This window comes from Erpetoichthys calabaricus, chromosome 13, assembly GCF_900747795.2.
Source record: "Erpetoichthys calabaricus chromosome 13, fErpCal1.3, whole genome shotgun sequence".
NCBI lineage: Eukaryota > Metazoa > Chordata > Cladistia > Polypteriformes > Polypteridae > Erpetoichthys > Erpetoichthys calabaricus.
In genome coordinates this window covers 101935769-102224126 of record NC_041406.2, presented here as the reverse complement: position 1 = coordinate 102224126, position 288358 = coordinate 101935769, and the positions used below count along the sequence as shown (strand labels likewise).

The 288358-nt window shown below is 39.5% G+C and overlaps 3 protein-coding genes across 5 annotated transcripts in view; 2 read left to right on the top strand and 1 right to left on the bottom strand.

Annotated features, from left to right (window-relative positions):
* The window catches only part of LOC114642219 (uncharacterized), a 66504-nt gene extending 28479 nt beyond the window's left edge, over positions 1 to 38025 (top strand). The window contains exons 1-11 of one of the 3 annotated variants that reach the window (XM_028791197.2): positions 1476 to 1629; positions 6661 to 6764; positions 9293 to 9388; positions 13710 to 13771; positions 20509 to 20646; positions 23099 to 23240; positions 28472 to 28657; positions 30215 to 30310; positions 30483 to 30558; positions 30742 to 30883; positions 37344 to 38025. In XM_028791197.2, coding sequence (XP_028647030.1) covers positions 6661 to 6764; positions 9293 to 9388; positions 13710 to 13771; positions 20509 to 20646; positions 23099 to 23240; positions 28472 to 28657; positions 30215 to 30310; positions 30483 to 30558; positions 30742 to 30883; positions 37344 to 37573 — 1272 coding nt within the window. In that variant the 5' untranslated portion in view covers positions 1476 to 1629 and the 3' untranslated portion in view covers positions 37574 to 38025. Of the gene's footprint in view, positions 1 to 1475; positions 1630 to 6660; positions 6765 to 9292; positions 9389 to 13709; positions 13772 to 20508; positions 20647 to 23098; positions 23241 to 28471; positions 28658 to 30214; positions 30311 to 30482; positions 30559 to 30741; positions 30884 to 37343 lie in introns of those variants that run through there. The other 2 variants (XM_028791198.2, XM_051935952.1) reach the window with 2 other exon arrangements.
* Positions 38026 to 38932: 907 nt separating this feature from the next.
* Positions 38933 to 113621, bottom strand: LOC114642217 (IQ motif and ankyrin repeat domain-containing protein 1). The gene is made up of 15 exons (XM_051935951.1): positions 113612 to 113621; positions 110007 to 110091; positions 106703 to 106792; positions 85859 to 85992; positions 78091 to 78255; positions 71684 to 71875; positions 68519 to 68644; positions 64147 to 64286; positions 57170 to 57224; positions 53819 to 53911; positions 49311 to 49413; positions 47634 to 47730; positions 47388 to 47522; positions 43618 to 43746; positions 38933 to 39101 (listed from the first exon to the last, which is right to left on the bottom strand). The coding sequence occupies exons 2-15, from the start codon at positions 110086 to 110088 to the stop codon at positions 38933 to 38935; spliced, it is 1710 nt and encodes a 569-aa protein (XP_051791911.1). The 5' UTR covers positions 110089 to 110091; positions 113612 to 113621.
* Positions 113622 to 162878: 49257 nt separating this feature from the next.
* Positions 162879 to 280648, top strand: fam83hb (family with sequence similarity 83 member Hb). The gene is made up of 5 exons (XM_051935940.1): positions 162879 to 163163; positions 234532 to 235028; positions 258305 to 258469; positions 264824 to 264948; positions 271276 to 280648. Exons 2-5 carry the CDS (start codon positions 234576 to 234578, stop codon positions 274502 to 274504), a joined length of 3972 nt encoding a protein of 1323 aa, XP_051791900.1. The 5' UTR covers positions 162879 to 163163; positions 234532 to 234575; the 3' UTR covers positions 274505 to 280648.
* Positions 280649 to 288358: the final 7710 nt, after the last annotated feature.

The following is a 288358-nucleotide window of genomic DNA, read 5'->3' as shown; positions in this document are numbered from 1 at the left end:
AACCCGCTGAATCCGAACACAGGGTCACGGGGGTCTGCTGGAGCCAATCCCAGCCAACACAGGGCACAAGGCAGGAAACAATCCTGGGCAGGGTGCCAACCCACCGCAGCTGTTAGTGTATCTTTGATCAATCAGTTTGTTCGGGCTGAGATTGGTTCAGATGATATGTTTTTTCTCAAGGAGCACATTGAGGAAACACACTTTGAAATTGACAACCATCATTTTATGCTCATGTCTTTAGTTGTGTCTGTCTTCCACAAACTAAGGCTGCACCATATTGCCAGACTGAATACTCTCAAATTAGAGTGGCAACACACGGAAAAAGCTATGTAAGACAGTTCTGTTTCATGGATTTTAGATCCTATCCTGTATATATTTAAGTAACCACATTGTGTGTGTGTGTGTGTGTGAGAGAGAGATTGAGAGAGGAATGAGTGAAATGTTTTCAGAAATTATTAAGCCAATTTGTATACAATAAAATTGTTTATTTTTGTCATTGAGTGTATCATTTCACTGCTAAAAGAAAGACAAACAAAGATAACTGGCAGTAACAGTACAAAATTCACAATTGGTATGCCAGTTTGAAAAGATACGTTTTGAGGGTAGTTTTAAAATGTGTTATTGAATCGAGCTGACGTATATCAGAGGGAAGAGAATTCCAGAGTTGAGGAGCACTATGAGAGACGTTCGAGCTCCCATAGAACAGAGTTTGATGTGCGGTACAGAAAGTCGAGCTGCAGATGAGGATCTGAGTGAGCGAGAGGAGTGTAAGTCTGTTGGAGATCAGTGAGGTTGTGGAGAGCTTTAAATGTTAACAGCGGTATTTTGTATTGTATTCTGTAGTTAACAGGGAGCAAGTGAAATTGAGAGAGAATAGGTGTAATATGTTCAGTGGATTTAGAACAGCAGGTTATTATCCTGGCAGCAGAATTTTGAAGAAGTTGTAAGCGATGGATAAGTTTTTGTGGGATGCCAGATAGAATAGCATTACAGTAATCTATACGTGAGGTGACTAGGGCATTAACCAATACTTCAGTACTGTATTGCATAAGAACAAGACAAAGTCTAGAAATGTTTCGGAGATTGAAGAAAGCAGTCCGCGAAATGTTACTTATATGGGAGGAATTATTTAATAATAATTATGATTATTATTATTTAATAATTGTCATTATTAGTGTATAAATGGATATAAATAATTGCATTTAAACGATTCGCCAAAATCTGTTGTACGTAAACGATACTGTTTTAAACGTTATTGTTTTTTCATCAGAAAACCCGGTTTCCACGTTTACCTGTATTAGTTTAAATGGCACTTTTGCCACTCGCAATATGGCGAACGCGCTGACGTATCGTGTCGACTGGGCAACACTGTGAATGCGGCGTCTACCTATATATGTCTATGCAAGAAACGACAGGTCATGCCAATTCAGTTTTTTCGTTTTGTACCACGTGCTATTTCGTTTTTCTAGTCGCTGAGTAGTGACGTCTTCGCTCTGATGGGGCGGATGAGTTGTCATAGATACGGAACGGCGCCTGCATTTCAAACTGCCTTTACAAAAAGAGAAGTTTAGGAAAATGGCAGATACACGTTTGTAGAAAACCTGATTGTTTGGAAAGTGTCTGACTAAGGTACAGAGGCGTATATTTTGTTTCTCATGATTATTTAAAATATTTATAGTTTTTATGTACATTCGAGGCAGACGCCTTGATATCGTGTTAAATTCAGTAGTACTTCCTAGTGTGCAGTATTGTTGGTGTCGTAGACAACGTAACACTAAAGTTTAAGAATTAATAAAAATGCAAAAGAGAAAATTAAGTTTAGTTGCTTATACTGTACATATGTTTAATATGACAGTTTGTTTATTGTTTTTAATTGAAGTGATCGGTGTGTGTTAAAGTGAAATCATAAGACTGGTATTTCACGACTGCGGTGGGCTGGCGCCCTGCCCGGGGTTTGTTTCCTTTCTTGCGCCCTGTGTTGGCTGGGATTGGCTCCAGCAGACCCCCGTGACCCTGTAGTTAGGATAGAGAGGGTTGGATAATGGATGGATGGTATTTCACGAGCTCGTTCTTTTAAAAATTGGAGTGTTCAATGTCAGTCTTCGGCTTTTGCAGTCCTGTGAAAATTTGCCCTCGTTAGTCGCCTTTAGCCCTGCTCCTTGTTTTGAAAGCGCGAGAATCCCATGGTTCCATCAGTAGTATGTGGTGAGTTGCGAGGCGCTGTAAGTGCAAACCTGAACTCAACCACAGACTAATCCGATGCGGTGTATCCAAGGCAGTTATTCTTGTCTATAGTTTTAAAATGCTATTCTAATGCAGCAGTAATAAGGTTCAGTGCACATGAAACTGTATATTGTGTGAGTCGTCGTAATGGGTTGTAGACGTCGAATGCGAATTGTGCTTATCTTGTGCGTCGGACAAGTGACAGGTAAGTGCGGGTTTAATGTAAATGTTGACAATTGATTTGGAATGATCTTCTATTTGGATGACCTGTAGAATGCAGTTGGATGTGGAGACTCCACAGTGGTAGCGAGTGTCAGATATCCATGAATAATACACCTTTAGGTCGGATTAGTGCATAAAACGAAATTGGAAAGAGCCGATAACCAAGTGGATATGCTAAGTTTTACCAAAAGTAGTACATGAGCCCAGACATAAGAAACAGGATTGTCTAGGTATGGAGAATCTGGAAGGATCTTTTTTGCCCTTTGGAAAAAAAGGAGAATGACAGAGAGATGAGGTGAATTGTGGTGGAAGTTGAAAGGATGAAGACAAGAGAGAGACTGAATAAGTTGTGAATGGGGTTGGCAGCATTTGGCATGAGAAGAATGGGTAAAAATCCTAAGAAAATCACAGGATTCCTAAAATGGAAAGGGGAGAGTTTGATGGGCAACCGGGCATTGTTGGTAAACCCAGCTAACAGTTTTAAACGTGGCACTTGTAGTGTCAAAAGATATAGATATTAACTAAAAACGTAACGCAGTCAAAAGAGACACAGTAAAGATATCTAAAAGATAAAGGTTTGAGATGTTTGATTCTAAGGAACACTAGCCTCATACAGTACACATAAAAATAAATAATGCCAAGGTGACTTTTTTTATTGATACGTTTGGGTGATGACATTACAGCCAAGTTATCCATATAGTAAATGAATTCCTTTGCAATTTTGAAATTGTGCAGATTATATTGATGTCGTTATTCATACTGTATTATCTGCAGTGTCCGTGCTCCTGCCTTATAGAACCATTGTCCTGGATTTGAATCCTACAGCCAGTTATAGTTTGTGTCAAGTTTGCATGTTCTCTGTCCGAATATACCAGGTTTCTTCCCATACCCTAAAGTTATGTTGTTAAGTTAGTTGGTGATTCTAAATTGGGCACAGGAGGTGTGTACACGAGTGGGCGCCTCATCCAGGACTGGGTTTCAACCTTGTGCCTGATGACATGAGCTCAGCATAGGCTCAGGAACCCCATGATGCAGAAGTTAATTAAGCAACTGTTAGAATGTTATGTGTTACACCACCATGTTTTCATGATAAAATAGATAGTTTTTGTCCTGGAGTGCTGCCATGTCAATAACATTTTGTAATTTCATAATTTTCTACCAATATATGTTTTTACTTTCCTGAAAAATCAATGTGTTTTGTGGAGCGTAACAGATTAGTCAATGGGAATAAACTGACTCCTATGAACTCAAAGTTGTGATTGTAATACCAACTGTGAGATATGGCTGGCCATTCATTCCAGCCAGCACCCCCAGGCTGCCAGATGGAGCCCTCCTTGCAGCATGGAGATGCCCCGAATGCCAGCAGGGAATTATGGACAGTGGACTTTTAATGTACAGCCCTGCTGGATACCATGGCAGCTGCCAAGAGTCGCTGCAGGGAGGCCCAGGGACTATTTTCATTACACCCCGGAAGTATGTCCCAGTCACATGGACAGAAGAAATGACGTGCTTCCGGGATGAAGAAAAGGAGAAGTTTTACCTGACCCGGAAGTGATAGAAAGTCACATGGACTGAGGGACAAACACTTCCAGGTCAAGGACTATAAAGGACTCTGGGAAATCTCAGACGGATAAGCTGAGCTGGGTGGAAAGGTGGCAACGTGTCTGGGAGAGTGGAGGATTGATTGATTTATTGGTTATTGATTGTTATTGTAAGAGTATTGTGGAGAGGAGGGCACATTTATTATTATAATAAATAACATTTTGGACTTTTATCTGGTGTCTGACGTATTGTCCGAGGGTTCAAGGGAGCGAGAGTGCCCTTATCTGTCACACAACATTTCAGAGGAGTAAAACCTGCCCTACTCTGATTTTCTCAATGCAGACAAAAACATGAGGTAAGCAATCTCCCTGAATGAGATGTTGAGATAACAGTAGGGATTAACCTCGGATTCATTGGAATTTAACACATATTCTAGAGAGCAGGTCACAAGGAAAATAAAAAATTGTAATGTACAAAGTTAAACAAATCCAAAGGATTTCCACTAAATTTTGAATGAAGGATAATAATAATGGTAGGAAGATGCAAAAACTGTAGGAGGATACTAAAAATTGGATTGTTAATAACAATAGCAGGATCATGCAAACATGACCAACAAGTAAAATCTTATATAAAAAACACATAAAAACACTTTTACAGTGATTGATAATGTGGATAGCAACAAATGAACCTGAACAGTATAGGCTTACTGTACCAAAGGGAGGTGCAGTCAAGTTAACACCTCAGGAGACAAACACTTGACAAATGCAGCTAAACTTGCAGCTTTCCAGGGATATGGTTGCTCATTTTTGTTTTAACATATTTAACATTATACAATCATTTCCAAACCATTACATAGTAAGCAAATAGTAAATACTGATTCACTTAAATTAAACATTTCAAATATTAGTATTTGATTAGCCAGATTTTCTGAACAAATAATGCAGTATTGAGTTTACTAAATATCATGCACTTACTGTATTTAGCTTATTTGTTTAACAAAGGTTCCCAGCCACAGTGGCTTCACATTTCACTATAGCTGTTTTTTTTTTTTTTAATCTGAAGCATATCTTTACTGTTAAAGTTTAGATAGAACTTTATTTATCCCCAGGGGGAAATTTGGCATTTTGCAGAAGCTCTTTAAATAAATAAATAGATGGGTAGGTAAATAAATATATATACGTACACACTTTGTTCTGAACAGACACCAGAATGACTATTAAGCAAGAAAATTAAAAAGAAAGTTCTGACTTGGCTATCACAGTCACCATGTGGCATTATACAGACATATTGCTGTTGGTATAAAGAATCCTCTGTAGTATTTCTTGGCACACTTCTGCTAAATAATTTGTTAGGTGAAAGTCCTCAGAGTTATTGTGTCAGAGAGAGGATGTGCAACATTGTTCATAATAGCACTCAGTTTTGTTTTAATTCTCCTCTTTGCTACTACCTCCAGGGGATCCAGAGGGCATCCATTATCTGGGGGCCTCTCTAGAAGTGATGTTATCAGCCAAGCACACCACAGCATAGAATATTGCACTGGCCATCACAGAGTTATGGGAGATGTGAAGTATATCAATTCCTACATTAAATAAATGCAGTCTTCTAAGGAAAAATAGCCTGCTCTACCCTTTCTTCTATATATTTCTTCGTATAATTTTGAGTTAAAGAATTTGAGGATGATTTTTTAATTTTAATAAGTGAATAAACTAAAATTAAGACATGAATATATTCTGTTAGCAGCAGTAATTGTATTCTAATTAAGACACTGCTTGAAATGTAAACCTTCAGTCAATGTGGCCATCCAATAACAGGCAAGACACGGGTCCAGAAAATTACATGCTTGGTGGATCATTTTATGGTTCCCTCATTATCTTCGGCTTGTAAGGACCAAAGTGCTGGCACGTTTTTAAAATCACAAAATGTATTATATACATTAAATTAGCCATTATTTAGGTGATTCTGAACTTGAGGTAATAGCTAATGTTGGTGCTACTTACATTATCACTTTAAATATTAATTTGCAGAAATTATTCACAATATTAGTCAAAGTATGAATTTGTCAAAAGCAAAAACCTCATTAACAGCTCCTGCTGATTTACAGTTGACAGGGAATTAAGAAGTGTTAGCAAACCCATGTTTAATAGCAGGCCTTGTGTGACAAAAACATTTATTGCTAAACAAAGTTAATAAGCGGAGATTAACAGACCCCAGTTTAAATGAACAGTGCCATGGAATTAAGGTGACACATTGAGCAGTCAAGCAAAATGACATAATTACAAGCAAGTTTACAACCTGCCTGAAGAAGGGGCCTGAGTTGCCTGGAAAGCTTGCATATTGTAATCTTTTTAGTGTGCCAATAGAACGTGTCATTTTACTTGACATCTCATTGCATCCCTAATGGCTAACACGGTACCACACCCTGCTACTAAGTGAGACATTAAAATACAGGTAAAACACAGACGTGCAAAACAAAGTCTGTTATCATTAGTGTCCATGTTTGTTGAATAAAGCCTATAAATTGCCACTTTTGAGATTTAAAATATAAAAATAGCAACATTAACATGACAGCAACGTTTTAATAGCATGCAACTGAAAAGAGTCACAGTAATGGATACTAAGTCGTGTGTTGAGATAATCAAACTTTTTTTTTTTTTTTTTGGGCAAATTGTGCAGATGTCTGCAGTTTGGCTGCATGTCGGTCAGTGTGGAAATCAAATAGGACAAGAATGGTGGAGCTTCATTGCAGATAGGGCTGGACCAAACTGCCCAAGTGACAGGTAAAGATTCTCTTTTTTTATGTTATATGTCCTATATAAATATAAAAAAAAAAAAACTAAATAGTGAAGCTGTTTTTTGAAGATTTTTTTTTTTTATTCTTGTTTCCATTGATCCACCAATGCACACACATACGAAAGATTTAAACAAATGTATTATTAATCCTTTTTTATATCAAATTTTTAACAGTTAATGACATCTCAAAGTAAATTAAAAGCACAACTGTATTTTCATATTTGTGCCGGCAGGTACATTTTCCTGAGTGAAAATTAAAATGCATGAAAATAAGAATCTTAATTCCTGAATTAGGGTAAAAGTGATAGTCTATTGCATCCACATAATCGGAATTATCCCATAATAGCCAAAATGATGATGATGATAATAATAAATTATTATTATTAAGTGTACAAGATGCACCTCCAGTAAACCATTTTCTTTACTGCCCTCTAGACTCATTAGGTAGGTCTGTAGTAGAGAGCAGCCTTTAAAGCCAACATAAAGGGCTACTTTCAGGGCAATACCAAGAAACATTTTGAGGTTGGGAAGGCCTTGTTTTTTTTTCCCCCAGAGCTCCTTCTAGTGGCCAAAGATATTTCTGCATCCCAGAGCTCCAGTAAGAGGTCAGACATTCCTGGTAGGTCTTAGGTGGCTTATCCTCCAAAATATGTAAAAGTGTTCAACATATACTTTTATAGTAGATATTTGCTGCCATCTGTAACCCTGGGGTGCTGCTTTAATCTGTGGTAGTGTACTTCTTTCTGCATTGGCATGAAGTACCTCGTCTCTGCCTAAGCAAGTTTCCTTCTGTTTCCTAGGGCTTTGCCTAGCTCTGTATATTGCCATTCTGTATGTACTTATGGACCCTTATGTCAACTGGACATCATACACAGTTGTTTATCTTCTGGCCATTCCCTAAAAGCCCTCTTTTATGTTACAGTTTTAATGACCAATTAATCCAGTGGTTGTGACTGATTGTGTATAATATATATGAGTCCTATAGCACCTCTGTTATGCAAAGAGTTCAACAGAATGCTTTCATCTAATATGGTTCTACTCTAAGCTCTTAATCCTTGTTTACCCTTGTTCTGTCACTTTTGTCTCCACTGAATGTCTCCTTATTTGTTTAGGCATCCCCACTTTTCTTTTTCCATGAGGGTTTCATTCTAATGCTTTTTGTGAAATGTTGTTAAGTTCATGTTTGAGGATATGTTCAATCAGCCTCCATCTGTGCATCTTCATTACCATTCTTATGTCTCTTGTTTTGTTAGTTGTCATAGATCTCTGTTTGATATAATGGCCAGCTGCCAATGGATTCCAAATATTCATCATAAACCTTTGTTAACAAATGTTTGGACCTTTATAGCTAAATTGTCTATGACTCGCAAAGTCCCACAAGTATTTAAAGGAATTGATTTATCAGTGGCTTTAAGTATCCACAGCTTAGTAGATCTAGATGTAATTGCCAAGCGCCACGATTTTCAGGGAGATAAAGACTTCAAGTCTTATGTATTCTTATATTATTGTTTAAGTTGTTGTCCCCATTCTCTGTAATTAAACTGCCTAGCTAGCAAATTAATTTTTTCTGTTTCTGAATTTAGAAGAAGGGGTTGTTCATATTCCCTTGGTATTGCTGGTGCTGATATCCAGTCTGGCATATTTAACATGTGCAAATAATATATTCAGATGTGACTGAGTGTCCTTAAAATACTGTAAGAGAAGGAAGACGTCATTAGCATTATTTAGATGTTCCTTTGGATAAATAAGTCCCTACAGGAGTCCAAGTGTCTTGCTGTGTACAACATGCATTACAGCATCTAAGTTGATCAAGAACAAAGGTGGTGGAAATACAAACCTTGTTTAGTTCAACTGTTTACTAAGACAAAATCACTGATGTATGACTTTTTAGATAACTGAGAAAACAGTTACTGTACCTGAAAACAAATCAAGCGAGAGCTGTGTAATATACTGGTGAAGCAGTTGGGATCTTCTAACATTGTATCTTAAAAAATAGTTACTTTATTGAATGGGTAATAGATTTTTGCCATAATGGAGAAGACATCTATTTGTGACAAATTAGGCAAACAATGTGCATTTTGTAAACATCTCAAAAACTCGCATATTATTTTAGTAAGCTGTATTTGTATATTATGGCTGAGTGTTCAAACCAACAACTTAGTTATTTCATAAGCATCTTTCTGCAGTTGACTGCATTTTGTGGTGCTTTACTTGGACAGTTTAGATTAATTATTTTCATATCTCTAGAGTATGGTATTGGCAGGTAAATGTATTTACTCAGGCGTGCACCTGTTTAGTTAAGATTGGTGTTGAATCAATAGCCTACTAGTTGGCTGATAAAACTGATTGCTTAAGCCATTGCAAGAATTATTTTTATTGTTGAACTATGCTTCTTTACAAGAAGATATGTAAATATATATATTTGCAGCGTCTTGCCAGAAAGTCTGCCTAGCTCAGTAGATTTAATAGTCTGAATGAAATCTTTCAGCACCTTTTATTGTTTTTGTCCCTTCAGGTATCCATTTGTCAGCAGTGATGGAAAACTGGCTGCAATTTGTGTAGACAGTGAGCCCAAAGTTGTGAGAAAAGGACAAACGCAAGTAAAGAACGGGTTTGTATGCCTTCAGCTGACACCTGCTGTGTTGATAGAGATGATGAAATAAACACTAATCTGAAGAGTATGTATACAGAAACATTAAGCTAGAAATATTTGAGCAAAGGTTTGAGATGGTTATTTTTATAAGTGTGCCAGCATGTAATAATATCGTTTTTGTCATTGAAAGTTGTTTGCATTTGACTTCCACATTTAGTATTATTACATTTAAAGTAAATGCAATGCAGTTTAGCTTACCGTCCAGACTGACAGGACATTTTTGTTACAAGACTGAGAGGCATGCTTACCAGTAAACACACATTTACCTTATGGTATTTTGAAGATCAACTCATAATGCGTTGTACATAATGCAACACTGGTTTATTTTCGAATGAAGGGGGTTGGACTAACAATTAATGGTTCATGTACCACCAACAGTGCTTTAGTTATTTTATCAATATGACAGTGTACCTGGTGCTATCATATTGAAGGAAGTTACAGTTATGTGAAAATACAAGTACACCCACTAATCACTCCTATTGTATTACATATAAGAGCATAACTAACAATCGTCTAACCATCATTAAACTTAAGTAAATCTAAACTGAAGTGACAAACAACACATAACAGGTTTTACATGGACGTTATTTGTTAAACTAAAATAAACTACCAAGAGCCCTTTGGAAATTCTAAAGGAATTAGTCTTGTATGGCAGACATGGAAGAATCCATACATATCACATTAACTGATTGGTTGATTTACAAATATGAAATTTACAAAAGAGTGTTGAAACAGTTTCACGTCTGATCTTAATTTGACCTTGTCAGAAGGCATGTGAAAGTCACTGAGGACAATTGCAAGAATAATGAATGGTCTGACGTGACCAAAATTTGTCTTTGTTGTGTAGCGCATACAATATTCTGTAAATCCTTCTGGAAGCAGAAATTCTGGACTTGGTAGCATGACACTATAGTGTCAATTAACCAGTCATGCCATGGGAGGATGGGCTGTAATAAAATAATTGATGTTGAAAAATACAGAAAAACTTCAAGCAGTCTTCAAGATACTAGAGAAATGAGAGAGAATTAATCTTAAAGGAGAGCAGTGACAAAGAACACAAAGTATAGTCACACTGGCTTAAGCAAAATGGTCAGTGCTTTGCAAAGCCCATGCCTCATTCTAATCAAAAGTATGTGCCAGAGAGAATTAAAACTGCTGCAGTTCATCGACACTTAACATTCAACTAATGGGAGTGAAAACAATTTTTCTAAGAAAAATTGGCTAAAAAATATAGTACTCTTTTGTGTTTAACTGGTAGAATCGTATCTTAAAAGATGCAGTGCTGGATTTTCTGTAAACATGCCTTTGCAAAATATTGACTCAAGGGAGTGAATATTTATGAAATCAGTATTGTTTTCATTTATAGTCAGTTTACAATTATAGAGATTTTGTTCAATAGCAAAACTATCTGTATTAAATGCTTTAATATTCTCTATTAACAGTGAAATGTGAAAAGTCACAGTGATTGAATGCTGTCATGATAATTCTCCACCCTCTTCATGATAGCCACACTACAGTCTAATGTACATATGTTTATTACTTGTGTTACTACATCTAGTACTCACACTTGAGCATAATCTGCAGAAATTGCATCATCAATTTATTTGAGAAAAAACAGACTTAAGTCATCTTGATTGCAGAAGGTTTTTTATGAGTGGAAAGTGTTTGGATGGGGATGAAAAATAACTTTTTTTGAAAAAGTAGTCTGTCTGGTTGTCTTAATTAAAAATGTATATTATTGCTGAACTTTTCATATTAAAGCAGAACCACTAACCACACTGTTGTTGCTATGCTTGGGATTTAGGTTTGAGTCCAGACAAAAATGTTTCCAGGTGTTTGACATATCTGTCTGGATTTGTTTCCTCTGATGTCCTTCCACAATTCAGACACTTAGACGTTGCATCTTTAAATTGCATCAGTGTGAATGTTGGTCTTCCTCTGTTTGTATGTGTTCTGCATTCTCCAATGAAACAGTATTTCATTTATGGTGATTTCCTGCATTCTCCTCTTTGTGCATAGGTAGGATATGTCACCCTCGTATTCTGTGTTGGATAATACCGTACAAGGAAAACAATTATGAATTGGGCAAAGGTAGCCTGGCTCGAGCAGGAACATGTAACATCATTTAACTGCTGCAAACAGACAACCAATGCTGAAAAGCATCCCTATACTCAATCTATTTTCATTCTTTATTTTCTATTGCTTGAATAGTTACTATATTTGCTGGTAAATTCTAAATTTAAACAGTGATTATTTTTTCATTTTTATGTAGAGATATACAGTGCATCCGGAAAGTATTCACAGCGCATCACTTTTTCCACATTTTGTTACGTTACAGCCTTATTCCAAAATGGATTAAATTCATTTTTTTCCTCAGAATTCTACACACAACACCCCATAATGACAACGTGAAAAAAGTTTGAGATTTTTGCAAATTTATTAAAAATAAAAAAATTGAGAAAGCACATGTACATAAGTATTCACAGCCTTTGCCATGAAGCTCGAAATTGAGCTCAGGTGCATCCTGTTTCCCCTGATCATCCTTGAGATGTTTCTGCAGCTTAATTGGAGTCCACCTGTGGTAAATTCAGTTGGTTGGACATGATTTGGAAAGTTGACAGTTCATGTCAGAGCACAAACCAAGCATGAAGTCAAAGGAATTGTCTGTAGACCTCTGAGACAGGATTGTTTCAAGGCACAAATCTGGGGAAGGTTACAGAAAAAGTTCTGCTGCTTTGAAGGTCCCAATGAGCACAGTGGCCTCCATCATCCGTAAGTGCAGCAATCCACCAATCAGGCCTGTATGGTAGAGTGGCCAGACGGAAGCCACTCCTTAGTAAAAGGCACATGGCAGCCCGCCTGGAGTTTGCCAAAAGGCACCTGAAGGACTCTCAGACCATGAGAAAGAAAATTCTCTGGTCTGATGAGACAAAGATTGAACTCTTTGGTGTGAATGCCAGGCGTCACATTTGGGGGAAACCTGGCACCATCCCTACAGTGAAGCATGGTGGTTGCAGCATCATGCTGTGGGGATGTTTTTCAGTGGCAGGGACTGGGAGACTAGTCAGGATAAAGGGAAAGATGACTGCAGTAATGTACAGAGACAGAGCGCTCTTGACCTCAGACTGGGGCGACGGTTCATCTTTCAGCAGGACAACGACCCTAAGCACACAGCCAAGATATCAAAGGAGTGGCTTCAGGACAACTCTGTGAATGTCCTTGAGTGGCCCAGCCAGAGCCCAGACTTGAATCCGATTGAACATCTCTGGAGAGATCTTAAAATGGCTGTGCACCGACGCTTCCCATCCAACCTGATGGAGCTTGAGAGGTGCTGCAAAGAGGAACTGGCAAAACTGGCCAAGGATTTGTGTGCCAAGCTTGTGGCATCATATTCAAAAAGACTTGAGGCTGTAATTGCTGCCAAAGGTGCATCGACAAAGTATTGAGCAAAGGCTGTGAATACTTATGTACATGTGATTTCTCAGTTTTTTTATTTTTAATAAATTTTCAAAACCTCACGTAAACTTTTTTCATGTTGTCATTATGGGGTGTTGTGTGCAGACTTCTGAGGGAAAAAATGAATTTAATCCATTTTGGAATAAGGCTGTAACATAACAAAATGTAGAAAAAGTGATGCGTTGTGAATACTTTCCGGATGCACTGTAATTAAAAAATTAAATAAAAAACAGGAGCATAGTGATGGATAAGGTTACTGGTGTAGTCTGGTGCAAGGCCATTTAAAGCTTTGTAGTTTATTAATAGAATTTTATATTCAATCCTTTAAGACACAGGGAGCCACTGGAAGTGAAGCAGGATGGGTGTTATGTGCCTGCTGTTGCTGGTTCATGTTAGGACTCTTGCATTAGAGTTTTTTTTTAATCAACTGGAGTTGTGATATAAGATTAGAAGCAGTAGGGGGTTACAATAATCAAGGCGGGATGTGATAAAAGCATGGGCAAGTTTCTCAGCATTAGAAAAGCAGTGGAATGAGCAAACATGGCATATGTTATAGAGGTGAAAATAAGTTTCCTAATGTGGTTTATGTGAAATGGAATAAGAAATTGAGAACTCAAAAATGACACCAAGATTCTTTGCATCAGAGGAAGGTCTGATGAGATCATCATCATCATTATCCAGTGAAAACCTCAACTCAAAAACAGAGGAATGGAGTGTTGGGGTTCCAAGATGAGACCCAAGCATCAAGATATGGTGACTTCCTGTGATTAATTTTTAAAAGGAAAAAACTAACATATATATTTGTTTTCTTTTTTATTTTAAGATGCTTTCGAGATTCCAATCTTATATTTGAAAAAGAAGGGTGTGGAAGTAACTGGGCTTATGGTAAGTAAGACTGAAAAGTCAATACTGCTGCATCATTTCTAACCGCTAATCTTTATACAAGTTCAAGAAGCAAAACAGTTCCTTTATTATGCTCTGGAAAACTTTTTGAATTTTACATCACTCTAAGTGGAGTCCTGCATTCATACTTACAGTACTGTATTTTAGATTCTTGTGTGATCTAAAAAATAGTGATTTTCAGACTTGTATCAACATTACTTCATTCCATTGCTTACAGGACTTAATTTTTTTAACGTACTTGTGCAATTAATTTAATTGAAGATCACAGGATTAGCTATTTAAAATTAATGTCAGTGATATTTAAGTTAATATATAATTTTTTTTCCTTTTTCTGTACGTTTTGTTCAATATACATATTTATGGCTTTGTAGGATTAAACTGGTAAGCAAAATGTAAGCATTTGTTGGTATTGAAGGAGATATTTTATAAAATTTTCAGTTTTAATATTAGTTACTTACCTATTTTCCAAATTTTTTCATTTACATTTTGATTTTCCATTTGCACCAAGTAAAATTATTTATGCATGGTTTACCTAGATAGATAGATACTGTCTACTTTTATAATAATTAAATACAAGTCATTAGGTAAGCAAGCAGTAAGTAAAAAGGGATATGAGGAAGGCAGTTATGTACTTTAATGTAAAATACAGGAAATCAGTACAATTTACAACAGTGCACACATTTGTTACAAAGGTATGCCATTCCGTAGTCACTGTGGTAATGGGCGATAGGCCTGGATTTAATTAAAACATTCTATAAAGATTATTAAAAAGAAACATGTAACTCAATGTAATATATTTTGCCAAAGTAAATGGTTAATTTTTAAAACATATACTACAAATGCAACTAAGAGCTTAGAAGTTATCCAGACCAGGAATGTGAGAACTGAGCTATCAAGTAGCAGGCTAAGCAATTTCAATGACCTTCAATAAATTTTAAACAATCAGATCTATGGGAGGCACAGACAGTATTTGGATAATAAGTTACTATCCTATAGAAATTAAGCCTTATTCAAACAAAAACACAAAATAACTTTTTATCAGCTAGTAAAAATCTGTGCTTATCAAGAATAATGTACTGTACATATATAGCATTGTTGGTTCAGTTCCCAGACACCCCACCAAAACATTTTACACTAAACATATTATGCTATAGGCTTAAAATTTCATTGAAACATTTTTGCAAAAGAAGAAAGATAACCAAGTAAAATCAACAAATTAATATACATAACATGATTATGTTCAGGAAAAAACTTCATTCTCTTGTGTATGATTGCTTACTTAATGCTGGTAATGAAATGTACACATGCTGATTTTCTGTAAGTTTCTGAGCATGAATACTACTAAGTTTTGCTCATAAATTTATCTAATCCACTTATACAGTTCGTATTGTATGAAGTCAGCACCTGTCCCATAGGCATTAGGTAGAAGACAGGAGCCAGCCCTAGGTAAGGTGCCAGTCGACTTCAGTGCACACTTACTCACACAAAAGCCATTTATAACTGCCAATGAACCTAATATTCACATTATATTATTATAATAATATTTCTAATGTGATAATTGGTCTTTTTAATTTGAATTGTGTTCAGTTTTTCATTATTCAATTGGTTGTAAATGGATAAGGGAAAATAATTTTATATTAACAGGCTTTATTTGGTGGCATTTATGAGCCTTGGTCCTACTATTACAAAATAATAATTTATTACATAAATGACAAAACACATTTTATGTATATATAATTTATTAATTATTATCTTCTATGTAATGTCACTTCCCATGGGCTCACCACCTATGGGAGGGGCCAAGGAGGTCGGGTGCAGTGTGAGTTGGGTGGTGGCCGAAGGCGGGGGACCTTGGCGGTCCGATCCTCGGCTACAGAAACTGGCTCTTGGGACGTGGAATGTCACCTCTCTGAAGGGGAAGGAGCCTGAGCTAGTGCGCGAAGTTGAGAGGTTCCGGCTAGATATAGTCGGACTCACCTCGACGCACAGCTTGGACTCTGGAACCAATCTCCTTGAGAGGGGCTGGACTCTGTACCACTCTGGAGTTGCCCCCGGTGAGAGGCGCCGAGCAGGTGTGGGTATACTTATTGCCCCCCAACTTGGAGCCTGTACATTGGGGTTTACCCCGGTGGACGAGAGGGTAGCCTCCCTTCGCCTTCGGGTGGGGGGACGGGTCCTAACTGTTGTTTGTGCGTATGCACCGAACAGCTGTTCAGAGTACCCACCCTTTTTGGAGTCCCTGGAGGGGGTGCTAGAGGGCATACCTTCTGGGGACTCCCTCGTTCTGCTGGGAGACTTCAATGCTCACGTGGGCAATGACAGTGAGACCTGGAAGGGCGTGATTGGGAGGAATGGCCCCCCCAATCTGAACCCGAGCGGTGTTTTGTTATTGGACTTCTGTGCTCGTCACGGATTGTCCATAACGAACACCATGTTCAAGCATAGGGGTGTTCATATGTGCACTTGGCACCAGGACACCCTAGGCCTCAGTTCGATGATCGACTTTGTGCTCGTGTCGTCGGACTTGCGGCCACATGTCTTGGACACTCGGGTTGAAGAGAGGGGCGGAGCTGTCAACTGATCACCACCTGGTGGTGAGTTGGCTTCGATGGTGGGGGAGGATGCCGGTCAGGCGTGGTAGGCCCAAACGTGTTGTGAGGGTCTGCTGGGAACGTCTGGCAGAGCCCCCTGTCAGAAGTAGCTTCAACTCCCACCTCCGGCAGAAACTTCGACCACATCCCGAGGGAGGTGGGGGACATTGAGTCCGAATGGGCCATGTTCCGTGCCTCTATTGTTGAGGCAGCTGACCGGAGCTGTGGCCGTAAGGTGGTCGGTGCCTGTCGTGGCGGCAATCCCCGAACCCGTTGGTGGACACCGGTGGTGAAGGATGCCGTCAAGCTGAAGAAGGAGTCCTACAGGACCCTTTTGTCCTGTGGGACCCCGGAGGCAGCTGATAGGTACCGGCAGGCCAAGCGGAATGCGGCTTTGGTGGTTGCTGAGGCAAAAACTCGGCGTGGGAGGAGTTTGGGGAGGCCATGGAGAACGACTTTCGGACGGCTTCGAGGAGATTCTGGTCCACCATCCGGCGTCTCAGGAAGGGGAAGCAGTGCAGTGTCAACACTGTATATGGTGGGGATGGTGCGCTGCTGACCTCGACTCGGGACGTTGTGGGTCGGTGGGGGGAATACTTCGAAGACCTCCTCAATCCCATTAACATGCCTTCCAATGAGGAAGCAGAGACTGGGGACTCAGAGGTGGGCTCCCCCATCTCTGGGACTGAGGTCACCGAGGTGGTCAAAAAACTCCTTGGTGGCAGGGCCCCAGGGGTGGATGAGATACGCCCGGAGTTCCTCAAGGCTCTGGATGTTGTAGGACTGTCTTGGCTGACATGCCTCCGCAACATCGCATGGACATCAGGGACAGTGCCTCTGGATTGGCAGACCGGGGTGGTGGTCCCCCTCTTTAAGAAGGGGGATCGGAGGGTGTGTTCCAACTACAGAGGGATCACACTCCTCAGCCTCCCTGGAAAAGTCTATTCAGGGGTCCTGGAGAGGAGGGTCCGTCGGATAGTCGAGCCTCGGATTCAGGAGGAACAGTGTGGTTTTCGTCCTGGTCGCGGAACAGTGGACCAGCTCTATACCCTTAGCAGGGTCCTGGAGGGTGCATGGGAGTTTGCCCAACCAGTCTACATGTGTTTTGTGGACTTGGAAAAGGCATTCGACCGTGTCCCTCGGGGAATCCTGTGGGGGGTACTCCGAGAGTATGGGGTACCGGCCCCCCTGATAAGGGCTGTTCAGTCCCTGTACGATCGGTGCCAGAGCTTGGTCCGCATTGCCGGCAGTAAGTCGACCCATTTCCAGTGAGAGTTGGACTCCGCCAGGGCTGCCCTTTGTCACCGATTCTGTTCATAACTTTTATGGACAGAATTTCTAGGCACAGCCAGGGCGTTGATGAGGTCCGGTTTGGTGGGCTCAGGATTGGGTCACTGCTTTTTGCAGATGATGTTGTCCTGTTTGCTTCATCAGGCTGTGAACTTCAGCTCTCTCTGGATCGGTTCGCAGCCGAGTGTGAAGCGGCTGGGATGAGAATCAGCACCTCCAAATCCGAGACCATGCTCCTTAGCCGGAAAAGGGTGGAGTGCCCTCTCAGGGTTGGTAGCGAGATCCTGCCCCAAGTGGAGGAGTTCAAGTATCTCGGGGTCTTGTTCACGAGTGAGGGAAGAATGGAGCGTGAGATCGACAGGCGGATCGGTGCGGCATCCGCAGTAATGCGGGCGCTGCATCGGTCTGTCGTGGTGAAAAAGGAGCTGAGCCGCAAGGCGAAGCTCTCAATTTACCAGTCGATCTATGTTCCTACCCTCACCTATGGTCATGAGCTATGGGTAGTGACCGAAAGAACGAGATCGCGAATACAAGCGGCTGAAATGAGTTTCCTCCGCAGGGTGTCTGGGCTTTCCCTTAAAGATAGGGTGAAAAGCTCAGTCATCCGGGAGGGGCTCAGAGTAGAGCCGCTGCTCCTCCGCATCGAGAGGAGTCAGATGAGGTGGCTCGGGCATCTGATCAGGATGCCTCCTGGACGCCTCCCTGGTGAGGTGTTCCGGGCACGTCTAACCGGGAAGAGGCCCCGGGGAAGACCCAGGACACGCTGGAGGGACTATGTCTCTCGACTGGCCTGGGAACGCCTTGGGATTCTCCCGGAAGAGCTAGAAGAAGTGGCCGGGGAGAGGGAAGTCTGGGCATCTCTGCTCAAGCTGCTGCCCCCGCGACCCGACCTCGGATAAGCGGGAGACAATGGATGGATGGATGGATGGATATGTAATGTCATCACATTTGAGTTACATGGCAAAATATCATCCATTGAATTGATAAACTGTTATCAATGGAAATAGTCTCTTGCTGCCCCTTGAATATAACAATGATGTAGAGACTTGGAAATATAAGGCTGCCAAAGTCAGCTTATTTTAAATAATAACCAAAGATTTACATTTAAGTAGTGAGGGGAATTTTCACAGATCGTGAACACATTCAACACATGCTGGACAGCGACTGCAGTCTCACTGTGACATAGCAGGACAGACTTTTATTTTCTCATCACCCTGGCAAGACATAAATAAATATGTCTTTTAATATATAAGACTGTGATTGGTTATTTTAAATACCTTGTCCTCTGTTTAAAGAATCAATAGAAATTCATCTCTCTATTATATAAAAAAAATCCCGGGACGAGACAAGACTTTTTTCAAGAGATTTTTTTCAAGTCCCACAAGATGAGACTTTGGCCATAAGATTTTTTCAAGTCACGCTGTCCTCTCAACCATATTCAACCACACACATGGTACTCTCATCTGTCATTTGTGTGAATGCTTTTGACATAAGTAGTTCCTGCACTCTCAGCTCTTATAAATTTTAATGTTTTCCTCACTTTAAGTTCCCAATTAAAGAAGACGTATTATGTCCAAATCTTATTGAAGAATTTCATCACGAAGGGTTATCAACAGAAAAAATGAGTACATGAGCTATCCTAGCACCAAGAATGATGAAGTCAAACAAATTAACGCCAAAAATGATGATCGGTTACACGGCAAATTGGTTAAATGTGTATCAATAGACTATGCTGAAACAGTTGTTGGTGATCGTGCAGAAGATGAAAACATCAACTTACAATATCCCGAAGAATATCTACAACAGTTAACACCTTACGATTTTCCACCGCCCGAATTACTGTAGAAAGAAGGATGTATCCAAGAAAGGTAATGTACTACATCTCCCGCGGATAACCTTAGACACCAAAGGAGATCTTGATATGTCATTCGTATTAAAACATTAACAGTTTCCCGTTAGAATAGCTTTTGCAAAGACAATTAACAAATCACAGAGACAAACATTCAAAAAAGTTGGTTTATTTTTTAGAGAGAAAGAAATTAAATTCACTCACGGGCAGTTATACGTTGCATTGTCACAATGTAAGTCCAAACAGAATCAAAATTTAATGCGATATTGACGAAAATGTAATTAAAAACATTGTTTTTACTGAAGTTTAACAGTAAAAGTGTAAGTTTAAAAAGTATTTGTTAATTTCAAATCCAAACAGAATGAAATTGTATAACACAACGAATAACTCTTAATGCAACATGAAACATAATTTACTTTGAAATTATTACGTTTTACTATGGTTAATTACTCGCTGTAATGTAAAATAGTTAGTTGTATTATGCATATGTAACAATTACCATGAAAATAGCAATTTGTTTAAATTACACGAGCGGTAGAACTGCAAAGTGGCTAGCATGTAGCGCCGGCCCCGGGGTTGGCTTACGAAGTGAGCAGGGAGCAAAGCCCCCTAGTTTTACATATTAAAATTTGATGGGTCTTTAATGACAATTATTCCAAAAGTCCTGCTAAATATGAAAAAAAAATTGTCATATATATGACATCCCGAAATACTTTTTTTCCGCTAGATATCAGCCTTTAGTATTTTTCTTGTTTGACAGAGAAGTGATTTAAAGAGAAACAGAGAATTAAAGAAATTTGACAAAAACCAATAGGGATCAGCACTTTTGGTGAATAGCCACTGATATTTGTGATTTACTTGGATGGCAAAGATAAGTGCAATCAAGAGTAGGAAAAGTGAACCTACCAATTGTAGAAAATGTAAAGAATTTTTAATATACAGTAGATTGTAATTCAGTTCATCATGTGACAACGCATATTCTATTGTAGGTTACCATGGGCCACCTAGCCAGAAAGAAAGTGGACTGCGCCAAAGAGTGATGGAAAGTCTTCGCAAGGAAATTGAGAGAAGGGACTGCTATTCAGGGACAGTGCTCTTCCATAGTCTCAGTGGTGGTACTGGTGCTGGTGAGTATAGGAATAGTATGCAAAAAAAAAACAGATTTGGCAATAAACAGAAAAATATCTATATAAAGTTTAAAGACAGTTTTCTTATGGCTTGGAACCTGATAAGGCATGTTCAATAAATGGATAAGTTCATGGAGCCTGATTTTTACCATTATATTTTAAATCCATGTTGAAAAAATCACCATGTACCTTGGTTTTATTGCTTCAGATGTAATAAATCATATATTTATTAGGTAGATGGCTCATATCTTGATTTTCAATATTATTTAATTATTTCAATATTATTAAATTAAGTGATTAGAAATTTGTAAAGTGGTGGATAAATTGAAACTAGATACTAGGTTGGAGAGAGGTTGAAGTATAAAAAACACAGAAGAGTGACTAAATAGTCACAGCATTCACACCAGACTATTCTAGACATATTGACATGTTTTGGGATATTTAGAACAGTGGTGAATCTTCCTAGGAAAGGCTGGCTTGCCAAAATCTCTCAAAGGGCAGAGCAACCACTCATTCAATAAGTCACAAAAGATCCCAGAAGAACATCAAAGGATTGCAGGCCTCTCTGGTCTAAGCTAAGGTCAATGTCCATGACTCCTCAATAAGAAATAGTCCATAAAAATGGGATTCATAAAACATTTTGGACAACTTTGTACGAATACTACTCCTTCGATTAAAGGATATTTCAGAAAGATGAGGAAAAAAGTTGTTGAAGCTTACCAATCAGGAAAGTGCTACAAGCCATTTCTATGGCACTAGGACTCCACCTTTGCACTATAAGAACCATGATAATAATAATAATAATAATTCATTATATTTATATAGCGCTTTTCTCAGTACTCAAAGCGCTATCCGCACAGGGAGGAACCGGGAAGCGAACCCACAATCTTCCACAGTCTCCTTACTGCAAAGCAGCAGCACCTAATTAGAGAACATCTAGAACAGTGGCGAATCTTCTTAGGAAAGGCTGGCTTGCCGAATGTACTCCAAGGGCACAGCAACAACCCATTCTAGAAGTCACAGAACACCCTAGAAGAACATCCAAATGACTGTAAGCCTCTTTAGCCTCAAGTAGGTCAGTGTTCATGACTCCACAATAAAAAATGGACCGAGTAAAATGGGATTCATGCAGCTTTGTGAACATCTTTGCACAAGTGTGACAGATTTGTGGTTAATGTAGGAAAGCAAGAACTTCTGCTATCCAAGAATAACATTAGTGCTCATCTCTAATTTGCAAAGAAACACACGTATGATCTTTGGAATAATGTTTTATGGACAGAAAAGTCACAAGTAGAACTTAATGAACAACACAGGTCGCCCTGTGTCTAGTGTAAACTTAGTACATTGTGCGTCAGTAACAACACCAGACTACAATAAAAAAATGGAGAGGTAATGTGATGGTGTGGGGATGTTTTTCTGTCTTGGAACTAAGAAAACTTTTCAATATCGAAAGAAACACAGATTCTGCAAATTACCAGAATCTTTTTAAGAATTGTGTCGGGGCATCATTTTGTGACCTGAAACTAAAGTGTAATTGGGTTATGTTTTTGTAGTTTTGGTTGTAGTCCTACTGCAAGTTTATAACAGAATGGCTTAAATGAAACAAAATTAAAGTTTTGGAGTAGTCCAGCCAAAGTTCTGACTTGAACCCAGTAGAGATGCTGTTATAGGAGTCAAAACAAGCAGTTCATGCTTGCAAACCTAGCATTGTATCTAAATTAAAGCAGTTCTGCAAAGAATAGTGGGCTAAAATTCCTCAATAGTGATGTAAAGACTGATGTCAAAAATAGGAGGTATTTAGTTGTGATTATTGTTACTTAAGGTGCCACAACTAAATACTGAAACTTTGTGAGCTGTTACTTTTTCACATCGATAATATCAGTGTTAAATAACTTAGTTCCTTGAATAAAGAAAACATTGATTTTATAAGTGTTTTCTATGTTCACTTAGCTTTCCTTCCTGTAATACTGAATTTTGTGTAAAGGTTTGAGGCCAGTGATTGTGTACAATATGCAAAAACACAGGATATTAGGAAGGGGCAAATGCATTTTCACAGCATGTTAATTGTTTGCACTGATTTTAAATAAAATTAAATCAAGATAAAAACTTTCATTAATGTCATAGAGAAGATATTCTATGGAAGTTATTTTGTAAATTCTTTTTACTCAGAAAAGCACATCTTACATATGAACAGTCAAAAAAGGATTTTGGCAAAATAAATCTAACTCAGTTTCTTTGCTGTGTAGAAGTTTAGTATAATTTTGTATAAGTGGGTGTTCGTAAATTTCAGTACAACATATACAGCTGCTCTTTATAATTTCTTTGATGTGTAAGATGACACAGATCTATGTTTAACAGAAGTTCTTAATAGTGTCATGCTAGGCTTCCTTATTCATCTTTTCCATATGTTATTGAACATGCTGGTAACAGTATGCATTTTTCTAATTGGCAGGACTTGGTGCTCGCTTGTGTGAAGATATCCGTGATGAGTACCCAGTGGGTTATATTCTTACAGTGTCTGTGGCCCCTCACAAGGCAGGAGAGAGCCCCTTACAGCACTACAACAACTTACTGTGTCTGTCTGCCTTGCAGAGGTACAGTATTTATTAGCCTGCTTTAATCTAAAATAATATTATTATTTTATGGTACAGCTTTTTGGACAATTTTTTACAGATCTGACAAATGTGTGCTTCTCTACCTTGACGATATGAAAGTGGAGATAAAAGATAAGATGACCTGATAATAATAACACAATCAAAGACAATTAACTTGTTAGTAACAGGGCCCCATCCAGATTGCCAGATGGCCTAACACACTCCTCTTTGGCTTTTGGAAGGAAAGCTGTAGTACTTGCAAGAAAAAAACACTAGACAAGCAGAGAACATGCAGATTTCACACAACAGAGGATGCAGGATATGAATCTAGGACATTGAATATACTGTATAAGACTGCATCACTAAACAATATCCCAGTGTGTGTCAGCCTTTAATGATGATAATGCAATCGTAAAATTTAATTTATTTAATAAAAAGAGCAAGGTATTCAGTTTAGATTATCTTCATTGAATATTGGCTTGCCACTGGCATGAACTGTGGGATGAGTTAGTCTAATGACCAACCATATGAGTTTCAGTTACTTATTTGACCATGGAACCACCTTGATCGTGTCCTTTTTTTCTGGTTTTATGCCATCTTAAGTGTCTTTTTTTTTTTTTTTTTAAGACTAAGGGGCTTCGCCCCCTGCTCGCCTCGCTCGCCAACCCCCCTGACCTGCACTACGCTCCAGCCACTTCACATCTCTGCCGCTCGCGTATGTGGATTTCACTTTCACCAAACAACACATTTTTTAATTCTCGTGGATACACCTCTTTATTGGGAAGAAACACTACTTTTCCCTGATGGCAACACGAATTAGACGATCTACAAGTCTCTAACTTAAAGTTTAAATCCAAACAATATATTCAATCTCTTTTCACTGTTCCGTTATTTCACTGAGTAATAATTTCTGTTTATTTGTGCTAATGCGATATTTACTATCATTTTTCGAGACTTTCGAATTTTAGTACTTTCATTATGTCTAACCTGCTCTGCATGTGTATCGTTTTTGAATTCTTTACGATGTTCTACTTTGTCATCTACTCTTTGACTTTTATTTCCGGCCCCGGGCGTGGTTAAATCTCTTGGTACAAAGTCTCGTCTCGCGGGACATGAAAGTATCTCTCTGAAAAAGTTACACCTCGTCCCAGGATTTTTTTATTATAATAGAGAGATGACCTGAGTGCATTGCCAGAACATTACATTTTGGAAATGTAAACAGAGAACTTAGAAACAGACAGTGAGAGCCATTTCAGATAGAGTGAGAAGACTGAAATGCAGTCTTGGAAAAAGAGCCCGTCTCATGTTAAAAATTAGTATATAAATGTAGCCTATAAATGAATTGTTTCATTATATCCTCTGGTACACATGATGTGGTTTATACATCAGGTCACAAACAGTTGTTTTCATTGTTACAATTCAGCAGGATATCATAAACTTCTACACGAGTTAGAAGGAGGCTTAGTTTGAAACAAATTTAAATAGGTGCCCTTTATAAAGATTAAAGTAATGCTGTAGTATAGTATGAGATTTCTCTAAGATGTAAATTAATGGAGGGTGTCAAAATGGTGATACACCTCATGTATAAATGGCGCATAAACACAGAAATATTGCGTACGCCCATTTCCATTCTCACTTCAATATAAAAAACTATAAAAACTAAACTTGTTGTAAAGCCACGCACATTCTTACACCAGCCTTACCCTGTGCGTATGTAGGTTTCCACTCGGTTTTGCAAACTGGCAGCACCCAGCGTCAAAGCAGTGCTACTGTTCCTGTGTGGCTTCCCATACTTTTCTAGATTCATATCCCAGACCCGGACATTTATCAACTACACTGAAATTAACTGCATATCATTTATAAATTTAAATCATCTGATTGTAATCAACCTGTAACAATATAATGGTCCACGGAATGACCCAACTATTCCAAATACAATAGCTTCTTTATCGTTGTTACTCTTGGTGCACCACGTGAGCGTGGAATCACAGCTGTACAGCAGCTGATCGGAAAGCTCTACGGTGGGCTGTGTCGAGAGTGCAGAGGATTATTGGGATACAGTATCTACCCTGGTGAACATTTATAGCACACACTGCCTCAGCCATGCACACAGTCTATTTGAACATTTCTCGTTCGGCAAACGCTTCAGACCGTTTCCTGCACGAACCTTGAGGTTCAGTTTCATCCCAAGAGCTATAAACGCACTCAATCAGTCCATCAAGTGCTCCCAGTAGAACTGTTTGTACTTAGAATTACAATTACCTCACTGTAAACTTGTACTACAATTGTAATATTGTAGAACCTGAGCCACTTTATGAACCATTTGCACTATCTGCACTATATGTACATGTACTGTATATTGTTCTTATGCTTTCATACTTTTTTTTTAATAGGAAAATAAGTTTATGGAGGGTTTGCATATTGGATCTCATTGTACCATATAATAACAATAAAGGAATTCAATTCTATTCAATTGAAGAGAGTGTGTATTTACAGATGATGATGACTGGCTTTTAAGTTGATTTAAATTTCCAAGAGCTATCTTCTTGGAGGTCTTGATATCATTTTTAAGATGAAATGCATTAAAGTATATATATTACATCATACAGATCAATTTTTAACTTCATTTAAAAAATGTATACTGTTAATAATTAAACGTGTGGGCTTGGTGGCACAGCGGTAACAATGAGCTGGCGCCCCATCCAGGAACTGGTCCTTCCTCGCACTGTATGCTTGCTGGAACTGGATGGATAAATGGATCTAATAATTAAACATGCACTACGAAGACATTTCAGTGTTCCTTAAAACTTTTCAAGAATCTGCATTCTAAGCTTACAGATGGCTTGACATTTATTAAAGAAATTATTGTGTGATGATTGGTTATGTGGAGAAAGAAAAGGAAGGACAGGAATTGGGGGTTGGCACTCTTGAAAGAGACTGTACTGCTGCATGAAATTATTTCATCAAGGGTTGCTCACGTCACAGCAAGCATCTTGTTGGAGGCAAGAACAATCTCTGGACAGGGCGCCAGCTCATCGCCACCACTGCGCCACCGTGTCCTCATGTTTAATACATGCTTTAATTCCTTTCATCATGAAAATTATATCAAGTATACATCTTAGTATTTAAATTGTTCAGAGAGCTGTAATATCATGAAAGTAATGTATTCTGTGTCCTGTTGGCGTAAGAGAAAGCCCATCTAAGAAGCATGTAGTGATTCACACACATAGAGTACATAGAAGAACACATACAACACACAGCATTTAACATGCTACTACAGTTACAATGGGATCTGAGAAATTCTAGTAAATTTAAAATTGATTTTAAGATTAAGTTTAAGACGTTCTACTTTAATGATAAAATAAACTACAAGACAAAAGTGGACATTTCAACCTTTTTTTTCACTGTGTCCCTATTTTTTTTCTTTTCTTTGTACCCTAATACGCTTCCATATGACACTCAGATGGTGGGCTACGACTCGCCTTTTTACGGCAACTTTGATATCTGACCCCTTCTTTTTTTATTTCAGACACTGTGTGACTTTCTGAACTTGAACTTCCAAGTTTCTCCGCCATTCTGTATCACTTGATCATCCTCTTCTTGTTTATACCACTGCTTAAGCCAACAAATAGTACATTTTTCCTTGCCTCCACTTCGCATTTACCGAAATTCAGTTTTTTCATGTGCTTTTGCCATTGTCTTTTAACCAAACATTGAACGGGGAAGGTGATGTTTATATTGATTTGTATATTAAAATATGCAAAATTCTGGGAGGAGTAGGGGTGGGATAGCAGACGCGCACATGTGCATTACTTTTCACGCTGGCCAGGATTTATGAAGCTGAAGTGTGTGGAAGATGGCTTATGCACAGTTTTGTGCATCTGAATTTTTTTGTGCATATGCACATTTCCACTTTTGTCCGAATGCCATATTTTAGTCCGAGTTCTACGCATGGCATTATGATTGAGGCCTCTGGTGTTTCACAGCGTTAAGAAACTGGGTTATAATCCTGGACTGGTCAATCTCTGTGTGGAGCTTGCATGCCTTCCACATGTAGTCTGTGTTGCTTTTTCTCTATATAGCCCAGTTGTCCTCCCACACTTCAAAGACATACAGATTAGGTCAATACGCTACTCTTAATTGATCTAAGAGAATATAGGCAAATATGAGAGGTCCAGGGTTGGTTCCTGTTTTGTGCAAGATGCTGCCAGGGTATGTTCTAGTCCCTTTAACCAATTACTAACCAAACTTGACAATAAGTGGATGGACAGATAAATTAACAATAATAGACATGTTTTTATTAATTGTATTTAAGCTATGGACAAGTTAAGTAAAGATGCCTCACAGTTCCACAGAGCTATGTTTGAATTGTGGCCAAGGAGTTTCATTCATCTCTTGTTTTTATGGGTTTCCTTCCGGTTTGCGAAGCTGTTGAGGTTAATTGGTGATGGAGGCTAGCCTGGTGTGACTAAGTATTGAGTGTGCAGCTTGACGGACTAGCATATCATATAGCTTGATTCCTGCCATGTACCTTGTTGCTGAGATAGAATTTGGGTCCCTGCAACCCTCTAACCGACTAAGCAGTTTCAGAAAATAAATGAATGAACGGATAGTGTACTGTATATAAGATGGTTTGTTTGTTGTCACTTTCCAATGTGAGATATTTTTGGTTTATCGGACACTGATTAATAATATAATTTTTGACTACAGGTATATTGTGTCTCTTTTCTATCGTTCATTTATAACCTAAAGTAATTAAACCTATTTAATCCGATTCAAGATCATGGGAGGCTGGAGCCTACTCTAGCAATGTTGAGTGCAAAGCAAGGACTAGCCTTGGAGGAGGACACACAACATTACAGGACTTGTTTTTACACACACGCACACACACATATATGGCAATTAAGACTTTTCAGACAATGACAGGACTTGAGATTTAAACCCAGAATACTACATCTTTGAGACAGTAGTGCTAACCACTTTGCAGATAACCTCCATCCATCCATTTTCCAACCCGCTGAATCCGAACACTGGGTCACGGGGGTCTGCTGGAGCCAATCCCAGCCAACACAGGGCACAAGGCAGGAACCAATCCCGGGCAGGGTGCCAACCCACCGCAGTGCAGATAACCTTTCTATTTTTAATATATAATTTTAATAACAGTTGAGCTTCTATATTCCACATGTAAATCATAAAGTGATATGAGTGATGTCCTTTGTGTTTACCTGCAGGAGTGCAGATGGTATCCTTTTGGTCTGCAATGACCAAGTGATGAATCAGGTGCTTTCTCCACTGAATCGAGGAGGAGCCATTTCCACTAGTCATCAGCCACAGGCTTCCATGTCAGTAATGAATACACACATAGCTTCCTGTCTGGCTGGCCTGCTATATCCTGTTAGAAGCCTGAGGACTGCCAGGTAAAATGAGTACTTTCACCTGAAATCATAATTGCAGTGTTTTCATTTTGCTTATTATTTGGCTGATTCCTTTTTCCAATGTATCTTGCAACATTTGAGGTGCTGTGGTTACATTTCTTTTGTTTTTTGAACTGGAGCACAGGCAAGTGACATGACTTTCTCATGGACACACAGTGTCAGTATCAGGATTTGAACCCACATCCAAGAGCCTTCTTCTTTTTCAACAAGAACATGTTCATCCTTGATTCAAGTTTCTAAAAATTACTTTCTATATGGATGTACAAACAAAGCAAATTTTAAGAATGTTGTATTATAGCAAAAATAGTAAAGACTAGGGAAATGTGCCTCTGGAGTAGGAAAAGCTATAACTTTGTGAGATCTTTTGAAAGGGACATAAGCCAAAGTGAGAGAGAGTCTGAGAGAATGCATACAATATTCCACCAAGATGCTAGAAGGCAGTAAACCCCACATTATGTCAAATAACCTGGCTGTCCTTATCTAGAGAAAGAGACAGGATGACGGAGACAGAGGTTGAGAGACTGAAGCTTTGGTTGTTTGTAATGAGGATAAAAGACCCTTTGGTTAATAAAGCTCAGCAAATGAATCCAGACTAGTGCGAGATTAGGCGGCACCTTGAAGAGTGTCAGTATAGTCTACTTTCAAGACATGGTTCTTTTAAGATGATGCAAGTCCCAAGCATATATGAAAGCTAGGGGCTACTAGATTGAAATATAGCCTGGTGTCCTCATATCAAAAAAAAAGACTGGTTGGACCCAGAAGTGATTCAAGGACTTGGACGTATGTGACCCTGTGAAAGATTTTCAAATTTTCCCAAGCTTAGAGGTTCATTTAGGCTAAGGTCAGGTAGTGTGAGCTGATGCCAGAGTTTACTGGAAGACAAAGAGGAAGGCAAGCCATGATGCAATAAGGTAGGTGAATTATGGGAGTGTTTTTTGTGATTTGTTTGATTTAGGCAAGGGAATGAACCACCATAAAATGGTAAATTGCTATATAGACAGGACCTGAGAGGTTGGAGGTTAAGTTGCTTTGGTGTTTATTTGCTACTTTTCATTTTACCTTTATACACCTCTTTGTTTTCATGTTTATTAAGCAAAACTATTTTTGAATGTTTTTGCCTCCTAGTCCTTATTCTGGGTAGCAAGGTTGCTACAAGAGTTCCTTTCCATCTGTGATTTCTAAGACACATTGGATAACAGCTTTGTAAAAGCTTTAGCTAAATAACCTGAATAGTATTTCTGCATTATTTTGATAATTTTTTTTTATTATTTCTGCATTATTTTTGTTTTTTAAATTTTACAAATAGTGAAACTAAGTTGACCTTAGATTTGATCCAGACTTAGGCAAATAACAAAATAAATGTCATAAAGGCTAACCAGAATTTTGGCCTGTCTTAATTACAAAAAATCTACACCATGAAAACATTAAGTGGTTCCAGAGACTCTTTTCTATCCATATTTTTTCTCCATTATATAGTGTTATGATGTTTAGCTAGAGTGATTGAATTTTAGGCCTATTTTTGTGTCTTTCTTTCCATAGTGGAATCAGCCTTGGTTTGGAACCCTGGGAGCTTATAAGATCTGTATGTCCAGTCCCTGCTGCCAAATTCTTGCAGAGTAGCCAAGCCTCTACTAGGTAAATTTTTACACAGTTTTGTTGTGTGTGCCACTGAAGGACAAAGTCTCCTCCATTCGAAACATTTAAACAGCAAAAAGATACTTCCAGAGACCAAGTGTTTTAAACAACGAATCCTGAATTTTGAATTGTTTTCCCCGTTTATGTGTTGCTACTGTTATATGCTTTACAGAGGTGTTATTCCATGGGAAAGTCTTGCATCCTCAACTCTGAAAGCTGTACCACGTCATTCTTCATCTGGAACATCTGTATCCTTTCACTTGCACTGCTGTGTTGTACATAGCTACAGTTATTGTAACACATTTTAACCAATTTTATCCCCTTTTTGATTTGTCCTGGTATTGCTATGTGTGTATGCAGTGTTTGATTTTTATTTTATAAAATCATGCAAATTATTATAGTTTGCCTTCTTAACTTTTCTGTCCAATCAGTATTGCAGCACAGCAGTTCTTGCCGTTGCACGAGGGGACCAAAGTGGCTCTTTCCAGCATAACCTAAATCATGTTCTACAAAAGTTAAAACAGGGTCATCACTGCCCTAGCTGGAACCCTTTCCCTATTGACTACTGGACAGGTTTGTGTGTTTAGTTTACTAGGGAACATAGACAAGCCAGAAACAGAAAAAGAATTCAGAGTTTCACTGAGTAGTGGCTGTTCCTGGACAGTGGTTGTAATTCTAGGTTAAATGTGTAGCTTAGTCACTTTGGGTATACTGTGATGACATCCTTAAAGCAAATAACAGTGAAGGCAAAGAAAATAAATTTAAACTGTTGAGTTCTTGGACCTTTATAACAGATAAAGTCATGGTTCTGATGACCTACTATTTGTTTCACTCAGGCATTTTTCAGTATTATAATCTTTAAGGCTAAAACTCACAACTCTAAGAACTTAATTAAAATAAGAATGCCTGGCCTTATGTCACTAACTGATTATCTGTGATGAGAAACAATGCACAGTTATGAAAAGCAACTTAAGAAAAGCAGTTTTTACATTTGTTGCTTGAAGCGCATTGTTAAAAAGAAAAATGACAGTTTTTATCAAAGAAAGATAAATAGTGGTGGAGTTTTTATTTCTATATTATTTCTGACCTTACTTAGAAATTCAGTTTAGTTTTAGTTTTCCTTCATCATGTATTTTTAGTTTTAATTTAGTTTTTATTTTACAAAGACATTTCTATTTTATTTTTATATATATTAGTTTCAATTTTGGTAATTATGGCACAGTTAAAGAGCTACTATGGAGTTTAGTTTTTGTGTCACAATGAGACAGAACTGCACACTTAACGGGTTTGGATATGAGTTTAATGTTAGTGGAAGCTTACTACACTACACGACACAGTTTACTATTTGGTTTTGTTTTTGTCTGATAACACAAGCATAATCAGAACCAGGTACTGAATATGAACAATTTTACAAAATTGTATAATTTTTAAATATTTTTTATGTCATGTGTGCTAAACAAATCAGCGCTGACTGTTGGCACTTTTTTTCTTTTCCTTTTATTGCTCAGAATGGGCCAATTTCTAATGAATTTTAGGTGAATTTTAAGGTGTGAGGGTTTTTAACTCATGTCTACAGCATACAACATATCCTGCTCCAACGACAATGTGCTTATAATGAATGCCTTCAATATTGCATTCAAAAATCTCAAATACTGGGCTTTGTTATTTTCTACCAGCCATATTAATCTCTGATTCCATCTCAGGCACAAACAATTTATAGACAAAATTTTGCCACCCGCAGGCCTGAAAATATCAAAAATCAGAAAACAGAATCTACTGTGTTCTGACAGGTGTGATCATGAAAATCACAGGGGCTTAGGAAGAACAGGGCTCTTAGGCTTGAATCAGTTTGCAGACCCCACCTAGCTGTATTGAGGTAAACAAAGAAAAACAAGCTTGTAGTGTCAAGGTTATGGACAGTGAGACTTGAATAGCCCATGCATAAGAATAGTTAACCCATTTTGAGCAGAGCAAGAGCAGGTAATAAGAGTTCGGACAGACACAAAATGACAGAGACCGCATCTGAGATTAGGACCAATATATACATTATCTAAAAATGTTAATCCAGAGCAGGATCACAGAAAACCTGGAGCCTACCCGAGTAGGTTTGGATGCAAGACAGGAAAAATCCCTGGTATGCAATATGTATGATATGACTGATGTTAAGAAAAAAAGAATAAGATAATTTCAACTATCTATTTTAGAGAGAGAGAGACAGAGAGAGAGAAACATTGAAAAAATGGGGACAGATATTTTAAAACATAATTCTGCTATTGGATAATTTTCGCAATATCTGGTATTAAGAATGATTAATATTAATTTAAAAAGATAAATTAATAAATATAGCATAAATACAAAACACACTAGTATGTTTAGCTTTTCATTGCTTGGCAAACTCTCTTTGCCTACCTGCCTGTAGTTCAGTAGAGACATTGCCAACTCAGGAATTTTACAAAGTTTGTATCTCTTCGTTGTTAAATGATGTTTTTAAAGCAAAAGTGATAGGTCAGAAACAATATGCTGATCTTGTATGATGACCTAGTCAATCTCTTGATCAGTGCCGTTTTGTTTTCAAAAATCAGGAGTGGTGTCCCCTAGACTTTCTCGTGTACTCGGATATGGGGATGGATATTTGAGGAATAAACTACAAGACAATGATTATATTATGTACATTAAAGAACCATCAACAACTAATTAAATCAAATTAATAATGTATTGAACAATTATTATAAAAGTAAAGTTAAATCGGACTCTGCAGCTACATGAATAAAAAAAAAAAGAAATTGAGTATGTGTTCAGGTAAAGTACCATTTCCGGTTGATGGATTTGGCCCAAAAGTAAAAAAATTAATCTACAATTTTGGTGTAATGATCACATGCCAAATTTCATCCATCTATCTAGTTGAGTTTTTGAGTTATTGTGTTTATACATACACATATATATATATATATATATATATATATATATATATATATATATATATATATATATATATATATATATATATATATATATATATTCACGGCATTCGTAGTCTGTGTCACAATCTGATTGTATGGGTGGTTACCTACCAGGTAACGCTTGTGGTTGGCCAGCAATCTGCTAACATCCGCCACGGTGCCCTCAGTTTGTGAGGAGCAGATCATAGAATGGTTGAAATAGTTTATTTGACAGTAAACTATTTCAACCATATATATATATATATATATATATATATATATATATATATATATATATATATATAATTCCAAAAAACGGTATTTTCTGACTCAGGGAGGTGTAAAACGTCAAGATTCATCAAAATTTCAAGGTCGAATTTTTTTCATGATTACTATACTTTCTCTATACTTGGTGTGTGAAGTGGCAGGTGAATTACTGTCAACAAAAAGCAGGCACTTGAGAAATAAACTGAAACGTTACTCACTCGTGATTTTTCTGTCCATACGGTAAAGGATTTGTTGACCACCACATTCCAGTTTCAGGCGTTTGAATTACATCTTGATAAACAGCAAGTACAAAGAAAGGCGGCACGTAAATCGTTTTCTATTCCACGGGCTTTACACGCATATTCAGCTTGCTCTGTCACTGCAAATGCTGTGTGAACACCCAGCCTCCTTCACCAGCCGCCATTCACTGGATGAATATGTGCGGGCAGCTCGTGGTGGATGACTTTCAGTTTTAGAGTTAAAAGTTATAAGGGTTAAAAACTAACAGCAAGAATATTCATTCAAAAACGGAAACTAAAATTATTTTAGTAAATTATTATTTTATTTCAGTTAGTCTTTCCAGCTACGTTAATAGTTTCATTTAGTTTTAGTTTTTCATTTTGGTTTTGTTAATTATTTTATTTCAGTTAATGAAAATGTTTTTTTAATAATAGTTTCAGTTTTGATTTTAGTTTTTGTTAACTATAATAACCTTGGTGGAGAATGGATTTCAATTTTAGGTGTATGCATTACTTAAAAGGAATGTCAAAAAGATCAATAATAATAATTTTCATTTATATATCGTCTTTCTCACTACACAAAACGCTTTACACAGAGAGTGGTGAGCACTTCAACCACCACCTATGTGCAGCCTCCAAATGGATGATGCAGTGGCAGCCATTTATGTGCCAGTTTGCTCACCATGCATTAACTATTAGGTGATGAAGGGATGTAAGAAATAGTTAGCCAATAAGGGATGATTAGGGTGCCAGAATGACCAGGCCATGGTGGGCAATTTAGCCTGGTCATTTTGAAGTACCCTACTCTCTGAATTTCCCCCTGGGATTAATAAAGTATCTATCTATCTATCTATCTATCTTCAAAAGATGTCCAGGAATCTCTTTTATGACTACAGACAGTCAGGACCTCGATTTTACATCTGATCTGAAGGACAGCACTGTTTTTACAGCACAATGTCCTTGTCACTGCACTGGGATCCACACTCGGACCACAGGGTAAGCACCCTGATGGCCTCACCAAGAACTCTTCCAGCAGCAACCCAAGCTTTTCCTGGCTGGTCTGTCGTCTAAGTACTGGCCTGGCCGACATGCTTAGCTTCAGGTAGATTACCTGTTCTATATATCATATCACAATAGGACCAAATACAAGAAAATTGTGGTGACCTGGAAAGTTTTTAGTTTACTTTATTGTGGCAGTTTAATATAGCTTTCATTGTGAAAGGGGTCACTGTTTGCAGAAACTGAGTCACCTTTGCAAAAACGAATTGAAAACAGTCAGAAAAATCTGTTTAGGATCATATGGCTTAAGTGTATAGTTATGTAATCTGAAAAGCATGGTTTTTCATGCCTTAAAATGCAGCTTGTGTGATTTATAATTAAAACTGGTCAAAAGTAATGTCTGATTGTAGCTGATGAGACAGGAAGCCCACAAAGTTGCCAGGACCTTCTCCACCACTATGCAGTACTGAGAAAGCAACTTCACCTATTAGGCTCAGTCTGTAAAAGTATGGAGAACACCGTACTATGCACACTTGTAATTTTTACATATTGTGGACAAAGGCAGTTGAATCAAAAAACTGCAATGGAAAAAAGCATTTGTCCTTACTTGGCCCAGGTTTTTAAATAACTACTTATTTTTATGAATTAACCGGACTATTTTGTGTTTGATGAGTTGAACACATAGTTAAAGGATTCTTCCAACAAGTTTCAGCAAACATCCTTTATTATCATTCCTGTATTGTAAAATTAGAAAATATAACAAATGCTAATATCAACAAATAAAGTTAAAACTAGCATTCAAAAATAAACAAGCATTCCACATATTAAAGTCTATGGTAACATAATATTAAAACTGCTTTATTACTGAAATAATGTTCTTCCTTTAATAAAATTTTAAATATACAAAAGCCATGCTGATCATGCAATATGGAGCCTCAACTTGCTTAAAAAACATCTAGCTAGATGTTCAATTAAAACATATTATTATATAAAGGGACAAGAGTGGAATGACAAATTTATTACAACAGTTAAGTAGCACACATTTCCCCATGTAAAAAGTCATTGCTTCTTTGATCTCAATAATTGCTTATATCACCTTTAAATGCTTTACTGGTCACAATTGAGACTCCCATGGTGCTGCAGGGGAATTTAGCCCCCTATCATCCCTTGTAAAATCAGTTGCATTTGTGGATTTTTTGTGCATAAACTGCTTCTTTCAGGTTTTGCCAGAAAATTTCCAATGTACTTATCTCTCAACTTTTTTTTTCATTCCGATGAAGATTACTTTGTGTTTCTTTTTGCAGAACTTTGGTCCGACAGTGTGTTGATGGAACACTAGAGTTTCAAACATGACCTTGTAGACCTGGTAATAGAAACTCCTTAAAACTTCAGGATAAAGTTAATAGTAAACGGTGTGCCTTTGGAACAAGTGTGTTAATAACTTCACTGTAATATCTCTAATGAAAACAATCAAAATTTTGGGCAGCCCATACTAACACAGTACTCATTTTATCCAACGTATTCAAAACAGATCAATATTTACTAGGGGGTAGCAAATTGTTCACATCCAGTTATATTGCATACCAAACACTGTTGTCTTTCTTTTTCCCCCCTAAGACTCTTTCCTGTACGGTATAAATTTACAACCAATGAAAAGATCTCAAAGTTCCCTGTGAAAAGTATGTAATAATCCATAAACACGGATGGGGCAAAATTCTTTTTACAGCACAGTAAATGTTAATAATCAGTGCAGCTTTAATAAGCTGCAGCTAAACAAACATTATTGGTTATACAGTTTTTTACACAACTTTCATAAATCTTCAACAAACTTTTATGCATTTAGCTTGTTCTTTTAAGATTTTTTTTTATTGGAATATGTGTGTTTTGAGAATGTTATACTGTGTTCCAATACTTGTGGAGGTAACGTATATGGAAGGAAAAAAACGTAACTTATTGTCCTCTGAAAATCAGAATTTATGACAGATTGTTGTTTTTGTTAGTTTACCTGCTGGACTGTCCTAAATGTGAGTCACCTGGTGTCTGTGGTTTCTCCTCTTGTGTGGTATGGTTGGTGTTCCTGTGCCCTTCATCTCTACCACCTCTTAATACACAAGTCTATAAATCACCAACTGCTGGCTGGTTTGGGTTATTTCTGTTGCTGTGCCTCATTTTCTTTAATAATTTCAGTTTGTTTTGGTCCTTTATATCATGGGCCCACTTCTTTGTCTCAAAAGATGTCCTCTCAGATTTCTCCTCTGTATTTAATCATTGTCATAAATCTTTTGATCCCTTGGTGCACATGTCCCTACCTTATAGCTTTAATAATTAAAGTTCACTTTTCATGCATATTTATTGACACATCTGAGGTAAGGCCTAAATGCTCAAAGATTTGCATAAGTAAAAGTGAAATGTACAAGGAAAGAGAATTAATTCTGAAACTGTTGATGGCTTTATTTTGTATCTGGAAAATTACTACTTGTCATATGTTCTTAAAAAAATAATGTAAATAGAACCCTTTGTCACCCAAGTTTCGAAATGGCAGAGTTACACTGAAGTGCTACTAAGAATCGTTTTCTGTTCTTATTTCAGATCCACAAGATGTTGTCAATGCTGGTCCATCCTCCCACTCGCTCACCGTGTGCTCTAATCACAGCAGCGTGGTAGACTTTCTTCAACAAGTGAATGAACGTGCTCAAGAGATGTTTAAAGCTGGGGCTTATCTACATTGGTACAGGCGGTATAGTTGCGAAGATCTGGAATTTCTCCAAGCTTTTGAAACTGTAGATGGTGTTATAGCTGAATATCTCAAGCAAGGGTAATGGATTACAGATAAAGTTTCTCAACTCATGTTTTTTGAACTGTTAACAGGCCACCAGTGCCATTTCAGAAGCAAGGCAGGAACCAGCAGCTCTGAAATAGTCCAGGATGAGTAAATGTGTGCCAGGAAGTAATGGTACCTTATCCAGAGTTGCTTCCCACTTTGTGCTCAAGGCTACTGAGATAGGTACTGTCTCCTCAGAGTCCTGAACTAGATATGTTTTTAGAAACCTTTTATTGGAAAACCTCAAGCAAAAGCTTATCAGAGTTCTAATCTAGAAAATCCATTTCACTGTTTTAAAGGGAAAATTGGCTTGCCAGTTATTATCAATACTTGGCCATTTTTCAAAATATACGTTTTTACTTTTCTACAAGAGTCAATTAATTACCTTCCAACTGCCATGTTGTGGTAATTTGGCAGGAGGTCTATCAATGAAATTTGAACAATTGGCAAGCCTTGAGTAAAGAGCCTTCTTTAAAAACCTGTAACATTTTCTTTATCAGTAAAATAGTAAGAGAATATACTCCTCTTTAACATTTAATTAGACATATTTGGATGCAAAAAAGCTAATTCTTGTTAAGCAACATACAGCATATGAATCTCTGCAGGATATGGTATTAACTGTTGCTCACTTCATTTGCCTTTAGCAGGAAATGTTTTCTTGTTTTGTAGATGGTTTTATCTTAAGTAGAGAGGGATTTTTTTTGTTTACTCCATTCAGTACATTTTTCAGAGGTTTTACAAAATATTTTATAGTCTGCAGATGGCAAGGTGATGTAAATGAGTAGCAGTAGTGTGTTACAGCACTCACTTAAGACATTGTTTGATCCCTACCCAGGAAGCCTTGGTGCCTTCTGTCCGTTTGAGTGCTGTGTTTACATGGGTGGTCTCCTAGAGTCAGAAGGCTTTCTCTTAGGCTGGCTTCTGCCTTGCACCCATGGCTGCCCACATAGGCTTTCATATAACCCTCTTTTTAGAATGTGGATGGACTTAAATGTTAGTTCTTTACAAAGGTAGAAAAGCAGAGATTAACTTTCAATAAAACAGCTATAAATTTTGGCTGTTTTACTAAAGTTCATTTCTTTTCACTTGATCAAAAAATTGACTATGTATAAACTTTTTAATAATATATCTTAATGGTCTTATTGCAGATGGATATCTCTATTTTATATCTCTTTATTATATATCAAAACATTTTTAACTCCAAATATTCTTAATTTTGTATTAGAAACAAAAACACAATACTTTGTAGAGGTTTATTTTTTTAATAAAGCTGAGAAAATTTACAAGTAACTGTTTCTCATTTTGTGTTCTGCTTGCTCAGTAATTTTTAATTATTCAATTAATTTTCAGTAATTGGTTATGTTTTTCTGGAATTGACAACCTCAATGGGACAGAGAGCAGTCAGAGTCTCTTGAAGAGTTTTGAGTTTTGTCACAAAGAAAAGCTTGAATTTGTCTGTCCTTGCTGCCCTGAACTCTGTTTTCAAATAGAGAGGACCATCAGAAGGCCGGATCAAAGATAAGTACCTATGTAAAATAAAGGGAAAAGACAGAAAATATGTCATTTTTAAAAAGTATCCTGTTGACAAAAATTGGCACCTGCATGCACCAGTAGTCTATTTAGGCGAGTCTTCATTCAATTTGACTTTATTCATTGGAGTGATTTTGCAAATACCTTCCAGCTAAATTTCTGTAGCTATGTTGGGTTAGTTAGGGGACTTGGGGGACTTTAAGGACACCAAGTTTGAGGAATTTCCACAGATTCTGTTGGGACTCTGACTTGACGTGTACACACGTACTATTTGTGCTAGTCATACAACATACCAATCAGACCAAAATCTTTCATTTTGACGACTAAGTACTACAAGCTGTACCTTACTCCATTTTTTGGAAGATCTTTTGGGGGTACTGTAATCAAGTTTTAGGAACATCTCTATTTTAATATTATTCTGAAGGTTTTTCTTAAAATTGTTAATTTTTATCAGTCTTTTGAAGACATCACAGTTCCATTTTGTTGTTGATTTGTAAATGTGAAACTGCTGGAAAGTAATCACAGAATTGTATAATTTTTATATACCCTGTGATTCTAGTCACAAGATAAGCAACTGCCGTTGTCAAGTTTGACATCCTGTCCTGGAGAATAAAACTGTCATTTTTGAAACTGCTGACTGTTTATTTTAAGTTTTATTTAATTTCGATCAAACGAACCCTGATATACTATAAAGGAACTAATTCACAAAGGACTATACAGGACACGTGAGGCAATTTACCATACATTAAAAGTATCCTCTCTTGCGGACTAATACTTTATGACCGAAATACATTTGTACATTCTTTCTGTAATGTACCAGTAATTTATAACCTTAACGCATCTGTTTTGTTATCCAAGTGCTTTTAGTGAAAATGGTTAGACAAGATTTATCACATTTATCACTTAATGGTAAAAAGAACAGAGACCATGAGAGATTGTACAGATGCATACAGTACAGAATCAAAACATTTTGGCAGAGCCCTCCACCACAAGTACAGCTAGCCAATCATATGTGTGTAATGTTGTGTGTTCTGGAGTCACATGTGCGATTTTAACATAAATACGGCTCATCAGAAGGACCAAAGAGAACAATGACCTAGGAAGTGATGGCAGAGACAGTAAGAAAGCATTTCATCTGGACGTTGCTGAACGTAACTTATGCATCACTTATGTATCAAAGAGCCACCCAAGAAAACCTCAACCTTTGGCATTCCTGGTTTTTCAGTAAGTTTTCTAAGAGAATGTATATTTCCAGACTTTACTATCTACTATATTTTCTTCTGTTAGAATTATTATACTTTAATAAATGCCACGTTGCTTTTACGTTTCTCTACTTTGTGTTTATATCTGGTGTGACAGAAGTAATAAACCTAATATCTGGGTGGCTGGTGTAGGTGGTGATTGCCATCTGCTCATCGCTGAAGGGTTTATCAGGGCTGAGAGATCACACAAGATACTGTTAGTAAGTGGCATATAACCAAAAGGTGTGTGAGCCTTCATGTGACTCAGGGACACCCAATGTTGCTAGAGCCAGAGACAGTGGCCCTATGTGAAGTACTGAGAAGTGACATTTATTTTAGGTACCACTCATGCATACTTTTGTGGATGGGATCCTATGTAGAATACTAGAGAGCACTGGCAGTTGGGCATCACTCATACATGATGTGTGTGTTCATTTTAAGGTGCGAGAGTGGTGGATCTTACTTATCCCTCAATCATTCACATCCCCTCCAACTAGAAGTCATGTAGTAGGACATTGGCTTAACAGTCAGGCGTTTAAAAGTATGCTATGCATTCCACCCTGCCATTTTCCAAATCCACCCATTTTATTACAGTGTTAGGGAACCCTTCCTGGAAACATCAGGTGTATGATCAAAAAGAACTTTGGGTAGTATGACAGTCCACTGGGCACATTTTGATCAAACATTTTCCTACATGCAAATTTCTGGTACTGGAAAAAAATGTGTAAATGCCACCCAGTGGATAATGCTGGGACTCAAAAACCCCAGGTCTGTGAAACTATGAGGTAGCAGCACAAGCCAGTATGCTGCTTAGGCAGTATCTTGAGTAAATTAGTGGTACTTGTATAATAATTAAGTGTTGAATTATTTTTCATTAGCTTCTTTGTAATTTGAGAATGATGATGGTGTCATGGGGCACTGCAGCTCCAATGTACATTGATCAAACCCTGCACAGTGACTGTCAGTGTGGAGTTCACATGTCCTCTCAATGGCTTTGTGGGTATTATCAGACGTTCAGACATCAAAAGCTGGTATTTATAAACATGCATGTTTTTTTGTGTGTGTGTGTATTAATGTGCCCCGCAGTGGACTGGTGTTCCTCCAGGGTGATGTTCTGCTTTACCTGCATTATTTCTGATTTAGGCTCTTAATTCTTGTGATGTTGCTTTTCAGAGAATAGAAGATGATATGCTTTGCAGAGGGTCTTTGTCCCTCAGTCTGCTTGTGACTGTGTATGTGCTCCAGGTGTATTGGCTTTACAGCTGAGATAAAACTTTAGTTACTCTTTCAAACTAAGCCAACACAGCTACTCAATAACTTCCACAAGTCTGAAAGGACAACTCCATTCACCCATCCATTCCATCCATCCATCCATTCTCTTCCGCTTATCCGAGGTCGGGTCGCGGGGGCAGCAGCTTGAGCAGAGATGCCCAGACTTCCCTCTCCCCGACCACTTCTTCCAGCTCTTCCAGGGGAATCCCAAGGCGTTCCCAGGCCAGCTGAGAGACATAGTCCCTCCAGAGTGTCCTGGGTCTTCCCCTGGGCCTCCTCCCGGTTAGACGTGCCCGGAACACCTCACCAGGGAGGCGTCCAGGAGGCATCCTGATCAGATGCCCGAGCCACCTCATCTGACTCCTCTCGATGCGGAGGAGCAGCGGCTCTACTCTGAGCCCCTCCCGGATGACTGAGCTTCTCACCCTATCTTTAAGGGAGAGCCCAGACACCCTGCGGAGGAAACTCATTTCAGCCGCTTGTATTCGCGATCTCGTTCTTTTGGTCACTACCCATAGCTCATGACCATAGGTGAGGGTAGGAACATAGATCGACTGGTAAATTGAGAGGTTTGCCTTATGGCTCAGCTCCTTTTTCACCACGACAGACTGATGCAGAGCCTGCATTACTGCGGATGCTGCACCGATCCGCCTGTCGATCTCACGCTCCATTCTTACCTCACTCGTGAACAAGATCCCGAAATATTTGAACTCCTCCAATTGGGGCAGGATCTCGCTCCCAACCCTGAGAGGGCACTCCACCCTTTTCTGGCTGAGGACCATGGTCTCGAATTTGGAGGTGCTGATTCCCATCCCAGCCGCTTCACACTCAGCTGTGAACCGATCCAGAGAGAGCTGAAGATCACGGCCTGATGAAGCAAACAGGACAACATCATCTGCAAAAAGCAGTGACCCAATCCTGAGTCCACCAAACCGGACCCCATCAACGCCCTGGCCGCGCCTAGAAATTCTGTCCATAAAAGTTATGAACAGAATTGGTGACAAAGGGCAGGCCTGAACAACTCCATTCATTTTTTTTTTTATTTTTTACTTATTCTATGCTGTTTGTAGTGCTGGCTGAGAAAAAATTTTTATTTTTGTGTTTTCATGAAGAAGACAAGATACAATTCCTGACACATTGGGCTTTATTTATTGAGGGCCAACAACAGCAAACTATATCAAAACGTCCATAAAAAAATTCCAGTTGCTTGTTGTGTTGCATAAATGCACACCAACCCAGACACACACAGTTTATTGTTAGATAAACCGTTTATTGTTCCCATGAATAAACATGGAGTGTGCTCAAGCACTGAAGACAAGACCTGCCTCTACACCTCATTCATTGGTCAGACATCCTGCCCAGTAGCTGCTCATTTATTGGCTAACAGGGCACCTTACATCATATCAACATTGGAGAGCATGGTGAGAGTATAATTAAAAATGTGAAGTAATGGAACGGCAGTAAAAATATCAGGTGGAAAGTATGTGCACCATACAGTATGTGTGCATCTCAAGGTGCTTCAACAAGCTGAGGGTCAATTCAGTGGTGCAGAAATACGGCACTGTGGCTTAATGTACAATGAATGAGGGTAGAGACAGGTCTTCTGTTTGAAAGCACTTCTCTTTCTTGCTTGAGTGGGTTTTCCAAAAGTTGTTTACCAAAATTTTATCCAAAATAAATGTTTGTGACAAGGTGAGCATACAACTGGATGCCAGACATAATTAAGTAATTTAAGACTTTTTTCATTAATGTTTTGTATTACTCGCTGTTGTTTAGTGGTGGTCCCTATTGATGCCCATTGAATCAGGAATATTCATTATTTCCTTTCAAAATACTGTAAAAACATGAGATTAAATATATTTCTTGGCCATCAGAAGAAACAACAATGGGATAGGAACAGTAAAAAAAATTGTCATGTTTGAGTGGAGTACTCCTTTAGACAGAAAGACAATTCATGGTATATGTACAAAATAAAAATCAGACAAAAGGTCAGTGGTACCTCTCATTCTGGAGGATTTGTTTTGTTAATAGCTGCTCCATCAGCCCACTCTCTATCATGTTAAACTGATTCTCCACTGACCCAAAAGCATTGACATCCATCATGTTGATGACCAGGGGTTTGCCAAACCTAATTAAAAGAAAAAAGCAAAGTGTAAAATAGACAAGAATTTGACACAATATTTGTTGTTTAGGCACTCATGAATACTACACAGGTATAATTTCTGAAAAGTTGAGCATTTGTGGATTTTGATGTTATATACATTAGACTGAATGGATTGAAGCTCATAAAACTAAAAAAAAAAGATGTATATAAACATAGACCAGGGGTGGGCAAAGTCATTCCTGGAAGGCCAGAGTGGCTGCAGGTTTTTGCTCCAACCCAATTGTTTAATAAGAAGCACTTATTGCTCTAGAAACACTTCTGCTTCATTTTAGTTATCTCCCTCGTTAAGATTATGAACCCTTATTGCTTATTTAAGTCTTAAACATTTGCATTCTCGGTTTTTAATTGCTCCTTATTAGCAATTAGATGCAAATGACAAAAGAAACCAGCAGTTATCCATTTTGCTTGTTACCCTTTACACCTGTGTGTATTTATCGTGCACTATTTGGTTTAATTAAATACTTGGAAGGAAAGAGAAGAGAAAAAAGTGAAGGATTGAGAATTACCCATCCATTTTAAACTTCAAAGTATTTGGATAATATCCTTAGAATTGAAAAAAAAATCTAGGATATGAGAATGGCTTGACATAGCAGAGTTAAAGCACTAACAAGCCATGAAATGTAATTATTGACAAGGATTGTTTTCTAATTAAGCAACTGGGTTGGAACAAAAACCCGCAGCCACTGCGGCCCTCCAGGAATGACTTTGCCCACCCCTGACATAGACCATAAGGACAGCAGTAACCAGCATTATAAAACAAACTGCAGGCACCACAGGATTAGGGTTAGGGGGTTTTTGACCCTGAAAACAACTCACACTGTGAACATAACACCAGGACATGTCACTTTCAGAAATTCTCAGGTGATTCTGCACAAAACTGATGTCCTTTATGAACAATGCTGCACATCCTCTCAATGAGACACTAACACTGAAAACCTGTAGTCAATTAATCATTCAAGAAAGGCTACCGGAGCTCCCTTACACCTATGATAATACATCTTTATAACGTTTCACTGTGACTTTCCTGCTGTTTATTTATATTTTCTGAACTATGTTAGTTAATAAGTATTTTATTTGTCACAAAAAAGAAATGTAGCTTTTAATAGAAGCTCAAGAAATATTATAACAAGTAAACAGTGGTAAAAAGCTCAGTTTGCCCCTTTAGACATTTCTATCTGTCTGTCATATAGTGTGCTATCTATGTCTATTTGTCTGTGTCTCTGTCATCTAGTTATCATATAGTGTGGTATCTAATTATTATATAGTGCCTTTTACTATCTCTATGTGTCTGTTTGTTATATAGTGCCTATCTATCTGTCATATAGTGTGGTATCAATATCTATCTATCTATCTATCTATCTATCTATCTATCTATCTATCTATCTATCTATCTATCTATCTATCTATCTATCTATCTATCTATCTATCTATCTATCTATCTATCACATACTGCCTTTCACCATCTTACCTACCATACAGTGTGCTATCTAATTATTATATAGTGTCTTTCACTATAAATCTATCTGTGATATAGTTATCTATCTGTCTATCTGTCATAGTGCTTTCTGTCTATACCTATCTGTCATATAGTGCTGTCTGTCTGTATGCCTGTCTGTCTATCTATCTACAGTATACAGTATGTATTTGAGAGCCTTGAGACTGAGCTCTATAACAGACCAACAAGAGTTCCTGCCTGTTCTGGAAGCTTTAAAGAGGTAGCAAGTTTCTTGTTTGACTCCTCTTTTGTATTTTGAGTTTTCCCTGATTTCTCCCTCCCTAATGTCTGTTATTTAAATAAAAAAACAGGCTTTAGGGTGGGTTTATTCAACTTCCAGGAGGGTAATCTCCTTTAAAAAGCAATCAAAACAAATTCAAAAAAATCGATTGACTGGATTTAAATATAATAATAAACCCAAAATAAACTCAAAGATATATTTGAACAAAAGACACATGCAATTGACATGGTGTATTCATTTTCATAATCTAAATGAACAAAAATGCAGATTTGTCACATTGGAAAAAAGTAGGAACACCCCTACATTTATCACAACTTCAAATCCATCAACTTAGAATAAGGAGTGCCGGCTTAGGTGCCGATGATTAGAACCTCCTTATGGATTCTGCAGATGGACCCGACTGTCTTATTTAAACCGCAGATATCAAGGGTGTGGTTTTCCCTTTCCTGTTGACGTGTGTGGTGTTATCATGCCATGGTCTTAAAGGAGTCCTCTAAGGCCCTCAGAAAGAAAGTTATGGTAAGCGATTTAAAAAGATTACCAAATCATTTGAAATCAATCATTTGACTTTAAGGAAAATCATCTACTAGTGGTGTGGATTTCAAATGACTGCTAATTTATTCAGGACTGGCTGGTCCAGCAAATTCAGCACAAGATCTGACCATTTAATACAAAAAGAACTCTCCAATAATCCCAAAATTCCCTGTGAGGTCTGCAGGTAACTGTTGTAAAAGTTGGTGTCAAAGTGCATGTATATAAAATCAGAAGGAGATGGAGCAAATTTGACCTGCATATGAGGTGTGCCAGTCTTTGCTGCCCAAAAAAACTTTATAGCAAAACTACAGTTTGCCACTGAACATGTATGCAAAGATCAGACCTTCTGGAGCAGTAGACATGTTTGGCCCAAACCAAAGGCAGCATTTTAGGGGAAGAACCTCATACCAGCTGTGAAGAATGTTGTTGGGAATGTTCTGGTTTGGGGTTGCCTTTGTGCCTCAGGGCCTGGGCAGCTTGCAGTAATTGAGTCCATGATTAATTCTGCATCACATCACAGTGTGCTTACGGAGAATGTGAAGTCATCTGACCAGAAATTGAACCGTAAATAAACATTTCAACATGCAACTGCAAATCCACCAAGAAATGGCTCAACAAGAAGAAACAGAGGGTTATGGACTGCCCTAGTCAAAGCCCTGATTTGAATCCCATTGAAATGTTTTGGGCGGATTTGAAACAGGCAGCACATGCAAGAAAACACACAAATATCTTGCAACGGAAGGAATTTTGCATGCAAAAGTGGTCAAATATCTAATGGAGTTGATGTGAGAGACTGCTGGGCAGCTGTGTAAAATGCCTACAATGAGTAGTACCAGCTCCTGAGGCCAAGGGTGGACTTACTTTTTCCCCAGTACAATTGTTGAACTTTTGTTTTAATTCACGCTTATCACTTTATCTATAGGCCCTGTTTGCATGAACACCAACTCTTTGCCTGTTCAAATGTGTTGAAAGGGCCAACCATTTTCATGTGCTGTACTTACGTTTTTCTCATGACTGCATGTATCTAACATAGCTTACAAATGATTCATTCAATGGCATCAGTGCATCATCAGACTCTCTGACCCCAAAGTGTGCAAGTTAGGTTAACTGGTGACTAAAAGTGACCCAGTCTGGCGGAGTGTTTTGTGTTTCATATAAGCCTGGCACCCTGTCCTAGGGTGGGTCGTGCCTTGTACCTAATGTTGATGGGATAGGCCCGGCTCCTTGTGTCCCTGAATTGGCCTCAACATGTTTAGAAAAATGGATGTACACACAGATGGAATACATTTTCAGGTTCAATCTCACCATGTAGCGTGAATTCTTAAGTTGTCTCACCTGATGGCACCAAGCAGAGCCAATCTGAGGACATCAGGCTGCATTTCTTTAGGGTTGAGAGCATCTAAATAGTTGGTATCTCGATATCTTAGGAAGGTAGCTGCTTGACCAAAAGGATCGATTATTAGAGGCCACCTGTAAGTAAGATGTATTGTGTTATTAAGTGTACACATCAACACTGTGTAGAAAGCTGAGCGTCCACTCTGTGGTTATGCTGGACTCATCTGCACTTACTGCTTGTCTCACCTGCCATCTTGTTCAAGTTTGTTTCCCACATCCTTGAAAAGCACGTCATCTAATTCCTGTAAGGCGCATGTAATACCAGTGATATTAGATGAAGAGCCTGATAATCAAAAGTGAAAGTCAGCCAGAAGTGTTACTTATGAATAAAAAATGTAGCTGCAAAAAATAACACTTTGAAAGTAAAAACTCTAGTTTGTAATATCAATCATCTCATACATCTTAAATGTTTTCTCAGTTAACAATACAAAAAATGAATATAAGATCATTAACATTTCCAAAAAATAGCTCCTATTGTAAAATTGCAATCAGCTAAACAATTAAAAAATAAATCCATCCATCCATCCATTCTGACAACATCAGGAGCCAAAGAGGGTATCACTGGACACAAATCTAGTGGATTCAGAAGTAGTCAGACCCCTCCACTTTTTGCAAACTTTGTGTAGTAAATTTGAACCCTGGCCAGTCGCTGCCCGTGTGGTATTTACATTCTTCCCAGAAACGCTGATTTCCAGCTACACCTTAATGATGACACACTTTGTAAGTTAATTGTTGGCTTTAAACTGACCCTGTCTACATAAATAAGCCACTTATTTGATTGGCACAACTCTGTCATTGGACTGAGTGGCTTCAGGCAGCAGGCGGATGGGTGATCATATGACTGGTACTGAATGATGGCATTATGTGGAAGATTCTGTTTGTCTAAGCCTGTTTTATTTACATCTAATATACTATTGCACTGGGGTGGCACGGTGGCACAGTGGGTAGCGCTGCTGCCTCACAGGTGGGAGACCTGGGGGACCTGGGTTCGCTTCCCGGGTCCTCCCTGCGTGGAGTTTGCATGTTCTCCCTGTGTCTGCGTGGGTTTCCTCCGGGCGCTCCAGTTTCCTCCCACAGTCCAAAGACATGCAGGTTAGGTGGATTGGCGATTCTAAATTGGCCCTAGTGTGTGCTTGGTGTGTTTGTGTGAGTCCTGCAGTGGGTTGGCGCCCTGCCCGGGATTGGTTCCTGCCTTGTTGGCTGGGATTGGCTCCAGCAGACCCCCATGACCCTGTGTTCGGATTCAGCGGGTTGGAAAATGGATGGATGGATACTATTGCACTAGTCGGATTAGTAATATACACAGTAGTATTTTCATTCATTATTAATTGTGTACTCTTTTATTGTGATAAACTTTATTTGCACTACTAGTTATTTATAATAACTCATGCAAGTTAACCTCTGTAGAGCTCTTCACGATTTAGGACAGGAGAGTGTGTGATGGTGTGGAGATGGCTGTGCTATTCCACTTCTTTCCATCTCTTCTTTATTTTAGTTTTGGCGTTGGCTAATATTCCCCATCCATTGATCCTGGACTAACCAATCTGTTAGGGTTTACTGACGTTCTTCCAAGAAATGTGTTTACTGTAGCTCACTTATTTCTTGTGTATTGAAGTTGCAAAGAGCAGCATAAGTGAAGTGAAAAATAGAATAATACAACCTCCATCCACCCATCCATCCATCTACTGACTCAAAGCATCAGGTACAAAGGCATAAGCAATTCTAAGACAGCATGCCCTTCCATCACAGGGCAAACACACTCCAGTTCACAAATGCATAGAGCCATGCAGGTGTATCAATAAGTAAATATATAAGGCTGCATCCATTTTGGGTACAAACTTCTACAAGATCTCCACTACTCACCTGTTTCTTCTCTCAAATCCAGCCTTGCAAGGGAAAGTTGCTCTTCTGCTCGCTGCAGCGTCACCCTGCATTTCTCCATCTGTGCTTCTGCATCTTGAATAGCCTGTAGAGAAACACACAGCTAATAAAGCGTTCTGCGTTCACAATCCGTCAGTCTTAGTCGTGGCTCTGAGAAGGTGGGCGAGAAAAAACTCATGCAGAATATTGATGGATGGATGGAAAAGTTATGGAGTACAAATATATACAACAACACATGAGCTTAGCAAGGACAAATGGTAGGGACACAAAATAATGGGGGTACAAGTTCACTGCATTGTGGAAAGAATTCACACCGGGCATTTAAAAAGATATTCAATATAAAATTGAAAAACTGCAGTGTGGCTTTTCTAAAGAAACGGATAATCTTTTCATGCTTTTATAGAGCAGGAAAATGGTCACCATAGCATCACAGGCAGATCCACTTGGATGTCCATAACCTTGTAATTCCGCTGAATAGCAGGCATCTTGGAGAATCAATCCATAAAACCCAATGCAACAAACCAGACAAACAGAAAGCAGACCCTCAGTATGGAAATATCATATGATATGAAGAACAAAACAAGCTTTGACAAGCAAACCTAAATGTTACAAAATGTGATGAAAGTGACAAGTTACACATTCATTCTGTGAACAGGCTAGTAACTATTTATTATTAATACATGCCAGTTGAGACTGTTCCTTTTTCATCATGGCTCCGCTATTGAGAGAATACTAACAGCTTGTGTTTTGACTTCCTTCCTACCACTCCATCAAAAGCTAAGGCTATCTTGACATGTTTCCAGCTGAGGCGGATGTGGAGAGAGATTATCACCATACATAAAAACACAACATCCTGAAGAAATGTACATTTCTTTGTAAGTAGCACGTTTAACCATACGCCTCTTTTAAAATGTACCTCTGATTATGATCACTAGCAGGAAGGGCAAACGTACAGAACATAATAGGCCATTTCAGAACCATAAACTGTACTAACCAGGTGGCAATAAAAGCTGGTCCGAGAGCACAGCATTCTGTAAACAGGGAGCAGGAAATAAAGAAACCAAAAACTGTTTAGGAGAGAGCGAAGAGTAGTAGAGGCGTAGACGGAGGTCCAAATGCCACAAACATCACCTGTTACTAAACAGCAAAAACAAAATGACAGATGATAAATAAAATGAATATTCTGTATTTACCCTACAGTATGGAAAATGAAATCCGGATTTACTCCAAAGACGATCCTTTAATAATGAACTGTTTTATATTTTATGTAACACTGTCTGTTGTTAGTGTTTTGTAAGCTTTTCTTTTGTGTGTGATATGGTGTTCCTTCCAGAAAGACATAAAGTGCTAATGTTTTGGTGGTATAAGTCTATTCTGAAACATGAACGAACTGTTTTTGTGGCTGTAGTGCATTTTGGTGGGGAGATGCTGTGTGTTGGTGTTGCAGACTGTGTACAGAGTTTTGAGACGGTGACTTCAGTACTGCAGAACGCACCTTAGCAATTGAAAAAAAATAATTTCATAACTTGTTTCTGCTCAAGATTTTGCCTCTGGTGTCAATGTGCCCTTCACCTTCCCATGAACCTGAGGACGGTGTCTTTCTCTGTTTGTATCTTCTAATCTACAATGGTGCTCTTCTATTTTTATGACACCAAGCCGGTTCCGTCCAGAACCTGACTCATACACACACAAAGAGCAAATCTGGGTCACAGCACCATTTGTTTCTGGTCCTGATTTGACTCTATGGTGTCACAATGCTCCAGCTCTATTATCGTGAAGTTTGTGTGCCTTACCAGGAACATTTGTTGGGTTCATCTACTCCTGCCCTTGAAGATTAACACACACACACACACACACTGTACACACAGATTCTATCCAGACAAAGTCTCAGATGGTGCCAGTTGCCAGTCACTCTGCACTACTCCACACAGGATTCTGTACATAAGGACTCACTATCACCAGCACTAACAAACATGTGGTTGTCATTATGACACACATAAAAGTGCAACTCTTTTGCTTATATGCTACATGATAACCAAACTATATCTTGCTTTTACCGCATTTGTTGTAATTATTGAGGAGTAACCTCAATAGCTTTGACCAACCCTGTGGACAAAAAAGTAGCAATTTTCCTCACATTTGGTGCCCTCTTATTATTTCAATCATTCTAGATAAAAGACAAAGTATAGAAAATATTAAAGCAACATGGTATTTATTAACATATCAAAATACAAAAAAAGAACATAGAAATAAAATAGACAGCAAAGTTTAGATATAAAAAATTACTGAACATCAGAAATCTTAAGGGGTGGATGTTGTCCTGAGTGGCTTTTGATTTAACAAATGGTGTTAGTCGTAGCTTTTGTTTTCTGATATGCAATTCAGATTATCTCATGTCCCTTGATCTCTTGACATTGCTTCCTATGTTGGCCTTCTGTCATTTTCTTCTTATTTAGTGCGTTGGACAAGCCACATTTATGTTAAAATGTACACATGGGGTTTTGGGACATGTGACATATATGTGACATTGCACATTTTGATTGGCTATCTTGTCCTGATAATGAAAGACTCTGATCAAAGTGTTTGACCTTTTACGTCCTTACTTAGTATGTCCTTACATCTTCCTTTCTCAACTTGTAAACTAATTCTGTAATTCCTAGGTCTACAGTGTCCATCCATTTGTAGCTTATAAATTAATACTGTGCTGATGAAGTAAACTTAATAATATAATATTGTTCCTAATCAATTTCTACTAAACACACAACAATTTCTAGATGTTTCCAAACTTTCGACTGTTACTGTACATAAGTGCAATGCATGAAGCAGAGTTGCACTGTTCTGTTTTTACCATTTTCTGAATCTTTGGCTTCCTGTCTCCAGACTGATGGGAAAGCTTGAGGGGTCAAATCACTGAAGTCCCCACACCCTGAGAAACAGGTGCTACTACACAAGGACACTTAAAATTCAAAGGGTAACCATAATGGCTTTGTCTGTTACTTTCCAATGTGAGGCCTAAGACTTTCAAAATTCCTTTAATACAGTCCCACCCTGAAGATTAGTTCTGAAACTCAAAGTTATTATGAGGTAACCTACATAACTAGGTTTCAAGTTGGCAAACCAAAAGGAGACAAAGTGTACAGACGAGAGGAGAATGCTCCAAGTGTAGAAGTCGTCTGTGGAGTCCCCCAGGGGTCTATCCTTTAACAGCAACTTTTCCGAATGTATATTAAAATACAAATAGTAGATTCTGGTGTCGTCAGTAAATCTGAGAAAGTTGTAGACACTAAATTGGAGAGATACTGAAGAGGCAGCAAAAACTGTTAATGAAAGCTTGGACAATCTTCAGTACTGGGCAGACACTTGGAAAATTCAGTTTAACATAAAAACTGCAAAGTGCTACAAAGTATTGACAAAAGGAAAGTCAATTATAAATACAAAATGGAAGACACTGTCATACAGGAAGGAACCTCTGAAAAGGATTTAGGAATTTATGTTGATGTAACATTCACATCATCTAAGCAATGTGCCGAAGTGATTGTAAAGACAAATAAAATGTTAGGCTATCTCATAAACACTGCTAATCTTAAATCAAGTGATGTTGTGCTCCGACTATCCCAGGATAGTGAATCCCAGGACTTAAGGACATGTCTTACTCAGGGTTAGAGAATTAAACCTGTTCAGTCTTAAACAGAGGTGACTGTATGGGGGCCAAATCCAGGTCTGAAAAATTCAAAGGCATAGATAAAGGAGATCCAGACAACTTCTTCAACTAGATGGTGAATCACACACGAGGACACCAGTGTAAATTAAGTGGGCTTACGACTAAATCCAGGAGGTTCTTCTTTATGCAAAGAGTTGTGGGAATCTGGAAAAAACTACCGAGACATGGAGTTGAAATAGAAACCTTGAAAACCTTTAAGAGGCATCTGAATGAGATATTGGGACAGATTAACTATTAGCTAAACAAAAGAGGATGATGGACTGAAGGGTCTCTGCTCATTTGTTAAATTCCTATATTCTGAAGCACCTACCTCTCTTCTGACTGAATAAATCTAACTGGTCCTGATCCAATAAATAATAAGTAAACCAACAGGGGTATTATGGACCTTTGTGTCTTTTTTTTACTAGCCCTATCTAATGAGATTCTGCAATATCTAGGCAATTAAACTTTGTGCCATTCCTTACGCCAATATTGATTTTCAAATTATTTATGTACCACACTCCCTCATTTGTTTTGGATAAAAATACCTTAAATGTTTCAAAAACTTTGGCTTTTGTGAAGAATTTTCTTTAATGCTATATACAAGCTGACCCCAGTATGAATCATGGTAACACACAACAGTCCACTGCTCCTTTCACGCCACGACACCTCAAGCATTATTTCACAATGCGTTTCTGAAATCATGTCCACACAGTGTATCACATTTAACAACAGGAGCTGAAATATTAAAAAGTGTACTGTGTGCTCAATCCCAGCTGTCCCTTCTCACCTGCAGAGTTATTTTCGTTTTCCCTTTGTTCTCGAGCTCACATTTGTCATGTTCATAGATCCTCTTATTCAGTTCACAATATGCCTTCTGGAACTAAAGACAATACAGAAATAAATTAAATATGTTATTATTGTGATAATGCAATCCTGGCATACTGTATCCCTCACATTTATCCTCCTCAGTAAGGTCCATTACGAGTTAAACATCACAGTACAAAATGTTACCATCTCATGTAGGCCATGAGCACATCCATTATTGTTGTAGTTGTGATACTAATATAACATCCATGATTTTTTATTTATTTTAAACAGTGTATGTTGTTAGTGTCAAAAGCGTCTCCACTTATATCTATAACAGTATTTAAAACAATATTATACAAGAGTCACATCAAAATTAATAACCATACTAGGCTTAACCCATTTTGCAGTGAGTGGTATTGCAACTAGTAGCGCTATCTACTGTCTCCAATCTGAATGAAAAAATATGTCACCTGCCTCTGTAATATGTACATAGTTTGGTACAAGAAAATGACTGAAAAGTAAATGTCATTTCAAAAATGTTCAATGATAGAATTTTACAGGAAGAGGAACTCAACAGGAAGAGGAACTCACTAAGGCTGACACTGATGCACATCTCCAATGTGACTATGGAGGCACCTGAATGAGTGCCACCAGTGTCAGATGATGGGCATTGCATTTTAAAAGTGGGAATAAAGACTTTGTCAATCAGGCCAGAAGACGTCATACATCAGCTAGAGCAACAAATGAAAGATCTACAGTATGAGATATCAGCAAGAATAGACATCTGACAATCGGAGAACATGGCAGCATATGTTGAATAGGAAATCAGGTGGTTGAACTGTTTCTGCATGGGCGGAACTTGTCAAACGTTAGACTTCTAGAGCGCATCAGGATTGAGAGCTTGTAGTGAAGTAAACAATTACTGTATATGGTTAAAATTTTATGTTCTGTTAAAATGCATTATAGCTTAGGTAGCACACTTATGTAACTAATTAAGTAATAAGAATATACAACTGTAAGTCAAAAATGATCTGCACTTTTCTGATAATTTTGTTTGCTTTGGCTGTACAGCTTTCCTTACACACATGTAGAAACATGGTGTGTCTGTGGTGACAGTGGTTGCATTTTGACTATCAACATTAAGTTTCTCTTGTTGTTTTCTAGGCGTAAACATAGCTACTATGCTCTTCATTTGCACCAAATAAGAACAGTGATTTACTTTTTATATGACGATGGTGTACCGGGGGCCAAAATCTTCATCTGTTTGTCAGAATTATGGTACAGACTTGCTCAATGTTATCATCAGTAGTGGACAGGCGTTCTGCTCCTTCTTTGTGCTTAACACTTGTCTGACCATTTCTGAACTTCTCATTCCATTCACAAAAACTCCATCGTAGTAAAACGCTGTCTCCATATTGTTCAGAAAGCCTTTAATGGATTTCAGCCCCTGGTACACCTTCAGCTCGTATAAAGTGGTTTGGTGCGAATAGAGAGCGGGGCAGCCATGTGAACTCCTAGAAAAGAACAAGAAAAATGGACTGATCAGGGTTGAAACTTGAGCACTGTGATCACAGGCATGCCATGTTTCCTTAAATGCATAGGGAAAGAAGTTCAGTCGACCCAAACAAAACTATTCTAAAAGTGTGGAAGATTGCTAAAACAACACTAATCATAAAAGAAGAAGCATATCAAGAATGGCAAGTAAGCAGTGTAAGCTAGTTCAGCAGCAAATAAACTTTACTTCATATAGCACCTTCCTGTTTTGGGAAATATCCCGAAGCAGTTTAAAGATGCAGTATAATTGCTTTTACATACTTAAAATTCGAACTTGTGTACAAAAGAGACACAAGAAAGTGAAAGAGTTGGGGCAGCACCTTGCTGACCCTGTATAATTTGAAAGAATGCACAACAATGCAACGTGCAATAATTTGCGGCAACGTCTTTCCAGATGCGAGCTCAGGAAAGAACTGAGAATAAGATGGCTGGTTCCTGGGTTATATAGTTACTCGTCAGGAAGGGGTGTGTCTAGGAGGGCAGATAACAGAAGTGACATCAGTGGTGGAGTGGTTGTCAGTTTTCTGTTACAAAGAGGGAGGAAGAGAGAAGGCATTAGACTACAGCGCCAGCCCCTGGTTCGATGGGTAATTACCATCACCAGAGGTGTTAAGCTATCTCCCATACACATGTGCATGACACCGAGTTAGTGAATTGCTGAGGGTCATGTAAGGATTAAGTGGGGAGTTTTTTTTTTTTTTTGGATTTCTACATTTATTAGTTTGTTAGTAGGCATGTTACATGGAGATACTTTAAAATTTTTATCTCTTTTTTTATATATATATTTTTATTTTATTAATTTTCATTGTAATCATTCCATACAAACAGATCAATTTATAACCCAACAAATTTGAAGACTAATCAAACCCCACCCCTGAGAAGGAGAGCTTAGCTAAAGGAAAATTGCTTAGGGCTTTTTAATAAGGCAACATTAGACAAAAGAAAGGGAGAAGTAAATATCTATGTAAATAAGAGATGGAGAAGGGAGTTAAATGCGGTAATAGTTATTTCTCTTATTCTAAAATAATATTGATTAAATCCTGCCATGTTTTGAAGAAATTTTGTACAGATCCTCTAACTGAGAATTTGATTTTTTCCAATTTCAAATAATATAAAACATCGGTTTCCCACTGACTTATAAGAGGAGAATTAGGATTCTTCCAATTTAACAAAATAAGTCTGCGTGCCAAGAGTGTAGTGAATGCAATCACTGTTTGCTTGTCCTTCTCCAATTCAAGTCCATCTGGAAGAACACCAAACACAGCTGTTAATGGCTTAGGAGGGATTGTGATACCAAGGCTGTCTGAGAGGCACTTAAAAATTTTTGTCCAAAATGATGTTAGTTTGGTGCAGGCCCAAAACATGTGACCCAGTGAGGCAGGAGCTTGGTTGCAGCGCTCGCAGGTTGGATCCTGCCCTGGAAACATTTTGGACAGTTTTAAGCGAGACAGATGGGCTCAATATATAATTTTTAGTTGAATAATTCTATGCTTTGCACATATAGAACTCGAGTGAATTCTCTGCTTTGCTACCTTTCACTCCTTTTCTGATATATTGATTAAGAGATCTTCTTCCCAATGTCCTCTTGGATCTTTGAAAGGTAGGGACTCTAATAAGATTTTATATATTGCGGAAATAGTGTTTATTTCCTCGAAATTGAGCAGTATTTTTTCCAGCATTGTGGAGGGTGCAAGGTGGGGGAGTTTTTATAGTCTATTGCTGTAGCCACTAGACCACCTGAAATTTTTTGGGATTTCGGTGTGTGTAGTTTTCATACCTCCTTCTGGTAGCGGTCATATTCTTTAGACAGTCGTTCAATGTCAGTTTTTATCCTGGTTGGAAAAAAATAAGGAATGATTAGGCAATACGTTCTTTTTTTTAAAAGTAAATGTTAAAAAAAAATAATTCATTACATTTATATAGCGCTTTTCTCAGTACTCAAAGCGCTATCCACACAGGGAGGAACCGGGAAGCGAACCCACAATCTTCCACATGTCTCTTTACTGCAAATTTGTCAATATTCACATAAATATAAACTTCTAAATGTTAAAAACAACTTGGCAATAGAGAGGTGTCTTGAAAGGGAGTCTTAGAAGTGAACCACTGTTTGACTAGTACTTCACTAATTGTACTTCACTGATTGTCCAAGTCTTCTCTAACAAACAGCTTGTTGTATTTATACATTTACACCCACAGGAAAAAAAAATGTGACTTGAAGTAGATGACATAGGCCGACATAATTTTTGCAAATCTAAAGGTTCAGATGCACTTGGGGATTAAAGTGATGATGCATCACTTACTGCAGGGTATGCAACATAACACACATTCTGCCCAAATGACTGTCTGACTTAAACATTTCCATGGATATAATACAACTCACTAGTGTGCACATGGCTGAACATTCAATATGCAACTGTAGATCAAAGTGGTACACCAGACCTGTTAAGAAAGCAGATTTAACGGGGATGCAGGAATCCAGCTGTTCCAAAGCCCACCTTGCATTCCAAACTAAGTGACTGCACTGCAGCTTGTACCAGGATCTGCCTGGATTTCATTTGATAACAAAGGTATAAATCAGAGGTGCCCTGACATCTCTTCAGAGGCCTCTCTCCTTTCCCAAAATAGACTCAAGGATGGACAAAGACCTATCATTTAAGGAATGACAACTAGGGTGGACAGAAGAACTCTCCTATCAGAAGACGCTGATCTTGTATCTGTGAACATGCACTGATAGCGCACTGCACTACAAAACAAACCATCTGGACTGAGACCTAAGTGCAGTAGGTGACACCTCAGCACCACACTGGATCAGTGTCAAGTTTTTTAGGCGGCTGGAGTGTCAATCCTGCCACCAACCCCCAAGTTTTACCAGTAAGTTGGATGCCATGCTTGCAGGGCTGGATGCAGATGAACATCATACCCAATTGCAGGTTAAGGGCCTTGCTCAAGGGCCCAACAGAGTTGAGTCACTTCGAACTGGTAACCTTCTGATTGCTAGCACAGATCCCTAGCCTCAGAGCCACCACTCCACCCATCTCTGCCCATGTATCTGGGAGTGATTTTAATCCAGTCTGGAGAAGATTCAACCTTACTTTAAAACCACATGCATCCCATCTCTCAAAGGAAGAAGAAAAGAGAAGCATAGAATAGCAAGTAAAGAGAAGTCCTGGGAATCCCTCAGGACAGGGGACTTCTCCAAAATGACTGAAAACCTCTGAAACCTGCTCTCTAAACCTAGAAGCTATAAGCAGCTCTTCCTTGGAAAGCTGAAGCTAACAAACTCTTCTCTTTGTGAGCCTGAGAGCTGAGGTTCAGTCTGTCAAGCTAAGCGCTGAGCCCTGTCTACTTAGGAGCAGCCATTATTCAAGAAGGAACTTCAGCATCTAAGGTCTTGTGCCAGAAAGACTGATGTTCTTCTCCATGAAGCTGCAGCAAAGGGTCAGCAGAGAAAGCAGCAGCACATCACAGACAAGGGACGCATGAAGAATCCTCTGTTTGAACCCGGACCAACAACAAAGCAACAACTTTACACAACATCACACATCATCTTTACAAACTTGGCATTAGAGAAAAGCCAAGCAAAATGACACCTTTTATTGGCTAACAAAAAAGATTACAATATGCAAGCTTTCGAGGCAACTCAGGCCCCTTCTTCAGGCAAGATGTAATCAAGAAGAATTGTAATCATGTAATGTTTACAATTCTTAATTACAATTGTAATGTAATCAAGAAGAATGCCTGAAGAAGGGGCCTGAGTTGCCTCGAAAGCTTGCATAATGTAATCTTTTTAGTTAGCCAATAAAAGGTGTCATTTTGCTTGGCTTTTCTCTACATTCATAATGGCTAACATGGTACAACACCCTAGTACTACAAACTTGGCATTGTAAAACTATTTATCTGTGCCAAGAAGTAAAACTGTAAAAACCAGCAAACAGCCAGCCTATATGTTATGTTTGTCTGTCTAGTCTGTCTGTGTTCATTCTGATATGTCAAAAAAGAAAATGTAAAAAATTATATATATATATATTCATTTTTGTTTCCTTCGTATTACAATGGTTGTGGAAGATATTACACTTCACCAGCAACCACCCGGTATCTCATAAACGGAGCTGTGTTAAAACTCTATTCAGAAGAGTCCACACCTATTGTAACACGAAGGAAACAAAAATGAATGAGAGACGCTATCTCTTCCATCTTTTCACTTCAAACGGATACTCAAAAACATTCATTAATCGGAGCTTACACAGAAGACGCCAAAAAACTCAGCAAACAATTGACTTGAATCAGAACCCCCACCCCACCTGGCACTCACTCCCTTATCACCACAAGGTGTCTGAAGGTACAGCACGCATCCTGGCCAAGTCAGGCGTCAGAATAGCAGACAAACTCACGAACAATCTGCGCACGGTCCTCTTTAATGCTAAAAACAAGAAATCGACAGCAGAAACATGAAACGCAGTTTATAGCATTCCATGCAGTTCTTGCTCAGCGGTATACATAGGGCAAACTTCAAAAGAATCGCAACACATGTACAGGAACAGAAAGGACTCACTTTCATTGATCTATACGTATACTAAATCAACAGGACATACATTTAACTGGGACAATGTACAAGTAAAATTTAAGGCCAGTACTAAAAGTGCCAGAGAGCTGGCCGAATCTTGGCTATCAAATGAGAACGCCATCAACAGACACTTGGACATAAATCCAGCATATGCAAACTTAACAAGAACATGTTCATAATAAATAAACTGTACACCCCCCCCCCCCCCCCGATCACAATGAATTCGCCACCTCCCCCCCCACCCCCTCCACGTAATTTTTTGCTATATAGTGCCTTTGATTCTTGTAAGTCTAAGCATTATCCTCTGATGAAGACCCCTGGCAGGGGTTGAAAGCTCAGGAATAAAAACTACTTTATGAAACGTGATTAATTTTTTCTCCCTTTGTGGATCTCCAGCTGCATATATATATATATATATATATATATATATATATATATATATATATACACTAGGGGTCTTTGCCTCCTGCTCACTTCGCTCACCAACCCCCCCACTGGCCACTTCCCGTCTCTGCCGCTTGTGTTTGTGGATTTCACTTTCACCAAACAACAAATCTTTTAATTCTCGCGGATACGCCTCTTCATTGGGAACAAACACTAGTTTTCCCTGATGGTGACACGAATTACATGATCTACAAGTCTCCGACTTAAAGTTTAAATCCAAACAATATATTCAATTTCTTTTTTGCTGTTCCATTATTTCACCGAATAATAATTTCCATTTGTTTGCGCTAATGCGATCTTTACTATCATTTTTTTGAGACTTTCGAATTTTAGTACTTTCATTATTTCTAACCTGCTCTGCATGTGTATCATGGCAACGTTTTTGAATTCTTTACGACGTTCTACTTTGTCATCTACTCTTTTGTCTTTTATTTCCGTCCCCGGGTGTGGTTAAATCTCTTGGCACAAAGTCTCGTCTCACAGGACATGAAAGTATCTCTCTGAAAAAGTCACGTCTCAACCCAGGATTTTTTTTATTAAAATAGAGAGAGATACACACACACACACACACACATACATATATATATATATATATATATATATATATATATATATATATATTGGTTGAAATAGTTTACTGTCAAATAAATGCAAAGAGTACGCGACACGTGTTTCGCCCTCATTCTGGGCTCATCAGGCGTACAAACTCCACTGCACTCCCTCTTGGGAACTTAGGGCACCGTGGCGGATGTTAGCAGATTGCTGGCCAACCACAAGCGTTACCTGGTAGGTAACCACCCATACAATCAGATTGTGACACAGACTACGAATGCCGTGAATATATATATATATATATATATATATAAGCATTTCTCATACTTCTATAATTCTTGTGTTTATTGATAAGTTGTATTCTGTTTCTTAAAAAAAGTGTGTCTCAGTTACCTGGATATAAATCTAAAGGCTGGAGACCCCCTCCTACAACAGGGACAGTTAAGGTAAATAAAGTAGGAGACTTTGCCGAATTATCTGAGAAATTACCAGTATTGCTGAAGGCAAAATTGATAATTACTGTAATTAACCAACTTAAAATTCACTCAACATTTAAACTGACAGTCCCTGGGTGGTCAAGTTAAATTTACTTTTTTAAAATCCTACACAACAAGACATTTTGATTTGTTAACTTTGATTCTCTTTAATTTGAATTTGACATAGTAATGTGGAAGATGTGAAGTTGTTGTCACGGTGACTAAAAAGGTCTTCATCTTCCCATGTAGATTTATTGATCTGGTATTTTCTGTTCTGACCTACTGGAGGTTTTTCGACTCTAAATTTTTTAGTGCCTTTTGATACCCTTGCCCAATTTTTGTGCATGCCCATTTGTGCATTTGCTTTGGACTGTGGACTTTAAATAAAATACTTTTTAATTTTTACCACTTTGTCCTATTTTTCCTGATCATCCAGGTCAGTCCCCCTAACCAATGTTCATGTTACTAACTGCAATTTATGGAGCATGAAAACTACTTTTACAGAACCATGCTGTACCTCCTCTTCCCATTGTTGGCACGCCTGCTTAATAAATTAATAATTAATAAAAATATATTCCATAAAAACAAGGTTAAACAAATCAGAGAAACAGTTCCTTTAAAACAGCCACGAGCCCCAATGCTGCCTTCTCCTCAGCTTATCCCATACGGGGTCAGGCAACTGAGAAGAAAGCCAACCGACAGGTGCAGTCAACTATTACTGTATATCCAGGCTTGGGTCCCCATTGCCCGGGCCCTCAGTAACTCTGGTGCTCTACGCCAAGCCGTATTCATCTCCCTCTACCTGCTCCTCTGTGTCTGTGGGAGGCCTCGCATGTTGGGCCGCTCCTACTCCCTGGCGACCACTCAATAGGCGCGCCCCTTCCTCAGCCTCTGGCTCCTGCAGTCCTGAGGCTCACTCCCGACCACATGACTTCATTCACTTCACCCGGGCTCTCTCTCCTGGTACTTTTCTCTCCTTTCTCTTTTAACCTCCATTTCTTCCTTCACCTTTTCTTTCTTTCATTCTCTGATCCCTCTCTGCCGTGCAGACTTCTCTTATATTGCCTACTTACAATGAACCATTTCTTCCACAGCACCATTAAGGCACCTGACTGATTTGCCCACCTCTGCACATGTATACGGTGTGATCAGCCAGCACCTCAATTAATCACGGAGTGAAACACACTCATGCACACCCGTGCCTAATTGGAGCCTGCACTTTATTGGGACGTGATTATCTATTTTAAATTACCCCAACACCAAGTACCACCTATGGCATATTCTAACTATCCTTCTGCCCATTCTGGGGTCGATTTTCCTCTTGCGGCTGCATCCAGGGAGGTTGGCTATAATCCCATGGACTTTAGACTTCTTAATATTATTTGCAAATGATGTCACAGAAACATCAAGCTGCTTGGAGATAGTCTATTAGCCTTTGTCATTAACATGCTTGTCTGTAATCTTCTTTCTGATCTCCTCAGACAACTTTCCTTTGTTTTCTCTGGTCCATGTTCAGTGTGGGACACACCATGATACCAAACAGCAGAGTGACATCTTCTCTCCATTCAAATAAGCTGAATGACTGACTTCACGATTGCAGACATTTGTGATATGAATTCAAGAAAACAGCTAGTTTGAAAAATCACTCAAATCCAAATATTTATGATCTTTTCTAGGGGTACCAAGAAATGTGTCCAGGTCATTCGAGAATATTGTTGTAGAATATGCATAACTTGATCTCTTTTCACACTTGCTTTGCTTTACTTGATGACATATCAATGGCATGCAGGAATATCAGAGACAATTGCTTTTCATTGAAGCACTTTTCATCAGGCATACAACACTTTTTCAATGAACTGTAAGGGAACCAACAAATTTGTCCATGTCTGTAAATGTAAGTGATTGTTATTATAAAATATTTTGTTACAAGACCAAAACAAAAATCACAAAGTATAAGGCACAAAATTAAGGGGGGGGGGGGGGGGGCTTCACAAACCATTTTTGGCTATCAGGTGGGCTAGTCAAAAACCTGCAGGCACCGTGACCATCATAAGTGTTAAGAATTTGCAATTGCTTTTTATTTTATTTTATTTATTGTGATCTGTACACAACCAAAGTGACAGTATGAATATATGTCTGGGAAAGTATTCTTTTTTTGTGGGAACATTTTAAAAAATCATGGCATGAAATGATGCATCCATTTTTATATAAACAGCCAAAGAAGAGTGGACTGGTGATGTTACTGGTTTAGTATTGAGCTGGTATGTGAATTCAAATGTCAAGAATATAATAAAATAAAAGAACCTTGAGCTACCCTCTAATGAAGTGGTTCTTTAACTTTTTTTTTCTTGCAACCCAATTTTGCTGTTTTATGTTGTCGGGACCCAGAACCACCGTCATTCCACATCCCTGGGGTGTTTATCCCCCTAGAAGCATCAGCGACGCAGCTTGTAGCAGATCAGTGACATTTGCTTAAACTGCCTGTGGAGACCCATCACAAGTAACCCGAGTGTGAACCTTTCCAATTATGTACTACTGTGAATCACAAATCTCCGTGACCCAAATCCAGTCTTGAGAAACCTCTAACACATGAGCAGGCATTCCCTACTGCACTCTTTTAAAGTCTTTAGGCTCTTTGACAGTACCTGCTCTTTTAGAAATGTCGACTGACTGGCTGTGCAGTTTCTAGTTGTGTAGTTACAGTAGATCCCATCTTACCGGTCTGTTGCAGCCTTCTTCTGTTTCCGTTCTTCAGCCTCTCTTCTTTGCTTCTCTGCTTCCATCTTTTCCAGCATTGATTCCGTAATACTTATGTCCCAATCCCGCAAAGTTTTAACCACACTGTCAAATGATGAAACCTGAAAAAAATATTACAGAGATGTTCATCTAAAGAAATACATTGGTGTTATGATTTGGCAGTTTCTGTTGTCATAGATCTCATTCTTGTATGTTTTATTTATTAAGTCTTATAAAATGTTAACATTATGTTTATTTACAGTGAATTTACAAATTATTCAGACCCTTTGACTTTTTCACATTCTGCTATGTTGAGGTCTTGTGCTAAATCAGAGGCTAAGGATCTGCGCTGGTATCCAGAAGGTTGTCAGTTCAAATCTCAGTTACTGTCAAATGAGATCCTACTCTGCTGGGCTCTTGAGCAAAGCCCTAAACCTGCAATTGCTCAAGGGGTACTGTACAATGGCTGACCATGTGCTCTGACCCCAAGGGGTATGCGAAAATTAACAACTTCCTAATACAAGAAATAAATAAATCATTTCAATTAATTTTTTTCTCCACATCAAGCAAACTCAATGTGTGTCCATCTGGCAGGCGGTGTGTCACGTGGGAAGACCCGGAGATGAGTTCTGACTCCTGGTTCTGGCAGCAGCTAACTGCCGAAGTTGAAGCGGCCCTGCCTCACTGTCACCCATGCTGAGAGGTGTACAGGTTGTGAGAAGGCTGTGTGTTGCATGAGATGCCTGGCATGCTGCCTGCACTAGTATATGAAACTAGGGCTGTGCATAGTGCAGACGGTGCAGGAGCTGCTGAGGCACACAACATAAACATTTCTTTGTGCTCCAGTTCGGATAAACTTTTCTAAAAAAAATAAAGACAGGAACCTCTAGGGCTGCAGTAATGCATCCTGACCACTAGAGGGCATTTGCATGGAGAGCCTAAGCCCAGGAATGGCCCTGATGCCTGTTATGTTCATTTTTTACATTAACATTGTTGTTCATTTCATTTCTTTATGACAGAGCATCTTTTTTAATTCCATGTGCTTTTTGGGTAGTTGCCCAAGAGGTGGGGCCACCTACTTGTTACCGTCAAGGGGATTGCCCTTGAGGAAAACCCACAGTCCCTTGTGGTTCATTGAATGTGATGATGTTGGTGGTTTCGGTGAATGATAGCAATTTATTGTGGTTTTGTGTATTTAACTGGACTTTGAACTATTGTCTTTGTATTTGTGTTTTTCGATTTGCTGGCTTTCTGGTGGCCTAATTCAGACAAGTTCCTGCTATGCATTTATTGCACGGTAGAGCATTTTGCTATGAAGACCTCTTTGTATAACAAATATTTTTATTTATAAAGTTTCTACATTTGCTCTCTTGTTACTTTCCAGTATTTGATGGTTTTCTCCCCTCTAGTTGGCATTTTCGGAAATGACTGTGCTTTGCAACTTATCTATACTAATAAAAGGCAAAGCCCTCACTGACTCACTCATCACTAATTCTCCAACTTCCCATGTAGGTAGAAGGCTGAAATTTATCAGTCTCATTCCTTACAGGTTACTTACAAAAGTTAAGCAGGTTTCATTTCAAAATTCTACACGTAACGGTCATAACGGTCGACAACATCCACCATGTTAAACTTTCTTATTTATGGCCCCATCTTCACGAAATTTGGTAGGCGGCTTCCCTGCGCTAACCGAAACCGATGTACATACTTATTTCAGTGGTATGACGCCACTGTCAGCCGCCATATTGAACTTTCCAATGGTCTTTGTTACGTATGGGCCAATCTTCAAGAAATTTGGTACGCGGGTTCCCAACACTAACTGAATCCTACTTACGTACATATATACGTCCATAGCCTGTAGCTCGGTCGCTGTGTGAGGTGGCGTTGGGTGCCCCATCCCCACGCCTCCCACGTAGTTGGCTGCCTGCCTATATAAGGCCGTCCATCGCTCCGGTCTCTTCATTCACTTCCTTGCTTCGCCACGGTATTCACGTCTCCCTGCTGATAACTACAGCCTTTTTATTTAATCCACAGCTTCTCCGCTGTTTTATTGTTCGTTTATTACGATTATAGTTATTGTGTAGGTATTTTAGACTTAGTTTACATTGTTCAGGTACCCATTTCCTTTATCGTTCTAACCGTACCCCCATTAACATGTCTATCGAGGTGATCACCATCGATCAAAGAACTGTCACTTACCGAGTGGTTTCCATGCCCGAAGATGGCGCCTGCCTTTTCCATTCTCTGTGTTATATATTGCACGGCCATATCAGGCTCACTCTTGATATCCGGAAGAACATTGTATCTTATGTATTGAATGACTGGGACAGGTTCAAGGTGTGGTCTGATGACGGTACAGGAGATAACTATACTACACAGGAGCACTAGAAGAGTGAAATGCTTAAGCCCTTCACCTATGGGTCTGCATGTGAGTTGATGGCTGCCGCTGAATTTTTCGGTTGCTGCTTTCAAGTGTACCGAAATGGCCAAATATTTTACACCTTTGGACAACCGCCAATGCCTCTTACAAAGCCTTCTTCAAAATGTTTACCCCAATCTACGAAATCTCCACGAAAACGACGTGTCATGGTTGAGGGAGAGAGCTATCCTGACACCAAGAAATGACATGACTACATGACAATAATGACATTATTGGGGCACCAATAATGTTACTGAGAAACTTACAGCCACCGAAACTTTGTAACGTCACGAGACTTCAGGTCACGTGTCTGCAAAAGAACCTAATTGAGGCAACTATTTTTACTGTGGCTCAGGGGAGAGAGTTTTTATTTCTCGCATCCCCGTTATACCCCCTGATCTCCCATTTCAATTCAAACGCCTCCAATTTGCAGTAAGGCTCTGCTTCTCAATGACAATTAATAAGTCTCAGGGACAGAGCCTACAAAAGGTTGGCATTGATTTGAGGCAAGATTGCTTTTCACATGGCCAACTGTACGTTGCATGCTCAAGAGTAAGCTCAGCGCACAGCTTGGTCATATTACAACCGGAGGGCCGAACTGACAACATGGTATACAAACAGATCCTCAACAAATAATTATTGGTATATTTTCCCTCAGTTTAAAAAGGTTTACCTTTCTTCTTAATAAAACTTTTAAGGCAGTACTTCGCCACTACGAAGCACAGGTATTTTGCTAGTCTTCTTATATAATACGCTACCGTGGCTGTTCGTTTGTCTGTCCAGGATTTTAAATCACCTGTAGCTCGCAAACGGTTTGAACTATTGACCTGAGATTTGGTACACATCTAGTACGTGACATTTACTGTCCGCTTCGAGGTGATGATTTTTATTCCTCTTTTTATTTTTATTTTATTTTACTGTAGAATCAACTCTCGGCAGCAGGGCGGCCGTACAGTGCATGCATATGGGTGCTGTTCTCTTCCCTACCACCTTCACCGTCACTTCCCCTACCTCTTCATATCTTAAATAATTCTTGAGGCAGATTGAAGACTTAAGTGCCAGCTTAAGTGAAAAATTAAAGAAAACATACTAAGTAATTACAACACAAACACTGACTTAATCAGTTTTAATGTGAAAAGATGCTGACGAAAGAAGAGAAGCGGGCCGCTAGAGTGGAGAAAAGAAGAGCTGCTCAGGAAGTAGCAAGCGAATCAACCTTTGAGCAAACGAATGCTAAACGTACAGAGGAAGAGAATGAAAACTAGGAATGCTCAAGTCAAGTGTATTCTCTGCATGATATAGTGCAATGCACTGTTACTGGTAGTTCATAATCTGGAACACTTCATTCATATTTTATGGATCTGAAGTGGAGATAAATGTAGGGGTGTACTTACTTTTTCCATGTGACACATCAGCATTTTTGTTAATTTAGATTATAAGAATGAATACACTACATAAATCGTAGGTGTCATTTGTTCAAGTATACTGTATCACCCACTGTTTACATGAAGATCTAATGTTTGCCTGTTCAGATATGTTGAAAAAGTCGAAAATTTCCTTGGGATGTACTTATGTTTTCACATGACTGTATATATAATTAGGAACATTTTGTAGGTTTTAATGTTTGTTAACCCAGGGATTACATTGTCATCCAAGACATTAGTGATGGAGTGCATTTTTAGCAACTCACATAGTAACCATTACCAGCAGATCCCCCAAAACTGGACGGACTCTGACATTAGAAGGGATATGCAATCGAAAAGATGACCTCACATGAAATCTTCATGTAAATAAATCCACCCTTTCTGTGTGCTTCTGCATGCTTTCTGATAGCTTTGCAGAAAAAAAAAATATTTTAATTGTTCCTAGTAACTACAGTTCCTCAGCTGCACTCTTCATTAGTTTCACAAGCCCACTGCTTTGTAATTGTATTACCTGTTCAGGAGTGCTGGCATCATTCGCGTAGATCCTGGGGTCAGCCCCAAACTGCAGGAGGGTTTGTACTGCTCTTAGATGACCACCAAATGCAGCTCTGTATAAGGGGGTTCTTCCAAAAGCACCCTAAAATTTGTTTTAGAAAATCAAAAAATTAAAGAAACACCCTCAGTATCTAATATTTGTTTAGTATATGTACAAATAACATTGTTTAATTGTCATTGCTTAGATTATTGTAGAAATATTTAAATATTAAAACCAGCACGTCGAAGATAAGTGTCCTACAGTCATAAAACTTAATGAAATAAACGCATCAATATTCGTGACCTAATAACCATTTTCTGAGGAAACTACATACTCTCAAAAAGGCAAGTGGATGAAAGTCGTGTTAGCATGTGTGTTTGGGGTCAGGTGTGAGCTTTTTAGAATTAAAAATAATGCCACAATGATTCTCAGTAATGGGTTAAGACAAGAATGTATGAAGTCATGATGACTGTTCTGAGCTTTGAGCTCCCCTTGATCACAAAAAAGTGGATCCCTTCCAATGTATAATATGATAATATTATTAAAACCAACCCTACCACACTAGCTGCACATTAGAAATGCAAAACACTGACGTCAGCACTTCATGCAGGCTGTTCTACGCATATTACAGAGGGGAAATACGGCTACGGTTAATATGAGCCATATCTGATAACAGCAAAAACAAACTCTTTTTTATTTCCATGGTGCTTATAAGTACAGGCCAGTGCTATTGCCGCTATGGCATACTGTACACCACTGTTCTGACAGACGTTTTATTTATTATACCACAGGGAATTTACTTCTTTTACTGGAATGTCAGTGCCTTATTCAATATATTACATGTATTGTGTGTGCATATTATTTAGGTTGAATAGAGTGGTTAAGACTTGCTTTATATGATTGTTAAGAAGATAAAAAGATCAACATATCTACTGTTAATAAAAACCATCATAGATATTCCTAACAAATGTATGAAGCAGTGCTGGGGCGCTGGCCACTCCAAATGGCATCACAAGGTACTCATGATGATTTGCCTTTCCAGTCTTTACCATAACATATTGAAAAAGCATTTCAAGCACTTTAGAAACTGAACTTGGAATTGTCCTGGAAAAAAATTGCTGTTTCATTTAGTGCTCAAATATCAGTCCTTTAGTGAACTATTATTTTCTTTTCAGCACAGAGGATGTTGTGATTTTAGGTCTCAGACTACAAAAATGCAGGAATACTCCATGTAGAAATCAGCATGAAACTTCAGACAGACTTGAGGCCTAAACTCTAAAGCAGGGGTCACCAACACCAGTCCTGGAGGACCACCGTGGCTGCAGGTTTTCATTCTAACCATTTTCTGAATGCGTTACTTGTTTTTGCTGCTAATTAACTTCTTTTGAATTAATTTTATTTGACTTGCTCTTGAAGACTCAGACCACTTAATTGTTTCTTTTTCCTTAATTAGCAGCCAAACAAGAATGAGATACAAAATGAGCCAAAACAACTGGTGTCCATCATACGATATCTGAAAATAAAGAAAGATGAAGGTCTCAGGAATGTCGATCTACTGAGGTCCCCAAAACATTTTAACAGTGCTCGTAGAAAAGAGAAAATCAACAATTTCAGAAATGTCTGCTAATGTAGCACGAGAGCAGCAACAAGCCACAGAATTAAAGAACGGGATTAATTAACAAATTAAGAATCTGCACCTCAATAAGCAGCTGGTTGGAGTGAAATTGGTTGGAGTTTGACGCCTCACTTAGTTGGTGTTCTGTTCGCTCACTCACTTCACATTCTCATTTCTGTTTGGGTGCCATTTAGGAAACAAATGAAGCACTTCAGAGGAACAATGAAGAAATTCAGGGGAGCAAATCTTAAAAAGGCAATTCAATTAAAATTAATTCACAAGAAGTTAATTAGCAGCACAAACAGGGCACTCATTTAAAAAAGGGTTAGAATGAAAACCTGCAGCCATGGTGGTTCTCCAGGACCGGGCTTGGCGACCCCTGCTCTAAAGGAGAGGGGAGTTATAAAACCTCTGCCCTCAAAGAACAGAAGAGAGTGTTTTTTAATAATGTTATGATTTGGTTTTGGTTCATTTTTTTAATGTGTTTCTCTCAACTGATTTTTATGATCAGAAATTTGTTTTGGAGGTTTTTGAAATCATAGATTTCAATTTTGATCTTAATTTTTCATTATTATTTCCTTCATGACTTGATAATTTTTTGGTGGATTTTGCCTGCCATCTTGTAGTACTAGGGCATTATACCAAATTCTGGTTCCTTGTGCTAAAAAAAAACCCATGGGTACAATGGAGCCATACAAAACATGACAAAACCTTGTAAAAAGTTAATAAAATCAGTTCATGCCACCTGCATGTAGTGCGTTTCTGTGCTCTTTAGTCAGTGTTACTGTCAGTGTTTTTAGACCTGTTTTTGGCTTCAACTTTGGTTTTTTCAGTTTTTCAAATTGATTTTGATGATGGATAAGATGGTTTCTCTGTAACAATTTTGGCTAGTTTTTCAAGTGTATCTTCTGCCAGTCACCTCCATTAATTTGCTCTTTTCCTGGCAAACTATAACATAAATCTGACCACATTTGATCAGGTGAGTGAAGTTAGTCCTTGCAGGTTGTCCAATAAGAACAGTGTATTAGCTTCCTTTAACCGACTAGTAATGGGGGTCTGCTAGGTGTGAATGCCACATGTTGTTTCTAATTCAACTCGTCACATCACATTTAAAACTGAAAGCGGCATCTAGTCAATGGGAATATTACTTTAAGCAATGAGGCTGGTCACATTCTGTGGAGAAGACTAGCAAGGTGACCATCATAGATTAACATCCTGAAGGAGAGGGTTACAAGGGTTACACCCTGACAAATTGCTGCCTATGGCCCAGCACCTACAGAGTTCAAATGTTAACCACAAGCCTGCTAATTTAGACCCCTTTATTGAATTGAATTGACGAGTGTCACTCATCCCTTAACTTGCCAATGCACACCAGACTGAACCTCTAATCCCCTTTAAGAAAATGTTCACCATTGAATGGCAATAAAGTAATAGTAAATTTGTTGTAGTTAATATGAAAATGAGAAAAAAAATTATAAAATGTAGATAGTTAATCTAATGGCTTGACTAAATATGACCACACTTGCCTTGGTGTTTATGTCAGCTCCATTTTCAATCAAGAGTGTAATGGCTTCCGGGTGTCCACCAGCTGCTGCCTCTGAAAGGGGAGTGTTTCCATTGGCATCAGCACAATTAATTATATTTAGTCGGTTACGGAGTCTCTGGAGCATTCGAGTGTCATCTGATAAGGTGCCATTTTTCAGGTCCAGCTCTGCGACCTGAGAAAAAAAAAGGCTTTTAAAGTTAAAGTGAGAAAAAATGTAAAATAATTCCATTGAGTGAACTCAAACTCAGAGCCAGAGCTACTGTAAGCTCACATATTCTTAGTAATTACAGGCCCATTTCTAATTTACCATTTCTTTCTAAAATACTTGAAGAAAGTAGTTGCCACTCAGCTCCAATCTCACCTTGCACATCACAGTTGGTTTGAGAAATTCCAGCCTGGCTGGCCACGGTACAGGAATTGCACTAACTTGTGGTGTAAATGACATCCTGATATCTTCTGATGATAGAAATTCCACAGTGATTTTGTTGTTAGATTTAAGCACAGTGTTGACACCAGTGACCACTCTATGTTGTTACATAGGCTAGAAATTTTCACTGGGCTCACAGTCACTGTCCTTGCCTGATTTAGAAGTTATTTATCAATTTGATTTCAACACATTCAGAAATGTGCTGACAGTACTCAATCATTATACTTAGAAGTTAGACATGGTGTCATTGAGAACTATCACTGAAAAACATAACATTTATTTTTACTTGTAAGCAAATGACACCCAATTATATCTTTCTTTTAGACCAGGGGTGTCAAACTCCAGTCTTGGAGGGCCGCAGTGGCTGCAGGTTTTCATTCTAACCCTTTTCCTAATCAGTGACCAGTTTTCACTGCTAATTAACTCCTTTTCCCTTCATTTTAATAGCCTTGTGTTTAAGGATTCACTCCTCTGAATTGATTCTTTTCTTCATTAAATGGCAGCCAAACAGAAATGAGATGTAAAACAAGCCAACCAATTTCACTCCAACCAACCAGCTGATTCTTGCTGTTAATTAAACCCATTATTTAATTCCATTGCTTGTTGCTGCTCTCATTCTGCCACAGCAGATATTTCCAAAACTGTTGATTTTCCTGTTTTTTCTAAGATCACTGTCAAAATGTTTTGGTGATGTGAGAGATCAACCTTACTAAGACCATCACCTTTCTTTATTTTCAGACATTGTGTGATGGGCACAGGTGAGCTGGTCATGTGGCAGCTCGTTTTGTGTCTCATTATTGTTTGGCTGCTAATTAAGGAAAAAGAGACAACTAAGGGGCCCGAGTCAAGTTAATTAAAGCAAAGGCAAAAGGAGATAATTGACAGCAAAAAAATGGCCACTAATGAAGAAGATGGTTAGAATGAAAACCTGCAGCCACTGCGGCCCTCCAGGACCAGAGACTGACACCCGTGTTTTAGACCAAATGACATTTCTCTGTCTTCTCTCTGATGCTGTCCTTAGTTAATTGTGTCAGCAAACCAAAGCAGTGGATTGAGGAGAACAACTTATCTCTTAATATTGAAATAAAACAGAAATGTGACTTACTGAGGGAGGGACTGATTCAGGCCACAACAATATTCTCTTTTAACTGAGTTGGAATCCACACTAGCTTTACTGAATCATTGTACATTTTAGGTGTCATTTTTGACAATAGCAAGCAATTTAAAGCACACAACACAACTATCCAAAACTTTTTTTTTTATCTTAAAGGTGTTCCAAAATTGCAACATTTTCAATATGCCAGATAGTGATTGATTAATATTTGCATTTATTTCTAGTAGGATTGACTACTGCAGTGTGGTGTTTGCTGGCTTTCAGTGAATTCAAAATGCTGCTGCAAGAATAATTACAAGAACTAGAAAGTACAAACACATAACTCTAGTTAAGTTTATAGAAACCCTTTTAAAATATAAAGCCTTAAATGGCCAAGACCATGATTACTTATCTGAGCTCACCATTACCTCAAAATGAGAGAACACATTAGGATCTCAAGATGTCAGCCTGCTTAAAATTTTAAGGAGTATTAAAGTAGCAGTAAGAGGTCAAGCTTTTAGTTACAGGGCACTAAAGCTGTGGAATGATCTGCATAATAATATAAGAGATTCTCCATCAGTCTCAGCTGTTAAATCCAGGTTAAAGACTCACTGCTTTAGTATGGCATACCCAGAATAGAGCTTCTAATTAGCTCTGCATAATGCATTTCTGTTTGTTAGTCATTTGTACAAAAAATTTAAGTAATACAATATTTATAAACTATTACTAACTTTCTTCTTTTATGTTGCTCTTCTCGGTATGCTGTTGTGCCGTTGCTCTATTGTCAAGCTACTCTCCTGCCCATGAAAAGGGAACCTTAGGAATCATCAGATGGAAAAGGTCTTTCATCAGATTGGAATGCCCAGCGCAGACTTTACTACAGAATGCCCAGAAAGGAGTGGAAGGGTAGTTGGCTGAGGTCTCCAGAACAGAGACTGTGTCTAATTTTGTCTTTGATTTCTTTCTCTGACAATTGACCATGAAACCCCCAGAGGCTTATTTTCTCTGCTGACGGGAGCTTTTGTTTTCCCTTCCTCTGGTGCCAACTGGTTATAGTTTAACAATTAATTGACAGACAGTTTATTGTTGGGTTTCGATTTATGTAGTTTCACAGGGCCAAACATGATTCTTGAATGAGAATACATATCTGGGGACAACTGGTTAAAAAGTTTGTAGTTAATAGCGGCAAAATCTGCCACTAAAAAGGCTCCACCCACGGGATTTCTTCCTAAAAATCTGCCCCAATTTCCTTTAGCTCATGCACTTTAAATGTCTGTGGTTGTAGTGTCCTACTTCTACTCATGTGTTTGACAATAAAATAAATATGGAAAGACAGGGTGAGAACAAAGGAAACTGAACAGTAGATTTGAATGCTGAGAGAAAATTGAAAGGTAATATAAAATCAAAGGGTAAGATTACTGTTATCAGTTCAGCCTATTCAGGAGCTCAGTAGCATAAGTTAACTGAAGAGTAATGATTAATTAGTACATTGTAATGAGCACTGTGACAGAAGAGATGGACACGGACACACACACACACACACGTAGACCACTGCAGGTAATTTACCCCACAAGTGGAGAGTCTGTCAATACACTAGTGTGAGGACAACAGTATTCTTCTGAATGTCAGCACAACAAAGAAGTTGACTGTGGACATTTGGAGAATACAGTAGAGGCAAAACTCCTTAGAATTAATAACACTTGGATGGAGAGGGTGGACAGTTTCAGATACTTGGGTGTCCACATCACAGAGGGCCTGACCTGGTCACAACAATGTCTTCACTAACTCAGACACCTCAAAGTTTTCAGGCAGCCCAACCAATTCTTAAAGAAGTCCTACACATTGTAGTCCTGAGGTTGGGGGGAGTGGGGATGGGGGATGGGGGGAGTTACAGAGCCCCAAAAGCCCAGACATAACTAGACCAGCACAGTCCTGGGTGCAAATATAGTATTTTTTTAATGAAGTACCTTTTCACAGGCTCTTTTGCCAGTTAGCACAATCAGTCACAGTCGTTATCCTTTTTTTCTTTTCTTTTATCCTTCTCCACTCACCTCCAAGCAAGCGTTGTCCACCATCATCCTACTGCAACTCCAAGATTAAGGTGAGATACAGTTCGGTCCATAAATATTTGGACAGAGACAACTTTTTTCTAATTTTCGTTCTGTACATTACCACAATGAATTTTAAATGAAACAACTCAGATGCAGTTGAAGTGCAGACTTTCAGCTTTAATTTAGTGGGGTGAACAAAACGATTGCAAAAAATGTGAGGCAACTAAAGCATTTTTAACACAATCCCTTCATTTCAGGGGCTCAAAAGTAATTGGACAGTTGACTCAAAGGCTATTTCATGGGCAGATGTGGGCAAGTCCATCGTTATGTCATTATCAATTAAGCAGATAAAAGGCCTGGAGTTGATTTGAGGTGTGGTGCTTGCATGTGGAAGATTTTGCTGTGAACAGACAACATGCGGTCAAAGGAGCTCTCCATGTAGGTGAAAGAAGCCATCCTTAAGCTACGAAAACAGAAAAAACCCATCCGCAGAATCATTTCCATGGTGAAGAGAAACCCCTTCACCCCTTCACAACAGCCAACCAAGTGAACAACACTCTCCAGGGGGTAGGAGTATCGATATCCAAGTCTACCATAAAGAGAAGACTGCATGAAAGTAAATACAGAGGGTGCACTGCAAGGTGCAAGCCACTCATAAGCCTCAAGAATAGAAAGGCTAGATTGGACTTTGCTAAAGAACATCTAAAAAAGACAGCACAGTTCTGGAAAAACATTCTTTCGACAGATGAAACCAAGATCAACCTCTACCAGAATGATGGCAAGAAAAAAGTATGGAGAAGGCGTGGAACAGCTCATTATCCAAAGCATGCCACATCATCTGTAAAACACGGTGGAGGCAGTGTGATGGCTTGGGCGTGCATGGCTGCCAGTGGCACTGGGACACTAGTGTTTATTGATGATGTGACACAGGACAGAAGCAGCCGAATGAATTCTGAGGTGTTCAGAGACATACTGTCTGCTCAAATCCAGCTAAATGCAGTCAAATTGATTGGGCGGCGTTTCATGATACAGATGGACAATGACCCAAGACATATAGCCAAAGCAACCCAGGAGTTTATTAAAGCAAAGAAGTGGAAAATTATTGAATGGCCAAGTCAATTACCTGATCTTAACCCAATTGAGCATGTATTTCACTTGTTGAAGACTAAACTTCAGACAGAAAGGCCCACAAACAAACAGCAACTGAAAGCTGCTGCAGTAAAGGCCTGGCAGAGCATTAAAAAGGAGGAAACCCAGCATCTGGTGATGTCCATGAGTTCAAGACTTCAAGCTGTCATTGCCAGCAAAGGGTTTTCAACCAAGTATTAGAAATGAACATTTTATTTCCAGTTCTTTAATTTGTCCAATTACTTTTGAGCCCCTGAAATGAAGGGATTGTGTTAAAAAATGCTTTAGTTGCCTCACATTTTTATGCAATCAACAAAAGTACTTCCAGGTCAGACTGAAGCCCCCCAAACCAGTGATAGCCCTCCCCTGCAGCTCCCCTACACACAAGAGGGATTCTGCCAGTTAGCATATAGGGAGACAGCCCCCCTCGTCCTTCTGTTATTAAGGCCTCCCCAGCTGGGAAAGATCCCAGCAACCAACTTGGTCAGGATGTTCATCCATCCATGTCCATCCATATGGGTTTCCCAACCAGGCAAGGGACCATTCATTCTAGTGGGGATGCTGGACTACCTGTGTCATCGGTGATAGGAGCCACCATCAAAGTATTCTGACAGCAAATATTACTGCCTGGTTTGGGAACAGCATGTAGCTGATAATGGTGCAATCAGCTGAGCACATCACAGGGTGTGCACTTCCTAACTCTCAGGTCATCTGATGTCGGACCAGGGCAAAAAAAATTATCAATGATGCCAACCATCCTAAAAATGGTCTTTTCTCTGTTCTGCAATCAGAAAATGGTAGCCCTGCCTGAAGACTAGTTCAGAGAGAGACTGAGGAGGAGCTTCTGCCCACAGTCTAAGCGCATGTTAAATGAACAAAGTGTCTACATTTTCCAGTCTCACAATAAGTTATAGGTTATATTAAATATTTATTTAGTTATATTATTAATTACATATTTTATAATTCTACTATAATGTATAATATCACACACCTTTAACATAATGATTTTTATTGGTATTTATAAAGTCATGCATTATTGTCATCTTCCTTTTTATTCCTCTTGAATTCACAGTCTTGGAGTTTATCAACTAAGCATTTCACTACATATTGTATTGCATGTGGTAAATTATAGCAGACATTTCCGAAACTGTTGACTTTCTCTTTTCTAAGAGCAGTGTTAAAATGTTTTGTGGACCCAAGCAAATCAGCATTCCTGAGACCTTCACCTTTCTTTATTTTCAGATGTTGTATGATGGTCACAGTTTGCTGGTCATGTTTTGGCTCATTTTGTGTCTCATTATTGTTTGCCTGCTAATTAAGGAAAATTAAACAATTAAGGGGTCCGCGTCTTCAAGAGCAAGTCAATTAAAAAGAATGCAGAAAAAGTTAATTAGCAGCAAAGATAGATAGATAGATAGATAGATAGATAGATAGATAGATAGATAGATAGATAGATAGATAGATAGATAGATAGATAGATACTTTATTAATCCCAATGGGAAATTCACAATAGGTCACTAATTAAGAAAAAGGGTTAGAATGAAAACCTGCAGCCACTGGTGCCCTCCAGGACTGGAGTTGGGGACCCCTGGTTTAAAGTATTTTAGTAATCCTATTAGAAAGAAAAGCAACAGACTACATAAAATACATGCCTACTCTAGCAACGAGGATTCCTAATTAAATCTTACTTCTTTCAGGATGGCCAAGATCTCTCCAACTTCACCTTCAAAGGCAGCGTCCAAAAATCGTTTATTTCTCTTTTCTTCTTCTAATTTCTTTTTTCTCTCTTCTTCCAGTTTTCGTCGTTCTTGTTCAGCCAGCTGCTGCTCTCTACGCACCATCTCAACAAAGGCCTTTAAGAAACACAGTCTTTGTCAGTAAACAAGTATCAGATTCAAATTAGTTTTTTTTTTTAAAATTTGAACATGATGGGTGAAGATCTGGCTTGAGATTCTTACTTTAAAACTGAGTGTGGGTTTCAAATCTAAAAGTCATGAAGGAGTCACATTGCCCTTCCCTTGATTAACCCCTCACTGCACAGTTTAAAATTACAAATCAAACAATTCAAGCATCATTAAAAGTACACATTGTAGACTTTAAGGGTTTCTGCATATATTTCGGTCTCACCATGTAGAAATGACAACACTTTTTCTACATGGTCCCCCCATTTCAGGGTACCATAATGTTGGGGACAATTGGCGTCACAGGTGTGTGACTCAGGTGTGTTTCATTGCTTCATAAGATACCCAGGCTTGCTTCTACCCTTTGGAGTCCACAGTTGTCAATTTTTAAACATGAGGACAAGAAGTGTGCCAATTAAAGTTACAGAAGCCATTATAAAGCTGAAAAACAAGAATTAAACCATTAGAGACATCGGTACAAACTTAGGATTACTTATTTCAACTGCCTGGAATATTATTAAGAAGAAAGAATACATTGGTGAGCTCAGTAATCACAAAGGGACTTGAGCCTGGGAAGGGCACTATATAAAAAATGTATTATTATTATTATTATTGTATTATTAGGGGACTGGTAGGCCAAGAAAGTCCTCCACTACTGATGACAGAAGAATGTTCACTATGGTAAAGAGAAATCTCCAAATGCCTGTCTGACAGATCATGCACAGTCTTCAGGAGGCAGATGTGGATGTGTCAGAATCAACTATCAGCAGAAGACTTCATGAACAGAAATATGGAGGCCACTCTGCAACATGAAAACCTTGAGTTAGCCACAAGAACAGGGTGGTCAGATTATAATTTGTGAAAAAGAACTTCAAAGAGACTGCAGAATTTTGGGAAAAGGTCTTGTGAACAGACAAGACAAAGATGAACTTGCATCAGAGTGATGGTAAGGGCAAAGTGTGAAGACAAGAAGGAACCGCCCAAGGTCCAAAGCAGACCACCTCATCTGGTAAACATGGTGGGGGGTTGTTCTGGCTTGGGCATGTATGGCTGCCACAGGTAATGGCACACTTCACTTCATTGATGATGGTGTACCGAAACATCTCAAGTTCCAGTAAATACCTCATCCTACAACAAGATGATGATCCCAAACATACTGCTAAGGCAACGCAGGAGTTTTTCAAAGCGAGATAAATGGAAAATTCTTGAATGACCAAGCTAGTTGCCTGATTTAAATCCAATTGAGCTGGCCTTCCATATGATGAAGAGAAAATTTACGGGGACAAGCCACCAAAGCAAGAAGGATACTCAGCACCTGGTGATGTCCATGAATTGCAGACTTCAAGTACTTACTGATTGCAAGGGATATCCGACAAAGTCTTAAATATGTCTGCTTTAATAGACCTGCCATTGCTGCGTCCCAAACATTATGGTGCACAGAAATGGGGGGGGGGGGGGGCATGTAGAAAAAGTGATGTCATTTCTACATGCTGTGACCGAAATGTATGCAAATATCATTAAATGAAAAGTCTGCGATGGGCACTTTAATCACAATGTCTGAATTGTTTGATTTGTAATTTTAAACTGTGGAGTAGAGGAGGAAATCAAGGAAAAATGTGTCTCAAACATTATGGTGGGCACTGTATGTCTCTTGTATAGAACAGGGCTGATGTGACAAACAACAGACACATTCTGTTTGAGCCTGTGTCTTCAAAACTAAATCAATACAAAAAAGAAAAATATATTGTAAGTGCAGAAGTGGATGGACTGGCATCCTGACTGGTGTTGAGAATAATTCCCTACCCGGCCAGGAGGCTGTAATGGAAGGAGTGAAAGATGGAGGTGCAACCCTACATTGCTATCCCTGTGAGGAGAAACAATTAACAAACACGACAATCCATCCCCCTCTACAAGAGGTGGCAGTGATCGTTTGACCAGGTCCTAGTCTGGATACCTACAGAGCTGCATGGGATTTGTAGTATGGAAGGGCAGGTTCCTTTGGTCTTGGGTAACGTATGTGTGGCCCAAAGGTGCTTCCGTCATGCAATTCTATGGCACCAGACATGCTCCAGTGTCCTACAAAATATGAGTGTCTCACCTCACTCAGGGAGCTGGAATCAGGAGGTAGGGGACACCAAGGTTTGCCAGCTAGAGTATGAAGTTAAGAACTGGATGTGTATTTTGGCTTTGTGCTTAATGAACTGGAGTTTTAAAGATGACCCTGCAAAAGGTAATTTTGTATAATAAAAATACTTTATTTGAACCCTTAAATATGTCTGTACACTTGTGTCTGGGGTTCAGGGCACCTCCTACTGGTCACGGTGTCTTAAAAATGACTAAAAATGATTTAGTTTGATTCCCCCTCACAGACCTCTGCTTTGCGTTATTAGTTTATTTCTTGGTTTTGCCTGAATGTTGCTGAACTTTGCATGCCTGGCCTTGTTTTGTGCTCGTCAGCCTCAGTATTCAAAACAGAAAAAGGATTTGCATGTGTGAGAAAGGTCATTTAGAGTTGTGTCACCTTCAGAAGCTGAAGGTCTGATTAATGACTGTTCCCACTTTAATTTTATTCTCTTTATTACTTGTGTCAGTCAGACTTGTAGTCTTACATACCTTTGAAACACTTTGCTTAATATAAATTGCTTTGTTAAATGGGAACAAATACAAAAAAATGACTAATGATTGCAATTTAACTGAATTGATGAGATGGTCACTTTCAACTCCTGTTACTCTGTGCACTTTGTAAAATGGCACAGTATAACCTAAAACTGATTAATGATTACTAAATTTCTTGATCACTGCACTTATACTTCTTCTTTTTTTGGCTGCTCCCATTAGGGGTTGCCACAGCGGATCATCTTTTTCCATATCTTTCTGTCCTCTGCATCTTGTTCTGTTACACCCATCACCTGCATGTCCTCTCTCACCACATCCATAAACCTTCACTTAGGCCTTCCTCTTTTCCTCTTCCCTGGCAGCTCTATCCTTAGCATCCTTCTCCCAATATACGCAGCATCTCTCCTCTGCACATGTCATGGGGGATGCACAAACCAGTGTGTTTCTTTGTGCCAGTCCCAAGCCCAGAAAAATGGGTAGGGTTACGTCAGGTAGGGCATCCGGTGTAAAATTTTGCCAAATCAATATGCGGACAACAATACAAATCACTGCACTTGTACTATTACTTTTACTTTTATTTTATTTACTGATTTGGCAGATTCATCTCATGTTTTACTGTAAAGTAAGTTTTCTACAATAAAGTATTTTGTTTAAAGGCCTTACATAAAAAATAGACAGAATAATGACTGTACTCAGAAAACAGTATAATTCCATTGTGCTCCTGAGTTTGTCAGTTTCATTTTGTATAATATTATTATTTGGTGTGTAATTCACTTTGTTTAACACAAAATCTAATAGAAGGTTAGATACTATGACGTGTGGAGTGCAAGTCACGGGAGGTTATGCTTAAGTTAAATAACACCCAAGTTCGGCACTATCTGGAGTACTGTGTAGTTCTGGTGTCCATATTACAAAAAAGACATAGCAGCACAAGAGGAAATCCAGAGAAGAGCGACTAGGCTGATTACGGAAGGTTTGAGCATAAGAGGGGAGACTGAAGAAGTCGAGCCTTCTCAGTTTAAGTAGTGACATGATTGGAGTGTTTACGATTATGAAAGGAATTAGTATTGTGGATACCATTTATTACTTTAAGTTCTTCAATGAAACTAGGGGGACTCAAATAGAAACTTGTTAAGGGCAGATTTCACACAAATGTTAGTTTTTTTCTTCACACAGAGAACCACAAATACATGGAATAAATGACCAAGGAGAGGTGGGAGACAGAAGGGAGCTTTATTAACTGAACTTGAAGTTAATTTGGAACAATTAGGCAGATGGGATTGGTGAGCTTTGTTGGACTGAAAGGCCTGTTCTCATCAAGACTGTTCAAAGTTGCTGTTTAATGGCACTACATAAAATAAGGATAAGGAGATGATTACATTTGTACAAATATTTATTTTATTGTACTCCATGGAGTTTCTCAGTTTAAACCTGTCTTGCTTGCTAAGCATCTTTATAATGTACTGGTGTACACAGAAAAGGATTGATAGAGAATTAATGATTGTACTACTGTTGTAATTTTATTTGGTTTATGAATTAGTCACTTGCAGTCTGTGTTGCTCTTTAAAACTCACATTATAAGAATAAACTATATAAAATAACAATTAATGATTGCACTTTTGGTGCAGTTTTATTTTTATTTATCAGTATATTTCATAGTCAAATTTGCTCTGGAAAGCATCTTGTTTAAGAGTATTGTATAATTTAGATGTATTGCTGCTTAATCCAACTGGGTGCTGAAGCCTACGGTGGCAGCAGGCAGCTCTGGAAACAAGGCCCTTCCATCAGCTGCAGTACCCAGTCATATATACATTCAGACTTAAATCTAGAATCACCACAGCCTGCACAAACTTCTTGGGGATGTGGGAGGAAAACCAAAGTAACAAACGGAAAATGCACAAAGAAATAGAAAGAACATGCAAACTCCACAGAGAAAATGGCTGGATAGAGGATTCACACCAGGATGCTGGTCAAGAGGCGACCTTTCTACAGTACCTGCAATTTTATTTATGTAGGAGTTTGTCACTTTCACACTCTAATCTCATTAGCTCTGCAAAGCTCCTTACTTAACAGAAAGCACACAGGCTATGGGCACCATGCAAAATGAGGATCAAAAGATTATTTTATTTGAATGACTGTTTGAATTTTATTTAATTCAGAGTCTGTCTGTTTCATTCTGTACTGCTCTGCAAAGTACACTACTAATGCAGAGATGCTATATACAGCAAAATAAGATTTGACAGATGATTATACTTGTATTACAGTCTTGCTTTATTATATTCAGGAGTTTAGCATATTTATAATGCAGTACATAACCTTGCAGGTTCTGTATAGTGCCTTGTGATGACACGTGCCTCCAGTGGAGCTCTTCTAAGATACAATCTGGCGAGTTGTCTAGCTCCCATTGGGATGTTTATACCTTCTTCACTTACTTGTCTCCACCTAACGTTGTTATAATTTTTCACTTGCTTAGATGCACTCATGCATAACATTGTAAAAGAAAATAAAAGAAAGCAAAATTAATATGGAGTGGAAAATGCCAAGGTTTTGTAGTGAAATCTTGCTTTTGCATTGCAACTGTTTGCACGTATTTCTTAATATTTGAACAACCGGTTTAACTGACATACATCAGAGGTGCTTTGTAGAAGGCTGGGCTCATATGGCTTACTTCTCCATTTATGTTTTGTACCATTGTGTGTCACTGCTGTTGGGAAAGATTCTGGCCCTGTAAGACCATAATCAGTGGTCAAAGAAAAATTATTTTAAATTAAGTTTAATTTGTTCCAAATCTCTGTATTACTGATTAAGTTTTACATTATGGCAATAAAACATATGTATCAAGGTAATAACTTTACAGGACGTAAAAAGTCTGCTCAATCAGAACTTCAATCCATTGCATATATGACAGACACAGTTAAGATTTGTAATTATAACCTGCACTAAGCCTACATCCACACTGCTAGGTTTTCCTTTAAAAACACAGACATTATCCTTGGTTTTTGTGTTTCATCTATAATATCCTAGTGTTTTTAATCCTCAAAAACAGAGACTTTTGAAAATGCTTTCCAGAACCAAATACTTCTAAAAATGCAGACTCAGCATTGCAACTTGGACAGGTAAAAAATGGAGATTTTTAAATAAGCAGACTAATTTGCTCTGATTTGTTTGTGCTTATTATAGATGATCCGCTGTGACAACCCCTTACGGGAGCAGCCGAAAGTAGAAGAAGAAGATATATCTCTTCTCTGACTGGATCCTGTTCATCCAACATCTCATTGCTGATTGGTTCCCCTTGAGCGAAAGTAAATCCTATTCCCAAATAGTGGATATTGAAGAGTTGCTTTCCATGGCGCTTGCTGTGTTGCTTAGCTATATGATTCTAAGTTGCATTTTGTATAGTTTGAATGCTGCATACTTGTGGGAATGTCAAATAAATTTAGCAGTTGCTACAGTTTTGTGATAAATCCAGTAGGCGGTGGTGTTACCATCCCTTGAAGGACTTTTCCGCCAATGTGTTCATGCCTAGGTAAGCAATCATCTATATCATATGCTTTTCATTTGTTTCAGAGAGAATAGCGATACTTTTAGAAACAATGTGATAATGCTAGTGTCAATGGAGATTGTTTTGTTTAAATTAGTGTGGACATAGCCTGACCCCCCTTCCCTCAGAATAGACAACAAATTAGTAATATAAAAAAGCGCAGTCTGTTATACAACCAAAACAGGACTTTCGTAGAGACAGAGGCAGGAGCTCATTAATCTTCTTATCATGTTATGAAGGGTGTTTTAAGATTTCTCTAAATGAGCAGAATTATTTGATGCCCCTCCCTGCAATGGCCTGGCATCCTGTCTTGAGATCGTTCCTGCCTTATACCCTATTTTTGCTGGGATAGGTTCCAGTTTCCCTGCAACCCTACTCAAGATAAGCAGGTTTTGAAAAGAAGTGTAGAAGGAATGGATTGATGGATGATAGTTGACACACTAACAATGTAGTGCAGCAAATAATGGTCAGCTTATCAACAAATAGTCAAAGTCGTTTGAAATAACTCCAAAGACCACTGTAAGAGGCTCTGCAATGAGTGTAAATCCTACACTATCTGACATACTGAAATCTAAAGAATGGGCCAATATTTGTTGTGGAATATTTGTACTTGGACACAAACAGGCAGACACAGAATGTCCCAAAACACATGTGTTATTTACTGGCCCACACCACAGTGCACAAAATAACCACAATAAAGTTCCTTTCGCTCTCTCTTCTGCCGCCTCTAACTCCTCACTCACAAGCTCCGTCCTCTTCCACCCGACTCCGGCTCCCGAGTGGAGTGAGGCGGCCTCTTTTATACAGTACCCGGAAGTGCTGCAGGTTGCCCCCAATCAACGTCCGGCAGCAGTTCCGGGTGTGGCGGAAGTGCTGCATAGCCCAGTTCCGGAGCAGCCCAGGCATCCTCTGGTGGTGGCCACGTCGCTCCATAGGGTTGAGCTCCCCAGGTCCATGGTCCCCATACAATCCAGGGTGGCTGCCCTCCAGCCATTCCATTCCAGGGAAGACACTGCCCTTCTCCCAGTCCTTCCCTTCTCACGGCGTCCCAGTGGGGCAAGGTCCCCGGACGTCTGTCACAATGTATATATGTCAAACTAAACTTTAATATACTGCGCAGACATGGTTTTATTTAATTTTGTATTTGTTTGCCACTACGACTGGATTAAACCTCAGCTCCCCAAAGGAAGATAAATGGCTGCCCGCACCACTTGGTGTGTGTTTGTTGACAAAAGCTATGGCTTTCACTTCACTGTTCAACTTTTCTATATTTGCGGGCAGCCCAAAGGCCCATCAAGCCCTAATACAGTCTACTGTGTATTTTGGTCTTGTACACTGAATTTGTAGAGACCAGTCCCAGGCCACTGCTCTCCCAGTTCATTTTAAATATAATCTGACCTCTTTCTGGAGACGGTCCATTATCTCCTTGTATTCCTGCTTCTTTTTTCTCCTGTTTGCCAGTTCCTTTCGAGCCAGATGTTGCCGAAATGCACACTGAATTACGAGTGCTGCCTTATCTTCAAGGCTTACTTCTGAAATAAACAGAAAGTAAAGTACACAGAATTACATTACTTGATGACATATAAAGATTCGCTGCTGATTGTCTGTTGGCAAGACAAAAAAAAATAGTTTTATTAATCTATTTACCTGTTTTTTTTAATTCTCCTTACACAATTCAGGTTGTGGGACACCAGATCCTATCCTGACATCACAGAAGGCAAGTGTGGAACCAAACTGGGATAGGGGTACCAGGCCATCACTGGGTACAGTCTGTCATACTGGACCAACTTAGGGCTATCAATGAGCCTGGCAAGCATATTTTGAAACAATCAGGAGACCCTCATTAATATAAAGGAGAACCTGCAACGAGGCCGATATCTGATCCCAGACTGCTGGTGCTGTGAGTTATCCGCACTTTCTACTTCCTTACCATTTTGGCACTTAGTTAGAGGGGGTCCTGCCCTTCTCTCAACCATTTCGGGCTAAAGGCCCACAGCCACGGTCCTCTCACGTCTCATTCATGTGAGTGCTTTTTGTCAGACACAGTTCTTGCGTTCTCAGCTCTTATAAATTTTTACATTTTCCTCACTTTAAGTTCCCAATAAAAGAAGACTTATTATGTCCAAGTCTTATTGAAGAATTTTATCCCGAAGGGCTATCAACAGAAGAAATAAGTACATGGGCAATCCTAGCACTGAGAAACGATGACGTCAAACAAATTAGCATGAAAATTGTCAATAGGTTACAGGGCAAACTGTTTAAATGTGTATCCATAGACTATGCTGAAAAAGTTTGTGGTGATGGTGTGGAAGATGAACACATCAACTTACAAAATCTCGTAGAATATCTACAACCGTTAACACTGTCCAGTCTTCCACTGGATGAATAACTGTTGAAAGAAGGATGTATCTTAATTTTATTGTTTAATTTATGTATGAGTGATGGTCTATGCAGTTGGACAAGATTAGATGTATTCAAAATTGCTTGAACAATTCTAACGTAAAATTTTAACAGGCGACAAGAAAGGTAATGTAGTAAGTCTTCCGCAGATAACATTAGACACGAAAGGAGATCTTGATATGCCATTCGTATTAAAATGTTTACAGTTTCCCATTAGAATAGCTTTTGCTATGACAATTAACAAATCACAGGGACAAACATTCGAAAAAGTCATTTTATTTATTAGAGAGAAAGAAATGATATTCACTCACGGGCAGTTATTCGTTGTGTTGTCACGATGTAAGTCCAAACAAAATTCAATGCGATATTGAAGAAAAGTTAATTGGGGGTTGGCAGACGAAACGAGCAGGGGGGTAGAGCCCCCTAGTCTTTTAAAAAGTCATAAATATTGACTTAAATGTGCGTCTGTTCTGTCATCAGAGGTTTTTAGCAGCACAGGTAGTGCATGTTGTTTTCAGGTTTGTCCACTAGGGGGACTACGAGTGCCACAATAAGAACTGTAAGATACAATGAAAGCATATTCAATGTATCACAATTGACTAAAGATAAAGAGAAAAAGTATAAAAAAATATTAAAACTTTGGAGCAGAATTCACTGTTTAATTCAGCATAGTGTGTCAGTTTTGGTCTTTTGAACAGGTCTGAGGGTCCACTTTCACATTTTTTTAAATTTGCTCCACATATTTATAACTCATCTTGTGTTGAAAATACATTTGCAAACTTTGCTTTTTGCTCTTGTTTATTCTGAAGAATAAACTATTGAAGTGTTACAAATAGGATTAACATTTTCCTTCATAATATAAACACTTCTACCACTGTCTCATCTGCTTGCGTAGCATGAAAAGCTTCAGTTCCTATCATTTTCTGGACACACTTAAAAAAACACAGTTTGAAAACAGCACCTCGTTGGGTTGTGTGGTTCCACACAGTACCAATGCTTAACAAAGAACCATTTAACTCTGGGAAGAGTTCTTAGCATATTAATTTGGTTCTTTGGGCTTTGAATAGGACCTGTGGACAAAACAGAAATCTTTAATGTGGAGTATAAGAAGGACGCCTCACGCCTGGACAAACTGGTGAGGAAGGCAGGCTCTATCGTTGGCATGGAGCTGGACAGCTTGACATCTGTGGCAGAGCGACGGGCGCTCAGCAGGCTCCTATCAATTATGGAAAATCCACTGCATCCACTGAACAGTGTCATCTCCAGACAGAGGAGCAGCTTCAGCGACAGACTGCTGTCACTGTCCTACTCCACTGTCAGAATGAGAAGATTGTTTCTCCCCCAAACTATGCGACTCTTCAATTCCACCCTTGGAGGGTTGGGGGGGAGGGGGGGGGGGGGTAAACATTAACATTATACAAAGTTATTGTGTTTTTTACCTGCATTATTATCAATCTTTAAATTAATGGGTTTTTTTTTTGTATCAGTAAGGTGCTGCTGGAGTATGTGAATTTCCCCTTGGGATTAATAAAGTATCTATCTATCTATCTATCTATCTATCTATCTATCTATCTATCTATCTATCTATCTATCTATCTATCTATCTATCTATCTATCTATCTATCTATCTATCTATCTATCTATCTATCTATCTATCTATCTATCTATCTATCTAGTAAGCTACACAGCAGGACCCAACAGATCAGCCAACAGATCACAAAAACCTCAAATTAGCCAGTGTTATTGTATGCAGCAAGAGTTGTTTAAAATCAAGAATGCTACATTGATATTTCACAAATCCGTTATTATCTGTTCCTGGTTATATACAGAGGCTGTTGCAGATCTAAATAAACAAAGGTTCTTCCTGGAGCCTTCTTGTGGATGGTTCTTTTGGGAACCAAAAATAGCTTTTAAGGAACCATCATGGGACCTTTATTTTTAAGAGCTGACTTCTACAGTTAGTCTAGTAGCTCCTCTATGACTTTGCAGCACCATGGACACCATACTGAACTCAGTGTCCCAGACAACGAGTCTCCATAAGGTATTCCTCGGCTTGGGCTGCTCACCCCACACTGAATCCACATCCTCACTACTAAGAACTCACTGATACAAATGATCTGAAACCACATCTTGGGCCTCACTCCATGTCCTTGGGCCAGTGCTAAAGGCCCTAATTCAAAGATCTGGGTGCTAAAGCAATTATTTTTATGCATTGGTGTATTAGTAGAGGACACAATTTAATAAAATAAAAAATCAGGCACTATTTCATACAGCATATATTTAGGCTGTGAAAGACACTACAATAAAACAAAGACTGATCATTTGATTGAGACTACTGTGATATTTGTCATTTTCCATAGTTCATTTTGCTAACCATTTAGTGGATCAGAAATAAAGTTTCTTAGTATTAACATACTAGAGAATTTTTCAGAGAGGGCATATTTCTGAATATCAATCATAGGACACTGCAGCTTTCTGCAGATGAACGAGATGTACAGTAAGGGTTCATTACTATTTGTATGTACTACTGCAGCATTGCCACATGTGGGGGTTTCCTTTTGTTTCGTATGTCCTTTTTAATGTTAGATACAGTATGTGTTATTAACAATACTGACAGCACAGATCCTGGGTGGTAAATATGGGGTCTGTGGATTTAAACACTTTTGAGTGCAAGGGGCTTGTGGGAATTGTCTTTGTCACTGTAGGCACTGTACATATAAAATCAGAAGAGAAGAATATGCTGGAGCTTTTTGGCTTTTTCAGTTTTCCTCACACTCGATCATAGACGTCAGCAAGAAACCCATTTTGAACCTGCTATCACAGCAAAGTTGGATTGGCACCGATACAAGGACAGTATTTTTGAAGTATTTTTTTCCATTCCTGTCTTTGGTAGCTCTTTATGGAAAAACAGGGGGTCTCAGAAGATTCTTCTGGACCCTGGTAGTAGGACTGGATCATATGATTCGTGTTTCAGGAAGCAGTTTAAAAAGGGAGACTATTTCCAAACATCTTTTTGGCAAGTAACTGTTGCACAACGGGATCCATAACCACCATTTACAGTCATCATGCATGTGTGCCAGGGCACCATCTTCTGGGCTCTGTTAAGGTAATGAAGAGGGTGCACTTTCACTCACAGTACCCTCTACTTTGCCTGTTGCTCTGAGAAGACACCCAAGCAGGTCAACTGACCAAACCTCCATTGCCCAGAGGAAGCCCTGACCCTTCTGGCCTGGCTCCATAAAAGCAAAGGTCTCCTGGATGATGGGGTCTCATTTAAAACAAACATCATGGAGGGTGGACTGCCATGATACCTACCACGTGACTCCACATGGAGAAGTTAAAGCTTTGGACCACTGCTGGCCATTCTTTTAGTTTTGCCGCCATACCCACAATATTTTTTTCATTCTATATTAAACGGGGTCACCCAGAATACTCTTTCTAAATCTTTTCTGGTCTGTACCACCAGTCACACAGTAAAGACTTTTGGGACAGTATATATCATCTAAGAGAGTGATTCAGGAACATACATTCTATATATTGATTGCTTTTCATTGTTGAGTTTGTAGATAGTTGTATACATAGTTGGTGTGTGATATGTTTTATTTCTCATGACATATTCTAATGTGTATTGTCACAGACGTGTGAGTAGGAAGCAGCTAAAGGGCTTGAGTAATTGTAATATCACAACAGACCAAGGGGTGGAGAGGTGCACTGACTGTCTTTCTCATTTCCTTGCAGACCGTTCTCGGGAAATCCCATCAAGTTCTGGTGCCTCTGAAGACGTCTCTTCCGGTCCCGATGACATCCTTTCCAGTTCTGGCCCCAATGATGACGTCACTTCAAAGCCGCCATCTTGCTTACATCTAGTCAGTTCTGTCTTGGACTCAAAACAGTGAACATCTCTGTTCAATTTGCAACCTATTTTGCAGCTGTGGAATAAAATACAGGTGGCTGCTCCAAAACTTTACGATGTCTGTGTCTCATCTTTTTCACAGTATGTTAATATTTGGGTGGTGTGGCCATGTTAGATAGATAGATAGATAGATATGTTGTTGGCCTATTTCCATCTATTCCTCATTTTACAAGTGTCGTGGCACAATTGCTATGCAAATGTGTTTGCAACCTTGTCAACCCCCAAAAGTCAGGGTTCGCTTCTCTATTATATACAGCAAATGGTATTTTCATCATTTTTGGGTTTTCAGTCTAGTGTAGTTGAGGACATCTTCTTTAACGCTGATACTCAGTATTGGAAATCATATTGTTTTACAAGGAAAGGTCATCAGGTGTGGGAATTTTCTTCATGACCGTTTTTATTTTTCATGTATATATCAGTGATAGTCTCATAGAGCCAATAGTGTGTTTAAGGTAAGAGACACAGACATTCCTTCCGTCCAATCCACTGTGAATATTTAATCTCTTTATCTTCTCTGCGCTCTGCTGGACTAGGGAGAAGAAACGCACATCGCTATGTTAAAATATTTTGCATTATCCCAATGAATGCTTGGCACTATTCATATACGTCTTATGTCGCTGTTTGTAAATATATACAATTTCAATTCAAATTTTTAAAAAATGTATGCCCTCTTTTCCACCTGATGGTAACTAACTCAGAAATGCAATTTACAACCCTTTAAAAGGCTACCAGCTTGCTAAAGGCACTTGCTAGAGAAGAAGGGGCATGAAGGTGGAAGTGAATAGGAGAAGGTCTGAAAAATTCCATTTAAAAGAAATGCAAACCCACACTTCCAAGCCATTTGCTTTTCAGAAGTGATGGATTAATAACTCAATAATTTCTGTGATTGGTGAAAGTGTTCTGGAAGGGGACTTAGTTGGGGAGTCACGGGGGACTGGTGGGAAGTGCACACTGCTTATATATGCCATCCAACCAGAAGTGAACTCTCTGGACATGGCTGCAAGTGGAAAACTATCCCCAGACTGAACAGAAGGATAGTTTCAATGGTGGAGAAACAACCAAAAGAAACATCAAGACAAGATTTAGGCTCACCTCCAAGATAAAGATATGACAGTTTCAAATTGCATCCATTCGTCAATGTCTGAATGAAAGTGGGTTTAATTGTTGAAGACCCAGGAAGATAGTGACATGTGATTCATTGTTCCAGAAAACATGTTTCCACTGCTCCAGAGTCCAATGGTGTTGTACTTTACACCACTCTCGCTGGTACTTGGCATTGTGCATATTGCTATTAGGGTTTTGTGCAGCTGCTCAGCCATCAAAACCTTTTTCTTTGAAGCTCCTGACACATAGTTCTTATGCTGATGTTGCTTGCAGAGGCAGTTTCTAACTCAGCCATGAGCAGTGCAACAGAGGATGGTTGATTTTTACACACTATGCACATCAGCACTTGGTGGCCCCAGTTTGTGAGTTTGTGTGGCCTACCACTTTGTGACTGAGGTGTTGTTGTTCCTTGACACTTCCACTTCACAATAACATCACTTACAGTTGACCAGAGCAGAAATGTCAGATGTACTAACTTATGGCAAAGGCGGCGTCCTATGAGTGTGCCAAGTTTAAAGTGACTGTGCACTTCAGTACAACCTATTCTATGGCCAATGCTCTTCAATGAAGATTGCATGGCTATGTGCTGATTTTATACACCTGTTGACAATGGGTGCAGCTGAAGCATCCTAACTCAGTAATATTGGGGGGGGGGCGGGTCCACATACTTTTGGCCATATAGTGTGCATGAATACATTCTGAAATCTCTGTCTATAAAGTAGGGTGTTTGTTTGTTCTTTACTCAGAACTTTGATTTACAAGCCATAGACTTGCAATTCAGCCCCCAGGTCATATAATGTTCAGCTACCAAGGGGGCAACAGGGATGGCTCGGGGTTGCAGTGAGTTTTCACTTTTGTGTTTCTTGCTTTATACTTTTGCACCTGGGCAATGTGGGAAGACTCACCTAGTAAAAAAAAAAATATTCAGTGAGGACCATCTAAACACATTCAACATACTCCAAAACAGAAAAGGATACTTCTGTGAAGAGATGGTGTCAGGAAAAATGACATCTTTTCCCAGCAATTTCAAAAAAATCCAAGAAGCATCAAATATTATTTGTAAAATCATTTTAATTATATAAGGCATGTTAGCATTTTAACAAGCTGATCATTTACTATCAGATGATATCATACCAAGTAAAACAATTAGACAAGCCCGAATAACCTCAATAATTACAAAAATGATCCAGCATAACTGCTTTTGTTTTGAATGAACGAGTGACTGTGGCTCCGCCTGTGTACAATCATCTCACATTAGATAACACGGCCCGCCCATGCCTGCTGGATCTAATGACCCAAAAAGTGCCACCTCAGTGAAGAAGAATGCGTTTGCAGGAGAACAAGAAAGGAAACTGATTGATTCATGTCACGTTCGAATTATAAAAGATAGTTTCTTTTATCTATTGAATAGCTATTAGCAACAAAACAGCAAACATATTACTGTATTGCCTCAATTCACACACTCAAGAGTACACTGATCTGACTTCTGTTTTAACATTTTATTTTACATTACACTTTTTTTGCTCATTGTTTTTTGAGACTCTATTCTTAATCAGTTCCAAATTTTGGGTATAAACCTCACAAATCTGTTAATTTTTCATTCTTATCTTTCTTTTTTCTTTTTTTTTTACTTTAAGGCTAAAGTACAGAAAGACCATATGTGCACTCTTCATTCCAGTTTACAAGTCCAGGCACAAATATAAGAATTAGTTTCCGCATGCCACATTCAAGCCCTTGGAAATGCATGCCAGCTCAATTGTTTTGTGATAACTTTGAAAATCTGTCTTATTCAAGGTGGTGAGGCTGCAATTAAATAATTAATGATATTTGACAGATGTGTCAACATAAAAATGCTCGGTATCATAATTTCGGTATTTTCACAAAAAATGTTGCTTACATTAATTTTCATTTAGTGACTTTTTTGTTAGTTCTGGCTACATGTTTCATTAAAAATTCCATGACCTTTAAAAAATCTCTAGTTGTTCTAACAACCAAATTCTTTTTAAAACAATTATAATCAGCTCTGTTGCATCAGTAAAATTAATAATTAAAGTCAAATTGTAAAGCCATATTTTTAAATCTAAATTCTAAATATCCATCCATCCATCCATTTTCCAACCTGCTGAATCCGAACACAGGGTCACGGGGGTCTGCTGGAGCCAATCCCAGCCAACACAGGGCACAAGGCAGGAACCAATCCCGGGCAGGGTGCCAACTCACCGCAGGACACACACAAACACATCCACACACCAAGCACACACTAGGGCCAATTTAGAATATTTTCTAACAAATACATTGAGCGCTTTAACTAATTGTTTACCAAAGTCCAAGTCCGCTATCTCATAGTTTCACTGACTAACATATTTGTTACACCCAAAATGACTACCGGACCTTTTAGAGTTCTTTGCATATGTATGCCTACAACATGTGTTGTTACTGCCTGAGCTCTTCGAACATGCCAAAGCAATCCAAACATCTTCCAAACCTAAGACAGGTTTGTGGGCTGTGTTGACAACACAAGGCAGTCACCCAACCCTATTTGTTAAAGACAGAAAATGGCAGCCAAACATGAATATGCCCAAACGTCATACATATCAATGAATTCTCATTACTGCATTGCTGCATTTGATTTTCAGTTGTCTTATACTGTATGTGTACAGACATGACAGAGGTTGGCAAGCACAACAGAGAAGGGCCAAAAAATGAAATTTAAGTCACAACACAAGCAGGGCTCAAAACCAGAAACTCTCAAGACTCATGCAATTAAACCTAAATCATTAATCAGAAATTAAAGTAAAAAACAAACTAGCAAAAAAGCCTCACACCCAAGGGAATCTATTAACAAAGCCCATTTGAGGAGTTATTGATTTAATATCCATAAGCTTGGACACTGAGTACCATTTAGAAGCAGCTTAAACAGCAGTGAGCAAATGATGTCACATGACACAACTTCCAGGGGCATATTCTTAGCAACAGACATCCAATAATTATTAACATGTACACAACACTGTGGTGCCCATAAATAAAATACAATGGCATCATGGGGAATCCAAAGTATGATGGAAATATAAAAATCACAAGATGAAAAATCAAAATCAAAGTAAAAAAATTAAGCTTAGTTTTACATGAACAGATCAAAAGAAAAACTTAATACAACCAAGGGAAATATTCACAGAAGTGCTGACAATTATGACAATACTAGCTGTCCTCCGCGGCTCTGCCCACATAGTAGTGAAACAGGACAATGAGGAGGGTCCTGCCCGGCTCCCTACTCCTGGCGTCACACTTCCCCCTCCCCTCGGCCAGCAGCCTCTGTCTCGGATTAGCATGAATATATCACTCCTGCAAGTGAACTATGATTCTTAGCATGAAGAGAGAAGTCACAAAATCAACTGGAATGTTCAAGCAAATTATAGAATAAAACCCAATCTAATTCCGTTAAGTAGTTCTATCGTTCATTAGCTAAGCGGATGTAAGATATACCCCGAGGCTGGTGCATGAGTGAGGAGGGCCCCACCCCACTCCCCTCAACCCACTGTGTGTCTCTCGGATTCACACAAATAAAACAGCACCACAAGCAAACTGTGATACATAGTGCAATGAGAGAAGTCGCAAAATCAACCGGAATGTTCAAGCAAGTTACAGAAAAAAACCCGATCTAAATCTGTTAAGTAGTTCTCTTGTGAAAAGCGGACAGAGATACAGACGGACAGACAGACGTTGGATTTAATATATACTGTAGAGAAATGTGTGTGTGTGAGCCTCTCACAATCAAAAAGTGAAACAACAAAAGAAAAATCGACAAAAGACTGACTGTTTTTGTATAGAACTGTGTTTTGGGGTTTGCCATGGAAACAGAAGGTGTGCCCTGCAAAAATTTATAAGGAGACAAAGACAGAGGATATCTATTCACCTAAATATATGTAGATATAGTACATAAGAGAATTCGGTCCTTAACAAAAAAAAAAATCTTCCACGTGATCTCAGAACTGGATAATCTCAAGGAAACAATTCACTTAAGAGGCAACGCTGAGAACAAAACAAATAATGAATCTCACAAAGGGCGTACACCAAACAGGAGCCCAAGAGCTGTGAGGCACAAACGCTTTTTACATTTACAGTGAAAATATTGAGGCCCCTTCACTTTCTACTACCCCACTTTATTGTGTTGTAGATACAGTTTTAAAAGGATACATTTGTCATTTTTGCCCACTGATACACATTCCAAAACCCATTAGGTACACAAAGTCCACAAATATAAAGGCAAACCAAAAATACCAAAAACTAAATGTCCATCCATCCATCCATTGTCTCCCGCTTATCCGAGGTCGGGTCGCGGGGGCAGCAGCTTGAGCAGAGATGCCCAGACTTCCCTCTCCCCGGCCACTTCTTCTAGCTCTTCCGGGAGAATCCCAAGGCGTTCCCAGGCCAGTCGAGAGATATAGTCCCTCCAACGTGTCCTGGGTCTTCCCTGGGGCCTCCTCCCGGTTGGACGTGCCCGGAACACCTCACCAGGGAGGCGTCCAGGAGGCATCCTGATCAGATGCCCAAGCCACCTCATCTGAATCCTCTCGATGCGGAGGAGCAGCGGCTCTACTCTGAGCCCCTCCCGGATGACTGAGCTTCTCACCCTATCTTTAAGGGAAAGCCCAGACACCCTGCGGAGGAAACTCATTTCAGCCACTTGTATTCGCGATCTCGTTCTTTCGGTCACTACCCATAGTTCATGACCATAGGTGAGGGTAGGAACATAGATTGACTGGTAAATTGAGAGCTTCGCCTTGCGGCTCAGCTCCTTTTTCACCACGACAGACCGATGCAGCGCCCGCATTACTGCGGATGCCGCACCGATCCGCCTGTCGATCTCACGCTCCATTCTTCCCTCACTCGTGAACAAGATCCCGAGATACTTGAACTCCTCCACTTGAGGCAGGATCTCGCTACCAACCCTGAGAGGGCACTCCACCCTTTTCCGGCTGAGGACCATGGTCTTGGATTTGGAGGTGCTGATTCTCATCCCAGCCGCTTCACACTCAGCTGCGAACCGATCCAGAGAGAGCTGAAGATCACGGCCTGATGAAGCAAACAGGACAACATCATCTGCAAAAAGCAGTGACCCAATCCTGAGCCCACCAAACCGGACCCCCTCAACGCCCTGGCTGCGCCTAGAAATTCTGTCCATAAAAGTTATGAACAGAATCGGTGACAAAGGGCAGCCCTGGCGGAGTCCAACTCTCACTGGAAACGGGTTTGACTTACTGCTGGCAATGCGGACCAAGCTCTGGCACCGATCGTACAGGGACCGAACAGCCCTTATCAGGGGGGCCGGTACCCCATACTCTCGGAGTACCCCCCACAGGATTCCCCGAGGGACACGGTCGAATGCCTTTTCCAAGTCCACAAAACACATGTAGACTGGTTGGGCAAACTCCCATGCACCCTCCAGGACCCTGCTAAGGGTATAGAGCTGGTCCACTGTTCCGCGACCAGGACGAAAACCACACTGTTCCTCCTGAATCCGAGGCTCGACTATCCGACGGACCCTCCTCTCCAGGACCCCTGAATAGACTTTTCCAGGGAGGCTGAGGAGTGTGATCCCTCTGTAGTTGGAACACACCCTCCGATCCCCCTTCTTAAAGAGGGGGATCACCACCCCGGTCTGCCAATCCAGAGGCACTGTCCCTGATGTCCATGCGATGTTGCAGAGGCGTGTCAACCAAGACAGTCCTACAACATCCAGAGCCTTGAGGAACTCCGGGCGTATCTCATCCACCCCCGGGGCCCTGCCACCAAGGAGTTTTTTGACCACCTCGGTGACCTCAGTCCCAGAGATGGGGGAGCCCACCTCTGAGTCCCCAGGCTCTGCTTCCTCATTGGAAGGCATGTTAATGGGATTGAGGAGGTCTTCGAAGTACTCCCCCCACCGACCCACAACGTCCCGAGTCGAGGTCAGCAGCGCACCATCCCCACCATATACAGTGTTGACACTGCACTGCTTCCCCTTCCTGAGACGCCGGATGGTGGACCAGAATCTCCTCGAAGCCGTCCGAAAGTCGTTCTCCATGGCCTCCCCAAACTCCTCCCACGCCCGAGTTTTTGCCTCAGCAACCACCAAAGCCGCATTCCGCTTGGCCTGCCGGTACCTATCAGCTGCCTCCAGCGTCGCACAGGACAAAAGGGTCCTGTAGGACTCCTTCTTCAGCTTGACGGCATCCTTCACCACCGGTGTCCACCAACGGGTTCGGGGATTGCCGCCACGACAGGCACCGACCACCTTACGGCCACAGCTCCGGTCAGCCGCCTCAACAATAGAGGCACGGAACATGGCCCATTCGGATTCAATGTCCCCCACCTCCCTCGGGACATGGTCGAAGTTCTGCCGGAGGTGGGAGTTGAAGCTACTTCTGACAGGGAGCTCTGCCAGACGTTCCCAGCAGACCCTCACAACACGTTTGGGCCTACCACGCCTGACCGGCATCCTCCCCCACCATCGAAGCCAACTCACCACCAGGTGGTGATCAGTTGACAGCTCCGCCCCTCTCTTCACCCGAGTGTCCAAGACATGTGGCCGCAAGTCCGACGACACGACCACAAAGTCGATCATCGAACTGAGGCCTAGGGTGTCCTGGTGCCAAGTGCACATATGAACACCCCTATGCTTGAACATGGTGTTCGTTATGGACAATCCGTGACGAGCACAGAAGTCCAATAACAAAACACCGCTCGGGTTCAGATCGGGGGGCCATTCCTCCCAATCACGCCCTTCCAGGTCTCACTGTCATTGCCCACGTGAGCATTGAAGTCTCCCAGCAGAACGAGGGAGTCCCCAGAAGGTATGCCCTCTAGCACCCCCTCCAGGGACTCCAAAAAGGGTGGGTACTCTGAACTGCTGTTCGGTGCATACGCACAAACAACAGTTAGGACCCGTCCCCCCACCCGAAGGCGAAGGGAGGCTACCCTCTCGTCCACCGGGGTAAACCCCAATGTACAGGCTCCAAGTCGGGGGGCAATAAGTATACCCACACCCGCTCGCCGCCTCTCACCGGGGGCAACTCCAGAGTGGTACAGAGTCCAGCCCCTCTCAAGGAGATTGGTTCCAGAGTCCAAGCTGTGCGTCGAGGTGAGTCCGACTATATCTAGCCGGAACCTCTCAACTTCGCGCACTAGCTCAGGCTCCTTCCCCTTCAGAGAGGTGACATTCCACGTCCCAAGAGCCAGCTTCTGTAGCCGAGGATCGGACCGCCAAGGTCCCCGCCTTCGGCCACCACCCAACTCACACTGCACCCGACCTCCTTGGCCCCTCCCATAGGTGGTGAGCCCATGGGAAGGGGGACCCACGTTGCCTCTTCGGGCTGTGCCCGGCCGAGCCCCATGGGTGCAGGCCCGGCCACCAGGCGCTCGCCATCGAGCCCCACCTCCAGGCCTGGCTCCAGAGTGGGGCCCCGGTGACCCGCGTCCGGGCAAGGGAAAACGGCGTCCAAAGTTTTCATTCATCATAGAAGGTTTGAACCGCTCTTTGTCTCATCCCTCACCTAGGACCAGTTTGCCTTGGGTGGCCCTACCAGGGGCATAAAGCCCCGGACAACAGAGCTCCTAGGATCATTGGGACACGCAAACCCCTCCACCACGATAAGGTGGCGGTTAAAGGAGGGGAAAAGCCGATCACTGTCCTTGCAGGGCATCGCCCTATCTGGGTGAGTGAGGTAACAGAAATCCTGGTCCAAGTGTCTCTATAAGCAGAGGAAAACTAAATGTGTAATTCAAAAATGCAAAACACAAAATTCAAAACCACAAAAACAAAACAAGGAAAAGTAATGAAAAAGCCAAAAAAAAGCCAAATTTGCTTGCCAATAATGCAAAAAGTTATGAAATGCATACCAAACAATATGACTGCAAAACAGAAGAAGCATCATGAAAAAAATATATTTAACACACAATGATTTAATAAAGCAGCTCAAGGACAAGCTGTACATGGCACCATGACACTGTGATTACATAGTATGTGTCTAAGGATTATTTTGATATTTAATGATAGCCAGGAAGTGGTTAAGGAAGATGGAGATGTAGTCAGGCAAGGCAAAGCCTGGAAATCAAAAACAGAATTGAGAAACCAAAACCAAAGGAATGAGATTTCAATCAGGCATTAAAACCAAAATGAAGTCAGTACAGTAGCACAGTTCTAGCACTAGGGACTACTTAGAAAAGACGCTAACTACACAATGGTAACTCTCTGCACATTGACTATAAACTGAGGGATAATGTATGTTGTGATCAACATGAATTTGTAATGTCACAATTGTGACATAATCAGTGTTGTTACGAATACTAAACAAAACAAGCATCATGAAGGGATTTTTTTAATCACAAACTAGGGGGCTTCGCCCCCTGCTCGCTTCGCTTGCCAACCCCCATATTTGGTTTTCCGGATACACACTTTTAAGATTATTTTTTCTTTGAATTGTTGCTATTTCATTAGTTTCACTTTTATTTCAGAACTTCTGTAAAAACAATATTTGTAATCTTGCGAGTCCCAATATGCTCAATCTTTTTAATGAGGTCAGGATAGGTTTCTCTATTTGGAATTTCAGCACAGACAAAACGATCTACATCATCAGCATTTAATAATTTATTTTTACAAAGTAACAAAGTAAGTAGAGTTCTGCATTGGACTCCTGTCTGTAAAGTCGTGCTATTTTCCTCTCACAGTTCCAAAAGTACATGGGGTTACCAAGGTCATACCCCAGCTTTTGTCTAGGTTTTTGTACAAGGGCTAGACTTTTTTGACTCCTGGGGTAAATTTAGGTTTTTAAATAAGCAGACAGATAAATATATATATATTAACAAAGTAACCAATAAATGCATGTGCGGTAAACTCCGTTTTTGAAATTCTCAAGATTCTTTATTTGTCACATGCATAGTTATACAGGACAACACACAGTGAAATGCATCCTGATCCGCTTAACAAAAACTGTGCAAAGTTAGAAGAAAATCAGTTAGATTAACAAAAAGTCATAGATCGAAAGATAACAGTATAGTAGAACATAATAAATAAGTAAAATTATGTGAATAAAGTAGAATTAAGTGTTAAGGTGCAATAGTGTAGTAATTATTGTGCAAAACCAAAGTTAGACTGGTGCATAGTTAAATGAGGCAGTTTGTTTGTTTGCGCTACTGCGATCTTTACTTTTTTATATTTTCTAATTTTCCTATTTTCATATCCTTTAACTTTCTCCACATGTGTATAGCACCAACGTTTTTTTTTTTTGTTTTTTTTTTGAGCCTTTCTAATTTCCCTGGTTTCATTGTCTCTAACCTGCTCTGCATGTGTTTAGCGCCAACATTTGTAAACATCTCTATGACGTTCTACTTTGTCATTTTACTCACTGTCATTTATTTAAGAGCCGGATTGGACGTCCTTTTTTTTCAATTCCTCTTGTTCCGGGCTGATAATTACTTTCCTTATTTTCTGAATTTGCGCCTCGATTATTCTTTTTTGCTCTTTTTTCTGTCCAACGCATTTGAGTCTCTTTTCTCAGCGCTTTTCTTTCTTCTTCGTTTAATCGTCTATGTTTCATTTCTACCCTATTCATTTAATTTCTACCGTATTGACCTTATACTCTTTATATGCACTGAGAGCCCTGGAGCTGTGTGTGCTGCATGACTGCCTTTACACTACTGATTTGTTTTTTTTTTTATATTGCTTGTAAGTAGGGTGTGTCTTGCAAGACTCTCGTTCTATGTTCCCGTGAGACGCACCGTGGCAGGTCTCTTTCGTCTCGCAGGTCTTTAAATTATCTTCCAAGAAGAATCACGTATCGTAGACTATCAGGACAGGGGACAGGATTTCTTTTTATAATAGATAGATAAGACAGGGAAATAAATGGAAAAAGCAATAATGTAGTCAAAAATCAGGCTGGGATCAGGAAACTGAAAGATGTACACCAAAATCCAATTATCAAGGCTCAATTTGCAAAACAAAAGTCAAAATGAATCAAAAACAAGAAAGGGGTCTTTAAATTAACTAAAAAGCTGTACCCCCAACTATTGCTAATGTTCATTGAAAGTTTTTGTTTCCTTTTTGTTATAGTAGTAGGAGGCTCCGCCCCCTGCTCGCTTCGCTCACCCACCCCCGTGTTTGGTTTACCGGATATACAATTTAAAGGGATGGGAATTGTTTCATATGCATTATTTTCACTTTTACTTTAAAAACTTTTGTAAAAACAATACTTGTCCTTTATTTCCAGCACCGTGCATGTTTACATCTCTTTCTTGCAAGACATATAATGCTGCTCACGTTGTGGGGTGGGGGGGGACTGAACGCACACTAAGGATATACCGTCGGATCATCTGCTGTCTTTTTGTCGCATGTCGTTGTTTTGAGAGCTGAGAGCACATGATGCGTGTCTGCCAAAAGCAATCCACCAACTGCTAAGTTAGATGTCTGTTAACTTGTTTTAAATGATGGCTCACTGCCTTGTCTCGCGTGACTTTGTAAAAACAATAATTGTCCTTTATTTCCGGCCCCAGGCATGGTTAAATCTCTTTTATAACGCTGCTCGCGTGTGAAGGGGGGTATTGGGCAGCTGCTGTTGTGCTGCTCATCGATCATTTTAAATCCTGTATAGCCGCTGTCCTTTTTGCCACTTTGTGTCTCTGCTGCTCGCCTTGTGATCGCTTCTCCGTGATCATACATATACACCTGACCAAATTGTGTTTTCTTTGAAATTAAACTTATCAATGCTTTAACTGTTGCGGGACCACAGATTCTCATAGCGTATGGTCCATTATTCTGTAAATCTACATTTTGTGCATTGAATGATGCGAAGGAGAAAAGACTTTGTTTTCTGCTCTTTGCCTTTTATTTCTGACCTCGCTTTGTCCTGCTATGTTTTCAATTACACCTGGTCCTGATGATTAATTTCCTTTTGCTTGCGCTAATGTGATCTTTTAGTAATCACTGCACAATGCTGTAATGATGTACCGTGACTGCAGTCATTATCTATTTTTTTTCTATATTAATTTACATTTTTTTTAACTATGGATCATCTGTTTTTATTAAACTATTTTAATTTATTTTTTGCTAAGTTTATGTTTTGCCCATCTTTTGTGCAATACTACAAAGTGCTTGTATGACAAATATAAATTTGCAGTCAGCACCGTATTTCATTACGCCTTAACTGGATAGCCCATCAACACAATCTCTAGCACAGTTAGTTTCTGTAAGCCAAGTGTTAGGTCTCGATTTCAGTTTTAATCCCTGTTCTTCTCCTTACTTTAACTTATGGTATATCCTTATGTTTTCTTTGCTGGTTACTTTGCTCTACCCAGTATTGACCTCAGCTTATTCGTCACTACATTTCTGTCTGGCGTTTTGTCACCCAGTCAGTCCTCCCACTCACAATGATCCCAGAGGATGCTGTCCCTAAAGCAATAATGTTCGATCATGTAACTAGCTATGGATGCCATTGCTATAAACAATAATGCAATAATGCACATGATGGGAACACCTTCCCATCTCATCACAGGTACACAATACCCCGTTGGGGCAAGAGGGGGTGCTGTCACTAACTGTCTCATCTTTTCTGTCCTCTGCAGCATAGAGAGGAAGTCCCATGAGGGAAAGAAACCCTGCTTTTTGCAGCCGTAGTGATATAAGGAGCCAAACTTAATGAATAGAAGGAGCTTCTTATGATTGACTTGCTCTTAAGAGTCAAGCAATTCAATTAAGCCAAGAAGGCTGCTTTGTTTTATGCCCTTAAGCACTGATTGTGACTTATAATTGTTTCAGAATTAAAAGGGGCGACCCTGTTGGCACCTCAACACTTTTGGGACTCTCCCTACAATTATTCACCCATCCATAGCAGCTACCACAGAAATGCATCAAAAACTCAACCAGCCAAGTGATGTCATGGTCATAACTGTACAATAAACAAAGAATTAAAAAAATGTAACAATAAAAATATTTATCACAGGGGTTCTGCAGCACTTCTAATTGTTGTGCAAGCAAAGAGAAACAAGTAAACTAAACTAAACGTAATAAAAAATGAAAAATAAATATCAGAAATGGAATCCTAATGTTAAAAACTCACAAAATACACCAAAACACACATTCTGACTGCAGAGTGATGACTCTGAGGCTAAGGATCTGCGCTGGTATCTGGAAGGTTGCCGGTTCAAATCCTGTTACTGCCAAAAGGAATCCTACTCTGTTGGGCCCTTGAGCAAGGCTCTTCACTTGAAAATTGCTCCAAGGGTGCTGCACAATGGCTGACTTCCAAAGGTCATCGTGGGGGATTAGTAAAGTATATCCAAAAAAAATATCAAAATATTAAAACATGTTAGTAGAAAGATGTACAGTAGTTGTATTGTACCAGAGGGTGCTTTAATGATAGTTATATATTACTGTGGAAATATAAGAGTGTGAAAATTAATTATACGTAGATTACACAGAGAAAGGACAACAATATACAGAAATCCTATCATTTAAAGGGACTGTGTGATCAACCAAGAGACCCATGTGATCCATCGAATTGTCTTCCTCTCCATCATTCCTATCCATCCAATAAACCACCTCTCTGCTCACAACTAATGATGAACAAACCCTGCTGAATTCGCTTCTCTTCAAGTTCAGTAAAGTCACAGAAATTTTTGGGAACTTCACTGACCTCAGCGAAATGCACTGAAGGCAACAAAGGAAGGAGAAAATTAACTAGCTTTGAGTGGATTATAATGGTGCAGTGGTCTTTTAAATGTCCCTGACAGGTGGGGAAACATCTATGCTGAACCAATTATTGTTGGGAAAAATGAGACCTCAACTAATCACTGCACCTCACTAGGATAAAATTGATAGAATTACTAGGGGGCTTTGCCCCCGGCTCGTTTCGCTTGCCAACCCCCCTGGCATGTGCTATGTGCCAGCCACTTCGTGTCTCTGCCGCTCGCATATGTGGATTTCACTTTCACCAAACAATAAATCTTTTAATTTTAGCGGATACGCCTCTTCATTGGAAAGGAACACTACTTTTTCCTGGTGGCAACATGAATTAGACAATCTACAAGTCTCCGACTTAAAGTTTAACTCCAAACAATATATTTGATCTCTTTTTGCTGTTCTCTTATTTCACCGAGTAATAATTTCCATTTGTTTGTGCTAATGCTATCTTTAGTATATATTTTTTTTGAGACTTTCGAATTTTAGTGCTTTCATTATCTCTAACCTGCTCTGCATGAGTATCGCACCAACGTTTTTGAATTTTTTACGATGTTCTACTTTCTCATCAACTCTTTGTCTTTTATTTCCGGTCCCAGGCATGGTTAAATCTCTTGGCACAAAGTCTTGTCTCAAGGGACGTGAAAGTATCTCTCTGAAAAAGTCATGCCTCATCCCAAGCTAAAAAGTCTTGTCTCATCTCAGGATTGTTTTATTATAATATAGAGAGAAATATCAGAACAGAAAAAAAATCTTGCACACACTAATGCTTGTCCTTACAAACTCTTATAGCAGGCACTCATCTCTCTCAAACCGAAAACTAACTGTCACTGCTACCAGATGCAAAACAGTAAAGCACATGGATTTCTCACTCCATCCTATTTACCTCAACTGCAGCACCCTGCTATTAAATGGGCAGGCTCGCAATTATACACAGGTCACATACAAGTCTATACAAAAGACATTACCTTTAACACATGAATGCACTGACATGTTTCTGGTTTACTTCTGAGTTTTGTGTTTAAATGTACTCATGAATTTTCCTCTAATATTTAGCCCACTAAAAGTTGCTACCTGGGGAGCTGTCCCAATCAATAATGGCTGCTACAGCTCTGTGATGGCACCCTGGCCTCGCAAAGCATCAAGTCACTGGGGAAAAAAGTTCCTCTAAGCCAGCACAATGACAAATGTCTAGGAACATATTTGGTGAACAAGGTCACCAGCAAATGGAGCTTATTTGCTGCAAAAACACACCCGCGAATTTTGACGATCAACATGACTCATCACGTTGAATAGAGCAATGGGCCCCGCCCTTTCTATAAAGTTTCATTATCTGTATTTCAGAAATGTGAAAAGGTCACTGTCTGGTTCAAAATGCCTGAACATGCTACACAGTACTTGATTGCAGAGCCACAGCCTTCAGACCAGTCTTTACCCAAAGCCCATTTGAAGAGATAGGCAGGAAGGTGTTACCACTGGAGGCCCTACTAAATGGTCACCAAGGTGTAGTTAACTGAAGGGCACTTAACTTTGCCCTATGCTACCTGTGAATCTCCATACTTCCATCAGCTTATTTGAATTTACACAGAACTTCAATATGCAAGGGGTTCTTCTGAAAATGTACCTAAGTGCAGTCTCACACACATTTACATTGGGATAATTTACACATGAAGATCAATAATAAACATGTCCAACACCGTCGACAGGGCTGTCTCAAGAATGAATGTTGCCCAGGTCAATGTCGGTGTAAAGAGTGGATGGGGAGAGAGGGAAGAAGACTTCTTCAAGAGTAAAATGACAGGTAGGCTTAGCAAACCAATAAATCTAATCTGCAATCTAACCTCTGAAAAAACAGGATTGGCTCCAGGGTGAGTGATGCAATAAAAAAGTTCAGGCAGATAATATTAGGCTCCATAATAATAGCTGTTTTTCAGATTCCAATCTGGAACAACTGCCCTGAGAGAATACAGGTAACCATCAGAATCCCATTCATCACTGTGGGGTCTCCAAGACAAAGGCTGGGCATTACAGCACCTGTTCACTGACTTGCTTCATCTCTACTTTGAAAGTTCACTTGTTTACTTAATTATAAAGGGCATATTACACTCACACTGACCTTTCTTGGATGCAGCCTTTTTTTCTGCTTTTTGCTTCGTAGGAACCTTCTGGCTTGAGCTGTTTTTCTTGCTGCTCCTTTGACTTGGTGCTAATGGAGATAATAGACAGTACTTAACCAGTGTCTTTATTACAACTGCAAAGATCACAGTGGCCATTATTGTGTTATTATATGCAATTATACATATGGGTGCTCATTATAGAAGAATACAAGAGGAAATCAATAAACATTGTGACCCTTGGCCCTACCTATAATAAACAAATGTGTCTTACCTGTCACCTACCGAAATCTCCTCCTCTCCTCAAACATTTGTCCACAAATTCAGGCCTCCACCTCCTTCACTCTAGATGAGCCCTTGACTCTGACATCCTCCCAACTCCAATTACCCAAGCTTGTGAAGAGGAGGTCCTTTTAAGGTCTGACTTAGACAAGTCTCTTTGGTGTCATTCTTGAGTAGCCAAGAAACACTTGGGGATCAGCCAGAACCCCATAAAAGCACAGCTAACATTTTTCTGGAGTGTCCTGCAGCAGCTCCAAGCCTCACTGCCATTAAGATTGACTCTAAGGACTACAGCTCCCAGATAGCCTTACAGGAGTCTACAGTATGGTCACACTATCTTGATGCTGAATTCTACCAGACCAGAGAATAGTGTAAAAGAGCATCCCAGTCATCATTTCATTAATTTACTCTCCAGTAAATGCTCCTCTTGGCTTCTCTACCGGAGTATCAAACTCCTATAAGTTTGTGCTGCAATCCCTGAGACATTCACAACTGTGTTGTAAACAGTTGGTCCAGACATGACAAATGGGAGTATGGTCTGTTTTGTATGGTCTGTTTTAAAGTCACTTCACCCCAAAATAGTCAGTCCCCAACTACTACCTGCAGGGTTGTGCCTGTTCAGGCCCAAAATTGGTAAACTGCCTTTAAAAATACAAAATACAATCAAAATCCTAAAATATATCAAAACGACATACAAGGAAGAAAAATGTAAAACTCTGGTTTGTAAAGAAAAGCAGAAATCTTTAAAAAGTGAGACAAAATAGAAAAATAAGAAAAAAGTATAAAAAGGGTAAAAGGATATGTCTAAAAGGGCAATCTGAGGCAAATATTTCCAAACTGTAATCTGAAAACAAAATCCAAAGGCTGAAGAAAATTAATCAAAACAAAAAAAAAAAAAAACACAATCAAAAGAAACAGCAATACTTATGAAACAGCTCCTTACAAACGCAAAGATCATCTGCTGGGTCCTACTCTTTTACATGGACACAAAGGTGCATGGAGGACACAGCAGCAGTGGAGTTCTGTCTCCTGGGGATCCACCCAGAAAGTACAAGGAATTTTCATTAAATAAGACACTAAAGTTAATTTTGCTGCTGATGTCACAAATGCATAATGTGACGCTCATTTAAAGCAGAATTTTTTTTTGCTTGGGGGGTGGGTTTAAATTATTTTTGCGGTAGAAAACCAGAAATACCATAAAGACTCATTTACACTTCTATGATGACCTATGCTTTTTTCAGTTGCTGTGTAATGCAGATAATCACCAGACATCATTAAATCAATTCTATTTATGCTTCTCATTCACATCACCATGGAGGTTCAGTGTGTTTCTAAAAATGTGACATGCTACATATTTTCCACAGAAAAAAACACACAAACTCTTCCATCGTGTCCATCACTAAGTTTTTTCCACAGAAAAAACATACTATGCAGAAGAGATGCCATCCCTGCTGTTGGCAAGCCTGTTTCATGACTCCTGCAGATGACTCACATGCTTCGTTGGTTTAAGGAACTTCCAAATATAAAGGTAACTACTTTTTTGGTGTCCTTTGGACCAGGGGTCCCCAACCCCCGGTCCGCGGCCCACTACTGGTCTGCAGCCCTCTGACAGCTGGGCCGCGAGAGAACTGCCGGCAACGGCGACTCACTCAGACTTTTCAGAACGCTTGGCGGGCGGGGCTTTGCAGCGGTGCAGAGAGAGGAGAGAGACTGAGGTGAGAGACTATTACAACAAAGTATTTTTATGGTCCCAACAGTTTCCCCATATGACACGAGTCTATAGAAATCACGTTACTACGAAGTACATTCAACAGATGCTTTCATTACAATGAAGTGACCTTGAAATGCTTGAACGAATCATCCACAGAGCAGTTAGATCTGTGGTCGCAGCTCAGTTGTGCACGTTTGCACAACGATCCCCAAACAGAAACATTGTAAAAAAATCTCTTTCTTCGAACTTTCCTCGTACTGTTTTTTTTTTTTTTTTTTGTCGTTGTTTTTGTTGTCTGTGGTTTTCAGTGATACCTTTTGCTTATTGCTTGTCAACATTTGAAAAACACCCATTGGAATTTAACTCATTGTCACCCTCCTATAGAAACGGCAGACACGAAAAAAAGATAGCAGTGTTAATGTTTGTGATGTGCAATCTGTTGGAATGGCAAATGCAAAGCATATGTCTTTGTTATATGCAAAAAAAGAAGAAAATCTCAGGTTGCAAACGTATGCGAACTGCTTAATAACTTTAATAATAATAGAAATGTTATGTAAATTGTGTATAAAACTGCCCCCCCCAACCAACCACCCCCCCCCCCCCCCCCCCGCCCCCCCGACCGGTCCTTGGAAAAATTTGCATCTAAGAAAGTGGTCCTTGCTGTCAAAAAGGTTGGGGACCACTGCTTTGGACCATACAGTCAGAGTTTCCCTCTCCCTCTTTTCTGGACATGTTGAGACTTTGTATATTTTAAGGTCTTTGTTATACTTTTGGGCCTTGCCTTTTGGGCTAGGCTGCTTGGGGTGAGGCCTATTCAGCACAAAGTGCTCATCTGGCTTGTGGATTTTTTTAAGGCCTATTACTTTTTATATGTGCATTGTTGTGGCAGAAACCATGATGGGTAACCTCTAATTATCACTCTTTCCATAGTGCACAAATTGAAGAATTGTGCAGACCCACCAGTATTAGTATTTAGACAATTGTTCTGGTAAATATTTTCAGAATTACAACTAAAATATAGCTAGCCTGCTTAAATAATTCCTTGTGGAATAAAAACCAGAAACTGATTTGGGTCTTCCCCAGGAGAATACATCTGGTATTATGACATTTTTGCAGATTCTTATTCTACGTTTATAAGCACACAGCTCAAATTTTTGGATAAGATTTTCAGATTAAAATATTCATACTCAAAGTCAAATGGAGACAAAAAAAAAAAGAATGTAATTGGTTTTCACATAAATATATTTAGGCAAAAACAGTACTCCCATCTTAAATGTGTGTGTACTCCACCCATCAGCAGATGCAATCATTACCTGCTTTCTTTGCTTCATTTACTTGTTTTCCTGGAGCCTTTGTAGTCCCCTTTGATGGCAAATTAGGTTTTTTTGTACTCATATCCTAAAAAGAAAGACAAAAGAAAGAGAATATATGAAACATTTGGCAGTTTTTACATATCACTGTTTGTATTACTTTTTGCTTGAATATTTCCGACCATGATATCCTATATTGAAAAACCTTTATATCATTGATTAAACAAATATGAAACAATGGGGTTTCAAGGCCTGATATACAGTACCTTCAGAAAGCACTCGGACCCCTTCAAGTTTTTTTTTATATTTTGTTATGTTGCGGGCTTGTGCTAAAATATTTTAAATTATTTTCCCTAATCAAACAACATTCAAAGCCCTAGAATGCCAAAACAGGATTTTAAGCATTTTTCCAAAAAAAACTGAAATATCCCATTGACACAAGTACTCAATCCCTTTGCTAAAAAAGCTTGAAATTTGTCCATTCCATTCTATTAATCATCACTGACATGTTTCTATACTTGTTTGTAGAACACGTATGGTCAATTGAGGATTAGGAAAGAAACACCTGTGCAAATAATGGCCCACAGACTCAGTTGAGCAAAAACGAAGTCATGAGGTCAAAGGAACTGCATGTAGAATTTAGAGATAGGACTGTGTTGAGACAAAAATCAGCACTGCAACACTTCCCTAACTGGGCTTTATGGCACACGAAAGCCCACTTGGAGTTTGCTAAAAGATGGCTAAAGAACCCTAAGACTGTAAGAATAAAGATTCTTTTATAGACCTGAGATGGCCTCTAGCTTTTTTACAGTCACTTTCAAGAACTGCAGAACCTGTAATGATTGTATGTTGGTTTTACTTTCACAAGAACCTTTAACATTAAACATAGTTTCAGTTTTTAACACTGATTTAGAAGAAAAAAACAGTCATTTAACACCAATTTCAGTGCACTCTCAGTTCAATGTTATTTATATTGACTCATTTAAATTTGTTCCCTTAAAATTTTATTGTAAGACTAGTAGTACTAGGGTGTTGTACCGTGTTAGCCATTATGAATGTAGAGAAAAGCCAAGCAAAATGACACCTTTTATTGGCTAACTAAAAAGATTACAATATGCAAGCTTTCGAGGCAACTCAGGCCCCTTCTTCAGGCATTCTTCTTCATTACATTACAATTGTAATTAAGAATTGTAAACATTACATGATTACAATTCTTCTTGATTACATCTTGCCTGAAGAAGGGGCCTGAGTTGCCTCGAAAGCTTGCATATTGTAATCTTATTTGTTAGCCAATAAAAGGTGTCATTTTGCTTGGCTTTTCTCTAATGCCAAGTTTGTAAAGATGATGTGTGATGTTGTGTAAAGTTGTTGCTTTGTTGTTGGTCCAGGTTCAAACAGAGGATTCTTCATGCGTCCCTTGTCTGTGATGTGCTGCTGAAGGCACCTGAAGAAGAGGCCTGAGTTGCCTTGAAAGCTTGCATATTGTAATCTTTTTAGTTAGCCAATAAAAGGTGTCATTTTGCTTGGCTTTTCTCTACATTGTAAGACTATATATTTATTACTTTTTAAATCATGTGTTCTAAAAAGGCACTATAAGAAGTTTAAATGATTCATCTTCCCCTTTCTCCTACTTTACAATATTTCATTTATTGTCAGATTACCCATACCGTGTTTGTAAGACCAGATCTATTAACCTCCATGGGGCATTGATGTGGCTTTCACTACAACAAATCTCTTACTCAAGATCTGTCTCTTAGACGAAACTCAACTGCAGCACTAATTCAACTCCATGTTTTCAGGCAGGCAGCACTGTGTAGTGGTCAAGGCTTTAAATCTCAAATCCTGACGCTGTGGGTTTAAATCCCACTACTGATAGTGTATGACTGTGAGCAAGCCACTTCACCTTCTTGTGCTCCAACTGGAAAAACAAATGAAATGTAACCAGTTGAATCTCGCATGTCGTAAGTTATCTTCGACAAAGGTGTCAGCCAAATAATAATAATAATGATTAAAGAGATGTTAGCACAGTGAAACTTTAGTCACATTTTATTTTTAGTAGGTCCATTACTATTTTTCTGTGAATGTATTCCCACACTGCAGATAATTTACACCAAACAGGTTTGTAACACTGTAGTTTAGGTATTGCAAAAATGCTTCTATTACTTATAAACTGTTTGGTAACAAGACCTTAACAAAAGCTTTTTTTGATCTGGCCATCATTACAAAGTATTGGTAAAGAGATTCTTCACCATTGTGCAGTGTGGTATGTTGACATGATGGTAAAATTAATTGTGAATATGAAGGATTCACAGGTCTTATGCTTAAATATGCAATATCAAGTGAAACATGTCTCTTAAGGCACCTCAGACCATTCTAAAGTGAAATTGTATTAGTAGGCCATTTTGCAGAAATGAATAAACACTTAACTGATGCTTAAGACCAAAAGAAGCCTTTGTGAAGGTCTTGTTATATAACAGTATATATACAGAACAGAGGCATTTTTGCTATACCTACTTCAGTTATGGGGTTGATGAATAATCAACTCCTTTGCAGGGTTCATTGCAAGCGTCTGTCTTTTAAATGGCACTGAATCTTTCATTTCAAAGCTATTTAGATAACAAGTGCATCTGGAACAACAAACTGATGGAATACACTTCTGGAAATTAAAATACTTGAACAAGCTGCACTAGAAAAGCTATTTCCACTTGGGATCCTACTCAATAATTGTGTTGCTGGAGAGTGCCGACATGTTGCATGTTTATTAGGAAATGCAAGTAAAAATTTCCCTGCACCCTGCACATGTGACAATAATGGCCCTCTAAACTTACTGTATAATAAAGAATTGTTGTTTTATTTTATTAACTAAGACCCTTAGCATAATGTGAGATAAATGAAATAGCATAACATAACAAAATGACATGACATAAACTGACATAATGTTTCTTAAGCCCACTTAATCCAATTCAGGGTTCCAGATACCAAAGTCTATCTTGGCAGCAGTAAACAACCCTGTACAGGGTGCCACTCAATTGCAGGGTCCAAAACGACTTCATGCTGCTCACTCTTTTGCAACGTGATGCTGATTCATTGAATCAAAAACTCTAACAAAACAACAATTTCAACAGCACAAATAAGACTGACTTGTCAGAAATTGGTTATAATAAAACCAGCACTCCCTGTAGCTTCCCATTAACTGTGCTAAACATATCTAAGGTTTAACATTCATCCAGTTTAAACATCTGTTTATCACAAAAATAAATAAAAAATAAAGCAATAAATAAATAAAAATCTAGTGATAAGTGTAATGCTACAAGTGGATTCAGAAAGTACTCAGACCCTTCATTGTCTCCGAGCTCTACTGTGTTGAAGATTTATTTTTAAATTGATAGATAATGACTAATTGAAAACATTTTTTCAGGAATGTTTGCAAATGTATTAAAAATCAAAAACTGTAATCTCTCAGTAGTATTCAGACGCGGTGCTGTGTCACGCCAAACTGAGGTCAGGAATGTCCTGAGGCTTTAATTTTCCTCCAGATGTGTCGAGAACTTGAAGAGTCCACCTGCGGCAAACTGAATTAAATGGACATCGTTTAGAAAGGTACACACCTGTGTACGAAAGGTCACAAAATTATTGTGAAGTTAACATTGTCACGTTTACCAATATGGCGGTCTTCAGGCTTTGCTTTAAAAGAATGTATAAAAGAAACGAATATATGCCTATAAAGTTGGTAGGGTAGTCAAGTCTAAAAGAAGCAGGTCAGTTTCAGTTATTAAAAACGTACACATCTATGCTAAATGTCTTGCAGTGTTAAACACAATACCTTTCCCGTTTATCTGTACTGATAAACCTATTACAGAAGTAAGACTGAAGCACGTTCAATGAAGCCAATCGTCACATTAGCCACTATAATTTCTAATGGGAGGTAGTTGTATTATCGGGAAATGGCTAAGCATCAGACCTTCAACATATCCATTTTAAAAAAAAAAAATTACATTACTATTAGGATTTTTCAGAAGAGTGTATGAAACGTATACATAGTATGCAGAGGTATTAAGTAGTGTGGTTAACTAGCGACCCTGGCCTGCAATAAAAGTGCGTTTGTCCGTTAAAGCAACTCAAAAGGGCCCAAAGTCAGCTCGGTAGACTAAATGCTCCGGTTCAATGCAACTCATTTACGAAAAAAAAATGCATTTACAGAAACAGATGATCGTATGATGCTAAAAATGTAAAATAAACCAGCCAGTTAAAAGAGGATTCACCTCACATTCTAATTAATTTCCCTTTACAACCCTAACCACAAGATTACAGCCATGAGGAGCCATGTGTTTATCCTGTCTGGATTTACAGAAAGAGTGAATAACGAATGAACTGCTAACTTCGCTTATAAAACTTAGCTGCAGTTGGTTAATAACTCTTTTACAGGGGAGTTACGTTACTAGTGAGTACTCCTAAACAGAGAAAATTAAATAATAATAATAAAAAACATCAATCATTTCTATTACAATTGCAGGAAGCTGGAGCCCACCTTGGCTGCACGAATCGACTGTGAAAACAAGTAGTTAACTGACCCACCAAAGAGGCGCCGGCTCCGAGAAGCGCGACTGACTCCGCCCCTCTTTTCACGTCCTACTCTTTTATCTTCTGGCGGATGTGTTTGAAATTTGGAAAAAGAAGAAAATGTCTGATTATTAAACGCGTAGTTGCATTTATGGAACAAAACAAATGAAAGGAATGGAAAATGTTCATGTCGGCATATAAATAAACAGTAAAATCTCGTGAGATCGATCGATATCGGTATGCTTCCAGTAGACTAGGGGTACTCAAACGGCGGACCGCGGTCCACAATCCGGACCGCCAAGACGTTTTTGGCGGACCGCGACTGTCTTCTGCGTAAGTCAAAAGTCCGAATATAAAAGCACCAAAATTATTGTTGTTTTATTATTTACTCTGTAGTAGGGTTGCCAACTGGTATTTTTTATGCCAAATAACTGAAATCTGGCATTTTTGAAAACTGTTTGGCATATAAAATTTGCGTTTGGTCATCTGGCATTTTTTGGTCTTTTTTACAATGCGAACTATCCACCAAAGTCAGAGCTCCGTTCGCATAAGATCGACGTCCTTAAGTCGTCGTTGGTAGCGAGTTCATCGCTGATGACGAAAGCGACCACCACACAATCAAATGTTACAGTAGCTTCGCTACGCATTGTTTGGGTTCTTGGCAGACATAAGAAAGCATTTACTGATGCAGAGGTTGTTAAAGAATGCATGATGTCTGCTTCTTCGGTTCAGTTTAGCGACAAAAAGTGTGTTGAACTGATTCAGCAGATACCATTATCAGACAATACTGCTAGTCGTCGTGCAGATGACCTTTCTGACAATAGATAGATAGATAGATAGATAGATAGATAGATAGATAGATAGATAGATAGATAGATAGATAGATACTTTATTAATCCTAATGGGAAATTCACATGTGGTCGGTGGTCAGTTAATATCAGATCTTAAACAGGCTAAATTGTTTGCTCTCGCGTGCGATGAATCCACTGATAAAACTGACATGTCTCAACTCTGTATGTTCACAAGATTTTTTGATGGCCATAATTTTGTTGAAGACTTTCTGACATTACTACCGCTAGCAAAACAGACCCGCGGTGAGGACGTGTTTTCAGCATTATCGCAGTTTATGCACGCAGCTGGATTGGATGTAACAAAAATGGTTTCCCTTACAACAGACGGGGCACCAGCAATGACTGGTAAAGATAGAGGACTTGTCACTCGTATGAAGGCACTTCAGCCCAACCTTGTTGCTTATCACTGCATCATTCATCAGTCTGCCCTCTGTTCAAAACTTTGTGACGAACTGGCGGAAGTGATGTCTACTCTTGTGAAATTAGTGAATTTTTTACGATGTAATTCGTCTCTGCAGCATCGTCTGTTTCGTTCTTTTCTTGAAGAGATGTCTGCAGAATTTGGAGATTTGCTGCTTCACAATGACGTCAGATGGTTAAGCAAGGGCCGTGTGTTGGAAAGGTTCTGGAATCTCCGTGAAGATGTAGCTGACTTCCTGCAGTCCTTGAATACAAAGAAGCTGCAGAATTTTTAACATTTATTCAAGACAGTGACAAGGTCTCACTGCTGGCATTTCTTGTTGATATTATGGGACATATAAATACACTGAATTTGTCACTTCAGGGTGCAGACAAAACCGTTGTCGAATTGCAAGAAAAATGTTGTGCCTTTGAAACAAAACTGAGCATTTTCATCAATGACTTGGAAGGTGGCAAGATTCTGCATTTCCCAAACCTGAAGAGCTGCATGACAGCTGATCAACAGGCATGTTTTCAGTTGATTTCCACATTTCTACATCATTTGAAGGTCGAGTTTGATGAACGTTTTAAGGATTTCAGAAAACTGAAGCCTGTGTTTTTGTTTGTTGCTGATCCTTTCATTGTCCAGCCTGACGGTGAATGGACTCAAACCCGTCACTGTTGCAAATGGAAGCAGCTGATTTGCAAGCTTCTCACGTTTTGAAAGCAAAATTGAACGAAGTCGGCATAACAATTTTTTGGTCAAAGTTTGTTCCAGATTCTCAGTATCCTGCTGCAAAGAAACTGGCGATTTCCGTGCTCACTATGTTTGGTTCAACATATTCTTGTGAGTGTGCGTTCTCCACTATGAACACTATCAAGACGAAACATCGAAGTGTATTTACCGACCAGAACCTCAGGAATGCAATAAGAATTGCACTGATTGGTTACTCACCGAACTATGCTGCCATTATGAAATCGAAACAACAGTTTCACACGTCACACTGAGTGACAATCATTTACGTACTAACTGTTGTAATTGGTGTGTTAATTGCAAGTAGTCATGTGACTTTTTTTAATTGTTTTCCATGTTTTGTGCATGTCTTGGTCTTCTGTAAAAATTTTATCATTTGTGTTGAATCTATTACTAGCCTCCTACAGACCTACACCTACAGTCCTACAGACCTATACGGTAAACCTAGCTATAGCGGACCCCGATGGTTGGTGGCGAACTGAATGTGGACCAGCATTCAAAAACTTTGAGTACCCCTGCGAGTAGACCATTATAATAAAATTACAGAATTTCAAAAGCCCGACACTTAACGTTTGCAACGACTTTATCAATTCATTTCACTGAATTTTATCCCCGCAATTATTCACCCACTCTCCATCCATTTCCTACACATCAAGCTTAGTGGTGGTCCAGGAAGTTTCCATAGCAGGACAGTGCCAGTCTATGTCATGACATGGCCGATTTACAGTTGCCAGAAGGAAACTGAAATACTTTTATTAATCTTTATCCAAAGAGACTAACAAAATAGCTCAGTATAACCGAGTAAACATCAGTCTGAGGGACTGTTTGGAAACAAGGACAGGACCAGGTGACAAAATAATCACAAGTGAAGAGCACAGAACAGAAATATAAGTGGGTTACAATAAAAACCTAACTGCTAATATCAGTTAGAAATTCACCAAAGGAAAGAGTCTTCAAATGCTTCTTAAACACATCGAGTGAGTTAGAACTCTCATTGGAGCTAATAGCTCATTCCATAGGAGTTACACATAAAGAAGGTCTGGACTGCGATTTAAAGTCATGCAGAAGTGGCATCACATGACAGCATTCATCAACAGACACCTGAGTGGATGAGAAGGAGCTTAAAACCTCACAAGTGTTTCTTTATACTTAGGTCCTCACCCATTGACTACTCAGTAGGCAAGCATCAATGATTTGAACTTAATACATGCAACTACAGGGAGCCAAAGTACGTGATCTGAAAGAAGAGTGACATGTGCCTGCCCTGGCTGGTTGAACACCAGCCATGCTGGTGCATTTTGAATCATCTGCAGCAGCTTGGTGACACACAATGGTACTTCTACCAGCAGAGAGTTGCTGTTGTCCAGAAGTGACAGGACCAAAGCCAAAATCAGGAGTTGTGTAGCATATTCTGTTAGATACGGTCTGATCTTGTGGATGTTTGATGAGTGAAATGAGAGGTTGAGACACAGTTGTGACATGGTCAGTGAAGGAAGGCTGGTCATCAAGGACCTTTTCAAGATTCTGCAGTGACTTGGTGGGTGTTAGTGATAAAGAGTTGACCTGAACAGAAACGGGGTGCTGAATAGATAGACAAGCTGGGATAAAAAAAAGTGGATGAGCTGGAGATGGTCCTCCTTTATCCAGGCTGTAATGTCAGTGAGACGTGCAGAGATTAGCTGAAACTACAGAGAATGACAAATACATTTGCATATCATCAGCATATTTATGAGAAATTTTAAAACAGGATGATGGACCTTTTCCATGGTGACATCATTTTTCAGTATCTATGTATGGCCATGAGAAGGCACTCATCCCAAAAGTAAAGCAGTTAAAAAGAGATTTTACAGTATAAACTAAAGAAACTGTTAATAGAGGAGGTGTCTCAAGTTTTGTCCTGAAATGAACTAAATGGAGTACTTATGTTCTCCCAGTGTCCATGTTTCTCAGTCCAAAGACAGGATTATTATTTCTGTAAATGGATGTGTGAGTGTGCCCTGCCAGAGACTGGGATCCCTCCAACGAGTTTCAGCTTTTTCCTCTCGTCATGGGACAGGATTTGGTTTAGCCTTGTAGGGGAAAAATGTGGGAATGGTCATTCTTCCCAAGTGTTCCATACCACATCATTTATTTCAATTGTGCTTATGTAGTCCATTCAAAATCGTTTTAAAATTACAACTGAGTGGTATATTTGTTTTAGTTTTTGTAAAGTTAGTGCCTTGGATGTTAAAATGCCTCACTTAGGCATATGGTAGGGACTGAACTGGCAATGCTATGCTTAACAGTCCAAGGCCTTAGAAATTGGGCATCAGTGCCCATAATGACAGACCTAAGAGCATAGTAAAAACAAACAGTGATAATTTAGAAATATAAAGAAAAATGTGCTATGATCTACATCTTGATAATATCAGGCATCCATGCTTCAGTCCAACTATCATTCATTGATTATGCATTAATTTGCTTGTAAGTGCTTTTTAATTTTATTTAATTTTTAACATTACTCTTCTATACCTCTAGTGCTTATTCAGGTGGCTGCCATATCTTTTCTGTCAGTCTTCTTCACTATACAACCACCATTTCTTGTTCTTATTCACTTTGGGCAATGGAGCTCTTCTAAGTCTTTGATTATGTCTCCCAGTTTATACGTGAATTAGCTGTGCGTGGCTGTCTTATTGCTTTGAGATGGATTCTAGTGCTTTGTCCGAGGGTGCACTCTTAAAACTTCCAATATAAAAAAGTTGTGCTGATTAATTACTATACAGAAATATAATCCTACTATCCTTTCTGCAGCTATCTGAAATGTGTGCCAAAAGCATCTGCATTCATGGCAGCTTTTGTGCCGAAAACTGTGCCAAGTGTCAGTTACTACCGCTCACCTGTTAAAGCCTGCGTACGAGTACATTTAAATATCATGCAGCCGCGCATGTCTGTATATGTTATTGAATAGAATAAAGCATGAGTAGGCACTCTGAATCAGCTGGAGGGTGTGCCCGATAGCGAAGTCCGGAGCAGCTGGCTGAAGGTGTGCGGGTGCCAATCTCGCACTGCTTCTGGAGACACCCAAACCCGCAATAGCCAGTCATTTTAATCGTGTGATTTTAAGCTTGAACACATGATGAAAAAGTAAACAACTAAAATTTAATCGATCATCTGACAAATAACAAGAAGTAAACACCTGAAGCTTTTATACAACAAATTCATTAATCCTGTTCTTACCACGGCGTCGGTATCAGGCACTAGAAAGAAGCTTCGTAGATGCAGAGTCCTCGTGTTGCTTCGCTAAGATACTTAAGCGCAGAGTGATCGTAGTTTTCGCGATTTCTTTAATAATTGTCTTGTAAGAAAAAGAGACGCGCTTTATGCAACAACTTAAAGGTCCGTTGCTATAGTGATAAACTGACGCCGCAGAATCCGCGATGGCCGCAGTCATATTCACGAAACTGGTGCAAATACCGCCTGTCGCACAACTCCACAACCATTAGTTCAGTTACTGGCAAACTGGTGAAGTGTGTTGAACTGTGCGCATATTTCAATGCTCCTTATGGTATAATTGCAAAAATATATTTAACGTGAAGCTAAAAAATAACAAAACAAAAATGCAAACGACAAGTGTTCAAGTGCTCCGTAACATGCATAGGATTTCTGTCTAATAATATTACACATCAGTCCTTGCTGAACATGCTTTTCTAGCGTGAGCTGCAGAGTTTATGACAATCAAAAGAGAAACATGTAAAAATGGACCCTGGGAACGAAGCCTGGGTTTTGTTCGCCAAAATCGGCGACAGACAAATTAATCTGCTGAGAGAACCGCAAACAACTATAAGCCCAGCAGACTCTCAGCCCATAATGGAACCCAGAGAACAGCAACCCTTTACCGCTAAAATATTTTGAAATTTGCCCTAACTTATTGCTGAACTACAGAATACCCAGGACTGGGTAGGTGGGTATTGGCTGAGGTCTCCGAGACTTTGAGAGTGTCAGACTCTGTCTTTGATTTTTTTCTCTTTGGACCCCTTAGAGCTTTATTTTCTCCGGTGATGCTGCTGACTGCAGTTTTTGCTCTCCTTTCTTCTGTTGTCAAATGGCCAGAGCTCAACAATTAATTAAGGGACAGATATTGTTGGTTTTCATTTATGTTCTTTAGTTTCAAAATGCTTTGTTTTCCTATGTATTTAAACAAATCTTTGCCATTATGTGTAATAATGTTGTACCTATTAATTTTTACTTGCATTTTAACACAAGAACATGTCACAACAGTCAGTGAGAAGTGCTATATAAAAAATAAACTGAATTGAATTGAATTGAACGTATTGAAAAACAGGATTTCTGATGACTTAATCCAGAAATACTCAGAATTTTGGCCTTACTTTTTGATTAGAAGTTTATAAATTTTGCACTATATTCAATCAAGTTGTCAATGTACCTCCAAATTATGATATTATTATTAATTCAGCAAGCATTTTGTAATGTTATTTTAGACCACCTGTAGTTATGAGACTATGTTTTTTTAATATTTGTGCTTTGAGAACATCCATCAAGGACCCAATATTATTATTCATAGTATATTAGTTGAAAAGCAAAATGAGTTACATTGCACAAAAAACTTTCAGTTTCCTTTATGTACAGTATACTCCCATTGTTTAATTGCCATTTACCAGTGTCATATTTTTATATAGGTTCATTTCCCGGGTCCTCCCTGCGTGGAGTTTGCATGTTCTCCCCGTGTCTGCGTGGGTTTCCTCCGGGCGCTCCGGTTTCCTCCCATAGTCCAAAGACATGCAGGTTAGGTGGATTGGCAATTCTAAATTGGCCCTAGTGTGTGTTTGGTGTGTGGGTGTGTTTGTGTGTGTCCTGCGGTAGGTTGGCACTCTGCCCGGGATTGGTTCCTGCCTTGTGCCCTGTGTTGGCTGGGATTGGCTCCAGCAGACCCCCGTGACCCTGTGTTCGGATTCAGCGGGTTGGAAAATGGATGGATGGATGGATATTTTTATATATAATACACTACCATGGCTGTTCGTTTGTCTGTCCAGGATTTTAAATCACCTGTAGCTCGCAAACTGTTTGAACTATTGACATGAAATTTGGTACACATATACTACATGACGGGCGGCAGTGGGTAGCACTGCTGCCTCACAGTTAGGAGTCCCAGGTTCACTTCCCAGGTCCTCCCTGCGTGGAGTTTGCATGTTCTCCCTGTGTCTGCATGGGTTTCCTCCTGGTGCTCTGGTTTCCTCCCACACTCCAAAGACATGCAGATTAAGGCGCATTGGCGATTCTAAATTGTCCCTAGTGTGTGCTTGGTGTGTGGGTGTGTGTGTGTGTGTGTGTGTGTGTGCGCGCCCTGTGGTGGGCATGCGCCCTGCCCGGGGTTTGTTTCCTGCCTTGTGCCCCGTGTTGGCTGGGATTGGCTCCAGCAGACCCCGTGACCCTGTAGTTAGGATGTAGCAGGTTGGATAATGGATGGATGCTTTCTATTTTGTTTTATTTTATTATAGAATCAACGCACATGCATATGGGCGCTGTTCTCATCCCTACCACCTTCGCCATCACTTCCCCTACCACTTCATATCTTAAATCATTTTTGTGGCAGATTGAAGATTTAAGTGCCAGCTTAAGTGAAAAATTAAAGAAAATGTATTAAGTAATTGTAACAGAAACACTGACTTAATCAGTTTTAATGTGAAAAGATGCCGACGAAAGAAGAGAAGAAGCGGGCTGCTAGGGTGGAGAAAAGAAGAGCTGCTCACGAAGCAGCAAGCGCATCAACCTTTGAGCAAATGAATGTTAAATGTACAGAGAAAGAGGATGAAAACTAGGAATGCTCAAGTCAAGTGTATTCACTACGCAGCACCATTACTGGTATACATATATCGTGATAGACAGCCAGCAGCTCAACCCGGCAGGGATGCCCTGAGGATGGAAAGATGGGGGGAGGCAGCTACTTTTGGACACTGCCTCCCCCAAAACGCTAGATGGCAGCTCCCCTGGAGTGTAGCGGTGCCCTGGATTCCCATAGGGCATCCTGGAACATGGAGTTCAGTTTCTCAGCCCTGTTGGGTACCGTGGGTGCCACCAGGAGGAGCTGTGAAAGGACCAGAGGAGCCATGCCTCATCCATAGCCCAGAAATACTCACGAGTCACAAGGACTGAAGCTATGAAGTACTTCCAGGCAGAAGAAAAACCCAATTCTCCATCTGACCTGGAAGTGCTAGAAAGTCACATGGGCAGAAGGACAGAAGCACTTCTTGGTCAAGGATTATATAAAGGACTGCTGCAAACCCAGCTAGAGAGCCGGAAGTTGGGAGGAGTACGACAGAGCTTGCTGGGAGGTGTGGAGGAGAGATTTAAGGTTATTATTATTGTTTTCTTGCCTGTTTATTTGGCACTATTTAAAAGAAGAAATTTAACGACTTTTTGGTGTTTTAACCTGTGTCCTGTGTCCTTCTGTTGGGAAAAAGGGGGCAACAGTGCCACCTACGGTCCACTCTTTGACTATATATAATCTTGGGTCGAGACGTGATTTTCTTGGAGACACTTGAATGTCCCGCGAGACCAGGATGACAGCTGCTGTACAGGCTTTTAAGTGTTCAAAGCGCTGCAAGACATGCAGATCACGCAGCACAACACAAGCAGCAGCAGCAAGCCAACTGATCGAGCATAGAGGAGGTAAAAAAATGTACTTGTTTCCCATTGTATCACCGTTTAAGAGGGAGAAGGGGGTGGGCGAGCGAAGCGAGCAGGGGACAAAGCCTCCTAGTCTATTATATAAAAAAAATCCTTCAATGAGATGAGACATTTTGGAGACAAGACTTTTTGGAAAAGATTTTTCAAATCCCGCGATGCAAGACTTTTGCCTTTGAGAATTTTTTAAGTCACGCCCTCTTCTCAACCATATACAATCACGCCCACGGTCCTCTCATCTCATTTGTGTGAATGCTTTTGTCAGACACAGTTCCTGCTCTCTCAGCTCTTATAAATTTTAACGTTTTCCTCACTTTAAGTTCCCAATTAAAGAAGATACATTATGTCCAAATCTTATTGAAGAATTTCATCACGAAGGGTTATCAACAGAAAAAATGAGTACACGGGTAATCCTAGCACTGGGAAACAATTAAGTCAAACAAATTAACACCAAAAATGTTGATCGGTTACACGGCAAATTAGTTAAATGCGAATCAATAGACTATGCTGAAAAAGTTGGTGGTGTTGGTGTGGAAGATGAAAACATCAACTTACAATATCACGAAGAATGTCTACAACTGTTAACACCGTCCAGTCTTCCAGCGCATGAATTACTATAGGAAGAAGGATGTATCCAAGAAAGGTAATGTAGTACATCTTCTGCGGATAACATTAGACAACAAAGGAAATAAAAGACAAAAAGTACAAGACAAGTAGAACGTTGTAAAGAGGTTCAAAAATGTTGGAGCGATACATATGCAGAGCAGGTTAGAGATTATGAAAGTCTCAAAAAACTGATAGTAAAGATCGCATTAGCGCTAACAAATGGAAATTATTACTCAGTGAAATAATGGCACAGCGAAAAGAGATCGAATATATGGACATAAGTGATATGACAGGAGTATGTAGATATTGTTCGGATTTAAAGTTTAAGTTGGAGACTTGTAGATTGTCTAATTCATGTTTCTATCAGGGAAAAGTACTGTTTCTTCCCAATGAAGAGACGTATCCACGAGAATTAAAAGATTTGTTGTTTGGTGAAAATGAAATCCACAAGCACTACAGGCAAAATATGCGAATCTACAATAATCTGTGGTCCCGCAACAATTAAAGCTACTACAAATTTAATTTTGAAAAAAAAAACACAATTCGGTTAGGTTTATACTGAGAAACGATGCAAAGTAGAATCAAAAGAGTTAAATGACTGGCCATATTAGAAATTCTTCAGCCTATAATGGATTCAAATCCGTACGTCCAAAAGTATTGCACTTTACTCAAAATTTATCTGCAAAACCCTCACATGCATTTATTGGTTACTTTGCAAAATAAATTATTACCTCCTGATGATGTAGATTGTTTTGACTGTGCTGAAACTTCAAACAGAGAAACCTGTCCTGAATTATGGTACAAAGTCATTAAACACATGTCTCACAGACCTCATTTAAAAGATTCAGTATGTTGGGACTCAAAAGAAAAGAAGTGTTTAAAGAAATTTCCTAAAGGTTTTGTTAATTCAACAGATATGACTAAGGCTGGCTTTCCTGATTATCAATGCAGACGAACGACACACTTATCATGGAAAGAAAGTTGTTAAAATTGTGATGATCGATAATTCAATGATTATTCCATATATAACATGTATTTGCTCAAATGATTCGATGGTCATATTAATGTTGTGTATTGTGCATTGGTTATGAGTATTAAGTACTGTACATCTACAAGTACGTTCATAAAGGGCACGATAGTGTACCCGTGAATGTATGCAAAGAACAGTCTCAGGATGAAGTTCAAGCATATTTAGATACTCAGTGTGTCAGTGCAATGGAAAGAGGGTGGCATTTAATGGAATTGCCAATGCATGATTGAAGTCGTTCTGTTGAATTATTACCAATTCATTTACCAGGTCAGAATATTATTCAATTTAAAGACGGCCAAGAAGCAAAAGCTTTACAGGTAGTGAAAAAAAAAAAAGGCTTATTTTGAACGTAATAAAAATGACATAAATACAAAAGCATATACGTTTTCTTTCAATTTATTATGTTTGACTATTTTTTAGTATGGTTAATTACTCGTTGTAATGTAAAATAGATAGTTCTAATATGCACATGTAACAGTTCTCATGAAAATAAGAATCTGTTAAAATTGTACATCCACTGACCCATACGTGAGCAGCAACGTCATGAAGTGGCTGGGCAGGGGGTTGGCGAGCGAAGCAAGCAGAGGGCAAAGCCCCCTAGTCATTATAAAAAATAATCTTGAGACGAGACGAGACAAGACTATTTCCAAGAGATTTTTTCAAGTCCCGCGAGATGAGACTGTTGCCAAGAGATTTTATCAAGTCCCAACCTCCTCTCAACCATTTACAGTTAACGGCCCACACCCACGGTCCTGTCACCTCTCATTCGTGTGAATGCTTTTGTCAGAAACAGTTCCTGCACTCTCAGCTCTTATAAATTTTAACGTTTTACTCACTTTAAGTTCCCAATTAAAGAAGACTTATTATGTCTAAATCTTAATGAAGAATTTCATCCCAAAGGGTTATCAACAGAAGAAATGAGTACAAGGTCAATCCTAGAACTGAGAAACGATGAAGTCAAACTTTTTTACACAAAAATTGTCGATCGGTTACATGGCAGATTGCTTAAATGCATATCAATAGACTTTGCTGAAATAGTTGGTGGTGATGGTGTGGAAGATGAAAACATCAACTTACAATATCCCGTAGAATATCTACAACCGTTAACCGGCTGAATTACTGTTGAAAGAAGGATGTATTGTGATGTTATTGTGTAATTTATGTATGAGTGATGGGCTATGCAATAGGACAAGATTAGTTGCATTCAAAATTGGTCGAACAATTCTGACATGTAAAATTTTAACAGGCAACAAGAAATGTAGTACATCTTCCGCAGAAAACATTAGACACCAAAGGAGATCTTGATATGCCATTCATTTTAAAATTGTTTACAGTTTCCCATTAGAATAGCTTTTGCTATGACAGTTAACAAATCACAGGGACAAACATGCAAAAAAGTTGGTTTATTTATTTATTAGAGAGAAAGAAACAATATTCACTCACGGTCAGTTAAACGTTGCGTTGTCACGATGTATGTCCAAACACAGAATCAAAATTCAAAGCTATATTGATGAAAAGTTGACTGACTAATTCCAAAGATTGTTTTACTGAAGTTTTACAGTAAAAGTGTAAGTTTAAAAAGTATTTGCATGTTAATTTCAAAGACAAACAAAACAAAAACGTATAATGCAACGAATACCTCTAATGCAACATGAATTTTTTTTCAATTTATAACGTTTTACTATTTTTTAGTATGGTTAATTGCTCGCTGAAATGTAAAATAGTTAGTTCTATTATACATACAGTATGTATGTAACAACTCCCATGAAAATAACAATCAGTTTAAATTGTACATCCGCTTCCCCATACGCGAGCGACAGAGTCACAAAGTCGAACGGGGGTTGGCAAGCAAAGTGAGCAGGGGGCAGAGCCTTCTAGTATGGACCTGTATTTGAGTACTGAATAGTTTAGCAAGTTAATCATCATGGATGAAATGATCGATAATGATCGATAGCAATGATCAAGTACTTTATGTCCAAGAAATGTGATGCGACTACTCAGCCACCTAGATTTTCTGTGCATCTCTGTGGTTATCAGAAAATTAAAATGTTTTAAGTTATACTTTAATATGAATAACTGATCCTGGTTCTGTAATTTTCTGTGCTTGGTCCTGTAATTGATCCCTGAAAGTAACAAACTGAAGAGGAGCTTCAGTTTGTCATAATATTTTGTTAGCTCTTCTTGTTTTTTTTCTTTTTTGATACCTCTTGTGTCCAAACAGCTCTTCTACCATCTCACAAGACATTACAGTGATCCCTCGCTATATCGCGCTTTGCCTTTCGTGGCTTCACTCTATCGCGGATTTTATATGTAAGCATATTTAAATATATATCGCAGATTTTTTGCTGGTTCGCGGATTTCTGAGGACAATGGGTCTTTTAATTTCTGGTACATGCTTCCTCAGTTGGTTTGCCCAGTTGATTTCATACAAGGGACACTATTGGCAGATGGCTGAGAAGCTACCCAGCTTACTTTTCTCTCTCTCTCTCTCTCTCTCTCTCTCTCTCTCTCTCTCTCTCTCTCTCTCTATCTCTTGCGCTGACTTTCTCTGATCCTGACGTAGGGGGTGTGAGCAGGGGGGCTGTTCGCACACCTAGACGATACGGACGCTCGTCTAAAAATGCTGAAAGATTATCTTCACGTTGCTACCTTCTGTGTGCAGCTGCTTCGTGAAGCGACATGCTGCACGGTGCTTCGCATACTTAAAAGCTCAAAGGGCACGTATTGATGTTTGACTTTGTTTTTCTCTGTCTCTCTCTCTCTCTCTCCCTGTTCCTGACGGAGTGGGTGTGAGCTGCCGCCTTCAACAGCTTTGTGCCGCGGTGCTTCGCATACTTAAAAGCCAAACAGCCCTATTGATTTGTTTGCTTTCCTCTGTAGAGAAAAGCCAAGCAAAATGACACCTTTTATTGGCTAACTAAAAAGATTACAATATGCAAGCTTTCGAGGCAACTCAGGCCCCTTCTTCAGGCAAGATCCTCTCTCTTTCTGACAGTCTGCGCTCCTGACGCGCACTCCTTTGAAGAGGAAGATATGTTTGCATTCTTTTAATTGTGAGACGGAACTGTCATCTCTGTCTTGTCATGGAGCACAGTTTAAACTTTTGAAAAAGAGACAAATGTTTGTTTGCAGTGTTTGAATAACGTTCCTGTCTCTCTACAACCTCCTTTGTTTCTGCGCAAATCTGTGACCCAAGCATGACAATATAAAAATAACCATATACAGTAATCCCTCCTCCATCACGGGGGTTGCGTTCCAGAGCCACCCGCGAAATAAGAAAATCCGCGAAGTAGAAACCATATGTTTATATGGTTATTTTTATATTGTCATGCTTGGGTCACAGATTTGAGCAGAAACACAGGAGGTTGTAGAGAGACAGGAACGTTATTCAAACACTGCAAACAAACATTTGTCTCTTTTTCAAAAGTTTAAACTGTGCTCCATGACAAGACAGAGATGACAGTTCCGTCTCACAATTAAAAGAATGCAAACATATCTTCCTCTTCAAAGGAGTGCGTGTCAGGAGCAGTGACTGTCACAGAGATAGAGAGAAAAGCAAACAAATCAATAGGGCTGTTTGGCTTAAGTATGCGAAGCACCGCGGCACAAAGCTGTTGAAGGTGGCAGCTCACACCCCCTCCGTCAGGAGCAGACAAAGAGAGAGACAGAGAGAGATAGAGAGAGACAGAGTTTGTTTTTCAAGCACAAATCAATACGTGCCCTTCGAGCTTTTAAGTATGCGAAGCACCGTGCAGCATGTCGTTTCAGGAAGCAGCTGCACAAAAGATAGCAACGTGAAGATAATCTTTCAGCATTTTTAGACGAGCGTCCGTATCGTCTAGGTGTGCGAACAGCCCCCTTGCTCAATCCCCCTACGTCAGAATCAGAGAAAGTCAGCGCAAGAGAAAGAGAAAAGTAAGTTGGGTTTCTTCTCAGCCATCTGCCAATAGCGTCCCTTGTATGAAATCAACTGGGCAAACCAACTGAGGAAGCATGTACCAGAAATTAAAAGACCCATTGTCCGCAGAAACCCGCGAAGCAGCGAAAAATCCGCGATATATATTTAAATATGCTTACATATAAAATCCGCGATGGAGTGAAGCCGCGAAAGGCAAAGTGCGATATAGCGAGGGATTACTGTAAACATATGGTTTCTACTTCGCGGATTTTCTTATTTCGCGGGTGGCTCTGGAATGCAACCCCCGCGATGGAGGAGGGATTACTGTACACATAAGAATGTTTGATTGTGTAGTTGTGTTGTGTAGTGTGACACTAGATGGCGCTGTCGCACCTCAAACCCAATAGACAAATGCCTAAGACACCAGATAAAAGCACCAAATGGATCTTTTATTCCTTCTCTTCTAATAGTGATGCCTCGAAGCACCTTCGCCACCATACAACAACACTAATAAACACACAATAAATCTCCTTCTATCCTCCCAGCAGCTCTGTCATACTCCCTCCCAACTCCAGCTTGCTTGCTGGGTCTCCACCAGTCCTTTATATAGTCCTTGACCTGGAAGTGCTTCTCCTCTTCCGTTCACATGACTTGTCAGCACTTCCGGATCAGATGGAGGATCACATTTTTTCTTCAGCCTTCTGTTCTTCCGTCCCCATGACTTGGACTACTTCCGGGCTATATTGGAAACCGAAATCCCCTTATCTTTTGACAGCTCCTCTTGGTGGCACCCAGCAGGGCTGTGTATCTGAACTCCATGTCCCATAGTGCCCTGCAGGAATCCGGGGTATCACTGCACTCCATGGAAGCTGCCATCTAGCATCTTGGGGGAAGCAGTGTCGGCAAGTCGCTGCCTTCCCCCATTCTTCTATTCCAGGGGCATCCCGGCCGGGTTGAGCTGCCGGCTGTCCATCACAGTAGCTTACATTAGCAAAATAATAATAGGTTTTGTCTTACTGTTGAATTTGTGGCCTTGTTAGATGTTATTTACTCATTCTGCATACTAATAACTTCAGTTCAGCAATCAGATTGCATTTCGTCTGTTGAACATTTTGCATGTAGTTTGCAGTTTGCTCAACTTCAAATGTAGACTATAAGGGCACTTCAAAAATTTCCTTGGGGTAGGTGAGTTGTAATAGTTTAGGGTTGAAAAAAGTTGAACAGATCAAAGTACACCCTAACCCTAACCCTAATTTCCTTCATGGAAACCCACTTAATAGCACTCTGGTCTTCAGACTGTGCTAAAGGTTTACCTTCCAATAGGACAATAACCCTAAAAAGAAGCAAGGACATCACCGGAGTGGAATAGAGATGATTGTGCGGATGTCTTTAATTTGACAAACTAGAGTCTGGTCTTGAACCCAATCAAATATCTCTGGAGAGACCAGAAAATCACTGTTCACCAACAGTCTCCATTCAATCTGACAGAGCTTGAGAGGCACAATTGCAGAAAATTCCCAAACCCAGATGTGCAAAGCTTGTCGTGTCATACTCAGGAAGATTTCAGGCTGTACCTGGCAAAAGGCTTCAACAAAGTAATGAGCAAAGACTCTGCATATTTGTGTCAAGGTGAGATCTCAGTTTATATTTCTAATAAATTTTCAAAAGTTTCTAAAATCCAGTTTTTGTTTTGTCATTCTGGGATATTAAGTGTTGCTTGATGTGGGGAAAATGAATTCAAATAATTTTAGCATGGAGCTGCAACATAGCAAAATGTAAAAAAGGGGAAAGGGTTTGAATACCTTCTTAATTTATTGCATATAGCACCTTTCATAAAGTGTTGCATCACAATAGTACAGCATATGCGTAACATTTTGCATTCTTCAAACTGAATGCATATCTATACTTTGCAAAACATTTACTTGTTTTGTGGGAATAGCTTTGCTCAAATTACTATTATTGTGCCCACCTGGATTGGTTTCAGGCAGCGGTGGGATCCAGTCCAGGTCTTCGTTCTCTCAGCAAGGCGTGTAACATTTGCCTTATGAAGTGAGCTGAGGGCAGGGTTTGTACATTTAACACCCAGCTGGCTGAGTGACAGCAGTGGCCTGTTGCTTCAGGCTATTCAGGTACATTTTTTTTTTCTGGCCGCACCCTTCAGTCCACACCCTGAAATTGTACCGACTGTTGCTAAGTTTACCGATAACAAAGCTGACTGAGCTGGGCGCGCCTTTTCAACAGGAAGAGCAGTACAGTGTGGTGCTCCATTCTGTGCCTCCTCACATTTGAAACACAGAGGATCTGGAATGTGTCATTTTGTGTATAGCTTATAGAGCCATTCTTGCTACAATATTTCTAAATGAATACATAATAACCTCATTCCAGCTTTTAAGCATGTCTCTAAAAGCCAAATAAACAGAAAATATTAAGTAACATAACATTTACAATATCTGTGGATTGGTACATGTAAGACATAATATTAATCCAGGAATTCTAGAGTGCCCCCTTCTGTGGACTGGCACCCTGATTGTTGGTGTCTTTCACTTTATGCTTGCTGGGATGGGCTACAGCCTCCCCGCAACTCTGCTGGGGATAAAGATGGTTTGGAAAATGGGATGTTTTCTAGAATGTTTCTCTACTCTTATTAACCTTTGTGCCAGGTCAGCAGGTGGTGCTAGGTGTCCTATTTCCACCCAGAGATGTATAGATTCTCTCAGTCCTGAATTCCAATATTTTGGAATTAGGGTGCTGGAGACTGTCTTGGCAAGAGCTGACCCTGGATGAGGTGCCAGCCCTCATTGTAGGACACACTTGTGCTCAAACCATGGGGCTTTTTCTGAGTTTCATACTGAACAGAACTGCATGTTTTTGAGATGGAAGAATAACTGAAGTATCCTGAGAAAAATTCAGGTGGGCACCAGTAGAACATCACCATTTCACACAGATAATATTCAGGCCAGGATCTCAACTCAGTATTCTAGAGATAAAAACCAGCACGGAGCACTGCACTACTAATATAAGTTTGTAAAAGATGAGTAAAGACACTGAATCCGTGGGTTCCTTTTCAACCTTTACTTTTCCTTTTTCTGTTCTTTTCTTTTCTTTTCATTTTTCTTCTCTTTTCTAGTACACCGAGCGTACCCAACACTTCTCTCTTTTTTTTCCCTCTTCCTTTACTTTAATACATTTTCCTTGTTCAAGGAAAAAGCAATCAATTAAGAGATCAGAAACAACTGAACTGAATTATATATAATAACAAAATTATTCATATCTGTACTTTAAATTTATTAAATCAAACTATATTCTACATATATTATCTTGGTCACCAGTTTCTACAGGAAGTAGAAGCAATTTCACAGTGTGCTAACTTAATAATCTGTTATAAGGTATAAGTGGGTAGAGTTCTGGATTTAAATCCTACCTTTGTGAGTGTGGAGTATGGATGCTCTTCCTGTGTCCCTGTGTGTATTTTATGTTCTGTTTCATGGATTGGTGGGTCACAGGTTAACCAAAAGACTCAGAACTGACTGAATGTACTCTGCAATGAACTTGTGCTCAATCCTGGGCTGGGCACATGGCAACTGGGATAAGCTTTAGATCTATGACTTTGAATTGGGCAGAGCAATTACAGTAATTAGATGGTGAATAATTAATTTTTAATTCAGGGCCAGCTCTAGCTTTGTTGCTGCCCTAGGCAAAACTGTAAAAGGCACCCCTAAACACCCTGTTGCCCAATCAAACCACCATTTCTGTGATATAAGAATTTCATTAATTTAGAATGATCACTATTTTATCCTTTGAAATAGTACTACCAATATAATATTTTGTTTGTAATCTTGTAGTTTAAATGGATTATAAATTGATTTATATACTCAAATTCATTTATGCATTTTATATGAATTGTAGGTAAATATTTCTCTTAATGAATTTCAGGATTATTGGTAAATTATGACAAAGAAAACTAGCAGATTACTACAGATATTAAGTAATTACTGCAGATATGGTATTAAGTAAACAAACTGGGGATGGCACAGTGGTAGTGCTGTTGTCTTGCAACAAAGAGACTCTATATATGCTACATCCATAAATACAGTATGTGTGTTATACAGAGTGTATTATATCCTTGCATCCATTCATCCATTTTCCAAACCCGCTAATCCTATAAACAACACAAATGTCTGGTACATTGTATGAACACGTTTTTCTATAATTTTCCCAAATTTCAGAAACTTTTCATGTCAATACTAATATAAAATAACAATAATAATCATAGCAATATAAAATTGGCATAATGTACATAGTATTGAACATGTACTTCAATAAATGCTATAGTTGTAAATGTATGCTACCCAGTTTAGTGATTAGGCAGAAATCCAGCCTTGAAGTGTTTCTATTCCTCATATTTTGAGAATTTAAAACAGGCACATAAATAATGCATTATGCTTGCCAAATAAAAGAAGAAAATGAAAGAAAAAAATTATGTATGTATCTAAAATTTGCATAAAGACAATATCAAAATGAGGATGGAAAATAAGAAAAGGAACAACTTTGGTGAATGGAAAACAACACTAAAACAAAAGTAAAACTGAAAACTTGCACTTGAAAAAAACAAAGTATGCAACTGATTCAGCATAAAGAGCACCTTTATGAAGCCAAATGCATTGCATCCTGTGGTTTGGAAGACCATCCACATAAGGGTTAATGTGAAGTGCCCTGGTTAATGCATAAAGATGATTAAGAGCTGCATCAATGATGCTTAGTACATCCATGTACACCTGCTTTAACACACATGATGAGTCGATGCCACTACATTAAAAAAACAGGTGGTTCGGCATCAGAAATGGATAGAAACCACATGTAACGCACAAATAGAAAATAAAGGACATTCATCTTAAACAGAGCCTCTGTAAAATGGAGTTTGGTGCATCCTGGGATTTGGAAGACCATCCAGAAATCTTGTATAGGTTATAAGATGTTAAGACCAAACACTCCTAGTATGCAAAAATGAAAACACACATCAACAGATCAATAACCAGATCAAAGACGAAAGGACTTAAAGAAGATCCTGGTGCAGACCTACTCTATGTGGGATCTTATCCGTTAGCATGGTGAATGTTTTTTGCTGATGACATCTTGTATAATACCAGAAGGAGGAAGTGGAGGGGAAGTTGAAGGATTGAAGAAGAACTTTGGAAGATAGAGGATTGACATTAAATAGGAAGAAGACTGATGTTTAATGATGTTCAGGATTCAGAGATTAGCCTGCAGGGAGAGCTGTTGAAAAAACGTGGATAAGTTTAAATATCTAGGATCAATGGTAGCCCAAAATGGAGAATTAGATGCAGAGATAACCCACAGAGTTCAGTGTGGATGGTATGAAGCATATTGAGTGATTGAAGAAATAAGGCAAAGGTTAAAGGTACAGTTTTTAAGACCATGGTAAGACCAGCAATGATGTATGGAGAGTGGGAGAAATATCTAAGAAAGTTCAGGAAAGTAGGTTGAAGTGGTATGGCCTGTGAGTCAATGAATATGTGGGCAAAATTGTGATGTAAATCGAAGTACAGGGGAAAAGAAAGCAAAAGAAGTCAAAGGGAAGGTAGATGAATAAAGTAAAAAGATTTGAAGGAAAGGGCTTGATTGACAAGGAGGTGCAGGAACAATCTGTATGAAGAAGGTTGATCAGGCGCATCATCTCCACATAGAATCAGAATCAGATCAGAATCAGAATCAGCTTTATTGGCCAAGTATATATACACATACAAGGAATTGGACTCCGGTTTTACCTAGTATTGTCCCTGATGCTGTGAGATTGACTTAAGTGTTCATGAGAGTGATGGCCTGAGGAAAGAAACTGTTCACATGTCTGGTAGTTTTGGCGTACAGTGCTCTGTAGCGCCTACCAGAGGGAAGAAGTTGAAAAAGGTTGTAACCAGGGTGTGATGGGTCTGCAATGATGTTTTCTGCCCGTTTCCTGACTCGAGATCTGTATAAGTCTTGAATGGAGGGCAGATCAACACCAATGATTTTTTCTGCAATCCTGACTGTCCGTTGAAGTCTGTTCCTGTCCTGTTTTGTGGCTGAGCCAAACCAGACTGTGATAGATGAACAGAGAACAGACTGGATTACTGCAGAGTAAAATTGGATGAGCAGCTCCTGAGGCAGGTTGAACTTCCTGAGCTGGCGCAGGAAGTACAACCTCTGCTGGGCCTTTTTAACAATTGTGTTTATGTTTAGTTCCCACTTTAGGTCCTGGGAAATTGTGGATCCCAGAAACCTAAAGTTTTCCACAGCGGACACAATGCTGTTGAGTAGTGTGAGAGGGGGCAGCACTGGGGGGCTCCTCCTGAAGTCCACTGTCATCTCCACAGTTTTAAGCTTGTTCAGCTCCAGGTTGTTTTTACCGCACCAGAGGGCCAGCTGTTCGACCTCTCGTCTGTATACAGACTCATCACTGTCCTTGATGAGGCCAATGACTGTCATATCATCTGCGAACTTCAGGATTTTAACAGACGGGTCTCTTGAGGTGCAGTCATTTGTGTAGAGGGAGAAGAGCAGAGGAGAGAGGACACATCCCTGGGGGGCGCCAGTGCTGACTGTTCGTGTGCTGGATGTGATTTTTCCCAGTCTCACTTGCTGCTTCCTATCTGTCAGGAAGTTTTTGATCCACTGGGAGATGGGAGCTGGTACAGTGAGCCAAGTGAGTTTGGTGTGGAGGACTTCTGGAATGATAGTGTTGAACGCCGAGCTGAAGTCCACAAACAGGATCCTAGCATATGTCCCTGGAGAGTCGAGATGTTGCAGGATGTAGTGCAGTCCCATGTTGATTGCATCATCCACTGACCTGTTTGCTCGGTAAGCAAACTGTAGGGGGTCAAGCAGGGGGTCTGTAATGTCCTTCAGGTAGGTCAACACCAGTCTTTCAAAGGATTTCATGACCACAGACGTCAGGGCGACTGGCCTGTAGTCATTTAACCCTGCAATGGAGGTTTTCTTTGGAACCGGGATAATTGTGGAACGCTTAAGGCAGGAGGGAACTTCACATAGCTCCAGGGATCTGTTGAAGATCTGAGTAAATATGGGGGCCAGCTGATCAGCACAGACTTTAAGACAGGAGGGTGACACACCATCTGGACCTGGTGCCTTCCTGATCTTCTGTCTCCTGAAGAGCTGACTCACGTCCCCTTCACAGATCCTGAATGCAGGTATGGTGTCAGTGGGGAGGGCAGGGGCTTGGTAGTGAGTGCTGGGACTGTATTTTGATTGGTGTGGGTGAGAGGTGTGAAAGAGGGTTTATCAAACCTGCAGTAGAACAAATTCAGCTCGTTGGCCAGTTGATGGTTCTCTTCAGTATGGGGGGATGGTTTTCTGTAGTTGGTGATGTCTTTCAAACCTCTCCACACTGATGCAGGGTCGTTGGTTGTAAACCTATTTTCCAGCTTTTCAGTGTAGCACCTCTTTGCTACTCTGATCTCCTTTGTCAATGTGTTTCTGGCCTGATTATACAGGATTCTGTCCCCACTTCTGTAGGCCTTCTAGAAGCAAGTAAAGATGGAGAGGAAGAAGTAAAAAATGTCTCCCCTAATTAATTTTCATACATTGTAACTACTAGGTTACTTTTGTGATATGAGTAGCTACATAAATATGTGCAATTAATTTGAGAAATACACCTTCAGCAATGCCAGCCATGATACACACGAGTCATAAAAGCATGTTGTGTTGTCCATTAAAACAAGACTGTAATATTGAAAGGGGGGCACAGAGTTTACATCTGTAAGCACAAAAGAAGAATAAGAAAATGGATAAATAACTGATACACTTACATGCAATTATGTATACATTTAACTTGTATGCATATATGCTTGTTGTATATATAGCTGCATGCTTACGTAACTTCTTATTGAATTAAGTAACATATTTAAGCAGAAATACAATATTTTGAGTAAACTCTGTCTTCATTGAGAGTTTTCCTTTCTTTTCTGTATCAAGAATTTTTACTTTTGTTCTCTAGGTTGCGCTAAACTAAGTGCTTGGTCATGTGTAAAAACAGGCAACAAATAAATAAATAAATACCAAAAATATGTAATGTTTGCCAAGTGATGGAAATGGAGGAAATCGCACATGTGCTTACGCGCTGAGATGTAATGCAAAAATAAATGCAGTAATATGGTTATAAACACACACATCTGCATCAGTCTTCAAATCTCTATTCTGTATGTTGGATTTCCAAATTGGAGTTTCTGGTTTGTTTTTATTACTATCTACATATTCACTTCATTTATTTCTGCATGCTGTGTAGTTTTATGTTGCTTGAGAATGTATGTGTGAGATTCAAATTTGTGAAACCTAAAGCCATAAATACAGGGTGGATATAAGGAAGTCATTGGTGAGAAAATATGCTGTAATAAAAGGAATACCTTAAGTGCTCCTTGGCATCTCTCCAGACTCAGAGTAATACCAAGCTGAGACTCAAATATCATAATAAATGGTTTATTCAAGGATTCCCCCTTCTCAGCTTTTGTCTCTCTTATTGTCTAACTATCCTCAGGCTTTGATTTCACTTCTTCAAGTCAGAAAGCCTTCATCCAGCTCACTTCTCAACTTTAAACCTAATTTTCCATTGGTAAATCGTAGCCTTTAAAACACCATTGCAAGATCATCTTCAACTCAAACCACAGAAGCACATCTGGCATTTTAGGTAGCCGTCTAAAGCCATAGGTCCACCAACTCATTGCACCTTCGTGGTCCCATGTATCCCATGTGAGGTTTCTTTGCTTCCATTTGTAGGCCTACAGGAGGTGTACTGGCATATTTATCTATTTACCCCCTTGTATCTATGAGAAAATTGCTTCTAGTGCACGAGGTGAACCCATGAGATCTATAGCCTCCTAGTGGCACCCATCTTTTAGCACTGCCATAGAGAATTACTCTCTAAATATCTGTGCGGATTTCCATGTTTGTTACTGGCATCTAATTCATGTTACCCTGATTTTACTTTCATCCTGGATAATTTCTTTACAAATTGAGACAACCCTCCACTATTATTTTATTTATTTTTTTAGGTTAATTTGTGTCTTGATTGTCCTTTATTATTTTTTTCTTTGCAGTCTAGTCATTGTATATTACTTTACTGCCCTTATTAAAGCTGTTGTGACAATGGTAAGACATTCCAGGTAACAAATCCATAAATTGTGCTATTGAATTGCACAGACTTTAAAAGAAGGTATGCCAAGTCAGCTCTGACTGAAACTAGGTGTGAGATAAAGGAGGCATTGTCTTCGGCCTCAGTTATCAACAGAAATGCTTTGCTGACTAAGATAAGCAAATAAGAACATGTGTGCTTAAAGAGTGGAGGTCAAAGGTTAAGTTTTGTCCTTCTCTTGTGTTACTCATGTAGTTTTATTTTCTTATATGGCATTGTCATTACTGTGAACTAATTGCAAGATACTATACTAAAGTTACGCAACAACCCAGCATTCTGTCTGAAAAGTAATATTCCCCTTGACTCAGTTTATATGAGCAGTAACTACAGCCTGATGCTTCCTGTGGTCAATGAGTTGCTCATTTCAGGTCTATCACAACACAGTGGCATTTAAGTCTGAACTTGAAATAGGGCATTGTAGAATTCTGTGTTTTTGTTTTCAGCAACTCTGATATAAACAATGTGTTTCAGATTATTGTCATTATGTGAGACTTTTGAAACAGTTGCTCTACACTGCTAAACACTAGTTTACTGCACTAGTTCAGGGTCTTTTTTCAGACTGGGACACAAATGTTTTAACAGCAGTGTAATTGCAGCATATACAAAAACACACATTATAACAATACAGTATGTACAGTATATAGGGTCATTCTCATGTTGCAGAATTAAGTTGTGATCAATCGGGTGTCTTCCTGATGGTATTCCATGATGGTATACTATGATGGATAAGAATCTGCCCATACTTCTCCGCAGTGAATGGGGCCATCAATTTTAATTGAATTGCCAACTCCATTTGCAGAAATGCAGCCCAAACACTGCAGAGAATCTCCACCATGCTTCACTGTTCCCTGAAGACATTCAATCAAGTACCATTCTCCAGCCTTTCAGCAGACACACTGCCTTTGGTTGGACCCAAAAAATTCTAATTTTGACTCATCAGTCCAGAGTGCATGATAACATTTTTCGGCACTCCAGTCCTTATGTTTATGCACATAGTTGAGTCATTTGGCTTTATTTCTACTTCTGAGTAATGGTCACAGCTCTTCCATGAAGACCACTTCTGGTTGTGGATGGGTGGTTTGAACTGATAGCAGTACTGGGCATCTTGTGACTTTAAAGGCAAGTAAGTTTAATGTATCTCTTGTTTCCTGCACTCAGTGATGACTTATGTTAAATGCTTACGACTCATATGTATGCCTTTCGTACACGTGCTATGCATTGTTTTCTTTTAGACTTGAACTGTATATTTTATGCATATGTGGTATATTGGGATATTGCATTAAAATGTTGCATATTAGCATATTTAGTGCCTGTATTAATTTTTAAAGCATTTTGTGTATGTTATATACTGTATTACTTTCTGCATTACATGTACTATGTATTGGTATAAATTATGCTTGTGGCATAAACTGTATTTGTGTTTTTATTCTTCAGTTACTTATTAGTTAGGCAAGTACTGTATATTTTATATATTTAATGCATGTGTTATATATTGGTTTCACAATGCATATTTGTATATTAAATACTTTGTAACAAAGGCACTATATAGGTGCCAACCCAACACAGACTGACACTGGAGGCACGTATAAAAGCAAATGAACTTTTATTTTTTTTCACCTGTGGGGCATGTCTTCCCCATGTCCTACAGGTAGTACACAGTCCCAAAAGCACCAAAACAAAACACACACACTACTCTTTGCACCACCACTCCTCCCAGCAAGTGTTGTCCTCCTCCTGCTGACTCAGGATCCTGGAGTGGTGGCTGCTGGCCTCTTTTATAGTTCACCCGGAAGTGCTTCAGGTGCTTGACCACCTGCCTCCAATTGCACCTCTGCATCATTGGTGTGTTTCATGTGCATATTGTATTTTTGTATTTTTATGTTCACACTGTGTACATTAATCTTCTGTTTATATGCTATCTGTAAGTACCTTTTCTACCAATACTATATATTTGATGTTTTTATGCTATATATGAGCTTTAAAAATATGCCAAACAAGAGGAGATCATTCAATTAATCAAACTTGTTTGTTTAGCTAATAGCTAAGCAGTCCCAATATGTCAATATGTCATCCTGGCTTCTTAAAACTTGTTAAGATTTCTTCTACTACTACATGACTTATTCCAGATTCCCACAACTCTTTAAGTAAAGAAATGCCTCCTGGCTTCAGCACTCAGTTCACTTGCCCCTAATTTCCCCTGGTGTTTATGAGTATGTAATTCACCCTTAAGTTAAAAGAGTTCTTCTGGATCTCATTTATGAGTGCCTTTGAGAATTTCTAAAGACCTGGATTAGGTCCTCATGCAGTCTCCTCTGCTCAAGACTTAAAAGGTTTAATTGTTTTTGTGTCTTTAAGTCCTGGGATGCACCTGGTTGCTCTCCTCCACACAACTTCAACTGCTGCTATGTTTTTCTTATAGTATGATGACCAGAACTGCGCACACTACCCCAGATGCAGTCTCACTAGTGCATTATAAACTCTGTGCATAACATCCCTTGATTTATATTCAACAGTTTTTATTTTATATTACCTAACATTTAATTTGCCTTTTCAATCATTTCTGCACATTGCTTATAAGATAAAAATATTTTGTCAAAATAACCCCTAAATCCTTTTTAGTGGTTTCTTCCTGTATGATAGTGTCTCCCATCTTCTGTTTATAAGGAATGTTCTTTTTGCCCTGTCCTGTCAGTGTGTTGGGAGGTAAATATTTCTGAGCAGAACTGGGAGATCAATGTAAAGACAGCGAAAAAGGGTCAGAGATTGAAAATAGTAACCAAAGCCAAAATGTGAGACAAAATGCATTGTGAAGAAGGAACAAGCAAAGATTTCAAAATCAAATTAAACCACGAGAAGACTTTTCATTAAGATTTTTGAAAGAGTTTTGGTGTCCGTAGATTGGATAAAGAGGAGAAACCCTAGCCATTACTTTATCCAATAACACCAATTACAAAAAAGTCATGATCCCTGAAACCATGCCCCCTATAAACACAAGATGTGGATGTAATGACAGGTACTCAAAATGGCAGGAATCGAAACACAAAATGGCATCCACAGACAAAAAAAATTTCGAGCAATAAATGTCAGGAATGCAATCCTTGACCTCAAAAACCTCCAATTCAATTACAAGATAGTACCATTATATCCAAATGAGCTAACAATGAAACTAAATGTTTTAGCAAAACTAAATTTTGACATGCCCACTTTTCCACGTTTAACTGCATTTACTAGCTGAAATGCACATACAATGTTTTTTCACTTTTGTCTGAGCTCTTAAGTTTCTTGTGTGCGTTGTGGGATATGGCCGGCATGTCATCCAGGCCAACACCCCCAGGCCGCCAGGTGAAGCCCTTCCTGCAGCATAGAGGTGCCCCGAATGCCAGCAGGGAATACTGGACAATGTAGTTTTTATTCTCAGCCCTGTTGGATACCTTGGGGCCTGCTAGAGGACGCTGCAGGGAGGCACAGAGACTATGCCTTACGCCCAGGAAGTACGTCAGAGTCACGTGGACAAAGGGAACAATGTGCTTCCTGGGTGAAGAAAAAGAAGGATTCTTATTTGACCCGGAAGTGTTCCAGGTCACATGGATAGAGAGGGTGAAACGCTTCTGGGTCAAGGACTATAAAAAGGACAGTGAAACACCTGAGCGTTGAGCTGAGCTGGGTGGAAGGGTGGCAACGTGTCTGGGAGTGGAGGATTGTTTATTGTTTATTGATTTATTATATGAGTATAGTGGAGTGTAGAGTGCTTGGTGCACATTATTATTATAAAATAAAGTCATATTGGACTTTTATCTGGTGTCTGACGTCTGATCTGAGGGTTCAAGGGGTCGAGAGTGCCTCTATCTTTCACAGCGTGTTTAGTGGTCTTCTCAAACAATGTAATTGTGCATATAGCACTATATAAAAACATAACTGCTGGTGCTGTGAATTCAGTCGCCAGGCCTTCACTAGATGCTTGTGGATTTCTTCCTTCCTGTTGTCCTTTGATTTAAATGCAGGGATAGCATGGCCAATCATTTCATCCTACGTGTTTCAAGAGATTAGCTCTTCTGCTGCTTTAGCTAACAGTTTTCCCTGATTTACCTCTATGTCAGTGATAAAACTTCTAGATGTAGCCATCAATAGCCACGTCTTGAAATGTTTTTGGAGGATATTAAAAATGCACTTAGTTGTCTTTCATTCTTTTGGAAAAGTTTACTTTAGTAACCATGTAATATAATGTGGAAATAAAGCAACTATAATAGCTCAGACAACTTTTCTGTTGGTTCAAAAAAAAAAAAGAAGTCTACGGGATTTCATTTAGGGAAACACTTCTTTGCTGAGATCTCGTTCTGACAAGGTTGTTAGTACACTGTCTTCAGGTCCAATGATCCTCAGCTACAGGTGTGTTAAAGGAACTGTAGTAAATGCAAACTGAAAGAAGACTGAAGGGTTGAAGCTTAACTGATTACATTAGAACAGCTGTGATGATAACAGGCCATTCAGCCCAACAAGCTCATCCATCCTATTCACTTGGATTGTTTAAAATAATATCACGTCCATAAAGTCCTTTTCTTTACCACAATTCTTGGTGCATTTGTGACGTATGTGTGCATGTTTTTTTACATGAATAAAAACGTTTTTATATTTGTATGAAATCTGCCCTTAAGAAGTTCCCAGTTGTGTTCCTGTGTTCATGTTGAAGAATTTATTTCAAAGTAACAGCTGAGATCAACTGCACTAACTCCCAAAATTGAAACACTTAGAGTATACCGACTCTTAATCTGTGCTTGCTTAAACTGAAAAGGTTTAGCTCTTTTAATCTTTCCTCATAGCTCTAATCACTCAATCCAGGAATCAGCCTTGTCACTCTTCTCTAGACTTACTCTAGTGCTTCCATATTCGTTTTTTTTAAACAAAGTTTATGATTAAGTACTTCCTCATGGCAGAGTCTGGGCATATTTGTTATATAACCTGCACATCAGAACAGGCAATCCACCTGAAGCTAAGCATGTTTGGGATCTGTCATTCCTTGGGATGAGAGACCATCTAGCAAAAGCTTGGGTTGCTGCTGGGTGAGGGTTTGACGAGACCAGCGTGGGGTGCCTACCCTGTTGTCTGTGTGTATGGACCTAATAGCTAATGTGTGGTAGCCATACTGGTACAAGACTGGCTTCAACTGCATCATCCCGATGGATGCAATACATTGCAACACAAGGTTTTATATATAAGAAGACAAAAAAAGTTAATTGTTAATAAAAAGGAAAGAAACTTGCTTAAATTATTACATTCAGAAAGTTGTCCTCCTTTGCCCCATTAGATTGAAATCCAGGTTCCTTAAATGATTTCTCATATCTATCTATCTATCTATCTATCTATCTATCTATCTATCTATCTATCTATCTATCTATCTATCTATCTATCTATCTATCTATCTATCTATCTATCTATCTATCTATCTATCTATCTATCTATCTATCTATCTATCTATCTATCTATCTATCTATCTATCTATCTATCTAATGATGTGGTTCATACTATGGGGTTTTGTCCACTTAAGAGCTTACAGAATGTGTTTTTATTAGGAGGCATCTCTAATTCAGCAGTACCTCTGATGGTTTCAGGCCTTAATGCTGTATCTTTATTACCAACCATACATTATGGAAATTAAAATGTAAGATTAAGAAGATGGTGTCTTGATTAGTGATTATTATGGCCAGATTTTTGGAAGTATTGTGAGAAGCTTTGGAGGCTACCTGTTTTATTGTTTGCAATAAGTATGCAGCTGAGTTGATTTCTGTCTAACAGAAATAGAATCACTAAAATGTAACATTTTGTTCTTTTTTTGCTGTTTTTATTCCCTCACCAGTAATTTTTTACTGTGTTAATAATTGATTTTCTATTTTATAAACAAATGTTGTCCTAGTTGAAATTTGCAGGTGTCCTGATGTACATGTCTACACTTTTTGTATGTATATATAAACAAACATGGTAATACTGCACCTTCATCATGAATACAAATCAACAATAGTACTTGTATTTAATAAAACAAACAGGGATGATCAAAGAGACTGAAAAAGTACATATAAACATAAAAGATCAAAAGAACCCAGCTGCTGCACTGGCCTGACTGTACACACTTTTTTATCCCTCACTATCTGTTAATGTTGCACTCCATCAAAAAATCTCCTATCAACTCTCCTATCAGTTAGGTTTAAGAATCGAAACTATTTCACTCACAACCCATCTTAATACATCCTGGCCTTTCTCACACCCTCTGCTGCTGTCTAATAGCTTGAAGGAATAAAGACTAAAGATTAAAGCATTGGACTTTAACCCCTAGTGTGGTCAGTTCAGTCCTTACCTTCAGGAAGTCACTTAACCTGTCTGTGCTCCAAGAGTAAAAAATACATAGGCACAATAATCCTGTATCTTTGTGCTTGTGAAATACCTCAGGGAGGTGTTAACTGTGGAAAGGTCATTGTCTAACATTGTTCAACCCGCTATATCCTAACACAGGGTCACGGGGGTCTGCTGGAGCCAGTCCTAACCAGCACAGGGCACAAGGCAGGAACAAACCCCGGGCATGGCGCCAGCCCACCGCAGGGCACACACACACACCCACACACCAAGCACACACTAGGGACAATTTAGGATCGCCAATGCACCTAATCTGCATGTCTTTGAACTGTGGGAGGAAACCAGAGCACGCAGAGAAAACCCACGCAGACATGGGGACAACATGCAAACTCCACGCAGGGAGGACATGGGAAGCAAACCCAGGTCTCCTTACTGCGAGGCAGCAGCGCTACCACTATGGCTAAGGTGCTATATCAATAGCTGGGGAATTATAGGAATAAGTGCCCACTAGCTGCCTCTGTCTGTAAAATTGGGATTGAGAAGTGATTTTACTTTGCCAGTGTGAGCTCTGTTTCTTTGTAGGTCTCTTGCCAGCCATTTTACCATTACATATATACACATCTAAATACATGCATACATTACAGATAGATAGATAGATAGATAGATAGATAGATAGATAGATAGATAGATAGATAGATAGATAGATAGATAGATAGATAGATAGATAGATAGATAGATAGATAGATAGATAGATAGATAGATAGATAGATAGATAGATAGATAGATAGATAGATAGATAGATAGATAGATAGATAGATATTCACTTTCACCCTTGCTTGGTGACCTCTTATCTCACATCTGACAACATCTTACTTGACCTGCTATGACAAGCCACCAGATGAGCTACTGATGGATTACTCAGGGATGCAATAAAATTTGCTTCATCATGCATACTTTTTGGAAGCCATTCAATGTAGATGGCAAGAATTCTGCAATTCCTTTCAAGTGCCCTGGAGCTGGTCATTTAAAAAAGAAAATAGCATTCTATTTATCTAATTTGAACTTATTTTTTTATAAACCTCATTTCCCATATTTAGAACTGTAGTACAAATAAAACACAATATACCATACGATAGTCAATCAAAGCATACCGTACGAAATATAAATACACACCAATATCTATATGTTTATTTATTCTTTACAAAACTGAATTAGATAAGTGATTGACAGAAAGAGTGAATGAATAGAGAGGTATGTATGTATGTATGTATGTATGTATGTATGTATGTATGTATGTATGCAGACATTTGTGAATGTTCCTAATTCTTAAAGCTCTTTGGTGATAGTAATGTAAGATAATGGTGGGTCAAACCAAGGCCATATGACAACACTTTATTACTTTTCATGTCACATAACACCTAGATTTCTTTAAAAAATTGTTGAGAATGTCTTTACTTGTAAAATAAAAGATAAAGAAGCAGATTAAACAAAAATGCATTTGTACTGCCCCAAGGAACTCTAAATTTATATTAATTAAGATTAGGAAATGGAAAACACACTTGTACAATACAGTAGCCAGTGTGAAAGCCAACATTTACATCTGTTCATTTGTCAGTTGATTAAATTAATTCAAATATTGATAGCTTCAATGCAGGTCATCTTCTTGATAACCAACAACAAGGCAATGTTAAAAGGCATGTTTTCTAAAATATTAATTTCCGTTTTTACTATATTTTTAATTAAATATCATTTAAAAGTTTGTAATCATCTCCATTATTATTTAAGAGGGTTGCTTATGTTGTTTGGCATAAAATATCTTGACCTTATGCAAAAAGGTAAATTCTCCCCTTGGCACAAATAAGCCACTTGACTCTCTCCTGTATGTCAATTGTCTTTTGTAATGTTTTAAACTGTCACTTTTTGTTATATGCTGTTACTGAAGCAAATGCATTAGTGGAATTGATAAAAATCTATCTATCTATCTATCTATCTATCTATCTATCTATCTATCTATCTATCTATCTATCTATCTATCTATCTATCTATCTATCTATCTATCTATCTATCTATCTATCTATCTATCTATCTATCTATCTATCTATCTATCTATCTAATTCACAATTGAAAGCAACTGAAGTTTTAGAGAAATGAGAATGTTCGACTCCAAATATTCAGTTTAGCCCAATGATAAGTACTACTTAATCACAGATCCAGCATGCCACAAACATTTCATTCAAATAACACTATTTAACACTTTTTTACATAATATGTAACACTGGGGATCATTTTTGAACAAATTTTTTGTTGACTACAATTTCTAAGCTTATTTACACTAAAATAGGTATGCTGATTCTGAAAGTGCAGTTAGTTTTCTTCTATCACGTCAGGTTTTTTCTCTACTGCTTATATTAGTGCGATTACTGTAGCGTGGATTTGTATAGGCTATTCATTTACACGCAAGACAGTGTGGTCAGAGGTTGTGCACTGCTCTACATAGTGAATAAGCAAAATCTATTTTTCTACTTACACACGTATTTCCTTTCTTTCAGATTATGTCTGGCTCTGTTGTTTCTTGTCGTAAGTGCCTAAACATCCCTGATTCATTTTGTTATATCTGTGGCAGTTTCACCATTCCCAGTCAGCACATTTGTAGAGCAAGCCTATTTGGCATATTTCAAAGTTAAACTTGGTGATCAAGATAAGTCTTGGGCCCATCATAAGGTGTGCAAACAGTGTGTTGAGGGTTTACGGATGTGGACAAAGGGAACATGTGATATGATGCCATTTGGTAAACCTATGGTTTGACTAGAGCCAGGAGATCATTTCAGTGAGTTACGAAGAAGGCTTCAAAAAAGGAACAAAGGTATCGTACTTTCGAACCAGAGAAATTGCATTTCTGCAGTACTTTAGAACTGACAGTGGCTTTGTGTATTGCCATAACATACCTGGTTTAATGGAGGAATTGGGAATTCCAATCTATAACTCAACTGAATGGCGACTATTCATCGATAGCTCAAAGTGGAGCTTAAAGTGTGTCCTTCTTCACAATGGCAATATATTTGGGTCAGTCCCAATTGGCTATTCAGTTTCTCTTTGTGAAGAATATGCAGACATAAAGAGAGTCATTGAGTTGTTGCAATATCACCAACACAATTGGGTCATCTATGTTGACCTTAAAATGGTATGCTTCCTTCTTGGTCAGCAACCTGGATACACCAAGTATCCCTGTTATCTATGCATGTGGGACAGCAGAGCACATGAGGGGCATTGGGTGGAAAGGAATTGGCCTCCAAAATCTGCCCTCAAACAAGATGATCCAAACATTCTACATGAGCCACTTGTTGATAGAAAGAATATTATTTCCCGCCTCTGCACATGAAACTTGGTCTGATGAAACAGTTTGTTAAAGCTTTGCCAACTGAAGGAGACTGTTTCAAGTACCTCATTTTGGCATTCCTAGCCTGTCATTTGAAAAAATAAAGGCCGGTGTGTTTGATGGTCCACAGATTCGGCAGCTCGTCAAAGATGAACATTTCATCAGGACAATGTCAGAAGTCGAAAGGAATGCTTGGTTATCATTCAAAGCCATTGTCAAGGAATTTCTTGGAAACACATTAGCAAATAATTACACGGAAATTGTCCAGAAACTCTTGGAGAGCTACAAAATGCTTGGTTGCAATATAAGCATCAAGTTGCATTTTCTGCATAGCCATCATTTTAACTTCCTGGAAAACCTTGGTGCAGTCAGTGATGAGCAAGGTGAATGATTCCAGCAAGGTGAATGATTGATGGTCATGGAAGGATGGTATCTGGGTAGATGGGATGTACATATGATGGCTGATTATTGTTGGAGCATCCGGCGGGTTTGTCCTAACACTGAACACTCCAGGAAAAGCTATAAGTGTAAATTTTTACCTTAACTGCTTACCCGCTTAATTTTCAAATGTTTTATTGTAAAAAAAATGTCATAGAGTAACAATAAATCCTTTGTACGAACTAAAGAAATTTAAATAAACAGTTCATTCAAGTTATTATTTCATTATTTTTTCATTGTATGTAAAATTTGTATGTTTTTTGACAAAAATGGAGGGTACCCTGTATTGTAAAAACTGGACGTGATAGCAAAAAACTGGGGTAATTTCTGGATTCACCACCCAAAAATTAGTAAAAAACAAGTGTAAGATCTAACTCAACAAAAAATGTGTTCCCCAGTGAATTATTAAAAGTTTTAACTAATAAAAAGATAGTTTAATTGTTACCAGTACTATTGGCTTAAAACAGATTTGATTATCCATTTTCTGTACCCACCGTTCCATCATCAAGTACAATTCGGGGAACAACAGTGAACTGACATCCATCTGTCACATTCCCATTTATTTATATGAACCTGTTTTGGAGTCACCAGTCTAATTCTCAAAAACATCCTTGAGTGCATTTCCACTGGGTGCATTGATGTATCTTTGAACTGCTTACTATTGATTATGTTTCTGATTTGTGGATTGACAAAAATGCCTTCCTTAATCTTAGAAACATCTGTCTCAATTATTGCAATCCTTCACATCGCTTGTTCATTGCTTTCACAGACTTTTTCATCAGTTCAAGCTTTATATAAAGAGGAAGGAAAAATATTTTTGTTGGTTTGACAAGTGGCTTATTTGCCACACGTCTCTGCCCTGGAACCAAATGCTTACAGAGTGGCCAGTTCTTCTTAATGCTATGAGACTATTTATGCAGGCATTCCCATTTTCAAATGAAACAGCAGTACTTGGTATAAACTGCTTTGGATAGGAGTGCTACTACTTTTAGATCACCACAGATGTCCCAGTTGTAGCTGTTGTCCTTTATCCATCCATCCATCCATTTTCCAACCCTCTGAATCTGAACATAGGGTCACAGGGGTCTGCTGGTGCCAATCCCAGCCAACACAGTGCGCAAGGCAGGAACCAATCCTGGGCAGGGTGTCAACTCACAGCAGGTTGTCCTTTATATGTATCCTTATAATATGAGAGGAAATCACAAAAATAGACAATTGCAATAACCCACAGGAATAAAAAAATCAAATAAGAGATCTCTTTAATATCTTTTTGGTTTCTCCTAGACAATGACAAGACCAGAAAGAAATAAAATGGAGACTTTTCTTTTGTCTTATGCTTCTCAGATTTATTTCCTGAGAATAGTCCGGTATTCCTACAAGTGTCCCATCTTGCATTTCAACAAAGATCTCAGCAAAATCACACAATGTGTTCAGATTTTCCAAGCAGTGTTTTGGCATTTTTTCCTGTTTTTGCAATTTGAAAATATCTGAATTGTGTGTTCAGTAACATAGGGGTGAAATGTATGAACATTTGTTTGTGATAATACAGCACTCTACTATGATTACAAAACTGTAATCCTTGCTTCTGATTAATGCTATTAGTTTCTCTCATTTATGTTGCTGGGCTTCAATTAGTTCATAGTCATTCTGGAAGAAAAAGGGTGGCATAGTGTTAAATACTTGGGACTTCATATCTCACTACAGACAAGTGTAACCATGAGAAAGTCACTTCATCTGCTTATGCGCCAATTGAAAAATTCAAAATAAATATAACCAATTATTATCTCAAATGTTGTAAAGGGGGCGGCACGGTGGCGCAGTGGGTAGCGCTGCTGCCTCGCAGTTGGGAGATCTGGGGACCTGGGTTCGATTCCCGGGTCCTCCCTGCGTGGAGTTTGCATGTTCTCCCCGTGTCTGCGTGGGTTTCCTCCGGGCGCTCCGGTTTCCTCCCACAGTCCAAAGACATGCAGGTTAGGTGGATTGGCGTTTCTAAATTGGCCCTAGTGAGTGCTTGGTGTGTGGGTGTGTTTGTGTGTGTCCTGCGGTGGGTTGGCACCCTGCCCAGGATTGTTTCCTGCCTTGTGCCCTGTGTTGGCTGGGATTGGCTCCAGCAGACCCCCGTGACCCTGTGTTCGGATTCAGCGGGTTGGAAAATGGATGGATGGATGTTGTAAAGGCATTGGTTTAACAATAAATGAAAAATATGAAGTCTTGAAAGAAATTAAAATGAGACTAGAAAGAGATCTGACAAAATATATCATACCCCTTTTAACTGTTATATTATACCTATATAAATAAATAAATAAATAAATAGATAAATAAATAAATAAATTTTATATATATATATATATATATATATATATATATATATATATATATATATATATAAACTACTCAATAAACTTAAAGGAACACTTTGAAAATACATCTGATCTCAATGGGAAAAAAATGTTTGTATGCATGCTTGACAACATCAGGGCATGCTGCTAATAAAACATAATGTCCCAGAGGTGTTCAATTGGATTTGAGTCAGGTGAGTGTGGGGACCAGTCAATGGTATCAATTGCTTCATCCTCCAGGAACTGCCAGCATACTCCCGTCACATGAGGTCAGGCATTGTCATGCACCAGGAAGAACCCAGGACCCACTGCACCAGCATAGAGTCTGACAATGGGTCCAAGGATTTCATTCCGATACCTAATGACAGTCAAGGAGCCGTTGTCTAGCCTGTAGAGGTCTGTGCGTTCCTCCATGGGTATGCCTCCCCAGACCATCACTGACCCACCACCAAACCGGTCATGCTGAACGATGTTACAGGCAACATAACGTAACGTTCTCCACAGCTTCTCCAGACCCTTTCACATCTGTCACATGTGCTCAGGGTGAATCTGTTCTTATCTGTGAAAAGCACAGGGAGCCAGTGGTGGACTTGCCAATTCTAGTAATCTATGGCGAATGCCAATCAAGCTTCATTGTGCCAGGCAGTGAGCACAGGGCCACCCTCATGAAGTCTGTTTCTGATTGTTTGGTCAGACACAATCACACCAGTGGCATTGCGGAGGTCATGTTGTAGGGCTCTGGCAGTGCTCATCCTGTTCATCCTTCCCAAAGGAGCAGATACCGGTCCTGCTGATGGGTTAAGGACCTTCTACGGCCCTGTCCAGCTCTCGTGGAGTAACTGCCTGTCTCCTGGAGTCTCCATTATGTCCTTGAGACTGTGCTGGGAGACACAGCAAACCTTCTGGTAATGGCACGTATTGATGTGCCATCCTGGAGAAGTTGGACTACCTGTGCCACCTCTGTTGGGTCCAGGTATCGCCTCATAGTACCAGTAGTGACACTGACCGTAGCCAAATGCAAAACTAGTGAAAAAATAGTCAGAAAAGATGAGGAGGGAAAGATGTCAGTGGCCTCCACCTGTTTAACCATTCCTGTTTTGGGGGTCGTGTCATTGTTGCCCCTCTAGTGCACCTGTTGTTAATTTCATTAACACCAAAGCAGCTGAAACAGATTAACAACCCCCTCTGCTACTTAACTGACCAGATCAAATATCCCAGAAGTTTCATTGACTTGATGCTATACTCTGATTAAAAAGCGTTCCTTTAATTTTTTTGAGCAGTTTAAATTTTTTGTCTAAAGCTATTTTTCCTAAGGAATTGTAGAAGAAACATCTGTGACAAACTTGACTCTTAAACATAAAGGAAAATCTGTTTTAAGTCTCATGAGCCATCAAAGATCAACCTTTGAACAGTAAAAGTTTCCTATGAGAAAACAATATGTCATCAGAAAAAGTAAAGGTTATTTTTGTGATGAGCAGGCCACAAACCATAAGATTCACACTAAAATATTCAGGGAGCAAATTTTTTGCTGTCTAGTGTGATTATTATTGTAGTTAGTAGTGATGTTAGTAATTAATGAACAATAATAAATAAATGAACCAACAAAATAAACTGCTACACATTTGAAAGTGACTTGACTTTCCCGAAACCATTGCTCATTTTTATCTTTTCATTAGTCCTCTTTTCCCACAAGATGATTAAAATATTTAAACTTTGGTACAATTGTAGACGACTTCGGAATACCCTTGACATTCATTTACAACGGACTGAATTATCCATTTTGAAAGCAGGTGTGCTCAGTAACTATCCACTGTATCATTTATATTTTCTACTTCATTTTCTTGCTGGTCTGAAATTTCCAGCTAAATGTAGTTGGGAAGTGCCCAGCTTTAACTACTAGGTCTGTATTGTTAGTGTAAAATCTTTGGACTTTGTGATGCTGTTCAGGTTTTCCACCACCATTTTATTCAATCATGTTATATGATTAGTCTTTATCCTTGTGGATCTTTGTGTCAATTCTTTACCAGTCTCTACAACTAACCTTCATTACAACAACAGCAACAACAACAATTTATTTATTGTATAGCCCAAAATCACACTAGGAATGCCTCAAAGAACTTTAAAGAAAAAATGAAGAAATCTTGGGAAAGGCAATTCAGAGAGAGATCTCCTTCCAGAAAGGTTGGATGTGCAATGGGTGTTACAAATGGGGTAAATACAATACATATAACTACTTTGTTATCTTGCACAGTGCTCCTCACCAAGTGCAGGTGCAGGGACAATGCTCAAGCTAAGATGCAAGAATAGATAATACCATTCACATTACCTATCTTTACTTCTTTGATAAAAGTCAGTTTACATAAGTTTGATCTTCCTTTTTCTGACATCTTTTAAGATGTTCTCACTGGTTTCACTCACTAACATTGTGGTCTTGGCAGCTAAAGTGTAAAATCTTTTAATCTCATTGCTGCTGGCTCAAACCTCACCACCCTAACTGCGTCCCTTAAATTACCTGTATTCCAAATGTCAAAAATACACGTAAACAATTCTTCTTATCACTACACTTATAAAGCACCTTCAGGTAGTATTCACTATATAAAGATGCTCTAAAAAATAAAGATGGGTTATTTTGTCAGGTCTGTAACTGTATGCAGAGGCGAAGCTAGGGTTTTCAGCACCCAGGGACAACTGAAGATTTCGCGCCCCTCCTGTTTACCAAAATGCAATGGGGAAGGGAAATTTGGCACCCCCTGGATGCTGCGCCCAGGGACAGATGTCCCCCCTTGCCCCCCCCAGCTACACCACTGACTGTATGGTAATAAACTAACAGCCATATTAAAGGACCATCAGATGACCTCGGTTTTGATTTATTTATATTCATTATGGCCCATCTGGGTGTCTTGTCACTGAGTTCAGATCATTATCTCAAAGTGCTCCTCCATTGTTTGATATCACCCTGTTGTGAATGTATACCCGGGCCGTAGCTGCATTCACTTTGTCTCCCATTGCACTTTTCTGCTCAGCTGGTTGGCTAGGCAATCCAGTTTGTGTTTGCTTAAAATAAATTCTCTTTCTGTACACAAATTAAACTTCCCCTGCCAACAATTAGTAGCTTAAATTTAAAATGAGCAGCTGTACAAATACCCGGGTCTATTTGCACTGTACTGTGTAAGGCCCATCATTAATGGAAGAGGTAAACAGTTATGCTCCACAAGTTACCTACAAATCTTGTTCTGTATGAGTATCTTACTTCATGGGCATGAGCACAAGACAGGAACTGCTCTCGATGTGAAGTGTGTGGCTTTGAATGGCTCAACTTTGCAGTGCTATTTGCTCAGATCATCTTCAAACAAAAATCAAATTACACAACGATGTGCATATAACTTTCAAAGTCCTTCAATGTTTCACACTCAATGTGGGATACAATGAGATACAGTGCCTGTAAAACGTAATTAGCACTTTGGATGTTTTCACATTTTGTTATTATGCAATATTGAATCGCCATATATTTAAATGGTCTTTCTTAACATTGATCAATAGAAAAAAAAAACTCTTTAATGTCAAAGTGGAAACAGATCTCAAAATGATTTAACTAATTAAAAGTATAAAACACAAAAGTACTCTGCCCATTTAATAAGACACACCTGAATCATCACTGGTGCAGCCAATTGTTTTAAGAATTTGTACAGTTAGCTAATCGGTGGTAACCTGTCTGGTGTTTTAAAACGACCTTCTGTTTTCTGACTATGATTTATGTCTTTTAATTTGGCTCTGCTTCTTGATCCTTACTGGTTTTGATCCTTGCACTATGTTCTTTGATATATGAATTTGTTTTCACATCCTAATTTTGACTTTTAGATTTCAGACTTCCTGATTACAGCCTGTGACCTGCTCAGCACAGCATTAAATGTCATATCAGTGTGTCACTTGAATAAATCTAATTTACAGAAGACATAGAAATATTGATGATTACATTAAATGTTTTAGGATATTAGATGCATGAGCTAGATCAGGGGTCGCCAAGTCTGGTCCTGGAGGACCACCATGGCTGCAGGTTTTCATTCTGACCCTTTTTTTTAACGAGTGCCCTGTTTGTGCTGCTAATTAACTTCTTTTGAATTCATTTTAATTGAATTGCTTTTTTAAGATTTGTTCCTCTGAATTTCTTCATCGTTCCTCTGAATTGCTTAATTTTTTTTCTTAAATGGCACCCAAACAGAAATGAAATGTGAAGTGAGTGAGCCAACAGAAGACCAACTAAGTCAGAGCCTCAAACTCCAACCAGTTTCACTCCAAGCTTAATGAGGTACCAATTCTAGTTGTTAATTAAACCAGTTCTTTAATTTCGTGGCATGTTCCGAAATTGCTGATTTTCTCTTTCTAAGAGTGCTGTTTTGGGGACCTGAGCAGATCGACATTCCTGAGACCTTCATCTTTCTTTACTTTCAGATATTGTACTTTGGACACCAGTTGTTTTGGCTCATTTTGTATCTCATTATTGTTTTGGCTGCTAATTAAGGAAAAAGAAACAATTAAGTGGTCCAAGTCTTCAAGAACAAGTCAATTAAAATGAGTTCAAAAGAAGTTAATTAGCAGCAAAAACAGGTCACTCATTAAGAAAAGGGTTAGAATGAAAACCTGCAGCCACGGTGGTCCTCCAGAACCAGAGTTGGCGACCCCTTAGCTAAATATGTCATATGTTCTTTCCCACCTTTTTACATTTTGAAATTATTAAGTACCATTTTCAAGTTTTAATTTTTTAAATATCAAGCTTACCCAATTTGCTAAAATGATTCAGACTTCACAACTGACCATTTTGTCCTCTAGAGGGTGATGTAGGTACTACATTCTGACAGCTGGACAATAACTGAATTGATCTTTCTTTCTTTTTTTTGGACCTGGACTGTTAGTTGTCCCCATCACCCACTACCTGTGTTGTTGAGACTGAATCAATTAACTGGCCAGTGCTGCAATAGCAGAAATATAGAAACAAATGTACTGTACTTGTAAATCAACATGGAATGGTCTTTACCACATATCCTCTTTAATAAAATCCCTTTGTGCGTCCAGGTGTCCGTGTGTGTGTGTCTTCTGGTGAAGTGCGCATGCTCGGGGCACGGTGCGATGCGCGATATTATTGTCAGAGAAAGTTAGAGGCGTTTTACGGAAATACAAACCAGTATTACTGTGAGAGGAAATTAAAGGTACACAATACAGTGACGGATATTACAGCCACATACAAGCCAGTATTACTGTCAGAGGAGATTAAAGGTATATTAACGACGCGCACGCCTGTATTACCGCCAGGGAAAATTAAAGGTATATTACGGACGTACAAGCCAGCGGACGTACAAGACAGTATTACTGTCACAGAAAATTAAAGACACACAATACACTGCGGCAGCCCACGAAGAACGGTCAGCTCAGAAACTCAACATCAACAAAAGAAAGGCTGAAAGAAAGAAAAATACGACCAACAAAAAGAATGAGGTCAAAGTCCCTTGCCATTTAATATAGACTGTTCCTACTAATGTTTATGCACTACTGTTCTAGCGTCCATTATTGTAATGGGCTAAATGACTAGTATAAAATAAAGTCATAATTTTGATGATTTAACTTTGTCACTCAAAAAACTACAACCTAGTAATGTTCCAGATCTTTAACCACAGTTGTATATACAGTATTATCTCTGTAAAGATATTCCAAGGCATTCTCTGTGGACAGGTGCCATGCAAGATCACAAGGCTACAGGTATAATAGTCAGCACAAACCTACTGTGTGAGTCACTCACTTACCCTTTCATAATTGCAAGTACAAAAATGCACCAAGCTATGCACTGGTTGTTTTATGATTACTTTTGGGGAAAAACAGACAATTATTATATAACACAGTTTATTACTGTTTTTGCTATTGCGTCTGACTAAGCCGTATTGCCTTGGCAGAAAACTCAAGTCAAGTTGGGGAGCATGCACTGGTACAGTGCATTGCCGCATCCACTACACAACGAAACAACTCAGGATCCCGGTTTGCAACCCCCCAGGCAGACACGCGGTCCAGTCCCACCCTCCGGAAATGACCCTCTATCTGCCGCAGCCAGGTGTTATGTGGGTGACCCCTTGGTCTGGTTCAGCCACTCGGGTCCCCAACAATGAGGATCTTACGAGCTGGATCACCCTCGGGGGAAACGCGCCACATGGCCGTAGTGCCGTAACTGAAGCTCCCTCACAATGCAGGTAATATGCCTCATTTGGGACTCCATGAGCAACCGTTCATTTGACACAAAGTCAAATCAACGGTACCCAAGGATTTTCCGGAGAGACACAGTACCAAAGGAGTCCAGTCTTCATCTCAGGTCACTGGATAGTGTCCATGTCTCGCAACATTATAGCAAGACAGGAAGCACCAGAACTCTAAAGACTTGGACCTTCGTCCTTTTGCATAGATATTGGGAGCGCCACACACCCCTTTCCAGCGACCTCATGACCCCCCATGCTTTCCTAATCCGTCTACTGACTTCATAGGAAAAGTCACCAGAGACATGAATGTCACTGCTCAGGTAAGTAAACCTCTCAACAAGGTCGACACTCTCTCCCAAAACAGACACACTGCTGATGGCTGTGTCCAAGAGGTCATTAAAGGCCTGGATCTCGGTTTTTATTCAGGACACTCATAAGCCCAGACACTCAGACTCCTCGCTCAGTCTGCCGAGCGCCCAGATCAGAGCCTCCATTGACTCCGCGAAGATCACAGCATCTCCAGCAAAGTCAAGATCCGTGAACCTTTCTTCACCAACAGATGCCCCACAGCCGCTGGACCCCACGACCTTGCCCAACACCCAGTCCATGCAAGCATTGAACAGAGTAGGAGCAAGAACACACCCCTGACGAACCCCAGAATCAACTGGGAAAAATGCAGAGGTCCTGCCTCCACTCTGCACAGCACTCACAGTTCCAGTATACAGGCCGGGCATGATATCCAGCAACCTCAAGGGGATCCCGCGAATCCTCAGGATGTCCCGCAGGGCAGCTTGATCAACTGAGTCGTAACACTTTGCGACAATCAACAAAGGCTGCAAAGAAACTCTGCCGATATTTGCATTTGCACTCCATGTGAACCCTCAGTACCAGGATGCGGTCGATGGTAGACTTCTTAGGCGTAAAACCAGACTGTTCTGGTTGCTGGTAGGCGAGCAAGTTATCACGGATCCTATTGAGGATGACCCTAGCAAGGACCTTACCCGGCACCGAGAGCAGTGTTATCCCCCTGTAGTTGCTGCAATCCAGGTGATCACCCTTCCCTTTCCAGATAGGGACGACAAGTCCTGTTTTCCAGTCAGTTGGGATCATGCAGAAAACTGCACTGGAGAAATCCAGTGCAAGAATATGCAGGTGCCACACTGACAGTGGACATAGTGGGAGGATTTGTGGCAGCAGTGCAGGCCACCTATAGCACCTACAGTATAACAGGAATCACATATGTAAAATCCACCCATTCATTTTTCCAGCTTGCTTAACTCTTTGAGGGCTGAATATTTTTTCCAAAAAATTCAGTTTTCTGAAAAGCACACAAAGCAATGGTTTTAACATAAAACGTCAGTTGCTACGTGCTGTGGCTGCTGTTGGTGCATGTTCAGCAATTCTGGCGGCAGTGGCACCCCGATGGCCTGCAGGAATACACGGTGGGCCGGCTGCCTGGCTGTCTTCACACAATCGCTGGGCAGCAGTGGCAGTAGCAGTGTGACACAATATGGGTTGTGCCTCTTGTCATCATAAGTGGTGGTTCTCCCAGGTGAACACTGCTGTAGGTATATCAGCTACACAAACGTGTTCAACACCACAATCAACTGGGGACTGATCAGGTGATGCTGGTACCTCACTTTTGTTTTTGATGTCCGTCTTTTGATCACTTGTATCAAATTCCAAGTCCGACAAGTCAGAGTCCTATTCAGTGATAATATGTAAAATGCCCATGGAGTGTCTCTCGCTAGATGTCAATGCCATTTTAGAGGATCTTTGCTCTTCGCTACTCATGCAGGGAATCGAGGTTAAATCAGCTAAGCTACTTAAATTTACTTCTAGCAAAGAGAGTCAAATATAAACGTAAGGGTGAGTTTTGTCACAGTTCAGCTGATTACCATCCTTTACCTCTGAATTTCGACAAAAGTCGACATCAGCCCTGAAAGAGTTAATCTAATTGTAAATTGTAATGTCACAGGTGCTGAACTACAACTACATAAATGCAGCATCAGGTGCAAATTAGTGCACCAGTTCCTCAAAGGGCACACACGCCTACCTGCTCACTTACTTTGTATTTTACACAATTTAAAGCTGCATGTAGAAGTGAGTGCACAGGGGGCAGCACAGCAGTTCATAGAAGGTCTAGAGCAGGGGTCCTCAATCACGGTCCTGGAGGGCCACAGTGGCTATGGGCTTTCATTCCAGCCAGTGTCATAATTAGAACTCAGTCCTTGCTGATAATGAGGACTCCTGGGGCCTCATGTATAAACGGTGCGTACGCACAGAAATGTTGCGTACGAACCTTTCCACGCTCAAATCGCGATGTATAAAACCTAAACTTGGCGTAAAGCCACGCACATTTCCACGGTAACTCATTCCTTGGCGTACGCAATTTATCCGCCCGGTTTTGCAGACTGGCATCACCCAGCGTCAAAGCAGTGCTACTGTTCCTGTGTGGTCACCCTTTCTTTCTTAGATCCACATTCCTGGCGCGGCTTTATAAATACACTGAAATTAACTGCATATTGTTTATTAGTGTAATGCATCTGATTGTAATTAACCTGTAGCAATATAATGGTCCAGGGAATAGCCATAGTATTCCAAATACCATAACTGCTATAGCGTTGTAACTCTCACTGCATCTTCTTTCAGCTGATCCCGTTAAGGGTTGCCACAGCAGATCATCTTTTTCCACATTACTCTCACTGCACCACTCGGAGTATTTATATCACTGTATCTGAGTGGGAAATCACAGCAGCAGCTGATTGGAAAGAGAATTATCGGTACACAGCATGAAGCAGATGCTGCCTGAGCCACAGCAAACACTTTAGTCCCTGTACGGACTTCGCGGTTTAGAAACAGTTTCATCCCAAGAACTCTAAATGCACTAAATCAGTCCATCAAGTGCTCCTTGTAGAACTGTTTGTACTTATAAGTACAATTACCCCACTGTAAACTTGCACTACAGTTATAATATTGCACAACCTGCACCACTTTATAAAGCGCGTATTTACATGTGATGACGGTATTCATTTCTAAGACGAAATGCAGCAAAACATGTTCATTATATTATACAGATAAAACTTTAACTTCATTTAAATAATCTGTATTGTTAATAATTAAACATGTGAGGACACGGTGCCGCAGCGCTAGCTAGTTCAGTAATTGTTCCTGCCTTGCGCTGTATTCTTGCTGGTGCTGACGCGACACTGGAAAGATAGACGGACATAATAATTAAACACGTACTACTAAGATATTTCAATGTTCCTTAAAAGTTTTGAAGAATCGAAGTTCTAAGCTTACAGATGGCTTCACGTCTATTACATAGCTTATTGTGTGGCGATTGAGTTTTTGGAGAAAGAAAAGTAAGGACAGGAATTGGAGGTTAGTACGTTTGAAAGAGACAGTACTGCTGTGATAAATTATTTCATTGAAGGTTGCGCATGGCGCAGCAAGCCTCTTGCGTGAGATATGAACAAGCACTGCACCACCGTGTTCCCATGTTTAATAACATGCTTTCATTCCTATCATCATGAAAAAGATATCACATATACATCTCAGTATTTTAATTATTCAGAGAGCTGTAATATCACGAATGTAATGGATTCTGTGTCCTGTCGGAGAAAGAGAAAGCCCGTTTAAAAAGCAGGTAGTGATTCATACACATAGAGCACATAGAAGATCAAATACAGAACAAAGCATTTAACATGCCACTTTAGTTACAATGGGATTTGAGAAACTAGTAAATTAAATGATTTTAAGATGAAGTTTATGATGTTCTACTTTAATGGCAAAATAAACTACGTGATTAAAGTGGAAATTTCGAGATTAAAGTTGATATTTCGTGCTTTTTTCCCCACTGTGTGCCTTTTTTTTGTCTGTACCCTAATAAGCTTTCATATGACACTCAGACGGTGGGCTACGACTCACGGCGACTTAGATTTGTGATTTCTTTTTTATTTCGGGCACTGTGCGACTTTGTGAATTTGATCTTTCGAGTTTCTCCGACACTCTGTCACTCGATCAGCTTCCTTTTGTTGATTATACCACTGTTTAAACCAACAAATAGTACGTTTTTCTTTTGCCTCTACTTGGTATTCGCTGAAATTCTTATATTTTCTCCCGTGCTTTTCCCATTGTCTTTTCACAGAAGGCTATTTATATTGATTTGCATATTCAAAGGGGCGTAATTCTGGGAGGAGTTGGGGCAGGACAGAAGGCGCGTGCACGTGCGTTACTTTTCACGCTGATCGGGATTTATGTAGTGGAAGAACGTGAAAGTATGCGTGCGCACAGATTCCTGCATCTGGATTTTTCTGTGTATACGCACAATTCCGCTTTTGTGCTTACGCCATGTTATAGTGTGAGTTCTACGCACGGCGTTATACATGAGGCCCCTGGTCTAGAGTCACATGAGACAATTTGGGGACTGAGGGTAGTGACAGCAAAAGCACAGGTATGTCAGCCACTACATGTAGCAAGTGTGATAACAGACAGCCAAGGGACAGGTAGGTCAAGTAATCATGTAGGACCTGTGAGACAGCCAGGACTGTATGGTTGTTACAACACAGGGACAGGCAGAGAACTAGCAATGCAGCTTATAGCAGGTATAGAGGCAGGTAAAATTATTTGGGGGTCTTAGGTACCAACAGCAGAAAGCAGGTAAGTCAGGAACTAGACAGGGAAGTTATGACAGCCTGTGGTCTACTGCAATGAACAACACAGGTATAGGTAAGTTGGTGACTGCACATGATTCCTGTGGTAGTGACAGTCCAGAGACAGGTAGGTCAAGCACCATGTTGGGCTTTTGAGACAGCCAGGGGTCTGTGAAATTGACAGCTCAGTGACAGGTAACCCAGCCACTGCACTTTATACCTTGTCATAGGTGTGTAGGCAGGTTTGATAAGCTGGGGTATGCACCAGAAACAGCAAAAAAAACAACAACAGGTAAGTCTTTGACCAGACAGGAAGGATGTGAGAGTGGTGAACAACAAAGGTCCAGGTGATCCAGTCACTGCATGGGGCAGGTAAAGAAGCATGGTGTCATTTAGTGGCAGTGACAGCACAGTGGCATGCACGTTTTATTACAGATCAGCGAAGCTTGTAGCAGGCCTTTTCCTAGATGAGATCGAAAGACTTGAGGCAGTGAGAGCAGAGGACCAGATAAGGCTAGAATCAGAGAAGGTAAGACAGCCTGGGATCTTTAGCAGTGACAGAAGAGGTAAGGCAGTCACTGCAGGGGGTAGTGAGACATCATGGAGTCTCAGGCAGTGACAGCCCTTGGACAAGTAGGTCCAGTGCCATGTAAGACAGCCAAGGACCTGTGGTGGTGACAACTCATAAACGGGCCAATCAGCGCTGTGGGGATCATGTGAAACTGCCAGGCACCGGAAAGAATAAGGCAGGCACTAAGCAGTACAGACGTGCCAAGAGGGCTAACATGAGTGAATGGCCTTGGGCCCATGGAAACGATCATGCCATTAAAGGATAGAAAGGTATCGAGCAAGGAAGGTGTGATGTCCTGAGGTAGATGGTGGTAACAGCACAAAGACAGGTAAGTCAGTCACTGCATTGGGAAGGTGAAACACCATGGCGTTTGTGACAGTGCCACCCTAGAAAACAGGTAGTTCAAACACCATTATGTGGTGAGATGATCTGAAGCAGCAACAGTAAAAAAGACAGGTAAAATGATTGACCACACAGGAAAGACATGATAGCTTGTGCTCTGTACTGGTGGCAATGCAGGAATGGGTCAGTCACTGAACTGGGCAGGTGAGGCAACATGGTGTCAATGGCAGTAACAGTAGAGGTAAGTCTGGTACTGTGCAGCAAAATCTGTGGCAGGCCTTGATACAGATGAGATCCCAAGATGTGAGGAGGTGAAAGCTGAGGTGAAGGTAGAAGCTGAAATCAAAAAGAGAAGGTATGACAGCTTGGCATATGTGGCTGTGAGATACTGGTAAAGTAGTCACTGCAGGCGGTGAGACAGCATGGAGTATTAGGCAGCGACAGTCCATGAACAAAAAGGTCAAGTGTCATGTGGGACAGGTGATACAGCCAAAGACTAGACAGGTACGGAGCAGGGTAGGTGTGACATACGGTCTAAAGGTAGGTAAAACGCCTTGGGGTGTGAGGCGGTGACAGCACAGGGACAGGTAAAGCAGGCACAGAGCGGGGCGGCGCAGGTGTGGGTGTGGCGGTACGCAGGCATTATGGGTACGCCGATACGCACCCCTGTTATCTCATCTTTTGCTCCCAGGACTACTCGCCGGATATGTTTTTTTTTCTTTCCGTATTTTACCTCCTACCCTTACAGAGGGCCTGGGTGGAGTCAGCAGCTGGATCAGGAATGCGATCGCAGACAGACGTCGAATCAACAGGCAAAGAGACAGAAAGGAGGGCGAGACGCGAAAAGAGCGGCCCAGGGTGCACGTCCTGGTGCTGACAGGTAAGAAAGCCGAACGGCTGAATAGGAACGGCTATACAAGCTCACCAGGCTGATTGTTTCAGGTCGCTGAAGGAGTGTGTGTGTGTGTTAGACGCCGAGGTTCCGCTAAGTTTCTGCAGTTGTTGCGCTGAAAGTTTCAGCTTCGGCGTCACGGAGAAATGCGCAGATAGAGAAGAGCTCTGTAGCCGAGCCTGAGGGTGCATTGGCTGGGAGGGGTTGTACTGTGTGCTCCCTGACCTGTACTCCTACTGCTCTCGTTTTTTCACTGCCGACTTCTCAAGGCTTAGAATATCCCAACTCTGAGATGTTTGCGTTGGTTCAGTAGTCAGGTGTCTTGTGAAGTTTTTTTTTTAAAGCAAGCAAATATAAAAAGTGCTTCTTCCACTGCTTATTTGACTCTGTCGTTTCCAGGTTTGCCCTGAGAAGGGCTACTTTGACTGTCCTGTACGCAGTGGACATGTCTGTACGGTTTGAGACTTTTCTGCCTGACACTTCTGTACAGTAAATGGGGTGCCAGTACATCTAAGAACAAGAATATAACCAGACAATTATGAATAAAACAAACCATGATAGGGAGATTTTCCTTTAGGCATGCAGAATTAGCAGGGTATGTCTAATAATTAGACACTGCCTAATGTCTAGGCAGTATGGCTTAAGCGTATACCATCATGTGTCTAATGAAACCTTTGTCTGATGAGTTGTGTGACTCTCAGTCAATGATCTGATTCTAAAATATTAGGCGCCACCTGTACAAATATGGGAAGAAGTAGACTATGTTCTTGTTAATTTAAGTTATTGAATGAAATAAATGTCACTGTAATAAGGTGACATGTATATCATTTTAAAAACTTTGAGGCCTTTTAATTTGTCAACTGGCAAATTTGTCATTATGTATACTTTTATTGCCATTTCTATACTTCACGTGTATGCACGTTTTTAAAAAGTAGAATTTTACAAATGTTTTTACAAAAAATAAATGAGAATACTACTACATCAAGGAACTAGTGATGTGTTTTTTTTGCTATTAGGATAGGCACCAGGTCCCTGTGACCCTAAACTGCATAAGCAAGTTAAAAAAAATAAATGGAGTGGATGGAGGATAAAGATTAGTATAAATCATGCAACTTTTAATATATATTTTAGAAGTATATTACATCAGTCCAAAAGAGACTAAACCTGTAAATTCTAAATTGTAAAATTTCTTTAATTATCGGAGAAGGGTCCCATAATAACTACAAGTCACACTGTTGCAAGAATTGAAAAGTTTTCCTTATTTTTGAATGTATGTACAGTGGATTGAGAAAATATTCAGATAGTTCCACTTGCAAAACATGTTGTGTTCTAGATTTAATTTTAAATACATGGAAGAGTAAAAATTGCAAATCAATCTACACCCAATAACCCATGATGACAAAGTGAAAACATGTTTTCAAAAAGGTTACCATATTTATTAAAAATCAAAAACTGAAGTTCCTCATTTCTATAAGTATTCAGATCCTTTTCTGTAGCACTCCATATTCTGGTCAGGTGTGTCCTGTTTGATTTTTAATTGTCATTGTGATGTGTGTAGAACTTGATTTTAGTCCACCTCTGGCAAATTGAATTGATTGAATATCATTTACAAGGACCCACAATTCACACTGAATGTTAAGACAAAAACCAAGCAAGTCCAAGGATCTTTCTGTAGATCTCCATGATTAAATTCTGCTGAGGGATAGATCGGGACAAGGGTTTAAAATCATTTTAAAAGCTTTGAGTGCTCCCAGGATCACAGTGGCCTCAGTAATTGTGACAAGGAAGAAAATTGGAACCACCAAGACTCTTCTTAGAGTTGGCCGAATGGGCAAACTGAGAAGTCAAATGAAAAGGACCTTGGTCAGGGATTTTACTGTCTCTGTGTGGCCGAGTCAAAGCCAGATATAAACCAAATAGAACATCTGGCATGAGACCTGAAGATGGCAGTTTACCAATGCTTCCGATATATTCGAAAGGAGCTTAAGACAATCTGCTTAGAAGTATGGGATTAACTGCCCAAGTCCAGGTGTGTAAAGCTTGTAGAGATTTACACAAGAAGAATCAAAGCTGTAATTTCTGTCAAAGGGGCTTCTAGAAAATACTGCATTATTCTTTTGAAAACTTGTGTGAATCAGAGATTTCAGTTTTTGATTTTTTAAATGAATTTGCAAACCTTTCTGAAAACGTTTTTGCTTTGGCACTCTGGGTTATTGAGTATAGATTGACTTGTAAAAATGTATCCATGTTAAATTAAATGTACAACACTGTGAAGTGCACAGAAAGTGAAGGGCTCTGAATATTTTCTAGATCTACTATAGGTTTTCTGAAAAAGAATTTTTCTTTCCACCCAGATAAGTTTACCTGACAAGAGCAGACGAGTATTGCACATCATGATCCAAAATACGAGAATCCAGGGAGAACTTAGCCCACCGGATGAGACACAACTTCCCTGATAGGCCTTCTCAGTATTGCACATATGATCCTATCTTTGAAATAATACAAACTGACCGTTTAAATTGTAATTATTAAAAATAAATGCATTTTAACATGAAAATAGAACCTGACTATATTTTGTCAGTTTTTTCAGTGCATACTAAATTTTTACTTCACTTATGCAATGCATTTGTTGGCCAGTAATCCAGGCACTTTTTAAATTTAGTTTCTTCATGTAAAGAAAATAAATTGGTTATGTTTTGAAAATTGGCTGTACATCTCAAAAGCATGGTTTATTTTGTCATAAACATCAAATAACATTTTATTCATTGTGTTATAGACTAAATCAACAAATAAACTACAAAACACTGTGTGCTGCCGAAAGTGCTAGGTGTGCTTAACTACCATGACCTTCACATAGTTGTGTAGTGATGATTCACTTTGTAATATCCACTTGCCATTAAATGATATCTATGAAGCTTTATTGATTTTTAAAGATGTGTGTGTGTGTGTGTGTGTGTGTGTGTGTGTGTATGTATGTATGGTTGAATGCATTGAGCTTCATAGCACAAGGGGCTGGCTTCTGAGTGACTGCATGACCCTGAGCAGTTCATGAGAATATCTCTGTAAAGGGCCTTGGGGTTTTGTTTCAGCATAGAATGGGGCTGAAATTCACCCTTTTCTCTTTTGTTTTTAATTTTTTCTACAGTCTTTCTTTTCAGTGAAGCATCCTGCTCAGGTTCTGCTCTTCTGGCTAAATTTATTATTTGTGATGTAACGAATTGTTTGAATTTCTCTTGTATTGTAATAGTAAACGTTGTTTGGTGATGCACCTTAGATAGGTGTTGCCGAGAACAAAAGTTGGTTTCTATCTTGGTCATGGTGCTGCCGACACAAGCTATGGCTCCCGTAAATCTGAATTGAATTAAGTGAATTTTACTGCAGACTTACAATTGGTAAATTTCAATAGCAACTGTTTTATCTACAGTACATGACAAGGATGCAATTTGAGGTCAAGATCTATAGTGTCAGTTTTACATAATCTTCATTACTTCTCTAGAAGCTATCATATTATAAGGTGCAAATTGTCTTTAGTGATTTATGATGATGCACTCTACTGGTATGTAGAATTGTAAGATGGTGCAGTCTGTGTAAGGTACTGTATAAGCTATAGAGCCATTGATACAACATTTCACAATATTTTTTTTTGTTTGGCATGCTTAATGCATTGCTTCTGTACAAGTCAAATTGGTCTTTACGTGTCTAGGCAGCTCTAATTATCAGACTGCTGGCCAACACTGTACAGAATTTTCTACACTGTATATTTTTACTTTGTCAGCCCTGATTAGCAATATGTACAGTAGTGCCTCTTGCACTTGGTTTACATTCAGTCACAGGAATGCGGCCCCAGGGTCCAACACGTCACTTCCTCTGGTATTAACCTTGTTGAGCCTCCCTCTTTAAAAATGTTTGTATTTACCTTGTCTGTTGGTTTTATTCATTGTATACCCTGAAATCATGTCAACCTTGTAATTTTACTTCAAAAATTGCAGAGTTCAAAGTACAGGAAAATGTAACACAGTTGCTAATCCGCAAAACATTATTCTGCAACATCAAGTATAGTGAATAGCAAAAAGTCAAAATGGAGGAGTTCACAGTTAGAAGAAAAGTATGGGGTGCAGTATAGTTTCCTGGAAATTGCAGGAGGAGAACATAAAGAAAGCAGTTCAAAGCCTCTGAGAATCTCACCATTTAAAGGTCAACATCAAAATAGTATCTAGTACAATAATAACATTGATGGAGTTCTCCAAACAGTGTCCTTATAAAAAAAAAAAAAGCTGAGCAGAGATGACCATCTGCATTTAGGCAAAGAAAAGTTATACAAGTAGTTTACCATTAGTGTTTGTCTTAATAGATTTACAAGTTAAGTTTGTTAATTCATACTACAGTATGAATTTACCATTTTTGTTCTGCAAGATTAGAGGTAGTCATGCCAAGTTATCTGTATAGTGCCTGTTACACTGCACAGTCCTCTAAAACATGTTACATTTCTTCAATAGACCGTGTGCAAACAGTTTAGGCAATTGAACTCTATCAAATCTGTAGTTTCAAATCGACAACCTTACACTCTGGGCCATATTGCTTAACTCGAGTATACATTTTTAAATATGACTGTTAACACAGTCTGCTTATTTTCATTTTTAAAACTGAGCTCAGAAATAGTTACATATAAAGATGGCTGTTTATGTGCATCCCATGCAATAAAATTCAGTTCTAGTTGACCTCTTTAGCCTGTGTTACCGTATTACAGTGGTTCTCAAACTGTGGGGTGGGCCCCCCTAGGAGGGCACGAAATAACAAAAAAGGGCGCACGAAGATATGAAAAAAAGAACACGAATCGAAAATATGAAAATACATCTATTGAAACCAAAACAAATTAACTTAATCTACTTTCTGATACTAGAAAAATAAATATAGAGTTAGATAAATGTCAATAAAAGTTAAGTAGGTATAATGAAATATGCATCTATGATATATCATTAATTAAAAATGAACAAATTGGTATTAGTGGGCTCCTTTCAAAAAAACGTTACGGGGACACGATTAAAACTGTTATGAAAACTCCGGTCACAAATACTTAAAGGTTGAGAAACACTGCCGTATTATACAGTATTAGATAGTAGTTGAAGTATTTGGTAAATGGAGGAAAACCTGTGTGAAAGCTATGGGGCACCACTGAGCCACAAACAAAGGGGGTTTATTACAAAATACCTTTTGTACAAACAATTAAGAGGTTGTTTCTTCTTCTTTCACTCTTCTCTGCAATGCTGCTCCTCCAAGGTGAGTGTTGCCTGTTTCCACTCTTGGCTCTGACTCGCCTGGACAATGCAGTTCGATCTCTTTTATTGAGGACCTGGGAGTACTTCTGGTTCCAGGGCTTTGTCCGTTGGAAGTACTTCCAGGTCATACAGAAGTCCCAAAGAATAGGGAATGTAACTCCCTGCAGCACCCCCCAGCGGGGCTGCAGTACAATTCCCGGCATTCCCTGCTGGTGTCTGAATTGGTATTGAGACCCAAGGATGCTGTCACCTAGCATATGGGGGGAGACAATAACCTGGATATATTGCTTTCCCTATTCATTCTATATTATTGGCATCCCTGCCAGGTAAAGTTCCCAAGTCAAGTGCAGCTTGGTTGCTGATCCTCATGTGTCGTCCCTCACAACTGCCTTTTACAAATTTTTCGCAGCTAAACACAACCCAAAAAGACATAGTTTTAGACAAAAGCTGTAATCCTGTGAGACAATGCCAAAACAACTGAGAGGAAAGTGTTGTACATACCTGTGGTCTTAGATGAGATTCCGCTTTGGTAAGTACTTGAAACTTAGTGCGTGCTGATGAAGATATTCTTGCCTCATCCACAGCGTGCTCCTCCTGCTGATGGGAATTGTAGTCCCCGCATTGGTGCTAGCTTTTGAGTTGCCCTCCTCCCATTATAATCCCTCTTCTTGATATGACATGTAGCCTATATTTTAAGTTGGTCCAATGGTAAGACAAATGCAAAATTTTCGTGAAAAGCTGTTTTAATGTTTTTGTGCGATTAGCAAATAAAGGAACTTCCATATGGCTTAGGATTTTATTTTTATAGATAATTGAAGCAAGACACTCCTGTGGTCACATTTGTAAGGTATTGCAGAGGTGGCAATGATGCATGTTTAGCACAGGAAATGGAAAAAACAATCTAAAGTGAGGCAACTAACAGCTGGTGAATAACTGTGTATATGAATGGGAGTTGAGTAAACATTTTCTACTGTATAGGTCAGCAGGTATAAGTAAGTCAGTATATTTCCACAATACTGTGACGTTGGCCATGTATATTGCTGAATAGTGTTAGGCAATTTGTTTTCTTTCATTATTTCAAATTTTAGATGTCCATATTATGCTAAGGTCCTGGGACTGATAGTCAATAGAGCCTTCCATTTTTAAATTTCACCCTTCTTTTTAGTTGGAACAATAAAATTGATCATTCGTTTTGCCCATGGAGTAGTCCGTCTTTGTGTTGAGACAGACTGTGTTTAGGATTAGAAGGATTTGTATAATGGACAGACGGGATGATCACATTGTTTCCATTGCGGAAGTGTACATAGTCACAATGCAGCCCAGCAGCTCAAAATATCTTAGGAAGTGTCAGGTTTATGCACAGTTTCAAATATGACCTCACTGGTGTGGCATTAACATTTCAAGACAGGCCTCAGAACCTCAGAGTTAATTTCAAATTAGCCTCAGATAGATGCACTGATAGAATTTGTTTTGTTATTTTAGTTCTTTTTTGCTTTTGGGATGTTCATTTCCTGTCTTGTAGTGTTTGAATTTTAAAAATTAAATTTTTTGTTTTATTATGATTGGTAAGCCTTTGTCCGGCAATTATATGTTATTGAAGTATTCTCATCTGTTGAACTGATGCTTAGCAGTGATAGTAAATGATGTTTGGAATAACTGAGATCATGTGTTTAAAATTATACTTTTCTAAGTGCTATAATTATATAGCATATGAAACTCGCAGAGTACAAGTTTTCCATAGCTAAACAGACAGAACTAAGTTAGTCAGTTTTATGAGTACAAGATTAAATACAAAAATAATTAATAATAACTAAGTGCTTTACTGTCTTAAGTAGAGTATGAATCAGCAAATGGCTGGGTGGTCCAAACAGGGAGAAGGAGTATGGTCATCCTTGTTAATAGGTCGTTATTAGCACATGTCAACGTCCAGATTTCTATAATGATGTTACATGTTCCCCCTCAAGCAAGAGCTTAAGCTTTGGAGGTTAAGCACAATAACAAAAAATAGTAATCCGTGGGGTGCTTATAGTTCTGCTGTGATAATTTTGAAATCTGTGCAGTTTTCAAAAAAACTGATACAACATATACTGTAGCTGGGCAGCTTTTGATTTTTACCCACTAGTAAGAGCCAGACAGCTTTGTGTGATTGGTCTCTTTTGAGGCGTGGGCAGCCAACTAAGGCTGTCTGCTGCTATAGAACAGACACATCAGTGTCAACATGATGATAAGAGTTCAGGAATTTTATTAGTTGTCTGCTGCAGAATGCTTGGTTGAGTGCAAGAGGCTGATTATTCAGAAATGGTGCCCTGTTTAGAGTGACTGTTGTCTGTTCAGAATTGAATAGTTTGTGCTACTGTTGTTGTTTAGTCATTTCGTCGAGTCCGACTCTTAGTGACCGATGGACTTTAGCATGACAGGCCTTTCCATCTGAAACTGCTTCTCTGAACTTGTTCAAGATTATATGGCTTAGTAATGCTCTCTGTCCAGCTTAGTCTCTGTCATACTTTTCTCCATTTTCCTACCGTTTTTCCCGAATATGATGGTCTTATCTTCTCATTATGTGGTCAGTCTTTAAGCTTTTCTTTTTCGACCATCCATTGAGAAGTCAGATTTAATTTATTCAGGTACTGATTTGCTGGATCTTCTTTCTGTCAGCGGAACTCTTAACAGTTTTCTCACTGAAGTTTAAAGGCATTGATTCTTTTGCATTTCGCTTTAGCGGTAGACCAACTCTCATAGCCATAAGTTCACTGTTGGAAACACCATGACTTTTAAAATACAGATCTTTGTAGACAATGTGATTGTCTCTGCTCTTTAGTGTATTATCTAAATTTGCCTTAGCTGTCCTTTACAGAAGAAAGTGTGAATTAATTTCTTGGCTATATTTTCAGTTCAGACAAATCTTAGAGCCAAGGAAGTGGAATATGTTGCTGCTTCCACTTCCTCTTCATCTATTAGCAAAGAATTGACAGAGCTGATGGACATGCTCTAATCTTAGTGTTCTTGATTTTGAGAGACAAAATGGCTTTGTCACTTTCTTCTTTCACTTTCATCAAAGGCCTCTGCGCCACTAGACAGATGGAGCGGATTTGAACAGCAGAAGGTTCTAAATGAAAACACAGGCAGCCTGTTCTTTCTCAGTGGATTTTTCAGCGTTTGTGACAAGCTGCTGGGGATATTCTACCAGTCCTTTCTGGCCAGTGTACTGTTCTATGCTGTTGTCTGCTGGTAGAGTAACACCAGCTCAGCCAAACACCTGAATGAACTGTTCACAAAGGTCTGCTATATTTACTAAGCTGCCCTAGACTCACTGGTGATAGTAGAAGAGAGTGATTGACAAATTAGACGTCATCATGGCTAATGCTATTCGTACTGTCCATGAGATGTTGTACTGGAACAGCTTTAGCCACTGGCACATTCCATTGTGGTGTTTTAAGAGGTGCTGCAAAAGTTCTTTTTTTGTCCACAGCCTGTTTAGTGCATTCTCATCTTCATCCTAGCCAAGCGTATTAGACACAATGGACCAAAGATAATATTTCTTTATTGTTGAAAGACCTAGAGGTGCACACAATACATTTTACATGGTACTGTAGTGTAACATTTAAAATCTGCCTCTTTCTGCCTCTGTCTCATCATTTTTGCTCAAAGCTGGGCTGTGTGTGTTAAAGGAAATTATAGTGAGTACCTCCTTCTGAGAGTTGGGCAGTTTATAGTGATTTCAAGCTGCTGAGATCCAAGCAGTATGTAGTTTTTGTTTTGCTTTTCTGATAGTTCTTTTTTTGTTGCTGAGAGTTGGACAGTTTGTGTTACAGGGCAAATGCTGAAAGATTAGATAGTATGCAATATGTGGTTGTCCTCTGTGCAGAGCAAGGCGATGTTTAGTAGTGACTGCATCATGTCTACTTCAGTAATCATCCTCTAGTCCTGCCTAAAACTATTACCATCTTCTACCAGTTAGGCAGCTCATGGTAGTTTCTAGACACTTAGATCCAAGCAGAATGCATTAATCTTTTCAGGTCTAAAGCTGGGTAGCTTTTGGTGAACACCAGATGATAAAAGCTGAAAACTAACTGCGGCTACCTTCTGCCGAGAGCTAATCAGCTCATTGGGATCACAAGCTGGTGGAAGCTGGCAGCTTCAACCCATTGCTAATTTTTGAGCAGCTCACAGTAACTGGCAGATAATCTGAGTGAAACATGTGTTTCTATATAATTATAATGATACACTAAATGGTCTTATTGTTGTGTATAAATGGCATTTAAGAGAAGTATTGTTTAGTGAAGATACACATTTTCATTTGCAGGTCTTCTGACTTAAAGCATATATATATATATTTTTTTTCTTCTTCCAATACTGTGTTAGTATTTTTTTCTACTTGTGTTACTATCACTTTCATTATCAGTGTCTTATTCTATGTAAACAGCTTACACAAGAGAACTAGCTGTTTGTTAATATCATATTAGTGGAAAAATTAGACCAAACACTCTAGTATAGTGCAGCTCTATAAAGAAACAAGTTGGAAAATGTATACATAGTGTAACATTGAGGAGTGTTCATAGACTTAGTTAACTGATTTGAAAGTCAGAGCATTTTAATTTTTTAGATACTTCTCAGAGTCGGTAGTTACATTTTGTTTATTAAATAATTTACAAAAAGTACTTTACTAAAAGTACATTTATAATAGAATGCAATTACATGTGTTAGTAGACTACATTAAATACATGCATTTTAACAGCACTTTACAATGTCATGCAGTTAAAGGAGGCTTATGGTGGCTGAATAGCTCTCATTAACATTGCATTCCAATTCAAGTGATGTTAAAGTCTCATTGATTAATGTCTTATTGTTAGTTCTTGCTTGTAGATGGACTCTAATTGATTGTTGTTCAAATTTCTTAAGCAAAACATTTTTGAGAAACATACCTGATGAAGATTTTAAATCTCATCTGAATTCTAAAGGTGAAATTATTGGCTGCTTTGAGCCATGATGGAGTGCAGGTCTAGAGCTTTGCCAAGAAATTATAGTGTCAGAGAAACACTGAATTATTATAATGTGCATATAATGCAGCCGTGAGGTTATTTTTAGTGCAGTGAAAATGTGGAGTACACTCCATATTTGTTCACTCTGTGCTTGCAGAGTGAGGCTTGCATAATTATTTTCCTCTTGCATTCATTTCTTTATTAAGTGACTTTTTGACTTTTATGGTTAACTTACCTCAAGCAGAATGAGCAGCGAGATGGTGTTCCAGTGGCTTGCAAGCCTCTCTGAGCATTCAGATGATTTGTTTTGCCTTCAGGAGTGACTCTCAGATGAGTAAAAGAGGAACATGTGTAAAATATATTAGTTGAAGAGACATCTCTCAAAGCAAATTTGAAACCCTAAACTAATCCATAGTTGAAGTCGCATAGAATGTTACTCTGTTTTAAGATAATCAGGCTAGAAAATTTGCCAGTGCTTTCTAATAGGAGAGTTTGATTTTTCAAAAACTTGTATAGTATTCTGCAGTCAGGAAATCTAAACAAAAATTAAACTTTCCTGAGAAATTTCTTTGAAGAATATGTGTACCAGATTTAAAAAAAATAAAGGCCATGAGGAACCAAGTTGTTTCATGCGGATGGACGGGCAGACAGACATGGAGATCATTATACGTGGCTTTTGTATTAAGTACAAATGCACTTAAAAATGTAAATGAGTGAATCGGCTACAACCAAGTCATAAGATGTATAATGAGGTCTACCAAAACTATCATTAAAGCAGTCACTACTGTTGTGAAGTTTATATTTATGTGAAACACTTTATGCAGGTGTGCACCCTGAGTGGTTGTGTATAAAATAAAGAGTGACTCAGTAGACTTTAATTCATGACCAGGAACAGCATGAACACTTTGTGATAATGTATGAATGAGTGTATTTAAGACATGAATAGCTGTCCCCTTTTTGCAGTAAAATTGCTTGTTTTTTTAAATGGGAACATTTCTGCTGTGGATCACTCTTTGTGTGGTCCCTTACCTATTTTCCAGCAATGACTCAATAAGGAGAGTAATGTTCGTTACATCACAAAGTTCTTGCCACCTTGCAACGTCCTGACCCTTACGGAACTTAAGGTGGGCAGCAATGTGCTGTGGTTTATATAGCAGAAGTTCTTGTTCACAAATTACATTAACTTGGATTTTTGAGTAGTGCAGCAGAACTTTGCTTGATGTACCAGATCATGGTAGTGAAGCAGCAATTGAATTTTCAGATGAAAAGTTCCATTACCACTCAGTCTGCATCCACATCTTTACCTAGAGTCATAAGATGTGTTTAGTTAATGGGAGCATGAGAAAATGGCTTCATAATTGAAAAACTTGAACCCCTTTTCCAGGATTATTTTCCTTATGGTTCATGATGGCTTAAGGTTTCTGGCAATCTCAGTGGACTTCACACTAAAGCTGCTACTCCAGATCGAGCAGAGGACATTGTGATAATTAGAGAGTGGCTTCCTGTAGTAGATGTACTAGTCATTGGCCTCAGGTAAGCAACACTGGTTCAGACCTGGTACATACTATATATAATGCAAGGATTATAACGTATTTATAATGATATGTTATTTATAATGATTATAAATAGTCTGATAATTTCCCAGAAGCCATGTAAGATGTTGCGTGAGAAAAAAAAAAAGATTGGTTCAGATCAAATCAATTTATTGCCACCTATGATTCACACAAGAACAATTAGAGATGAGTATGATGGATGAGTTAAAATATAAAGAACATACTGAATGTCATGAAGATCTTGTATGTCCCCCAAATTTATATCTGCATTTTTATCACTCTTTAATTTATTGTTTTTTATCCATATGCTGCTGCTGCTGGAGTATGTGAATTTCCCCTTGAGATTAATAAAGTATCTACCTACAGTATCTACCTACCTACAACATTTTAACTTGTTTGTATAACCACCCATCTGTAGCTGACTTGATGTCTTCATCATTGCCATAGCATGTCTCCTAAGTGGCAGTCCTTTTTATAGAGGAATCGATGGTGGTAGTCACAGGGACCAACTTTGGCAAATATTGTGGGTGTGGCATAATTTTTTGTTTCACAAAGTGTGCAGTGCTATTGTGTGCTAAGGGAGATGGCTAACACCTTTTACATGTTTCCCTAAATGACTGCCACAAACCCAAAGCAAATCCAGCTAACATTGACCAGTTATGTGGGTCACTTTTGAAACAATATTGGGTACACCCTCAACATCATGAAAATCATGCACATGAATTTTCCAGTACTTGCTTATACCTTGAAATTCATTGATGTTGGAGAATCACAATGCTTTCATTATTTCAGTTGTCTGGACTCCAGGTCATAGTCATATACCTGAGTTTCATCCCCAGGTATAAAGTGTTCCTTAAATTTCTCCCAGTCTGAATTCATTCACTTGAAACTCTCCTTTGAGCATTGAATATGGTGATGCTTCATTGCAGGAGTCAACGTTCTGGTCACCCACATGTGCACAGACCTCAGCATTGTTTAATTGTTCATTAACAATATTTTCATATGACCTGCTAATAATGCTCTATAATGTTTGCTGTTTTACATATTCAGTCTTCAGTCCTCCATTGAGAATCGCTCCGCAGAGGCCAAATTTTCATCTGTCCCTGATATCAAAAGCCATCCAGCCCTTAGCTCATTTTCAGAAAGCACCCTACCATGGTGGAATTCTGTAGCCCAGCTCTTGTTCCTGGTACATGATGATTAGAAAGAATGAATCTCTGAAGGTAAATGGTTCTCTGATATTAGAAACTTTGTGATGGCGTAATACTTGAATTTACAATTTTTGGTATTCTTATTGACATGGTTCTTAAACAAAATATATTCAATGAATCACAAATGTTAGAAACTTTTAATTCACATATTTTAATTCACCGGAGCTAACCTCTGGCCATTCCGATAATCAGTGCAGTTGTATAGCTCTTTCAAGTTCAGACACAAAATCTCATGGTGCTTGCTGGTTGTCCATCTCTGCTGTAAATAAATTTTTATTTGAATTTTCCCAGTTCTGTGTTTCTTCCTTTTTTTTCTTCTGTTTGGCTCCAAGCATTTAACTGTAGTCTATTTCTAGAATACTTGCAGATCCGGCCTGTAAAAGTCATATTTACAGTGTAAACATGCAGGCAGTAGAGGCAGTTTTCCTGTTCGCACTGAATGTTCAATATGGGGCCCCCTCACTTGCACTTACCCTCTGTTTTCATAATACTTTGCTGCCGTGATACTGCAATCCATTGCTTATCTGACTGAGTGCAGCTTGTTTTACCGCTTTGTTAGGTCACATTGTCTAGAACTTGGCTTTAGAGAAAAACGTCTGGTTGTCATCTGACAGGGGGTCCTTTGTTTTGCCATAATTCTAAGGTTGGACACAAGCCAGGAAAATGCCATAAGACTATTCAAGTATAACATGAATGACAGAAAAATATTGTGACATCTGGAAGAGGCCTGCATCAAGTCATTCAAGGGCTTACCTGGCCCTGTCTGTTTTTGCAATGGGTTTCCTTCTTGCCCATCTACAAAATATGCACTCTTTCACTCTCCCTTTCTCTCTGCCAAGCTCTAGCCATCATGCTTGGCCTACCACCTTTGGTGGCTCTGTTTAGCCCTAATTGGCGTACAGAGACATTTTATCATTCATGTATTCATTCTTTGTTTCGCCATTTCACCCTTGATGTTGCAATAGCATTTATATAATATTTCTTAAACCTTTTATTTGCTTTTTCTTAGCTTTTTTCACCTTTTGTGCTAGTTTATTGTTTTGACATCTCTTTGGCATTATTAAAATAATATATCATTTACTCTCATATTTGTTTTCTTGTATCTAGTACCATTTCTTTGCTTATCAGTAAACAATGAAGAACTGCATGGCTCCTGAAATCATTGTAACAATAGAGTAAAAGGTCATTGCAAATGCCCTGCCTTGATCCTAATTACGTATAGCTCATTATAATTTAGGGATTCAAAATACTTTAATTTCTTGGTTCTGTGGTTAACGAATTTTTGGCAAGTCGTCTTGACCAAGGTTATTATAGTTTTGCCTTTTTATATTAGTTTTTATTTCTATATTTTTTCTGACCTTACTTGAAAATTCAGTTTAGTTTTAGTTTTCCTTCATCGTGTATTTTTAGTTGTAGTTTAGTTTTTATTTTACAAAGACATTTCTGTTTTATTTTTATACATATTAGTTTTAGTAATTATGGTACGGTTAAAGAGCTACTATGAGTTTAATTTTTTTGTCACAATGAGACACAACTGTACACTTAACGGGTTTGGATATAATATGAGTTTAATGTTAGTGGAAGCATACTACACAAAACAGTTTACTATTTGGTTTTGTTCTTGTCTGATAAAAACAAGCATAATCAAAACCAGGTACTGAATTATGAACAATTGTACACAATTTTGTAATTTAAAAAATATTTTCTATGTTATTTGTGCTGAAAAAATCTGCGCTGACTGTTGGCAGTTATTTTCTTTTCCTTTTGTTACCCAGAATGGACCAATTTTTAATGAAATTTAGGTGAATTTTAAGGTGTGAGGTTTTTTTACTCTAAATGTCTACAGCATACAACATATCCTGCACCAACGACAATGTGCTTATAATGAATGCCTTCAACATTGCATTCAAAAATCTCCCATACTGGGCTTTGTATTTTCTACCAGCCATATTCATCTCTGATTCCATCTCGGGCACAAACAATTTATACACCTGCAGGCATGAAAAGATATAAAAAATTAGAAAACAGAGTCTATTGTGTTCTGACAGGTGTGATCATGAAAATCATGGGGGCTTAGGAAGAGTGGAGCTCTTAGGCTTAAATAAGTTTGCAGTGCCCACCTAGCAGTATTGAGGGAAACAAAGAAAAACAGGCATGTAGTGTCAGGGTTAGAAGTAGTGAGAGTAGCCCACCATAAGAACAGTAAACCCATAATGAGCAGAGCAAGAGCAGGTAATAAGAGTATGGACGGCCTCAAAATGACAGAGACAGCATCTGAGATTAGGAACATATATACATTATCTAAAAAATCTTAATCCAGAGCAGGATCACGGGAAAGCTGGAGCCTATCCCAGCAGGTTTGGATGCAAGGCAGGCAAAATCCCTGGTATGCAATACGTATGATATGGCTGATGTTAAGAACAAAAAGAATATGATGATTTCAACTATCTATTTTGAGAGAGAGTGAAACATTAAAAAAATGGGGACAGATATATTTTAAAATATAATTGTGGATTATTTTCACAATATCACATATTTTGAGCTGTGAATATTAACTAAAAAAGATAAATGAAAAAATATAGCATAAATACAAAAACACATTAGTATGTTTAGCTGTTCTTCACTTGGCAGACTCTCTTTGCCTACCTACTTGTAGTTCAGTAGAGACATTGCCATCTCAGGAATTTTACAAGGTTTGTATCGTTTCGTTGTTAAATAACATTTTTAAAACAAAAGTGATTGGTCAGCAACAATATGCTGATCTTGTATGATGACCTTGTTAGTCTCTCGATCAGTGCCGTTTTATCTCCCATAGGCTTTCTTGTGTACTCAGATATTGGATGGATATTTGAGGAGTAAACCGCAAGACAATGATTATATTATGTACATTAAATAACCATCAACAACAAATCATATAAATAATATATTGAACATTTATTATAAAAGTAAAGTTGAATAAATCGGACTGCAGCTGCATGAAAAAAAAAATCAAGTATGTATTCAGGTAAAGTACCACTTCTGGTTTATGGATTTGGCCCAACAGTTAATACAGATATACAATTTTGGTGTAACAACCACATGCCAAATTTCATCCATCTATCTAGTTGTGTTTTTGAGCTATCATGTTTACACACCACACATATACATAATACCAAAATACGGTATTTTCAGCCTTCGGGGGGGGTTGTGGATGGTGTCTAAAACGTCAAGATTCATCAAAATGTCGAGGTCAAATTTTTTTAATGATTACTATACTTCGTGTGTGAAGTGATAGGTGAATAACTGTCAACAAAAAGCAGGAACCTGAGAAATAAACTGAAACGTTACTCACTCGTGACTTTTCTGTCCATACGGCAAAGTTTTTGTTGACCAGCACATTTCAATTTCAGGCATTTGAATTACATCTTCATATACAAGTGTAAAGAAAGGTGGCACATAAATCACTTTCTTATTCACACACTTTAAATGCGTATTCGGCTCGCTTTGTCACCGCAAATGCTGTGTGAACACCCACCCTCCGTCACCAGCCACCGTTCACGGGATGAATATGTGCGGGCTGCTTGTGGTGGATGACTTTCAGTTTTAGAGTTAAAAATTATGAGAGTTAAAAACTAACTGCAAGAATATTCATTCAAAAATGAAAACTAAAATTATTTTTAGTAAATTAGTTTATTTCAGTTAGTCTTTCCAGCAACTTTAATAGTTTAGTTTTTCATTTCGGTTTTGTTAATTATTTTATTTCAGTTTACGAAAATGTTTTTTTAATAATAGTTTCAGTTTTGTATTTTAGTTTTCGTTAACTATAATAACCTTGGTCTTAGTGCTGGGCGGTATCACCAAAATTCTATATCACGGTATTTTTCAAAATTATACTGGTTTCGGTATTGGGCGGTATTTTTTTCCCATGCATGAGTGGATGTTAACCACATTTTCCACTGCAATTACTGGCTAAGAATAACCTATTCCACTGTCATGGGAATTGTACATTGTACAAAACAACATTTCAATGTGCGCACACGTATTAATACAGGTTTGCATGGCTCCATAAAGTGATAGTTTTCAAGGGGGTGGCACTAATGAAGAGAAGGAATCACATTGCATGACAGATGCAGTCAAAATATAGAACCTTTTTATTGAATAATGTTTGCAAACAACTTAAACTAAAATTTTGACAACATATTTTCAACCACCTAAAGAGGCATTTGGACTTAGTAAAATATCCAGAAGTGCTTGTCAAAAGTTGTATTACACTGAACATGTCTTAGAAAAGGAATAAATAGTAAATATTTTTTGTAAACCAACTACACTTTGTTAATGTTAACAATCTCTGTCCACTGACATGTTAAAGTGACTTTTTAAACAACTTTACCATCATTAAACTGCAAAATATTTAAACTAATAAATAATAACAATGAAATAAATAATAGTGCAACTTCCAGTAATAATACTATTACTTCCAAAACTTCAAGCCTGGGTGCATTACACAGTATTCACCAAATAAAAATAAAATAAAACAAGTGCAACTTGGTGATGACATCTTTACCAACTCAACCATCATTAAGGCAAACTGCATTAATATGGACCTTGCTTCAAGCTAAGTTATATACATAAATAATAAAACTGCAACTTGCATTTATAATGCTATTTGTGGTATAGCCCTACGGAAGTGTATTATGGCCACAGTGAAGAAAAAAACATACGGATACAGTGAAGAAGAAAAAAAAACTATATGTCGAGATTAAAGTTGACATTTACACTTTATTCTCGTAGTTTATTTTGTCATTAAAGTAGAATGTCGGAAACTAAACTTCATCCTAAAATCAATGTTTAATTCACTAGATTTTCTCAAACCCCATCATAAGTTATTTAACACATTAAATGCTTTGTGTTGTGTTCCCCAACCCAGTTGTTAATCGCTATGCTCTTCTTAAACTGACTTCCCCTGCACTAAGAGGCGGCGATCTCCGCACAGAATACATTCACTTCATGATATTCCTGCTCTCTGAAAATGTAGAATGCTAAGATATTTTTTCATGATGAAATGTATTAAAGCAGGTATTAAACATGCACGGTAGTGTGGCGGTAGTGCTGCTCCCTCGCAGTAAGTGGTCCCAGGTGTACATTCAGTGTAGAGAACTTTATGGCCGCTGTGATGAGGTTCCAAAAAACTGGATGTATGAATGGGTATCACACGGGTTTAACTTAAATATTGTGTAAATGTTGGGTTCGTGATCTGGTGGTCGAAGACACAAACACAGAATTCAATGGATGTTCTTCTGAGCGGGCTTTCTTTATTGCATGCATGCTGTCTTTTTCTGATGTATTAACCCCCCAGTTCCTATCCTTCCTTTTTCTTTTTCCACATAACCAATCGCCACACGATAAACGTCCTTGTGAAATTAAAACTAGTTATAAACTTAGACCACGGAGTGTTCAGAACTTTAAAAAAAAAAAAAATCTTTGTTATACATTTTTAATTATGCCATCCATTCAGGGTTGCGCCCATCCCAGCAAGCATTGTGTGCAAAGCAGGAGCAAATCCTGAACGTGGCACCAGCAGATCACTGGGTGAATACGAGCAATACAGTGGAATCTCGGTTCACGAACGTCTCGGTACACTTACAACTCGGTTTACGACCAAAAAGTTTGCCAAACTTTTGCCTCGGTTCACGACCACACACTCGGTATACGAACAAGCCAGTTTCCCTTTTGGTTTGTGCGAGCCGATGATTTCCGCACGTGTTGCATTGTTCTCGGTCTGACGTACGTGCTTGCACGGTGAACTCTTTGTGCTCTATTTCATTTCCCTTCCGGTTTGTACGTGCCGATTACTGTATTTAAGCACGTGTTCAGCCTCTCCCTGTTCATTGTTCTCAGTCAGTTGTGCGTGCTTTACCTGTTAACTCTGTGCTCTACAATATTTCGTGTGCTTTTGCAGTTAACCATGGCTTCTAAGCAAGTGAAGAGTGGTAAGAAGAAAGTGTTGCAATGTTACTTTTCTCTTTTTTCAAATGTTAATTTTTTTCCCTGTGCTTAACTCATTTAAAAAGAGTGTTTACAGTGATTGGATTGTAATTCTATTTGCGTGAACTCCTGTAATGTTACTTTCTTGGTTGGTTTTTAAATAAAGTTCGGATTTGTTCAAATGTTCCTTTTTTCCCCACTGTGCTTAAAACTCATTTAAAAAGAGTGTTTACAGTGATCAGATTGTAAGGCTATAGCGCGAACTGCTGCAATGTTATAGAGGGAGAGGGGTCTCGCGTGCTGCCGAGAGCTCGCTCGCTCGCTCGCTCGCGTGCTGCTGAGAGAGAGAGCCTGCGCGTGCAGCGGAACAGGCAACGTTGGTGTTTGTGTCAGTGTTATTCAATGTTTTTACATTAGTTTACTATTACACTGTGCATTCTATGGTGTAATTAACTATATTTGTGCTTAAAAATCTTTAAAAAAATATATTTACATACAGTTCGTACGGTCTGGAACGGATTAATTGTATTTACATACAATTCTATGGGGGAAATTGCTTCTGTTCACGACCAAATCGGTTTAGGACCAGAGGTTTGGAACGAATTATGGTCGTGAACCGAGGTTCCACTGTACATACACTAGCAGGGTTAATATAGCATAACAAAACCCGCCATCCTACATGACTTTGAAAGGAAACTGCAGCACGCCGAGTAAACCCACCAGAAAAACATGCAAATTCAAAGCAAGGAACACCTGGGACCCCAGCAGTGCAACCTCCACGCCACTGTGCCCCCATATGATTAATACATGCTTTATTGCATTTCATCATGAAAATTATATCAAGTATTTATTTTACCATTCTAAATGTTCAGGGAACAGGAATATCATGAAATTAATGTATTCTGTATGCTGCCTGCACCTCCTCTTAGTGCAAGAGGAAGTCAGTTAAACATGGCTCGGGGACCATAACACAAAGCATTTAATGTGCTACATAACTTATGACAGGGTTTGAGAAAATCTAGTAAATTAAATATTCATTTTAAGATTAAGTTTAGTTTACGATGTTCTACTTCAATAACAAATTACAAGAATAAAGTCAACATGTCGACTTTAATCTCGACAGACAGCGAGAATAAAGTGGAAATGTCGACTTTATTCTCGTCATAAGCATCGAGATTAAAGTGGAAATGTTGAGAATAAAGTCAACATGTCGTCACACTATTACACAGTACCCAGGTACATTACACAGTATTGAAAAAAAATACCACTTGACTTGCAGTATTAATTCAGTAGTATAGAAACAGTATTCACAGATTTGAACATAATGGTCCACATCCGACCTTTTAAATCCAAAGTATCTCCAGACAACAGACGTGACTCCTTTTTCCAGCAAAGGTTCTTCTCTGTCATCATGTTCAACTTTATCGTCTGCTACAGCTTCAGTTTCAGAATGTTCTCTGTCCATTTTCACCATGCAATACCTCTACCAACACATGTACTCCGGTTTTTGCTTGTTTAGTGGTGTAGCAGTGAAAAGGGTCCCCCTTAAACAGTTTCCCGTTGCGCCACGTTCCGAATTTTATTTAGGCAATTTAAACCAGGGTTGCGGTTTAAGAAAAATCCATATCATAACAAAAATAAAAAAATGGTTTTTGGTATGAACCGGTTTACTGCCCAGCACTACTTGGTCTTGACTTTTATTTTTGGTTCACATATATTGTTTTTGATGAAAGATTGTTTTTGTACTTCCGGTTTTGGCTTGCTCCTGATCCTTTTCTGTTCTTGCTGCTAGTTTTTCCAGCCCTAGCAATAGTGCTGGGTGATATGGCAAAAAAGTAAACCCTTAAGATATTTATTTTTTATGTTTATGAACAATAGATATATTTATGATTTATGTAAATATTCTAACACAGAAATCTCTTCCAACTAAAAAAAGCAAAAATATTGAGAAGGTTGTCCTCATTTTGCAAACTGAAAATACAACTACATCCTTCACAGAAATACAAAACCTTACATGTTTTTATTGTCAGTGAGAAATGGTGCAAAATAAGAAAATGTCTTATCTGTGCAGGCTTTTTTGTACTTAATTTTTGTAATTTCTTCTACCTCCACGTTCCTTTTACATCACTTACATGGACTTTTTCTTAGATTTTCTACTGTTTTCTTTACAACTTTTTCTTTTGACCCCTTCCTACTCTTCCCTATACCTAAGGCATGCTTTTACCAAACGTGACTTTTTTTTTTTTGCTTCTTTAGACAACCAGTTTAGCTTACAGAGCATACCAGCCAGCTTCTTCCCTTTACTACAGTATAACTACAGGTCTCCAGAGATCCTACCTGAAGAGGATTCTCTTTCTCTAAGTACACTCTGACTACTTGTTACAGACAGGCTGCTTGTTGTTCTCCCCATCCTAGCCTAGCCACTGTTGCAGGTTAAGAAGGTGTGATGGACAATTTCAGTGTTTTCTTCCCCCGGCCCTGGACAAGGCACATTCTGCTCCTAATGTAATTATGCTTTCTAATGGGACATATAACAGGGTGCATGCCTTGTGTGGTCCATGCTGAAGCAGGATGAAGAATGCTCCAGAGCTGTTGGTTGGTGACAGGTTTTGATTGCATCCCATGCTTTCTTGCTCCAGTTCCATTCTGCTATTTCTATTTAATTGCTGAAATTAACTGAATATGCTCTAATTTTTAACTGCTGTTATTGTTTTCATTTTACCATAGTTTTGTTTGACATCTGATATTTAATTTCTGAACCAATTCCAGACAACCGACTTATCATTACAGGCTTTCTTTGGAATGAGTGCATTCATAGGAGATGCACCACTCCTCATATTTTTCACATTGCTATTGTAATACCCCTTCCCTGATGCAAGGAGCAAAACTACACTAACAGTTTGCGTTGCAGAAATCAAACAGGTTTATTCCTACCAACAAAAACACGAAAAGAAACAAAGCGATCTGTAACTATTTACAACCCTCCCATTGTTATGGCCATAGAAGACACTGTCACTTTGCTCCTTACTTCTTTTTTTAACAACTTGCACTTTCAGGCTCCTATTTCAAAGTACAGAAAAATACTACAGTTCCTCGACCCTTGGCATCTCGGTTGCTGCTTTGCATTGAGGACAGGCTGATACAGCTCCTGTGTTACCACACCCCTTTCATGGTGCTCCGAGGAGCCCTATTTACATGAGTCTTGTCAGGACTTGGCTTCTGAGACACCCTGCTTTGTGTTGATTTTTGGCCAGATCGTTAAAATATGTTTTGACTGTATACATATGACCAGATGATTAAACTAAGGTGTTTGCTCAATTATTTAGCAGTACACTTCGAAGAACCAATCTTTGTTCAGTCCTATCTATCTTAGATTATAACCATTGCCATCTGGAAAAAAAACACACAGGTTTGAATTGTTTTGGGGTAATCTGCAAAAATATGTAACATTAATTTTTTAAAATTCTATGATTATGAACAAATTAAGTCTGTTTTCATTCATCAGTTGCTTTTCATGCCAGATGTTGCTGTCTGTTATCTCGTATGGTTTGTCTTTTCTTCCAGGTGGTTTGTATTCTGCCTTGATACCAAGATGTTTTACAGGCTCTTGTCAGTGTCTGAATTTGCCCTTTTATTTGTCTTTGGTGGGAGCAATTGTTGTGTGTAATGGTTAGCCATGGCTGCCTCCTGGTTCTAGTGTCCTAGGTTCACACCCTGTACCTGGTTGCTGTCCATGTAGATTTTGCACTTGAACATGTTTGTGTAGATAGATAGATAGATAGATAGATAGATACTTTATTGATCCCAGGGGGAAATTCAGGTGTAGGTGATACTCTGGGCTGTCAATGTTTCTTCCCACATCCCCACTGACGTACATGTGAGATGAATTAGCTCTGTGTGTGTGAGAGTGTGATGATGTATGTTGTAACCCTGCAGTCATTTGGCTCTTACCTTGCACCCTATGCTGCTGGGAAATGTAGTAAAATAATAATAATTTGATTAAGTGGGTTTCAGGGTATTAGTTTTTTTCTTTGGTTTGCATGATTGTGCATTTTATCTTGTTATCAAGCACTCCTTTGCATTGTATTTTTATCTGCTATGTATATCACTCTGTGAAGGGATACTCTATGAAAGACGTTGATTAAAATTATTATTATCAATGTACAGTTTTTAGTAAATAAATGTTCCATCCATCCATCCATTGTCTCCAGCTTATCCGAGGTCGGGTCGCGGGGGCAGCAGCTTGAGCAGAGATGCCCAGACTTTCCTCTCCCCAGCCACTTCTTCTAGCTCTTCCGGGAGAATCCCAAGGCGTTCCCAGGCCAGTCGAGAGACATAGTCCCTCCAGCGTGTCCTGGGTCTTCCCCGGGGCCTCCTCCCGGTTAGACGTGCCTGGAACACCTCACCAGGGAGGCGTCCAGGAGGCATCCTGATCAGATGCCCGAGCCACCTCATCTGAATCCTCTCGATCCAGAGGATCAGCGGCTCTACTCTGAGCCCCTCCCAGATGACTGAGCTTCTCACCCTATCTTTAAGGGAAAGCCCAGACACCCTGCGGAGGAAACTCATTTCAGCCGCTTGTATTCGCGATCTCGTTCTTTCGGTCACTACCCATAGCTCATGACCATAGGTGAGGGTAGGAACATAGATCGACTGGTAAATTGAGAGCTTCGTCTTGCGGCTCAGCTCCTTTTTCACCACGACAGACCGATGCAGCGTCCGCATTACTGTGGATGCCGCACCGATCCGCCTGTCGATCTCACGCTCCATTCTTCCCTCACTCGTGAACAAGACCCCGAGATACTTGAACTCGTCCACTTGGGGCAGGATCTCGCTACCAACCCTGAGAGGGCACTCCACCCTTTTCCGGCTGAGGACCATGGTCTCGGATTTGGAGGTGCTGATTCTCATCCCAGCCGCTTCACACTCGGCTGCGAACCGATCCAGAGAGAGCTGAAGATCACGGCCTGATGAAGCAAACTGGACAACATCATCTGCAAAAAGCAGTGACTCAATCCTGAGCCCACCAAACCGGACCCCCTCAACGCCCTGGCTGCGCCTAGAAATTCTGTCCATAAAAGTTATGAACAGAATCGGTGACAAAGGGCAGCCCTGGCGGAGTCCAACTTTCACTGGAAACGGGTTCGACTTACTGCCGGCAATGCGGACCAAGCTCTGGCACCGATCGTACAGGGACCGAACAGCCCTTATCAGGGGGGCCGGTACCCCCATACTCTCGGAGTACCCCCCACAGGATTCCCCGAGGGACACGGTCGAATGCCTTTTCCAAGTCCACAAAACACATGTAGACTGGTTGGGCAAACTCCCATGCACCCTCCAGGACCCTGCTAAGGGTATAGAGCTGGTCCACTGTTCCGCGACCAGGACGAAAACCACACTGTTCCTCCTGGATCCGAGGCTCGACTATCCGACGGACCCTCCTCTCCAGGACCCCTGAATAGACTTTTCCAGGGAGGCTGAGGAGTGTGATCCCTCTGTAGTTGGAACACACCCTCCGATCCCCCTTTTTAAAGAGGGGGACCACCACCCCGGTCTGCCAATCCAGAGGCACTGTCCCTGATGTCCATGCGATGTTGCAGAGGCGTGTCAGCCAAGACAGTCCTACAACATCCAGAGCCTTGAGGAACTCCGGGCATATCTCATCCACCCCCGGGGCCCTGCCACCAAGAAGTTTTTTGACCACCTCGGTGACCTCAGTCCCAGAGATGGGGGAGCCCACCTCTGAGTCCCCAGGCTCTGCTTCCTCATTGGAAGGCATGTTAATGGGATTGAGGAGGTCTTCGAAGTACTCCCCCCACCGACCTACAACGTCCCGAGTCGAGGTCAGCAGCGCACCATCCCCACCATATACAGTGTTGGCACTGCACTGCTTCCCCTTCCTGAGACGCCGGATGGTGGACCAGAATCTCCTCGAAGCTGTCCGAAAGTCGTTCTCCATGGCCTCCCCAAACTCCTCCCATGCCCGAGTTTTTGCCTCAGCAACCACCAAAGCTGCATTCCGCTTGGCCTGCCGGTACCTATCAGCTGCCTCCAGGGTCCCACAGGACAAAAGGGTCCTGTAGGACTCCTTCTTCAGCTTGACGACATCCTTCACCACCGGTGTCCACCAACGGGTTCGGGGATTGCCGCCACGACAGGCACCGACCACCTTACGGCCACAGCTCCGGTCAGCTGCCTCAACAATAGAGGCACGGAACATGGCCCATTCGGACCTCAATGTCCCCCACCTCCCTCGGGATGTGGTTGAGGTTCTGCCGGAGGTGGGAGTTGAAGCTACTTCTGACAGGGGGCTCTGCCAGACGTTCCCAGCAGACCCTCACAACACGTTTGGGCCCACCACGCCTGACCGGCATCCTCCCCCACCATCGAAGCCAACTCACCACCAGGTGGTGATCAGTTGACAGCTCCGCCCCTCTCTTCACCCAAGTGTCCAAGACATGTGGCCACAAGTCCGACGACACGACCACAAAGTCGATCATCGAACTTAGGCCTAGGGTGTCCTGGTGCCAAGTGCACATATGAACACCCCTATGCTTGAACATGGTGTTCGTTATGGACAATCCGTGACGAGCACAGAAGTCCAATAACAAAACACCACTCGGGTTCAGATCGGGGGGGCCATTCCTCCCAATCATGCCCTTCCAGGTCTCACTGTCATTGCCCACGTGAGCATTGAAGTCTCCCAGCAGAACGAGGGAGTCCCCAGAAGGTATGCCCTATAGCACCCCCTCCAGGGACTCCAAAAAGGGTGGGTACTCCGAACTGCTGTTCGGTGCATACGCACAAACAACAGTTAGGACCCGTCCCCCCATCCGAAGGCGAAGGGAGGCTACCCTCTCGTCTACTGGGGCAAACCCCAATGTACAGGCTCCAAGTTGGGGGGCAATAAGTATACCCACACCTGCTCGGCGCCTCTCACCGGGGACAACTCCAGAGTGGTACAGAGTCCAGCCCCTCTCAAGGAGATTGGTTCCAGAGTCCAAGCTGTGCGTCGAGGTGAGTCCGACTATATCTAGCCGGAACCTCTCAACTTCGCGCACTAGCTCAGGCTCCTTCCCCTTCAGAGAGGTGACATTCCACGTCCCAAGAGCCAGCTTCTGTAGCCGAGGATCGGACCGCCACCTTATCGTGGTGGAAGGGTTTGCGTGTCCCAATGATCCTAGGAGCTCTGTTGTCCGGGGCTTTATGCCCCTGGTAGGGCCACCCAAGGCAAACTGGTCCTAGGTGAGGGATGAGACAAAGAGCGGTTAAACAAACCTCCTATGAAGAAAAACAATTTTGGACGGCGTTTTCCCTTGCCCGGACGCGGGTCACCGGGGCCCCACTCTGGAGACAGGCCTGGAGTTGGGGCTCGATGGCGAGCGCCTGGTGGCCGGGCCTGCACCCATGGGGCTCGGCCGGGCACAGCCCGAAGAGGCAATGTGGGTCCCCCTTCCCATGGGCTCACCACCTATGGGAGGGGCCAAGGAGGTTGGGTGCAGTGTGAGTTGGGTGGTGGCCGAAGGCGGGGACCTTGGCGGTCCGATCCTCGGCTACAGAAGCTGGCTAAATAAATGTTGTCAGTACAAAATAAAAAAATCAACTAATTGTTAATTTACGTAGCATCTTTCACTGTGAACACCACCCTACCACCCCAAAGTGCTTTATATGTAACTATGATAAAACCTATTAAGTTATGCATTCATAGTTTTTGAAGGCAGCCTTTCCTTAAAAATTCATTAAAACTCATTAATAGTACAAACTGTCTTGGGTATATTTCTATCAGAGTGACACTTTAAGAAGTGCATATCCGTATATTCTCAAGCCTGGGCAGGCACATCAACTTGCTTAAAGTCAAAAAGTGAGACAGCAGTAGGTTCTGAGCCTGGAGCCATTTACTGGCAAGTACAGATTCCTAGCTTCTAAGTCCATAGCCTGAAAAGGTGTGATTCATGTGATGTTTCTCCTGAGTTGGGATTGGACAAATCCATGCCAGCACAGACTGTTGTGTAATTATGGGTCCAGAAGTGGTTACCATCCGTGCAGAAAAGAGGGAGAAAGTAAAAATGAGAGCTTATGTGGATCAGTTAGACTATATGAGTCTATGCAGCCACTGATGCACAAGCCAAGACTTAGACTCATTAATTTTGCAGTTAGGTGTTTTAATCCTTCATGTATTTGAAACAACTTATTCTCATATACTCCTTTACTGTACGTTACATTAAGCAGTTTTGAGAAAGTTATTTGTGTTTTTTTTTTCTTTTCAAAATTCTGTTACATGAGATGCCCTCTGTGCAGCATGTCTTATGAGATGTCAAGTCATGAAATAAAATACTGATGCACACTACTACAGTTACTCAGATGGGGCTAACTTGGAATTGTAATAAGAATATCCAAACCGTCTAATAAAATATTTGCTATAGATATAATTAATCAAACAAAAGGAAGAGCCAAATAATTACATTACAATCTACAATAATAACCAGTTTCCTTGTACATTAAATACATAAGATTTGAATGCCATTACTTTCTTATTTTTAATGTTTAATTTTGAATACAATGGCTTCCAAAATTACAAATTGCAGTATTTTTTTGGTTATCACATGAATTGTTGAATAGACAGTACCATACAGACCAATGAATGTGACAGAACATTTTTAGATGAGAAAGGACCAGGAGATGAAATATAATGAAAACTGGAGCCAAGTTCATTTACCAGAGAGTCTAATTGATCTTTCAATATAATCAAAACACTAACCAAGAATCAAAGACACCAAAGCCAGAAGCAGATTTGTTGAACAAGAAATGAACTACTACAAAATTGCAAAACAATATCCAAAGAAAGATGCTCTGGGAATGCACCTTTATATGAAAGGTGTGGTGTAGTATCACCCATCACAAAATGAAACGATGTCACAGAATAACCGTAAAATATTTCAGTTTTTCCAGAACTCAACAAGAAAAAAACAATCGCTAAAATTTAAATCCTTCAGTTAGTGCTGGGAGGTATACCAGTTCATACTGAAAACCGTTTTTTATATTTGTTATGATATGGATTTTTCTTATACCACAATACCGGTTTAAATAGCCTAAACAATGTTCGGAACATGGCGCAGCGGGAAACTGTTTAAGGGGGACCTTTTTCACTTCTACACCGCTAAACACGCATGCAACGGAGTACATGCGTTAGTGGAGCTTTTGAGCAGTGAAAATGGACAGAGAACATTCTGAAACTGCAGCTGTATCAGACGATACAGTTGAACATGATAACACAGAAGAACTTTTGCTGAAAAAAGGAGTCATGTCTGTTGTCAGGAGATACTTTGGTTTTAAAAGGTCAGATGTGGACCAAACAACTATTTTCTGCAAATGCTGTACAGCTAAAGTTGTTGTCGGAGGTGGCAATACAAGCAATTTGCTGCACCACCTTAGTCACACACATGCTTTGGAGTACCATGAAATATGGAACTAAGACTGGCACCCTCCACGTCCTTAGGCAAAACTGAAAAAGCTAGAGGACACTTGAGTCAGACGTCACTTGTAGACGTATTTGCTAGAGGTACTGCCTACGACAAAAAAACAAGTGGTGGATCAAGATAACCAATGCCATTACATTCCATAAAGCTGACGTGTCAGTGGACAGAGATTGTTAACATTAACCGAAAGTGTAGTTGGTTTACAAAAAATATTTACTATTCATTCCTTTTCTAAGATATGTTCAGTGCAATACAACTTTTGACAAGCACCTCTGAAAATTTTACTAAGTCTAAATAGCTCTTTGGATGGTTGAAAATATGTTGTCAAAATTTTAGTTTAAGTTGTTTACAAAATTTGTTCAACAAAAAGGTTCTATATTTTGACTGCAACTGTCATGCAATGTGATTCCTTCTCTTCATTAGTGCCACCCCTTTGAAAACTATCACTTTATAGGGCCATGCAAACCTGTATTAATACTTGTGTACACATTAAAATGTTTTTTTTTTGTACAACGTACAATTCTCATGACAGTGGAATAGGTTGTTCTTAGCCAGTCTACTACAGTAATTGCAGTGGAAAATGTGGTTAACATCCACTCATGCATGGGAAAAAAATACTGTTGAATATCGTGAAACCGGTATAATTTTGAAAAATACCGTGATATAGAATTTTGGTCATACCGCCCAGCACTACCTTCAGTTAAAAAAAACTCCAGTATATATGCATACTTTCCCCAGAATGCATCAGAATATCCCAAAAAAAGTTAGAGAAACTGCCAGATCAAGTGTAAAATATGCGTGCAAATCCAGCATAAGCCATGGTATCTTCATAAAAAAACTAATGAAGAAGTGTCTAGGTGTCAGATACAGTAATGTCCTTTAGGCTGGAGCATTTACAAATTTCCATTCTTTCCTTGGGGCCAGGCATTCAAAAAAAAAAAAAAAAAAAAAAAAAAAGTAACTGGACACCATATTCTGAAAAAGACACTTGAGATTGAGTCGTTTTTCGAATAACACTAATAACTCTGTCATAGTACCATCCTAAACAAGCCTGCATTGTTAATTGCTTTCAATTAATTGATATGCTGCTAGTTTTATTAGAAGGACATACAAGTTGTGTCAATTGTCAATGCAATACCACAGCAGATCTCGATAACCTGCAGCACCTGCTTTATCTTAAGGTGTGACATTGTCCCGGAAGAAGCAGCTTTCGGATAGTTTATGGACATTGCTCATGTATACTAAAGCATATCTTTCATATTGTATTAGGTTACTAAAGCATTTAATAGTTGGGTGTTTCTCTCTTACCCTGCACACAACATTAAAGTGGGCTATTTGGTGATATCGGCCCTCTAAGCTTTAAGTTCATTCCATATCACAAACATTATTTGTTAAAGTCACTTATGCAGCTCACTCACTGCAAAAAATGTAGTTAAACAGGATCTGAGAAATGGGATAAAGCACAATTCACACTTGTCTTGCCATTCAAAGCACAATTCACATTTGTCTTTCCATTCTTTGGTAAACAGATAAAATTTAAAAATCTGTGTTTTATTTATGTAAGTGATCATCAGCTTGCTCGTTCGCTTGTCCTTCTCTCATGCCACCAGTCCCAAAGACCTGCCCAATTATTATTATGTAATACCCATCTCCATGAGAAGATATCCATACTAAAAGGTGCTATATGAGGTGAGAATTGGTAAAAACCAAACCTAATTGGTGCTAAGGGTTTTCGGCTAACAAGGTTTGCACCTCAGCCGAAACATTTGTTGTGTTTAACCTTTTAGCGAAGTGTATTGTAGTTGGTACTATATAATAAAGTTAAGGCGCCCAGTTATTGGACATAGTATGACATGTTTATATTGCCTGTGCTTTAGTAAAGCTGGTCAAGAGACATTCATATTATGATTTGACCCTAAACAGTGCTAGCATGGAGAGGGAAATTGTCACAAACCCTGGCCACAAAGACAAATCTTAGTAATTTATTTTAATTTTGTAAATGTGACCAAATATTTATTATTTGACTTTATTTAATAAGACAAAAATCCAAAATATGTAAATTCAAAATTGCAAAACAAAGAAAATTGGAATAAGAAGTTAAAAAACAGTATCCAAAGTAATAAATACATACTTAAAAGTTCAGAATCTATAAACAAAACAGAAGACTAAATTCAGGAATTCAATATAGTAAATGCAAAAAAAAAAAATCAATTATAAAAAGTTAGGAATCCTCCCACTACCCCCAAATGCAGAGCAGAACAATAAAAGAAAAAAACAGAAAAGTGAAAGGAAAATAGTCATGAGATTGTAAACCAACACCACAAAAGAAAAGGGAGTGACTTGGGCACTTGGGAGTCCTAATGAGCCCTTTTAACACTTTCACATTTTTTGTTCTAGGAGGCATAGTTAATGAGCAAACTCTTTCCGTTCTTCTAAATAATGATAAAATCAGGAAAAGCTGTCCTGTTCCTCTGCGTTCAAATTCCCAACAAAATCATCTTTGCCTGAGTTTCAACAGCTTTTCCACTGATGCAGCATAGTGAAGAAAATGGACACAAGCAGTCAACACAGATGAAGGACCAAAATGTTTTTTGTATTCTATTCTATGCACTCAAGATTGTAGCTTAAAATTTAAACCTGCTTAATCAATTAGGTTTTGGGTGCTGCCTTAAGATTAGTGCTGTGTGTTTTTAACTGGAGCAATTTTGGTGTTATACTGACATGGGACTCAAATTTTTAAAGGGCTAATGCCCATCTCAGGGATAACATGTGAGACTATGTGGATGGAAAACAGGACAGTTTCACTTCTCCGTGTAACATGATTATGCAATGGCACCTACTCCTTGTTAGTATGTGTAACTTAATGTATGCACAATGTGATCTTTAGTGCTGTATGTACAAGCATTTTATGGCAGGAAGCTGTTAATTTCCATACATAAACTTTTCAAAGCAGTGAAGATAAATTGTCACTATTTAATCAAAGATCAAGGCTATAAAATTACAGCTAATTTTCATTTTTTGTTCTGTTTATATTAAAATATACAGACATCTGTTGAAATGGCACAAGTTAATGTTAAATAATGTTAACAGTGTCGATGTAGTTGAAAGTGTTAGCATTTTGGAATAAGAAAGTAACAAAATTACCTTTGTGATTATATAAGGAATTTCTCCAAGAAACTTTTATTGCCTTTGTTAAGTTTTGATGCATTAGTTGCATAGTGATTTTTACCAATACTACTTAAATGGCAAAAATAGATTATTAGAAGTGGAAATAGATAATTGAAATAAACACAATCCATTACCGGACATCTAACAGAAAATAGATTTATGCATCAATATGTTCCTTCTGAATTTTGTGTTAAGAGCTAATTGCTAATTAGTTTAATTTCTGTAGCCAAGACACAAAATTGAACATAAGGTGAGTGCTGACAGGGAAAACTGGATTGGCACTTCAGCCAATGTAAAAAAACTCACACTATTGCAGTGTGGTGTCACTTGTTGCTCTTGGTGAGCATAAGGGTTGGCACAAAATTACAAACATAGGAAAAAGCAGAAACAAAGCCATGAGAAAATAGTGTAAGAAAGTAAAAGACACTCTGATAAACAAGTAGAGGCCTAAGGTATAACACTGATCTTAATAATTCAGAGCCGTGGAAGACCTCTAGTGGCATGCTGTTCCCACCAAAAACTAAAAAGCTTACCACAACTTATAAGGAATAGCATCTAGTCAGTTTCTGTAGCTACTTAGTATCTTGATGAAAACATTGTTGGTTTTAGCACCTTTCATGCCAACCGCCAAGAAGTAGTTTTCAAGTACAACAGAAATGTTTTGCCATCATGTAGGTTCAGCTTGCGAATGATAGTTGTGTTGTGCAGGGTAAAATTGTGAATCTGTGTAATAGCTTTTATTTTATATAAAGGGTTTTATAGGGAACATCTTTTGAAAATGCTTTGTAAGTAAGTAAGTATATCATGATGTACAGGTATGAATTCTGTAGTCCCAAAATTTGAATGCCTATTGGTTAGGCTGCTACATCAGGGTGACATAGTGAGCTAAGAATTAATTACTTGAAGACACTGTATAAAGTATCATTGTGATTGTGATTACCTTTTAGTAAAGTTTTTTACCTAAAGTTCATTTCTTAATGTATGTCTTCAAAACTTTTTGCATGCATATTACAGGGAGATTCACTCGAAAGAGGCCCGAATATTCTGTAATAATTCTCACTAGGATGAAGTAATATGAACGAAACAATGTGCAATGTGCTCCTCAGTATATGGAGCTTCAAATAAGCCGGGATGCCCCTGCATCGGAGCAGTGAGGTAGGCGCCGGACAGCCATTGCAACGTTTAACCTTTTGCAACTTCTGGATGCATACCGCCCGTACCCCTTCACTCAGTCACTTGACTTCTCATCAGGATGGTGATGTACAGTATTGAGCAGCACGTCTTCATGGTGCGAACCTATTGGGTCACCAATTCGTTTAAGCAATGTCAGAATCAACTGGATAATTGAGTTACCAGAAGGTTACTTCCAGCCAGATGGAGCAATGTGTCACACATCGGCAAGGATCATGGCAGAAGTTGAGTCCTTCTTCAGCAACAGGGTAATTTCAAAGGGGCTTTGGCCACCACTGTCTCCGGATCTGACACCACCAGACTTCTTCCTTTGGGGTATGCTCCAAGGAAAAGTCTATCGGATCAAGCCTGTCACTGTGGAATATTTGAAGGAAAACTTCTAACGTGAAATTGCTGCTATTCCCTCCAAGATGCTTGCTGATACGTTCAGGAACATGGAGCGCCACATCGAAATGTGTCTGGCAGAAAACAGAAACCACTTCCGGCATTGCATGTAATGCAATCGATTACCCATACGTCAAGGTATAAAGAATATTTTTTGGTTCCAATGGCTTCATCCTAACGAGAGTTACAACAGAATATTTGGGGCCTCTTTCGAGTGAATGTCCATTTAGAAATTAGGATTGCAAAGTCAGTTGAGTTGCATGTACTAATTTTTATTCATTCATTTTTTCTGAAACCACTTATTCCAACACAGGGAGGTGAAGCCTATACTAGCAGCATTACATTCAAAGTAAAAACTAGTCTGGCATGTTTTGTGAGATTACACATATCAGTCAACCTCGCTTGTATGGTACTAGTTCAGGATCCACCCAATACAGTATGTTCATGTGTGTTTTGGTGTAGTAGATTTCCCACCTTGACATTTTTACAGTCAGATGGTTGTGTGTTTACTGAATGGTCATCTGGGCTAATTTTATTTTTGGAAAATTTACTATCAAGCGATCTTCATTACACTTTGCCACCCATTTACGGTTCTTCCTCTTCTGCTCCATCTGGGATCTGTTACGCCCTGTTCTGTATGTCGTAAAAGTGGTGGCTCTGAGGATAGGGATCTGTGCTGGTATCCAGAAGGTTGCCGGTTCGAATCCCTGTCACTGCCAAAAGAGATCCTACTCTGCTGGGCCCTTGAGCAAGACCCTTAACCTGTAATTGCTCCAGGGGTGCTGTACAATTGCTGACCCTGCGCTCTGACCCCAAGGGGTATGCGAAAACTAACAAATTCCTAATACAAGAAATTGTATAAGGCGAAATAAAGAACAAAAAAAAAAATACACTTCTAGAAAATGTAGACCTAAATAATTATTCATACAGATTGTCTTTTAAGGGACATGTTGTAAGTGTTTGGGTTAGGATTTGAACTTGAGACTTCATGATTTTCAGTCCAAATCCTTGGTTAATAGATTGTACTACCCAGTAGGGATTACTCCTATACCTATTCTGAGGAAGCCAAATGTGCAAAGCAGGAACTGCAGCATATCCTTGGTGTCATCTGAATGAATTGTGTTCAACTGCCTGCCTTCACAGTTCTGCCTGATTGGGTTCAAAATCCTCAGTCATATTCTGGGCAGACAAGGTGTTGCTTTTGATGATCCTAATGTCAAGTTCCTCTTTCTCTACCCTTTTAGGTCTGGTTTATTTTGAGATGATAGGCTTGGAAAAATGGATAATGGAATTGGGCCTGTTTATTGAGCAACCCATTTACCGGATGTTTTTTAGGGGAGATGTACTTTTAGACATGCCAGGCATTTTTTAAAGATGAGCAATCCCTGATTCTTGCAAGCCTATGTTGTTTAGTCACTGACATGTACATGATTTGAATTCCTTCGCCAAGCATCCGTGCTTGTACTTCCAGTCAGAGAAGAGCAGTTCCACAGTTATACATTTGTCTTGGTCAGTTGTATTATCTTGTGTACGCCCGAGCTATGGGGGGGTAGTGGTTGGTGATAGCCCTAATTATCCATTCATTCCCCAAGTTTTGCCTGTTTGGTTGACACCAGATCCACTCTTTACAACCCTTGGCATAATTTCCAGTTCTTATCTGCTATGTGTTTTAATTCATATTTTGTTTGGCACCTAGGATGGTCACTTATGATTCAAAACATTTAACTTGGCATGGATGGTTGTCGCCCATAGCTGAACAGAGCATGCAGTTGTGAGAGAAAACTTCCTTCATTCACATAATATGGGAATTTATGGAACTATCACTTGTAGCAGTCCACCATCCTTGCAGCACTGGGTTTGTGTGAATTTCTGGTTGGAGTGTTTCTAGGGCAATGTGACTTTGCTATGCAAAAGTAATTTTTTTTTTGTTTTTGTATAAAAATAAAAAGGAAAAAAAACTAAATATGCGTCACATCACTCTAAATTAAAAGTGTTGACTTAGTTGTTGTTTTTCTTTTTTATATCTTTAAGTGAGGTTACAGCTAATTGTTACATCTTTATTACCCACAATTAGCTAAGCTATCTTCAAATTGTTACACTGGGACTATCTCTTTGAAGGGCGCTCTTGGTGATCGCTAAGAAACCAGAAAAAGTTAATTGTTAGGTTATTTCTTCTTTTTGTCTCCTTTACCCTCAAAATGGCATGGTAGAGATGCAGCATTGGTCTGTGGTTCACTGCGTAAACTTTCCTTAATTACCTTAATCTGCCTGATAAAATTGTCATTTTAGCATTTTCCACAGTATCTAATTGCATGTACTTTTTCATGAAAACTGGAAGTTCTGCACGATGCTGGTTAGAAATACAAGGTGCCGTATATTTTATTTGTGCATTTCTGTTTGATGCAAATCATCTGCTTAAGATACAGATATCATAGATGCAACATTTATCATAGCTTATTCATTGTATATTTTCATTAGTATCACAAATATTTCAGTGTTCAACAGTAGAGGGTCAACCTGACTACCATCTAGTAATAATTAATAAATAATAATAATTAATAGATACCAATAAGATCTAGCCTACCTGGATTTAGTATTTTTAGTATTTATTTTGCTCACCTGGGAGATGTGTGTTGTGTTTGTACTAGTAAGAGGTTGCCCACGTTTCTAGTTACAATGATGGTGTTGCGTCCCAAAGATGAATCAGAGGCAGAAAATAAAGTTGAGGCTTCATGGTGCATGGATTGTACAAATCCTCACTTTTGGGAATCAAGAAACTGGAAAGAGCAGTTGGTAGATAACTGGAAGGGCATAAAGTGTCTTTCTGTGTATAGTAAGTTTTCCTGGTAGATAAAAACACTGTAATTTGGATGACGGTGCATTTTGGCATTTGTTCCTGTGCAGAATATGTAGTGTGCCACATATTTAAAAAACACTATGCTTTTTAGTGGTGAAGGAAATGTTTAAATAGAATCATTTTACTTGTGTGCAGGTGATTATTTGTATTATGCAGCTTTTCTACCTCCATAAAGCCTTTAACATACCTGAAAAAAACGTGTTAGTGAGTTTGGTGTTTCACAATTGCGTAATCACCAGCTAAAAAAATTTAGTGTCAGTTTCGCAAACCTTTAGGCAATACAAAACTTCCCTGTTTATTTTATTACTATATATCAACATACACAATATAATATGCTTTGTTGCCATATGTCTGTCTGTTTGTCCTTTACTCTCCTTAAGGGTATTTATTATTTCAAAAACAAGGTCTGCCTGAAAAGATCCTCATAAAAGTTACAACTATAAAGCTTCAAAGTACTAACAGTGACAAAAAAGGATTACCTTATTATACCTCTGGATTAGTAAAAAACAGAACATAAAAGATGTTATGCTTTCTCCTTTTCAAGCAATTTTGTGCAATGCTAGCAGACTTACATTAAGGGGAAATTAAAGGTTAGATGTTATATGGGGGCTCTCCCAGGCTTACCATTAATAGTACAGAGCGAGGTATCTGTCTGTTTGTGTGTAAAATGGAAGTCTTTTGCTTTTTCTATAAACAGATGCAAAGTCAGTCATGATGGGTGCAGACAGAGGTCCAAACTCAGATAATGATGACAATCCAAAAGCTAAAAATAAATAGGCACAGTGAATTTCAGGCAGTATTCAGTATGTCACTGCGGTCTACTGTATATATTTAATGTTTTCACTGGTGTATATACAGTATAACCTGTTCATGGAAAATTATTCTGTCATATACATTCATTCTGCTAATTTCCAAATTTTCTGGTCTAGCTTGATATGGATTGTATGCTGAATGTTTGTTTACACAAGATAAGATAAGCCTATAATTATTATTGATGTTTTGATTTAGTTTTTTGTTGTGCTTCTTAATATTTTGCTACTGTTGTTGCTTTGAACCACATTTCTATAGTGCCTTTTCCAACATTGAATTTGTTAACTGTGGATTTAATGCTGCCTGCTAGACACAGAACAAATAAAACACTAGAAGAAGCAAAAGAGCAGTGTTTTAAAAATGCTAAAAGATGGCAGGCTAGTCACATAATTAAAAAGGAAGCTTTTCTCCAAATTAACTCCTCTATTTGCAGCATGTCAATCATACAGTACATGTGAAGAAACTGTTGCATTGCGGGCACACTTGCTTTCTGAAAGTGGCTTTGTCAATTTAAAAATTCAAGAAATGTACATATTATTTTGTAATTTTTTGCAATTATCTATAATGGGTATCTGCTAATATATTAAAAAAGTAACCACACGTTTTCACATCACTCAAAGCAATAATACTTTGTTAAAGTGAGCATTTTGTGAAATGTAGATAGCTGTAGTTGTAGTACTGTCATGTGTACAAGGTACAGTGAAATCCTTATTTGCATGACTGACCAACAAGCAGAACATCTCCACTATACAGTGCCATGATAAATTAGGAGTAACACTTTGAGACAGATGAGGGTGATTATTCTCTTTTTAAAGGTTGTTTTACTCAACAGTTTTTACTTGAAATTTTTCCAGGGACACCAAGTAGTGTGATTCCACTGACAATGATATAATATGCTTTATATTTTTTTTTTTTTTTTTTTTTTTTTACATAATATTGCTGGAATTATGAGGTGTTTGCCTTCTTTGACGTGGACTTGCATGATCCAGTCCATTTTTAAACTTTTTCAATCCAGTTCACTGGTCATAGGGAGGTAGATCCTACCTTGACAGTATCTGGTTCAAGGCAGAAAGCACCTTCAAATGGAGTGCTGCTAGTTTACATCATGGCAATGAAAAAAATTTCTTTTAAGGATTTGTGCTCTAAACAAAAGAGCTAATCGACTGAGATTACCTACCCAAGAAGTGATCCTTATTTGCTATAAATGGTTAAAGAATAAATAATGATTAAGGTCTTTTTTTTTCCCATTTGTAAAGACCTCTGCTTTACATTGTAAATCTGAAATAAGGCTTCTGTCGGCCAGGTGGTTCACGTTTAACTATATACTACCAACTTGGATGCCAACTGACCAGGGGCCTCATGTATAAATGGTGCGTACGCACAGAAATGTTGCGTACGAACCTTTCCATGCTCAAATCGCGATGTATAAAACCTAAACTTGGCGTAAAGCCACGCACATTTCCACGGTAACTCATACCTTGGCATACGCAATTTCTCCGCTCGGTTTTGCAGACTGGCGGCACCCAGCGTCAAAGCAGTGCTACTGTTCCTGTGTGATAACCCTTTCTTTCTTAGATCCACATCCACGAAGGCGGCTTTATCAAATACACTGAAATTAACCGCATGTCGTTCATAAATTTAATGCATCTGATTGTAATTAACCTGTAACAATATAATGGTCCACAGAATGGTCAAACTACTGTTCCTGTGTGCTCATCCTTTCTTTCTTAGCTCCACATTCCTGACGCGGCTTTATAAATACACTGAAATTAACTGCATATTGTTTATTAGTGTAATGCATCTGATCGTAATTAACATGTAGCAATATAATGGGCCAGGGAATAGCCATAGTATTCCAAATACCATAACTGCTTTAGCGTTGTTACTCTCACTGCGTCTTGTTCTTCTTTTTGCTGTTCCCGTTAAGGGTTGCCACTGCGGATCATCTTTTTCCATATTACAGTACTCTCACTCGCGTTTCAGAAACAGTTTCATCCCAATAACTATAAACGCACTCAATCAGTCCATCAAGTGCTCCTTGTAGAACTGTTTGTACTTATAAGTACAATCACCTCACTGTAAACTTGCACTACAGTTATAATATTGCACAACCTGCGCTACTTTATAAAGCGCGTATGATGACAGTATCATTTTTAAGATGAAATGCAGCAAAATATGTTGCTTATAGTATACAGATAAAACTTTAACTTCATTTAAATAATCTGTATTGTTAATAATTAAACATGTGAGGACACGGTGCCGCAGCGTATAGTTCAAGGATAGCTCCTGCCTTGCGCTGTATTCTTGCTGGTGCTGACGCGACACTGGAAGGTTAGACGAATAGAATAATTAAACATGTACTACGAAGATATTTCAATGTTCCTTAAAAGTTTTGAAGAATCGGCGTTCTAAGCTTACAAATGGCTTAACGTCTATTACAGAGCTGATTGTGTGGCGATTGGAGAAAGAAAAGTATGGACAGGAATTGGAGGTTAGTACGTTTGAAAGAGACAGTACTTCTGTAATAAATTATTTCATCGAAGGTCGCACATGGCACCGCAAGCCTCTTGCGTGAGATATGAACAATCACTGCGCCACTGTGTTCCCATGTTTAATAACATGCTTTCATTCCTATCATCATGAAAATGATATCACGTATACATCTCAGTATTTTAATTATTCAGAGAGCTGTAATATCTCGAATGTAATGCATTCTGTGTCCTGTCGGAGAAAGAGAAAGAACGGAAGCATGTAGTGATTCACACACGTAGAGCACATAGAAGATCAAATACAGAAAAAAGACTTTAACATGCTACTTGAGAAACTAGTAAAATAAACGATTTTAAGATGAAGTTTATGATGTTCTACTTTAATGGCAAAATGAACTACGTGATTAAAGTGGAAATTTCGAGATTAAAGTTGACATTTCGTGCTTTTTTCCCACTGTGTGCCTATGTTTTTTGTTTGTACCCTAATACGCTTTCATATGACACTCAGACGGTGGGCTACAACTCGCCTTTTCACAGCGACTTTGATATGTGATTTCTTTTTTATTTCGGGCACTGTGCGACTTTGTGAATTTGATCTTTCGAGTATTTCCGACACTCTGTCACTCGATCAACTTTCTTTTGTTGATTATACCACTGTTTACACCAACAAATAGTACGTTTTTCCTTTGCCTCCACTTGGTATTCGCTGAAATTCTTATATTTTCCCCTGTGCTTTTCCCATTGTCTTTTCACAGAAGGCTATTTATATTGATTTGCATATTCAAAGAGGCGTAATTCTGGGAGGAGTTGGGGCGGGACAGAAGGCGCGTGCATGTGCGTTACTTTTCACGCTGATCGGGATTTATGTAGTGGAAGAACGTGAAATTTTCCGTGCGCACAGATTCCTGCATCTGGATTTTTCTGTGCGTATGCACAATCCCGCTTTTGTGCTTACGCCATGTTATAGTGTGAGTTCTACGCACGGCGTTATACATGAGGTCCCAGGTGTTTGAGTGCCATTTGAAAGTTTTGCAAGATTTAAATATTGCTAATATTTATGATAATACTTGTGTTTTCTTAATAGGAAAAATAAATCTTAATAAGATTGTGTGGTTTTACAGTGAAAGCAGATTGCCAACTGAAAGAGTAAACATGGAGCACATTTCAGTGTGCAAAGGATTCAGAATTTGTTTCTGTCTTAAAACTCCTATGATCAGTAGTGTTTAGCATATCTTTGTGGAACTGTCATTATTGTGGCTGTTTTTACTCTTGGCATTCAGCTCCCAGCCCAGATGCAGCCTGTGTGGAGTTCATACATTCTTTTTGTGTTCAGATTTGGATTTGTTTTCACTTTGACATTAAGGGGTCTTTTTATGTAGTTGATTTCAAAAAAGCCATATTAAATCCACTGGGATTCAATTTTGTATAGTACATTTAATAAAATGTGAAAACTTCCAAAAGGGTGAGTACTTTTTATAGGCACTGTATCTATTTGTTTTATGAGTTATGTTTAACTCTTGGCACATTTAACAGGATTTGTTTATTCTGTACTATATGTGTGTGTATATGTATATGTGTGTGTATGTGTGTGATATATATCCTTTCCTGACTGATTCTTCTCTGTAACATGGTATCATGAGGTAGTACCAACAGTCGATTCAGGTTGCACAGGTATTCCAGCTCCTCCAGGATTTCACATCCATATGTTCCATTGCAAGAATGTTTGCTGTGTGTAAGGAGATACCAGGAGATGGGGCGTTAGACGGTGAGAGCTAGACAGGGCCGTAGAAGGGCATCAACTAAGCAGCAGGACTGGTATCTGCTCCTTTGTGAGAGGAGGAACAGGAGTTCCACTGCCAGAGCCCAGACCTCCAGGTGACTACTGGTGTGCATGTTTCTGACCATACTGTCAAAACAGACTCCTTGAGGGTGGCATGATAGCATGATGGCCTGATGTCCTATAGTGGGACCTGAGCTCCCAGGGAATTATTGTGCAGCTCGATTGGCATTTGCCAGAGAATACCATGATTGGCACGTCCGCCTTTGGCGCCCCGTTTTCTTCACAGATGAGAGCAGGTTCTCACTGAGCACATGTGACACACGTAAAAGAGTCTAGAGACTGATGGTATACATGGTGAATGTTATGCAGCCTGCAATGTCATCCATCATGACTGGCTTGACAGTGGGTCAATGATGGTCAGGGGAGGCACATACCTCCATGTGCTAGGCAACAGTACCCTGACTGCTGTTAGGTACTGGGATGAAATCCTCAGAGCCATTGTCATATTTTAAACCAGTGCAGTGGGCCTTGGATTCCTCCTGGTCAGGATAACACCCAGCCTCATGTGGCCAGAGTGTGTAGGCAGTTCCTAGATAATGAAGGCATTGATGCTGTTAACTGGCCCGCACGTTCCCCAGACATGAATCCAATTGAGAACCTCTGGGACGTTATGTATCGGTTCATCTGACTCTGCCAAGTAGCATCACAGACTGTAGAAACTGACTGATGCCTTGATCCAGGTCTGGGAGGAGACCCCCCCCCACCCAGGACATTATCCACCATCTCCTCAGGAGCCTGCCCAGACATTGTTGGGAGTGCATATAGGTACATGGGGGTCATATACATTACTGAGTCACATTATGTATTGCTGTGATGAAATTCACGCAAGTTGGATCAGTCTGTGATTTCAGTTTTTGATTTTGATGCTGAATCAGGTCCTCAAGGTGTTGGTGATTTTGGTTTCTATTGGCTGTTGTAACATTATTATGTTCTGAACCAATTACACAGTATTACTCAGTAAAGATTCTGCAACTGAGTATTTTGTTTATCAAGATCTGATGTGTGATTTAATTGTTCCCCTAATTGTTTTGAGTAGTGTATGTGTATATATGTATGTATGTATGTGTGTGTATATATACACTAGCTGATTACCCAGTGGCTTCGCTCACAGAGTGCAAGGGGAAAAAAAAAAAAATGTAGTCTATAAGTTATTAAACAGTAAAACATTAACATTTAGGAAGTAAAGATACATTGAGCACCACTGGAGTGGTTTCGGGTTAACTACATTTTAAAGGTGCTATAACACAACAGGTAAGTAGTACTAACAGCAGCTAAAATGTATTTGGATCATCTCTCGGTAGTAGATCACTTGTGAAAGGCGCTACACGACCGCTGTGGTATAGAAATTACATTTTCTATGTGATCGTCCAAATTTCTGCCTGACAACCTTGCAATATGTACATGTGATTTACTTCTTAAAATAATTAATCACAAAAGCAACCTTGAATGTTGCGGGGTTTTAGTGACCCAAACTCACCTTAAGGGACAGTAAGTAGTCGTGTAGGGCAATTTACAAACAGAGTTGTGCTTCGATGGCGCCGATTACACTCATTCGCAAAGATTTCTACTCTTCCAGGAGCCGATGGGGCACTTGAAGTGTCACAAACAATGCGAGAAGAGAGGACGCTGCCTGAAACTGCGGCACTCTCGACCCGGCGGAGCAGCCCGACATTCCGTGCCTCCCAGTATCCACTTTGTTCTGACGACCCCTGGCCGCTGAAGGCGGTCTTGTCTTCACATTGTTTACAGCTCAGCGCAATTAAAAAGTAGAAAGACAAAGCTGTTTTCCTCATCTCTTCTACTATCAAGTACTGCCAACTAAAAAAAAGTTACAATGTGGCAGTTTCCGCGACAGTCACGTAGATGAATAAATAAAACTTCTCTGTTGGAACGTGCCTGGCGGCGGACATCTCAGCGCTGTAGTCCAGAGAGGAGGGCTGGAAGAGGGCGACGTGGAGCACACTTCTATGGGATAGATCGGTGTGTTTGTGTTCTTTTCAATATCAGTAAAATAACTCTCACACAAATAATAACAATTCATAAAGACAATATAAAAATGGCGTATAATATGTTCTGTGGTCATACATAATTTCCGTTTCATACACGTTTTCCATATCGCGTGGTCATACGTAATTTCCATTTCAAACGCGATTGCAGGCTGCATAACATTCACCATGTATACCATCAGTTAAATTAACTATCTTTGATATATGCACATACTAAATCGACAGGACACACTTTCAACTGGGACAACGTGAAAGTAAAATTTAAGGCCAGTACAAAAAGCGCCAGAGAGTTGGCCGAGTCTTGGCTATCAGATGAAAATGCCATCAACAGACACTTGGACATAAACCCAGCATATGCCAACTTAAGAAGGACATATGCACTTTAATTTAACGGTAAACCCCCCCCCCCCTTTTGATCATACGGACTTAGTCACCTCCAGCCTGAACGTGTTGCTATATATTGCCTTTGATTCTTGTAAGTCTAAGCATTATCCTCTGATGAAGACCCCTGATAGGGGTTGAAAGCTCAGGAATAAAACTATTTTATGATACGTGATTCGTTTTTTCTCCCTTTGTGGATCTCCAACTGCAAATATGCAAACCGTATCACAGACCTTCTCTTCCATTCATATATATATATATATATATATATATATATACTTATATGTATATATACTTATATGTATATACACATGCCCACACAATAGTGCTATATTCGGGTTCTCACCCTTACTGATTACAAACAGAATCCTGTAATCCTTAGCTCTTTCACCTCTCTTTGACGTCTACGATGTGCCTGTTGGCTATAGATTATGTATTTGAAAATACACAAAGAATTTAAAGTCTAATTTGGAGCAGGAAGACAAGAACTCAGTTTTATCCTACAGGAATAGTTTTAAATTAAATTTACAGATGAATGTGAATCATCAGAATTGCTAGAGGTGGAACACAGAAATGTATTTGTCATTTTAGCCGGACTTTAGAATCAACATGTTTTTGTTGAGCAATAGGCATCTGGAAAACCTGAAGCTTGTTCTTATTTGTATTTATGTGGAATCTGTGTTGCCACATATCAGTATCTTATAAATGAGAGAGAAAGCTATTGATAAGGGCTTTTGGAACAACAGTTAGTCAGAAGAGGAGAGAGGTATGTCCACCTGTACATTCCACCTGAATTTCTTTTATTTCACCACTACATACCTGTATTATGGTGGGACAGAGTGGCCACACACTCACATGTGTAATCAAGTCTAGCCATACCCTTAAGTGCATTTCTCTTAATATGTTAAAATATTTTCAGGATATAGTGTGGTACCAGCAGTCTGTACCATGATTGCATCTGCATTCTTCATCACAGTATTAGGGGAGTGTTCTCTTAGGTAGTTTTCATATAATCTGTTTTCATATTCCATAGTGGCATCTGAGCTGTCTGCAGATATCTCTGATGTCACCTGCTGGCTGAGATGTTTTATGCTAACCTTCCCACACCACCCCTCTGTCTTTTTGAAGAAGTGTCAACCATCATGTCCTGTTGTAGGTTGCCTGTCTTTATCCTGTCCAATTTGGTATTGTTCATTCTAGCATTCTGAAGACATTTATTTTAGTTCAGGATGACTTCATTCTCAGTTTGGTGCTCTCAAAGATTTTACTTCTTAGACAGTACCTTGATGACCTGATCTACTGGCCCCTAAAATTTCTGTCTTCTCACACTAGCATGTAGAAGTGCCTTCTGATGACCAGTATGTATTGCTCCCAATCTCTTTGTCTCCATTTCTGGGAAGTGCTCTGTCCTGTGCGATCTTGATGTCAACTATGACCGTGCCCTGTTAGGGTACTCTTTGCATTGTGTATACATACATTGTTTTTTGTTATTAGGCTTTATCTTAGATATAATATGCTACTGTGGCTGTTGCTTTGTCTGGCCAGGATTTTAAATCACCTGTAGCTCGCAAACCATTTGACCTATTGACCTGAAATTTGGTGCACATATACTGTGTGATGTCTTCTATCCACTTTCAGAGTGATGATTGACCTCCAAGGTTATTCCTCTTTTTATTTTTATTTTATTTTATTGTAGAATCAACCAGGAGGGCGGCCATGCAGTGCATGCATACGGGCATCGTTCTCATCCCTACCACCTTCGCCGTCACTTCCCCTACCTCTTCCTATCTTAAATCATTCTTGAGGCAGATTGAAGGCTTAAGTGCCAGCTTAAGTGAAAAATTAAAAAAATGTACTAAGTAATTGTAACATAAACATTGACTTAATCAGTTTTAACGTGAAAAGATGCCGGCGAAAGCAGGCTGCTAGGGTGGAGAAAAGAAGAGCTGTTCAGGAAGCAGCAAGCACATCAACCTCTGAGCAAACAAATGCTAAATGTACAGACAAAGAATATGAAAACTATGAATGCTCAAGTCAAGTGTGTTCACTGTATTTTATCATGCAGTGCGCCGTTACTGGTTAATTATAAAAACTATTATATGCCACTTTATGAGGACGCAAATCAAAAGGATTCAGTTAAAGCAAAAACTATGCACAAGTCAACATATTCCATGATTCCGAATGCATCTAAGCTTTTATTTAATGGTTTACTTTGTATCTTGTTTCTCAGTAAGGAAAGAATCAAGAATTCACCATGTTTTATTGATAGATAGATAGATAGATAGATAGATAGATAGATAGATAGATACTTTATTAATCCCAATGGGAAATTCACATTCTTCAGCAGCAGCATACTGATACAATAAATAATATTAAATTAAAGAATGATAATAATGCAGGTGAAAAACAGACAATAACTATGTATAATGTTGAATGTTAACGTTTACCTCCCCCGGGTGGAATTAAAGAGTCGCATAGTTTGGGGGAGAAACGATCTCCTCAATCTGTCAGTGGAGCAGGACAGTGACAGCAGTCTGTCGTTGAAGCTGCTCCTCTGTCTGGAGATGATACTATTAAGTGGATGCAATGGATTCTCCATAATTGATAGGAGCCTGCTGAGCGCCCTTCGCTCTGCCACAGATGTTAAAGTGTCCAGCTCCATGCCAACAATAGAGCTTGCCTTCCTCACCAGTTTGTCCAGACGTGAGGCGTCTTTCCTCTTAATGCTGCCTCCCCAGCACACCACTGCGTAGAAGAGGGCGCTCGCCACAACTGTCTGATAGAACATCTGCAGCATCTTATTGCAGATGTTGAAGGACGCCAGCCTTCTAAGGTAGTATAACCGGCTCTGTCCTTTCTTGCACAGCGCATCAGTATTGGCAGTCCAGTCTAATTTATCATCCAGCTGCACTCCCAGATATTTATAGGTCTGCACCATCTGCACACAGTCACCTTTGATGATCACTGGGTCTATGAGGGGTCTGGGCCTCCTAAAATCCACCACCAGCTCCTTGGTTTTGCTGGTGTTCAGTTGTAGGTGGTTTAAGTCGCACCATTTAACAAAGTCCTTGATGAGGTTTCTATACTCCTCCTCCAGCCCATTCCTGATGCAGCCCATGGTAGCAGTGTCATCAGCGAACTTTTGCACATGGCAGGACTCCGAGTTGTATTGGAAGTCCGATGTATATAGGCTGAACAGGACCGGAGAAAGTACAGTCCCCTGTGGCGCTCCTGTGTTGCTGACCACAATGTCAGACGTGCAGTTCCCAAGACGCACATACTGAGGTCTGTCTTTAAGATAGTCCACGATCCATGCCACTAGGTATGAATCTAATCCCATCTCTGTCAGCTTGTCCCTAAGGAGCAGAGGTTGGATTGTGTTGAAGGCGCTAGAGAAGTCTAGAAACATAATTCTTACAGCACCACTACCTCTGTCCAAGTGAGAGAGGGATCGGTGTAGCATATAGATGATGGCATCCTTTGCTCCCACCTTCTCCTGATATGCAAACTGCAGAGGGTCAAGGGCGTGTTGAACCTGTGGCCTAAGGTGGTGAAGCAGCAGCCTCTCCATGGTCTTCATCACATGTGATGTCAGAGCAACAGGCCGAAAGTCATTCAGCTCATTAGGACATGATACCTTTGGGATTGGGGTGATACAAGATGTTTTCCAAAGCCTCGGGACTCTCCCCTGTTCCAGGCTCAGGTTGAAGATGCGCTGTAGAGGGCCCCCTAGCTCCGATGCACAGACCTTCAGCAGTCGTGGCGATACTCCATCTGGACCCGCTGCTTTGCTGGCACGAAGTCTCCTCAGCTCTCTGCTCACTTGCGCTGTTGTAATTATGGGTGGAGATGTCTTTCCTATGCTGCTATCAGCAGAAGGATGTGTGGAGGGTGCAATACTCCGAGGTGAGAGTGAGAGTGGGTTAGGGTGGTCAAACCTGTTAAAGAAGTTGTTCATTTGGTTTGCTCTCTTCACGTCTCTCTCAATGGTGGTACCCCGCTTCGAGCTGCAGCCAGTGATGATCTTCATCCCATCCCACACTTCCTTCATGCTGTTATTCTGCAACTTCTGCTCCAGCTTTCTCCTGTACTGCTCCTTCGCCGCCCTGAGCTGGACTCGGAGTTCCTTCTGCACGCGCTTGAGCTCATGCTGAACACCGTTTTTAAAAGCCCTTTTCTTCTGGTTCAAAAGGCCCTTGATGTCACTTGTAATCCATGGCTTGTTGTTAGCATAGCAGCGTACAGTTCTTACTGGAACTACAATGTCCATACAGAAGTTGATGTAGTCAGTAGTGCAGTCAACAACTTCCTCAATGTTCTCATTATGAGATCCCTGCAGTATATCCCAGTCTGTAGTTCCAAAAAATTCTCTCAGAGTATTCTCAGCCTCCAGGGTCCACTTCCTGAATGATCGTGTGGTTACAGGTAGGACTCTCACTTTTGGTTTATAGTGAGGCTGAAGCAGAACCAGGTTATGATCTGCTTTCCCAAGCGCAGGCAGCGGTGTGGCGCTGTATGCGTCTTTAACGTTTGCATACAGTAAATCAATAGTCTTATTTCCCCGGGTGTTACAGTCCACATACTGGGAGAATGCAGGTAATGTTTTGTCCAGCGTCACATGGTTAAAGTCTCCAGCGATTAGCACAAGCGCCTCAGGGTGCTGCGTTTGTAACTTAGCAACAGCAGAATGGATGATGTCACTCGCTGACTCCTCGTCCGCCCGAGGAGGGATATACACGATGACAACAATGACATGTCCAAACTCTCTGGGCAAGTAGTAGGGACGTAAACTTACGGCCAACAGTTCGATATCCCTGCAGCAAGTGGCGATTTTGACGTTAATGTGTCCAGAGTTACACCACCGTGTATTAACATAGAGAGCGAGTCCTCCTCCTTTGTGCTTCCCACAGGTACTTGCATCTCTGTCCGCTCGAACTGTGCTAAATGGAAAACATTCTTAACACAACATGGTAAAAAAATCTAAGGGAAAGGCAATGAAAATAGTTTAAAAAATAAAAATAAAAAAATCAGTGTGAGGGGTACTAAGTTCTGCTCTAAAACACAAGTCTCAAACCATTTCACCCATTACTAGTGTTGTTTTCATGTCCAAGCAAGTTTTAAGCCATGTTTTTAATAAAGTATTCAAATGGATTTGAATAAGATGGATTTTTAAGATTTGACAGAAGAGGACTTGTTATGTAATAACATAGATATGTAGGTAGGCATGCAGAAAGACAGATAGATAGTGTAACCTATGGGGGCATCCCAGAGCCCCAAACCTCAGACCTTTTTATTTTCACCAAATACCCTGTGCAGGCTTATTACTATGTCAACAAACACAATCATCTCTTTTCTTTCCTCCACTTCCTCCAGCACTTTATTCATCTCTTCCAAACTCCAACTTCCAGAGTGAGACGAGATGCCTCCTTTTATGCTGTATTTCTGAGTACTTCTGGTGCCACAACAATGTACGCAGGAAGCACTTCCAGGTTATTCCAAACCGAGATAAAACAAGAGTCATTTCCCTTCACTGCCCTCTGGCAGCACCCAAGGATTACAACAGGGCTGCCCTCCCAAGCTAAGAGTCCTGTGCAACCCTGTAGGTTTCAAACACTAGCCAACCATAGGAGTACGTACTGCCACATGTCAAACTGGGAGATGAACTGTTCTTCATAGGTGGTATCTCCTTGGTCAATCCATTATTTCCTCTCCCTGATTGGGAAAGAGAACAAGAGCCATGCGGTCAGGCTACGCATCCATCTGCATCTTCCTGTATACACACATAAGGGATGATCGGATCAATCAGCTGGCAATCTAAATCATGGGATTTTCTCTAAAAAAACACTTTTTTTTTTTTTTTTGCAGCAAACTTCATTCAATGTAAACAAAGTGCAACAAGCTGAGGCTTGCTTTACAAGGGAGCATAGTCATCATGTTAAAGAAAGTGGAGCAATAAATTGAATTCGAGGGGTTGTCACATGCAATTCGACAAACAGCAAGAAAAGCTACTTTAATGAATTCAGACCTTTTTATTTTGTTCTTTAAATTAAAATGAACACCATTTGAGTTTGGCAGCTCACATTTTCAGTTGGAAAAAGAAAAGATAAAGACGCATTTGCTGTTTAGTAAACAGTTGGCTTGTTAGCTTAACAACAAAATGCATCTTTTACTTATAAACCTGTTAAGCATGTTAGTTTTGTGTCTTTTTGATGAAGAACTTACGAGCATTTGATACATTTGCAGCTTTTTTAAACATTTGTACTGCAATTATTTGTTGCGGTGTGTCAAACAGCATAAGTTTTGATAAGAAACAAGTACTACATAATTAAAATGATAATCCATATTTGTAATTACAGCTTAAAATTACAAATGTCTAGCTAATACACTGAAGAAAAAAGACACACCTATATAAATATAGTAAATGGATATTCTATCAGCAAAAAAGCTGTACAGTTAATGATTTAAAATGATTAAAATCTATAAGACTTGTATATTTACATTTAAGCAGTGTTTAATTGCCAATATGAATTAATTGATTTTGTGAAAATAAGGCCTGGGAAAGTTAACATGTTAATTTTTGTGGTTTAATGTGGTCTGTTTAACACATTAAAAGATATTGTCGCCTCCTTGGCCAGCAACAAAGCAAACGCCTCTTGCTGTGCTTTGGTCAGGGTGGCATTTTCATGTTTTTTTTATGATTACGAAAGAGTACAAATAAGTTAAGTGTGTACACTACCTTTTAAAAATGTAAAAAAACATGATTTTCTTATAAAGATTTAACATTTTGTATTATGTGGTTCACAACGATACATTGCATGTCAGTATGCAGAACTGCTGTAGATTTTCTTGATTTATACCTACTGTAGTAAAAAAAAAAAAGCAGACATAAAAAGGTTTAGGGATGGCCACCCCATATACCTAAAAACACAGCAAAATAAAAGAAACACATATTTATACAGTAGATGCAGAGTTCACAACTGAACTGGCTAACAGGTTGTATACTGATCTTAAGCATCATGGAACAAAGGAAGAGGTGGAGTCAGGGAGGCCGCAACAGGAACTGATATGGTGGTACGGTGGATTCTGGGTACCAGAAATTACATCATCGGGGGTTTCTTGAAGTAACGTGAACAGTGGGTGGACCGATGGTAATGTCATTGAGAGGCAGGGTCTTTGGCTGAACTGCAGAGGAACAAGAGGAGAAAGGACCAGGTGAGAGTGCCAACCCCTGGTCTGGCTGACAAATAACACTTTTTGAACCTGTAAATTGTCTCCCATGCACGTGTGTGACAATATTGACATAGGTGCAGGGGAGTGTCAGGAAAGGGGATGGGTTTATAGCAGTCATGGTGCAATGCTAGAGAAAAGTTGCAAAGACAAAAATGACTTTTTTTCCATTTCATGTTTCTGTAAGAAGATCAAATCAATGTTTTATCACAAAATTGCTAAACAAGATTTCTTTGAGTGGCACTAAAACCAAAATAAGTTTCTAGTACCTCTGTATTTAACTTGCCAGTTTCCTAGCCAGCTGAAAGCGTTGACTGCCCGAATATAAAGACAAATTCTGTGAAACAGAAGTGAAATATCTGTCCTTAACCATAATTCAAGTTTGTAGTATTTTCTCTACTTTATACAAAGAATGCAACATAACCATCCAAGCAATGTACTGTGTCAGGTTTTTAAGCGAGATAAAAGCTGTAGAGATCTTTTTTTGCATGCCAGGATCAAAGGTGTAAGTAGAGCAGTGTTTTCCAACCGTTTTCCTATGGTTGCACACTTTTTGTAACCCAAACAATCCCAAGACACCCCATAATTCTACCAACCAACGAAGCATTAAATCTATACATTTGCTAAACTGTCCGAAGGGAAGGGACAATAAAATGAGTCTTCAGCAGTGCATTCAAAGTGAACAGTTTATTTGGATCATTTCCGTTTTAATTTGACATGTCTTTGTCCCATAATCTATGCCAATATGATAATTAATACATTGGCCTTGTTTTGTTTTTACCTTCTTTTCAACTTACCTTTTAGGAAGCCATTCAAATAACATGATCAGTATTGGCCTTAAAAAACCTGATCGGAGCATCCCTAACATACATACACCTTTTCTCAGGACTCTAAAGATTTTTGATTGGGTTCAATTCTAGGTTGTGGCTGCGCCACTTAAAAACATTCTCACTTTTCCCAGATTTGATTTAAGCCACTCCAGTGTTGTCTTCACTTTGTGCTTAGTTGCATTGTCTTGTTGGAAGGTGAACCTTTAACCCACTCTGAGATTCAGGGTACTCTGTAGCAGGTCTTCATTAAGGATATCTCTGTACTTTGCTACATTCAGCTATCCTCAATCCTGACTAGTCTCTCAGTCCTGGCTGCTAAAATACAGCCCCACAGCTGTACCACTGAGAAGGTATTTTGACAGTGTTGAGCGGTGCTGTTTTTCCTCCAACCATAATCCTTACAATTGTAGCCAGAAAATTCAGTCTAGGTTTCATTAGCCCAGAGAACCGTCTTTCTTATAGCCTCAGAGTCCTTTAGAAGCCTTTTTGCAAACTTCAGGCAGACTTTCATGTATTATCTGGGCATTTTGCTGTAAAGCCTAGATTAGTAGAAAGTTGTAGTGATGATTGTCCTGGATGTTTCTCTCATCTCCACAGATGTAGACATTTTTTGTAGTCTTTCCCAAATCTGTGTCTCGGTCTCTAATTAATTCCTGTGATGTTGTGACTTGGAACTTTCTACAGAAAAGTGTGTGCCTTTCCTAATCATATGCAATTAATTGAAATTACCACAGGTGGACTCCAAACAAGGTGTAGAAACATCTTAATAATGATGAGTAAAATGGGATGCACCTAAGCTGGATTAAAAGAGTCATAGCGAAAGGTCTGAGTACTTGTGTCAATGTCATTTGTTAGTTTTTTATTTTTTAATAAATTTGCAACAGTTTCTAAAATCCTGTTTTTGCTTTGTCATTCTGAGGCAGTGAATGTTGCTTGATGAGGAAAAAAAAGAATTTAAATGATTTTAGCAAAAGGCTGCAACATAAAAAAATATGATAAAAGTGAAGGGGTTTCTGAAGACACTATATATACAGTATACATATGTACACATATATGTGAAGTTTGGTTATTTATTTCTGCCAAGTACCTTTCTTTTTATTTTGCTGTTATTTCTGTGTTGAATTTGTTACTTTCCTGACAACTTCCATATATAGTATCCTACTAGTTGATGTACTGGTATTAAACCACAAGGTTGACTTGCTGTGTAATATTTAGTAAATCATGCAAACTGCATGTATTGCAATTATAAGCTAAAATACTTGTAACATATAGCCGTACCTAAAAAAAAAATCTTGAGAAAGTGGTTGCAATAGAAAAGGCTCATCCATCTATTTACTGAACTACAGAGAACACTGTACGACCATGTATCAGTTCCTATATACTTGAGACAGTAAGCGCACCAAACTGAAAGTAAACTGATTAAGAATTTTTGTCAGATTGTATGCAACTTGTATGCTTACAGTATCAGTAAATACCAAACCACTTCAAATGTGAACAGACCTACCTGACACTAACAACACTTTTTCATCTATTATAGGTTCTTTTCACACACACATTAAAGCGATTTGTTAAACTCAAGTTACTTTCTGGGAGTACTTTATTACATATAAAAAACGGTCAGTAGGATTTTGAAAGGCAGCACCTCAGACACTTACTTGCCCTCAGTCTTTGTTTGAAACTGTGAAATAAGCCAAAGAGCACTATGGGGAAAGCTATGGAGGACTATTTCGGACAAAATGAAATAAATAAATAAATGCGCAAATAAATTAAAGTTCTGTGAAATGTGAGCATAAATAAATAAATGTATCATGAAATGAAGCCTTAATAAATAAATGTGCCATGAAATGAGAGCATAAATAAATAAATGTGTCACGAAATATGTTTTTTGTTCCTTATTTATTTATTTCATTTTGTCCGTAACATTCCTCCAAACCATCATGAAATACGACTTGAAATAAAACTGTCACTTTCACTTGTCAAAGTTGAGAGGGTGGGCTCTAACACACCATCTAGTTATTGATTGGTTAATCGACTTCTGTAGATTGGCTATGCCTAATTCAACATGGCTGTGTGTGAGATGGAAGTAAACGAGATAGCACAAGACTTAATTAGAAAAATGCTTACTACTGCCGATGAAATGGATTCTGCCGAAGATATCACATATTTCAGAGAGAGAATTGTTGCAGAGAAATGGAAGAATGCAAGAAGACCGACGTTCCAGTTTGAATTAAATATCACACATTTTACTTAACCATGTAATTTCACATTTATGATCTTTTCACACTGCTGACATTATTCTGCAAAACCAAAATTATTTCTCTCCTTCCATACTTTACATTATGTTAACTGGGCTACTTATTTGTGGTCTAATAATATTACATACCTGTGAAGGAGATCCTCTTTTCTCCAAGTCCAGAGGCAGCAAGGCTTGCTTTGACAAACACACTTGGTATTTTGGTAGAAGTCTGGTCACTTAGACAACAGAAATTATGTGTGTACATTATGTGATGTACTATGCTTGGAGAAGGCATCCTTCTAGTAGACCTAAATTGCCTCCTTGGGTTGTTTGAGCCCCCATACGGGGCAAATAGCCGTGCTACCTCTGCTGTTAATTAAAAGAAGCAACACATTTAATTTTTGACATGCAGCAATATAGTTTTTAACAAGATAAAATTGAATGTGTTCAATAAATGTGCTCATCACTGTATTTCTTTCACTGCAACACTGAAAGCCCAGTTAAATGTAGAGGAGAATCATCCTTTCTGGAATGTGGGCACCATGTTTTGAGGATTGTTTAGGAAAGCTAGAAGTAGCAACATACTACAAATAACTACAGAAGGGTAAAACTGAATCAGGATACCAGGAAACACTGTATAAAAAATATGCTCACTAAACTGCAAGGAACCACAGGTCTTAGAGAAAGAGAGAGACAGAGTATAAATAAATGGTGAAAAACAAAGAAAGGTGTTGTTTAATTACGAAAAGGGGGGAAAAAACAGGTAAAACAACAACAAAAAAAACCCCAGAAACCAATTGTATGAAGAATACAAACTGAAATGAAAATGAATCAAATTTTTATATATAAAAAGTGGTAGAAAAAGCAGAAAAAGGCAAAGGTAGTAGACTAACAATTACATAGAATAAAAAATTAAAAATACAATTACATGAAAAATATAAACAATATGATATAAGAAAATAGAACATATTGGTAAACATAGAAAAATAATAAAGAAAAAAGTAAAAAATGAAATACAGTCACATATTGAGAAATCAATGAAAAATACATGCATAACAACATAGGAAATTAGTAACGGAAAGCTATTTAATAGCATGAAAAATTAACTCAAAATTGTTTCCACAGTCTTTCTGCTGTGGGTTACTGAATGTACTAAAACAAACACTTGCAACAATATATGTGTATAACATACCGTTAAGTGAGAAGAAAAACAACTGTTCATATTAAAGTTTATTATCCTAAAAATGCACATAAACCTGTTTTGTTTCCTCCACATCCTTTGCATCAAATTAATTTCTGCATTCTCAGTCTACCAAAATCACTTGACAGTAGGTGAAAACTGCATTTTAAGATAACCACTGTTCAATTATACTCATTAAGTTTCCATCCAGTTTTTTGCGAGGTTTTGTTATCGACAAACAGAATATACGTAAAAAAAATTTGCGAAATTTGCTGTCTCCAGCCTGTTTCCATCAAACTGGCTTTTTATCGATAAAATGGTGTGCGTGATGACGTCATCCCCCCCCCAAAACGAACTGTCGCATAACTTTTGTTGTATCGCGAAAAAAATCTGCCCTTGAGCCGTTTCCATACATATGTCGCAAATTATCTACCTTTTGTTTTCCACGTTACACCCCCTCCACTAAACAAAGAAACAAAGAAATGGAGAGATTATTCAGACAGTTTTTTGAAATTTGCCAGCTTACTGTTATTTCAGTTTCACAAATAATTGGAATTGTACATAATATCCGAAGACGACAGCAGAATGAAGCAGTTGCTTGTCTGATAGCCCTAGAGCTCGAAGAAAGTACCCCAGTGCGACGAAACCCACGGGTATGGGAGAGACGACGGAATAAGACCTTCTGGGAGGAGGTGGTGGAGAGACTTAACAGAAAATCTCTGGCTGCAACATTTTATAATGACACGGCCGATGTTTGAGATGTTGTGTGGATTCATCAGTCCTGATGTTGCGCCCATCACAGGTTGCCACCGACCACCGGTTCCAACCCAAAAGCGGATTGCCATCGCCCTTTACAAGCTGGCAACCTGCGCCGAGTATAGAGTAGTTGGAGAAACTTTCGGGGTTAGTAAAACTACCGTCCATCGATGTGTATATGCTGTGTGCACCGCTATTAAAGAAAAATTAATGCGGCGTTATATCAGACTTCCGACTGAAGTGGAGGCCAATGAAATTGCATACCGCAATTCCTTGGTGCATCTTGTGCCACAGATTTACGGTGCGCTGGATGGCACGCTTGTGCCTATTCTTCCCCCGACGGAAGGCTACCGCGATTACATTAATCGCAAAGGGTGGCCATCTATTGTTCTCCAGGCCCTTGTTGATGACAGGTGCATGATACGAGACATTTGCGTTGGCACTCCTGGAAGTGCCCATGATGCAGCTGTGTTTGCAGCATCGGATCTGTACAGGTGAGCCTACCTTTCAACATCCCTTCACAGTGCGATAATAACTGAATTAACCTGCTTCCCTTAAGGTTTTTAATTAAAACTGAAATTTGAATTAATACAAAATAACGACGTTTAATCAAAAAAAAAAACTCTCTTCATCAGACCATGCGAACCACTCCGCCATTCTCGTTTTGATTGCACGTGATGAAAATGTGACACATTTATTTGCGTTAAAGCCCTTTTTTCCGACAAAAACTGTTTCCAATGTAGTTTTTGCGACATCTGAAGTATCGATATAGAATTTATGTGCTAAAGTTAAACGGAAAAATATTATGTCGACATGTACAACATTTTATCGATAATTAGCATTTCCATCGGCTATATCGGTAAAAAAATTTGAAGCGCTAAATATTTTTTCGCAAAAACTCCTTGGATGGAAACCTGGCTAGTGTAACAAAGTGAATATAAAGAGGTGAGTATGTTTATAAAATGATGGCTCCAACTCAACTATTGTGCGACATTCACAAAATATTTCTGTTAGATTTAATAGCTCTTCAGTATTCAGCAACTCATATTTTGTTTGTGATGTGGCTACCGTCAGGTCTTTCTGTTTACTTGTAGGCAGGTTTGTATTTTGCAGACAAATAACTATTGCAAATTTACAGCGCTATTAGCACAGCCACCTAAAATACAGTAGTATATCTTGAACAGGAGTAGAGTGAGTACTCGACAAAGTGGGGGTAGGTCTTCGGCTATCAAGTGGGGCACTTACAGCTGAAACCTCATGTGCTGATTCCTGAGGGGATGAAGAGGTTAGAGCTTCCTGAATTAAAACTGCCGCTTCACGTAGCGACTCTGGGCAACTTTTTGTAGCAGTCATATTCGCCATGGACACTCACAAGCACAACTTTAAGCATGCGCTTTGGTACCTTGAGAATCATATGGCTCATAGTTCGATTACTCTAGGCTGAAGGTAACACTCAACAAATCAATAACTAGAGGGTGTGTTAGAGCCCACCCTCTCAACTTTGACGAGTGAAAGTGACAGTTTTATTTCAAGTCGTATTTCATGATGGTTTGGAGGAATGTTACGGACAAAATGAAATAAATAAATAAGCAACAAAAAACATATTTCGTGACACATTTATTTATTTATGCTCTCATTTCATGGCAAATTTATTTATTAAGGCTTCATTTCATGATACATTTATTTATTTATGCTCACATTTCACAGAACTTTAATTTATTTGCGCATTTATTTATTTATTTAATTTTGTCCGAAATAGTCCTCCATAGAAAGCAGACAAACTTTAATGCTTGGTCCTAGTGCTCCTCAAATAGCCAAATTTAATTCCTAGATACTCTTTTACTTTCATACTGTGGAGGATCAAACAATTCATTCCTTTTGGAAACTCGGTTAAATTATAGAGGCAGTAGAAGAGGGTATGGGTAAGTGTGCCCTGAAATGGGTTTCCATCTTGCCCAGTGCTTGCTCCTGCTTGTACCATAGTACATTTGAAATTAAGCATTTATAAAGAAAGAGAAGCATAAAATAATAAGGCTCACTTTGACTGTTATTTTAGGTTTGCAGAGAGCCAATGCATATCCTGTCAGCAGTGAACACTCAGTAGAAATGAACCTTGGACAGAGAGTTGGTCCATTCCACATTTACTCACAATGTTAATTTAGAGTCTTGATTTAATTTTACCTGCATGTATTTGGGATGAGAAGTTTCCAGCAAAAAAAAAAAAAAAATGCACATAGAATGTTCAAATAACACTTACAAGGAGATTGTGCCAGAGCTGTCAAGTAGCAGTACTAAGATAAGACATACTAGTCCTTATACGGACTAAATACAGTAATTTAAAAAGTCCTGGGGCCACAGTCATTGGTGTGTATGCTATGCGTTCCGTTTTTGCAAAAATAAGAGTACAATATCATTGAAGCATAATTCAAGCTCCTAAACCTTGTACCGGGCAATTTTGTCTAATAATAAGGAACAAATGCAATCTTTCAGGTTTGTTTTGACATACTACCATTCTTTTTTATTATCATCTTCTTACTTTTTGAATTAGCTTTTATGGATGAGCCAGTGTAACAGTTTGTTCAATGAGTGAAAGGCTCCACTCGGACTCAATAAAACCCCCATTTGAGATGTGGTTATACAGGGAGTTCATCTGAATCTTGCCTGAGAGATGGATTACCTTGTCACTCAAAGTTGACACCCTGAAAGCTAAACCGACAATGTGGCATGGCTCCAAATTTGCCCTGTTAGGGCAGAAATGGGCAAACAGATTCTGGTAACAAATCAGACCTATTAAATAACTGCCTGCACTAGAAGCTTGGCCCTTCAGAACTGAATTCCATACGCCTGCCCTATGACCTCTGGAGGAGCCTCTAATGTGTTGAGAATGCTGAAACTTGCATAAGGAACGTAACTACTTTCATTCCTGCCAAAAATGTGAATCCACCAATCAGATCAGTTTTATATAGTGCTTTTCACATTTAGCACCATTATGAGGTCTTTTGCAAGGCACTCCACATGAGTGACTAAATCAAATGGGGCTGTAAATGTAGCCTTTTATCCCGGGAACTGAACAAACTGAATCATCTGTGCCCTGTGATATGTAGCAATAAGAAAATGTGCCTGCTGGCTTTTTGTGTACTTCAGTCAAAGACATTGTGCAACATGCCCAGTTTAGCAGGCTGCACCTTGTGCCAAATCTGTGCATTCCTTCTTTCGCTGTGTATCTTAATCAGTTCAAAATCAAAAAGAAAGATAAAGTTGGTTCTGTGACCAGGTGCAAAGAGAAAAGTGGCCAAAGCCTGCCAGGGCCTGTTGTCTCTTGTTGCTGCAACCTTGTATATGGTGCAGTGTTCTCTATATTCTACATTACCACTCTGTACCAAGATTTCTTGCTGCACAGTGTGTTGGGGAGGTGGGTCCTTGACAGTAAACTTTGCCTTGGCTGGGCATTCACTCAAGCATCTTTTTTTTTTTTTTTTTTTTTTTTTTTTTTAATGAGGAATACCATGGAGACACTCCCACTAACTCCTGGCAGCCAGCTAGCTGCTGGTTACATGAGACCTGACTTTGTTGAAATCGCTGTGATATTGGAACATTTTTTCTTTTCAGATATTTGGTAGTTCATATTAGTGAGTTAAGTTTTTAACTAAAAGCGTACTGATTTTTTTTTTTTTTTTTGAAACCTAGGAGTCAATTATGGCTAAAATTATTTTGATGCAATCCTCTAAAACATGAAGGTTCATCACTTTTTCTGCCATTTGCTTCAACACAGTTTAATTGATCATGCAGTGATCTTCACTTATAAAATAAAGCAAAAATTCTTTTGTAATTTATTCAATCATTGCAAAATATATATTATTAAGGTGCTTTCTGTTTGTCTTCATCATGAAAGGTGTCTGTGAAGATTCTCAGTCATTAACGTTCAGATATTGGATAGAGAAGACCAGTGGTTTGAGAGAGGGGTGAGGGAAGCTTTGCATGTGCAAATCAACAACCCCTCACTCAACAGAGGTGGAGGCCTTAGGTATAACCTGTCTTCAATTTATCATGCTGCCCTTTCATCTATCCCCAGGAAAATCAGGCCCAATTCACATCTCCACCAGGTGGACCACTCTTAACAACCCACTCTATGGGGGTAGGAGGGGCTGTTAAAAAGGTGTGATGGTTACATCTACCCACACCTCCCCCTTCCTTTGTTTTACTCCATCCATCCTCTTCCTCTTATCCGAGGTCGGGTCGCGGGGGCAGCAGCTTGAGCAGAGATGCCCAGACTTCCCTCTCCCCGGCCACTTCTTCTAGCTCTTCCGGGAGAATCCGATGCGTTCCCAGGCCAGCCGGGAGACATAATCCCTCCAGCATGTCCTGGGTCTTTCCCGGGGCCTCCTCCCGGTTGGACGTGCCCGGAACACCTCACCAGGGAAGCGTCCAGGAGGCATCTTGATCAGATGCCCGAGCCACCTCATCTGACTCCTCTCGATGCGGAGGAGCAGCGGCTCTACTCTGAGCCCCTCCCGGATGACTGAGCTTCTCACCCTATCTTTAAGGGAGAGCCCAGACACCCTGCGGAGGAACCTCATTTCAGCTGCTTGTATTCGTGATCTCGTTCTTTCGGACACTACCCATAGCTCATGACCGTAGGTGAGGGTAGGAACATAGATCGACCGGTAAATTGAGAGCTTTGCCTTACGGCTCAGCTCCTTTTTCACCACGACAGACCGATGCAGAGCCTGCATCACTGCGGACGCCGCACCGATCCGCCTGTCGATCTCACGCTCCATTCTTCCCTCACTCGTGAACAAGACCCCAAGATACTTGAACTCCTCCACTTGGGGCAGGATCTCGCTCCCAACCCTGAGAGGGCACTCCACCTTTTTCCGGCTGAGGACCATGGTCTCGGATTTGGAGGTGCTGATTCCCATCCCAGCCGCTTCACACTCAGCTGCGAACCGATCCAGAGAGAGCTGAAGATCACGGCCTGATGAAGCAAACAGGACAACATCACATGTAAAAAGCAGTGACCCAATCCTGAGTCTACCAAACCGGACCCCCTCAACACCCTGGCTGCGCCTAAAAATTCTGTCCATAAAAGTTATGAACAGAATCGGTGACAAAGGGCAGCCCTGGCGGAGTCCAACTCTCACTGGAAACTGGTTCGACTTACTGCCGGCAATGCGGACACTGGTTGTACAGGGACCGAACAGCCCTTATCAGGGGGTCCGGTACCCCATACTCCCGGAGCACCCCCCCACAGGATTCCCCAAGGGACACGGTCGAACGCCTTTTCCAAGTCCACAAAACACATGTAGACTGGTTGGGCGAACTCCCATGCACCCTCCAGGACTCTGCTAAGGGTGTAGAGCTGGTCCACTGTTCCGCGACCAGGACGAAAACCACACTGTTCCTCCTGAATCCGTGGTTCGACTATTCGATGGACCCTCCTCTCCAGAACCCCCGAATAGACTTTTCCAGGGAGGCTGAGGAGTGTGATCCCTCTGTAGTTGGAACACACCCTCCGGTCCCCTTTCTTAAAGAGGGGGACCACCACCCCAGTCTGCCAATCCAGAGGCACTGTCCCTGATGTCCATGCGATGTTGCAGAGACGTGTCAACCAAGACAGCCCTACAACATCCAGAGCCTTGAGGAACTCTGGGCGTATCTCATCCACCCCTGGGTCCCTGCCACCAAGGAGTTTTTTGACCACCTTGGTGACCTCAGTCCCGGAGATGGGGGAGCCCACCTCTGAGTCCCCAGGCTCTGCTTCCTCATTGGAAGGCATGTTAGTGGGACTGAGGAGGTCTTCGAAGTACTCCCCCCACCGACCCACAACATCCCGAGTCGAGGTCAGCAGCGCACCATCCCCACCATATACAGTGTTGACACTGCACTGCTTCCCCCTCCTGAGACGCCGGATGGTGGACCAGAATCTCCTCGAAGCCGTCCGAAAGTCGTTCTTCATGGCCTCCCCGAACTCCTCTCATGCCCGAGTTTTTGCCTCAGCAACCACCAAAGCCACATTCCGCTTGGCCTGCCGATACCTATTAGCTGCCTCCAGAGTCCCACAGGACAAAAGGGACTGGTAGGATTCCTTCTTCAACTTGACAGCATCCCTCACCGCCGGTGTCCACCAACGGGTTTGGGGATTGCCGCCACGACAGGCACCGATCACCTTACGGCCACAGCTGCGGTCGGCCGCCCCAACAATAGAGGCACGGAACATGGCCCATTCGGACTCAATGTCCCCCACCTCCCTCGGGACATGGTCGAAGTTCTGCCGGAGGTGGGAGTTGAAGCTACTTCTGACAGGGGGCTCTGCCAGACGTTCCCAGCAGACCCTCACAACACGTTTGGGCCTACCAGGCCTGACCGGCATCCTCCCCCACCATCAAAGCCAACTCACCACCAGGTGGTGATCAGTTGACAGCTCCGCCCCTCTCTTCATCCGAGTGTCCAAGACATGTGGCCGCAAGTCCGACGACACGACCACAAAGTCAATCATCGAACTGAGGCCTAGGGTGTCCTGGTGCCAAGTGCACATATGAACACCCCTATGCTTGAACATGGTGTTCGTTATGGACAATCCGTGACGAGCACAGAAGTCGAATAACAAAACATCACTCGGGTTCAGATCAGGGGGGCCATTCCTCCCAATCACGCCCTTCCAGGTTTCACTGTCATTGCCCACGTGAGCATTGAAGTCTCCCAGCAGTACGAGGGAGTCCCCAGAAGGTATGCCCTCTAGCACCCCCTCCAGGGACTCCAAAAAGGGTGGGTACTCCGAACTGCTGTTCGGTGCATACGCACAAACAACAGTTCGGACTCGTCCCCCCACCCGAAGGCGAAGGGAGGCTACCCTCTCATCCACTGGGGTAAACCCCAATGTGTAGGCTCCAAGTCGGGGGGCAATAAGTATGCCCACACCCGCTCGGCGCCTCTCACCGGGGGCAACTCCAGAGTGGTACAGAATCCAGCCCCTCTCAAGGAGATTGGTTCCAGAGTCCAAGCTGTGTGTCGTGGTGAGCCCGACTATATCTAGCCGGAACTTCTCAACCTCGCGCACAAGCTCAGGCTCCTTCCCCTTCAGAGAGGTGACATTCCACATCCCAAGAGCCAGCTTCTGTAGCCGAGGATTGGACTGCCAAGGTCCCTGCCTTCGGCCACCACCCAACTCACACTGCACCCGACCTCCTTGGCCCTTCCCATAGGTGATGAGCCCATGGGAAGGGGGACCCACGTTGCCTCTTCGGGCTGTGCCCGGCCGAGCCCCATGGGTGCAAGTCCAGCCACCAGGCGCTCGCCATTGAGCCCCACCTCCAGGCCTGGCTCCAGAGGGGGGCCTCGGTGACCCGCGTCCGGGCAAGGGAAAACGCCGTCCAAAGTTTTTAGTCATCATAGGAGGTTGTTTTGAACCGCACTTTGTCTCATCCGTCACCTAGGACCAGTTTGCCTTGGGTGGCCCTACAAGGGGCATAAAGCCCCGGACAACAGAGCTCCTAGGATCATTGATTGTTTTACTCAATGAGCCTAATCAGGGCAGGTGTGAAGTGAAACTAACCTGGAGGATAGTTTGACAAAGCTCCTTGGATGAGCAGTGAAAGATATCTACCTAACAAGAAAGAAGTCCAGTTGCCATGACTCAACTACCAGATCATGAAAGGTGATATAAGAAGCTTATTTGTGTTGAATTTCACATTGTGAAAGTTTCTTTTAAGATTGAAACCTAAAGATTAAAGGGATGGGAAAGAAAGAGACTGACAAGCACAGTTTATATTGAGGATTGCAGAAATTTTTGTTAATTTTATAGCCCAATAAGTGTTGGTATCTACGAAATAATATTAACATGTTGGGGATATTGGAAGGAGCATTTCCTGGAAACAGAAGAATGTCACCAGCATATAAGGATAACTTATGGACTATTTTATGGACCAGGATGGGTAGAAAAAAGGTGTCCAATGCATGGAGAGCAACAGCAAGAGGCTCCAGCGAGGAGATAAATAGGAGCGGAAATAATGGACAACCCTGCCGAGCACATGCGTAATGGAGGTATTGCACGGTCAAAATGGACAGAGAACATTCCGAAACTGAAGCTGTAGCAGATGATAAAGTTGAACATGATGACACAGAAGAACTTTTGCTGGAAAAAGGAGCCGTGTCTGTTGTCTGGAGATACTTTGGATTTAAAAGGTCGGATGTGGACCATTATGTTCAAATGTGTGAATACTGTTTCTATACTACTGGATAATACTGCAAGCCAAGTTGTACTTTTTATTTTTTTCAATAATGTGTAATGTACCTGGGTTCTGTGTAACAGTGTGACGACATGTTAACTTTAATCTCGACATTTGCACTTTAATCTTAACGCTTATGACGAGAATAAAGTCGATTTTATTCTCGTAATTTGTTATTAAAGTAGAACATCGTAAACTAAACTTCATCTTAAAATGAATATTTAATAGATTTTCTCAAACCCCGTCATAAGTTATGTAGCACATTAAATGCTTTGTGTTAAGTGTTCCTGGAGCCATGTTAATCGCTACTGCTTCTTAAACTGACTTCCTCTTGCACTAAGAGGAGGCTCTGGCAGCACACAGAATACATTAATTTCATGATATCCCTTCTCCCTGACCATTTAGAATGCCAAGATAAATACTTGATATAATTTTCATGATGAAATGCATTAAAGCAGGTATTAAACATGCATGGTAGTGTGGCGTTAGTGCTGTCTGTCTGACGTACCGCGCACAGAGATTAACAACTGGGTCGGGGAACACTTAACACAAAGCATTTAATGTGCTACATTAACTTATGATGGGGTTTGAGAAAATCTAGTAAATTAAACATTGATTTTAGGATGAAGTTTAGTTTACGACATTCTACTTTAATTACAAAATAAACTATGAGAATAAAGTGGAAATGTCGAGAATAAAGTCAAAATATCGACTTTATTCTCGACATATAGTTGTTTTTTTTTCTTCACTGTGGCCCTAATACGCTTCCGTAGGGCTATACCACAAATATCTTTATAAATGCAAGTTGCAGTTTTATTATTTATGTATATAGCCTAGCTTGAAGCAAGGTCCATATTAATGCAGTTTGCCTTAATGATGGTTCAGTTGGAAAAGATGTCATCACCAAGTTGCACTTGTTTTATTTTAATTTGGTGAATACTATACTGTGTAATGCACCTGGGCTTGAAGTCTTGAAGTAATAGTATTATTACTGGAAGTTGCACTATTTATTTTATTATTAGTTTAAATATTATGCAGTCTAATAATGGTAAAGTTGTTTAAAAAGTCACTTTAACGTGTCAGTGGACAGAGATTGTGAACATTAACAGAAAGTGCAGTTGGTTTACAAACAATATTTACTCTTTATTCCTTTTTCTAAGACATGTGCAGTGCAGTACAACATTTGACAAGCACCTCTGGATATTTTACTGTCTAAATGCCTCTTTGGATGGTTGAAAATATGTTGTCAAAATTTTAGTTTAAATTGTTAGCAAAATTTGTTCAATAAAAAGGTTCTATATTTTGACTGCAACTGTCATGCAATGTGATTCCTTCTCTTCATTAGTGCCACCCCCTTGAAAACTATCACTTTATGGGGCCATGCAAACTTGTATTGATACTTGTGTGCACGTTAAAATGTTTTTTTGTACAATGTACAATTCTCATAACAGTGGAATAGGTTATTGTTAGCCAGTAATTGCAGTGGAAAATGTGGTTAACATCCACTCATGCATGGGGTTGAAAAAATACCGTCCAATACCGTGAAACCGGTAAAAAAAAAATACCGTGATATAGAATTTTGGTCATACCGCCCAGCACTACTGCCTAGTGCCCCTAAATACCGACAGGGACATGACAGATCTGAGTTCATTAAAACTGAACAAGCATATAGTGATTTAATCATGTTAATATACAGTAGTTTTAAATCCATTTAGCTCATAACTCTCCACAAAAACTTCCAATTCATCCTATCAAATGCCTTTTCTGCATCAAGTGAGAAGAGCGCTGTTGGGGCTGAGAGCGAAGGAGCCACACCTAAAATTTGCAAAAGCCTGGCACATGTTGTCAATTGCATAGAGAGATGCCACAAAGCTGGTCTGGTCAGAGTGAATCCGTTGTGGAATTACGAATTTGACCTGGAGAACCAAAACTTTAGCTGATAACTTAGCGTCTGAATTCATTAGTGACAACAGACGATATCTGGAATACAGTGTAGGACCTTTACCCTGCTTGAGGAAAGGGATATAATAATAGAAGTAGGGATGCTTCGATACCAGGGTTTTTAAGGCCAATACCGATCACAGATTTCCTGTTGCTTGATTGGCCAATTCCAATATTGTTTTTTTTTTTTTCTTTCTCTTTCTCTCTTTATTCCTTAAAAAAACTTATTACACTAAACTCCAGCATAACCAGATGCACAGATACCTTTTGTGTCCTATATTAGTGTATTGTTATGATTATAGACTTAGTCTTAGAATTATAGTCTTAACTGTTATTTTTTTATTAACAATATGAAATTCTGTTGGGTATTATTCAGTGACCATAGAAAAATGCTAAAATAAATAAAATTTCCTTAAAATGCATACTTTAATAAAATATTTATGCAAATAAGCATCCATACTACATATGGCTTAGATGAAAAGAAAATGCTTCTCATAATTATAAGCTGTTAGGTACATTACAGAAAAAATTAAACATATCTAAAACAAAGCTTTTTTTTAAATCTATATGTATATAAAATGTGTGTGTTTGTGTGTGTGTGTGTATGTATGTATGTGTGTATATATATATATATATATATAATGTGGACAGTGAAGCCTTAGTCCCCTTCAATGTAGGCACCTTGGGACCTCACAGTTTTCCCAACATCTCATCCACTTTTCAGGACACTATGCAACACCCTTTGATGGAATCACCATCAGCTGCCTTGTTGTATTTTCCTAAATCTAATCAACTATCTGAAATCTCACCCCTTTTTAAAGGTGATTTTAGTTTTGGGAAAAGCCAGAAGTCCAGATCATGGAACCCTTTTCAATAGATCCTTAGCCATTTTTGAAGCGTTTGTTCCAGCAGACCCCCGTGACCCTGTGTTTGGATTCAGCGTGTTGGAAAATGGATTGATGGATGAATGTTCCACACTTTTATTTGTGCTACACTCATTGCATTGTCCCTAAAAGCCTTCTGAATCATCCGAATATTTTCTACGGATGAATGTTCAAGCTTAACATAAAATTTGATGCAAATTCGTTGCTCTACTCGCTTAGCTGTTTTGAATGCGGCAGCAACAGTACACATGCTTATTTAATGGCATCTAGCGCCCCCACTGACTAATCCAGTGAAGTTGTCATTGTTCATGCATGTGCATTCCAATCCACTCTCCTTGGCATTCAAGTTGCGTCAATGCCATGCAAGCTGTTTTTCTTAGATTAACAATGGCTGGACTTTTTCTGGACAGACATTGTATGTCTATATGTATGTATTATTTTATTTATTTTATTTATTTTATTTATTGTGGCAGACGGCCGAGGTCCGTGCCCGGCTGGGACGCCCCTTCACTGTATATTCAGGGGGAGCAGCCCTAGACAGTGCAATACCTCCTCCTGGACGCTAGATGGCCGCCCCCCTGAATTGGAGTGATGCCTCGGTTTCCCACAGGGCTCCATGGGAATTGGAGTTGGGTGCAGCCCTGTTGGGGTGCTGCAGCTGGGACTGCTGAGCCCGTATGGGCAGCGTATTCGCCACACCAAGAAGTGCAGCCAGAACTCGGCAATCAACCACCTGGAGCACCACTCAATGGCCAGAGTCGGGAGGAGAAGGATGAAGCTTAGAGGAGGAGTGGTGGAGCCAAAGAAGAGTGTTTTGGGTGCTTTGTACCGGGGACTGTGTTGTGCCTGTGGGGATCACGGGGGAGACATGCCTCACAGGTGAAGAAAAATAAAAATTCTTGTTTTTTATAAGTGCCTCCGGTGTGAGTCTGTGTCATGTCAGGTGCCTGTATAGCACCTTTTACAGTATGTATGCATGTATTTGTGAGAGTGTGTGTATGTATATATAGTTCACTTTTTTCACATAGATTTCACTTTTTCACTTTTCTGAGTCTCAATGACCTGAATTATGTGGGTGGATACATATATACATATATATATATATATCTATATCTCATATATACATCTCATTTATATCTATATATAGATATCCATTGTGGAGTCTGGCCCGGACACAGACGGGCAGACACCGAAGATTCAACAACCAACACACGTTTATTCATTCTTCTATATACAAAGTATCACACACAACCCAGTGCCCCTACACCAATCACCCTTCAGTGCTGGCCTCTCAAAATCCACTCCTGTCTGAGCTCCGTCCTCTTCCACCCGACTCCAGCCATCGAATAGAGGGAGGCGGCTGATTTTATCCTCACCCGGACGTGCTACAGGTGCCTCCCAATGAGCTTCTGCCGGCATTCCCTGGTGTGGCGGAAGTGCCGGCTGTGCACCCGGAAGCACTCCAGGTGTCCCTGATCTTCGTCCCCCCAGTACTTCCGGGTGTGGCGAAAGTGCTGAGGGCCAGGGCTCTCCAGGCATTTGGGTGCCCCCTGGCGGTGACCACAGTCTCCTATAGGTTTGAGCTTCCATGCTTGTTTCCCATGGTCCCCATAGCCACCAGGGAGGTCGCCCCCTCGTGGTCCAGAGGAGGTGTAATCCCTTCTTTGGTCCTTCCGGGCGTCCCGGCTGGGTACCGCCCCCAGCTGCTCACCACACCATGAATATCGGAAACACATCCACCTCCTATATGCAAAAGTTGCTTCTTAAAATGAAATTGGCATATGCACTCTGGTGTAGTCCATCACCACTATAGGCATATTTACAAAAAGTCTCTGTAGAAGTCAAACCAGCAGTTGTAATCTGCATTACTGTGCATGATTAGCACTGTTCTTTACTGCTTTAGGAATTTTGGTTGGGATCCCTGGCTGGGTCATTGTGAGCAATTTGCATGTACTCATTATGTCTGCGTAAGTTTTCTCTGGGCAATTTGGCTTCCTCCATGTCCCAAGGAACATTTTAGAGTAATTGGAATTTCAAATTCACCTTTTTCCCATTTAGGTAAAAAACTGAAATTTGGCAACGTATGATAATACATCTTGGACAGTAAGTATCCACTAAGAAAAGACATTTTAATATCCGTATTTAGGGGTAAAATCCCCCTACAGTAGAAATACTAAATACCCCAAAATCTCAAAAATGCCTTAATAGATTTTATTGAACTTTGGTGATGTTATGTGTTCACTTACTGTACATGATTTATGCTGCGCTGAGAGTGTGCTTCACGAAAATGAAGAACAGAGCAGAAGAGATTGACAGGCTGCACAAATAGCACCACTAACCAATAGGGTGGATAGATGACTGAAAACAGGGTGGTGTCATGGACAGGAATAAAGAGACGTGATCATGTTCTGACATTGGAAGAAGCCCAAGGAAGATGGAAAGCTCAGTGGTTAGCAAGCAGTTTTTGCTGTTGCCTACTGGCACATGTGTACATCTTAGTTATCCATTCCATTCTGCTCAGTCAACCTCCAGCCCCTGGTCGCTGAAAACCGATCATCCCCGAATTGCTGCTCTTGAATTGTGGTGCTGCAAACTCCAAGTAAGAAACACTGGTCTTTGATAGTGGCACTTCAATTTCTAATAGGGAAGACACAGAAATTATGTTGCGCTGCTCAAAGCTACTGCTCTGCACTTCTTGCTCTTCACAGTAGTACATTAGTGCTGGTACACTATGTGTTAACACTGATGTATATTAACATCAAGCACTCCTTTTTATATATATTCTGTAGGCTTTAAAAGGGGTTATATACAGCTAACAAGAAGTGCAAGAAGAAATGCTGTACTTGAGTGAGTGGCATAAACAAATGAAAATCACTAACATCTAATAATAATATATACTCATATTTTTCGTTATTCCTACTGATTACCCATTTCAGTTAAAAAGAATACATTTTTCTTGATCACTGCAAAACTCAGTTTTAATCAACAAAAACAATAGCATGTTCAAGAATAGGCAGCTAATGTGACCGATTATTAATAAACATTATTATTATAGGCAATTTACAGGATTTGAGATACAATTGGCTACATTTATTTTTTTTTCCACTTGGAGCACAGTCATGTGAAATGACTTGCTCGTGGCCACACAGTGTCAGTAGTAGGATTTGAACCCAGTCCTAGGTCAAAATCCTTAAAAACAAAAAAAAACGAAGTATACAGAAAAGCACTTAATTAGTTACTCAGTACTTTTCATACACAATTTCCATTTTCTGGGCATTTTTACATTCAGCTTTTTCTCAACCCAGACTAGTCTTCGAGGTCCTGCCTTATGGTTATCAATCTGGAACTTTCTGCCATCTGCACACAGGTTCTATGAAGCTCAGCCAGAGTGACCATCTGGTTTTTGGCCACCTCTCCTACCATGGCCTTTCACCTCTGATTGCTTAGTTTGGCTAGATTTAGGAAGAGTTGTGGCTATTCCTAACTTCTCTTAATGAAGTATGGAGTCCACAATTCTCCTGGGAACCTTCAATGATGCAGACATTTTTTGTAGTATGATTATTTGATAGACAAATATGTGTATTTCCCAATCATCTCTAATTAATTGAATTGACCTCAGGTGAACTCTGGTGTTGAAACATCTCCTTGGTGATCAATAGAACGGGAAGCATTTAAGACAGATTTCAAGTACAACTGCAAAAGGTCTGAGTACTTGTGTCAATGTGATATTTCAGTTTTTGATGCTTAGTAAATTTCCAAACATTTATTAAATTCTGTTTTGCTTTGTCATTCTTGATATTGAGTGTAGCTTGATGAAGGAAAAAATGAATTTAAACAATTTTAGCACAAAATGTGAAATGTTAAAGGGGTCTGGACACTTTCTGAATGCACCGTATATATAAACACTCTGTGTTTCATGTTATCTTGTCTTCCAGCTTGCTTTTGTACTCCTACATGATTATAGCTTTGCTTGTTGCCCTGTGTGCCAGAACATCACTAAACTGAATTATTGAGCAGTGACTATGGACCCCATTGTTGTAAAGCACTGAACACCCAGTGATCATTATTTATTAATGTGCTAGCAGACAGTGTATACTTATGGCAGACCCACTAAGTCTTACACGTTCAAACGGCAGTTGATTTGTGACCTTCGTATATTGTTAGCTTGCTGTGTTTTTTTCTGCTGGTTTTCCATCATTTTAATTTAATTTCATGCCTTTTCTACAGAGGACCTTCACAATTGGTTTTACAAAATAATCAGTGGGAGAATGGATTATAAATCAAGTAATGTGCTATAATGGTTTATTTTACTTTGTGACCTGTAACTTAATTGTAAGGAGACAAAATGGGAAGTCCATGAAATGCTGAGAAACCTTTTAGTATAGGTTGAAAGGAAAAAGTTGATTGTTTAATCAGATTTCTAGGTTGGATGAGTTCTTGAATTCCTTGTAAAGTCTAATTCTTGTTTTTTTTCCTTTTTTCTGATTGGTAGGTTCCCTTCCTCTCCCTCTCCATTTTTGCTGCTCCTTTGACAATATGGCCCGTCGGTCTCAAAGCTCCTCACAAGGGGACAACCCTATGGATCCCAACTATCTGGAACCACACTATCGTGAAGAGTATCGACTGGCCATCGATGTGCTGACTGAGGGCAACTTAGAGACATTTTATGAATTTTTGCAGGGCCATGCTATTGTCAACTTCTTGGCCCAGCCTGAGATTGTTCACATCCAGAAGACACTACAGGTGCCAAAGATAACAATCCAGCAAGAGCCTTCATATGCAGAAGGAGTTTATACTGACCATGATAGTTCATCAGGGACTTACTGGCCCATGGAGTCTGATGTTGAAGTCCCGGGACTCGACCTGGGCTGGCCGCACGTGGTGGGATTCACAGGACCCACTGAAGTAACGACCCTCGTCAACCCATCAGATCCAGACATGCCTTCGATCAAGGAGCAGGCTCGGCGACTTATTAAAAATGCTAGACAGGTAAGGATTACATGTTACTGTTTCATATTCTGAGCTCAACTCCCTTTCTGACTAGCACTTCACCCAAGTAGTGATCCACTTTTGTCAACCAGGTTTGTAACTGTGAAAGTAGTAGACCTGAAAGTGCTCTCACCTTCTTAAAGATATAAGCAGAATGCATGTTTCAGCACTATTCAAGAACTGTCTGCAGTCCATTCTCAGTTATTTATAGTAATGCATACAAAAGGGAAACCAAAAATTCCTTTAATTGTTAAAAAAAAGATAACTGCTTTATTTTAAAACTTACAGCAGTTCCCTTTTAGTCATCTTCAAAATACTCTTCTTGAGATGCAATGCACTGGTACCAGTGCTTCTTCCATTTCTACAAGTATTTCCTACACTCATCTTTTTTTTTTACCATGTCTAGAGTCTCCTGTGGTTTTTTTTTTTCCTGGCTATGTTCCATATGAGCAAGTCTTATTCAATTCAATCTCAATTTTAATTTTGGGAACAAGAAGAAGCAACAGTGAGTAAAATCTGGTGAATTTTTGGTGAAGCAACAACCACAATGTTTTAGGTCAACTTATGGTGCGTGCAGGTGAATTGTCATGGTACAAAATTCAGTTTTACGTGCCCCACTTCTCCAGATGTCTTCCTGATGCTTTCCCATAGACGCCTCTGCAGTTCAATGCAATGTTGCTGATTAGCGGTTTGTTCACAGGGAACAAACTCTTTGTGAACATGTCCTTCAGTATCGAAAAACATGTTGAGGAGTTTGTTCTCTGTGCATTTCTGTTGTACTTTGTTAGCTTCACTGACACTTCCAGCAGCCATGGGTAGACAATAATGGAAGTGTCCACAAAGATCAATATTCTAAGGCAAATGCTGAGGTGATCACCTTATTCTTTCTCCTGGCTAAAATAATGTATCCAATATGTCAGAAATTGATAAATGTATATTGTTGAGCCGAATGTACAGTGCCAAGATTAGCAGCACTGGAACAGTAGGGCTACATGTTAAAAGCAACATAATAAGTAAGTAGTTCCATTACTTTTTAAAGTAACGAATAACCCATCACAATACGTATTCTGTTACAGTAAAGGTACCTGCATTATTATCCCAGCAACAAAAGAGGAGTGTCAAGAAGCAGGGCTCAATCGCACAAGCCAAACAGTGTGCTGAATGTAATCCTGTAACAGAAGCATATAAATAATGTTTCAGTTTAGATTTAAACCAGTTATTTGCTATGAAACAGTGTGATCATATAGCACAGTGACAGGTGTTACTGCAAATCATTAGTGGCTCCAGAGCGGAATGTAAAAAGGGGATAAATGTATTTTACTTAACAGTACATGAAGGGCTAAATCTAGTATACAGTGATCCCTCGCTATATCGCGCTTCGCCTTTCGCGGCTTCACTCTATCGCGGATTTTATATGTAAGCATATTTAAATATATATAGCAGATTTTTTGCTGGTTCGCGGATTTCTGAGGACAATGGGTCTTTTAATTTCTGGTACATGCTTCCTCAGTTGGTTTGCCCAGTTGATTTCATACAAGGGACGCTATTGGCAGATGGCTGAGAAGCTACCCAACTTACTTTTCTTCTCTCTCTTGCGCTGACTTTCTCTGATCCTGACGTAGCGGGTGTGAGCAGGGGGGCTGTACGCACACCTAGACGATACGGATGCTCGTCTAAAAATGCTGAAAGATTATCTTCACGTTGCTACCTTCTGTGTGCAGCTGCTTCCTGAAGCGCCATGCTGCACGGTGCTTCGCATACTTAAAAGCTCAAAGGGCACGTATTGATTTTTCAGTTTGTTTTTCTCTGTCTCTCTCTCTCCCTCTCCCTCTCCCTCCCTGCTCCTGATGGAGGGGGTGTGAGCTGCCGCCTTCAACAGCTTTGTACCGGCGGTGCTTCGCATACTTAAAAACAAACAGCCCTATTGATTTGTTTGCTTTCCTCTCTGTTTCCTTTGAAGAGGAAGATATGTTTGCATTCTTTTAATTGTGAGACAGAACTGTCATCTCTGTCTTGTCATGGAGCACAGTTTAAACTTTTGAAAAAGAGACAAATGTTTGTTTGCAGTGTTTGAATAACGTTCCTGTCTCTCTACAACCTCCTGTGTTTCTGCGCAAATCTGTGACCCAAGCATGACAATATAAAAATAACCATATAAACATATGGTTTCTACTTCGTGGATTTTCTTATTTCGCGGGTGGCTCTGGAACGCAACCCCCGCGATGGAGGAGGTATTACTGTATAATAAAACACTAGTGTGTCCAGTCCCTTGAAGCAATCTGATTGGTCAGTTTGGCGACGAAAAGGAAAGTGCAAGTATAAGATGCATGAGGAGGAGTAAAGAAGCATGCTGTGAGATTCTCCTTCAGAGACTGAATGTATATAACTGGACAGGAGTTGAAAAAGGTATCTCAAAAATAATAATGTAGTATAAGAAAAGCAGGATTTACAGGAACACGCTCAAGAAAGATTGCGCCGGTTAAGAGAGATTCAGACACATGCAAGTACAGAGCAAAAAGGCTGAAAGTACACATAGGATTAGAGAGAGCAAATATTTTTTAATCTATTACCTGTCTTTGACTGGTACCCTGGCTAGATTATTTATAAAACACAACAAAATTGGTCTCATTTGGCTGTGTTTCTTGTTAGTTTCATGAAGGTTCATATATAGGCTTAGGATTTAAAAACAAATGCTGGCCAGTCAAATGTGCAGGTTTTTATACAAAAGAATTATTATCTATATGTAATATTTAGTTGCCTTTTGTGTAAGTAATGAGTAATTTAAATAACTTTTAAAAGTAATGTTCCACACATGGTTTGAGAGACACGGGCTCAGTGCTTGCTTTTAGGTTCCTTGTGGCCAATGTGTATGTTTGAATCTTTTATTGCACAGTTTAATGACATTTGAGCATTTTGCCAAAGAAGAAATGCATAGTTGGACACATTCATGTAAATACAGAATTTTAAGAAACCAGGTTTCTGCCTTAACCTGGATATTCAACTTATCCCAGTTTTGTGTGTGCATGTAAACATACTCATTGCCTCTTGAGAATATGCCATGGTAGCTTGGAAAAAAAGAAGCAACCAGATTACATGCACAATAGTAGAATAATTGGCAGAAATATGTACTCAAGGAACTCTGTAGGATGCCACTGAAGGACTGTTTAACCAGACTGCAGGCATATGATTCCAGTGGCATATTCAATAACTACATCCTATTATGATGCCATTGACTGATTCCAGGAATTTTTGGGTCCTTCCTCATATAATGCGTAGTCCTCTCTCTCTATGTAGTTTTCCTGTTTAACAATGCATTGATTCTGCTCAAGTCTGCTAAAATCCCACTGTGTTATGATCAGTAGTTTTTATTAATTTTTGGGGGTTCCCCTGAACTGTTCTTAGGAAAGTATTTGTCTGTTTAGGGGTATTGAAACACTAGGACCGTCAAAAGAGTATTTAAGACATTAGGAGAAAGAAAAAAATGTATACGATGTCGCAATTCCGTCTTGTTTCATAAATGAGTTCTAGTTGGTTGCTAGTTCCTGCTGAGACTCACCTATGGTTGCTGGAGGTGTGGTCGCAGAGTTTCTCATGTCATTAATGCGACAGGTTAAAAAACTCTGCACTGGTGGGCGTATATTCAAGCATACTTTGAAAAAGTCTTTCACTGTTTCATGCCAAACTATAGGTCTTCAGCAGTTTTCCACCAGTTCTTCCATTTATTTTATGAAGTGCTTTAACCAATGAAAAAAGTTCAGTTTTGTAACTTTAAAAAACATGCAGATTATTTTTTGGCTGCAAATTACAATGGAAACCTTTTGATGTTCAGTTAAAAGAAAGTAAAAACTGCAAAAATGTATTCATCCACTAATTTTGTGAAGCTGCTTGAAGCCAAATCTACCAGCTCCAGAGTCAGTGCACAAAATATCCTTAGTTGAGATGACAACAACAACATTTATTTATATAGCACATTTTCTTACAAATAATGTAGCTCAAAGTGCTTTACATGATGAAGAAAAGAGAATGGAAAAAAAAGACAGTAAGAATTAAAATAAGACCACAATAATTAACATAGAATGAGTAAGGTCCGATGGCCAGGGAGGACAGAAAAAACAAAAAAAACTCCAGACGGCTGTAGAAAAAAAATAAAATCTGCAGGGGTTCCAGACCATGAGACCTCCCAGTCCCCTCTGTGCATTCTACCTAACATAAATGAACAGTCCTCTTTGTATTTAGGGTTCTCATGGAAGGACTTGATGATGATGGTCATGTAGACTTCTGGCTTTTAATCCATCAGTGTAGGAACATTATGGTGCTTTGATTAGGTGGTGGTGGCGCAGGTCGCCACCACAAAAAACTGGGAATGAAACAGAGGAGAGTTGGGGTTAGTACGGATTCTAGAGCCACCATGAATAGTTATGGTAATTAATTGAATATACAGAGCATCAGGATTAAACTGAAATGAAGTTATGATAAAGCCATGTTAAAGTAATGTGTTTTTAGCAGTTTTTAAAGTGCTCCAGTGTATTAGCCTGGCGAATTCCTATTGGCAGGCTGTTCCAGATTTTAGGTGCATAACAGCATAAGGCCGCCTCACCACTTCTTTAAGTTTAGCTCTTGGAATTCTAAGCAGACACTCATTTGAGGATCTAAGGTTACGATTTGGAATATAAGGTGTCAGACATTCAGATATATAAGATGGAGCGAGATTATTTAAGGCTAAATCTAATGTATGACCTGCTTTATGTGTAGGCTGATTCACGAGCAATCTCAAATCAAAAAGAGTCCAGGAGGTTCATGAATTCTTTTACTTTTGGGTCACACTGATTATCAATATGAAAGTTAAAGTTGCCGACTATTAGGAGTGTGTCATAGTTCATAATTATAATTGACACCAAGTCTGAGAATTCCTCAAAGAAAGACTCTTTAAATTTAGGAGGTCTATACACGGATAATACTAGAAAATGAGAATCTCCATGAATAACAACGGCAAGATACTCAAAGGACTTGAATTTACCAAAACTGACATCTTTACACTTTAACCGGCACGAGTAAATGTTTGCTAAACCTCCGCCCTTCTTTCCCTGGCGATCCGCACGAGTAAAACTGTAATTCGGAATCGCAGATTCAATTAAAACGGTTGCACCATCTGAGCTAAGCCTCGTTTCACTTTCAATTTTTCTATCACTAATAAGATCGTTGATGAAAAACGTCTTGTTGGTTAATGCTCTAACATTTAATAGTCCATTACAGAGCACAGTCACACATCCTAGGTTAATACAAGAAGATAGGTCAACATAATCTTCACAGTTCTGGGGATGTGGAAGGAAACTGGAATAGCAACAGAAAATAGACTTCGATTCTCCACAAGGACAGCACCTAGGCCACAAGTGAATCAAAATTTCACTGTAATAGTGTTATATAGAAAAACGGTAGTACATGTTGTTGTATTCAGAAATCGTCTCTAATTTTTTGTTCCTTGCATTCTAAGCCTTTTCAGTTGGCCAGTACTCCTTCATCCCACTGTAGTTCCTAAGCCTTCAGACTAATATTGTCTTTGTTTTTTACCTTATGATTGTTTGGGTACCACCATGGCTATTGCTCTGGCTCAATTTTATTTTTGTTTACTTAGTATTTTGGTTATTGTTTTAATGTAAGAGGGAGTAAGAGGTACAAGGTAAAGGGTTGGGGACCAACCAGTACTCTGTTTAATGCAGCAACATAAACTAAAAGACAAGTCCTGAAAATGTTGGGAATGATCGCGAATGTCCTTCTGCTATGATGCCATGTTCTTTAGGCATTTTTCTCCCTTTTAAATTTGTATAGCGCCATGCTATTCAGAATGTGGTCTGGGAATGAAAGCCGACTTCCGGCAGCTTTGGATTTTAAGTAGCCAGTGGAGCAGAAGAGGCAGAAACTTCAGAGCCGGGGTGAGGTGCTGTCAGTGAGCTTCATCATCTGAGCTCTGGGGCAAAGAATGAGGCTGTTAGTGACCGTAGATGGCTAGGCACCATGTTGAGACTCCTTATCTTATCAGAGATGCCTGGATGCTCCCTACTCATGCATGTGCAACTTGCTAGCAGGCATCAACCACAGCAGCAACTGTGGTCATTGTTGCTGTTGTGAAAAGATTGGAGATAAATGCCATCAACTCGGGGAGGGAGAGGCAAGTTTGTTGTACCACGTGAACGTCACTGACAGAATAACACTGAATAACTAAAAAAAAAAAAAAAAAAAAAAGCGCTAACTTTTACAAGTAGCCAACATTTACACTGGGTGCTACAGACTCAAATCAAATGTATGTTTTTATTATAGTAATAATAATAGTAGCTCACTACTCAAAACGTGGTGTGTCAGGACTCAAATCCAGAACTTTTTGGTTATAAGGCAGCAGTTGTTACCTCTGCACCATCCAAGAATACATATCAACTTTCTTTCGATTGAGCTTGGGGTTTTAACTCCTTGACAGCAACATGTAAATAGATTTTTTTTTTTTACTTTGGTTATATTCTTGAATAAAAGCACAAATGTTAATTTGATATTTAGACTAAAGTCTTCACACATTATACACTTCACGTCTTTATTAGTATAACATGGAAAAAGTTTCTGTTTTAGGTATGTATTCAGCATTTTTTGCCTCGCATTTGATGTCATCCTACACTTACACAGATTTTTGTAGACATGGAACACACATGAAATGTATGTCTTTCTATTATAAAAGAAAATCTTGTGACGAGACATGATCTTCTGAAAGACAGAGAGACACGTCAGAGAGGTAGAGACACTTTCACTTCCCGCAACACGGTCAAGTCACGTCATTCTGACATCCATGGCAAGGCACGACCTACTTACAACCATTTTCAAACAAGATCATGGTCATCTAAAAAGCGAAGAAGAAAGAGCAGCTCTAAAAAAATTGATAAGTTAAAGATGACACTCAACATGGTCAAGTCACATCATACTGACATCTGTTGGAAGCATGTTCCCATGAGACAGTGACCTAGGCAAGGAAAATAATAATCAGGCTGGAACAAGTGGAATTGAAAACCGTGCCGGTCCAAACGGGGTCAAAAATAAACGACAAATAGTAAAAGACACAGTAGAACTTCATAAAGATGTTCAAACACGTTGGCGCCATACACATGCAGAGCAGGTTACAGATTATGAAAGCAGTGGAATTCGAAAGGCTCCAAAAAACCGTGGCACGCTACACACGGAGAGCAACATAAAAAATATGACAGCACTACAATTCAAAGGTGTCACAAAACAGAGTACAGTTCGCATTCGCACAAACAAACGGAAATTATTACTAGGTGAAATAACGGAACAGCAGAATGAGATTGAATATATGCACATAGATGATATGTCAGAAGTATGTAGATACTGTAAGGCTTTAAAGTTTAAGTCGGAGACTTGTGCATCGTCTAATTCATGTTGCCATCAGGGAAAAGTACCATAAGATATAAGTATCTGTATTCCTGCAACAATTACAGCTACGACAAGTTTAATTTAGAAAAACCCACAATTTGGTCAGGTGTATATGATCACAGAGAAGCGATGCAACATAGAATCGAAAGAGTTAAACGATCCGTTGTTCTGGAACTTATACAGATAATAATGGATACAAATCCATACGTCTAAAAGTATCGCACTTTACATGAAAGTTATCAGCAAAACGTGGACAAAGAAATTTTCTTGGTTTTCTATATGAATCCGAAAGATCACAGTTGCGTTTATAATAAGCCCACATGTGACGAATTGTCAGCGATAATACTTTCGAAAGACGGAGATATCAAAGACAGAGTAGATATTCGTGTATATCCAAAGGCAAAGCATGATTCTTCATGTATGTCAAATACATCACCACATGCTGACCCTTTACTCTTTCCTTTGCTTTTCTCAGATGGCGAAACAGAATGGTCATACAATATGAAACAAGCACATTCAGAAAAACGAATAACACCCACACACTATTTCGGGTCAAGATTAGCGATACGTTCCCATGTATGTAACCCACTTCTATCATCTCGACGTCTGTCGCAACATTACATTATTAATGCATATATATAAAAGTTGCATCTAATTATCTCTTCATTAAATCAAATCAAGCTAAACTTGAAACAGAACATGTGCAAGGTCTCATTGATCACATTCAAAATTCAAATATCAATAGTTCAGACAAATTCAAAATAGGTAAATCAGTAATGTTACCAACATCAAATCAAGGTAGTCCAAGAGCATTGTATCAGTTATATCATGATGCAATGGCAATATCCAGAATTATCGATCGGCCAGATTTCTTTATTACAATGGGGTACAATCTACAGTGGCCAGAAAACCGCAGCTTCTTGACAACAATGCATAGATTGTTTTATCAGAAATTCTTATTTTTATTGATTGAGCTCGAAATGGTGTTCGGGCAAAAAGGAGATCTTGATTGCCATTTGTATTAAAACTCCCGTCAGAATAGTTTTTGCAATGACAATTAACAAATCACAAGGACAAACATTTAACAGTCGGTTTTTTATGAGGTTTTAAAATAAAAAGTGAACATAATGCATATGTAACAATTCCCATGGGAAAAAAAAAAACACTTTTAATTGTATTTCCACAGGAACAAACCTGGGGGTTGGCGAGCAAAGCGAGCAGGGGGCAAAGCCCCATAATAATCCAAGTAACGATATATTATTTACCCTATACAACTCCAGGCACCTCACACCACTATAAAGAGACTTGAGCTGGGAGACGTTTTCGACCGACTTCAGCACCGCCTTGGGGGTATGGGTTGGAGGGAATGGGATAGCAGGCTGTTTGCTTCTTGTGCTGATCGACACCTTTGTAAAACAAAACACGCTGATGAGGAGAGGTACAAAGAAATTTAAGGTGGCCCAGGATTACAAGTTTTTAATAGGCTTCAGGGATTCTAGTGTTAGGATTTTGTCCGGATTTGTTCGCTTTTGGTTTACCTTTGGTCCAAGCCTGTTTTGTTTTTCCTGCCCTGATTTTTCTGATCTTTTTTTGACTAATACGTTCTTGGATTATACAGAATGTCTTTAGTTTTTTTTTTTTTTTTTTTTTTTTTTTTTTTTTTGATTTGATGTTTTGCAATGTTTCCCTTTTCAATTTGTGACCATGTGGCTGTGCAGGTGGAAACTTGTCTTTTGAGTATGGGTCAGTATGTCTATTGTTAGACCAAAGACTTGAATTAAGGGCAGGTCTGGCCTTTTGTGAAGCTTTTACAAGGCCTTCTCCCGTTTTTGTGCTTTAATGTAGCAGGATTACACAATTACATTGTTTGATTTCACCAGCTCCAGCTTGCTTCACACTTGTTTGCTCTTTCATACACTCTTTTTCTCTACAAATGTGGCGTTTGACATTTTCTTAAGGTTCTAACTTTGATTTCCTGCCATCACCTGCTAGAATTTCAAGGATCATTCCAATCTTAAACCTTGCCACCAGCTGATATTGCTTCTACTTCTGAGTCTCTGCTCTCCAATTAAACTAGAAACGTAGGTAGAAGGTGCTAGAGGCAAAGGAGGGACAGAGGAGTGAGTTCCTTGATTTAATATCGGCTAAAACAAATTATATGCCGAATACATTGTTACTACACCAATTACATGATGGGCCAATTAAGGAGATGAGAGGTGTGGCCAAAGCATTTACCAGCAGGGTGTCATGGAAATAGGTGTGATAGTTTATGGCATTACAAAGTTAAAATGTTCAGTCGATGTTATTGAACTTTGGCCTAAATTAACCCACTGAATGTGTGTGCATGAGTTTGCCGTACAGAGGACTGACTACACATCCAGCATTGATTCCAATTTTTTACACAATGATTTTGAGATGGGCTCAGACCCCCATCACCGTGAATTGGATTAAACAAGTTTGATAGCTTTCTGCTCTCCTGTATTGGAGAAAGTGGGTATAATTCAAGTTTCTACTTACTAGGAATTTTTATAAGACTAAGTCTATGGGTAACCCACACAAAGTGAATTATCAACAGTCATGGATGCAACAGGATCCATGGCAGTCGCTTGTAAAGCATTGTACCTGTATTGTCACATTGTCACAACCTACCACGCTGCCAAGCAATTGGAAAATGCATCCTGATAATGAGTCCCCCAAAATGGTAGCCCAATAAACAAAAACACTAAAATATATTTCTAACAGAGTAATTTGACCAAAATAACTAATCATACCAGACTATATAACTATAGTCATATAATATAACAGACTATATATCCGAAAATGCATAAGGAGTGCTTAGAAAAATTTTATTAAATGCTTAATGAATTTTTAATGACAACTACATCATTAACAGTTATTGATATTTTGTGCCAGACTGGATAATGCCACTGCATAACAGCTTCAAGAATCTATGTTCAGCTTCTTGCACAGGTCACCATCTGCATGAAGATGTATAGTTCCTATAGTCACCCAGTCTTCACATATTTTTCTTTTTATATCCTAAAAATGGATACTTTGACTGGTTATTCTAAATTGACATGTGTAGTGGGTTGGTTTCTTCTGTAATGGAAAAAACAGATGCCAGAAAATGAAGGGATATTTTGTGATGTCTTTAATACAAACATTATTTTGCATGTTTAAGAATAATGAATTATAGCTTGTCTTATTTTAACTAGCTTTATGTATTCTTTTAAGAAATGTGCTGTTTTTGTAAAAAAAAAAAAAAAAAAAAAAGCTTTTGCTTGTGTTGAGAGGATTTATACTATAAAGCATAAAATTAATTTTATCCTTTAAGGTCTGTGGCTGCAGTGTGGCTTAGTAGTGGTGAAAGTCAAGGTACTGATACTGTATATTGTAACTGAATATACTGTGGAATTGTACCTTTTTCCCCATCCACTAGGAGGCATACAGAAGTTGGTAAAGGCTGACTGCTTACTCACAATACCGGTTGATTGTCTGCAGGCTGTCTTCTAATTGCTAAAAGCAGTTGCACACGCCTTACATGTGGAGTCATATTTTGCATGCTACAGCCTGTAGAAAATGAGATGCAGCAACGATTAAGGTAGCAGGAATTCACTTGAAGATCCTGAAGCACTTTTCATACTTAATGGAACCCAGCTCTGAAATGTACTAGACATGCTTGTTGTTCTTGCATGAAAAAAACGGTGTCCTTTTTTAAAGACCTGTGCAGCCTACTCCTCCAAGAGCCTAAGGCAACCCCACCTGGGTTCTATCAGCAGTTTCATCTCCACTTCATAATGGATTAGCTTACTATTCAGGGCTGTTTCCTGCCTTGTGTTCAGCGGTGCCAGGTGACTCTGAATTGACTGGAATAGGTTAGAAATGTTATGTTAAGAGTTTTCATTTTATAAGTTAATTTGGGCTTCCTGTCCTGTGTAAGTTCCTATTGTGCTGCTCACTACAGAAATATATTGGAGCTCATTGAATTGTGATTCACTCAGCAGCAGTGCAAAGAAAACTGTATTTCTTTAAGAAATCCAGAGAGCCTTGTAAACAGACTAGCAATTCTAGAAACTTCTCTTAATCTTAATATAATATCATATACAGTACATTTACATTCACTTGCCATTTTATTAGTTTAAAATACTAATCGGCCAATCACATGGCAGCAACTCAATGCATTTAACCATGTAGACATTGTCAAGATGATCTGCTCAAGTTCAAATCGAGCATCAGAATGAGGAGGAAAGGTGATTTAAGTGACTTTGAACTTGGTATGGTTATTGTTACCGGGAGGGCTGGTCTGAGTATTTCAGAAACTGCTATTCTTCTGGAATTTTCATGCACAACTATTTGTAGGGATTAAGGAGCATGGTCCAAAAAAAGGGAAAATATACAGTGAGTGGCAGTTCTCTTGGCAAAAATGCCTTATTGATGCCAGAGATCAGAGGAGAATGGCCAGACTGGTCTGAGCTGGTAGAAAGGCAACAGCAACTCGAATAACCACTTGTTACAATTGAGGTATGCAGAAGAGCATCTCTGAACTCATAACTTGTCAAACCTTGAAACAGATGGGCTACAGCAGCAGGAGACCACACCTCGTGCGACTCCTGACATCTAAGAAGAGGCAACTGAGGCTACCATTCGCATAGGCTCACCAAAATTGACAAGAGAAGATTGGAAAAATGTTTTCTTGGTCTGGTGAGTCTTGATTTCTGCTGTGACATTCGGATAGTAGGGTCAGAATTTGACATGAACAACTTGAAAGTATGGCACCATCTTGCCTTGTATCAACGGTTCAAGCTGGTGGTAGTGGTGTAGTGTTGTAAAGGATATTTTCTTTCCACACTTTGCCTCCTTAGTACCAACTGAACATTGTTTAAATGCCACAGCCTACCAGAGTATTGTTGCTGGCCATATCCATCCCTTTATTACCACAGTATACCCATCTTTTGATGACTACTTCCAGCAGAATAATGCACCATATCAGAAAGCTCATATCATCTCAAACTGGTTTCTTGAACATGAAAGTGAGTTCATTGTACTCAAACGGCTTCCACAGTCACCAAATCTCAATCCAATAGAGCACCTTTGGGATGTTGTGGAATGGGAGATTTGCATCATGGATGTGCAGTTGACAACTCTGCACCAACTGCGTGATGTGGTCATGTTAATATGGACCAAAATCCCTGATGAATGTTTCCAGCACCTTGCTGGATATATGCCACAAAGAATTATGGTAGTTCTGAAGGTAAAAAGGGGTCCAACCCGGTGCTAGCAAGATGTATCTAATAATGTGGCCAGTGAGTGTATATATTGTGTGAGAAGATTAAAAAGGAAGAACCAATAGTGTCATGCTGCCCTTAGTAATTTTACAATTCATAAGTCAGTCGCATATGTAAGTGCACAGTTCAGTTATTTTCAGACAGGATAAGTAGATTGCGAAGTGTCCTACGGTGGGTCATTACAGTAGACTGGCAATCATGCCTATTACAGCCAAATGCCTACCTTAGTAACTAATAGGCATTGCATACAATAAACTGAAGGCTGTATAAAGTACTAAATCTTTATACATTAACTTTAAGTATCAACAAACAAGTAAACCTTATTTTTGTGGTGCCTTTATATAGCTACAGTCTAAAGCCAGTATCACATTACAGTATATAAGTTTTTGTTGTGGACATATCAGACTTGCTAACTGCAGTTACTGATCTCGTCGTAGCATCATGTCAGTTTTTATGACTAAAAATTGCTGGGCATGGCTATTTTGCTGATCAGGTTACAATTTTCCAGCACAGTCATACCTGTCCCTTCTTCTGACCGCCATCACCTTGCTGCCTGGCAGAGCCAGTGCTGTACTGCCACTGTGTTGAAGGTTTAACAGTTGCGGTGAGTCCAGCAGCAATCTCTGCCCTGTATTTATTTTTTTCAAATCTTTTTTTAAAGTATTGTCATGCTACTTAAATTCTAAGACATCAGACAGATGAGCCTCTCTTCTGTTTATGAGTTCTAAAGCCTCTGTTACACGATGCAGCCGGCACTGTACAAAATTGTAACAGCTTTGGAGAGGTGAGCCTCAGCCTGGCCCTTTTTCCTTTTTCCATTCTGTTTTAACGTATAATACGAAACATCAGAAAGACAAGCCTCTGGTCTGTCTTGGTGAGATTCAGAACACGTGTTCCTTATTCTTTGTTGTGTGAACTACATATGATTCTGTTGCATAGATGCTGCAGCATACAAATGTAAACAAGCTAAATGCATTTTTTTTTAATTGTTTGAGAAATATACTGTATAATTAAAAAAAAACATCTTCAAAAATAAAAATAAATTAACAAACAATGAAGACTTACTAATGTGTTTATGCTGTTTACTGAAGTGCCTTGTTATATATGATGTTTAGTTTTTCCATCTTTAGTCAATATATAAAGGTTCTTAGGACTTTGTACCCTTGAACATGCCACATAAAGTTGTCCATGTGAGAAACAGGCTGTGTCGAAATTGATTCCAGCAATTTTCAATGATTGTCCAAACCTTCCGAGCGTCAAGTGGATGATAACAGACGTATAAGACCGAATCTCGAACATTAAACGACAAACAAATAATACTACATATTTTTCATGATAAAACTGCCAGTTGCTTTGACAGAGCACACCAGAAACGGTCCGAGCTTCAACTGGATGGTAACATACATACAAGACCGCACGATTGTTACAGTCTGCTTTATATATATATATATATATATATATATATATATATATTCATTGCGTAGTCTGTGTCACAGTCTGATTGTATGGGTGGTTACCTACCAGGTAACGCTTGTGGTTGGTCAGCAAGTCAGCTAACATCCGCCACGGTGCCCTCATTTCAGTTGCGAGAAGCAGATCATAGAATGGTTGAAATAGTTTACTGTCAAATAATGCAAAGAGTATGCGACACGTGTTTCGCCCTAATTCTGGGCTCATCAGGCGTACACACTCACTGCACCCCCCTCTCGGGGAATTGAACCTCGGATGTCAGCGCCAGAGGCGAGGCCTCTAACGTTGCACCATGGCGACCTGGTAGGTAACCACCCATACAATCAGATTGTGACACAGACTACGAATGCAATGAATGTAATTACCCCGATCTACATGCTGTCAAATGAATGAACCACACGCCATTAGGGTGAAACACGTGTCGCATACTCTTTGCATTATTTGACAGTAAACTATTTCAACCATATATATATATATATATATATATATATATATATATATATATGGCAGCTCAAGTCACAAAGACAGAATGAGTCCCAAAAATAGATAGTTGGCTGGGTTGGCATCCCATTTAATTTCAAAAGGAAGTGGTGCTCAAACATAAACAATGCTCGCAGTTGCCTCCAGTTCTCCCTCTGGTGGTCATTCCGAGTGTCAACATGCATGATAACATGCATACAAGACTGCAAGATCATGGTTAAGGGTTAAGGGTTGATTTCACCCTACAGTACTTTTAGGCGACCAACGAGAAACCTATGTACCAAGTTTCATGAAAATCACTCCAGCCGTTCGAAAGTGATGCTGGAACATACATACATACACACCCACACACACACATTGACTTCTAATTAACAGGGTAGATTTTATGAAGAATTTTATTTTGGGTTTCACAAACTTTTGGGACAGAGGGTAATTCTTAGCAATTAACCAAAGTTCTGCTTTTGGCAAGTTAATTCTATCCTTAATAGTTCTCCCCGTAAGCTACTTTTTCTTTTTTTTACAGCATATTCTAACAGGAAAGCAATAGATCTTCATGCAAACAGTGCCTACAGGTAAAGGTAATATACTTAAACAAAGGACACATAAAATTCACATGGTGCCTTTATTCCTATAATCTACATTTTAAAAAATCCGTAAATCAAATCCATAAAGTTAGAATCTGGCGTTTCAGATTATACGCCAATGATTAGAGCCTTTATAGGAAACATGCATGTGGAACCGGTCTTATTTAAACAACAAATATCTAGTGTCTGGTGTTCCCTTTGCTATTGAAGTCTGTGATGACATCATGCCAGGATCAAAAGTACTCTGTAAGGACCTCAGAAAAAAGGTTGTGAATGCCTGTGAGTCTACTAAGAGACTTAGAAAGATCACCAATTATTTAAGGAAATTCATCCACAAGTGGCATAATTATCAAATGACTATTAATATGTCTCAGGACACCCCAGCAGTTTCAGCCCATGAGCTAACCATTTAATACTAAAAGAAGTCTCCAAGAACCCCAAAATTTCATTGCAAGATCTACAGGTATCTTTTACAAAAGTTGGTCAAGGAGCATGCAGCTACAATCAGAAAAAGATTTGAGAAATTTGACCTGCAAGCAAGGTGTGGCAGGTAAAAACCTTTGCTGTCTAAAAAGAACATTAGAACATGACTATAGCTTGCCATTGAAAATATAGGCAAAGACCATGGGCCTCATGTATTAATGCCGTGCATAGAATTCGCACTATAAGGTGACGTAAGCACAAAAGCGGAAATGTGCTTATGCACAAAAAAATCCAGATGCATAAATCTGTGCGAACTCCAGCTTCCACGTTCTTCCGCTCCATATATCCTGGTCAGCGTGAAAATTAACGCACGTGCACGTGCCTGCTGCCCCACCCCGACTCCTCCCAGAATTACGCCTCTTTGAATATGCAAATCAATATAAATAGCCCTTAAGCTCCGCGTTCTGTGAAAAGGCAATGGCAAAAGCACGAGGGAAAATAGAATTTCAGCGAAAACCAAGTGGAGGCAAGGAAAAACGTACTATTTGTTGGTTTAAACAGTGGTATAAACAACAAAAGGAAGCTGATTGAGTGACATAGCGTGTCGGAAAAACTCGAAAGCTCAAGTTCACAAAGTCACACAGTGCCCGAAATAAAAAAAAAGTTGTCAGATATCAAAGTCACCGTGAAAAGGCAAATCGTAGCCCACCGTCTGAGTGTCATATGAAAGCTTATTAGGGTACACAGAAAAAAAAAAAGGCACACAGTGGGGGGAAAAAGCACGAAATGTCAACTTTAATCTTGAAATTTCCACTACTCATGTAGTTTATTTTTTTCATTAAAGTAGAACATCAGAAACTTCATCTTAAAATCGTTTAATTTACTAGTTTCTCAAATCCTATCGTAACTAAAGTAGCACGTTAAATGCTTTGTTTTGTATTTGATCTTCTATGTGTGTGAATCACTACGTGCTTCTGTGCTTTCTCTTCCTCCGACAGGACAGAGAATCCATTACATTCGTAATATTACAGCTCTCTGAATAATTAAAATATTGAGATGTATACGTGATATCATTTTCATGATGATAGGAGTTAAAGCATGCTATTAAACATGGGAACACGGTGGCGCAGTGATTTTTCATGTCCCACACAAGATGCTTGCTGCGCCATACTCGACCTTCGATGAAATGCTTTATTGTAGCAGTACTGTCTCTTTCAAACTTACTAACCTCCGATTCCTCTCCTTACTTTTCTTTCTCCAAATACCCAATCGCCACACAATCAGCTCTGTAATAAACGTTAAGCCATCTGTAAGCTTAGAACGCAGATTCTTCAAAACTTTTAAGGAACATTGAAATATCTTCGTAGTACATGTTTAATTATTCTATCAGCATCTATCCTTCCAGTGTCGCGTCAGCACCAGCAAGAATACAGCGCGAGGCAGGAACAATCCGTGAAGGGAGCACCAGCTGCTCGCTAGCGCAGCAGCACAGTGTCCTCACGTGTTTAATTATTAACAATATAGATTATTTAAATGAAGTTAAAGTTTTATCTGCAAAATATAATAAACCTTGTTATGTATTGTATTAAAGTACCTGTTTCACAATGCCAATAGTAACCAGTAGGTGGCACCAAGCAATGGATATGTGGTGCATACTAGAGAGTTTTTTGTTAAGGCAATAAAGAAGTGAGTGGTCGGATACTCCGCACCATTACGGAAAAAGTCAGTGTCGGTGTGTTTGTGAAATTAGTAGCACGCAACATAGTATAAATTGGCGACGAGTTGTGTCAACGAGAAGAACCGACCGCGCTGTGTATTGGCTAGCTAGTGAGCTGGTTTAGACTTAAAGGAGCCTCTTTTCCGCCGCAGAGTCTAATGTGGAGTGCAAGGTGCTGACGACATGGCTGGAGTAATCGGACGGATGGATCCCTTCGAGGACACTGGTGAGCAATGGACGCTGTATATTGAACATTTTGAACATTACATACTGGCTAATGACATTACGGCCGCGAAGAAATTGCCTGTGTTGTTTAGTGTAATGGGACCTAAAACGTACAAACTACTACGCAGTTTGGTAGCGCCTACGAAGCCATGGGAGATGGAGTATCGCTGTGTTGTGGAAGTTTTACAAGCCCATTTCGCCCCGAAACGACTCGTGATAGCGGAGAGATATCGGTTCTACAAGTGTAATCAGGGGGAAGGGGAAACGATAGCACATTGTGAGTTTGGTGCATATTTGGAAGACGCACTACGAGACAGGTTTGTTTGTGGACTAAAGTGTGAAACTGTTCAGAAGCGGCTGTTGACTGAGAAAGATCTTATATTTCAGAAAGTAGTTGATTATGCAGTTTCCGCAGAGACGGCAACGCGTGACATGCAGCAGTTAAGTGCTTCCCTTAAAGTGAACGAGGTGCTTTCTAAAAACTGTAACAAATGCCGCCGTTGCGGGAAAATGAATCATACTGATGATGATTGTTGGTATAAACACTGTGACTGCCACCAGTGTGGGGGGAAAAAAGGACACACTAAGAACATGTGTAGGAACAAAACCAAAAGCTAAGAAAGAGGGAAATCTTACTCAAAAGGATAATGCCATTAAGCGAAGGATGCAAACTAATAAGAAGAGAATTCATCAGGTTGAGGCAGGGAAAGGTGAAAGTGAGAGTGAAGAAAATAAATCTGATACTGCCAATGAGTTAGGACTGTATTCTTTGTCTCAAAAAGGCAAATATTCACGAATTTCCGTGCTGCCTATAGTAAGCGGGAAGAAAATGGAATTGGATACTGGAGCTGCATTGTCTTTGATTCCCTTGGAACAGTACAGAAGCACACTGAGCCAAGTGGCTCTGCAACCCACGGATATCATGCTAAAGACATACACTGAGGAGCCACTGGCACCAGAAGGGGTTATCAAAGTGCAGGTCAAATTAAATAATCAATGTGCTAAGTTGCCTTTGTATGTAGTGAAAGTAGATGCACCCCCACTGTTTGGTAGAGAATGGCTGAGAGTTATTAAACTGAACTGGAAAGACTTAAAGATGGTGCATGCCATTGAGCAAAAAAAAAAAAAAGAAAAGAAAACTTGGAGTCTGTGTTAAAGAGACACTCAGCTGTTTTCTCTAAAAAGCTAGGCACAATGAAAGGAATTAAGGCCAGACTGACTCTCAGACCTAACAGTGCACCCAAATTCTGTCCACCACAGAACGTCCCTTATGCTCTTCGACCTCGAGTGGAGGCCGAATTAAAATGCCTGACTGCGCTTGGAGTGATCTCTCCAGTGGAGCACAGTGACTGGGCCACACCCGTGGTGCCCGTAAGCAAAAAGGATGGCACAATTAGACTTTGTGGGGATTTCAAGGTCACACTCAACCCAGCTCTCTGTGTGGATAAGTACCCAATTCCACGCATTTTTGAGGACCTTTTTGCCTCTCTAGCAGGTGGTCAACGCTTTAGTAAATTAGACTTGCCTATCTACAGATGGAGGTGGAAGAGAAGTCTAGGAAGCTGCTGACTATCTCAACGCAAAAAGGACTATTCTGTTTTAATCTCTTACCCTTTGGTGTAGCGTCATCACCCGCTTTATTTCAGAAGGCTATGGACCAAGTGCTTCTCGGACTGCCGTATACTCACTGTTACCTGGACGACATCCTTGTGAGTGGCCCTGATGAGCAGACCCACCTCAAAACTCTGGATACAGTTCTGGGTAGGCTAGAGGAGTATGGCCTGCACCTCAAGCAAGAGAAGTGCTTGTTCTTCCAGGAGTCTGTGGAATACTTAGGTCACATAATTGATGCAGCAGGACTTCACAAATCGCCAGAAAAGGTGTGTGCCATTGTAGAGGCCCCAGCACCACAAGAGGTTAGTCAATTACGTTCTTTTCTGGCAATGTTAAACTACTATGGACGTTTCATCCCTGACCTGTCCACTATCTTGAAACCACTGAATGAACTGCTAAACAAGAAGAAGCAATGGCAGTGGACATCAGACTGTGAGTCCGCTTTCCAGGAAGCTAAATCACTCATAGTATCGCAGGAGGTATTGACCCATTATCATCCAGAACTGCCCCTTCGACTCACGTGCGACGCTTCACCTTATGGGGTCGGAGCTGTGCTCTCGCACGTCATGCCTGATGGCAAAGAAAAACTGATAGCCTGTGCATCATGAACTCTTAGTAAAGCGGAACAAAATTATGCTCAGATCGAGAGGGAGGCACTAGCGATAGTCTTTGGAGTGCGCAAGTTCCACCAGTACCTCTATGGTAACAAGTTCACGCTGCTCATGGACCATCGCCCATTAACATCCATCTTGAGCCCATCGAAAAGTACGCCGTCAATGGCTGCCGCCCGAATGCAGTGTTGGGTACTCCTCCTGTCTGTACATGATTACACCATTCAATATCGGAAAGGTGCATTACATGCAAATGCTGACTGTCTTTCACGCTTACCAATCCCCCATGCTCACGAAGAGAAACGAAGCGCAGTAGACGTATTTTACACGTCTCAGTTGGACACCCTACCAGTTAGTGACGCCGAGATCAGACGGCACAACATGTCTGACCCCATTTTATCTCATGTTGTGGAAATGGTCACCACTTTACGTATGGTGGCCTGGCATCGACTCTCAAATTGAGTTCCAAGCTAAATCCTGCCACTCTTGTCAGAGTATGCAAAAAGAGCCTGGGCTAGCACCTTTACACCCTTGGATGTGGCCCTCTAGTCCCTGGGAAAGGATACATGTGGACTTTGTGGGTCCATTTGAAGGAAATATGTTCCTGGTCGTGATAGACGCACATTCCAAGTGGCCTGAGGTGCATATTATGGACAACACCACAGCCGGTAAGACCGTTCAAGTGCTCAGGAGCCTTTTTAGTCGATATGGCATTCCACACATCCTTGTGAGCGACAACAGACTTCAGTTTTGTTCTGAAGAGTTTAGTACATTCTTGAAGTCCAACGGAGTAAAACACATCCGCTCAGCACCGTACCATCCTGCCACCAATGGCTTGGCCAAGCGTTTCGTGCAGACATTCAAACATTCCTTAAAATCTTCTAGAGGCAAGCACTTGTGCAACAACGCCTGGATACATTTCTTTTAACATACCGCAATACCCCTCATGTAACAACAAGGGAGACACCAGCTATGTTGTTCTTCGGACGCAAGCTGCGATCACGGCTGGATTTTCTGAAACCCAGTGTTGCTGGTGTAGTGCACAGGTCACATGATGCTCAACAAGAGCGCCGCCAACCACACTCCAAGGAGAGACAGTTTGATATAGGAGAGCTTGTCCTCGTGCGTGATTATAGGAAGGGGAGGAGAAGTGGACCCAAGGTGTTGTCATGGAGAAGACTGGACCAGTGTCATACAAGATAAATGTGGGACAACAAGGGGTATGGAAACACCATGTGGACCAGATGCTGACACGTCCCGATCCAGAGCTTCAGCAAGCTGCAGTGAACCTTCCTGTGGACCCCCCGGTGTTACTATCCCAGAGTGATAGTAGTACCACACATCACCCTAGTACATCTCACCATGACAAGAATGATCAAGTTCCAGAGATTGATTTACCACCGAAAACACCAAAGTCCACTGATTCACGACACACGGAGCATACTCTGGTAACAGAGACTGTCAGACGTTATCCTGTGAGGATCACTAAACCACCACTTATCTCAGGTGATGAGTGAACACCCACTGAGATGGAGAACATACAAGTGTGTGACTGTTCAAGTTCAGAGACATATTCTTTTTCAGAGTTCTGAGATATATTTGTTATAAAAAAAAAAAAAAATCTTTGTGTTATTGATAATCAATCTTAGCAGGGGGGAGATGTGTTATGTATTGTATTAAAGTACCTGTTTCACAATGCCGATAGTAACCAGTAGGTGGCTCCAAGCAATGGATATGTGGTGCATACTAGAGAGTTTTTTGTTAAGGCAATAAAGAAGTGAGTGGTCGGATACTCCGCACCATTATGGAAAAAGTCAGTGTCGGTGTGTTTGTGAAATTAGTAGCACGCAACATAACAAACATATTTTGCTGCATTTCATCTTAAAAATGATATCGTCATCATATGTAAATATGTGCTTTATAAAGTGGCTCAGGTTGTGCAATATTATAACTATATCGCAAGTTTACAGTGAGGTAATTGTACTTGTAAGTACAAACAGTTCTACAAGGAGTACTTGATGAACTGATTGAGTGCGTTTAGAGTTCTTGAGATGAAACAGTTTCTGAACCGTGAGGTCAGTACAGGAAAGGCTCTGAAGCGTTTGCCGTATGAGAGCAGTTCAATAGACAGCATGGCTGAGGCAGCGTGTGCTTGATGCTGTATACTGATAATTCTCTTTCTGATCAGCTGCTGTAGATCTGTGATTCCCCACTCAGATACAGTAATATAAATACTCCAAGTGGTGAGTAATATGGAAAAAGTGGCAACCCCTAACAGGAGCAGCTGAAAGAAGAAGAAGAAGGTGCAGTGGGAGCAACAACGCTAAAGCAGTTATGGTATTTGAAATATATAACAACAATAATTATATTGTTACAGGTTAATTACAATCAGATGCCATAAACTAATAAATAATATGCAATTAATTTCAGTGTATTTATAAGGTTTTATACATTGTGATTTGAACATGGAAATGTTCTTGCGCAACATTTTTGTGCATACGCACCGTTTATACATGAGGCCCCAGGCCTCCTGTTACAATGTGCTCTGGGCAGAAGATAAGAGTTGTCTGGCCCCAGTAACTTTGGACATGTGTGGTGAAAACCAAAGTCAGCATTTCAGGAGAAGAACCTCATACCAAATATGAAGCATGGTGATGAAGGTATTATGGTTTGTGGTTGTTCTGCTGCCTCATCAAGTCAACAATGATTTTTGCATCTTATCAAAGGGTGCTTGAGGAATATTTCAGGCCATCTATCGGAGAGTTGAAGTTAAGCTGGAAATGGGACTTTACAACATGATGATGATCATAAGCACATGAGTAAATCCATCAAGAAATTACTCAAAAAGAAAAAATTGAAGGTTATGAACTACTTAAGTCAAAGCCCTGATTTCTGTCCCAGTGAAATGTTGTGAGGGAAATGGGCAGTGCATGCAAGAAAACCCAAAAACATCTTGGAACTGAAGGAATTTTGCATGGAGAAGTGGTCAGAAGTTTCACCGAGTCAAAATCAGAGACTGGTAGGCAGTAATGCAGAAGGCCTACAAGAAGCCATTTCTGCTAAATAGGGTAATACCAGCTTCTGAGGCCAATGGTGTGCTTATTTTTTTTTTCTAGTATACCATTACGACTCTTGATATTTTAGTTGAATTAATGATTAAAAAGGCAAATTTTTATTTTTTTCATTGAAGTTTATCACCTTTATCTGTAGGCACAATTTTCATAAAGATACACCGTTTTTCTGTTCAGATATATTGAAAAAGTCAACAATTTCCATGCGGTGTACTTACTTTTTCACATGACTGTATATGCTCCTTGAATAATCTGATTTAATAAAGACATACGAGTCCTGATATAAATGCATTATTATCTGATGTATTCTTTTGTGGTTTTTTTTTTTTTTGTTTTTTTCTCTCACGGATTTCTGTTTACTCTTGCAGGTGATTGCTGTGGTAATGGACATATTTACTGATGTTGACCTGTTTGCTGATCTGCTGGAAGCTGCTTCACGCCGTGTACCTGTCTACATCTTGCTGGATGAAATAAACTCCTACCATTTTGTGAGGATGGTGTTTCAGTGCAAAGTCAACCTTGACTTTGTCCATGTAAGTAATTCTTCTCTGTTCATGCCAAGTAAATCAATGAGCCACATTACAACCTCACATGCTCTCAATTTTTATGTGGTTAAAAGGATTTATAGTATATACTGCACCACTATACCTTTTACATTAAAGTTTGTTTCTTCTTTTTTTCTTTAATTTTATTGATTTTATTAAAATCAAGCTACATTCCATACAAATAACTCAAGTTTTACCAAAAAAAAAAAGTTTCAAAACAAATCAACCCCACCCCTGGGAAAGTTTGTTTTGAAACTCCTCTGTCATCTTTGTGACTGTAGGAAGGGATATTTCGTAGACAAACATATTGAAGACCTTTATATCTTGAAGTTATTATGGAAATGCTTGAAGATTGGGAGTTGATGAGCTGTGTTGTACTGAGTTGAATGATCCATTAAAATCACAATTTGATAGACAATTGTAGCAACACTACACTGTTCTCCTTCCGTGAATATTCCACTTTGTATTGTCCTAAAAGGGAAATGAGGATTGATAATTGGAACAACAGGGTTTTATGAATAAACTAGGACACAACATGAAAAATAACAGAGTAAAGTCAACAATCAAGCATAATTTTGTACAAAAAGTATACTCTTACATTGAATTTTTCATTACTTGACTTCGTGAAACATAATGTTGAATTGGGTCAACTGCTTTAAGTGCTACACTGACTTACATTGTGGCATTGTGGACATCACTAATAGGTTGTATTTTTTTGTTTACCTTGTATTGATTTATTCACCATGGACATATATGGTTGATATTCCTTTTTGTTTGAAATAAATATGCTAAAGGAATAACCAAGTCTGAACTTCAGGAATTGTATACAGAAGTAATATATATATATAATGAGGTCCTCAAGACAATAATTCTGGGGTAAAGGAGAGGCAAAGTAGGACACACTCCACATGGCAAAGATAATAAAATATAAGAACACCTATGCATTAGGATAAAAAGAGGCTTTGTGTGCCAATGTCTGCTCACTATAGGAATCAGTAAATCCTAGTAGAATGTCTGTCTCTGGGTGAAGAGGTGCCGGTTTAGGCATGTAGTTAGTATGAGGATGTTCCCTGGGGAGAAGTATCAGAAATTTAATGTCAGATTGTATTTGGCCAAGCAGTCCTCAAAGATAATAGTAAATTGACCAAAAATTGTAGTCCGTGACTAAAAAAAGTTAAACATATGAACATTACTGTTTATTTGTAAAAATTAGATTTCCTGGTAATGCAAATGTTCTGCAGGAGCTTTAAAAAAAACTATCAAATACAAAATATTAAGATTAATCAAGCACTTGAGTAACACAAACATGTGCTTGATTTCAAAACTATTTTAATTCACCAGTGGTAAGAAAGTACCACCCATGTGCAGAAGGCTTTAGTCCTTGCACTATGATGCCCTCAATGCAAAATTCTGTTCAGAATGCTTAATTGTAGTAATAGGACAATCTGGTATGTTTAAAAGAGCTTCATAATATGTGTATTTGCTCCTACATTATTGCATCTCTGAACAAAGCATATGTTTAAATTATATTTGTGTTGCATTTAGAAAGTATTATCTGATTATTTTTTCCACTAATCCTTCCTGGATTTGTCTATTATCTTATTTTGCCCCACTATTACCTCTAAATTATCTCTATGCACTTCTTTGTTTTGTTTTTTCTTATTAGTAGGATGCTTAGGGCCCTTTCTTATATTTATTTACTAACACTGCAGAATTTTCCACTCCTCTTGTAGTACCTTTTTAACTTTAATTTTGATTAAATAGTTTATTTCATGTATTTTTGCAGAGTAGATGAAAATACAACCTACTTTAGTGGGACCATGATATCCCCTGGTGGTCAATGCTTGTAACTGATCTTTTCAACACTTCATTACTTCCAGACCAAGCATGAAAATAATTTCCAGAAAATGGATATTGAACTCATCAGTTCATAAACACAATGGTGCATTCATTTAATTGTATTCATTTTTGTTGTTTTACCTTACCATCTTTTTATTGTTTATTGGATTAATTTTAAGAAGCAGTTTACCCTTAAAAGGTTTGTTTATCCAGTGGGTAGCTTACAGATTATTATAATTTGATTTTTTTCAAAATATTCTGACATTGCTAAACTCTCTTGTGCAGTGGTGTAAACTTTCATAATAATTGCTAAACATTTTAATAACAGAGGTCAACAGGTCATTTTCATCAGAGGTAATTTTATGTGGGTTTTGTAGTGTTTTTCGTGCTGATTTCTGTTATGTGTTTAGCTTTTCCCTAGCATGTTTAGTTATTGTGATGAAGCTAATTTTATATTGCATGATATGTTTTATAGTTTGCCTAAGCATGTTGCAAGATTTAATGATAATTGTCTGTATTTTTATGTTACAAACTTTAACTGAGATTGATTTCAGTTGTTATCATGCCTAGAAATTGTATTAATCATCCAGACAGTTTCTGTTGTGTGTAGTTCATTCATGACAAAAACACAATGTCGCCCAATTACCACAGATCTTAAGAAGATATACAAATTGTACTTCGGCTGTCCACTTGGTGACCAGGATAAATCTTGGGCTTCACTTGTCATCTATAGGAAGGGATATTTATAAGTCCACATGTCAAGTCCACTTTAATAATAATAATACATTTTATTTATATAGCGCCTTTCCCATGCTCAAGGCACTTACAGAATATAATAAAGAACGGCAGAATATACAGTATATAGCATTGTACAAACCAGATAAATAAATAAAGAAGATTAAGACAGTAAATTCTGAAAAAAAACAGACAACATAATTGATGGTCTAGCACACACATACCGGTTACATTAGCATCTTGACAGAGAAGTAAACTGAGAGAAAGGTAATAAAGTCAAGTAGAGCTAAAAGCCTTCCTGAACAGATGAGTTTTGAGTTGTTTTTTAAAAGAATTCATGGAGTCAGCTGACCTGATTAATTTTGGTAGGTCATTCCAGAGTCTGGGCGCTATACAGCTGAAGGCCCTGTCACCCATAGAGTGTAGATTAGTGAGGGGCACAACAAGATTACCAGAATCAGAGGACCTTAGTGGGCGGGCAGGCACATAGTGATGGAGGAGGTCACTGATGTAGTTTGGTGCGAGGTTATTTAAAGCTTTGTAGGTTATTAGTAGGATTTTATATTCGATTCTGTAGGACACAGGGAGCCAGTGAAGACGGAGCAGGATGGGTGTGATGTGCTCGCTGCTGCTGGTTCGAGTAAGGACTCTTGCAGCTGAGTTTTGAATAAGCTGGAGCTGTGATATAAGATTAGAAGGGGCACCTGCCAGTAGGGAATTATAATAATCGATGCGGGATGTGATAAAAGCATGGACAAGTTTCTCAGCATTAGAGAAGGAGAGGAAGGAGCGAACACGGGATATGTTACGGAGGTGAAAGTAAGAAAGTTTCTTAATGTGATTTATGTGGGTGGAATAAGTGAGGGAGGAATCAAAAATGACACCAAGGTTTTTTACAGTAGAGGCAGGTCTGATGAGATCACTGCCAAGATGGACTGGGAAGGAGCTCATTTTGTTAAGTTGCATTTTAGTCCCAATTTGCAGGAGTTCAGTTTTATTGCAATTTAATTTTAAAGAGTTCTGCTCCATCCAGGTTTTAATTTCACTAAGGCAGGTTGTGAGCTGAGAAAGCTCTGATGAAGTTCCACTTTTAACATTGAAGTAGAGCTGAGTATCATCTGCAAAAAATGATAACCCAATCCATAACTACGGATAATATGGCCAAGGGGAAGCATATAAATACAGAAAAGCAGAGGACCGAGGACAGAGCCCTGAGGGACTCCTTGTGTGACTGGCACGGAGTTGGATCTGCTGTTGCCAAGACTAACAAACTCTTGCCTATCAGTCAGATAGGACTTGAACCACTGGAGGGCAGTGCCAGAGATACCCAGCATGTTCTCCATTCTGGACAGTAGGATGTCATGTCTGACAGTGTCAAATGCTGCACTGAGGTCTAACAGAATTAATATGCTGGTTTGTCCAGAGTCTGCTGCCATAAGCAAATCATTGGTTACCCGTAGCAGAGCAGTTTCACAGCTGTGCCGCGCCCTGAAACCAGACTGAAAGGGTTCCATCAAATTATTAGGATGATGTAGGATGTAGGATGATGGTTTTAAACAATCTCGGCAGCTGAGCTAGAAGCCTGGGAGGCATTCAGGTGGCTCTGTGAAAACTTGAAGACTTCTGCATACAAGGAAGGAGTTCAGAATCTGCTTGATTCATACCAGACACTGGTCTGTCGCATGTCATTGAAAATAAACTTTTTGCACTCACATCTAGGGTTCTTTCCAGAAAAGCTTGGTATGGTGAGTGATGAACAAGGAAAATGTTTTCACCCGGACATTCAGTTAATGGAGAGTCACTACCATGGTTTTTGGAATGATGTTATGATGGGCGACTACTGCTGGATGCTTTACCACAATAATCCAGACACAGTGTACACAAGAAAATCCTGCTCTAAGCGTTTTTGAAGAAACAGTGGTACCAGACTGACACTGTTCAGTATATCTATGCCACAGTGTGTTCCTATTTGACTTTGCACCAAAGATTTTGAAACATTTACTTCATTGGTGCTTATGTTTTAGTAAAAACTACAGACAAGTACACTGTAAACTAATGTTACTCATAACTCAAAAAGTTGATGTGACTGGAAAAGACTGAAAGTGGATCTGAAATTAGCTTGAAAAAACAATTTAGAAAAGTATGTTGTGAACTGATGAGTTCAAAACAATTTTTGTTGTCTTGTGTAATTTTGTGGGTTACACTGTAAAGCATTTTTTCTTCAAAATCCAGCATCTTCAGTTTGAACACCATGCCCAGACATTGTCTAAATGGAGTGTATGTGTTTTTCATTGTGTCTGTATGGGTTTTTCTCTGGGTGCTCCAGTTTTCTTCCCTTATCTCCATACAGATGCAAGTTAGCTGAATTTGTGATTTCAAACTGGCTCAGCGTGAGTGTGAGTATGCGCTTGAGTGGCCCCTACAGTGGATTGGTGACCTGTCCAGTGCTGGTTCCTACATTCCATACAGAGCTGTTGAGAATGTTACAGTGCCTATAAAAAAAAAGTATTCATCCCTTTGAAGTTTTTACATTTTATTATTATTTAGCTTTGGATAACAGTGGATTTAATTAGGTTTTTTTTGACACTGATCAACAGAAAAAGACTCTTTAATATCAAATGAAAACAGATCTTTGCAAAGTGATCTAAATTAATTACAGGTATAAAAAAAAAATAATTTAGCGTATAAGTATTTACCCCTTTAATATGACACAGTGGCTGTTGTATGTAAAGTGCTTTATAAATAAAGTTGACTTGACACGACACCTAAATCATCACTGGTGCATCCATTTGGTTTTAGAAGTCACATAATTCGTTAAATATGAGATCATCTGTCAGGAGTTTCGATTGATTGTAGTATAAATGTCTTTTTTTCTGGGTGTCCTCCTTGTGGTGAGTCAGTATGGTGGCCTAAAGCAACTCCATGAAAAGGAGAGTGAAAAGCATTGTATTAGTTATGATGAATATAGTAACCTTTTACTTGAGGAGTAATTCTAGACACCTGACCAACATTAGGAGTGTTTTCAGTTTTACAAAAATTTTTTTTCCCCCTTTGAATAATTTTACCTCCGTTAAAGGTTAAATTTATCTTATAATTCAAGTGTAAGATAAATCCAATGAACTGTAGACATTATTTCATAGCCTCTGTTTTCTCGTGTTTACAAAGAGGGATAATAGTTCTGGAGGGTACTGTCAGTAATTTGATAAGAAGTGTTATGCTGGAAGTATATCCTAATACTGTAACATAAATATACTTATTCTGTTTCTGTTAATTACACATTTTGAGATTATTTTTCAAATACAAAGGACACAGGAGAATGGATTTATATGTATGTGTGTGTATAGTATATAATGCAGGTAAGAATCTTCATTGAATTGTTTACAAAGGAATGTACACTTGAATTTGAACTCTAATTATGACTCCAGAGTGTGTTATGAATAATATCTTGATAATTCTTGACGGCATCAGTGAATCCAAAATTTATTCCAATGTAATAGATTTTGGCACCAATACATTAACATAAAGATGTCTTTTAGAATGAAAAGTTCAATCGGCACATTAACAATAAATGTTTAAATGAAAAGTAAACTGAAAAGTTTTGAAGGGATAGTTCTATGTGGTTTTAATCCAGAGAGAAGAAAAAAATAAAGATCTGGGACTTCATTCCATTCCATTCAACACTTCTCAATTTAACTAAATCAGGAAGAACTTTTTTTTAGGAAACGGTTTTCAGAAACATTTGTAATGTGAATTGTTTGTCTTTTACAGTTTATGCGTATAAGAACTGTGTCAGGCATCACCTACTTTTGCCGGACAGGGAAGTCTTTCAAGGGTCAACTGATGGAGAGATTCTTGCTGGTTGACTGCAGGGCTGTGCTAAGTGGCAACTACAGGTAGGGTGCACTCTTCTTATCAAAACTGTAGTTCTTAAAAAAAAAAAAAAATAGTGCTTATAGAGTTGGAGAATACCAAACTGTCATATGATCTCTGTAAACTACATTCATTCTTTTATTTTTAAATAGAACTATTTTTTTTTTAAATTTTATTGTAATCATTCGTACAAATCGATCAATTTTTACGAAAAATAGGATTGAAAAACAAGTTGACCCCCACCGCTGAGAGAGAGAGCATGGCCAACGGGGTAAAACTCGAGGCTTGTAAACATACATAAATTGATGAGTTTAATAGGCCAGTAGAGATGAATGGAGAAGAAAAAGAAATGCGGAGATAATTACTTCCTCGGTGCTTTAAGAGCTTATTCTAAAATTTTTATTGATTATATCCTGCCAGGTTTTAAAAAAATTCTGTACAGATCCTCTAACTGAATATTTGATTTTTTTCCAATTTCAAATAGTATAAAACATCGGTTACCCACTGACTTAAAAGAGGAGAGTCAGGATTCTTCCAGTTTAGCAAAATAAGTCTGCGTGCCAAAAGTGTAGTCAATGCCATCACAGTTTGTTTGTCCTTCTCCAATTTAAACCCATCTGGAAGAACACCAAACACAGCTGTTAATGGGTTAGGAGGGATTGTGACACCAAGGCTGTCTGAAAGGCACTTAAAAATTTTGGTCTAAAATTATGTTAATTTAGCGCAGGCCCAAAACATGTGACCCAGTGAGGCTGGGACTTGATTGCAGCCTTCGCAGGTTGTATCTTGCCCTGGAAACATTTTGGACAGTTTCAGGCGAGACAGATGTGCTCGATATATAGTTTTGAGTTGAATAATTGCATGCTTTGCGCATATGGAGCTCGAGTGAATTCTCTGCATTGCTACTTTCCACTCCCTTTCAAATATATTGATTAAGAGATCTTTTTCCCATTGTCCTCTTGGATCTTTGAAAAGGAGGGACTGTAAAATAATTTTATATATTGCAGAGATGGTGTCTAAGTCCTTGAAATTGAGCAATATTTTTTCCAGCATGGACGAGGGTGCAAGATGAGGAAAATCGGGCAGGTTCTGTTTAACAAAGTTCCTAATTTGAAGGTAGTGAATGAAATGTGTAGCTGGAAAGTTAAATTTGGAATGTAATTGTTCGTAGGATGCAAAGATGTTGTCTACAGTATATAAAGACCTCTGAGCAATTTAATCCCAAATTTTTTCCAGATATTAAAAACTGCTTATGTTTGCGAGGGTTGAACGAGGTGGTTCTCGTGCAGAGGTGCCACAGATAAAAGCTTCTTCATCTTAAAATGCTTTCTACATTGGTTCCATATTCTGAGTGAGTGAAGCACAATTGGGTTATTAATATATTGCCGATACCTTGCATTTATTGGGGCACAAAGCAGGGAATATAAAGAAGTACTGCAGGATTTTACTTCTATTGCGGACCAGGCCTGTGTATGTTCATCTATTTGTGTCCAGGTTTTTATAGCTTGTATGTTTGCTGCCCAGTAATTAAACTGAAAGTTAGGTAGAGCCATGCCACCTTCTGCCTTAGGTCTTTGTAGGGTCGCTCTTTTGATACGTGGATGTTTTGAGTTCCAAATAAATGAGGTTATTGTCGAATCTAATTGCTTAAAAATGATTTATTGATATATATTGGAATGTTTTGAAATAAACAAGGAGCTTAGGAAGAATATTCATCTTAACAACGTTAATTCTTCCAGCTAGAGTGAGATGAAGGGTTGACCATCTATGCAAGTCTTGCTTAATTTTTTCCATACAGACGGCGAAATTTTGTTGATAAAGAGCTTTGTGTTTACTTGTGATGTTTACCCCCTAGGTATTTAAATTGATCTGCAATAATAAAAGGAAAGGTGTCCAATATGATATTGTATGCTTGAGAATTCACTGGAAAGAGTACACTTTTATTCAGATTAATTCTGAGACCAGAGATCTTTTGAAATTCTGTAAGTGCTGTTAAGACTGCAGGCACAGAATTTTGTGGGTCTGAAATATATATATATATATAGTACCATATCATCTGCATATAGAGAAATTTTCTGTTCCATTCCTTCTCTGATAATCCCATTTATCTGATCAGCATGTCGACAGTGAACCGCCAGTGGTTCAATGGCGATTGCAAATAGCAGTGGTGACAAGGGGCATCCTTGTCTGGTACCACGTTCTAGTTTAAAGTAGTCTGAACAAATGTTAATACAAACTGAAGCTTCTGGATTGGTATACAATAGTTTGATCCATGCACAAATGTTCGGGCCAAACCCAAATTTCTCTAATTTAGTGAAAAGGTATTTCCATTCAGTCATGTCAAATGCTTTTTCTGCATCCAATGATAATAATATTTCTGGGGTGTTTGACTTTGTTGGTGAGTATATTACATTAAACAGGCGTCGAAGATTGGAGGATAAGTGTCAACCCTTGAAAAATCCAGTTTGATCTTGTGTTATTACTGAAGGCAGCACTTTCTCCATCCTTCTAGCTGTGATTTTTGAGAGTATCTTAACATCATTATTCAGAAGTGAAATTGGTCTGTATGATGCACATTGTATTGTAATAAGTCCTTATTTTGTTTAGGAAAGACGGTGATTAATGCTTGGCGAAAAGTTTGAGATAGAATTTGATTGTCTCTAGCTTCTGTAAATGTTGCTAATAGGAGGGGAGCTAGCTGAGCGGAGAATTTCTTATAAAATTCTGCAGGGTAGCCATCAGGGCCTGCTGCTTTCCCGCCTTGGGAATACCAAGAAAAGCTAAATATAACTAATTTTACCTAAAGATAATATTTATTGTTTTGTTAGCATGGATGAATATAAATCAAAGTGAATACAGAGGTTATGATGTTGAATTGTAATACTCGTGATCTGGGATGCCAGAAGCATTACAGCAGCATAACAGGAAAAATCTACCTTCATATTATATAATTAGTAGCTGTTTCAGAGTACATGTTTACAAACTATTGGCAGAAAATGTGAGTGTGTTTGTGTGTCTGTGTGTGTTTCTGCTGCACCCATTGTTAACGTGTAAATAAAATCAAGCATATAACCATGCAATCTCGATTAATATTGGCAGTAGAATGGGTAATACTGAAGAGATTTGTGACTTTAAATATTGCACCATTATAGAATGCCACCTTTGCCACAAGTCAGTTCAAGAAATTTTTCCTCTGCTACCACATAATCTCACAGAGCATGGACCTCAGAGTGCTGAAGTGCAAAGCACATAGAAATCCCATATCCTCTGTTGCACTACTCAAAACAGAATTCCAAACTTCCTTTGGTGGCAGCATCAGCACAATAACTGCGTATCAGGAACTACACACAAGCCTAAGATTACTATGCACACTGCAAGCGTCAGCTAACGTGGTATAAAGCTTGATGCCATTGCTCTCTGGAGTGATGAATCATGTGTTATTATCTGGCAGTTGGATGGATAAACCTAGGTTTGGTGGATGCCTGGAGAACGCTATCTTCTGCACTGCATAGTTGCCTGCTGTAAAGCTTGGAGAAGGAGGAGGAGGAATAATGGTTTGGGCTGTTTTTTAAATGTAGCTAAGCCCTTTGGTTCCAGTGAAGGGTACTGTTAATGCTATAGCATAAAAATACATTTTAGACAGTTGTGCACTTCCAACTTTGAGGCCTCAATTTTGTGAAATGGATGCCTTGATTGGGCCCCTGTGCACAAAGCCTGACCTTAAAGACGTAGTTTGAGGAATATGAGTGGCCTTCACAATGCGCTGACCTCAACCAGTTGTGAGCCAGGTCTTCTCATCCAACATCAGTGCCTCACCTCACAAAAGCTCTTTCGCCTGAATCTGCACATACTCTCACAGACACACTTCAGAATCTTGTGGAAAGACTTCCTAGAAGAGTGGAGACTATAAAAGCTGCAAAGGAGGCCAACTCCATTTAAATTCCCATGGTTTTGGAATGATGTGTGTGATAGTCAGAAGTCTACACACTTTTGAACATACAGTAATCCCTCCTCCATCGCGGGGGTTGCGTTCCAGAGCCACCCGCGAAATAAGAAAATCCGCGAAGTAGAAACCATATGTTTATATGGTTATTTTTATATTGTCATGCTTGGGTCACAGATTTGCGCAGAAACACAGGAGGTTGTAGAGAGACAGGAACGTTATTCAAACACTGCAAACAAACATTTGTCTCTTTTTCAAAAGTTTAAACTGTGCTCCATGACAAGACAGAGATGACAGTTCAGTCTCACAATTACAAGAATGCAAACATATCTTCCTTTTCAAAGGAGCAAACAAATCAATAGGGCTGTTTGGCTTTTAAGTATGCGAAGCACCGCGGCACAAAGCTGTTGAAGGTGGCAGCTCACACCCCCTCCGTCAGGAGCAGAGAGAGAGAGAGAGAGAGAGAGACAGATAAAAAAAATCAATACGTGCCCTTCGAGCTTTTAAGTATGTGAAGCACCGTGCAGCATGTCGCTTCACGAAGCAGCTGCACAGAAGGTAGCCAACGTGAAGATAATCTTTCAGCATTTTTAGACGAGCGTCCGTATCGTCTAGGTGTGCGAACAGCCCCCCTGCTCACACCCCCTACGTCAGGATCAGAGAAAGGCAGCGCAAGAGAGACAGAGAAAAGTAAGTTGGGTAGCTTCTCAGCCATCTGCCAATAGCGTCCCTGTATGAAATCAACTGGGCAAACCAACTGAGGAAGCATGTACCAGAAATTAAAAGACCCATTGTCTGCAGAAATCCGCGAACCAGCAAAAAATCCGCAATATATATTTAAATATGCTTACATATAAAATCCGCGATAGAGTGAAGCCGCGAAAGGCGAAGCGCGATATAGCGAGGGATCACTGTATAGTCTATGTCCCGCTCTCTTGTTGTGTGTGTGTGTGTGTGTGTGTGTAGTCATGGGCCAATTTACGGCTCACCAAGTTAAAGTGATTCATGCTTACAGCCTAGGGATATAGGAAATATGTAATAATATTCTAGAACTTACTAAAACCAGCTGCAGTAATAAATCTTTTGTTATTATTTCACAGGGTCTTATATGTTTTTTGACTCTTGGAGTCCTATGTTTTCTGAATCTTTTGTTAGGAGTTGCTTAATGTGGCTAATTCTTATGCACTTAGCCCACACTGCCTTCCTTAAACCAGTGTTTCTCATGGTTTAAGGCCCCATAACCCAGTTTTGCCTTATTAAGTTTATTGTTGACCTACTGCCAGCATTGCAAACTGCCCCCTTGATGAAAAGAGTGTGACTGGGGGCTTCCCCTATTTGAAACGAGCTCACTTAGAAAAAGGGAAACACATCCCGTAGTGCTGCTGATCACTTAGGCAACCCACTCGTGAACCAATGACGGCAACCTGTGACCCATTGGTGGTAACACTGTGTACTGTATACATATCAGAATATGGACTAAATATACATTATATATTGCATATAATATAACATTATGAGGGGATATCAAGTACAGAACAGGAATGAAGATGGCAAAAGACAAGGGAAGAGCCCATCCACAGTCATTTACAGATAGAAACAGTAACATTAGTATGTGGTGAAAAGACATGGCGTGGTTGGGGCTTGTTATACTCTGTGAACAGGTAAGCAGATGTCCAAATTTATTTAAGCAAGAGTGCATATGAGGAACATAATTGAAGGTGTAACAGACTCATACTTTATTTATTGTATCCCAAAATCTTCTCTTAAGCACAAGTGGATTTGGTAAACTGGTCACTGTAAATGGGCTTGATTGGCTTTATGTGAGTGCAGTTGAGGCGGCACGGTGGCGCAGTGGGTAGCGCTGCTGCCTCGCAGTTGGGAGATCAGGGGACCTGGGTTCGCTTCCCGGGTCCTCCCTGCGTGGAGTTTGCATGTTCTCCCCGTGTCTGCGTGGGTTTCCTCCGGGCGCTCCGGTTTCCTCCCACAGTTCAAAGACATGCAGGTTAGGTGAATTGGCGATTCTAAATTGCCCCTAGTGTGGCTTGGTGTGTGGGTGTGTTTGTGTGTGTCCTGCGGTGGGTTGGCACCCTGCCCGGGATTGGTTCCTGCCTTGTGCCCTGTGTTGGCTGAGATTGGCTCCAGCAGACCCCCGTGACCCTGTGTTCGGATTCAGTGGGTTGGAAAATGGATGGATGGATGGAGTGCAGTTGAGTGTGCCCAGTGATGGAGTGCCAACCCATTCATACGCCTGATGCTGCTTGGTTAGGTTTTATTTTGACCCATTGGCTGTCAGTGTATGCTTTATATGTTTCATGATACCACCTGGTATCTAGTTCTAAAATGCTCTGTTTGATTGCTGGTGTCTTGAAATGACTGTCTCATTTCTTTTTGTTTTGTTTTTTTCCAGCTTCATGTGGTCATTTGAGAAGATTCACCGTTGCATAGCTCATCTGTTTCTTGGGGAGCTGGTGGCTTCTTTTGATGAGGAGTTTCGCATATTGTTTGCCCAGTCCCAACCTCTGGTTTTCGAAAAAGCACTTATGATGCAGCCAGAGGATAGTGACTTTAACATCCAGCCATATGGTCACATCAGACCTCCTCCAATTAAAAAGCCTTTGTTATACTTTCCTACAGAGGGCTCTGTCATTTCCCAGCACTCTTCTTGTTCGTATGGGGAAAGGATGGACATGGAGAGGGAGAACTTTAGAAGAGAGGATCCACTCCGACACGCTGTGGAAGGTGCACCAAAAAATATGTATGGGAGAAACTTTGGTCCTCAGTTTGAAGCAGAGAGAGTTTTTCATTCACCGAGGCACTTGCTCATGATATCACGGCAAATGGACATGGATGCCTTCAAACGACACAGCTATGCCGAAGGAACAAATGACAACTATCTACATGGTAAGCAAATCATAAGACAAAGGATGATGAAAAATGTGGACCCAATGGAAAGCCAAGCTGGTCATTATTTAAGGGAACCGATTTATCAGATGGACAGGTCATTTCAACCTAGTAGGTACAGAGGACCAGGATCAGGTCACAACATTTATGACAGAGGGAGGAGCAACCACATGGAATACCAAGAAATGGAAGATTATTCTGATGACTCTAGGTTTACCCAGGAGGTTCCTGGTGTGGCACCCCAGCACATTGGTGGTTATCAACAAATGTTGGATTATGTCCCTTCTAATTCATCTAAGGAGGTAAAGCATGGGTCTGGTCGCCTAGTTCCAGGAGATGGGCGGCAAGGTCATTCCACACAGAAGAGGCAAAACACTGGACACACCTACATTTGCCAGTCATCTCCCACTCAGAAGCACCCGCCAGACCAGAAGCAGTTATTCCATGAATCCAGTCTAGAAAGACAGGGACAAGACCCTAACATTAAACAGGGTCTAAGAACATGGCGCATCTCCTCATACCTCAATACATATCAAGAAGGTGGAGATGAGGGTCTACAGCACCCTCTTGATTCAGAGACCTTTGATGAGCCCCAGGAAGAGACCCCATCTGCTCCTGAGGCATCCTTCCCCCGGTTTGCTATCAAAGAAACTCCAAAGGTACCTACTTTCAAAAGAACTGAACCACAGTTTCTTTTCAGGTCTAGTTTTAGGACAGCAATGGATGCTACGGCTGAAGACACAGAATTAGCTGGGAAGGATGTTGGAGATGATGCTGAAACTAAGGAATCACGGGACATTAGTCTTACTAAACACGAGTCGATGAGATCTAGGTTGAATCCTTTCTTGCAGCGAAATTCTCGGCTGAGGTCTTCTCTGATTTTTAGTTCTTCCAAGCTGGAGCAACATAACAGTTCTTTGATGAAAAACTCCTCAGGACTTGATCAGAAAGATCAACCCACTGGGGAATTAATTGAGGAAAATGCACCAGTCAGAATTGGCCTCGCAGCTGAGGAGATTTTAGAGAGGAAGAAATTTATCACAAGAGAGCCATTTGAGTTCAAATTGACTGATCAAAGTAAAATTGCTTCAAAAGACCAGCAGTATGAGAAAGCTATAAGCGATTCCACTGAGGTCACACATCAAGAGCAGCAGTCCACTGAATACAAGGAGCATTGCCATCTCTCCAAATCCACTCTTAATATTGCAGAGCTTCTTTTAAAGAGGAGATCCTTTTCCCGGGAGCCTTTTGAGTTCAGGTTAACTGACCAAAGCAAGATAAACTCCAAAGCATCCCAGGCAGAAGATTCCTCAAAAGATGCTCAGGTACTTAACCAAACAGAACAGATCTCGACACTTAATAAAGAGGACCAGGATCCCAACCAGCCATCAGCGTCTGGTCCAGAGTCTCTTTTAAAGAGGAAGCCCTTGCTTAAAGAGCCAATTGAACTTCAGCTGTCAAGCCAAACCAGTATCAAACCTTCTCAAAAAGAAGAGAACCAGCAATCTTTACCAAATCTGAAATCAAATGTGCCGCATTTTGGGGAATTTAACAGTGTACTGGGAAGAAGTACTGAACAGCTAAACATGAATGATCCCAATGATCGGCTTTTATATTTCAAAGAATTAGCAGCACAACGAAAGGCTGAGGCTGCAAAACAGGCTGAAGCAGCTAAGAGCAAGCAGCCAGAATCCTCTCTTAAAAAAAGTGAAACGCAGGTCAAGGAGCAAGAATCAGTTGGCAAGGAGGCCAATAGGCCACCTCTTGCTGATCAGGAAAAGAAGCCAGTTGTGGATCAGATTAGTAAGAATCTTCCAGCCACTCCTGTTCCCATCCTCCAAGTATCACCCCAGACTATAACCATCACCGATGCCACTGACTCCATGAAGAGGGAGTTCAAAAAGACATGCAGTCAGAGCATGTCATCACTGCCACTAGAGATACCTGCTGAGAAGTCAAACAGATCCAGCACCTCTTCAATTGCTACAGATGGAGGGGATTTAAAGCAGGATGTAAAGGCAATGGATTTTCTGAAGAAGGGTTCCCAGAAACTGAAAGAGTTTTTAGGACAAAAGGGAGAAAAAAAGCTGACTGAAGAGAAACCTGTGCCCCCGATTGTTTCTGTGACAGAGGAACCTGTCTTTGAGGATAATGGACCTTTAAAGCAGAGTGAAGGACACGGTGCTACTAAACCTTCTAAGGTGGAGAATATAGAAGTGGCAGAAAATAAGGAAGATAAGACACGCAAGTCAACTCAGAATGCTACTGCTAAGGTAAACCAAAACAGATATCAAGCGTCTGCTTCCAACGTGATCTACAGCAGCAACCTTCGAGATGACACTAAAGTCATTTTGGAGCAGATCTCTGCCAACAGTCAAAAGAATCGGGCTGAAATGGTTAAGCAAGTTCCAAATGACACGGAAGAGACAGTGGATGGCCAAGAGGTGGACAAGCCTGATACGGAGAGCCAGGTACAGCCCACATCAAAGACTAACACGATTCCAATTAGGAGCAGATTCCAGCGGCCACAAACCAACCCTGAAGAACGGGATAAGCTAATTAAAAAGATGGAGAACATGCGCAAGGAGAAGAAAGTGTACAGTCGTTTTGAGGTCTTTTACAAGAACAAAGATTCAGGTCAGGTGTCAGATTCAGAAAGCACAGATGATGACACCAAGGAGAAAAAGTCTGGGAAACTGGCATCTAGATTTGGAATTTTTAAAAGCAAAAAATAGTGCTGTTTGTATTCACATTGCCAAAACTTTCATACTCATACTGTGTCTAAATGTATTGTTTATTTTTTTGTAATTTTTAATCCATTATTATATTTGGATTTCTTTCCGTTATTGGAGAGATGAACTTGGCTGAGAACCTGGACTTTTGCTCTTTCATTTTTTTTTTTTGTTTTGTTTTTAAGGAGGACTTATACCTAACTGTTCTTGTTTAAGATGCAATGTTTCACAGTTTAAAGGTTATTTGCCTGAATTTTTGGGCTTTAGGGAGTGCTTTGCTTGCCAAAGAAGCTCAAGATGTTTATGGGCCCATTTTCACTAAATGCATGAGATTTTAGATGTTTCTAATGCTGGGTTAGTTGCTGGCACTGGTCTGAACGTTTGATCTCGTACTGCACTGTGTCAAGATCATTTTATTTAAAAAATGACATGACATCAGGGACTATCTTTTTGGATATATATTTTGGGGTGGGATTTTCTGTGAGGTTTTTAATACTAATGATTTCCAGCAGCTGTGAATCAGAGTGTGTGTATACAGAACTTGGTATGGACTGATGGCTTCTTTTGTTATATTCTGGACCTTCGTTCTAACAAGCTCACTTAGTGTTTTTGTTTGTTTGGTGTGTATGATAAAGCCGGTCTAAAGGATAAATCTGGTATTTTTCAAGTCAAAGTTATTTCTTCACAAACATGCTGTATATAGAAAGTTAATTGCTTTCTATAAATTAAAATCTTATTCACACTGGCATTTTACATTGTATTCTGTAAGGCGTGGGAAAAAGCTTAAAAACACACCAAATATGTCAATTTTATTAAGTCAGGACATATATCAAGTATTGACCTGCATCTTCGATTACATACACATTGTGAAATATTGTATTCATGTCACTTTTGGGGAGAAAAAAGGCAATATTATGAGATTTAGCCATTTTAAAAGAAGACAAGCGGTGTGCAAACTCAGCACTTAGTCTTCATGCACAACAACCGTTCACTCCCCCTGGGAGGTGGTTTCTTCTCAAAAGACTAAATCACAGTACTTTTCATGCCATGTTGTTGGTTTTGTTTCGATTTACTTCCATATTTCCACGAGAATTCCCACAAATGAATAGAAAATGTGTCCCTACCACAAGAAAAATAGCATCAGGAACATGCAATAACAATTATTTTCAGATCCCTTTAGTTGTCACAATCGTGTCAGAAACGCAGATGGCATGGATCAATGCTCGACAACAGTCGGCTTGAAAAATGAATGTATTTAGTAAGTTTTTAAGCTTTTCTTCTGACCCTCTAACCATGCATTGTAAAGTGCCTCTGCGGGAAAGTTATTTTATTATTTTATTTGTAGAACATTAGAACATCATTTTGCATTGTAAATGTATATATGTACCATGTTTGTGAAAAAATAACTGATTATCAAACTTATCCTTTAAGAACATATTGATGCAAGTAAACAGCTTCTGAGGGTGATTGACCCATGCAAATAAACTATAGATTATCTGCTATGGATAATGTTAAGCATCTCCACTTTTCAGTGTCATATTCTGCCAAACATCTACTCAGATTAACAACTCTACATTAAATGTAATCTGCATCATGTCAGCATCTCTTTCCTCTTTCTGTATTAAACTATCAGAATGGCTGTGGCTTTTAAGGAGAAGAGTAGACATTTGGATTAGCCACATGTTGAGATCAATCATCTCAAAATCGTTGTATGTTTACTTAAAATTCATCCGATAATGTGTCAGACAAAATGTTTTCTAGGACTAAAATTGAATACCTCAATGTAAAGGAAACAGCCAGAGACTGATGATGTGTATAGACTGTGGCAGAGGCTTGCATAGACGATGAAACTGATGAATTAAACATTTGTATTATATTTAAGTGATTTTGTTAATCCGTAAGTCAGTGTTTATAGAATGTGTCCATGTTTACGGCAGACAGACTTTAGAATTTCATTACTGTGGAACCCCTTAAGAAAGTCGTAAGTTAAAGAATCTTTTCGTAGGGTCTCCTATTGTTATCATGCTGAAGTACTGTACATCTGTAGCCAGATAACAGATAGATGCACACACATAATGTTCATTGCTGCCTATTAACTGTTACTGAGAAAGTCTGTATTTGCCGGGTGTGGGTGAAAGTGTGTAGGTGCCCCGCAATGGGCTTGGTCTTTTCCTAAAAATAGCAGATGTAAAGGTACTTGATTGATGGATTATGTATGGGAACGTTTGAAACAAAGCTTAAAATATTACGTTGGTAGTTCTTGTTCTTATCGAGGTCCATCAGTCATGCTTTGTATCTTTACTGAAGTTTATAATTGTATATGTTTTATTGTGTATTCTCACTTTCAGGCTCTTTATTGCATAGACCTGAACAGAGTGTACCAAATTGCCACTGTAGCCCTTGTATGTTTACACTCAGCAACCTGTCACATAGATGCAACTGTGTTTATCTCCATTTAATGGTCACTGTCAGGGGTGACTGCTGCTGTGGCTAAATACTTCCCCCTTTCTCATATTTTGTAGCTATAACCCCAGGTGACAAGATGGAGCACCAAAGTACATGTGAGAGAAGGTTTACACTTTTATTCATGCATGCTATTTACCCAATGTGCCAAGATGGCCAGGTGGCTCTCCATAGTAAGATGATCGGTCTACTGAACTGTTGTGGTCTCTGGATGAAATGATGGAGTGAGAGACCTCGAGCTGCTTTATTACTATGCTTCCCTGTCCAGACCTGGCTAGCCATGACTTAGTCATTGACTCTTCTACCAACTCAAGAGTTTCAGTCATAGCCTTGGGCTAGGACTCTTTTGGTTTTTTTTCTTGCTGATTATGATTAATATGTATATAGAGGTCACTAATTATTAATTTATGCTGGTTGTAACTGGTATTCTCCAAGTAGAAGAGGCTTATTAGAAAACAGTTTCACCTTACTAGTGAAGGTTTTTCAAAATAATGCTTTGTCACTACAGAGATGCATTTCTTAATATAATTTGTAACATTTGAAAGCAAGTCACTTGAAACCATTATATAAAAGTCCACCCTGATGTCATTATTTATTGTACACCAACCATCCGCCACTTCTTAAGAGGAGATGGGCATGTTTCACTCTTGGAGGAAAAAAGTATATTCACAAAAACAAAATCACATTCACTGTATTCAAAAAATGAAAAACAGGTGAAGGTTTACTAAAAAATTGAAAACCTGATGTTACAGGTGTTGAATATTTATCATACAGTAGCTTTGGCCTCTGAGTCGTAATGACATCAGGTTTCCAGTTGTTGGGTAGTGGATGTCTGTGTTATATTATTTGCCATTAAATATGCTTTTGTCCCCATCCTAACTTCATAAACCCGAGTATGGTGGTACTGGGTGCCACTTTAGGAGAGTCTCACCCCCAAAATTTATGCTGAAGAAAGTTCAACAACCAAAATTATGTTTTCCCAATTTCCTTTTTTAGATTTTTTTCGACTGTAGTTATCATTTTTCAAGTTTTGCTCACAAATTCTGAATGTTTTCATATTTTAATAAGGTCATGGCTAAACCAAAATCAAATTTGAAATAAAACTAGACCAAACATGATACCATGGTGTTACGGGCTATGCAAACCTTATTTGAACTTTTACTTACTGGGCCTTGCAATGGACTGGCATCTTTTCTTGCACCTGGTGTTGCTGTGGTAGACTGTGCCCATACAAGTCCCATCCTACATTGGATAAAGAGGTATTGAAAATGTAAGTATGTATGTAGTAAGTGAAGGGCAGCATATGGTTGTATCTGCAAGGAATATAAGGTAAAACATTGATCAAATTCTGAAAAGAAGGTAAGAGACTCCAGTTTTTGGCAGTGTAGTGTTTATTTGTGTCAGTTAAATCCAGCCAAAATGTCTCTTAAATTCTTTTTCGTTTCATCATGGAAACAATGTTTTCTGTGTATGTGAGCAGTGTTACACTTCCGCTTTGTCTACTGTTTCAGCCAGGTGCCTGGTTGTATGTACGGTCGGAGGAAAAAATAGACAGGGTAACTGTGTTTATACTCGGCCATTATCTCCTCCATTTGACATGTACTGCCCCAAACTATTTCCCACTAAGTAGGCTCCAGGTAAGCAAAATCTCATAAAGTCTGTGTTTGGCCTCCGTAATGTAACTCTGAGACTCATTCCCTTGTATAAATAACATAGTGCTCAATATGGGATACTTTTTGGAAATATTACTTAAATAATCTATAACCGTTTTTCCCTCCAAAGGACTACAATTTGAAAATCGTCAGCCACTGTAACGAAAGTTCTCTGACAATGCATTATGCATAATGAGTAACAATTTGCAGTGACGTTCATGAGGATTCTGAAATGCTGTGAGGTCCAATAATCTTTATGGGCAACCAATGTAAAGTTCAGGCCTTCTCCGCATATGTTTGACATTGTGCAATGATAAGGAGTATTCCTTTAATTCTCATTAAGATATTGCAATGTTTACAGTTTGATGAAGCAAAATGAATGATATTATTTGCTGTAAGATTTTCAATTATTTGATTAATGTCATGCATAATGTTTGCTGTTGTGATTTGATCTTGTGAAGTCTGCTACCACAGGAGCACTTGGGCTTATTGGGCCGAGCAAATCATTCTTGTCCTACATTAATAATAAATGGTAAAAATGTGACACTAGAACACTAATTGCTGGTTGGGACCCCCATTCACCTTGACATAACAATCTATAAATCTACTCTGCAGTTGCCCATTTTTCATGTTTTTTTCCAACTCAATGCAACTTAAAGCTGATGTTACTCACTTAACCAGCAAAAGGAAATAAGTACAGCTTTGAGAAGAAAGTACTGAAGCTCTTTTTCATGTGTGCATTCACTTGCCAGCAGAGGGCAGTGTTCGATGTACAGTTCTTTCATGCTACTGTTTTTGTGGAGTAATCCAATCTTAACCACACAGTTGTATTAACATAAACTAGTGTCTTGGCTGACTAGTTGTTTCTTTAATCTTGGTTTGTAGTTTTTAGCTTTTATCACTGATGAGCTCCCACCCGATATTACAGTATCATTTGTTTTCTGCTTTGTTTTTATTGTATTGCAATCAGCAAAGAAAATGGTGGTGTGAAAAAAAAAATGTTTGCAAAATCTGTACACTCCATGAACAGATATTTATAGTATAAGGGACAGTCTTCCACAACTTTGCTTCTTGGGCTTCTTTCTAATGGACTGGCAGGCCGTAACCATTTATGGTTATTTTATAGAGAACCTTTCATGGTGGACAATAGGAGTACTTTACACACCAGCTGAGTCTGTGCTTTGCTGCTGAATATCTGGACTTAAAGTGTGCAATAGATGAGGTGTCATCACCTCATCCAGTTAGTGATAGCAGAGCATTAAAATCCCCAGCATCAATAATGTGGTGAACTCCACTGCCAGCAATTGTTTCATAATTATGATGCTGGCCACCAAGGTGATCAATCACGTCTGAGTGAATTGAAGAACATTCCATTGATCTACTGAATTTCTTGTTGAGTTGTGTTCTCCAGGCAAATACAGAAACAACAACATATCTGAGAAAACTGGAAATCTTTATCCAGTGTTTGAAAACAAGCATGCGGTGTTCTTTTTTTAATGTATTTATAAAACTTGTGTTCTGGATGGTATTATGAAAGACCAGCAATTTTTGCTGGCTTTCACCACAGATATCAGATTTCTTGTCAAAAATAGATGAGCTATGTTTCCTTTTGGAATGTAGCTCATTGTCCAATGTAAACCTTCAGGAATTCAGTTAATTAATGAATAACTCATCACTGCTTCCCAAATCCTTAATTTGTTCTATCATTCCAACCCGCCTTCAGACTTTTTGTGCTTCTGCCAAATTTGTGGTGGACATAATGACAAGTGTGCCATCCTGAAACTGTCCCATGCCACTTAATAAAAAAAAAAAATAATAATTGTACACTGTATGAGTGTGTGATGGATATCCAATGAGAAGATGTGTTTCTACTAAATTTAATTTCTTGGAGAGTAAAGGAATAACTGATGCAAACGCGGTGCTAAATGGTAAAACCCGTGTAAGTCTAATGTAAATTTGGGACATCAGAGATATTTGTTGTATATACATTTTTTTTTTTTTTTTTTAGAATAAAAGTATTCATGAAAGTCTTTATCTGAAGTCTTTTGTAGGGCTTGTCATGGGTCCAGACCAGAACAATTATACAAGGAAGAAGACCAAGAAGGAGACGTTGACCATCAGCAAAAGTGCCAAATATGGGTCACATTTCAGTGGTACAACACCTGCACGGTTCCATCTGGAATAAAATGAGCCAGTAGGGGGCAGTTGTATTTAAGGCCGGGTCTACTAAGGACACTCCGCTCAAGAACATGGGCGCTGCAAGAGGGCACTGATAATGTGCCATTACACTGAGCTTCACCTGACATCCCCTTACGAGACATGAGCGGCAGTCCATGTGAAGTGAAGCTAACAGAGATGCTCGATTGTGCACAGTAAACTCCATCTTGTCCGCAGCTGATTGAACACAGCTTATCTATTTAAGTCAGCTGGCTAACAAGCTTGCTGTTTAATTTCAGCTCCCTGAATTTTGCATCTTAGGAAGGGACAGTGACATCCTAACCAAATTGACAAATGGTGGCGCAAACCAAATTTGGTCAGGGAATATAATTGCTGGCACACATCCATAGAAGCTTGTGGAGATGCACCATGTTCAGTAATCAGCTCGGTCTAAAAATACGAGTAGCTGCCAGATCAGCTGAAGGCTAAATGGAATTCTCTGTTAAACTCAGCTGTACAAGTCACTGCTTGTGTCTCCAGCATCTTAAATTCATGTCGTAGCTGTGCTGTCTTGGGGACAATAACTAATGGGAGGTGGAGTGACATACTGAGCATTTCTTCAGAGCAGGGACACCAGGCAGCCGTTAAGTGTTGATGGTGTCACACACATTATCTCAGAAATGAAGTGGCCAAACATTTGAAGGTAAGTTTTTGTTAGATGTGAGATTTGAATAGACAATGAGAGGTCTAAAACTTGAAAGTACTTGTTATGAGAAGGACCTCAGACTCATAGTGGCCTCGTCACTATTGACAGCCAGACAGTGTCCAGATGTGATCAAGAAGGCTATTCAGATGTTAGGTTATATATAATGTTGTGTGGGGGTACAAGTCAATGGAGATTATGCTTAAATTGTAAAATACACTAGTAAAGCTTCACCCGGAGTACTGTGTACATTTTTGGACTCCATATTACAAAAAAAGACATGGCAGTGTTAGAAAAGGTCCAGAGAAGAGCAGCTAAACAGATTATATGACTGACGGGTATGAACCATAAAGAGAGACTGAAGGAGCTGAACTTTTCAGTTTAGGGAAACAGAGATTGGGGGGTCGTTGGGGGTTGATTGAAGTTTTCAAAATTATTAAAGGAATTAGTGCAGTGAATGCTGCCTCACGGTAAGGAGATCATTGGTTCGTGTTCGTGCTTTGAGTAGTGAGAAAAGCGCTATATAAATTTAAAGGATTACTATGATTCAGGCTATTGCTTTAAAATGAGTCCATTGAAAATTTCATAATGATAAACTTCACACAAAAGTTAAAGTGTTTCTTCACACAAAGAACCATGGACACATTGAGTACCTTACCAAACAGGACTTTATGGGAGAATAGCAAAATGGAAAAACTCAAGTCAGCAGGAAGAAGGTTCTATGGTTTGATGTGACCGAAATAAAGCTTTTTGACCTTTGGATAAAATGCTGTATCAAAAACGCACCATTCCCACTGTGAAGTATACTGGTGGCACCGTAATGCTGTGGAGATGCTTCTCTGTTGCAAGCTGTGAATGAAGCAAATTGCAAGAAAATCCTGGAGGAAAACTTGTAGTCTGTAAAAAACTACACCTTGTGTGAAGATTGATTGTCCAGCAAGACAACAACTCCATTCATGCAGCCAGAGCTATACAGGAATGGCTTAAAACAACAATATCCTGGAGTGGCTGACTCCCAGTCCAGATCTCAATCCAGTTAGGAATTTGTGGCTGGACTTGACAAAGTCTGTTTCCTCACAATCTCCATGCAACCTGACAGAGCCGGAGTATTTTTGCAAAGAAGAATGAAGAAAAACATGCAGTGTCCTGATGTAGAAAGCTGATAAGGCCTGTGCACACAAACTCCAGCCTGTCATGGCTGCTGAAAGCATATCTACTGAATAAAGACGGGGGGGGGGGTCTTAAGCAATCAATTATTTTGCAGTGTATGTTTGTATTTTACATCACTGTGCCGAGATCTGTATTCACTTTGACAATAAAGAGTAATTTTCTGTAGATCAGTATCAAATAGGCCAAATTTAATCCACTGTGATTCAATATTGTATAAAATGTGAAAACCTTCCAGGGGGTGAATGGTTCTATAGACACTGTATGTAGGATCATCCACTGAATGAAGATTTAATGATAGAAGTTCTTTCAAGTGGGCATCAGGTTTCTGACAGAAATTGAAGTTTTTGGATTGAAAAGATAAGGAAACACCAGTGAGAGGCTTGGGGGTGGTGAGTGGGGCTCACAAAGCCTTTGTGATCATGAAGAGTATCAGAAGCCACCTGTTTTCTGCTTAAACCAGGGGTCTCCAACCTTTTTTCCCCCTTGAGAGCTACGTTTACAAAATGAAAATGGCCGAGAGCTACTCATGTTTTCAAACGTTTATTCTCATAGCTTATTTTAACCCAAACAAACTGAAGAAGCTTGTTTTACCTGAACATTTACAAAATGTTGGTGTCCACGACTCACATTTTGCATTAAAACATCACAAAAAATACTTAGTTCACCTACAAGTGCATTTTGTATATCTGTATGCATTTTCTAGTGTATCACACACTATTGAATTAAAACATGAATGCTATCAAAACAAGACAATGTAATTCCAAATACACAGATATGACATATTCATTTGTCATTTTGTTCCATGTCACTGTGTCACTTTATGCACATGTCCACTTGCATGTGTGATGTGTTTTTTTAGTTAGTCAGATGACTGGCACTGCATGGAGTCAAAAAGAGAGGCAGGTGTATGGTGGAGTGTAGCTACTTAGGGTCACTGTTCTGGAGTCATTTAAATGTTCGTCTGTCAGTCTTGTTCTGAACTTTGATTTCATTACGTTCATGTCAGACAAACAGGGGTATGGAGACCCAAACAAAGCAGACATTTGCAGAGCTGCTTGGTGAAGATTCTTATAGTTACCTGGCTCTACTGAGCTCCAGAAATGCTGTTGAGACTTTAACTGCACATTATTTTGAAGGTTTACTAATATATAAAATCCAGTGTGTATGTCTGTCCGCTTTTCACGAGAGAACTGCTTTAACAGATTTAGATCAGGTTTTTTTTCTATAATTTGCTTGAACATTCCGGTTGATTTTGCGACTTCTCTCATTGCACTATGTGTCATAGTTCGCTTGCGGTACCGAGTTATTTGCGCGAATCCGAGAAACACGCAGCGGGCCAAGGGGTGGGGTTTGGGGGGGGGGGGGGGGGGACTTCCTCACTCACTTTCCAGCTTTGGGGTGTGTTCCTTAACTCTGCTTAGCTAGTGAATGAGAGAACAATTGAATTCAACTTTGTTTGATATTTAAAATAAAGTGTTACTTAGGTCTTGATGAGTTTGAGTCCGGATATTCTCTTAAGTGTATGCCAAATTGAAAGGAGAGATTGCAATTCAAATTGTGGATCGTGATATGATTTTTTGGAAAGATCTCCCATTCCTAATTTGAATAATCAAGTTTTCAAATTTATGTAGGAATCATTAACCCTTTGGTAAACTACCTGCAGCTCGCGAGTGACGTGTTGGAGACCCTTGGCTTAAACTAACCACACTCTGAGCTTACGTGTTCCCTTATAACAAAATAAGTCCTAGAGGTTGTGTGCAAAGGCTCTTCGAAGATAACCAGAAGTGGTCTTAAATATTTATTTCCTACAAAATATGAATTATGTTGCCTTGATCACTTAAAAAAAAAAAAACCTCTCTACTTATTGTTGTCATTCATGAGTGGTACAGTGCCTTACTGGCACTGCTTCAAATAATGGAGGCAACAGAGTACAATTGGGTACAGACTGTCTTCAGTATGGAGTTTGCATGTTCTCCTTATGTGCCTATTTGCATTGTAGCATTACATTTCATTGCCACCCAACACTGAATTGAGCTGTGGTCCTAGTAAAGCTGGCTATCTCAATGTTCTCACCAAGTACTTGTGGGTTAGGATATATTACATTGTATGACCGCCTCACAGCACATGGTTCAATTGTGGGTGGGAATGCCAACATTGTGGAGTTTGGTGTACTTTCTTTGAGGAGTGTGAATGTTCTCTTTATGTTTGGGTGAATCCGAGTAGCCTCCCATCCAGAACTGGCTAATATCTTTGACCATTGCAAGCTCAAAATCCTCAAAAGAATATTAGACTTTTTTTTTTTTTTCCCCCCCCACCTTGGTCATCTTAGATCAATGAGTGGCAGCACATGCAGTTGGAGTGACAGTGTCATGTGAATCAGACTAAATCTGCAGTACCTTGATGTCATCAGGTCAGGCCCAGCAGATATAAAATTAGGCACCCTGACTGCTTATTGACATTTATGGTGTTGTAAATAACAGGAAAAGTGTAACCTCAACAGGCAATGTTAGGATTTACACAAAGAAAGCTTTGTAAAATCCTAAGACTTCAGCTAAGAAATCCTTATGTCTTTGAAAAAAATCCCATGCTGTTAGCTGTTGACTCCTCTTCTAGCACATTTAATGACTCCAGTTGGTAGCCCTCTTATTTGTTCCATATGCCTGAAATTCCTACTTTTGAGAAAAAGTATAGTTAAAGAAATGAAAGAAAAACACCAAGCACTTGATAGTTTCCCAAAAAACAGATGTCAACTACTGCAGATACTGTAAATTCCGGTTTTATTCCAGAGATTTTTCATTTGCTAATCTGCAGTGAGATCAGTATGTTAAGCTGTTGATTAGTCTTATTTTTGCAATGGGACAGCATACACCTCCACCTCACAGAGTGTCAGGTACTCTGCTCTTCCGGGGATGACCACGTTGACATAGCGTCCCACCATCCCATTGCAGTAGAAACTGGTTGAAGCTCCAGCTGAAATAGAGGTGACTGTCCCACATCTGAAACAGAAACATGAACAGTTCATTATTCCTAATCCAGTCACATTCATGTGGCTCAGTTTAGTCTCACCTTTTAAATTGAAGTTTTTCATTGTGTAGAAGAGACGAATTGCCATTTTGTGACTGTCGACAGTGAAGTGCTTTTGCTGCTTTTTCCTAAGCTCAGATAAGTTTCCCTAAACTGTAATTCAAGTGGAACCTTTAACTTAGACATTTGGGCAGCTGCTCATAGGTAAGTGCAAGCAAAGACCATTGAGCTCCGTACTGTTAACTTGGTTAACAATCCTTGACTAGTATATATACAAATATACAGTAATCCCTCGCTACTTCGCGGTTCCCTTTTCGTGGATTCACGACTTCGCGGATTTTATATGTAAGCATATCTAAATACATAACGCGGATTTTTCGCGGGTTTCTGCGGACAATTGGTCTTTTTACTTGCTTCCTCAGTTGGTTTGCCCAGTTGATTTCATACAAGAGATGCTATTGGCGGATGGCTGAGAAGCTACCCAATCAGAGCATGCAGTTAAGTTCCTGTGTGCTGCTGATTGGCTCAGCGACGGAGTGTTGCATTAACCAGGAAGTCTCATCTCACTCATTCATCATTAATGTGCTAATGCTTCAGGGGCCGTGTCCAAGCACCAACAGAAGATGCAAATGATTGCAGAAAAGGTAAAAGTTTTGGATATGCTGAAGGAAGGGAACAGCTACACCGCTACAGGACATCGATTCTTTTTATTTAAAAAGGAGGAAAAGCATATAAGATCTACGGCCGCAGTGTCCTTTAACCAGGGTGCAAAACGAGTTGCAAGTGGACATGATAAGGCAGTAGTCTGGATGGAATCTGCTTTAGGAATCTTTGCAACAAGATCGACGACGTCATGACCGCCTACAAGCTGCTACGTGTACTTTGCTATACAGTAAGTGTAAACTTATCTACCGATTTCATTTTGCTTAGCAGTTGTCCCTGTTTTTAATAGAGTAAATGGTGGGTTGTAAACAATACAGGGAGGGTTTAAAAACGTCCAAATACACGTTAAATAATTAAATAAATATAGTGTCCCTACTTCGCGGAAATTCAGTTATCGCGGTCGGCCTTGGAACCTATCTCCCGCGATAAGTGAGGGATTACTGTATACAGTATTTGTAATTGTTTTGACCGTGTTCAGAGTTCTGTTTTCACTTTTGACATTAAAGATCAGTGTCAGAAAAGTCAAACCCACCAAAATTCAGTATTGTAGAACAGAAAAATTTGAAAACTTCCAAGGGGGTGAATACTTTTTATAGGCACTGTGTATAAGTGTTTGTGTGTGTGTGTATATATTTATATATTACATATATACTGTGTAAATGCCACAGGGGTTGGACGGGCATCCCGACCAGGAGAAAGGAAGGAGCCAGGCCCAGTAATGATGGCTGGAGTGGATGGAAGGACAGCCCACCAGAAGACGCTATAGGGTGTGTAATTCCCCTAGAACACTAGATGGCAGCAGCCCTCCATATCGGTGTCCATTTGGGAACCAACCATGGAGTGCTGGGAGATGTAGTCCAGCAACAGGGCCCTGCTGGGGACCATGGATGCCGCAAGGGGTGACTGCAGGAAGATAAGTGGGACTTTCATATGACCCAGAAGTACTTCCATCAGGCTGTAGCCCTGGCACCGGAAGTACACCTGGGTCCTTAATAAAAGGGTCAGCACTTCCCTATTCAGGCTAGTCGGAGCTGGAAGGATGTAGAGCAACAGAAGACAGAAAGGCCCACAAACAAACAGTAACTGAAAGCCGCTGCAGTAAAGGCCTGGCAGAGCATTAAAAAGGAGGAAACCCAGCATCTGGTGATGTCCATGAGTTCAAGACTTCAGGCTGTCATTGCCAGCAAAGGGTTTTCAACCAAGTATTAGAAATGAACATTTTATTTCCAGTTATTTAATTTGTCCAATTACTTTTGAGCCCCTGAAATGAAGGGATTGTGTTAAAAAAATGCTTTAGTTGCCTCACATTTTTATGCAATCGTTTTGTTCACCCCACTGAATTAAAGCTGAAAGTCTGCACTTCAACTGCATCTGAGTTGTTTAATTTAAAATTCATTGTGGTAATGTACAGAACCAAAATTAGAAAAAAGTTGTCTCTGTCCAAGTATTTATGGACCTAACTGTAGGTCTGGGTGTGTAGGGGGCATGTATAAATTTATATATATAGTAATATAGAGAGAGAGTGTCCCGTATTTCTAATTTTCTAATCTGGCAACCCTAGCTATGCATTGAATAGCATACGCCACCATACTGATTCTCGGGATTTTAATTCTTCCACCATCTCAATACTGGACCAGTGACATTACCAGCCTGTTCTTTCTGGTGATTTATATGTAAACGGCTGCACCCACATGGAAGAGCACTTTTCGATAATCAAAGATAGAAAAACGTCAATGCTCCCCTTTAGCAACCTCCACTTTCTTCATGCTTATAAAATGTTAAAGAAATCACATAATTAGCTATTTTACCTTTGTCTAGATGTTTTTATATATATATATATATATATATATTTAATATTCACGATTGCAATTTCTCTAACTTTTCTGCATGCCCCAGGACCCCAAATTCTTCACCTCATCCCGTCACTCTTACTCTTACTCTCTGGTTACCTGGGATTGTTGTTGCCCTCATTATCTAAAAAGTTGCCAATGCGGATCTCTGCCCCATTGATCCTTTCAGGACAGC

Excerpts from the sequence above, each read along its gene's own strand:
- fam83hb (XM_051935940.1), top strand. The coding sequence starts at position 234,576 with ATGGCCCGTCGGTCTCAAAGCTCCTCACAAGGGGACAACCCTATGGAT. Across the intron at positions 235,029-258,304 it reads TTATTAAAAATGCTAGACAG|GTGATTGCTGTGGTAATGGA; the intron begins GTAAGGATTACA and ends TTACTCTTGCAG. Across the intron at positions 258,470-264,823 it reads TCAACCTTGACTTTGTCCAT|TTTATGCGTATAAGAACTGT; the intron begins GTAAGTAATTCT and ends TGTCTTTTACAG.
- LOC114642217 (XM_051935951.1), bottom strand. The coding sequence starts at position 110,088 with ATGAGTACAAAAAAACCTAATTTGCCATCAAAGGGGACTACAAAGGCT. Across the intron at positions 78,256-85,858 it reads TGGACCGTCTCCAGAAAGAG|GCCTTTGTTGAGATGGTGCG; the intron begins GTCAGATTATAT and ends TGTTTCTTAAAG. Across the intron at positions 43,747-47,387 it reads GCTCTGCTTGGTGCCATCAG|GTTTGGCAAACCCCTGGTCA; the intron begins GTGAGACAACTT and ends TCTTTTAATTAG.